Source organism: Condylostylus longicornis, unplaced genomic scaffold (genome assembly GCF_029603195.1).
Source record: "Condylostylus longicornis isolate FDR11 unplaced genomic scaffold, ASM2960319v2 ptg000096l, whole genome shotgun sequence".
NCBI classification, from domain to species: Eukaryota; Metazoa; Arthropoda; class Insecta; order Diptera; family Dolichopodidae; genus Condylostylus; species Condylostylus longicornis.
Genome location: NW_026578064.1, coordinates 406,967 through 695,324, shown reverse-complemented (window position 1 = coordinate 695,324; position 288,358 = coordinate 406,967). Strand labels below are relative to the sequence as shown.

Here is a 288,358-nt window from a genome sequence, read left to right as displayed (position 1 = left end):
TTCAATTCAATTCAATTCAATTCAATTCAATTCAATTCAATTCAATTCAATTCAATTCAATTCAATTCAATTCAATTCAATTCAATTCAATTCAATTCAATTCAATTCAATTCAATTCAATTCAATTCAATTCAATTCAATTCAATTCAATTCAATTCAATTCAATTCAATTCAATTCAATTCAATTCAATTCAATTCAATTCAATTCAATTCAATTCAATTCAATTCAATTCAATTCAATTCAATTCAATTCAATTCAATTCAATTCAATTCAATTCAATTCAATTCAATTCAATTCAATTCAATTCAATTCAATTCAATTCAATTCAATTCAATTCAATTCAATTCAATTCAATTCAATTCAATTCAATTCAATTCAATTCAATTCAATTCAATTCAATTCAATTCAATTCAATTCAATTCAATTCAATTCAATTCAATTCAATTCAATTCAATTCAATTCAATTCAATTCAATTCAATTCAATTCAATTCAATTCAATTCAATTCAATTCAATTCAATTCAATTCAATTCAATTCAATTCAATTCAATTCAATTCAATTCAATTCAATTCAATTCAATTCAATTCAATTCAATTCAATTCAATTCAATTCAATTCAATTCAATTCAATTCAATTCAATTCAATTCAATTCAATTCAATTCAATTCAATTCAATTCAATTCAATTCAATTCAATTCAATTCAATTCAATTCAATTCAATTCAATTCAATTCAATTCAATTCAATTCAATTCAATTCAATTCAATTCAATTCAATTCAATTCAATTCAATTCAATTCAATTCAATTCAATTCAATTCAATTCAATTCAATTCAATTCAATTCAATTCAATTCAATTCAATTCAATTCAATTCAATTCAATTCAATTCAATTCAATTCAATTCAATTCAATTCAATTCAATTCAATTCAATTCAATTCAATTCAATTCAATTCAATTCAATTCAATTCAATTCAATTCAATTCAATTCAATTCAATTCAATTCAATTCAATTCAATTCAATTCAATTCAATTCAATTCAATTCAATTCAATTCAATTCAATTCAATTCAATTCAATTCAATTCAATTCAATTCAATTCAATTCAATTCAATTCAATTCAATTCAATTCAATTCAATTCAATTCAATTCAATTCAATTCAATTCAATTCAATTCAATTCAATTCAATTCAATTCAATTCAATTCAATTCAATTCAATTCAATTCAATTCAATTCAATTCAATTCAATTCAATTCAATTCAATTCAATTCAATTCAATTCAATTCAATTCAATTCAATTCAATTCAATTCAATTCAATTCAATTCAATTCAATTCAATTCAATTCAATTCAATTCAATTCAATTCAATTCAATTCAATTCAATTCAATTCAATTCAATTCAATTCAATTCAATTCAATTCAATTCAATTCAATTCAATTCAATTCAATTCAATTCAATTCAATTCAATTCAATTCAATTCAATTCAATTCAATTCAATTCAATTCAATTCAATTCAATTCAATTCAATTCAATTCAATTCAATTCAATTCAATTCAATTCAATTCAATTCAATTCAATTCAATTCAATTCAATTCAATTCAATTCAATTCAATTCAATTCAATTCAATTCAATTCAATTCAATTCAATTCAATTCAATTCAATTCAATTCAATTCAATTCAATTCAATTCAATTCAATTCAATTCAATTCAATTCAATTCAATTCAATTCAATTCAATTCAATTCAATTCAATTCAATTCAATTCAATTCAATTCAATTCAATTCAATTCAATTCAATTCAATTCAATTCAATTCAATTCAATTCAATTCAATTCAATTCAATTCAATTCAATTCAATTCAATTCAATTCAATTCAATTCAATTCAATTCAATTCAATTCAATTCAATTCAATTCAATTCAATTCAATTCAATTCAATTCAATTCAATTCAATTCAATTCAATTCAATTCAATTCAATTCAATTCAATTCAATTCAATTCAATTCAATTCAATTCAATTCAATTCAATTCAATTCAATTCAATTCAATTCAATTCAATTCAATTCAATTCAATTCAATTCAATTCAATTCAATTCAATTCAATTCAATTCAATTCAATTCAATTCAATTCAATTCAATTCAATTCAATTCAATTCAATTCAATTCAATTCAATTCAATTCAATTCAATTCAATTCAATTCAATTCAATTCAATTCAATTCAATTCAATTCAATTCAATTCAATTCAATTCAATTCAATTCAATTCAATTCAATTCAATTCAATTCAATTCAATTCAATTCAATTCAATTCAATTCAATTCAATTCAATTCAATTCAATTCAATTCAATTCAATTCAATTCAATTCAATTCAATTCAATTCAATTCAATTCAATTCAATTCAATTCAATTCAATTCAATTCAATTCAATTCAATTCAATTCAATTCAATTCAATTCAATTCAATTCAATTCAATTCAATTCAATTCAATTCAATTCAATTCAATTCAATTCAATTCAATTCAATTCAATTCAATTCAATTCAATTCAATTCAATTCAATTCAATTCAATTCAATTCAATTCAATTCAATTCAATTCAATTCAATTCAATTCAATTCAATTCAATTCAATTCAATTCAATTCAATTCAATTCAATTCAATTCAATTCAATTCAATTCAATTCAATTCAATTCAATTCAATTCAATTCAATTCAATTCAATTCAATTCAATTCAATTCAATTCAATTCAATTCAATTCAATTCAATTCAATTCAATTCAATTCAATTCAATTCAATTCAATTCAATTCAATTCAATTCAATTCAATTCAATTCAATTCAATTCAATTCAATTCAATTCAATTCAATTCAATTCAATTCAATTCAATTCAATTCAATTCAATTCAATTCAATTCAATTCAATTCAATTCAATTCAATTCAATTCAATTCAATTCAATTCAATTCAATTCAATTCAATTCAATTCAATTCAATTCAATTCAATTCAATTCAATTCAATTCAATTCAATTCAATTCAATTCAATTCAATTCAATTCAATTCAATTCAATTCAATTCAATTCAATTCAATTCAATTCAATTCAATTCAATTCAATTCAATTCAATTCAATTCAATTCAATTCAATTCAATTCAATTCAATTCAATTCAATTCAATTCAATTCAATTCAATTCAATTCAATTCAATTCAATTCAATTCAATTCAATTCAATTCAATTCAATTCAATTCAATTCAATTCAATTCAATTCAATTCAATTCAATTCAATTCAATTCAATTCAATTCAATTCAATTCAATTCAATTCAATTCAATTCAATTCAATTCAATTCAATTCAATTCAATTCAATTCAATTCAATTCAATTCAATTCAATTCAATTCAATTCAATTCAATTCAATTCAATTCAATTCAATTCAATTCAATTCAATTCAATTCAATTCAATTCAATTCAATTCAATTCAATTCAATTCAATTCAATTCAATTCAATTCAATTCAATTCAATTCAATTCAATTCAATTCAATTCAATTCAATTCAATTCAATTCAATTCAATTCAATTCAATTCAATTCAATTCAATTCAATTCAATTCAATTCAATTCAATTCAATTCAATTCAATTCAATTCAATTCAATTCAATTCAATTCAATTCAATTCAATTCAATTCAATTCAATTCAATTCAATTCAATTCAATTCAATTCAATTCAATTCAATTCAATTCAATTCAATTCAATTCAATTCAATTCAATTCAATTCAATTCAATTCAATTCAATTCAATTCAATTCAATTCAATTCAATTCAATTCAATTCAATTCAATTCAATTCAATTCAATTCAATTCAATTCAATTCAATTCAATTCAATTCAATTCAATTCAATTCAATTCAATTCAATTCAATTCAATTCAATTCAATTCAATTCAATTCAATTCAATTCAATTCAATTCAATTCAATTCAATTCTTCAATTCAATTCAATTCAATTCAATTCAATTCAATTCAATTCAATTCAATTCAATTCAATTCAATTCAATTCAATTCAATTCAATTCAATTCAATTCAATTCAATTCAATTCAATTCAATTCAATTCAATTCAATTCAATTCAATTCAATTCAATTCAATTCAATTCAATTCAATTCAATTCAATTCAATTCAATTCAATTCAATTCAATTCAATTCAATTCAATTCAATTCAATTCAATTCAATTCAATTCAATTCAATTCAATTCAATTCAATTCAATTCAATTCAATTCAATTCAATTCAATTCAATTCAATTCAATTCAATTCAATTCAATTCAATTCAATTCAATTCAATTCAATTCAATTCAATTCAATTCAATTCAATTCAATTCAATTCAATTCAATTCAATTCAATTCAATTCAATTCAATTCAATTCAATTCAATTCAATTCAATTCAATTCAATTCAATTCAATTCAATTCAATTCAATTCAATTCAATTCAATTCAATTCAATTCAATTCAATTCAATTCAATTCAATTCAATTCAATTCAATTCAATTCAATTCAATTCAATTCAATTCAATTCAATTCAATTCAATTCAATTCAATTCAATTCAATTCAATTCAATTCAATTCAATTCAATTCAATTCAATTCAATTCAATTCAATTCAATTCAATTCAATTCAATTCAATTCAATTCAATTCAATTCAATTCAATTCAATTCAATTCAATTCAATTCAATTCAATTCAATTCAATTCAATTCAATTCAATTCAATTCAATTCAATTCAATTCAATTCAATTCAATTCAATTCAATTCAATTCAATTCAATTCAATTCAATTCAATTCAATTCAATTCAATTCAATTCAATTCAATTCAATTCAATTCAATTCAATTCAATTCAATTCAATTCAATTCAATTCAATTCAATTCAATTCAATTCAATTCAATTCAATTCAATTCAATTCAATTCAATTCAATTCAATTCAATTCAATTCAATTCAATTCAATTCAATTCAATTCAATTCAATTCAATTCAATTCAATTCAATTCAATTCAATTCAATTCAATTCAATTCAATTCAATTCAATTCAATTCAATTCAATTCAATTCAATTCAATTCAATTCAATTCAATTCAATTCAATTCAATTCAATTCAATTCAATTCAATTCAATTCAATTCAATTCAATTCAATTCAATTCAATTCAATTCAATTCAATTCAATTCAATTCAATTCAATTCAATTCAATTCAATTCAATTCAATTCAATTCAATTCAATTCAATTCAATTCAATTCAATTCAATTCAATTCAATTCAATTCAATTCAATTCAATTCAATTCAATTCAATTCAATTCAATTCAATTCAATTCAATTCAATTCAATTCAATTCAATTCAATTCAATTCAATTCAATTCAATTCAATTCAATTCAATTCAATTCAATTCAATTCAATTCAATTCAATTCAATTCAATTCAATTCAATTCAATTCAATTCAATTCAATTCAATTCAATTCAATTCAATTCAATTCAATTCAATTCAATTCAATTCAATTCAATTCAATTCAATTCAATTCAATTCAATTCAATTCAATTCAATTCAATTCAATTCAATTCAATTCAATTCAATTCAATTCAATTCAATTCAATTCAATTCAATTCAATTCAATTCAATTCAATTCAATTCAATTCAATTCAATTCAATTCAATTCAATTCAATTCAATTCAATTCAATTCAATTCAATTCAATTCAATTCAATTCAATTCAATTCAATTCAATTCAATTCAATTCAATTCAATTCAATTCAATTCAATTCAATTCAATTCAATTCAATTCAATTCAATTCAATTCAATTCAATTCAATTCAATTCAATTCAATTCAATTCAATTCAATTCAATTCAATTCAATTCAATTCAATTCAATTCAATTCAATTCAATTCAATTCAATTCAATTCAATTCAATTCAATTCAATTCAATTCAATTCAATTCAATTCAATTCAATTCAATTCAATTCAATTCAATTCAATTCAATTCAATTCAATTCAATTCAATTCAATTCAATTCAATTCAATTCAATTCAATTCAATTCAATTCAATTCAATTCAATTCAATTCAATTCAATTCAATTCAATTCAATTCAATTCAATTCAATTCAATTCAATTCAATTCAATTCAATTCAATTCAATTCAATTCAATTCAATTCAATTCAATTCAATTCAATTCAATTCAATTCAATTCAATTCAATTCAATTCAATTCAATTCAATTCAATTCAATTCAATTCAATTCAATTCAATTCAATTCAATTCAATTCAATTCAATTCAATTCAATTCAATTCAATTCAATTCAATTCAATTCAATTCAATTCAATTCAATTCAATTCAATTCAATTCAATTCAATTCAATTCAATTCAATTCAATTCAATTCAATTCAATTCAATTCAATTCAATTCAATTCAATTCAATTCAATTCAATTCAATTCAATTCAATTCAATTCAATTCAATTCAATTCAATTCAATTCAATTCAATTCAATTCAATTCAATTCAATTCAATTCAATTCAATTCAATTCAATTCAATTCAATTCAATTCAATTCAATTCAATTCAATTCAATTCAATTCAATTCAATTCAATTCAATTCAATTCAATTCAATTCAATTCAATTCAATTCAATTCAATTCAATTCAATTCAATTCAATTCAATTCAATTCAATTCAATTCAATTCAATTCAATTCAATTCAATTCAATTCAATTCAATTCAATTCAATTCAATTCAATTCAATTCAATTCAATTCAATTCAATTCAATTCAATTCAATTCAATTCAATTCAATTCAATTCAATTCAATTCAATTCAATTCAATTCAATTCAATTCAATTCAATTCAATTCAATTCAATTCAATTCAATTCAATTCAATTCAATTCAATTCAATTCAATTCAATTCAATTCAATTCAATTCAATTCAATTCAATTCAATTCAATTCAATTCAATTCAATTCAATTCAATTCAATTCAATTCAATTCAATTCAATTCAATTCAATTCAATTCAATTCAATTCAATTCAATTCAATTCAATTCAATTCAATTCAATTCAATTCAATTCAATTCAATTCAATTCAATTCAATTCAATTCAATTCAATTCAATTCAATTCAATTCAATTCAATTCAATTCAATTCAATTCAATTCAATTCAATTCAATTCAATTCAATTCAATTCAATTCAATTCAATTCAATTCAATTCAATTCAATTCAATTCAATTCAATTCAATTCAATTCAATTCAATTCAATTCAATTCAATTCAATTCAATTCAATTCAATTCAATTCAATTCAATTCAATTCAATTCAATTCAATTCAATTCAATTCAATTCAATTCAATTCAATTCAATTCAATTCAATTCAATTCAATTCAATTCAATTCAATTCAATTCAATTCAATTCAATTCAATTCAATTCAATTCAATTCAATTCAATTCAATTCAATTCAATTCAATTCAATTCAATTCAATTCAATTCAATTCAATTCAATTCAATTCAATTCAATTCAATTCAATTCAATTCAATTCAATTCAATTCAATTCAATTCAATTCAATTCAATTCAATTCAATTCAATTCAATTCAATTCAATTCAATTCAATTCAATTCAATTCAATTCAATTCAATTCAATTCAATTCAATTCAATTCAATTCAATTCAATTCAATTCAATTCAATTCAATTCAATTCAATTCAATTCAATTCAATTCAATTCAATTCAATTCAATTCAATTCAATTCAATTCAATTCAATTCAATTCAATTCAATTCAATTCAATTCAATTCAATTCAATTCAATTCAATTCAATTCAATTCAATTCAATTCAATTCAATTCAATTCAATTCAATTCAATTCAATTCAATTCAATTCAATTCAATTCAATTCAATTCAATTCAATTCAATTCAATTCAATTCAATTCAATTCAATTCAATTCAATTCAATTCAATTCAATTCAATTCAATTCAATTCAATTCAATTCAATTCAATTCAATTCAATTCAATTCAATTCAATTCAATTCAATTCAATTCAATTCAATTCAATTCAATTCAATTCAATTCAATTCAATTCAATTCAATTCAATTCAATTCAATTCAATTCAATTCAATTCAATTCAATTCAATTCAATTCAATTCAATTCAATTCAATTCAATTCAATTCAATTCAATTCAATTCAATTCAATTCAATTCAATTCAATTCAATTCAATTCAATTCAATTCAATTCAATTCAATTCAATTCAATTCAATTCAATTCAATTCAATTCAATTCAATTCAATTCAATTCAATTCAATTCAATTCAATTCAATTCAATTCAATTCAATTCAATTCAATTCAATTCAATTCAATTCAATTCAATTCAATTCAATTCAATTCAATTCAATTCAATTCAATTCAATTCAATTCAATTCAATTCAATTCAATTCAATTCAATTCAATTCAATTCAATTCAATTCAATTCAATTCAATTCAATTCAATTCAATTCAATTCAATTCAATTCAATTCAATTCAATTCAATTCAATTCAATTCAATTCAATTCAATTCAATTCAATTCAATTCAATTCAATTCAATTCAATTCAATTCAATTCAATTCAATTCAATTCAATTCAATTCAATTCAATTCAATTCAATTCAATTCAATTCAATTCAATTCAATTCAATTCAATTCAATTCAATTCAATTCAATTCAATTCAATTCAATTCAATTCAATTCAATTCAATTCAATTCAATTCAATTCAATTCAATTCAATTCAATTCAATTCAATTCAATTCAATTCAATTCAATTCAATTCAATTCAATTCAATTCAATTCAATTCAATTCAATTCAATTCAATTCAATTCAATTCAATTCAATTCAATTCAATTCAATTCAATTCAATTCAATTCAATTCAATTCAATTCAATTCAATTCAATTCAATTCAATTCAATTCAATTCAATTCAATTCAATTCAATTCAATTCAATTCAATTCAATTCAATTCAATTCAATTCAATTCAATTCAATTCAATTCAATTCAATTCAATTCAATTCAATTCAATTCAATTCAATTCAATTCAATTCAATTCAATTCAATTCAATTCAATTCAATTCAATTCAATTCAATTCAATTCAATTCAATTCAATTCAATTCAATTCAATTCAATTCAATTCAATTCAATTCAATTCAATTCAATTCAATTCAATTCAATTCAATTCAATTCAATTCAATTCAATTCAATTCAATTCAATTCAATTCAATTCAATTCAATTCAATTCAATTCAATTCAATTCAATTCAATTCAATTCAATTCAATTCAATTCAATTCAATTCAATTCAATTCAATTCAATTCAATTCAATTCAATTCAATTCAATTCAATTCAATTCAATTCAATTCAATTCAATTCAATTCAATTCAATTCAATTCAATTCAATTCAATTCAATTCAATTCAATTCAATTCAATTCAATTCAATTCAATTCAATTCAATTCAATTCAATTCAATTCAATTCAATTCAATTCAATTCAATTCAATTCTATTCAATTCAATTCAATTCAATTCAATTCAATTCAATTCAATTCAATTCAATTCAATTCAATTCAATTCAATTCAATTCAATTCAATTCAATTCAATTCAATTCAATTCAATTCAATTCAATTCAATTCAATTCAATTCAATTCAATTCAATTCAATTCAATTCAATTCAATTCAATTCAATTCAATTCAATTCAATTCAATTCAATTCAATTCAATTCAATTCAATTCAATTCAATTCAATTCAATTCAATTCAATTCAATTCAATTCAATTCAATTCAATTCAATTCAATTCAATTCAATTCAATTCAATTCAATTCAATTCAATTCAATTCAATTCAATTCAATTCAATTCAATTCAATTCAATTCAATTCAATTCAATTCAATTCAATTCAATTCAATTCAATTCAATTCAATTCAATTCAATTCAATTCAATTCAATTCAATTCAATTCAATTCAATTCAATTCAATTCAATTCAATTCAATTCAATTCAATTCAATTCAATTCAATTCAATTCAATTCAATTCAATTCAATTCAATTCAATTCAATTCAATTCAATTCAATTCAATTCAATTCAATTCAATTCAATTCAATTCAATTCAATTCAATTCAATTCAATTCAATTCAATTCAATTCAATTCAATTCAATTCAATTCAATTCAATTCAATTCAATTCAATTCAATTCAATTCAATTCAATTCAATTCAATTCAATTCAATTCAATTCAATTCAATTCAATTCAATTCAATTCAATTCAATTCAATTCAATTCAATTCAATTCAATTCAATTCAATTCAATTCAATTCAATTCAATTCAATTCAATTCAATTCAATTCAATTCAATTCAATTCAATTCAATTCAATTCAATTCAATTCAATTCAATTCAATTCAATTCAATTCAATTCAATTCAATTCAATTCAATTCAATTCAATTCAATTCAATTCAATTCAATTCAATTCAATTCAATTCAATTCAATTCAATTCAATTCAATTCAATTCAATTCAATTCAATTCAATTCAATTCAATTCAATTCAATTCAATTCAATTCAATTCAATTCAATTCAATTCAATTCAATTCAATTCAATTCAATTCAATTCAATTCAATTCAATTCAATTCAATTCAATTCAATTCAATTCAATTCAATTCAATTCAATTCAATTCAATTCAATTCAATTCAATTCAATTCAATTCAATTCAATTCAATTCAATTCAATTCAATTCAATTCAATTCAATTCAATTCAATTCAATTCAATTCAATTCAATTCAATTCAATTCAATTCAATTCAATTCAATTCAATTCAATTCAATTCAATTCAATTCAATTCAATTCAATTCAATTCAATTCAATTCAATTCAATTCAATTCAATTCAATTCAATTCAATTCAATTCAATTCAATTCAATTCAATTCAATTCAATTCAATTCAATTCAATTCAATTCAATTCAATTCAATTCAATTCAATTCAATTCAATTCAATTCAATTCAATTCAATTCAATTCAATTCAATTCAATTCAATTCAATTCAATTCAATTCAATTCAATTCAATTCAATTCAATTCAATTCAATTCAATTCAATTCAATTCAATTCAATTCAATTCAATTCAATTCAATTCAATTCAATTCAATTCAATTCAATTCAATTCAATTCAATTCAATTCAATTCAATTCAATTCAATTCAATTCAATTCAATTCAATTCAATTCAATTCAATTCAATTCAATTCAATTCAATTCAATTCAATTCAATTCAATTCAATTCAATTCAATTCAATTCAATTCAATTCAATTCAATTCAATTCAATTCAATTCAATTCAATTCAATTCAATTCAATTCAATTCAATTCAATTCAATTCAATTCAATTCAATTCAATTCAATTCAATTCAATTCAATTCAATTCAATTCAATTCAATTCAATTCAATTCAATTCAATTCAATTCAATTCAATTCAATTCAATTCAATTCAATTCAATTCAATTCAATTCAATTCAATTCAATTCAATTCAATTCAATTCAATTCAATTCAATTCAATTCAATTCAATTCAATTCAATTCAATTCAATTCAATTCAATTCAATTCAATTCAATTCAATTCAATTCAATTCAATTCAATTCAATTCAATTCAATTCAATTCAATTCAATTCAATTCAATTCAATTCAATTCAATTCAATTCAATTCAATTCAATTCAATTCAATTCAATTCAATTCAATTCAATTCAATTCAATTCAATTCAATTCAATTCAATTCAATTCAATTCAATTCAATTCAATTCAATTCAATTCAATTCAATTCAATTCAATTCAATTCAATTCAATTCAATTCAATTCAATTCAATTCAATTCAATTCAATTCAATTCAATTCAATTCAATTCAATTCAATTCAATTCAATTCAATTCAATTCAATTCAATTCAATTCAATTCAATTCAATTCAATTCAATTCAATTCAATTCAATTCAATTCAATTCAATTCAATTCAATTCAATTCAATTCAATTCAATTCAATTCAATTCAATTCAATTCAATTCAATTCAATTCAATTCAATTCAATTCAATTCAATTCAATTCAATTCAATTCAATTCAATTCAATTCAATTCAATTCAATTCAATTCAATTCAATTCAATTCAATTCAATTCAATTCAATTCAATTCAATTCAATTCAATTCAATTCAATTCAATTCAATTCAATTCAATTCAATTCAATTCAATTCAATTCAATTCAATTCAATTCAATTCAATTCAATTCAATTCAATTCAATTCAATTCAATTCAATTCAATTCAATTCAATTCAATTCAATTCAATTCAATTCAATTCAATTCAATTCAATTCAATTCAATTCAATTCAATTCAATTCAATTCAATTCAATTCAATTCAATTCAATTCAATTCAATTCAATTCAATTCAATTCAATTCAATTCAATTCAATTCAATTCAATTCAATTCAATTCAATTCAATTCAATTCAATTCAATTCAATTCAATTCAATTCAATTCAATTCAATTCAATTCAATTCAATTCAATTCAATTCAATTCAATTCAATTCAATTCAATTCAATTCAATTCAATTCAATTCAATTCAATTCAATTCAATTCAATTCAATTCAATTCAATTCAATTCAATTCAATTCAATTCAATTCAATTCAATTCAATTCAATTCAATTCAATTCAATTCAATTCAATTCAATTCAATTCAATTCAATTCAATTCAATTCAATTCAATTCAATTCAATTCAATTCAATTCAATTCAATTCAATTCAATTCAATTCAATTCAATTCAATTCAATTCAATTCAATTCAATTCAATTCAATTCAATTCAATTCAATTCAATTCAATTCAATTCAATTCAATTCAATTCAATTCAATTCAATTCAATTCAATTCAATTCAATTCAATTCAATTCAATTCAATTCAATTCAATTCAATTCAATTCAATTCAATTCAATTCAATTCAATTCAATTCAATTCAATTCAATTCAATTCAATTCAATTCAATTCAATTCAATTCAATTCAATTCAATTCAATTCAATTCAATTCAATTCAATTCAATTCAATTCAATTCAATTCAATTCAATTCAATTCAATTCAATTCAATTCAATTCAATTCAATTCAATTCAATTCAATTCAATTCAATTCAATTCAATTCAATTCAATTCAATTCAATTCAATTCAATTCAATTCAATTCAATTCAATTCAATTCAATTCAATTCAATTCAATTCAATTCAATTCAATTCAATTCAATTCAATTCAATTCAATTCAATTCAATTCAATTCAATTCAATTCAATTCAATTCAATTCAATTCAATTCAATTCAATTCAATTCAATTCAATTCAATTCAATTCAATTCAATTCAATTCAATTCAATTCAATTCAATTCAATTCAATTCAATTCAATTCAATTCAATTCAATTCAATTCAATTCAATTCAATTCAATTCAATTCAATTCAATTCAATTCAATTCAATTCAATTCAATTCAATTCAATCCAATTCAATACAATTCAATTCAATTCAATTCAATTCAATTCAATTCAATTCAATTCAATTCAATTCAATTCAATTCAATTCAATTCAATTCAATTCAATTCAATTTGAATTCAATTCAATTCAATTTAATGATTCCTTGATGATGATTCATTGATCAACTTCTAGCTAAAAATTGTATAGGTTTTCGAGTTACAGACTGTTGAAAAAAAAGTACCAGATCAAAGTCAGAATTCTGGTTTTTTTTTTTTTCAATTGTTTTTTTTAAACTGGAAATTTCTCGAAAATTTTTTTTAATATAATTTTTTTTCTATGCGCTACAATGAGATCTAGAGTTTAGCCCATATAACATTTTCTTCTATTTATTTCTCATATTTTTTATTCAACTAATGAGAATATAAAAAGAAAACGAAAATGAATAAGTTGTGCAGAAAATCGGTATACATTTCACACGATATGAATACGATATAGAATGTACAGAATTGAGTATACATATTTTTTTCGTTTTCTTTTTGTGTGTTATTTGTTCTGCAAGCGTTGAAGACCTTACTTGGGCTAATATCAATAAAATTTTGAATAATGTGTTAAACATTATTGAAAACCCGTTTACTTGCTTTTGTTTCCGCAGTTAAACGGGTTCGGTTAAGAGCTCTACTCGGATAAGTGCTTACAAAAATTGGATTTTTTGAGACGCACTTAGCGGGTATTACTGTATATCTAATATATGATAACCAAAATATATGCAGTGAATACATCGCATATATTTTAATTAGTGATGGAAAAATCGAATAATTCGAAATTTTTACGAAAAATTACAATATTTAACAAAGACGTCTGCAAACAACAGAATTTTTTCATTTTAGATATTCGAATTGGTAAAATTAAATTTATTCCATATATTTGACACAGTCGAAAACAGTTAAGAGAAAAAATCGTAGAAGTAAAACTTTTTCTCGGCCCAAAAATCAAAAAAATTTGGTATAAACCTAAACGCATAAGTGAATAATTAAAATAATGGATTTGTACTGTAGCACTTTTTCCTTCAAGAAGTGAAAATACTGCTTTTAAAAACAATCTATGTATACCTGCTACACTATTCAAATTACTTTCATTCATGTACGAAACTACTTGAACGATTTATGCAGCCTTTGAAATAAAGCAAAAATAAATTTAAAAAGGAATTAACATAATGCTCGATATTAAGGGTTAATTGTGTGAGTTAAAAAAAAATAATTATCAATATTCTTTGTCACTTTTTCAGGTGAAAGTTTACGTTAATTGTATAGTGGTATTTTGTTTTTTAGTTACATTTGAGCTGGTTTTTTTGAAAGAGGTATAAGTCCACTTTTTAAAAAGACTAAGTTAATGGTGATTTTGATGAGCTGTATTACACCTTATCTCCACAGTTGCAATCACAATTTCAATAGAGTTCTGCTTAAACATAAAACAAACAAAATATGTTATTATGGTCAATATTTTTAAATTGATTCAAATGCAAAACCTTAAATATCTCAATATATGAAAAAATGGACTTATACCACTTTCAAAAAAACCAGCTCATTTTTCAATGGGAGCAATCAATCTGTTTCTTCAATTACCTTGAAAACTAATAAATTTTTCTCATTGAATTTTTTAAAGTGCAATTGAAAGGTTACACAATAGATGCTTTTAACTCAGAGTACGTAAGGTAATGATTATTCTTTTTTTTATCCATCAATTTTTTGAATTCTTTATTGAAAACTAAATTGAATATTCTTAGGAGTGCTTCCAGCATTTTTGAGAATTTTTTTCATAGCAACTATAATACTATTTGCATTTTTATTTTCAACTGGTTCTACATATGCGTATTTCGGGAAAGCATCTGTTACAGTTAATAAATATTTATATCCCTTGTTAAATCTTGCATATGGAATCATTTCCACCAAAGCATAGCGTTGGTACTGCCTTGAGCAATATCTGCACTTTTATTTTTAGCGTGGAGTATTCAGCTTCTTGTTTGATTTAAATAATCAATCAGCTGAGTAAGATTCCAAAATTGTTACAAATGGTGATGGTATTATTTGTCCTTACTTAAATGTAAGGTCTTTGTGCCATACTTTGCTGAATGCCTGTGCTACGTCTAGAAATAAAGAAGAGCAAATTTCTTTATTTTCTAAGCTTTTTTCTATAATATTTGTTATTCTATGGACCTGGGCAATATTGCACCAACCAGTTATCACTTACTACTTTTCAACTTATCAAAAAATTTGCGAAATTTTCGTCGCACCAAAAGTGAAAATGATAAGTATCCAATAAGCTTATCAAAACTAAAAAGAACTCACTTACCAGATTATCGTTGCACCAAAAAAAAAAGTGTAAGTAATTTTTTGTTTAAAGATAAGCGATAAGTTCATTAAATTATCTAAAAATAATCATTTTTGGTTGCACCAAAAATTTTTACTTATCACTTTGCATTAAATTATTTGATAACTTATCGACTTTTTTGATTAGAGGAATATCGCTTTTCATATTTTGCTAAGTAAAAATTTTTTTTTGAATTTAAAGTATATTGCATTTTATCACACAAATGTAAATTAATGCGTAAAATAACATAAATATGCATTTATATATTATATTATGCTATGGGCCATGTGATTGCAATTAATCAGTATTCATAAAATCCGGCTATATGGACATTATGAATAATGATCAATGTGCACCACATTTTTTTTTTGGTGTTTAACACAAAATTAATAAGAAATTTTGTAATTTTTAATAGAACTCAATCCAATTAGAAATAAAGTTGTAATGATAAGTTCTTATAAAATTATAAAAATTAAGTCACGTTCGATAAGTCTACAATTTTTTTTTGGTGCAACACTTATCATTTTTACTTATCAAAAAATGGTAAGTTGCAAAGTTGATTAGTGAGTGAAATTTGTAAAACTTTGGTGCAACACTTACAAACTTATCTAAACAAAAAAAAACTTATTTTGTAAGTTTATAAGTGGTTGGTACAATAGGGCCCAGGTCTATTGTAAAATGGTTTCTTCCAAATCGACATTGATATTACCTTCAATCTCCTTAATAGCAGTTTTTCAAAAAGCTTAAACATCTTTGGTAGCAGTGAAATTGGCCTGTAAGACTTTGTTTCCCTCAAGGATTTCCCGGGTTTGGGCACCATAATTACTTCTGCGACTTTTCAAGCACAAGGAACATACTCAAAATCTATAGCTGCATTCATGATTTTCATCAAATGTTCCAATGCCTTCTCTGGTAGATCACTCAGTACCTCCGCAAAAATAAGATGAAAACTTGCGATTTTTTCAAGCTTCAGGAATCTTATCTCCTCCACAATTTCTAGTTGAATAAGTGGAGCTATACTGTTTACTTCATTTTCGATAAATTCTACTAAACTCGCATTCGATGTTATTCCGTTTGGCGTGATTTTTCTTTCGATGTGATCAGCAAATAATTCGGCTTTCTCTATATTGCTCATCGCTCAACTGCCATTTGCTTTTATCAGCAGTGAAGTGCGCTTAATCGGTTTCTTCTTGTTTTTTTCATCCGTTCCCAATTTAAGTTCTTGAACTTTTAAGTACCTGAAAAAGTCTGTTTAAAACAGTTTTATCATCAAGGTGACGCGAACGCCTGGTCTTTCTCTTTTCATCTTTTAAATCAGTTATTGCTTTAGAACAGCTATCTGCTGTCGGTTTGTATTTTGACAATTGTATTGTTCCATGCAGCTTTTTGTATGATTTCAATAAATTCTTCTAACTCAAGATCTAATTGTTCTCTTGATTGTATATTAATATTTACGTGAATATTATTACTTCGTATTTAAAGCTCTCTCATTACATTATAATTTCGTAATTAGAGCTCGCCCAACAGGTAGTGCTATTTGTCAAAGTCGGTTCAAATAATGTTCTAGTTGTTTTTTCAGTCAGTTTTATTATGACAGCAGAGTGATCTTAATTAAAATAATAATTATATTCAAGGCTTAGAAAGTTTTCTAATATTATTTTTGTTATGAAAAAAGTCAAAAACATAAGGAATCTTGCTAGTATCAGTAGGCCAATAGGAGTGCCAGTGGAATGATGGCAACAACTTAGTTCTTGAATAGCTTTTCTTAGCTCTCTTGCTCTAGTTGAGGTGATTCTAGAACTCCAATCTGTATGTATTATAGTCACCTCCTAGAAGTCTTTTTCTTAATGCTACAACATGATGGACAGCATACAACACCGACATTAAAGTCCTGTTTAGTAGATTTAATTTTTATCGAAATAAGCTGAATTTCAGCTGCTTCTATCTTGAATTCTTCATTATGTTCTATACTTTCTTTTATTATTATTGCACTAACTCCTCTCGGCTGATTGCTGGAATGTTCCGCTTTATAGCAATCATAACCTTTTATTTTACGGCACGTATATGTCAATGAGCACGTATAATATGTCAAATCTCACTTAATTTTCCATACTTCATAATGGAAAATTAAGTGAGCCCATAAAAATTAGCACAGGTTTAAGACAACGATGCCCCCTTTCTCTGCTTCTGTTCAATGTAGTCTTGGATGAAATAATGAAAGAAATTACAAAAACACCCAGAGGAATAAGATGGGGAATAATGAGTCGCCTTGAAAGCCTCGAATATGCCGACGACGTTGCCCTGCTGGCCCAAACACATAGTGACATGCAGAGAAAAATTAACCATCTAAGTGAGAAAGCCAGTAGTAGCTGGTCTACTCTGGCTTTCTCACTTAGTCACTCAGAATTAATAGCAGAAACAGTGAGCAGTTTAAGATTAACGAAACGCCAATCGAAGATGTCACAAAGTTCAACTACCTTGGTAGTATAATTACTACAGATGGGGGAGCTGATGGGGACATAAATAATAGAATTAGATTGGGTAGAACAGCGTTTGGTAGAATGTGGGCAATATGAAGGTCACCACATTTGGCCAGAGGCACCAAAATTAGAATATTCAACTCCTGCGTCAAGTCAGTTCTACTATATGGTAGCGAAACCTGGCACGCAAACCTCAAAAATATAAACAAAGTGCAGGTGTTCATCAACAGGTGTCTAAGAATAATATGCAGGATCTTCTGGCCAAGAAGAATTAGTAACAACGACTTGTGGACACTAACCGGCGGGGAACCAATAGGTCTTCAAATAAGAAGAAGAAAATAGCGATGGATAGGCCATACCTTGCGGAGACCACCTGAAGCAATCGCTCGACAGGCACTTGAGTGCAATCCACAGGGTAAGCGTAAAGTGGGAAGACAAACAACTTGGCGACGAAATGTAGAGAAAGAAGCTACGGCTTGTGGTAAAACCTGGGCACAGATAAAAATGCTAGCGAATAATAGAGTAAGATGGAGAGGTTATGTGGAAGCCCTATGCTCCCAAGGGGACTGAAACTAAGAGAGAAAAAAAAAATTATATGTCAAATGAGCCTCCGACAGCAAACACATTTTTATATTTCTCGTTTTGAGAAAAATCTCTAATTCTTGTTTCTTATTAAGAACATCATTAAATTCCAAGTTATTATACGTATCTCATTTACGTACATCTTTTCTTAACTTTGGTGTTCCCGTAATGTACCTATTTTCTATTTTTAATAATCTTTTAGAGATCTCGTCAATTCTAATCAAGATACTATGCATCATTTGCATGATGTCTGCGTCAGTTCTTTTTATTTGTGGTGTTTTGTCCTCTGGTTCCATATTATTCTTATATCCTGTTTTGCTTTGAAGCGCCTATGAATATGATACTCCCTTTAACACTTTGCTAGGTGTTGTTAATCTAATCTGGCTATTTTTGGAGCTCTTTGCTCATTGAGTTTAACTTGATTTTGTTTGGTTTGAATTCAATTCAATTCAATTTAATGATTCCTTGATGATGATTCATTGATCAACTTCTAGCTAAAAATTGTATAGGTTTTCGAGTTACAGGCTGTTGAAAAAAAAGTACCAGATCAAAGTCAGAATTCTGGTTTTTTTTTTTCAATTGTTTTTTTTAAACTGGAAATTTCTCGAAAATTTTTTTTAATATAATTTTTTTTCTATGCGCTACAATGAGATCTAGAGTTTAGCCCATATAACATTTTCTTCTATTTATTTCTCATATTTTTTATTCAACTAATGAGAATATAAAAAGAAAACGAAAATGAATAAGTTGTGCAGAAAATCGGTATACATTTCACACGATATGAATACGATATAGAATGTACAGAATTGAGTATACATATTTTTTTCGTTTTCTTTTTGTGTGTTATTTGTTCTGCAAGCGTTGAAGACCTTACTTGGGCTAATATCAATAAAATTTTGAATAATGTGTTAAACATTATTGAAAACCCGTTTACTTGCTTTTGTTTCCGCAGTTAAACGGGTTCGGTTAAGAGCTCTACTCGGATAAGTGCTTACAAAAATTGGATTTTTTGAGACGCACTTAGCGGGTATTACTGTATATCTAATATATGATAACCAAAATATATGCAGTGAATACATCGCATATATTTTAATTAGTGATGGAAAAATCGAATAATTCGAAATTTTTACGAAAAATTACAATATTTAACAAAGACGTCTGCAAACAACAGAATTTTTTCATTTTAGATATTCGAATTGGTAAAATTAAATTTATTCCATATATTTGACACAGTCGAAAACAGTTAAGAGAAAAAATCGTAGAAGTAAAACTTTTTCTCGGCCCAAAAATCAAAAAAATTTGGTATAAAGCTAAACGCATAAGTGAATAATTAAAATAATGGATTTGTACTGTAGCACTTTTTCCTTCAAGAAGTGAAAATACTGCTTTTAAAAACAATCTATGTATACCTGCTACACTATTCAAATTACTTTCATTCATGTACGAAACTACTTGAACGATTTATGCAGCCTTTGAAATAAAGCAAAAATAAATTTAAAAAGGAATTAACATAATGCTCGATATTAAGGGTTAATTGTGTGAGTTAAAAAAAAATAATTATCAATATTCTTTGTCACTTTTTCAGGTGAAAGTTTACGTTAATTGTATAGTGGTATTTTGTTTTTTAGTTACATTTGAGCTGGTTTTTTTGAAAGAGGTATAAGTCCACTTTTTAAAAAGACTAAGTTAATGGTGATTTTGATGAGCTGTATTACACCTTATCTCCACAGTTGCAATCACAATTTCAATAGAGTTCTGCTTAAACATAAAACAAACAAAATATGTTATTATGGTCAATATTTTTAAATTGATTCAAATGCAAAACCTTAAATATCTCAATATATGAAAAAATGGACTTATACCACTTTCAAAAAAACCAGCTCATTTTTCAATGGGAGCAATCAATCTGTTTCTTCAATTACCTTGAAAACTAATAAATTTTTCTCATTGAATTTTTTAAAGTGCAATTGAAAGGTTACACAATAGATGCTTTTAACTCAGAGTACGTAAGGTAATGATTATTCTTTTTTTTATCCATCAATTTTTTGAATTCTTTATTGAAAACTAAATTGAATATTCTTAGGAGTGCTTCCAGCATTTTTGAGAATTTTTTTCATAGCAACTATAATACTATTTGCATTTTTATTTTCAACTGGTTCTACATATGCGTATTTCGGGAAAGCATCTGTTACAGTTAATAAATATTTATATCCCTTGTTAAATCTTGCATATGGAATCATTTCCACCAAAGCATAGCGTTGGTACTGCCTTGAGCAACATCTGCACTTTTATTTTTAGCGTGGAGTATTCAGCTTCTTGTTTGATTTAAATAATCAATCAGCTGAGTAAGATTCCAAAATTGTTACAAATGGTGATGGTATTATTTGTCCTTACTTAAATATAAGGTCTTTGTGCCATACTTTGCTGAATGCCTGTGCTACGTCTAGAAATAAAGAAGAGCAAATTTCTTTATTTTCTAAGCTTTTTTCTATAATATTTGTTATTCTATGGACCTGGGCAATATTGCACCAACCAGTTATCACTTACTACTTTTCAACTTATCAAAAAATTTGCGAAATTTTCGTCGCACCAAAAGTGAAAATGATAAGTATCCAATAAGCTTATCAAAACTAAAAAGAACTCACTTACCAGATTATCGTTGCACCAAAAAAAAAAGTGTAAGTAATTTTTTGTTTAAAGATAAGCGATAAGTTCATCAAATTATCTAAAAATAATCATTTTTGGTTGCACCAAAAATTTTTACTTATCACTTTGCATTAAATTATTTGATAACTTATCGACTTTTTTGATTAGAGGAATATCGCTTTTCATATTTTGCTAAGTAAAAATTTTTTTTTGAATTTAAAGTATATTGCATTTTATCACACAAATGTAAATTAATGCGTAAAATAACATAAATATGCATTTATATATTATATTATGCTATGGGCCATGTGATTGCAATTAATCAGTATTCATAAAATCCGGCTATATGGACATTATGAATAATGATCAATGTGCACCACATTTTTTTTTTGGTGTTTAACACAAAATTAATAAGAAATTTTGTAATTTTTAATAGAACTCAATCCAATTAGAAATAAAGTTGTAATGATAAGTTCTTATAAAATTATAAAAATTAAGTCACGTTCGATAAGTCTACAATTTTTTTTTTGGTGCAACACTTATCATTTTTACTTATCAAAAAATGGTAAGTTGCAAAGTTGATTAGTGAGTGAAATTTGTAAAACTTTGGTGCAACACTTACAAACTTATCTAAACAAAAAAAAACTTATTTTGTAAGTTTATAAGTGGTTGGTACAATAGGGCCCAGGTCTATTGTAAAATGGTTTCTTCCAAATCGACATTGATATTACCTTCAATCTCCTTAATAGCAGTTTTTCAAAAAGCTTAAACATCTTTGGTAGCAGTGAAATTGGAATGTAAGACTTTGTTTCCCTCAAGGATTTCCCGGGTTTGGGCACCATAATTACTTCTGCGACTTTTCAAGCACAAGGAACATACTCAAAATCTATAGCTGCATTCATGATTTTCATCAAATGTTCCAATGCCTTCTCTGGTAGATCACTCAGTACCTCCGCAAAAATAAGATGAAAACTTGCGATTTTTTCAAGCTTCAGGAATCTTATCTCCTCCACAATTTCTAGTTGAATAAGTGGAGCTATACTGTTTACTTCATTTTCGATAAATTCTACTAAACTCGCATTCGATGTTATTCCGTTTGGCGTGATTTTTCTTTCGATGTGATCAGCAAATAATTCGGCTTTCTCTATATTGCTCATCGCTCAACTGCCATTTGCTTTTATCAGCAGTGAAGTGCGCTTAATCGGTTTCTTCTTGTTTTTTTCATCCGTTCCCAATTTAAGTTCTTGAACTTTTAAGTACCTGAAAAAGTCTGTTTAAAACAGTTTTATCATCAAGGTGACGCGAACGCCTGGTCTTTCTCTTTTCATCTTTTAAATCAGTTATTGCTTTAGAACAGCTATCTGCTGTCGGTTTGTATTTTGACAATTGTATTGTTCCATGCAGCTTTTTGTATGATTTCAATAAATTCTTCTAACTCAAGATCTAATTGTTCTCTTGATTGTATATTAATATTTACGTGAATATTATTACTTCGTATTTAAAGCTCTCTCATTACATTATAATTTCGTAATTAGAGCTCGCCCAACAGGTAGTGCTATTTGTCAAAGTCGGTTCAAATAATGTTCTAGTTGTTTTTTCAGTCAGTTTTATTATGACAGCAGAGTGATCTTAATTAAAATAATAATTATATTCAAGGCTTAGAAAGTTTTCTAATATTATTTTTGTTATGAAAAAAGTCAAAAACATAAGGAATCTTGCTAGTATCAGTAGGCCAATAGGAGTGCCAGTGGAATGATGGCAACAACTTAGTTCTTGAATAGCTTTTCTTAGCTCTCTTGCTCTAGTTGAGGTGATTCTAGAACTCCAATCTGTATGTATTATAGTCACCTCCTAGAAGTCTTTTTCTTAATGCTACAACATGATGGACAGCATACAACACCGACATTAAAGTCCTGTTTAGTAGATTTAATTTTTATCGAAATAAGCTGAATTTCAGCTGCTTCTATCTTGAATTCTTCATTATGTTCTATACTTTCTTTTATTATTATTGCACTAACTCCTCTCGGCTGATTGCTGGAATGTTCCGCTTTATAGCAATCATAACCTTTTATTTTACGGCACGTATATGTCAATGAGCACGTATAATATGTCAAATCTCACTTAATTTTCCATACTTCATAATGGAAAATTAAGTGAGCCCATAAAAATTAGCACAGGTTTAAGACAACGATGCCCCCTTTCTCTGCTTCTGTTCAATGTAGTCTTGGATGAAATAATGAAAGAAATTACAAAAACACCCAGAGGAATAAGATGGGGAATAATGAGTCGCCTTGAAAGCCTCGAATATGCCGACGACGTTGCCCTGCTGGCCCAAACACATAGTGACATGCAGAGAAAAATTAACCATCTAAGTGAGAAAGCCAGTAGTAGCTGGTCTACTCTGGCTTTCTCACTTAGTCACTCAGAATTAATAGCAGAAACAGTGAGCAGTTTAAGATTAACGAAACGCCAATCGAAGATGTCACAAAGTTCAACTACCTTGGTAGTATAATTACTACAGATGGGGGAGCTGATGGGGACATAAATAATAGAATTAGATTGGGTAGAACAGCGTTTGGTAGAATGTGGGCAATATGAAGGTCACCACATTTGGCCAGAGGCACCAAAATTAGAATATTCAACTCCTGCGTCAAGTCAGTTCTACTATATGGTAGCGAAACCTGGCACGCAAACCTCAAAAATATAAACAAAGTGCAGGTGTTCATCAACAGGTGTCTAAGAATAATATGCAGGATCTTCTGGCCAAGAAGAATTAGTAACAACGACTTGTGGACACTAACCGGCGGGGAACCAATAGGTCTTCAAATAAGAAGAAGAAAATAGCGATGGATAGGCCATACCTTGCGGAGACCACCTGAAGCAATCGCTCGACAGGCACTTGAGTGCAATCCACAGGGTAAGCGTAAAGTGGGAAGACAAACAACTTGGCGACGAAATGTAGAGAAAGAAGCTACGGCTTGTGGTAAAACCTGGGCACAGATAAAAATGCTAGCGAATAATAGAGTAAGATGGAGAGGTTATGTGGAAGCCCTATGCTCCCAAGGGGACTGAAACTAAGAGAGAAAAAAAAAATTATATGTCAAATGAGCCTCCGACAGCAAACACATTTTTATATTTCTCGTTTTGAGAAAAATCTCTAATTCTTGTTTCTTATTAAGAACATCATTAAATTCCAAGTTATTATACGTATCTCATTTACGTACATCTTTTCTTAACTTTGGTGTTCCCGTAATGTACCTATTTTCTATTTTTAATAATCTTTTAGAGATCTCGTCAATTCTAATCAAGATACTATGCATCATTTGCATAATGTCTGCGTCAGTTCTTTTTATTTGTGGGGTTTTGTCCTCTGGTTCCATATTATTCTTATATCCTGTTTTGCTTTGAAGCGCCTATGAATATGATACTCCCTTTAACACTTTTGCTAGGTGTTGTTAATCTAATCTGGCTATTTTTGGAGCTCTTTGCTCATTGAGTTTAACTTGATTTTGTTTGGTTTTATTCTTTTTTAATCTTCTTTTTTGCAATTCTTTTGCAACCAAACAACCTCGATAGCTTGCAGTGTGTGCCTCATTGCAGTTCGCACATTTGGGGTGAAAATTATCCTTCTTGTTACACTCAGCTGCCATATGATTACCAACACATTTTTTACATTTAGCCTCTCTTTGACAAACCTTTTGTGTGTATCCAAATCTGTGGCATCTCTTACGTTGCAAAATGAATTTGCTGCTTCTAAGAGCCTTAATTTTTACTCTCATGTTCGGTAAGTATTCTATTTTATACATTTTGGTTATCTCTTCCGAATGGCCAAAAGATAACATAAAGAGCGGAAGTTTTACGGAAATATATTTTCCATTTTCTTTTTTTCCTTTTAATTTTATTTACAGCATCTAGACATTTACAGCCTTTGTTAATGAGATCATTCATTATATCCTCGGGCATACACGATAAATGGACTTTTCTAGCCATAACTTTAACATGCTCTGTCAGTTTATTCTCACACGTGTGCCACTGCAGTTAAACTTTATCCATGGCTTTTTTTCGCAATCTGTATTCATTTTCATTCTCCACATTTATTTTTAATTGGCCTGGGATACAATCCTTGTGCTTTGTTCATTGCATTTGTTTTGTTTTATTTCGGAGTTTTCTTCTCCTAGCACATATAGTTTCCGTCGTTCGTCAGGGATCAGTTGCAGACCAGAGAGCCGCTTATTGTGAGCTCGTTGCCGCATATATTTCGCGGCCCAAACGAACGGGTTACTTGCTTTACACGAGTGATCTACTACAAATAGAAAATGTTACGGTAGCTACTTTTGCTGACGATACTGCAATCTTGGCAGTAGGATCGAACATTGACGATTCTACAAAAAAATTCATGAGGCAAGTAACGAAATGAGCCAGTGGACTAAGAATTGGAAAATGAAATTGAATGAAGCAAAGTCGGTTCACATAAACATCACTCCAGATGTTAAGCTAAGGTAATCAATAGTAATACTTGTATAATTCTTTGGAAAGGGATAGGAAAGTTTAGCCACTTGTGATAACACAGTTCTCTTAGTCCACTTTATATTTTTATCAATTAAATTCACGTGATATGTACATACGTCCATTTTTTAATTCCAAGATAAGCCCAAAATTGTAATCATATCATTCTGTTCAATTAAATTAGGCAATTGAATCTCAAGATATTCATCAATTAAAGGATCACATAGTGCCTTTCTGTAACTTATCCATCTGTAATTCCAATACATTATCTGCATCTGAGAGTGAATCATTCACGTAAAAATCTGTCATTGCAATTTTAGATGCAGACGGATAATTTTTCGCTTCATTCAGGGGCACTCTTAGTGCCAAAAGTCATTAATTTATAGTCTCGGATCGGTTGAGTCGTATCTTCTCGCCACACGATTCTTTGATAGTCAGTAAATGGCTACTTCATTCAAAGTTGGCGATACATTTTTTCTATGTCTGCTGAAAAAGCAACCTTATATTTCCACCAATGTAATAATATTGCAAACAATTCATCTTGTACTGTAAGCATCTTCAGCAAAGTATCATTCAATGATTTTCCACTTTTTGATGCACGTGATGCATCAAACACAACTCTCAATTTCGTAGTAGTGCTAGTTTCCTTTATAGCCCCATGATGGGGGAAATAACAAGATCTATATGAATTATCAGAACACAATTCTGTAGCGTCCACCTCTACCACGTAAACCAGAGATATATTGTGTAATTTTTTTCGTTCATACATTTTGTGTAATTTTCTTCCAATTTTGCATCTCTTTTAAAACGATTATCGAGCTTTAATAATCTTTGAATAGCAATATCTCTTGATTTTCCTAATGTATATTCATTCCCAGTTTGTATTAATGGCAACTTCACTTCATATTGACATTTAGAATGACGATTAGTTGATGTTGTGTAGATATCTTCGCAAATTTTTTCTTCATCTGTGCATACATTTTCACATTTCAATTCTTCAATCTCACAAAATGCCTTTATTTGTTTTTCCAATGTTGAAGTAATATGAAAATTGCTAACCATTGCATGTTGAACATCGGAAGTTTTGATTGCGCCACATAATATTCATCCAAATATGGTTTTCTGCGCAATTGGAGTGAATTCTCGTCCTTTAACTAGACCTTGCAAAATTATATCTTGGAAAACATCAGTTCTCAACATTAAATCTATTGTACCAGGTAGGTAAAAGCTCGGATCAGCCAACTCTAGCTTATTTATATGATCCCAATTACAATTTGATATAGCGAATGACGATAATATTTGTGTTAGTTTTTTCATTGTATTGGCATCAACTTCAATTTCTCGTTCATTAACTAGCGACTTAACATTGAATCGAGCTCTTCGATTGATTTGAATATGAACTTCATTGCTCAATCCTTGAATCGTATCACTAACTAGTTCTTTATCCAAGCTTTAATTTTGAACTATTATTTGCGTAAGAAAAGAGGCTTGCGATCCCTGATCAGCTAAAGCACGTACTGTATTTCTTTTTCCGCTTGGACCGATTATTTCAACCAAAACTGTGGCAAGCAAAATTTGATTACATATTTTAATGACAAAAAATGAACTTATATTGCCATAATTATCACCAACAAAATCCCTCCCTATTCATTAATTGGCCAGAACCTGGCACCGAAAAACTAGAACTGTTAACTTTCAAACTTTTGCTGGTGAATTGACTAACTTTACCGACCGAATTAGCTGAACTAGAATTCGTAGTTGGCACAAAAGAAGAGTTGCATTTCAGATGCAACAATGTATGGTGAGGCTTTTGACATTACAAACATCGACTTTTACTTAAACAATTAGGTACCCGATGACCCGAACAAAGATAATTAAAACGCACTTGCTTAGTTTTTACACTCGCTTATGTTGTTGACCCAAAAGAATTTTCAGTTGCGCATTTACCAAAACACGCTTGTTATCGTATCTTTTCTTTAATAAATTCCAAGCCGATTCATAATTGCGTTCAGTTACTTGATAGTGTCGTAGAAGATGCTCAGGTTCATCACTCAAATATAATTTCAAGTACTGTAATTTTTGAACTGCAGAAACGTCAGGATTTGAATGTATCATTGTCTTAAACAGAAAATTTCATCAAAATCGGTTCAGAACTTGAGATACATGTGTGCACACACAGATCAACAGATTGCTAAAACTAGTTATTATACTAGATTTACACTTGCCTACTATGGGAAAGTGCGCTCCCACCGAAAACTCATATAAAAAATCAAATTGTTCCTTTAAACGTAAAAATTTTACGTTTATAAAATATTTTTTATTAATCACAACTCCTGCCTTGACGAGAACTCAACAGTAATAAGAAAGAATTTTACACTTTTTATAAAAACTTGAACATGAATGGACGGACTATTGAAAGCTCTGAAAAATGACCGTGAAACCTTCAAATGACCGCTATTTCACCTCATTCCCACAATTGTACAGAAAGCGGTAATACCAAATTAATACCTTTAACGAAAAGTTCACTATGACATAAAATGTACTTTTTCGGCACTCGAAAGTTTCCCCAAAAAAAAGGAAATTGACAAGTGTCCATCATATTGTAAACAAAAAAAAAATTACAAAAAATCGTCAAAACACTAACAGGCTTTGGACAAAATACAAAAGGTAAGTTGCTCATTTTTTCTTTTAATATTAATCTAAATTTTAAAATCTTAATTGATAAAAAAATAAAAATATAAAGTTAACATTTATAGTGATAAGTGAAAAAAAAAGAATTAGTTTTACATATGCATGTAAAAGAAGCTTCTTCATGTAAAAGAAGCTGCGCACAAAACATTAGGAATTAATATGTATTTGTGTACAACAAAAGCAATATGTATATTAATAATATTCCCGAAGAAATATTCTATTTATTCCCAACTCAAATTACGCCGCTTTAAAGTTAAATTAAAATTTCCTGATTTTTAAATATTCATATGTACAATACAAACTCAAATTACGCCGCTTTAAAGTTAAATTAAAATTTCCTGATTTTTAAATATTCATATGTACAATTAAATATGTACATATACATATATATTAAATTAATGTCTTTATATCTAACAAGTCCCAATGCTCAGAGAGAAACTTGAAAGCACCACATATTTTATATGCGGTTTTTTTAATCGAAGTGGCTATTTTTTGAGAAGAAATGTTAAAATAAATTCACACTTATTATAAAGCAGTTAAAATTTTGAAAATATATTTGAAAAATCAAAAAAATATATTAATATTTTCATTTATAATTATTTTAAAATTCTTAAAACAGCGGAAAAACAACAAGCACAACCTTCGCCTTCAATGTTTTATATGTTACTGAAAGCGTTTCATTATTTTTAAGTGAGCAGCTGTTTCTTCTCATAGTGTAAGTTAACTCAAGATATGGGAAGTAATTGTGGTGTCAAGTTGAAAATATATTTAATGAAAGATAATTATTAAATATTGATATGAATACATATTAAAGAAAAAATTTTAGAAGGGAATTAGAAAATTATATCTAAAATACAATCAAATATTATTTTTCCAATACAAATTTTATATATACTTCTAAATTTTACCTCTTTTTTTAATTTTAGAAAAATTTTTAAAACTTAATATTTTACCTAAGTAAAAAATATACAAAAGGTTTTGTATATTTTTTATTTTTGAAATAAATACAAAAACTCCGTAAAATGTAAATTTTTGTCCGTTTGCGTTTACTATTAAGATTCAAAAACAGGCAAAGCCATTTTATAAACAGATTGCTCTTGTTTACCTGCTCATCCTTCATACATCCTTCCTCATTAACATTTGGAACCATACTGAAATATGAATTTGAATTTTTTTTCATTTTTTCTTTCCTCCTACCTTTCTTTCTTTTTCGTGCAATAGAATTTAAATGGGAAGCTTTTTAATAAATGTGTGTAATATCCTGACACTTTTTAAAATATTAAACTCTGTTTTGCGTAAAAAAAAAAAAAAATATTAAATAATATGACACGATCAATGGCATTTAAAGAAAAAAACAGGAACGAAGCCAAAAATTCGTAATATTTCGTAAAAAAAATTGAGTATTGGAACCAAAGTATATCTACTAACAAGTAGCTCGACTCTCCGTTTACATCACACTAATGCAATCACTCACCAATGTTTATATACAAAAAATTCCCTTAGTTAAAAGAGTTAAGCAGTATACCTTCTTATTTTCATTTTTATGCACATAAGAATTTTTGGGAGAGGGCAAGAGTACGCAATAGATGTCAATCTGTTTTTTATAAAGTATTTTAAAAGGCGACACTTTATTATTTGCTCGTATATAAAGTATAGGGAAAAATATTAAGAATTTTAAAAGCGACACAATAATTTCTGTAATTCATTCCAGTACAAGGTGGCAAAAAAGGTGTATTCATATTACAAAAGCGAAGCGGAAAAAAAGTGTTTAAAAAAATTATTATAATTTATATAATATAATTTTGAAATATAATAAAAATAAATTTTAAAAAGACGTATAATTTTAAAAAAAAAATTTAAATAGTTGTGAAAAAAAATATTTTTCAGTTTTTTATAAACCATCCAAGAATTTCATGGATAATTTAAAGAATTTAGAAAACACTTTTATTAAACCTTTTAATGATATTTGTACAGAAAAAAATTTAGAATGTAAAATATATGAACACTTAAAAATAATTTCATCTATGAATGTTTGAGAATTAGGATTTACCACATAATAAAAAGTTTTAATAAAACTATAAAACAATTTGATATAAAACAAAAAATTTTTAGTGTTAAGCATTTGTAATTAATAATTATCAATAAATAAAATAAATAAATTATCTTTAAATTTTTTACTTTTATTTCAATCTTAATAAATTTAGAACATATTTCCCAGGAATTGTTAATAATTATATTTCATAAAGTAATCACCTTTTTTTTCCTTATCAATTACTTTATTTCTATATCACTACCTGATAATGTGTATCTATTGTACCAGGTACATGCATGTGTACATTCATACCTGAAATTTCAAACTCTTTTGCTTTCATACATTCGAATTTTTTACCTAAATTTTATAAAATGAAAAATAAATTTTTGTTATTATCAAAATAAAAATAACAAAATTTTTACCTAACTTAATTTAATTTTATTTTAGTTCAATGTTTTTGATACACTCGTTTGTTTACAATATTTTGTTTCTTTCTTGCCTACACATAGAGTTTCTGACTTCTCGGTGATTTTTATTTCTCGAGATTCAAGAATTCTCAATTTCCTAAAAATTTTCATTCTCGAGATTCGAGAATTCTCGAGAAATTAATCAAGAGAATTCTCGAAAAATAATTAGGAGAATTTATTCAAAATAAGCTTAGAAAAAAAAGAAAGAGAACGAAAAATAAAAGATAAAAAAACAGAGGGTTTTATTCAAAATAAACAAAAAAATTAACAAAATTCAACAATATTATAAAAAAATCAAGGAAACATACAAAAACTTAATCAACACATAATTCATTAATGGCAATAAAAATAATTTCATAAGTATACAAACGCAAATAATAGTTTGTTGAATAATTATTTAACTTTATGTCTTTTCTTTTAAAAAATAAGCCTTTAAAAAGCAAAGACAATCCAAGGTTTTATCTGACATGCGTCCTCGAATCCTTGAGGCAAAATTATTAGAAATTGAAAAATTCCTTTCGTTCTGTGTAGAAGTTGGCTTTATTGTTTTTAAAACATTTTTTAGCCTGTGTAGATTTATTGTTATAGTTCCTGTTGATTCATATATGTTCACTTCTTTTAGTAATGATCGGTAGTCGTCGTTGTTATAAGAAATTTTTTTACGTTGAAGTGTTTTTGTAATACTAGCCTCTAACTGTTTGTTCAAAAGATCACATTCTTCAATCAAATTTTCATAACTGGTTATGGTGATAACCATTTTCATACTCATTCATTTTCTTGTTATTTTTTCATATAAAAACACTAAAAATTCAATTTAGAAAAAAAGTTCTTAAAATGAAAGGTTTTATTCAATTTTCAATTTTATAACTGACAGCCTACTGACAGTCAACCAATGAATACCTAATGACAAGTAGCGCTTCACAAAGCGGCAAAATCAAAAATTTTCAAAGTTTAGCTGCAACTTCATCTGCAAACTACATGGTAATAAAACTGTTTGAGAATTTTCTCGACAAATTCTCGAAAAAAATTCTCGAGAAATGAGAATTCCCGAAAATTCTTTAAAATAAATTTCGAGAAAAATCACAATTTTTTGGCTACACAACTCTTATTACTATCTATTTCTAAAAAAAAATGGAATATTTTAAGAATTTGGAAGCAAGATGCAAATGAAAACTAACGGAATGGAACGAGTCTAATTACTTATTAGTAGATATACTTTGATTGGGACTTGTTAGATATAAAGACATTAATTAAATATATAGCATACATATAAAAATGTGCATAAGTGTATTGACTTGCATTGTTTTTGCTTAATAATCGAAAAGTCTACGTAATAATACATGGTTATTAATTGCAGATCTAAAGGATAGTGGGTAAAGAAAACCAAGTGGATCAATGCCAGCGAGTGTAGAACGAACGCTGTTTAAATTTTAGAAAAGTAATTTTATCTTTTTGTAAACAAAAATATTTTTTTTGTATTATTTTTGGCTTTCTTTCATTTTAGGCATTTTGAATTTCAAACTAATTTTCTACATATACATATGATTGCGCAGCAACACCAAGGAGTTGTCAAAATTGAAACAAGACTTGGTTCTCCGTTATCTTCAACATTGACTTGCGTTGTTTTTGCTTAATAATCGAAAAGTCTACGTAAACATATAAATGGACAACTACAGAAGCAAAATTTACTCCATTTCAAAATTATGTGTGCTTTAGCAGATATGTCGTTCTGTACGGATCACAATAATACAATTTTTGTAAAAAAATTTATACATAGTTGGAACAAAAGAAAAATGCAAAACTGTTGTTAAAGAATTAAAGTATAAATTTCCTGTAAATGATCTAAAAAGAACCGAATTATTATGGAATTACTAAAAACACAAGAAAAAACTTAATTCATACACTTGGAAAGTTTGATATAATCTTAACAAATGGAAAACTGAAAGCAGAATTTTTAGCAACACATATAATAGGAAATATCAATCTAATTGATATTTCCAAAATATTGATCAAATATTTTGACACGCAAATTGTTTTAAAGTGTTTTTGCTCTTGATCAAATACCAAAAACTATTTCGAAACCAAGAATTTTAATCGTGAGCTCCGACACTTCTTAACACAAAGGAACTCATTGATTAGCAATTTTTGTACCGATTCGAGGCTGTGCTGAATATTTTGATTCTTTTGGAACTTTTTATTTGGGAATTTTGGGAAATATTTAAATTTTTACGAAATCAATCAAAATGTTTTGTTTATAATAATAATAGTTCACAAAGCGATTTTACATCAGTATTTGGGCAATATTGTTGTGTTTATTTGTGTATGCGATGTTCCTGTAAAATCTCTCATCCGATTTTCTTAATTTGTTCAATACAATATCCCAACTTAAGAACGATAAAAAAACTGCAAAAAATAGCACAATATTTGAAAATCCGAAAAAGACTATAAATACAAGTTCATAAAACAAATTCTTCAGTTTAAATAACAATGGAACAAGAATCAAACTTGGCAACTACTGGAAAACATGAAAATGATTTATTAGTGGCACCAAATTTGTTTTTATACGCATTATTTGGATAAAAAGCAAAAATATCAATAGGATTTAACGTAGTAAATTTTGCCGCATCAACAATTTTTTAACATCATAATAAGGTCATTTGTGCAATGAATTACTTGGAATGGTACAAATTTTATAAGATTTAATCACCAGTCAAAGAAAATTAACAGCAAAAGGATTTCCTCTAACATTTAAAAATCACGGGAAAATTAATTAGATGCAGCTGGGTGAATATACCCATTTTCCTTTAATGTTGATGTTTTACAAGCTGTGATGTCTATAATAATGGTGCCGAACTAAATGTTCGAGAATACGTGTACAAATGTACCGACAAATGTATTGAATATAACAAATTAAGATTGTATCAAGAACAATTTTATTACCTTCAATTTGCATATAGCTCAATGCAATTATTCTGGATTATTTTACAAAGTTCCAACGTTTTTACCAGAAAAAATATACAGGTCGACAATAAATAAATCAAATATTTTTTGAAATGTTTTGTTCTTTAAAAATTTACAAGAGCCTTTAAAAGTGGGTGGAGGTATTTATACATATGTATATAAAAACAATTGAACTAATGTCTTTACATCTAACAAGTCCCAATACTCAATTTTTTTTACGAAATATTACGAATTTTTGGCTTCGTTCCTGTTTTTTTTCTTTAAGTTCCACTGATCGTGTCATATTTCTTATTATTTTTTTTCTTTTTTTTACCTTTTTTACGTAAAAAGTTTAATATTTTAAAAAATCTCAGGATATTATACACATTTTTTAAAAAGCTTCCCATTAAAATTCTATTGCACGAAAAAGAAAGAAAGGTAGGAGGAAAGAAAAAATGAAATTCATATTTCAGTATGGTTTCAAATGTTAATGAGGAAGGATGTATGATTTTTCATGCACATTTTGTATTTCCAAATAAGGTTAGCTGAGTAGTGTCGGCTAACAAAAATGTTAATAAAAGTAATATAGGTCGACACATTTCAAAAATTTGAATTATCTCATTTCGGTTATTTACATTACTTATAAAATTGTTTCAAATAATTTCAGTTAGTTTTTAAGTTATTAAAAATAAATATTTATGTACTAAAACTATTCCAAAAATGTTATATTGAGTGCTTCAAAAATTTTGTTGTGCTCTTCTTTCATATTTTATTAGCCAGTGTATGAATCATAATAGTAAACGCAAACGGGCAAAAATTTACATCAGTACCTATTACCTGTCATTTTACAATCGTAGTTTTTGAGTCATTTGCTAAGATACTATTTATTTCAAAAATTAAAAAGATATTCGAATCCGGTCATAAAAATATATTATTGTCTTTTCCAAAACCTTTTAAATATTTTTTTACTTATTAAGTTTTAAAAATTTTTCGCAAATAAAAATAGAGGTAAAATTTAGATGTGTACATAAAATTTGTATTGGAAAAATAATATTTAATTGTATTTTAGATATTATTTTCTAATCCCCTCTTCAAACTTTTTTCTTTACTATCTATTTATATCAATTCTCAATAATTATCTTTCATTAATTATATTTTCAACTTGACACTACAGTTACTTCCCATATCTTGAGTTAACTTACCCTATGAGAAAAAAAAGCTGTTCAATTAAAAATAATGAAATGCTTTCAGTAACATATAAAACGTTGAAGGCGAAGGTTGTACTTGTTGTTTTTCCGCTGTTTTAAATGTATTTCAAAAATTTTAAAATAATTATGAATGACAATATTAATATATTTTTTTGATTTTTCAAATATATCTTCGAAATTTTACCTGCTTTATAATAAGTGTGAATTTATTTTAACATTTCTTCTCCAAAAATAGCCACTTCGATTTGAAAAAACCCATATAAAATAACATGGTGCTTTTAAGTTTCTTTCTTAGCATTGGGACTTGATAGATATAAAGACATTAATTGAATTTTTGACATAAATTTTGGTTAGTAAAGGAACATGAGCAAGGCGGTAGCCGATTTGCAATTCGTCGTAGAGAACAACGGACAATATTTTCTAAAATAACTGAGCTTTATAGCTGACGGGGGTTTTATTCCCGTAAATTACATTTTTCAACCACCTTATGCAAGCAACGAGTTGCACAGTGATCCTAGACACCAAAATATTTTTAATAAAAAAGAAATTAATAGGTTGCATATCTGAGTATTCCAAGCTGGCAGAAATTTTAAGAAATCCTTTAATAAAATTTATGTCAAAGAAATCAAAAAGAAAGAATATTTGGACAGTATATTTTGAATACAGCAAAAGTGCTCGACTTTGGTGACTCCATTCCTTCCCTACAGAAGTTACGTAGTTACAAGTCCAAGTGCCCTTACCACTATGATAATAAAAGTAAGGTAAGATGCGCTGTTCAAAATTTTATTAATATCTATGTATACCGAATTAATAAAGAAAAATTATGTATTTTAAAAATATTTTTAATTTTTATTTCTATTTATAATTTTTTATTTTGACATTATTATTTTAATTTTATTTTTACAGTATAGCTGTTAATTATTTATCAGCAGGGTGATGGTCAATTTGTTTTGATTGCGCCACATAAACTTAAGGCCCTTATTATTTAGTTCTTCCAACTCATCGTCTGTGGTCGCTTTTCTGCTAAAATGTCACAATCAAATACGGAAAGAACAAGGAAATACGTCACAAAATTTCTTGTTCGAGGATGTTGAGCTCGGGCTAATAGCACATTTCGAACCCTTCTACTTATTAGAAATTTGAATTCCATAATTTTGTAGAGGACCTCTCGCTCTAGACTGTTAATTGTTTTGTACACATCTTGTTTTCCTCAAGCAACTTGATTCAAGTTTTCAAAAAACGACTAAGAAAAAAAAAATCAAAATAATGAATAAATAATAATTATTATTTAACATAATTATTATTAATAATTATGTTAAAATGTGTTTACTTTCTACCTTGTATTGCAGAAATTACTTGGGAAGTTACTTTTTTACTTGAGAAATTACGATGGTATAAATGATATAAATGATTTAGTTACCGCTCTTTATATACTGTTTTAAATGCAATATCCCTCTTTACTTTTTTATATTAATGTATAATTACAAAGCTTTTATAAAAATTAGAATGTTACATCTAATAATATTCTGAATTACTAAATTTAACTATAATTACTGATTTTTTTTAAATCAATTAGTCGTGATTAATTCAAAAATTGCTGTTCTTGGATAGATTTTATTATAAAAGAAATATTAAAGTGTCTTGCAACATTAGTACAACACAATGTCTAATCTAATCAGATTAGAAAAATTACCTTTAGCTGGTTGAGTTAACTCAATCCAATTCAACTATAATCAATATTCATTCAAGAGCATGAATATTAAAAATATAAAATTCTATTGCCCATCATTGAAGACGTTACTGTAGACGAGATGAGAGAGCGCTCCAAGTGGTTTTGGAAGGAGCGAAATGCAGGAGGGAAAGTCCGTCTTATGAGTTTTTATTATTTAAAAAAAATTATACCCAAATAAAACAAAAACAAAATTTAAATAAAATAAATATATAATTATTTAACACCAATATAATGCAAACTAAGTGGAATAGAATAAATTTATAATCATGACGGGATATTAAAAATTTAAAAAATTCCATTATTAAATAATAAAGTAAGTTGCAATAAAAAATAAATTTATTCTGTAATTTAAAATAATTCATTGTCACGACTTTGATAAATAATTAATACAAACCGAAAAAGCTATTCATTATTTTAAAAACTCGGCGGCGCCTTACACGTTCCACTAGCTTCAACGCTTCTTGTCTTTGCCCCAGAGTTCATTCAACTTTCTCGTGATTCGTCAATCATCATCTTCGTTTTGACTTCGTAATTCATTCAATTTCTTCGTCACCCATATTTCACTACATTACTCATTCTTTCATATTATCAGCCAAAGCTTTAGAACTTATTATTATTAATGATGATGATGGCCTTCACATTCATTTACACTTTATTAAAAAAATTCTTTTATTTATTTTTTTATTATAGAAGAGCTTTTTCCCAGGACCAAGTGCCATCATTCCTACTATAGTAAACGCCAGAACCCTATTTAAATTGGTTATGATCGAGGTACTGGTTCGGTACCTTCCTTAGAAATTATAATTCGGATATGTCTTAGAAATTATAAAAGATATGGTATTGAAATTTCACCCAAGCGAATATATTATTAGGGCCAATGTGTTTGACAAAAGTCGTTGAAATGGTTTGGCTCCTACTGGTAGATGACATACAATTTGAAAAGTTTTTTGGTTTATCTTGAGAACTGAAATTTTGGAAAATAAAATACGGTAAAATAGCAGCTATTTTCATCAAAAGGTTTTGAGATCTAATGAACACTTGTGAAAGCTGCCATTATTATTGTAATATTTTCATTATGTATTGGAATAATTAGTTATTTGTTTGATGTTACATAGTCAATGGGTATTTTAATTGCAAGAATTATTATGCCATCTTTATATTTAGCTGAACCTAACTGTATTAAATTTAATTTTTCAAAATCTATATTGCAATTAATTATTTCTTCTTTTGACATACAGTTGGATCCAAAAGATTTAATCTAGCCGAAACAATATTGTCTTAAATCTGTGGAATTTTTTTCTTAATGACCCTAATTTTAGACAATTGTTCGTCAATGAGATTAAATGAAAAAGTTCTAACTTCTAGTTTCTACAAAAGATTCATTTGCCTTCTATTATTTCTAATTTCTTCTTGCATTAGTAATAATAATTTCTAAAAACTTTTATTTATTTTTATTTGTTGATTTACATTTTTTTTATATTAATATTTTCTATATTTTTTTATATTCATAGCTATTATTTTCCAAAGTTAATATATGGTTTTTAATATTTTGTCAGTCTTCATCGTCCATGGTTCCAAAAACCCACTCTCCTAAATTTATTAAGTCCTTTTTTTACCGACCGCATTATATATACAATAAGTTACGTTTTGTGATGGTAACAAATTTGGCATACTAAGTTTTCGGTAGGAACGCGCTCCTCTATGGTAGGAAAGTGTAAATCGGCTGAACCAACTTTGATGAAATTTTATATGTAAGTTTATTTCGACTATGGCATGGATTGATCAACTTTTAGGATATATCAGCCCTCTAGAATTGGACTTTTTAGTGGGTCTGCTTTACATTTTTGATAATTTTAAAGAAAATATTCAACAGATTTACTTGAAATTACATATATAAGATTCATTCGACAGTACCCGTAATCTCCTAACTTTTGGAAGAAATTAGGTGTCAGCAACTGGACGTTTACTTGGGGCCAAATATACATTTTCGCGCATGTAACAAGAAATAGTCAACCAATTTCATTGAAATTTAATATTTAAATTCGGGCTGTTAAAAGAATGAATCTGTAAATTTTTTGGAAGGATCAGAGCTCGGAAACTGATCTGGGGGCCGATTTTATATTCTTTGCTATATCTACGGAATTTCTTCAAATTTAATACTTGACCTCTGGTTGTTATCAGAAGCAACTTTTAGTATAGTTCGGACGGTACAAAATGAAACTTTACTAAGAACCAAATTCACATATTTCTAGGTATGCCAACAAAAAGCTTATTGTTAAAGTGTCCTAAAAATTGTAAAGAAGTGATTAAAACCCATTTACATAACCTTCTGGAATGTTTACTAATCTAGACAATACACATTTCGGTCCGTTATGTGTTGACCACATCAGATGTTTTGTTTATAGTAGTAGTAGAAGTAAGAGAGGGGAATCCATCCGTACACCCGCACGAAGCCCATGCAATAGGCCAACAGAAAAGACCCATCGGCAATCCTCAAAACCAATAACTAACAACCCCCATGAAATCCGAACCACCAAATCCCCTATATAAACCAGTCAACCTGGCTGGCGAAGCCCAAAAGCCGCGTGAGAGACATCCCAGATAGTCCTCAGGCTATCATAAAAATAAGATCCAAGCCATGTTTTCTCTTCCACATTGAAAACGGACAGGCACAGAGAACATGCTCCACATCTCAATATCTACGTGATACATCCGTCGTAGCGACTCCAAGTCTCCTGGCCATTTTCCCCAAAAGCCAATGCCCCGTCAGGACCCGCACCAGTGTGCTGAGATCAGCCCTACCATACCTCAACAGCATCCTCGTCCTCCTTTTGTCCCTGATAGGCCACATTGTTTTGGTTTGTCACGCGTGTGAGCCTCCGCCTACAAGACCGCACTCCTACTCCTGCACTCACCATCTATGACATCAAGATACACTCACAGCGGCAGACGCAACGGCCCATCCACAATGCCAGCACCCTCTCCCGCCCCAGCCCTTGTAAGAGAATCTGCCATCTCGTTGCCACGTATCCCGCTGTGACCGGAAACTCACTACACAGTCACTCTGCACATATTACAAAATTCCCCAAGTACCCTCCTGCATCGATCCACCAAAGCCGACCCAACCAACGCCGAATAGAGCGCGAGAGCCCCAATCGCCGCTCTAGTATCCACAAAAATTACCAGCTCGCATCCCGTCACCAGTTTAGCGACTGCCAATTCTGCCGCCCTGAGCACCACCAAAATCTCTGCCTGGAAAGCCCCACATCCATTAGACACGCTAATCGATAGCTCTATCGCCAACTCCTCGGAGAAGACCCCCGCCTTCGTACCATTCATGGTCCTAGAACCATCCGTATAGATGGTCAAATCTCTCAGGCAGTCGGTATATGGCACCACAAAGTAAGACCTAATGTCCATGAACCGCATTCCATATTCTCCGAGAATCCTACTGTGTCTGTATTCCCTGTTCTTCAGTATGCCTATCTCTTTAAGTTCCTCCTCTCCCTATCCCGAAGCACCGCTGGCCACCAGACCAATGCCTCATACGTCAGAATAGGCCTAACCACACACTCATACAACCAGTAAGCAAGCCGAGGACTCACTACCCATCGCCTACCAGCCGCCCCCTTGCACGCAAACAACACATTTGTGGCATATATCCTCTTCCAGTATAGACAAAATTTCAATACTAATTAAGCGATACTTTTTATTTTCTTTATTTTGTTTTTTCTAATGATATATCGCATTTCAATATAACTCAAAATATACTTTTTGTTTTTCTCGTTTTGTTTTTTTATTATTTAAATCACACACGTTGGCTTAGGCCGTCGTACTAAGAGTTATGTTACATAACTAATAAAAATAGAATCTAATATTACAAACATTTAATATAGTTTTTTTTGTTTCTTGTATAAAATTTATGCATTGAAATTATCGCTTAATAAACTATTCCGTGTGAAAATATTTCAAAAAAAAAATAAAAATCTAATAATTTCGTGTGAAAATATTTCTAAAAAAATAAAAATCTAAAAAATAATTCTTTTCAGCAAATTGGTTTCCTAATGTAAAATAAAAAAAGAAAAAATTAAAAACAAATTTTGTTTTTGAATATTTTTTGTAAAAGCAAGGAAAAATTATAACTTGGTTTAATTTTTTCTTTCTTAAAAATTGGGAGTCGAAAATTGATTGTCAAAGAATTAAATTTGAATAAAAAAGTTTTTTTATTAAGCGAGAGAAAAAAAAAGAATATTAAATAATTTTTTGAAAAGTGGATATATAATTAAATTAAGTTTTATTTTTTTGTAATAATTAAAAGAAAAAGAAATTAATAAATAAAAATAAAAAAAAAATAGAACAATTAATATTAAAATTGTTTTAATTAATCGAAGAAAAAGGAAATTAATTAATAAAAAGTAACAGGAACTTTTTTGTGATTTGTTAAAATAACAAATAATACAAAAGTGGCGCAGTCGGTAGGATACCGACACTGCTCCATATAATAGAACAAAAATAACAAATCGAAATACAGTTAAAAATAAAAAAGAAAAAAATAAAAAACAGTTCGCGAAAACAATATTTTATTAACTTTGAAAAAAAAAAATTAATAAAATAAATAAGTAGTGAATTACAAAAAAACAATCATTTTACTATACTGTATTCGAGTTATTATCATTATTATAAAAAGTGAACAGTGTTACTTTCAAGTATTTATCGGTAAAAAGAAATAAATAACCTGTTACTTATACTTAATGAGCGATTCTGATTTAGACGGAATTGCATTAACACTTCAACAATTAAAAATACAAAATAATAATCATAAAATGGTACTCTCAGGCTTTACCTTAAGTGATGTGGTAAGGGAAGCCAGAAGTGTCCCAGAATTCACCGGTACTGGACACTACGAGGTATCCAGTTTCATCAACGAAGTGGAGTCTTTAACAGCGATGTTAACCGACGCAGAACACAAAAAATATGTACTGAGGATATTGCTCGGAAAAATCCAAGGGCAAGCGGCGATATCCATTAGGAGACTCAACGAGGCAACGTGGGAACAAATAAAAGCACAGCTCATCAAATCATTTGGGGTACAAGAAACATACCTAAAATTGAAGGAAGAAGCAGAAAAAGTCCAATTCCGAACGGTAAGCCAAATTTATCACGATCTTAGTAATATATTAGACAAACTAAATTATAAGTACCAATTGGATACTCTAAAACCTATTGATTACAAACCGACGTGTAATGAAAGTAGTATATTGGAGAAATTCCTTTCAAAAATAAATAGGAATGACTCTATTTATTTAAGAACAAAAAATGTTAAAAGCTTGGAAGAAGCTTATAACGAATTATTACAAACCGGAATTACGGTTAGTCGTAATAATTCCAGTGTAAATGCTAGGTCAACTCGTTCCAATAGCAATTTTCAAAATAGTAATTACAGTCGCGGTAACAATTATAACAATAATAATAATTTTCATAATAAAAGTAACAGCTTTCAAAATAATAACCGCGATAGATATAACAATTATGATTGCCATGGTTATCGCAGCCAATTTTCTAATAATAATAATAACGACCGTGGTAATCGTAGCCAAAATAATAGAAATTTTTTTTCGAATAATAACCAAATTAATAGAAATTTTTTTTCGAATAATAGCCGAAATTCTCAAAATTTTTTTCCAAATGACACAAATACAAATAGAAATACTAATTTTGATAATAATAGAGCGCGAAATAATAATCGAAATTATGAACCAATGGAGGTCGATTATAATACAACCAACCACAATAATAACTCAAGCCACGTAATAATAATACAGAAAACTCGCGTAACATAGAAAATTTTCGAACTTCACGCCTCACCACCAATTACCCATAGCGGAACTTACCATAGAAAATATGAAAATTAGTTGTCTTATAGATACTGGTGCTGCTACGTCAATAATAAATCCAAATATTTTTCCAGTAGAAAGGCAATCGCAATTAAAAACGCCCATTTATTTAGCTACCTTAATGGGACATAGAATTATACGGCGTGAAATTATCACGAAAACTCCTTCCGAATTTAACGAAAATACAACGATGAGTTGGAAAGTTTTTAATTTAAAGAATAAAAATTTCGATGCCATAATGTGCTTACACCAATTGGTGCCAGGATCGATTTATTAGAAAATGCGATCGAAGTTAATGGTATTAAAACCAAATTTAAATATGCTTGCCCATATAATGAAGTTTTCCAATTAGAAGTTTCAAATATGAACCATTGTGATTTATTTGAAAATTTAAGAACTGAACATATGGACACTGAAGAATCTAAAATTTTAAAAGGGATATTATCAAAAAACAATGATTTATTTTATAAAGAGGGAGATACTCTTACACATATAAACGAAGTAAAACACCAAATTATAACAAAACATTCACGACCAATATATTCGAAAACATATCGTTTTCCTAAAATACATGAAATTGAAGTAGAGAGACAAGTAAAAGAAATGATCACTCAAGGTATAGTCCAACCTAGTAATTCCGCATATAACTCTCCGATCTGGGTAGTTCCAAAGAAGATGGATAACTCAGGTAAACCTAAGTGGAGAATCGTAGTCGATTATAGGAAATTGAACGAAATTACAACGGACGACAAATTTCCTATTCCGAATATGGACTCCCTTTTTGACAAGTTGGGTAGAGCTCAATACTTTACCACTTTGGACTTGGCGAAAGGGTTCCACCAAATTTTGGTAGATGAAAAGGATAGGTGTAAAATGGCATTTTCGACCCCCCAGGGCCACTACGAATTTCTTCGTATGCCCTTTGGGCTGAAAAATGCCCCCGCTACCTTCCAACGCGTCATGAACCATGTTTTAAGAGATTTAATAAATAAAATTTGCGTCGTTTACCTGGACGACATATTGATTTTTTCGACTTCTCTACAGAAACATTTGGAAGCAATAAACATTATATTTAAACGACTAAGACAGTACAATTTAAAAATACAGATTGACAAATGCAATTTCTTTTCAAGAAATACTGAGTATTTATACTGAGTAAGCCTAATGACAATAAGGTGAGGGTTATCAAAGAACTCAAACTACCTACGACTAGAAAACAGATAAAAAGTTTCCTTGGCATTACAGGGTACTACCGCAAATTCGTAAAAGATTACGCTGCGGTAGCTAAGCCCATGACTAATTATTTGAAGAAAGATAAAAAAATTGACATTCATAACCAAAATTACGTTTTGTCTTTTGAGAAATTAAAAGAACTTATAACGAATTATCCGACTTTAAGGTATCCAGATTTTAAAAAACAATTTATACTAACAACAGATGCCTCAAACTTTGCAATTGGTGCCGTCTTGTCACAAGATGGACACCCAATTTGCTTTGCAAGTCGAACTCTTAACGAGCATGAAACTCGTTATTCTGCGATAGAAAAAGAACTTCTCGCAATCGTTTGGGCAACCAAATACTTTCGCCCATACTTATATGGCACTAAATTTATTATTAGAACAGACCATCAACCACTTACGTGGTTACATTCACTCAAGGAACCCAATTCTAAATTACAACGTTGGAAAATCCACTTGATATTATAAACGGTAAAGTTTCAAACCTGCAGTAAATTAGAAATTTAATTCATAGGAAAAAAATAATTAATATAAATAAACTGAACATTAATAGAAGTGAATTCAAGCCAGAAGACTCTGGTAAAATTTTAGTTAAGAACCCTGAAACAGAAAGATACAAAACCGCCCCAAGGTATATTCAGATCGAAAGCCGACGGGAAGACAATAAGTTAATAGATAATAATAATCGTAATATTCATCCTTGTAGAATTAAAAGGAAATTTAAATTCATTTCAGGTCAAAATACAACTTATTCTAGTTGTCGCGTCACTTACGTGACATTTGTCGTTGTCGTTGTCACATCATTTGAAATGTGGTATTCTAGTTGTCGAGTGACGTGACTGCGAGAAATAAACGAAAATGAAACGTTTCAAGTAAAATTGATACATTTTAAAAAGAAATTTTGGCGAGTAAAGTTCAAACTAAAAAAAAAAAATCGGTGTATATATTTATTTTTTTAAATACGAGGGAAATAAAAAATGTCGTCATTTGCATTATGATTTATGGATTCATCAGACTCCGAAATTGAAAAAAAGCAACAATTAAGGATCAAAAGATTTGGGACAGCTCTAATCCATTGGATTTGCCAAATGGAGTGTAAGATAATAATTTTTTCAAATACATTAGTTACAAACATTTTATTTTATTCACAGATTTATAAGCTATTACAGACTTTTAAACCATATATTATATGGTTTAATTTATGTATTAAATTACAAAATTTATTATTTTTTATATTTTTATTAAATTGTTTTGTTTGAACTTACATTTTTGGTGTATCCATCTCGCTTGTCACTTGTTAAATACTTTTCGACAAAAAACGTCGTTTCACTACGTCATGTGTCGCTCTACAACGACAACTGGAATATACCTGAAACACATTTTCCCGCTATTCCACGACACGTGTCACTTTAATCGCCATTTAGAATATCAAATTCAAGTCGTGACGACAATTGTCGCTCTACTTCGACAACTAGAATAAGGCTCAATATATTAGTAAAAAACGCAGAAAACCTAATATTAAAAACCTCTGTTAATAATATTACTTACATTTTAAACAAAAATTATCTAATTACATTTAGTAACTGTTCTATTGAATTAAATAATATTGTATTTACAAATAAAGAAAATTATATATTTGAACATATCATGTTACCAAACTATTTAAATATAGATCATATAGAATTAAAAACAAACTTAAATGATGTCCACTAAAAACAAATTGAAAACATAAAAAAAATTGAAGAAATAAAAATGTCATTTGAAAATAATAACAAAATTTTATATATACTAATTGTAATTTTGCTGACTATGGCATTAACTATACCAATTTTATATTTTGTAAAACAAAGGAAATCAAAATGCATTAAATTAAAAATTCAAGAAAATGCTGTGGGATTAAATATTAACCAATTACCTACCACATCAAGAAAAAGTGATGTCCAGGAGGACATCAAGCTTAAGGAGGGGGGAGTTATATATCCTCTTCCAGTATAGACAAAATTTCAATACTAATTAAGCAATACTTTTTATTTTCTTTATTTTGTTTTTTCTAATGATATATCGCATTTCAATATAACTCAAAATATACTTTTTGTTTTTCTCGTTTTGTTTTTTTATTATTTAAATCACACATGTTGGCTTAAGCCGTCGTACTAAGAGTTATGTTACATAACTAATAAAAATAGAATCTAATATTACAAACATTTAATATAGTTTTTTTTGTTTCTTGTATAAAATTTATGCATTGAAATTATCGCTTAATAAACTATTCCGTGTGAAAATATTTCTAAAAAAAATAAAAATCTAAAAAATAATTCTTTTCAGCAAATTGGTTTCCTAATGTAAAATAAAAAAAGAAAAAATTAAAAACAAATTTTGTTTTTGAATATTTTTTGTAAAAGCAAGGAAAAATTATAACTTGGTTTAATTTTTTCTTTCTTAAAAATTGGGAGTCGAAAATTGATTGTCAAAGAATTAAATTTGAATAAAAAAGTTTTTTTATTAAGCGAGAGAAAAAAAAAGAATATTAAATAATTTTTTGAAAAGTGGATATATAATTAAATTAAGTTTTATTTTTTTGTAATAATTAAAAGAAAAAGAAATTAATAAATAAAAATAAAAAAAAAATAGAACAATTAATATTAAAATTGTTTTAATTAATCGAAGAAAAAAGAAATTAATTAATAAAAAGTAACAGGAACTTTTTTGTGATTTGTTAAAATAACAAATAATACGAAAGTCGCTCCTCTATGGTAGGAAAGTGTAAATCGGCTGAACCAACTTTGATGAAATTTTATATGTAAGTTTATTTCGACTATGGCATGGATTGATCAACTTTTGGGATATATCAGCCCTCTAGAATTGGACTTTTTAGTGGGTCTGTTTTACATTTTTGATAATTTTAAAGAAAATATTCAACAGATTTACTTGAAATTACAAATATAAGATTCATTCGACAGTACTAACTTTTGGAAGAAATTAGGTTTCAGCAACTGGACGTTTACTTGGGGCCAAATATACATTTTCGCGCATGTAACAAGAAATAGTCAACCAATTTTATTGAAATTTAATATTTAAATTCGGGCTGTTAAAAGAATGAATCTGTAAATTTTTTGGAAGGATCAGAGCTCGGAAACTGATCTGGGGGGCCGATTTATATTCTTTGCTATATCTACGGAATTTCTTCAAATTTAATACTTGACCTCTGTTTGTTATCAGAAGCAACTTTTCGTATAGTTCGGACGGTACAAAATGAAACTTTACTAAGAACCAAATTCAGATATTTCTAGGTATGCCAACAAAAAGCTTATTGTTAAAGTGTCCTAAAAATTGTAAAGAAGTGATTAAAACCCATTTACATAACCTTCTGGAATGTTTACTAATCTAGACAATACACATTTCGGTCCGTTATGTGTTGACCACATCAGATGTTTTGTTTATAGTAGTAGTAGAAGTAAGAGAGGGGAATCCATCCGTACACCCGCGCGAAGCCCATGCAATAGGCCAACAGAAAAGACCCATCGGCAATCCTCAAAACCAATACCTAACAACCCCCATGAAATCCGAACCACCAAATCCCCTATCCAAACCAGTCAACCTGGCTGGCGAAGCCCAAAAGCCGCGTGAGAGACATCCCAGATAGTCCTCAGGCCATCATAAAAATAAGATCCAAGCCATGTTTTCTCTTCCACATTGAAAACGGACAGGCACAGAGAACATATTCCACATCTCAATATCTACGTGACACATCCGTCGTAGCGACTCCAAGTCTCCTGGCCATTTTCCCCAAAAGCCAATGCCCCGTCAGGACCCGCACCAGTGTGCTGAGATCAGCCCTACCATACCTCAACAGCATCCTCGTCCTCCTTTTGTCCCTGATAGGCCACATTGTTTTGGTTACCCTACGCGTGTGAGCCTCCGCCTACAAGACCGCACTCCTACTCCTGCACTCACCATCTATGACATCAAGATACACTCACAGCGGCAGACGCACCGGCCCATCCACAATGCCAGAATCCTCTCCTGCCCCAGCCCTTGTAAGAGAATCTGCCATCTCGTTGCCCCGTATCCCGCTGTGACCGGAAACTCACTACGCAGTCACTCTGCACATATTACAAAATTCCCCAAGTACCTTCCTGCATCGATCCACTAAAGCCGACCCAACCAACGCCGAATAGAGCGCGAGGGCCCCAATCGCCGCTCTAGTATCTACAAAAATTACCAGCTCGCATCCCGTCACCAGTTTAGCGACTGCCAATTCCGCCGCCCTGAGCACCACCAAAATCTCTGCCTGGAAAGCCCCACATCCATTAGACACGCTAATCGATAGCTCTATCGCCAACTCCTCGGAGAAGACCCCCGCCTCCGTACCATCCATGGTCCTAGAACCATCCGTATAGATGGTCAAATCCCTCAGGCAGTCGGTATATGGCACCACAAAGTCAGACCTAATGTCCATAAACCGCATTCCATATTCTCCAAGAATCCAACTGTGTCTGTATTCCCTGTTCTTCAGTATGCCTATCGCTTGTAGCCACAAGCCACTCTTCGAAGCCACCCCTTTCACATGCTCACTCACCGGCTCCAAGTTGATAATAACCTCCAAACCCAAAGTAGATGCAGTACGCAATGCACCAGTCACCCCAACACACGCTATACACTGCACCCTCTTTAAGTTCCTCCTCTCCCTATCCCGAAGCACCGCTTGCCACCAGACCAATGCCTCATACGTCAGAATTGGCCTAACCACACACTCATACAACCAGTAAGCAAGCCGAGGACTCACTACCCAACGCCTACCAGCCGCCCCCTTGCAGGCAAACAACACATTTGTGGCTCTTTTTACATTATTCTTTATTTTTAGCTTACTATTCATAATCACGCCCATCCTGGGAGGGCAAACTCGAGCACCTTCCTTTTCCTCGTGAACAATACCAGCTTTGTTTTTACACGATTCACAGAAAGACTGCATCCTCTATGAGCCTAAATAACCTTCCATAATTAGGACCGATTGATATGGTGACAGGATCCCCCACCTGAGGGATGCCTCTCACCGACAACATCCTCACCTTACTTGAGCCCCATCCAGCAACTACCATCCTCGTACTAAGCATTTGCTCTACCCATCTGATTATATCTTCCTCTACTCCTACATCCTCAAGAGTCCCTACGATAGTCTCAAACTTCACATTATTTCAACACCCAAGAAAGCAGTCAAAGTATACTCCTTGTACTGCAGAGACACCTTCACCTGTGTAACCACTGCGTCCAGCGCTGTCTCCACAGATCCCCCTCTTCTGTAGGTATGCTAGTCGTTTAACAGACCCGACTCCCTTTCCTCATTTCTTATATATTTTTCACTAACCTCCCCATGATTCTCAGCACGATAGACGGCAAGCTGATTGTCGAAAATCTCTCGCACTGACGTCACCATTCCTACCAGGCTTCAGCACAAAAACCGTTCTCACCATTCTCCATTCTCTAAGGACATATTCCATATACAGGTAGCTACGAAAGATTACCACCAATCAATCGAAGATAACTCTCAATGCCCACCGTAACATAATAAGCCGCATCCCATCCGTTCCCGGAGACTTGTAGGTGCCAAAAGACTTAATAGCTCATTGTATCCCCGGTAAAAATTTCTTTACCTAAAACGCGTAGGGCTTTCATTCCTCTCCTCGGGACCCCTCTAGCTTTAGCTCTTCCTGTTCCCTCGGGAATTGATCCCGGAAGGTGAACCCCCATCAGCTCCTCCGGCGTTTCTATACCATCACCACTTTTACCAAAACCAGGTACCAGGGACTCCCCCGATAGTAGCTTCCTTAATCTTGCAACCTCATTGGTATTTTCCAAAAACACGTAATAGTTCCTCAAACACATCCGTTTGGCCTGCCTTATTATGCACTTAAATGCCTTCAGTTCCTTCTTATATTCATCCTACCTTCATATTCTCCTTACCTTCCTCGTGGATTCACCAATTTCGTTACACCACCATGGTCGTCTACTACACTTTACAGGACGGCTAATGGGGCAATTGACCTTGAAGACCCCCCGCATATCCACACTCAGACACTCAACCGCACTGTCAATCGACTTACCTCTTCTTATCAGTTCCATAGCAGATTCTAGGGCCGCCGAGTACCCATCCAATTTGTCTTCTTCATTAAAGTCCCAAAATTAGTAGCTAAAGTAAGGTCTAGCACCTCACTCCTATTCCTAATGACGAAAGTAGCGTCGAGCCCCTGTTACATACACAAAGTTTAGTACCAATAAGAAAATCTACTAAGAACTCCTTGCTGAGTCCTGGCTGATTAACATCCGAGCTTCCCCACACATCACACCCAACCAGCGCATCGTGTCTCCACATGTAACATAAAATCAGAAGAAGAGGCCAATCCTTCTTCTTCCTCTAACACCTCACCACAGTCGTAGCGCCGTCACAAAAGTTATCTAAAAGAAAAAGCTTTAGCTTATTTTAATAAAAATTTCTTTATGCAACTGCAAAACAGGTGGATGACGTAATCAAAGGAACGAGTTAAAGGCAGAAAAATTCATTAAAAAAATTTTTCTCCTCGAACTGGACTCGAACCAGTGACCTACCGCTTTCTAGGCGGACGCTCTACTAACTGAGCTACAGAGGCATGAAGAAATTGCCGACGAAATGTTCTCTACATTGCTTATACTGTAATTCACATGATTACTAAGTATTTGTTTTGTTTACATTGATTGCTACATACAATCTACTATTGAAACACACAATACCAAGAACATATATATTTATAGGATTGTGCCTATTGCACTAATTAAATTATGAATTTTACTAATACAACATCGTAGTTGCGGAATTAATTAGAATGTGCTTATTACACTACTTATTTATCTTAATGGAAAAAGCTTTAGCTCCTTCCTAGCTAAAATACAACATCTCTGTCTACTTACTCCGACTTTGTAGTACAGGACATAGTCCTTAAGTCTCAGACCCGTATTCTCCCCTTTTTCATCCAACCGCGGCTCTTGAACGAGCGCAATGTGGATGCCATTAGTGCTCTTGTACCCCACAAAATTACCTACCAGTAGCGGCCATACTGTGATGAAGGTTGACTTGGATTTTTTGTTTATAAGGTACTCGTAATATTGTATTCATTTTATTTTTTAAACATTCTATTTCACTTAGAATGAGTTTTCTATGATTGTAGTCACGTATAAGTAAAATTAATGTTTCGTCTAATTGGTGTGGGAGTTCACTTCGAGCACCCATATTGTACAGACGTATAAATTGAAAACTTTAAACACCTTACACAGTTTAAAATTCATTTTAACTCAACCTTTTAACTTAAAAAAAAATAAATAAATAAATATATGTACATATAAATGTATGTATGTTATATGTATTTATGTAAATACTTTAATTTTAAAAAGTTAAAAAGAAAAAGAAAATAAAAAACTTTTCTTAGTAAATTAATGTAAAAATAAAAAACTTTTCTTAGTAAATTAATGTAACACAAGTTCTGATTGCATTTATGAATTCCTCGTCAAATTTCCTCGTTAAAGAATTAAATAATAACCACGCGGTAATCTATACTAAAAACTTAGATGACTACAAAAAATTTGTGACTTGCTTTCCAAAGCAGAGACAAACTATTACACATATACACCTAAAGGAATAATGCATTAAGAAACAATATTATGTATACTAGCAATACTAACAACAATAGTAATGCAATTATAACTAACAATAATAACAATAATAATAATAATAATATAGATAATAATAATTCTGTTAACAAAATACTCGAAGAATTACGAAACATTCAGCAAAAATTCAATTAAATTGAGAAACAATTGGGGGATCATTCAGTAATGATTACTCAAATTATTGATATGTATGGAATATCACCTAACTATCAGTAATGATTGATGCAAGTATAGAACCTGATAGAGTGAATTTGATTTCAATTAACGTGAATTCATTAGTATCCTATAGTAAATATAGTAAAAAAGTAAATATAGTAAATCCTATAGTAAAGAAGAAGAAAATCCTGATATTGCGTGTTTGAACGAAACTTATATTGAAATAGAAAATTAAAACTTTATAAGGAGAGATCACAGAAATTAATTAAATGGCGGAGGTACAAGTATATGTATTAAAAAAGGTTTAGCCTATGAAATTGTCTCAAATTCAGTATTTGATAGTTACGAATGTGTGGAACCTTGTATCATAAAATTAAAAACAGGAAACAAAAAATTTTTGTATGTTATAGCTATTTATGCCCCTAGTGGTTCTGATAATAAATTTATTGACGAATTAGAGAATTTATTTATAACACTTAATTTAAATAATTTGAACAATTATTACATCATTGCTGGTGATTTAAATGCTAAGCATTCGTCTTGGCGTAATGAAAATATCAATAACAGGGGAACAAGACTGTACAGGTGGCTGATTTCAAATAATATTACTTATAAATGTACACTTTTTCATTCAGATACACCAACATTTCCAAGGTCGGGTACTTATATAGATTTAATTCTCACGGATGCTAGATTAAATTCATTAAATACAAATACAAATAACTTAGAAACAAAAGCATACAACAGCGATCATAATGCTATCGGTTTCGAATTTAATATAGAAATACAGGGTGGTCAAGATAATACTAATAACAAATATTGTTACCACAAAACCAATTGGGAAAAATTTCGTCAAAAATTAGACAATAATTTCGAGCTTAAGTACTCAAATAGTATAAATAAAATACTAGATAATACCAATATTAATATTCCGAATATAAATAGGCATCTCCTAGAAATTGTACAAGTAATAAAAAAAACTATGGTAGAAGTGATCCCTGTATCAAAAAAAATAAATTATTTAAAAAATCTTGAGTCTGCGAAATTGAAAAAATTATGTAAAATCAAAAATAAACTAATAAACGACATACACAGAATTTACAGCCAAAGACTTGACTTTACATCTTATGACATAATCTTATTAAAAAGTCTATTACGAAACATAAAATGTCTCATTAAAGAACAAATAAATATAGAAGTAGATAAGTACTGGACAAACAGAATACAGAAATTACAACCTAATAACCAAAATATGTTTCCTGAAATTAAAAAAATTTTTTATGCTAGACAAGACCAAAAAATTGTAAATCTCAATATAGATAATAATTCAATTTGCAGAGCCAGTGCAACATAGATATTAATACACTTGAAAAAAAGCAATGCAAATAAATATATAGTCAACACACCAGTAGATGTATATAGGATTTTAAGGACTCATTTAGAGAATACACACAAAAATGTAATTACAGATAGTAATAATTTTCATGCGAAAGTTAGGGAAAGGGTTACACAGTTTAAAGAAAACAAAATTAGAAAACAAAACAATGAAATTACCCTGTGTAAGTTTAGCGAAACAAATAAATCATCAAGCGAAAATAATAATACCTTTTTTATAACAATCTCAAACTTAAATTTAAAGTTTAAAAACCTTAGGAATCTTTGGCTGGTGTAGATGAAATACCTAATATAGTATTAAAAAACTTGAGTACGAACATCATATCGCAATATGTTATCTTATTCAATAATGCATTAAACTACTGCTATTTCCCATCTATATGGAAAAAAGGTAAAGTTGTGATGTTAAAGAAACCAGGAAAAGATCCTAAGGATGTAGATAGTTACAGACCTATAAGTCTGCTTCCTAACATAAGTAAAGTGTATGAAGCAATAATTAATGACAAAATAGTAGAATTTGTTGAAGAAAAGCAGCTTATGCCTGAAAACCAGTTTGGATTTAGGTACAAGCATAGTACGGTACATGCTATCACAAAATTGATCTCAGATATTTGTTGGTTCATAAATAAAAAATTTGGTATGGAAGCATAAATGATAGATTTTGAAAAGGCTTTTAACAACAGAGGGATTTGGACAGAGGGATTAGTCTATAAACTAATAACATATGAGTTTCCCGAGCATTTAATAAGTATAATTGTGGATATGATAACTAATCACGAATTTATAAGAGCCAATGATTCAAATCTATGTAGACAGATCTTTAGGATTGAAAATGGACTTCAACAGGGTATTATAAACTCTCCTATTTTATTTTCAATTTACATAATCGAATTACTAGAAAAGTTAGGACGAGTAAAAGGAAATAGCTATTCGCTAGCATTTGCAGATGACATAATAATTTATTCAGACGATAGTACAGTAGAAAAAAAGCAAAGTAAAGTTCAAAAAATGTTTAATCTAACAAGGGATTATAGCAAAGTATGGGCCTTAAAGATTAATTTTAATAAATGCGAAACAATATTGTTTCGCAACACCACAGACAAAGTTAATTCCAATATAAAAAAAAACTGGAAAAATTTCAAAATAAAAGTAAATGACAATAATTTCTTAGAAAATTAAAAAGTAGTTAAATATTTAGGAGTTTACATACACATAAAAAAATTATGGAAGAGCAAATAAGGCATTCATGGCGTCGAGACGTTTGTTTTATAATAAAAATGTTAGCAATAGGATAAAAGTGATATCATATCTTGCACTCATTAGACCAGTGATGACATATGCTAGACCAATTTGGTATAATGTGAGTGCAAGTCTGATGGAAAAACTTAGATTATTCGAGCGAAAATGTATTAGAGTTTGTATAGGTTTGAATTGAAAACCAGAAACAGAACATCAGCACTTCTATTCTAATAAATACATTTATAAGATAGCAACCATCAATAGAATAGATAATTTTTTAATTAAATTAATTAGAAGGCATTTCGACAGGGCACTGAAAACTCATGAAAACGGTCAAATATCAAATATATTCTACCAAAACGATGAGTAGAATATATTTGATTAAAAAAAGTTTAAAATCGGGCTTCATCGCACCCGAACATTTTATATACTTAGATAGTAAAGGTTATGTCCAGGATACCGCGCATGTCCCTTTATTATATCATTATAATAGACGGGCTATATGTAAAAGTATAAATTACGACCCATCCTATTTGAGTGATGGTAATTTGAAGTTCGATATGAGTATACCAATTAGGGATACTTTCATTAATAGAAATTACTGGTGGTTATAACAATAATATTAATTACTGAAATACTGGGTGCAAAGTACTTCAGGTATTTCTTCAATAGTATTAAGTTTAGTTATAACGTAGAATAAGTTAGCCTAGTTTAAATTTAAGTTTTATTTCATAATAACAGAATTGAGTTTAGGTTTTTGATACAATTTTTTCTAAAAATAATAGTAAAAAGTGTATATATTTAAACAATATAAAAAAATTTTTTTTTGTTAGCAATAAGTTAAAAACAAAACTAACAACAAAAAACCGCTGGTTTTTAAGTTTGTTAACCAAATTTAAATTAATAATTTTTTTGAAACTTTTTTGTTATGTAAAAAAACAAGAGAAAGAAAAAAATTGAATAAATAAAGTTTAAAAAAAAAAAAAATCTAATTGGTGTATACTTTTAATTATTTTTGTTAACTTTGCAGTCTTTCTTCGTTGTTCTGCTTGAACCTTGCAGTGTTCTCCTGGTGTATGTGTTAAATTTATCACAAGTAGACAGAGTAGACTGGGATTGCAACTAGTCCAGTATTAATCTTATTTTAAAATTTAATGCTTCCTTTATTATGTGATTTGCTGCTTCGATTACTGATGTTCGCCTCTTCCTTAATTTCATTAATTTGTCTTGGTCTTCCTTGACAGTTTCTATTGTACCCTCTATTATGTTGGACAAACTTGTCATCTAGCGCACCAAATAAAGTTATGATTTAATGTCATGTTTGACAAATGCCTTCGTTCAATAATAAATATGTTAGGTCTGCCAATAATTTAGACATAATTTTATATAGTATACCATATATTCTCATTCTGTTTTCTGTTCTCAACGTGGTCAGACGTAAAAGTCATTCGTAGTTTTACAACTCGAGTCATTATTTTAATTTTATTTAATTTAATAATTTTTTTTTTTTTACTTTGACCCAATTAACTTTATAACCTTGTGTCAATAACAATATTAAAAAATTTTTTTTAAAAATATTATAAAACAATAATTTTATTCACTTTACACTTTCTTTTCTTTCGCAATTAAAGAAGAGAAATAATAATAAATAACAAATATCAAATAAATAAAAACAAAATAATAAAACAAAATAATAAAACAAAATAAAAAAATATACAGTGCACACTGGTAATTTTCGTTTCATAAATTACGAAGAATGGATTCCAAATGTTCTGCAGCTAGTTGCCATGGTATTAAAGGCATGGAAGTAGTGTCATGCAAGGGATTTTGTAGAAATTCCTTCCATGGTACATGCCTAGGAGCTCCACGTGGTTGGTACAGTGCATTTTTGGCGAACCATTTCATCTGCACGGATTGCTGCTCGGTCAACAAATCGTTGGACGAGTATTTCTGCAAACTGGAACATCGGATCGATGCAGTAAATAATAATCTCCAGGGTTCAATAGCCAGGAATGTGGACTGCATAAAAAATAACGCAGTCAGCTTCAACGAGATGGAGAGTAATTTTGAAATGTTGAATAAATCGATGTCGACATTCATGAATGAAATAAAGGTGATTGTGAGAAGTCAAGTCAAAAAGCAGACACCGGATCTCAACTCATCAATCCTTGAGAACAAGATTGACGGGGTTGGGCTAATTCTTGCCGAAAATATGGACAAAATCTTATCGGCTCTGGATACACGTGTCAATCGTATTGACGATACTTCTTATAACTTACTAGCTTCTGCCCAGGATGACATCGCTTTGATCAAGAACAAAATCGACAGTCTCCCAAACCTCGGTGGCATGATAAGGGAACTTAGCTCTCAATTTGACGAGTTGATTAAATTCAATGATGAGAAATTTACCAAAACAATGGACAAGTCCCTACATGCCGAATTGCTTGAGGTATCGAAGGAAGCGACGAAAGTAAACATTGAATCTGACATCAACCCAAGCGAACCATTAAGCGTTGCTCATTCCAAAAATGATCTGGTTGGCCCTAAACCTCCTGCCACCGTTGCCCTGCCTATTTTTAACTGTTGGATCTCCAAATTATCTTTAGATACCACAGAAAATAGCCTGGAGGATTTCTTACGTACCAAATTCAAATGTACAGAGGTAGTTTGTAAGAAAATTACGCCGGCGTTTCTCAAGCAGAAGGCAAAATATCTCACCTTTAAAGCCAGTGTACCAAGGTCTAAACTAAGGAAAATTCTAAATCGTAAGCATTGGCAAGCAGGTACTCTTTTGGAAAAATTTTTTGATAAATCTAACATTAAAGTTAAGAATAAACTGCCTAACCACGACACTAATTCTACTAACAGTAACTTTATTAATAATAATAGAAATAGACTTGACAGTAGAAAAAAGAAAAACAATAGAGACACAAATTTTATCAATAACAATACTAACAAAATTAATACAAAACATAGTACTACTAATTTAAAAAACAACAATAACAGAAATAAAAATAGGAAAAACAATGACAAGATTAATAAAAATAAAGGCAGCAATAAAAGGAATAATAATAATAATAATAATAATAATAATAATAATAATAATAATAATAATAATAATAATAATAATAATAATAATAATAATAATAATAATAATATCAATAATAATAATAATAAAAATAATAACAATAATAATAATAATAATAATAACAATAATAATAATAATAACAATAATAATAATAATAATAATAATAATAATAATAATAATAATAATAATAATAATATTGATAATAATAATAACAATAATAATAATAATAATGATAATAATAATAATAATAATAATAATAATAATAATAATAGTAATAATATTGATAATAATAACAATACCAGTAATAAGAACAATATTAATAACAATTATAGTATTAATATTAATGACAATAATAATAATAATAGCAATAATAATACTAATAGTAATGACAGTAATAATAATGACGGCAATAATAATATTATTAGCAATAATACTGACAATCTTATGAATAATGGTGCCAATAACAATAATATTGGCAAGTATTCAAATTTCATCCAGGGCGAAACATTCAACGGGACCGTAAAAGCTCAAACTTGTAAGAGTGGCGAAACCAATGCGGCGACTATTCAGACTACTCTAATTCCCATCTTGCCTTCACAATCTTTTATAGATCCACTTGTTCCACCAGTTGTTCGTATGACAAAAAAGGCAGTTGAGACTGTACAAAAGATTTCATGAAACTTTAAATATGCAACCTGAAAGTGTCGAGAAGGACCTTCAGACTTATCGGAAACACATGAAGAGTAAATGGGTTGATTACTTACAAAGAATGAGGGAATCAAACGATAGGTTTTTTCTTCCGTCGGGATCCTCTAAATCACCATCAAAATGGTTTAAATAGTGACGGACCCACCCTTAAAGCCTCCCATAGTAGTCTTGTGACTATTCGTCCCATCAAATCATCTGTTTTCCCTAACATATTTTACCATAATTGCAGCGGTTTAAGAGGAAAGCTTAAAAATCTCTTTATTGACGCTAAATCTTGCAATTTCAATATTTTAACTCTTACGGAAACGTGGTTGAACGATTCTTTCAAAAATGAGGAAATACTTGACAGTAATTGGTCTGTATACAGAAAAGATCGTGATTATACAGCTACTGGTCAATCCAGGGGTGGGGGCGTTTTGATCGCCGTCAATAATCGGTTACCAAACCAATTGGTATCCACTTCAGTTTTTTCCACATTCGACCATCAATTTATCAAAATATACTCAGGTAGAATCTATACCTATGTGGGAGTGGTTTACTTCCCCCCTAATTCTGACGAATCCTCTTATAACGATTTCTTTACCATATGTAACGAAATATTTTCACAAATGCATGAGGATGATGAGATAGTTGTTCTAGGTGATTTTAATCGGTCGGCTTTATCGTTTATCAAAGATGAATGTGATAACCATCTTCTTCCAGTCAACTTCATGGAAGACATCGATTTTAATCTCGTTAGTACGTTCTATGGGAACGACTTGCAGCAGGTGGTACGTTACCCAAATGAAAGAGGTAATTGGTTGGACTTAGCTTTCTCAAATGCCTATGACAGCATACGGGTTCGACTTGCTACAGACGAAGAGAACCTTTTCAAAAATTCTATTCATCATAATGCAATTGTTCTCGAATTTCCTAATAACAAACTTAAGTTCTCTAAATCTTACAATAAAGAGATTGTATATGATTTTCTTAACGCCGACTACAACAGCATCAATTATGCTCTTAGCTTAATTAATTGGAACGATATGTTCCATCAGGACAATTTAGACAATATTATCTCCGATTTTTACTCTATTTTGTTCAGATTAATTGACGCCCATGTTCCAAGAATCCTTAAGAAGGATAGACTGGCGGAACCATGGTTAGACCGTAATTTAAGACAATTACGTAATCGGAGAAATAAATTATACAATAAAATTAAGCATTCTAGGGACAATAACTCACTTATTAATGAATATAATGAGTTGGCGAATGAATTCAAAAATAAATCCAATGAGGCATATGATATTTATATCCAAAATATAGGCAGCTCGATTTTGGGGAACCCGAAAAGATTTTTTGACTTTGTTAACTCCAAACGTAAATCGTCGGGATATCCGAGCTCCATGAGCAAGAACGGGTTAATATCATCTTCTAACTCTGAGATTTGCAATTTTTTTGCCGATAATTTTCAACAAACTTATAGATTAGATTCTCTTTCTAATTATGTCTATACCCCCACTAGTATAGATAACGGTCATCCCCTTTTTAAAGATGTTCATCTTTCAGTAGACAACGTACTTCAGGGTATTTGTGACTTAGAAACCAATAAAGGACCTGGACCGGACCTTATACCGCCTATACTTCTTCATAACTGTAGACACAATTTATCATATCCGCTTACTTTGATTTTTGACAAATCATTATCCTCTGGTTTTTTCCCGTCAATATGGAAAACTTCATACCTCATACCTATTCATAAAAAGGGGGATAAGACTGCGGTTGAAAACTATAGGGGAATTGCCATTCAATCTGTCATTCCTAAATTACTTGAGAGATTGGTTACGGGTATAATTGCACCCATTGTTAACCCATTACTAAATAATGAGCAACACGGCTTTAGGACTGGTCGCTCTGCGACCACCAATCTTTCAATTTTTACATCCGATATTCTTTCGTTTATGGAAAGAGGGTTTCAAGTGGATGCGATATATACAGACTTCAGCAAAGCTTTTGATCGCATTGATCACGTTGTCTTAGAGCATAAGCTAAGACAATTTGGTTTTAGGAACCCACTATTGGGATGGTTAAAATCTTACTTCACTGAAAGGACCCAATTTGTCAGGTTCCAGGGTGTTAAGTCGAAACCTATCCATGTCTACTCTGGAGTTCCCCAAGGAAGTCATTTAGGCCCTATTCTTTTCAATATCTTCATTTCTGACCTCTCTCAGTGTTTGGCGGGTGTTCCGCATCTGATTTATGCTGATGATCTGAAAATGTATCATATTGTAAGGGATATTTCTGACACTAATTATCTCCAATTAAAGTTAGAACATCTAAATTCTTGGTGCGAGACTAATAAATTAGAACTTAACGTTAAAAAATGTTATGTTATTAGTTTTTCACGTAAGCGTTCAAACCTCTTTCAAGAATATTCACTTCAAAACTCCATTTTAGAACGCGTTGACCATATTACTGATCTAGGTATTATTATGGACAGTAAACTCAATTTCAATTTTCATTATGATTCTATTGTTTCTAAAGCAAGCAAAATGCTAGGTCTCATTAAGAGGAGAGCCAGAGAATTCAACAATACTGAAGTAACTAAATCCCTCTATTGCTCCCTTATTCGTTCTGTTCTTGAATATGGCAGTATTATTTGGGATCCGGCATTTTCTGTACACAGAAATAAAATTGAGTCGGTTCAAAAACAATTTTTGTTATTTGCTTTGAGAGGCCAATATAACCCCAATGACTTCCAAAATATTCCTTCATATAAAATTAGACTTCAATCCCTGAATATGTTAAGTCTGGAGTCACGCCGGTCTTTGTTGTCTTCTTGTTTTACCTATGATGTCCTAACAGGAAAAACAGACGTGGACTTCATTAGAGACAAAATTATTATCAACAACGACGTCAGACCTACCAGACATACTAAATTCTTAAAAGAATATACGCATAGGACTGAATATGCTAAAAATGAACCAATAAATAGATGTTGTACTGTATTCAATCGTTTTAGTCATTTTTTTTCACCAGTAGTTACAAAATACACCTTCAAAAAAAAAATTCATAATTCACTACTGACCTAGTACAATATCATATGATAATTATACGTATGATCTAATTGTACAATTATTAAATCATATTAATATTAAATACCTACTCAGCATAAATGATAACATAATAAAATTCTTTCTTTTTATTTATTATTTTTTTTTAAATGTATCATATTACATTTGTGTCATAAATTCATTTAATGTTTTGTTAGTGTAATTCTATTTTGTTAATCTATAAGTATGTATAATGTATATTTTTGTCAATTATTGTAAACTATGTAAATTTTTGTAATTATGTAGCATCTTGCTTGGTGCAAATTAAATAAAATAAAATAAAAAAATAAAATAAAATATATAATACATAGATATACATTAAGTGACCTGTTCTCAATTCATTTACATAAATACCTACATTATTTATTTATATACATACTCATTCGCCTACTGCCAATAATGGGAGAAAATTGCTAACATGACAAACATTGTAGCTCTAAATGGTCGATTAAACTACATTCTTCTTCTTGGACTTAATAATTATCCCTACTGAAAATCTAAAAACTAATTTACAGAGAGAACGGATCAATATAAACATATTATTTAAAATCTGTCTAGCATTCTTGGTCCTCAAAATAACCTTCAAAATACAAAATTATGCATGCTCCATGTTATCTATTACAAATAATAAATACTTTAATACAAAAATGCAAATTATTTTCTATCTCTCAATAAATATAACTGTTCATTGGAGTATTTTTGAATAAATACAATATTATTGAATGGAATATTTGTAATACTCGTATAGGTACATACATGATTATTTTAATTGTTTTCTTTTTTCTATCAGTTTTTAGAAAAAAATCATATGTAACATTGCTGGAATATTTATTTTAGTACCTAATTTTAAATCTTAATAAAAATAAAATATATTAGCGATAATTATCATTTCTCTTTTTTATTAAATTTCAATGTTTGTTTTATAATCTAGAAATAATATATTTGTTTTATTATAAAGGAATAACCCCCCAAGCCACCGCAGCCATTTTTGACTTATTGTAGCCCCCCCACTCTCCCGTCTATAATATCCCCGTCCCTGGGCAGTGCCCCGTGAAGAAACACTTCCGCATAACGGCACCCTTTCGTGTCCCGCCAGTGACGGCCGCATTCCGCCGCGAGCAGGCAGGCAAGCCTGGCCCCCACGGCGGAAGAAGGCAGACCGCAGAAAGGCAGCCCCGGGTCCCCTCCGCGCCAGCTCATCGGCAACTTCGTTGCCCGCATGGCCACTATGGCCCGGCACCCAAATGAGCGTCACTCTGTTCTCCGATGCCAATTCCATAAGTGCAGCAAGGCAGCTCCAGACCAGCTTGGATGTAACCTGAGCTGAACGGAGCGCCAGCAGTGCAGCCCTGCTGTCTGAGAACACATAGATGGTGTGGTTTCTATACCCCCTTTCTAAATTGATTCTCAGACAGATCTCTATTGCATGTATTTCGGCCTGGAACACTGTGCAATACGGGTCAAGGGTTGCATATACACGCCTGTCCGGGCGGACACCATATACGCCCGAACCCACACCCGACTCCGTTATGGACCCGTCCGCATACCACACGCTCGAACCCGACCTAAGTACCGGACCATCCCGATCTAACGTCCATCGATCGGGAAGCAGAACCCTGTACCTGTGGTCGAAGTTGTACCGCGGCAGACAGGTATCCGACATGGTAATTCTTAGAATCGGATCGCTCTCAATGAAGTCTCTGTGAGTTCTGTGGGCCAACTTTAGTCCTGCCCCGTCCTCGCCAGAGAGAAGTCGGTAAGTCACTAGCCGAGCTTCCTTCAATATATGGAGGTGCAGTGGCGGCAATCCGATCATCACCTCCAATGCAGCGGTGGGAGCCCTCCGCATCGCCCCGGTCACTCCCAGGCAGGCCAGCCTCTGTAGTTTTTCCAGCTTGGCCCGCACACCCGCCTGCTGAGCCTTACGGTACCATACAATTGACGCATAGGTGACGATGGGCTTAGCAAGGGCCGTATATAGTGCTATTCTGGGACTAATTCCCCAGGTCCACCCGATGAAGCTCCTACACGTCCACAAGGCCGCCGTAGCTCTCCCGATAGCTCTATCTATATGGGTATTCCAAGAGAGACGATCATCCAGGGTTACCCCCAGATACCTTCCTCCCTAGAGTAACTAATACGTTCTCCAAACAGAATTGGACTGGTTAATCTATCCCTTCCGCGTCTGTTGAAGGCGACCAAAGTGCTCTTGCTTGGATTTATATTTAACTTAACGCCTTTGAACCACCTTTCCACAACACGTAAATTTTGCTGTAGAAGATCAGAAATAGTGCTCTCAAATTTTCCCCGCACGACGAAGGCCACATCGTGGGCGTATCCCCAAACACGCGCCCCGGAGCCCCTGAGAGCAGCGATTAGATCATCCACTACAATGGACCACAGGAGGTGCGAAAGATCCCCGCCCTGCGGACATCCTTTTGCATCGGAGATGAAGAGTATATCGTCAGCTATGGTGGACTTAATAATCCTATCCTGTAGCATCCGATTAACCCATCTGCTAGTCGTCGCATCAATCCCTCGTTTGTGCAACGACGCACAGATGACATGATATGGGGTGTTGTCAAAAGCTCCCTCTATATCAAGGAAGCAGCCAACTGCCACCTCCCGCACTTCCAGTGAGTTTTCAAGGACCCCCACCAGACTCTGCAGAGCGAGTACAGTAAACCTTCCCGACTGACAGGCGTATTGAGACTCATGCAAGGAATTGATTCCCAGTGCATCGTCCCGTATAAATCTATCAATCACTTTTTCCATTGCTTTCAATAGAAAAGAATTAAGGCTGATTGGACGGAAAGACCTTGAGTGGTTGCTTGGTCGCTTACCCGCCTTCGGAATATACGTCACTTTAGCTACCATCCATGCCTGAGGGATGTAACCCCACGCATAGCTGGCACGAAAAATTTCCAACAATGCTCTAGCGATATGTTGGAAACCCCTCTGCAAAAATGTAAGATATATCTCGTCATCACCTGGAGATTTGAAGGGCCTGAAAGAGAAAACAGCCCATCTAATCCGCTCATATTGCTCCGCCTCGGCTTAGCGCGGCAGCTCCCGTGATAGGCATTAGTAATAGCCACCGTCAGGGCCTCGCTGGCCAGTTCGATATCCATCCCCGTTCTGACAGAAGCAGGAATGGATTCAATCCCATCCATGAGGGGCGTTTCGAATTGACTCCAATCTGTGGATTGGGGCACCAGATATATTTCTTCTGCCAGGGCCCCGGAGACCATGATATCAAACCTAATCTGCCTATGATCGGACATGGATGTCTCATTTGAGACATGCCATCCACCAACCCTACTGCCGACAAATTCAGTGCAAAGGGTGATGTCAAGGACCTCTTCCCTGTCAATTAAATGTTGACAATATGACATTCTTTTTAATACATATATTTTAATATTGATACTTAAACTTAAAATTTAACTTGAAATTTTATTTTTTTTTTTCACAACCTTTGTCTTTTATGATTTCGATCAAAGCGACCTATTTAACTTTTATTTTTCTTCTATACAAAAAATTACCGTTAAGAATCCAGTTACCATATGTTTCAATAGAAAAATGCATTAGCCAATTTAAACATGTCACTTATCAATCGCACTGTTTTGTAGCGTTTTAAATTTGTGGCTACACTTGGTCGCTTAGGTAGTGCAAAAATTATGTTTTAGCTTCAACACGATTGAACGTCACTTGGAAGAAAAAAGTGGATAAGGAAATAAAGGGTTTATAGAGCCCCGACTCGCTTTCCGCAACGAAAGGATTGAAGGAAATGTAGCAATCATCATTTTTTTTTATTTTTAATATTATAGTCGTATTATTTAGAATAGTGTTTAAGTTGATAAGTTTTTAAGTATTAGAATGGTTTTTAAGTAGAAATTCGCTAGGTTCTAATTCGTTTTATTTTATAAGTAGGATCGGTTTGTTGAGTAGTGTTTTTTTTTTAATTCTTTGTTTGCGTTTCGTTAAATTTAAATTAATTTATTATTATTTCCTTTTATTGGAGTTGCCTTGCTCGCCCGGCAGTACCCATATTTTAGTTATCGCGCGTGTTAATGTTAAAACCGTCAGCACCAGGGTGCGTCTTAATAGTTCGTGCCGTGATCCATCTGCTCGGTGGTTCGTTTTCCTCTTTTAGTAATATAAGATCTCCCACCTTGACATTCTCTAGTTTTGTTTCCCATTTAGGTCGTTGTTGTAGTCGACAAAAGTACTCGTTGTTCCAACGACTCCAAAAATTTTGCACTAAGTTTTGCATTGGACTCCAAAGATCTAATCTACTGATATTAGTATCAAATACTGATGGTTCATGTGGTGACAATAACATGTCGCCAATCAAGAAGTGTGCTGGTGTTAGCGCATTCAAATTCTCTGGATCACTTGGTAGTTCACTTAAAGGGCGTTAATTCTAGCAGGCCTCAATCTGGTGAAGTACGCTGGTAAATTCTTTATAGGTTAATAACCTGTTTCCAAGTACCCTCTTAAAATGATACTTAGTGGAAATAAATGACGAGCATAACTCAATAATAATAATAACAACAAAAAACCATAACGATTAACACAAAAAAAGGAAAAACAACCAACCACCAGGCAATTAGATAATATAGATAATATAGATGAATAGAAACGAGAGAGAAAGACAAGAACAAGAAGAAACGAAAAAAATACTACAAAACTAAATTAACCAAAGTTTAGATTTAAGAGTACCCTTACTAATAGCAGGATCAAATACCAAAGAATTAGAATTAACAGAACGCAACATTCTAGTAACCGGCTCATTCCTACTATAATCAGTAGAGTGAGAGCGAACATTGTACAACTCTACAGACTTAAGATTTCTTACGTTATCCCTAATAGAAACCTGCCTCAACAAAGAAGAAGCCACAATAGCCTCTGACACGAGCTGATGGATAAGCACTATGTCAGCAACAACACTTCGTGCCCCCAAGGACTGCAAATCAATCAACATCAACCTAGCCTCATACGGCGGAAACCTAAAAGGATCAGACCAGCCCAAACTCCTCAAAGCAAAACGCAAGAATCTTCTGAACAGATTCAATTCGAGAAACATCCACAACACGAAAAGGTGCCCAAACCTGACAAGCATATTAGAGAATTGGCCTATTAAAGGACAGATACAAATGCTCGCAACATATGGATCAATAAACTCTCTAGCCCACCTCATTACGAAACCCAGCTTCGAGTTAGCCGTACCAAGGATCATATTCAAATGAGCACCAAAATCCAGCCTTCGATCAAGCATAACCCCAAGATCACAAAAGGTACTCACCCTCCACAATACCACCCCACCAAGGTAATAGTCATGGCGGACAATAGAAGACTCCCTCTTACGCGAGAAGCTCATGACACGACACTTACCTATGTTAAGTTCTAAGCCACTGACTCTACACCAGTCCCAAAGACTATCCAACCCGGCACAGTACACATCAGACAGAGCAGAACGGAAAGAAACCCGATAAAATCTGCAAGACAAATAGGAGTAGACCCACATCAAACTACAAAGAGAAAAACCCACGCCAACCAACTTTCTCAGTATAACCTGATGAGGAATAGTATCGAAGGTCTTACTAACATCTGTAAAAATAACTTTGACCTGACCACCCCATAACATTTATAGTATCCCTCTATAACATTAATAGTATCCGAGACAAACCCAACCAAATTTGTAACAACAGATCTGCCCCCCGATGCTGGACGGAGTGGATAAAAGGACTACAAAGAGTAGAAGTAATCAACCAAAATACTTTCAAAAAGCTTCGGAATAGCCGACATCTTAACAATAAGCCTATAATTACTAACCGAAGAACGTAAACCTTTCTTATGAACCGGAACAACGTACGACTCCTTCCAAGCCGAAGGAAAAACAGAAGACACCAATGATAGGTTAAATAAAGAAGTAAGAGGACCAACAAGGCTATCAGGGTATCTATACAACAGCACAACCGGGATCTCATTAGGACCAGGAGACCAGTCACCAGCCAACCTCTCCATGGCCCGCAGAACGCAATGAGGCCCCACATTAATACCATCAAGAGAATAAAATTATCAAGAGACACACCGACAATATTCATAAAGGCAGCAAAATCCAGCGATAGCCCACCCACACCATCAACTGGGGCAAAAACATTAGAAAAATGACAGGCAAATTTGAAATGACCGGAGGATGACCAGAAGAAAATTCAAACGAGGATGGATAACCATCAGACCAATTCTTAGAATTAATAAAATCAAAAAACTTTCGCGGAACGCCAAACATGCTACGCCGAAAGTCATTAAGACATGCACCATACAAATGACTACAAAGAGACCTAAAGTCATTATAGGCCGAGCAAAACCTCGCATAATCGGACGAAGACCTCGAAACCACAAAAGACCGCCAAGCACAATTCCTAACATTCCTAAGACGCCGCAATTCAGCTGCTTCTCACAATCCGCCGAAATGAGGAGAACCTGGAAGATTGAAGTTAAATTTTATTCCATTTTTGTGTTTCAATAGGATTTTATTTGCACCCATGAAATTAATAGCAAACACAATATAGTTCCTGACATAGTTCCTTCTTGCGCAAAATCTTTGGAACGCCGGGATAAATCCTTCAGCCGTCAAATCCGTCACCAGTTAAAAATGAATTGCTCTGACCAACAAATAGAGATATATATGCTTTGTGTTTTGATGGTTTCCTGGTTCTTGACGATTTTAATTCAAACCGCTCGCAGTAATCCACACCGTTGTGTGAAAATGGTCGACTCATTTTTACTCGTGAAGTTGGCAAATTGTCCATTAGCTGCTTCCGTGTGTCGAGTTTTTACCTAAAACATTTGATACATTTATCAACATAAAATCTTACTATATTTCGCACATTAATTATTCAATATTTTTCGCGCAATATTGTAATCATTAATTGAGAACCACAATGCAAAGTTTCTTGGTGAACTTTTGCAATTAATAAATTTGTAAAGTGATCTCGATCTGGTAATATGATGGCAAACTTTTTCTGATATGCCCAATCTGAATTAAACAATCTGCCTCCAACTCACAAAATGCCTTCAGGATCCAAAAATAGATTCAATTTTAAAATGGCACTCTTAGAATCCATTTCGAGTATTTTGGATAATTTTTCAATCTCGCAGTAGAAACGCCTTGCCTAAGCCCGCCGAATTAGGATGTTTTGCAGATAAAAATTTAGTGTTTTGAGTAGTCTTTTTCAAACTATTAATGAATCTGCAGCAATAAGCAGTAACACGAATCATGCGTATAAATGACGAGAAGTTTCTTCAAATTTATCATTTCTTAACTGCATGTGCGCCGCACATATTTTTCTCTTCTCGATCTCTGTGTTATAATTGACTTTTCGGGCTAATGTCTTTGAGATTGAGATAACCACTTGGGTCCTCGCCACCATAACTCATGTTTCTGTAATTCACTTGGATAAATGCCTGTAGACGCGCAGTCCGCAGGATTGAATTTTGTTGAAATGTGATTCCAAATTTTCTTGCCAAAAGTGATATGTATATGTGAGACTCTATTGGCTACAAATGTTCTCCAAGTTGATGGATGTTTTCGTAACGAGGCCAGAACAATCTCCAAGTCAATCCACGCAGAAAAGCACGCAGAATATACTTAACAACTTTTACTGCTAATGACGCGGCACAAAGTTCAAGCCTGGGTAAAGAGATTGGCTTTATAGGTGCAAATTTAGTTTTTGACATAATTAACGACACGTTTTTTTGACCATCGTTATCAATTATGCAAACATAAACAGCAGCAGGATACGCTTTTATGGATGCTTCCGAGGAGCCGTGGATCTCTATTGTTTGTATGTTTCACTTGAAATGAACCCATCTGTTAATTTTTATTTGTTCAACATCTTTTAATTTTTGCAGATAGACTAGCCATTCTTTGGTTTTCGTCAAGTTGTCAACCCAATTTTTCCCTGAGAGGCAGAAATTTTGCATTAATAGTTTTACCTTGATTACAATCCATTGTTCCTATATAATCTATGTTTCTTAAATATAGTTTCGTATCTTTTATGTCTTTTTCACATAGTATAATTTGATATTTAAGTCGATTAACTATTGTTTCTACAATTTGTATATGATCATTTAATTCCACCTCTTGAGAATTTACAGTCTGCCTTTCGACTTCGTTTTTACTAACTTCGTTGATGTTTATTTCAATATTTGAATAAATTAGATTAATTTCTTGAGTTTATGTGTTAATTCTACTAAAGAAGTCTTGTCCTTAATGTATTCTATTAAAAGTATATTCAACTAAAAAGAGTAACCATTGCTGTAAACAAGGGTTAATATCCTGACACATATGTATATCACATAGTTTTTAACCACTTTATTGGTTGATGATCTGTTTCTAAATCAAATTGTTTACTGTAATGTCAATAATATTTTGTTGTACACGCTATGGCCAAGAGTTCCTTTTCTATAGTGGAGTAATCTCTTTCATGAACGTTAAGAGTTCTGGTCGCAAAGAAAATTGTATGACCACCCTAAATCCGAACCGCCCCAAGCGCATAATTTCCAACATCTGTAACAAATTTAAAGTTTTTTTCAAAATTTTAATTAATTTCAAAATATTTAAGAATGGGGCACTATGTTACTAGTTCTTTTAATTTTTCAAAAGCGTAAATATAATCGGGATTATTAACATTTATTTTTGTTTTTTTCTTTAAATATTTGGTCATTACATGTAATTTTCTATAACACCCTGTTATGCCTAGAAAGGCTTTTATTTTTTTCTCAGTTAGGTCTAGAATTAATTGAATTTTCTTTGGATTAGGCTTAACTTCTGATGGTGTTAAAATGTGCCCTAGGTATTCTGTTTCCTTCATAAGAAAATTGCATTTGTCAATCTGTATTTTTAGGCCTGCTTTTCGTCGACAATCGAATATTTTTTTCATATTTGTTAGACGCTCTTCTAAACAAGTGCTAAAAATCAGAATGTCATCCATTACACAACACAAATTTTATTAATGTTGTTTTATTAATAATCTCTCAATATGGAATTCATTAATCTTTGAAATGTCGCCGGTGCGTTTTTCAATCCGAACGACTTTCTTTTATATTCAAAATGACTCAAAAGGGTCGGAAAAGCAGTTTTCTTTCTATCTTTATCGTTCATCATAATTTGGTGAAATCCCTTCGCAAGATCTAACGTTGTAAAGTATTGTGATCTATCAATATTTTGTATAGGAATATCAATATTTGGTATAGGAAATTTATCATTAATTGTTACCTCGTGGAATTTTCTATAGTGTAGGACTATGCGCCATTTTTTTTTTGCCCGAATTATCAATTTCCTTTGCAACTATCCAAAAAGGCGAGTTATACGGAGAATTAGTTTATCTTATTATGCCCTAAAGAAGCATACCTAGAATTTGTTACCTATATATTTTTGGCATTTTCTACCGTTGTATAAATTTGGTGTTTAATTTCGGGAGTAAAAGTCAACTTTTCATTTTCCACAAAACACAAATCCTTATAATTATATAAAAAAACTTTTTGTTGGTTTCTCTTCTTCATCATTTAAATTTGTTAAATTTAACTTGCTTAGAACTTCAATAGATTTTGAAGTGCAATTTCATCAAATTTTATAAAAAAATTTCCACGAGTTTGTTACTAACTATTAATTTTGGTCTAATCTCTTTGATTATTTACAAGCTTTTGATTTGGAACAATAGAGTACAAAGTACTCTGTATTTGCCTTGTCCTTGTCAGGACAAGGCCCACGTTCCATTTTTGTTTTTGAAATGAGCGAGATTTTTGATAGGTGGCTTCATTTTCTTTGTTGCCCTCCACAGTGAGTAATTGGTTTTCTCAAACGCCGTCAAATTTTGAACATAATTGGCAATCGAATCCTCCTTGTCTTTTCTAGTATAGTGTGTTAGTTCCTACGATTCACGATTATATCTGGTTTTATCAGTAGGATCACGCGTTTGCTGCCACCTCTTTCTCGCCCGCCTGCTTTGTCTTACTTTTGCTAGTATATGTGGATGGATAGTTAATACCTCCCCTTTAAGTAGCATTAATTTTCGAATTACTCCAAGTCTCATTTTAAACAATTTTAGTAAAGTTTTCGGCCTCCTCATCTATGGCTGGGTCGTTCTTATTCTTTTCCTTAGATCTATTTGTCGTTCAATCTCTAAATGAAATCTTGACCAATCTGTAGTCCCATTTGTCAGGTTAAGCTCTTTTCATTACAATATTTTCCTTAAGCTCAAGAATAACTACTGAATGATCGTAGTTAAGATCATAGTTATCATGTACTTCAATGAAATTTTTCGCAATCCATTTTGTTATGAAGAAATCTATTAAATCAGGACACTTATTAGCATCTGTTGGCCAATACTTTGACTTCGCAATAGAGCGAAAAAGCACCGCCTATTGCTGTCCTAAGTTCTATTCCTCTAGTTGAAGTATGCCTTGAACCCCAATCAGTGTGCTTGGCATTAAAGTCACCTCCAATATAAATCTATCGCCTAGGTCGGTCAGAACGTTTTGTTAGCCACTCTAAATTTTTGCTTAGTCGAAGTGATCTGATCCTCGGTTTGCATCTGGTGCAGATCGCAAATACACTATATTTTCTCTTATTATTATCGCCGTTCCGTCATCAGTTTTCGTTTGGAGAACGTCCTTGTATGTTACATTTTTTGAGACTATTCTCAAGGTGAATTGCCTCGGTGGCCGGTCAGAATTCTTCTTCAAGTTATTGTTGCTGTTGTTATTTCTACGTTTTTGCAGTTTCTTAGCTACAAGGCATTTCCTATAGTTTGCTGGATGGGTCTCCAAACAATGGGAACACTTTGCTGCAGTACTCTTTGGCTTACTACAATCTGCGGTTAAGGGCCTGCCTGCACATTTAAAACAATTCGGTTCTCTCTGGCAAAGTTTTTGTGTATGCCCATACCTTTGACACCTTTTACACTGCGGAATGATCCTATCCTTTCGAAGAGCCTCTATCCTAACTTCCATCCGGTTTATGTGATCGATTTCATAAATTTTTTTTTATCTCCTCGTCATTTGAGAACGTTAACATAAACAGCGGTAGAGGCACTATTATGTTTTTTATTTTCATTTTTAATTTTATTGGTTACATCTAAGATCTCTTAACCTCTATAGCTTAAGTCTTATTTTATATCTTCCGGTTTACAACTGGGGTGAAGATTTCTTACCATGACTTTTATTGGTCTGGCTTCTTGCTTTCATAGGTATGCCATTCAAGCCCAGATCCATTCATGGCCCTGGTAAGATTCCTGTAATCCATTTCGGAATTCGCAATGAATTTAAATTGATTATTATTTATCATGTTAACCTTATAATTGATGTACTTATTTTTTAATGTTGACTCCATTTGATTCTAGTCAACCCCACATTACTTATGACTACTGGAGGCGGCCTAGAGTTTTTCGTGATATCCCCTCGACTTTTAGAATCAGGAACATCCGCTTTCTCAGCGTTGATCGTCATCTGGATCACTTCCGGAGATGATTCTGATTTTCTTTTTTACTGGACCTCTTTTGCTTTAGGATCCAATTTGTTTCTCTGGCGAGTTCTTCCACATCTGTTAAGTAGGCGTCTAAGATTGACCTTACCTGCTTTGCTTGTGCTAGCGTCTTTTTCTTCATGACTACTGTTATTAGACCTATTGTTTGTAATTTGCACATGTTTCTCTTTCTTTAGCTTCTCATTCCCAGCCCTCAGTTGAAGAAACTCGTTTTTCAAAGCCACACAGAGCTGGCTTGAGCTTTACTCATGTTCATATCCTTATTGGTCTGTGGAGCTTGAGTGTTCGGTAGTCCACCTTCCATCACTTTATTGTTTTCTAAAATCCGATCTCAGGTGAAGGTGACGAACGCCGGGTTTTCGCACTCCTCCTGAACGAATCAACCAAATGCAATAAATGGTTTTCCCCAGAATCCGTAGAGCCGACCTCCGAAGAGTGTTGATTCTCCAACATAGTTAGATTACCCCCTTGATTACTAAACCTTTTGTTTTCTCCATTGCAAAAATAATTCACGTTTGCATTTTATACCTCCTGCCGGGTTTCAAAAACTGCGGTTGCTCAGTAATCAGACACAGACCAGGGAGCTCCCTATTCTAGCTGAGATGCTTCTGGATTTACTGCCCGCGCGTTTCCTTACCAACGCAACCCGATTTAGGCCCCGAGTACTCGCTTTCACCCGCTCTCGTCAGCCTTACTAAATAAGTTTCCCAGGAGACACCCGGCTAATAACTATGTTACTTACCAGATGAGAGGTAAAAGTCGGATTTGTTGGCAGAGCTGATGCTTTCAGAGGGCATTTCCTAGCATTAAGAGCTTCACATATTGGGAAAATGTGAAACCAACACCATGCCAGCCTTTGTCTCCCTTGTTGCCTACATGACGCCGAACTAAATTACCTATTTCAACAGTTTCAATTACTATCCCTACTACAATTTATCGCTATCTTCGGGATGGTAAATTATGGGCTTATTATTAATATCAAAATATATATCAAAATCATATAATTCATTTAAAGAATAATTTATAAGTCTAACGCTATCAAATAATTTTCTTAAAGTACTTACACGTAAACTTCTGTTGATAAGCTCTGCATAATCTGCTCTTGGTCTCAGCTCTGCTTTTACGTTGTTCCATGCTAACTCTGATCCCAGACGTTGTATACAGCGTTTTGCTGCATAAAACCCTTAATTTCCTTGAAGGATGTATGATTTTTCATGCATATTTTGTATTTCCCAATAAGGTAAGTTGAGTAGTGTCGGCTAACAAAAATATTAATAAAAGTAATATAGGTTGGCACATTTCAACAATTTGAATTATCTCATTTCGGTTATTTATACGTTACTTATAAAATTGTTTCAAATAATTTCAGTTAGTTTTTAAGTTATTAAAAATAAATATTTATGTACCTACTTCCAATCAATTTTTTTTTAAATAATTTTAAAACTATTTCAATGTTATATTGAGTGCTTCAAAAATTTTGTTGTGCTCTTCTTTCATATTTTATTAGCAGGTAAACAAGAGCAATCTATTTATAATATGGCCCTGCCTGTGTAGGAATCTTAATAGTAAACGCAAACGGACAAAAATTTAGGGGTATCCGTACCAAGTACTTGTCATTTTACAATCGGAGTTTTTGAGTCATTTGCTAAGATAATATTTATTTCGAAAATAAAAAAGATATTCGAATCCGGTCATAAAAATATATTATTGTCTTTTCCAAAACCCTTTATATATTTTTTGAATTAGGTAATATATTAGGCTTTAAAAATTTTACTCAAAAATAGAGGTAAAATTTAGAAGTATATATAAAATTTGTATTTAAAAAATAATATTTGATTGGATTTTAGATATTATTTTCTAATTTCCTCTTCAAATTTTTTTCTTTGCTATCTATTTATATCAATTCTCAATAATTATCTTTCATTAATTATATTTTCAACTTGACACCACAGTTACTTCCCATATCTTGAGTTAACTTACCCTATGAGAAAAAAAAGCAGTTCACTCAAAAATAATGAAATGCTTTCAGGAACATATAAAACGTTAAAGGCGAAGGTTGTGCTTGTTGCTTTTCCGCTGTTTCAAGAATTTTAAAATAATTATGAATGAAAATATTAATATATTTCCTTGATTTTTCAAATATATTTTCGAAATTTTACCTGTTTTATAATAAGTGTAAATTTATTTTAATATTTCTTTCCTAAGAAATTGTTTAATTTTGATGTAATGTCTGAGATAATTTCGGCCTGGTGTGTGGCACCGTTTACTCATCAAGTAAAGTTTGACGATTTTGTTAATTGGATAGAATTTTGATAAAAATTTAATATGTAAGCATATAATCAAATCAAGCAAAATCGTGTGAGAAGAATAAAGTCTTGTCCAATTCTTATAAAACTTTATGAAAAAAGTAAGAAATAAAGTGACCAAGGTAGGCTTTACTCGTCAAGAGTGCAATGATCAGCTTTTTATTGTGAAGTTGGTATTTTTAGTTTTTTTATAGTTTAAAGTTGTTGAAAAGGGCTCCAAAAAAATTAGTATAAAAATTAATATTTTTTTATAAAATTTTTAAGTACATTGATACATATCATAAATTTGGTTTTGAAAAAGGTTCTTGTTCTTTTCCTATGTGAATATGCTATATCCTATACTTTTCTATATGAATATGGATGAAAACTATGTTTTTAATTTTTTAATTCAATTCAATAATTTATTTTCTTATATTCCAAATAACTAAATAATACATAAATAATTTGTTAAAAACCTTAGCCCTAGCCCCTAGGTCACATAATTGCATTAACTTTCTGCCTAATTATAATGTTAAGTATGTATAAAAGTTTGTCTCCTAATAAAATTACAATTTAATTTCAATTACACAAAAATTTTTAAAATAAATGAAGTGCAGCAATAATTATAAAAATATATAAGAATCAATTAAACAGTTGTTCTCTCTAATGAACACACAAATCGTTTTATCTTGGCCTTAAAAACGCATGTTGTTTATGATTTTATATTATATGCAGTTACATAGGCAGTTACATACGACGGTGTGGCCTTCGTCGTGCGGGGAAAATTTGAGAGCACTATTTCTGATCTTCTACAGCAAAATTTACGTGTTGTGGAAAGGTGTTGCAAAGGCGTTGGGTTAAATATAAATCCAAGAAAGAGCACTTTGGTCGCTTTCAACAGACGCAGAAGGGATAGATTAACCAGTCCAATTCTGTTTGGAGAACGTATTAGTTACCCTAGGGAGGGAGGTATCTGGGGGTAACCCTGGATGATCGTCTCTCTTGGAATACCCATATAGATAGAGTTATGGGGAGAGCTACGGCGGCCTGTTGGACGTGTAGGAGTTTCAGCGGGGGGACCTGGGGAATTAGTCCCAGAATAGCACTGTGGTAATATACGGCCCTTGCTAGGCCCATCGTCACCTATGCGTCGATTGTATGGTACCGTAAGGCTCAGCAGGCGGGTGTGCGGGCCAAGCTGGAAAAACTACAGAGGCTGGCCTGCCTGGGAGTGACCGGGGCAATGCGGACTTCTCCCACCGCTGCATTGGAGGTGATGAACGGATTGCCGCCACTGCATCTCCGTGTATTGAAGGAAGCTCGGCTAGTGACTTACCGACGCCGTTTTGGACCCGTCCGCATACCACACGCTCAAACCTGACTCAAGTACCGGGCCAACCCGATCTAACGTCCATCGATCGGGAAACAGAACCCTGTACCTGTAGTCGAAGTTGTACCGCGGCAGACAGGTATCCTACATGGTTATTCTTAGAATCGGATCGCTTTCAATGAAGTCTCTGTGAGTCCTGTGGGCCAACTTTAGCCCTGGGTTCGCACTATTGCGAATTTCTTCACGGGGCACTGCCCGATGAAGTACCACCTGCATACCCTGGGGAAGTCGGGCTCCCCACTGTGCAGATTTTATGGGTGTAGCGATGAGACCGCCGTGCACATTCTCTGCAAATGTCCGGCACTGGCTGTTCGGCACCGCAATTGTCTTGGACATGCGTCCCTAAGTGTTCGGGAACTGTTGTCTAACTCCCTTAGGGATATCTCCGGCTTTGTGATTGGGACGGGGATATTATAAACGGGAGAGTGGGGGGGCTACAATAAGTCAAAAATGGCTGCGGTGGCTTGGGGGGTTATTCCTGTCCCACTCGGTTCCCTTAGAATCTACAAATCTACATAGGCAGTTTTTATTTTGTCTATCCGTTTTAAAAAGTAAAGGTAAAAAATTAACTTATTTCTAGTATTATAACTATGAATATCAATCATTCTATTAAGGATGAAATTGTGCCTTTATTTATATGTAAATCGACACATGCATTATTGTAAAAAATTTAGGGTTTTATTGAAACAAATACAAATGATAAACAAACTAAAATAATTGTTTCTAAAAGTGTATGCATAAAAAAAAATTTTAATTTTTAAACTTTTTTCTCTAAAAATTTCTGAATAAATAGAATAAAAATATATGTAAATGTTCAATTCTACGCGTGCCATAGCAAATTCGAAACGATCCAAGCCTTACCCGCGTGCCAATAGTATGTCATCTAGGTTATATACAATTCAATCTTATATCAATTCAAATACTTTTAAAACTTTTAAATTTAGCATTCTAGGTACGAGTATAACAACCTTATTTGTGCCATAGCAAATTCGAAACGAGCCAAGTCTTACCCGCGTGCCAATAATTTGTCATCTACGTTATATACAATTCAATCTTATACCAATTCAAATACTTTTAAAACTCTTAAATTTATCATTGTAGGTACGAGCATAACAACCTTATTTGAAAATATTTTGAATATAGAGAGTTTTTGAATATTATGGCTTTTTCATGCAGACTATCCAACGTATTTAAGGCAATACATATTAGGGTTTTTAGTTATAATGCACACAGTTTTTAAAATATAATGCACAATACATCTTGCAAAAGTGTAAAGGCTTACTTTCCTAACAATTTATTCGATATAATTATACCATTTGTTCTATTATTTTACAGAATTAGTCGTAGATAATTAAAGTTTTTTGAGATTTCTATTATGTTATTGCTATGGAAAATATTAAAATTGTTGAAGCATTGATTCTCAAACAGCATTATCTTGATTTTTTTGTATTTAACCACAGACGATGATTCCTGAGGCATTTCTCAAAACAACAACTGTGTTTAATAGAACTCATCAGGTCGTCTTGAGAACGTTCCGAATATTTCAGTGCAGCATTGTGAGCATACAACTGAAACGTTTCCCTCAGTCCCAAACGTACCATGTCGTCCATATAGATTTTGAAATGATATGGCCCCAATATCGAACCTTGTGGAACACCCCTTTTCATAGTTTTGGATTTGCTTGCACTCCAATTATTCTGAACTTTCTGCATCAAAGTAAAGCCCACTGAGTTTGTAAGCTAAAACCTCATGATCAGCACAATTGAACGCTTTTTGCATTCTTATTCTTTTTGCCTTTTTTTTCTTCAATAAACGCAAGCCACGTATATACAATTTCCATATTTCTAATTATAAAATTAGTGAAAATTAGCTTACTTACTTTTACGTTGATTCAAATTATTTTTCTTTTGGTTATTAATTATTTTTTTTTCTCATGATCGAAAAGGAAAATTTAATCTTTGTTGAATATATAAACCAAGGCTAAATGAAATGCAAAAAAATTACATACATATATTTTTGTTATATCACAGACAATACACTGTAGACATAACAAAAACAGCCTAATCGTGTATCTCACTTTCTTTTACTCTCTTTTTTTTCACTTTCAAATCAGAATTCTTCGTTTTTCTAATGGATATTTTTCCAATAAGATTACTCATTTTTTTAATTGGATTTTTGCATTTCTTCTTAAATCATCTGAGATTTAATTTTCAAAAACAACCTGAATCAATTTTGTACACATTTTAGAAAAAAACGAGATACGCAATGCCGAATAATTCTTCTCACTCGAAAATTACATACAAATATATGATAGTTACTCATTTTCTTGCCCAGTAAAATAGTGAAAAAGACGATCAGGTCCGTAATATCGATATTGAAATGTTCAGTTAATATATTATAATATTATAAAATAATATTATAATACTCTCAGTATTATAATATTAAAAATCTGTGACACAAACGTAGTATTCAAATTTTGTTATAAATTTTTTTTTAAAAATTACAAATATTATAAATGTATTCTCTACTGACTTTTTTTGGCACTCAATTTTGAAAACTTCAAGTATAAAAAATTGCTGATATAAGTATGTATTTGTATCCAGAGTGCTCTGACGTACAAAATTGTTATTATGAGTTCTATTATCATTTAAATTATGAAACTATAATCAGTGCTCCCGCTGGCAAATTTCAAAAGGTGCTAAAAAAATGTAGTTTTTCAAAAAAAAATGCATAGTTTTCCAAATTATATGAAATTAATCCGTGCTAATTACTATTCAATTTCCACAATTTTCAAAGAGTGATTGGTTATTAATATTAAAATATTATTTTTTTATTAAAATATCATAATATTTTATAAAAGTCATAATCATAATACAAATTTTGTACACAATTCATTTTAAACGAAGCAAATTTCCTACTGCGTTTTTGAAGTCAGAATTAATGATTTGAATCTTTAGAAAATATAACACTGGCGTGTGTTAACATTTTCTACAAAAAACTTTTATATAAATATTGCAAAAATCGATTTTGTAATGTTTGGTAGGTAAATCTAGCAGCATAAATTTTTTTTAAAATTAAAAAAAGAACAAATAAAAAAGAATTCCAAAAGAAAGGGGTAAAAATCTGAAAAATTGCAAATTGGGTTTATATAAATCTATCCAACCTCTTAAAGTAGAATTTTTATACCAAGTCGTCCTATTTTGTACAAATTAACACACAAATTAATATTAATTTGCTATATTCAACAATGTAGTTTTTTTTATTTGTAGTAAATTCTTTAAAAAATCATTACAATTTCTATTACATTTTAGATGTAAAAGTTAAGGTCAGAAAATACATATGTATATAATATTTATTCTGTAAATGTTGAACTATGTGCTAAAGGCGATTCATCATGAAAACGGAAAAATTTAAAAACATATGTACAGTCAATGCACTTTCTATTACACCCAACTCACACCAAAATATTTCTGGTACTTTCTTTTCTAAATGTTCTAGATTTAAATACAGGAAGAGGCAGTGCGTATTTAATAAAATATCTTTATTACTTTCTTCAAATAAATTCGGAAATCTGCTTAGAAAAGCCAGCAAATAACATTTTTTGAAGATAAAGCAATTTCGCCATTTAATATTAGCAGTTAGTATTAACAGTTAAGTAATATTTATTTAGTGTTTGAGAAAAATTTATCCATATTTCAGCAAAATTTTCAAATGTACCCAATTTTGGCATCTAGCAGATTTGAGTATCTTTGTATCCAATCTAAATCTAAAACAAAAATGTATCCACATGGATACAATTGTATCCAAGTGGGAACGCTGATCATAAATTCATATTGCAGGCTCGTTTTGACTTTTGTGGTGATAAGTTGTAGATATTTTTAGTTGCTTTTATTTCTTATTTTTTTTTTAATTGTCTTTTTTAGAATAATTAATATAAACAGAAATTTTTCTTTTTGTTTTTATCAATTATTATAGATTGTGATTTTTATCGTTTTATTTGTGAATTTTTAATGAGATTTAATTTTAACTTTTTCTTTTTATATTATCTGTGATTGTAATTGAATTTTAATTTTATTGTTTTTCGTCAACACTTTTTTTTGTGTTAATTTTTGTTTTGTTTTTTTCGTAAGTCTAAGTTAGTCTGGTACGTCGTCCTTTTTATAATATCAGTTTTGATTTTTCTTTTATTTTTTGCCTTCTAATGATACTCTTTTTTTTTTTGTTTAATACTTCATAATTTTTTAAATGTTTTCTTATAATTTTTTGGCGCCATTTTTATTTCATTTATTTTTATTATATTTTTACTTCTTGAGTGTTTTTGTAACAGTTGCTCTTTCTTGTTATCATCTCGGTCGTTCTTTCTTTTATTTTCACTCATTTTTATTATTTAAATTTTGGTGTAACGAAATATAGTCTAACCCAGGCATGGGGAACCTGCGGCCTTAAGGCCGCATGCGGCCTTTTAACTGTTTTTTAGTGGCCTTTGTCCTTAAAAAAATTTATTTCTTATATTTCTTAAAAATTAAAATTTTGCTGCCAAATTTTCGAAAACAAATCAAACATTTAGAAAAATAAACCGTGCACATTAACTTTCAAATTTGAAAACTAAAAATTGGAAAATTCAAAGCCATGAAATTTCTAACAACGTTTGAATTCAAAATTTACATACATATTTGTTTGAAAACAAACCCATATTAATATTTGAATCCTATGTCCGGGCTTCTTTCAGAATAATTGTATGCCATGCTAGTAAACTTTTTCAATAATTTTAAAAAAAATGCTTTCACACATTTGTTTGAGTTCAAAATTTATTTATTGTTTGAAAACAAACACATATTGATATTTGAATCCTATCAAAATCAAAAATTTAAAAGAAGCTCAAACTTAAAATTATTATAAAAAACAAAAAACAAAAAAAAAAATTATTCTCATTTTTTAAATTGTTTTATGTTATTTTTTATATTCTGACATAATTTTGTTTTCATCAACCTACACAAAGCAAAAATTTATAACCTTTGGACTTTTTTTAAACTTTGCGGCCTGATTGACTTTGCATTGACTAAAATTTGGCCTTATATAGAGAAAAGGTTCCCCATCCCTGGTCTAACCATTTCCTGGTTCATTTGTGGTGTTTGATTTTTGATCTGCTGGCTCTATTTTTTTTTGTTTTGTTGTATATCGTGACGGTTGAGTATGTGGATTAGGGTTGTGGACATGTTAAGGCCGATACCAATTTATCTTCTCCGGATATTTGTGGTAAACTTTTCACTCAAAATGTCTTAAAATTGGAGGTAGTGTTCCTAACCGTATTCGTGAAAGGTCAAGTAACTGTGTTTTGCTGTTATTATAGAAAGCTTTCGTTGGGGTCACAGTCCTTACAATTGCCGAAGTTGGGTTCTATTTCCAAGAAGGTTTCTAGGGATTTAGATGGTTTATATGCGGACTTTTCGGTGCTTTCGGTAGAGTTCGATGGGTTTAGCATGTTTTCTCCAGTTGCTACTCCTCCGGGTTCTCTAGTGCTTGATGGGGATTGTGGTTTGGCTGGTTTCACTTTGCTGAACGATGCATTAAGGCCTGTTATGCCTCTCCTTGTGTCTCGATCACCTGGTCTGGTACTTCGTCGCTTTCGCCTAGGAATGATTTCGCTCGGCCGTGGGGTCTCCTCTGGTAACCTCGGCTCTTGCGGCGACTCTTCCTTCCGGAAGGAACGGAAGTCGTCTGGTGGCGCTGTTGCAGATGTTCCGTCCTTGGTTTCTTATTTGGAGGTTCGGGTTGGCGTGACGTCTACTGGTGCCTCTTCGGGCGTTTCGAATTCGAAGGCTGCGGCGAGTTTGCATCCTCCATTGGTGTCATGACGTCACAGACATATATTTCCTGATGAATTTAATAGGCATCCAACTGCGCAAGTTTTCATCTGAACCTAAAATTGAAGCTAATTAAAGCACATAACATACATATATTTGATTAAATATAAAGGAAAAGTCAACTTACCTGTTGAATATATTGCAGGTGTGCAATCACTTCAGTGCTGGGTATTTTGGTCCAGCACAGTCAATCCTTCTTTCGTGGTTGATCACGAATTTATTTTATATTAATTTTATAATCTTTGGGGAACTTTTATTCCATAATTTTTCTAATTTTGTAAAAAAAAACCACATTTCACTTGTTTATTTTTATAGATCAAAGATTGACATTTTGCAGACAAAAAAAGATTCGTTCAATAGCTTTCGTTCAGTTGGATCGTTGTTGCCGCATGGCAAAATCGATCAAAATAAATTATCTCAACTATTTGTCAAGGGTGGTGGAGTGAATTAAAGAGAACGAGCGAATGAAATAAAAAATATATGAAAAGGGGAAATATTGTATATAATAATACAAAGTGGTTACAACAACAAATAACGGCCCAGTGTATATAAAATTACATTGTATTTTTATGTTCAGTGAACTGCGTCGTCTGTTCTATATACAAGAAAACGTTATCAACCAAAAAATTGGGACTGGTTAGGTGTATCGTTGTTGCACAATCGTTTGGATAAATTTTTTCTAGATCTATAAATAGGATGAAAAATTCCAGATCAAGAACGCAGTATTAGAAAAACCGTCGCATCGAGCTTATACATAAAGAGAGCTAAATTTTATATTGAAATTATATACTTAGTTTATATGAAGTCATAGTAAAGAAAAGTAAAATTTGTTAATGAATTCAATAAATCGTTAATATATGAATTGCAAAGAAAGAAAAAAGTTAAATTGTTTTTTTTTTTATAATTATTCTATATATAAAAAAAGGGAAAATAATAATTGCTGGACAGGGAAAATAATAATTCTATAGACTGATGACTAGTTTGGAAGAGCGTCTTTTTTTTATTAAACACGCTGTACTCGAGGTACGGGCACAAAATCTGTCGATGACGCTTCTTTATCTCATTATAAAGGGTCTCTATGTCGTTCAAAACTTCTTCATAATTTTTCTCTATATTAAAAAAGGGAAAATATTAATTGCTGTTGGAAAGAGGCAATAATAAAATTTTTATTGGTTTGTATTGGTGGTTCTTGTATATAAATGTTAGCGCAAATCGCCGCCTAACAGGTGTCAGTGCCTAAAATTAGGATTGTCTTTGCGCCTGGGTTGGCTCTGGATATGTCCTTTCATGTTGCCAATGTTGTGCGGTTGAGGTCGTGTTCGGTTACGAAAATGGTTGCAGGGCTTTATGCATCGTTTAGGTTTGCTGTTAATGAGGAACACTTTGGGCGGTTGTTGCTGCCACTGAATTAACCCGTACAGGTGCGCATTTTGGCGGGCAAAGTTCGGAGATGCGGTCTAACTCGAAAACTAGTTGTGGTTTGTCTGGCCGGTGGGAGGGCTACAGAATGTGTTTTTTATCAAAATTACTTTGCACTTAAACTAGAGGTGCGCTTTTGCTGTCCCAGTTTTTTTCGCATCATGTCGTTGCTTTTTCTGGGGCTTGCTTAATGGTGACTTTTTTAGTGAGGAACTTTTTTCGTTTGATTTTCAGATGTTTCGAGCGGATATGCTGGAAAGTATAGGTTCGGAAAGTGATGAGGTTTTCTTGACCGTGAGGTCAACGTTCCTGTCTGGGCTTGTGTCTCTTCCGCCTTGCGATATGTTTCAATCTGTGTGTATGTGAAGATTAGTATCGGTTGCTCGTCCTTGTATATCTTGTCCTATTTGTCACTTTACCCCTGGTTTGGATGCTGGTCGTAAGGTTGTGTCTTTTTTTGAATTCTTAAGTTAATTTTATGTTTGTGAGTGATATTAGTTTGCCGTGTCTTGAATAAGTTTCCTCGGATAATGATCAATTTTATTTGACTTCTAATGTCCCGTTGAGCTTTGAGTCAGAGTTTCTCGACGACATTGCTTTGTGTGATTTGTGGCAGATTAGTGGTGTTGCAGATTGTAGATTATAAATAAAGGGGTTGTAGATTATAAAGATTATATATAACGGGATCTCCCGGGTGGTAGGCAACTCCGTCGCCGTTATATAGAAGAAAATAGCATAAAAAGATGGTCCAATGCAGAAACCAAACCCCTCATAACTGAAAGACTGAAGTTAGAAAACGACTTCTGCTCGTGGCGAAGAAAGAGGAGTGTGATGTGAGGAGTAGTTTTAAACAACATTCTTGAAGTACATCCAGAGTTTTCTTATTCCAGAGAGCAAATAGCCAAAAAATTTGCTAATCTTCTAGCAACATTTAATAGTTTTTATAACATTAAAATAATTTTGCACTGTAGGTATGGATCTTCTTCTTCCTATTCTTTAGGCTGCCAGCAAATACATTTTTAATACATTAGATTTTTGTTGTAAAAAATTTCGATGTTTTTTTATTCTGTTAAGTTTTTTTTGGAAGCTGCTTAGTAAGATGTTGTTTAAGAGAAAATTACTTTCCTTTATCTTTTTTTGCCATCAGTATCCATTTTTTATTAATTTTTTTTAAACAAGAATAAATTAATAATATTAACTTACCAACACCAAGGTTTAAAACTAAAGTGAGAAAATAAAATTGACATGCCAAAAACAGATGGTTTCAGTGGGACGTTTTTATTTTTAGAACTTTTTTTTCAGTTTTTGAATTTTCTTTTGCAGAATAGCGCTGAAAACATAAGAACTACTTTTTAAGATCTGCAAACTTGAACTCAACCATCCTCACTTTCCAGGTCAAATCGTCTCCTTGGTATACCCCTCAGTTGCGGTTGAGAATTTGTGATTGGAGGTCTTCGGCGGATTATGCCAGATTTTGCTTTGCGTATAATAGTTTAAGGTCTCTGTGTGGTGTGTGTATGAGGTATATCTTAATGATGTTCGGTGTAGTATATTTGGTGTCTTCTGCTTTTCCTTCAACTTGGAAGGAGTCGTATGTTGTTCCCATTCAAGGAAAGGGTCCTTTTATTCACTCCTGCCAGCATGGTTTTCAGAAATATCTGAAAATTACTAATTTGGTTGGGTTTGCCTTCGATACCATTAATATTATTGAGGGTGGTGGTCAGGTCGGTGTTATTGTTACAGATGTAAGTAAGGCTTCTGATACTATTCCGCATCAGGAATTCTGAGAGTGGGTCTATTCCTGTTTGACGTGCAGATTATATACATAAGTTTTTTTTTGCGTTCTGCTAAGCCTATGTCTACTGTTCAGGGTCGGGTGTTCCACAGGAAAGCAATTTGGGTCGCACACTTTTTTTGGTAGCGATTAATGATGCTTTTGGTTCTGTTGTTGGTTCCACGCGTTTTAGTTTTGGAGGTTGTTCGTCTGGAGTTGCATGGGGATTTAGATAGTTCCTGGGATTGGTGTCGGGTAAATGGTTAGAAACTTAACGTTGGTAAGTGTCGAGTCGTGAAGCTGAGAGCCTTTTGTGATCATGGGGTTATGCTTGATCACGAGTTGGATTTTGGAATTCATTTACATTTACGTTTGAATTTAATCCTTTTTAGAGAAAATTCAAACTAGGTTTTGTAATGGTAGGGAGTTTATTGATCCCTAGGTAGTCTAGGGAGTTTACAACAAAGATTTCCTTAAATTGATTGAACGAAAACGTTAAACTTTTATACAAGTTCATTGAAACAAAGTCAAATCGACTTTATTTCAAAAAAAATTATTATAAATAAATTGTTATAAATAAAGTCCACATGTAGAAATGAAATAGAATTTCAATTTCGATATATGTACTTCCTTCTTCTATAATATTTCAGATGCAATTTTCAAATTTTTTAAAAATTTCCAATTTTTTTTTGGAAATAATTCGGTTCCACTTATGATTTCCTGTTTGATTTTGTTTCTTAGCATTTTTTTATTTCGACAAATTTGGAAAAAAAGTTAGTGCGAATGTATTTTTTTCAACATTTCAGTGTAAGAAAAAGGTATCTCAACATTAACAAAAAAATAACTAAATAAGCAATCAAAGTTGTTTTAAATTTCCATATTTCAATTTGTAATTTTAAAAAATTTTATTAAAAGGATTTCATTATTGTAAATTTCATAAATTCCAAATTTTGAAAGGAATCATGAAATTTTTAGCTCTCTATTTAGAAATTATTTTATGTAAAAAATAAATACTTGGGTTAAAAATGTATTGCTTACAGGTAAAGAAAAAACCTATTTTTAAATTATGTCAAAAACATTTTTTATCAAATAAAAATTCTAGTTTCGATATAAAATTTTTTTTTTTTAATTAAAAAATAATTTTTTTTAATTTTATTTATATGTGTACAAAGGAAGTAACATGTAAAGAGTTAAAAACTTTTCACGAACTTTTTACAAATTTTTTGTTTTTCTGCTTCAAGGTATAAAAATTATTCCAACAGCCTGTTCGTGTATCTTGCTTTTTTAATCACTTTTTATTCACTTTCAAATCAGAATTATAGGTATTTTCTAATGAATGTTTCACTTTTCCAATAAGATTACTAATTTTTTTATTGGATTTTTGCATGTTCTCTCAATTTATCGACTGAATGTTTCACTTTCAAAAACATTGAGAAATTTTTGTATACAATTATGATAAACGAAATACGCAATCGGAATAATTTTTCTCACTCGAAAATTACATTATACAAGTATATGATAGTTACACACTTTCTGGATAATATAGCAAGATAGACGATCAGACCCTAAGGGTCTAGCTCAAAACTAACATTTCCGGCTTGTCTTACTTGTCTTTTGATATGTGTTTATCAGTGTTGCTACTTTGGCCTCGAATGGGCCGACGTGGTCCATTTTTCCTCTTCAAATTTTTTTGATCCTATGGCCCATTTTTTCATATTTAGCCCCACTTTTTAAATTTTAAGAAAATTTTAATTCATTTTTTAAATTAAGATATATAAAATTATGCACCAACTTTTTATATTGGAGATAGTATTTAATCTTGAGTATTAAAAAATTTGGTCAAAGTCATCTTCTTTGAATTGTTTTTATTTAAAAGCTTGTACTAGTAAAACAGAAAACTTTAAGACAGCCCAGAACTTTTAATAAAACTTAAATGTGACTTTAAAATAATGTGACTTTAAATAATGTGACTTTTTTAATAAAACGAAAAATTCACGCACATTTGAAAATCGTGAGTTTTTTATTTCTTTAATTTAATTTTTAAAGTAAATTTTGAAAGTACATACATGATTTTATTTAGGAAATCATCATCGCTATTTTAAGTTGGTGTATATTTTATTTCATTAATATAATCAAATACCCTAAGACTTTAATTATTAAATTTCTTAATCTGTTAAGAAGTTGTTTATGATATGACTAAACCTTATACCTATGGCAAACCCTTTGGCTTTTTAAATAAATTGAATCCAAGATTTTACTATATTTTCAACGAATAAAAATAGAATTAGCTAATGAAAGTTACAAAACAAATTAAACTTGTCCTTCCGAAATTCGTTAGGGTAATAATAACTTAGCCAAATATTTTGCTTAAATAATAACTGATTAAAAAGGATTAAATTAATCTGTACTGAATGAGCTGTACTAGTTAGATGTTTATATAAGTACATGTAATTTTGAAATTTTAATAGTTTTTTAATTTATATTATTGCCATGTTTTTATATTTTTTGTTATAAGTACATATTAAGTTTTGTTTGTTTGGTTATTTTTGTTTTTATCCCATACACAATACGTATATCTATTAAAGTTTCCGTTATATTTTTTGTTTTTCAATTTAAAACTTATTATACAAATAAGTTTTAAAAATAACAAATAAATTTAAATTTGGACGATCAACATCGTTTTACTTTTAAAACTAATCATATTAAAAATTTTGGCCCTTTTTTGTTGAATCTGGCCTATTATTTTTTTTTGGAGTGGGTATGTAAGTGTCGAATAATTTTACACGTTAAATTAATTCACTGTTGTTTTAAAAATGTAAAAGCTCCGACATTTGAGAGAAAATATTTAAAAAAATTGTAAAAACCGCTACAGTATTGTTGTTCTAGGTCGAATTTGTCGTCATATGAAATAAAATGTCACAAAATATATATATATCCGTGACTTCAATAATGCGCTGACGACGTGAACTTTACCAAGTATCACATTCCAAAAAGTACAAGCTCTTGACATTGTTTACTTTTTCTGAATGCGTTCTATACGTAGTGGATACGTAAAATAAAAGTATCGGTGTCGAAAATATAAAGCACGGTTTTCTTATACATGTCATATAAATGTTGCCAAAAATAACTAATCAAATAACTTAATATTTATTTTCACCAATCAAGTGCTAGTTATTAAGTTTCTTTCCTAAAATGCAGCATAAAGTGCTATGTTTTTAACAATGTGGTAACGTTTTTTAAAAATTAAAATTTGCACAGAATTTTAAATTGAAATTTTCAAACAAACGTCAAAGTATGTATTAGGTTAGCCTGGGTTATGTCGAAGCGGTAACGCAAGGTATACATAGGCCAGTAAGGCTCGTTGTGATACCGCCGGAGCTTTTCAGAAACCGGCTTAGCCCTCCAGCATTTACATTTGCCAAAACCAAAAGGATGACTCGGGAAATCTCCGCTTCCTCCTAGCCAAAGCCGGACATGAGAAAAGGACGTGGGCTACCGCCTCCTCCTCTTCCTCCTCCTCCTCCTCGTCACCCAAGAGTTACCCAAGAGTAAAACCCTAAGAGTCGTCCCATGCCTCGCCAGCTCATCTGGCCTTCAGTTTCCTTGGATTCCGCTGTGCCCCGGAACCCAAACCAGGTTAATTTCCAACTGATTCGCAAACTCGTTTAGAAGAAACTTGCAGTCCCCAGACGTTTATAGAAGTAGATGTTTCTGAATCCAACGCCTTTATTGCTGAAAGGCTTTCGATGATGATACTGATTTCCCTGCAGGATTTCACATTGACCAACTCCGCCTGAAAGACGCTGTAATGGTCCGGCAGACGAAAGGAAATATCCATGCCCAGCAGTCCGGAGTAGACCCCCGCTCCAACTCTGTCATCCAGCTTGGATCCATCAGTGTAGAAATGAATGAATCCGCGCTATGTGTTGCCTTCCTCCCACCAGGTTTGCCTAGGTGGTACCGAAGTGCCAAATTTTTTCGTAAATGAAATGGCAGGAGAGACATAGTCGATCCGGCCAGTTATACATTCCCCAGATCGAAATATGGTCGAGTCACCCACGGGACCATTGAACCACTGTGTCACAGCTCTCAAGCCCACGGTCGATTTCACCGTCAGCCGCCTCGCCAGCATCTCGAAGAGCATCTCGAGAGCCTGTGTCGGAGTAGAGCATAGAGCTCCGACACGCACATCATCACGCCTTCCTATGGGCTTTTCTTATCAGTTTTAAATTGACGGAAGCATTAAGTGCAGGTCACCACACCAGATCTCCGTACAGAAGCACGAGCCTGACCACTGGTGTGTATAGCCAGTGAACCATGCGCGGCTGCAGACCCCATTTCTTTCCGATGGCGTCCATACATAAATAAAGCCTCCTTATTCTGTCTGCGATGTTGGACTTCCAGTTTAGCTTAGAACCCAAAATAAGACCCAGGTATTTAGCCTCCGGGGAAAAGCTAAGCCTCGCCCCACCAAGTGTTGGCGGAATCATATTCGGCACCTTGTACTTCTTGGCGTAAATGATCAGTTTCATTTCCTGAGGGTTCATTGTTAACCTGCAGGTTAAGGCATGTAGGTGCTTGCCAGAGACAGCTTCCACCAGATCATCAGCGTAAGCGATCACCTAGTAGCCCTCCTCCTCCAGGTGTCGCAAAATTTGATGTACAACGGGATTTCAGAAAAGAGGCCAGAGCACGCCCCCCCCCCCCCCGAGGGTTGCCTCTCACAAAGGAACGTTCGACACAATGACCCCCCAAAAGCGTCCTTATAGTCCTGGCCAACAGCATGCGCTGTATCAAGCTCGCCATGGATCCATGAATCGACATGCTCGTCAGTGCCACAAAGATCGCCTGCGAAGTGACGTTATTGCAGGCCCCCTCGATATCCAGAGACGTAGCTACTGTATCATCCCTGCTATTCAGAAATCCCTGTTTGTAGCGTACAATAGAATTTACGACCGCCTCCGTCGATTTGCCTCTGCAATACCCATGTTGCTCCGAAGACAACAGACCTGGGTTCAAGTCGTCCCATATGTATACATCTAACATCTTTTCAAAAGTTTTTAATAGAAATGATAGACTGTTCGATCTTTGGACAGCTGTGAGAGTTTTTCCCGGCTTTAGCATAAAAACCACCTTAGCAGCATTCCAGATATTTGGAATGTGGTTTAGGTCTATGCATCCTTTGTGTATGATTTTTAACCATGGAGGGATAAACTCCGTAGCCCTTTGTAATTCAGTTGGCACTTTGTCATCTGGACCTGCCGACTTGAAGGACTTGAAGCTGCGAATAGCCCAAATTATACCTTTTTCCAAGACAACGGCCTCCGCACACGAATCGACGGTCGGCCTGATTCTTTCTTTAACGACCTTCTGCCCCCGAGCTGCAGGGAAATGAGTCGCTTCAGCTGGTCCAAGGACTCCGTAACAGGGCTTGCCCAGTTGTTGCCAGGGGCTAGAAGGTGACTTGGCACGACTGGGTCGCTTGCCAAGATCCTCCTGAGCCTCGGGGCAGCTGCACTCTTTTCAATTTTTCCGCAGAATTCTCTCCAAGAGAGCCTTTGTGCCCTCCTGCACTGTTTTTTTTTTATTGTAGTGTAGAATTTATTGAAAATTTAAAAAAAAAAAAAACAGAACCTGAAAGGTTTTTTTAAATCATTTTTTTAAAGTTTTAATTTCAGTTTAACCCTTTAAAAATGTAAGCACTAATAAAGTAGAAAAAGATTGAACTTTAACTTTTTCTTTCTAATTAAAAATTTGAAAATTTGATCTTATGGGAAATTTATGATGTAAAACAGGTCCCTCTACAGATCCCATAAGAACACGTGTAAATTCGTCAGCTGTGAACTGTCACTGTCTTTTAGGGTCCAGGTGGTGTACTATGTAGTGCTACTTTCTCTAAACGATTCTCGCATTTTAAATTTTGACACTATGTAAATCGAAAATCGCAAATTTGCGTCTGCGAAAGTAGCAAAAGTGGTACTACAGAATGCTACTTTCGCATACTTTTCATTCATTTGCCATTTTGTTTACGAATCTTATTGCGAAAATCTAAGTTTTTGAAAAAATAAAACTAAACAATGTAAGTGTTATATTTATTTTGCTATATTAATTTAAAAAAAACTTGCATTTCAAATTCACTGCAATTAACTAAATTTTTGTAATTAGTAACTATAATTATATGTAGGTCAAAATAATATACAAAACTATTCCGGTTTAAGAAAATAGCAAAATAGCACTAATTTTGTGCTAACTAACGTTAAACTTAAATTTGTTTCGCTTCTTTTTTCTCGATTTTACTCCTTTCCAGTTTTATTTTTATGAGAGTGAACTTTCCATCTATAGGCTTACAAACTTCGGTTATAATAAGTAACAATGGTTTGCTGAGCAGGAACAGTACTTAAATCTTAATCTGCATAAAAATCTTTTGCTATCCATATTTGTTTAAAAAATTAACAGCAATCGCCTCCTTGTTCCTTAATATTATATAATATACATTTAAATGTATGATTTTTTTTGAATAATTCAAATGCTTATTTTGAAAAAACTGTCAGAAATGCCAAAAACAAAAATTTTACAAAACGCTACTACTCAAAATTTTTTACGATGCAATTTTGTTGCACAGTGCCAAACGATTCGAGTCGAATACAAATTTGGACCATTTTTATTCGATATTGCTCTGATACGACATTAAAAATTTTTTAATAGTTTTTTTTTGACTGGTTTTACTGATTTTTGAAAGGAAATCAATAATGAATTCTTTGTAGTTAAAAACACTAGTCAGTAGATTTTATTTTCTTATTACTAAAAAATTGAATTTTTTTTTTCGTTATTATATTCTGTTATTTGTTCTTTTTTATTTTAAACTTTGTTACTTTTTAAAAAGGAAGAACAGGTGAATTATGATATAAAACAGTTTGTCTAATTCACTTTTTGTTTCCATTTGTTTTTTATTATCAAGCGACCATTCGAGTTGCCATAAATTTTTGGAACCAAAATTTTACTACAAAAAGATTTATTGAAGTATGTAAAATTAGTGAATTAAAACAAATAAAGAAACTTCATTTTTTTTTACTTTTTTAAATTAGCTTATAATAGGTAATTAAAATAGGTTCTAATATTTTATTTATTAGACCTTTATACCCTATTTTTCATCATAAAACTAAATTAATATATAATTATTAATTAATATTGATCTAAATGGAATTTTTATTTTTATACATGTGCAAAATTTTTCTTTATACTTTGGATATACTTAACGATACATAGTAATAGTTTCAATCTTTATAATTAAAAACTTTTTTCAACAAGTTTCTAACTTCTTATTTAAACTCAGTCAGTTACCTTTTTAAAAAGGTTTTTGGAATATTAAAAGTACAATTATTTAACAAACACTAAAATATTGTGTACATGTTCACCAACAAGTTGTTTGCCAATCTAAAACTATTATTATAATTTAAGGTTTTGAAAACCATGTATTTCTACATTTCGAAGGTTTTGTTATTCTTACATAGTCTCAGTTTTTGAAAATTTTAGCTGTTTGACTGAAGCATGCTTGTAGCGTATTTTTATTAATATGAGCTTGCCTTTTGACATTACAAAAAATCATTATTGCTGCAGTTGTAATCAGTATTTCTGTCAGCCGTGCTTTTAAAGTTGTTCGTTGAGGGAAGTTTGCTAAACTTTTACGTTCATATTAAATTGCAGAAATATAAGGGAAAATTTAAAAAGAAATAGGTATTTTCCAAGTGACTTCACGGTATTGACAGTTTTTGACATTGGCAGATTACTTTTCCCATACTTTTCATTCAAATAGAACTTGTACGCCTATAAACAATTTGCTAGCAAGAGGAATGAAACGTATGTCAATCATTTATGCAAAAGTCGTCGTGCTAACAAAAGTATCTTTAGTTTTTAACTAATAAGATGTGCAGTGCTCTATTTTTCTCAATAACTCCTAAAGCGCGTCAAACTTGTTAAAAAAACTAAATATTTACAATCTTTCCATCAAAGATTTTTCAATGCTTCTTCAAAACGCTGTCAAAATACCAAAAATGCTCTTGAAATTTGACAAATTATTTGACATTAAAAATGGTAATATCCTTACACTGCCAGTTATTTTATAACATTTGCCAGCACCGTAAGCACTGTGAACACACTGTTTAGCAGCTGTCTGATTTGATTCTTTCAAACAAATTGTTGAATTCCCACTTAGTAAAATATAATATCACACAAGTAAAAAATTTGACATAATTTTATTTTTATTTTACATAATTTAACATTGGAAACCTTATAAAAATTTTTTTGTGAAAATTTTAAATTTAAAAAGAGTTTTAATATACTACGAATAAAATAACTAGGAAATCAGTATTAATTATTTTTAGAGGTGTTTAACATCTTACTGGAATATTAGATAAAATATAGTTAAAGTTTTGTTCCATTGGTAATTTTTTATTTTGTGTATATTTTCACATTCAAACATTGCAGGTAATAGTCAGGTGAGATAATGAGTAAGCGAATAAAATCGTAGTAAATTTTTTTCGTTTTATGTTAAGTTGGTTCTTTGCCTGAAAAGTATTTTAATATACATATGCTTGCATTGGTGATCTAAAAAGAAACAAAAACTATAAATTTAGTAAATATAAAAGAATAATTACATATGTGCTTTTTTATTTTTTAGTTCAACAAAGTATAAAGAAAATTTTGTGTTTGTAATATACAAAATAAGTAATGCTTTACTTACCAGGAAAACAAGTTTCTTGATATGAAGCTAAATGCCTGTAAAAGTTGAAGCTTCTACTTCCTATTTCATCCATATTTATTTTCCATGCAAAAATTTTTTTTAAGTTTAAGAAAATTTGTACGTAGTTCAATTGGTTATCCATATTCGCAATTCACAAGAATGCATTAATTCATAATAGTATTTTCTATATATTAATTATGCTCTATTTAGCTTATAATATGTGTATCATAATTCACTCTGTGGGATATACAGGTACTTATATATTATGTATGTATGTACAGTCCCATCATTAAAATTTATGTTCTTTTAATATTTATGCAGGTCAATATTTGAATACAATATATTTAACAAATTTTTTTTGAAATATCTTAGTTTTTATCAACACAATCATTATTTTAATTTTCTTTTAAATTAATTTAAAAATTACAAATATATATTTCTTGAATGCTGTTCATATTTTAATTTACATCATGGTATAAATATTAACAAGGCAAATATTGCTATTGGTTTTTAACTCCCCAAAATTATTTCAAATAAATGAACCATGTAGGTTCTCAATTAGAATAATTTCAATAATTTGGCTTATTTTGAATTCTTATTTCAAGTAGTCTTTTTCATCCCGTTTAAACAACGGTGTATCCCATTCAAACAACTTTTTAAAATTAAAGGAGCATTTTGCTCAAACTTAAATTTAAGCACACATTAATCTTCCCTTTTGAAGTAGACAATGTATTTATACATTTCGTTTCTTAAATAGGAATTTTTACATTTAGTTTTTCCAATTCAAGGATATATAGGCATATGTGTACAGAGTGTTCGACACTCAATGGAATTCCCGAAGCAGGGTGATAGAATGACTTCAGACGACAAACACCTAATGACATTTTTTTTTTTGACCCTTGTTCCCGAGTCATGAGGCTTCAACGTTCGAATATGGAAAAAACCCTCTAATTTTCACATTTTTATATATTACTTAGGAAATATGACAGTTAAATCCAACTGTGAATATGCAAAACCGTATAATTTTCACATTTTTATTTATTACTCAGGAAATATGACAGTTAAATCCAACTGCATATGTATATGTACTCATTTTAAAGCTAATAAAATTCTCCCTCTTACGGTATAGCAGTAGTTGCAAAGCTTTGTTTTAGTTTCAGAGATATTCGAGTCCAAAGTCAAAATTTTTCAAAATGATTACTAAATTTTCGTGAAACCGTCAATTACTCATAATTCCACCTTATTAACGTATCGCTCCTTTTTACAGGAAAATGAGCCCTATGTTCTGACCTTCATTTTGATATAACAAAATGGGAAAATTTCGGAAATAACATTTCTATCATGCAAAAAACTGAGGTCAAAACTTAAAACAAAGTATTTTATTAACTTAAACAAAGTATTTTTCAAACGAAAACAATTTTTGAATCTTTATTTTGCAGTATTATGCATTATTAATATGTATTTTTTGCATTTCCTTTATTTCTCTACAAAATATTTCCAAAAGTTTCAGGAATATGGTGTCTACGAGGGGAATTTAAGATCAAATTTATAAAAAAACAACAAAAACAAGCTTTTTCGCAACAAATTATGTAATTATAATCCAAGTAATGTTATCCCTTTGATCTTCAGGGTTATAATGATCTTAAGATATAGCAGTGAATGATTTGAGCCATAGGTACAGCATTTTTGAAATTTTACAAAACTCAAAAAATTTAAACAAAAAAAAACAAAAAATTTTGACTTTGACATGCATACAGCACGTCACAAAACTAATACATATGTAAATGTATTCACAATTTAAAAATTTTTTTGTTTAATGGAAATTTGTCGTGATCTCCTTTTATATTTTTAATGTCAAAAAGAAATTATATTTTGAAAAATCTTGAAAAAAAGTTTTTTGTATTACAGAAGAGAGGCACCATTTTGAACTATTGTACATTTTTTTAAATCATTGAAGAAAAAAATTTGGTGCAAAATAAGATGTGCAGTGCTCTATTTTTCTCAATAACTCCTAAATCAGAACATGTATAAAGGTGACCAAACATACCAAATTAAAGGTCAGTAGACGAGGTTGTGCAAAAATTGGAGAAAGCTCCCGTGTTACGTCACCTAGAAAATTAACCTTTTTTAAAATAAAAAGTTAAATGTTCAAATTTTTTGAATTTTAAAGTTATGTGATTCCGAAATCTGAACAGATAATTATGAGAACTAATGCTAATTATATACATATAGGTGTCAGAAAGTACGAGTACTTCTCGAAGAGCTAGAGATATGGGACAAAAGGCACTACATAGATAGGGTTTTGCCTCCAGGGTCCTAGAAAAATGCAACATTGGAAGTTTTTAGCCCCGAAATAGCTGTATTTTAAGATTTTCTGAAAAAATTTTTGTATAAAACATGCACGTTTTTCTTTTATATTTAATATATTTAGAAATACAAACCGAGAAATAAATGATACGTTTTACGTTATTCTTATTATTACAAACACAAACCGAGAAATAAATAATATATGATCTCACATATTTTTGGTTCGAAAAATCGAAATAATCTTAACATAAATAAATGTCAGCTTTTATCAAAGACATCAGATGTTTTGTGGCATCTGAATATTAATGCTTCATTTGTTATTGTTTTGAATAATATTATGTTTCGTCAGCAAGCTTTAAAAATATATACATACAAAATTTATGTACGTACATACATATGTACTTAAAATTTCATTTTTATTGTTCGAGCGAAAAACTCCAAAATGCTAAATTCTAATACATTCATATGTACATTCATATATTTGAATAACATTATTATTTTGTTTATGCCTAAACCTTTTCTTTATTTGAAAAGTTTATTTATGTATGTTTTCCCCGATGATTTAATAATTATGTGTTTAAAATTTTTTTCTATATGCCAAACCACAGTATTGAATATTATTCAATTCATATAGAAAACTTAGAAAAATTAGCTAAGAAGCTTTTAAAAAAATATACATACATGCTTATGTACTTAAAATTTTTGCGAATTTTTCCAAACTATTATAACAATATTTTTTTGGAAATTTTTTTTAAACTTTTATAATAATATTTATCTGTTATATATTGAAAAAAATAAAACAAAAAATTTAAACAAAATACAATCAAAAAAAAATTAAAATGATCCAAAAAAGAAAAATACGACAATATCGATCAATCATATAATAGCCTTCTGGTTATCAGACTACCACGCTACCCACCGGGTTACGCAGTACTCTAAATTTGCTTTTATAATTCTATACTTTATTTATATATATATATACATTATATATAATACTTCAAGAAGGGTTAGAGACATGGGACGAAATAAAGCATTATATAGGCTTTTGCCTCTAGGGTCCCAGAAAAAGCATTAATTCCACCCTTCACCCCTTCCCAAGATGTTTTGTGACCGCTTTTTACAAAATGGTACCACATCCTGTATGGGTAACTTTTATTTTGTTTTGGTGGTATAAGTATTCTATGTAAATTGTGTTTTGGAAATTTGAGTTATAGCAAGAGGTGAACACTTCCTCAAGAAAATCGTTAAAGTTAATACAATCTACATTGTTTTACAATAAGTATTTAAGTACGCATTTAGTTGTGCATTCTTTTCACTATCTGGTGAAAATGTATTAGTAAGCGAAACATAAGTGTACAATAAATTTCATGACAACATATTTTTTGGACAAAATTTAATGAGAAAATGTTATTCTATTGCGTTAAACTTTTTACAAATAGGGTTTTTTAAAAAAATATTTTGAACGGAAACTCGCTGATATTGATTTGTAAGGGTAAAGCCTTTTTAATTTCATTTTAAATAAGAACAAAAAAAACTAAAATTATCAATAAAAAAAAGTTTATCTAACAAACCACATTTTTCGGGGTTCGAACCTGAGACTTTTTGCATAGAAATCGTATGCTATACGCATTACCCTATAGTATTAGTATTAACTAATTGTACATTCACGCGTTTTATTCGCATGTGTTATAACATCCAAATACATATGTGCATGGATTTTAGTAGCGAAATATTTTATGCGTAAACAGTAATTGATCGCTTAAAGTGCTTACTGTCAAAGATTTTTTGCAATTTTATGCGACCTGACTAAAAGCGGGGCTCTAAAATAAATTACTCAAAAGATATTAGATCTCAAAGGAGCTAATTTTTTGTTTAATTATGTACTTTTTTGTAATTATTTTTAAGAGCTTTTCTTATTTTATGTTTTATCTTATAAAATATTAGGAAATAACATATACGTATAAGTATATGACGGGTGTGTTTTTGAAGAAAAATAGTAAACTTAAAATGTCTCACACACAGAATGGATCACAATCTTAAAACTACAGATATAATATAAAACTACAGTTCCAAATCATATTTAATAATGTACCTGTCTATAAGCTTATACAGGGTGTCACGTATCAAAATGCACTGCTATATACCATTTTATAGGTTCTCATGGGTAGGCAAAAGTTTTGTATGGAGACCGTGTTAACGGAGGCTTAAACTTCATCCATTTTTTCACATTCATTCTTATTTTCCAGTACACTGAAAAATATCGTGTACAATGTTATTATTTACTAAAGAGCATGTTTGTTTTGTTGAAGAGTTATTTGTTTAATTTTATTGTTAATTAAAATTGCACTTATAAACAACATTACCTGTTAAATAATAAATAACAAAAATAAAGTCGCCCCTTGAATTCCCCCCTCCCCCTTTTCAGCATTTCTTATAGTTCAAACGAAAAACTCTAAAATGTTCAATTCTATTACATACATACGAACACACATATATTGGAATAAAATTAATATTTTGTTTATGCCTAAACCTTTTCTTTATTTAAAAGATTTATTTCTATATGTTTACCCACATAATTCATTAGTTGATTCTATTATTATTTGCTGCTATTACAGAATTCAAACGATTTTTCATACTACCAACTAATTTGGAAGTCTCTTGAGGTGTTATATTTAAGACATGTAATACCTCAAGATTAGATAATATTCCATTTATATAAGAGAACTTCTTTTATCGATGTTGCTAGTGACAAATTTTGATGAAATGAAAATAAATTTTCTTTCGGGTTAGATTCTTAATGTCAGGTTACTGTGGAGGTGAATGTAACTGTTTTGGCACATTGAAAATTTTTCATTCTTTAACGATTTCGTTACTTGTTCTGACATGAATGATCGCCCATTTTTTCTGCACTTGGCTTAAAATTATTTCAAAAAATGTTAAAATATCCATTTTTGTCCATAATGTTATCAATAATAGGTAAAAATGTTTCAGTCGTGATAAACCAACCGAATAATACTCTGCGCGTTGGCAATCTGAAATTTTGAAATATCTGGAATTATCTTTCATTGTTGCATACCAAGTATTCTACTCTATATAAAAACTGACCCTAACTTTATTACTTTCCCAAGCAATTAAAATTTACTTTTGGAGTTGTATGGCATCTACTCGAACCTGTCAAGCCACCCCAACAAAACTTTAGCGATATATATAAAATGTAATTGGTAACACGACTGCCAAGTTTCATGAATCCAGCTTTATTATTTGACCGAACCTCTCATCTCACTCTACCAGAACTTCAGGGATATATGTGACCTATAAATAGACACACGACTGCCAAGCTTCATGAATCTAAATTTTATTTATTTTCCAAATATTTAAAATGGGCTTTTGGAGTTGTATGGCAGCCATTCTATTAAAATTTTTAAAACATATGTATGTAGAGTGTAATTGGACACATTTTTGCAAAATTTGATGTCGATGTCTTTATTAGTTTTTGAAATACTTAAAAAAACATTTTTGAATTGTATGGCAGCTACCCGAACCTTTGGTCCGAATTGGTCCAATTTTAATAGCAGCCGTCGTTGGCACAAAAGAAACAACTTGTGAAAGATTGGTGTCGATTGCATTATTCGTTTTTGAGTTATCGTGCGATCGGGCTGACGGAGGGACGGACTTGGCTAAATCAACGAAGAATTTTACGCTGAGCAAGAATATTATATACATGTCCATACTTAAGACGACTCCTTCAAGTGGTTACAAACTCCATATCAAAGTGAATATACACTTCTCGACGGTGCAGGGTATAAAAACCAGGTTACCAACTCCAGCTACTATCACATTACCGGCACTGCGTTTTATTGTTTGTAAAATATTTTCCTTTTTGAAAGCACTATTTGGTTTTCTCCACAATTTTGAATGATTATTACTACCAAAGATATTGTACTCTCTTTCATTACTAAAAACTACGTTATTTCAAAAGTAATCGTTATTTTGTTTTATTCATGTTTGATATTAAATGTTTTTGTCTAGATGAACGTATTTTAAAATCAGCATCATGTAAAATATGTATTTCGAACCTTTTTGAGGATTGCAGTTTTTCTCTGTTAAATCTTCGATTTTTTGCTTAGTACAAAGAGCTGAAATTTTTGGTTCTTTTTTTACTATTTTGACAATAATTCGCTGTCTTTCGAAGTAAATATTTTTGGTCGACCACTTCGTGGCTTAATGATTAGTGCTCCTTTTTCTTTGTAACTTTTTATCACATATTGGACAGTGGCGTGACTTATACCCACACTGGCTTCAATCTCTCGAAAAGATTTTTGCTCCAAATGTAACTTTACCATATTTCTTTGCCTCTGCCAGTATTTTTTAGTACTTACATTAGTAGTAATTTTATCAAAAGAAAAATACACTACTATAAAAATGTTTTTTTTTTTGAATATTGCTATAATAAGTTTTTTTAACAATTCTGAATTCTTTATGATATTGAAATACCATGATTGTAAGAAAAATTTTTTGATCAAAAATTATATTTACATTTACATTTCTTTCATTTATTTCAAACTCATGGGAGCTATAGAGCTCGTATAGAGTGGTTTAAGTGATTGTAAATAAGAATTTTTTAAAATATGTCAAAAGTAATAACAAACATAATTAATAAAACAACAAAAAAGTAAAATTAATATACAGTTCATTTTAGACCTTACTATTATAGGTAATTTAATTATACAATATTATAGATTTACTTATTATTCTAAAAATTTAAAATTTTTAATTTTTTTTTCTTTTTTCTTTTTTTTTTATAATCCATTACATTTTACTTTAATTTCTAATTCACTTTGCAAAGAAGTACAAAATATAAAGAAGTATGAACTTCATTTATAATATGAATACAATAGTATTTTGCGTTTAAATACATTTATCATAGTATTCTTTTATTTTTTTTTTTAAAACATTAATTTTTTTTATATTTCTTAATTCCACAGGTAATTCATTATATATCTTATAAGCTGTATTATAAACTGAAGCAAAGTTGTTAAACCGTATACTTGATATTATTTTTATATTATTTGCTATTCTGGTGTTATAATTGTGTGTATTTTTATTTAATATAATTTCTGTATTTGTGTTTATGCTTTCAGACAACATCATATGTACCTGTGATGCCAATTTACTTTTTATATGTTAACTCAATGGTAAAATCTTATTTTTGATATGAATTTTTCGCGTTGCCGTTCTGTATTTATATCCAAATAAATTTTTGATGGCTTTATTTTGTGTTCTCCGCAATTTATTCATGTATATATCAAATATATTACCCCAAATTTGAATATTATATGTTATGGTAGAGTGGAACATACTGTAATAAACTGACTTTTTTAACTTACGTGGAACTCTTGTTCCTATCAACTTAAATACGTTCCACGATAGCTTTTCATCGACTATTATACCTAAGTATTTATATTCTCTCACCATTTCTAGCTGACAGTTATTGTAGGTTATATTAAGAAAGTCCTCTGGTTTTCTTTTGAAAATTATATATTTTGTTTTTGCAGTATTTATATGCAGTTTGTGCCTATTCATCCAGGTTGTTATGAGTTCTATATCTTGCTGTATAATATCTTCCAATTTCAACATTGATGATTCATCATATACAATCACGAGGTCATCTGCGTACATATAGAGAGTACCTTTCAATTTGATCTTTAATAATCCATTATGTAGATCGCAAATAACGTTGGACCCAGAGAACTTCCCTGTATGATATCGAAGGTATTATTTTCTGTCTGACTCTTTATTTTGTCACATTCCGCATATTGAATTCTATCATCCAAATAGCTTTTGAACCATGCATATTCCCTATCAAGAACTCCGTATTCTAACAATATTTTTAGCAATATTTAACGGTCTACCGAGTCAAACGCTTTCTTTATATCGAAAAAAATAGCTACAACTTTATTCTTTTTATCTATACCAGATTGTATTTTCGATATTACATCAAATAGCGCCGCTTCAGTGCTTGATTGTTTTTTAAAACCGTATTGCTGTTTGCTCAATAAATTTGAATTAAACAAATAGTCGTTGAGTTGTTTATTAACTGTAGTTTCTATTATCTTACTTATAACTGGAGCTATAGCAATTGGTCTGAAATCTTCTGGAAACTTAAAATTCTGTTTATTGCGGGGATTTCGCCTTTTCGTACAAACATTATTAAATTTGACATACATAAACATTTTTGTTAACGTCCAAATAAAACGAATGTTTAAATTATTTTTAAAAATTCCGGCTGTAATTCTATACATATGTTTTGAATATTATGTCTCAGGAGGAAGAAAAAAAAAAATACCTACCTGCTTATGTATTTAAAATTTTTACGAAGCTTTTTAACTATTATAACAAAATTTTTTGCAAATGTTTTTGAAACTCTCATAACAATATTTATCTGTTACTTATTAAAAAAAATTAAAACAAAAATAAATAAAATAAAATTAAAAAGAAAATTTAAAAATAATCCAAGAAAAGATTTTCGCACGTTTTTAAGCACATTTAACACGTTTTTCTGGCAAAACTAGGAGAGATAGAGAAAAAAGTTGATAGAGAAATTTCGAGTTTTTTAAAAAAAATTTAAAAAAAAATACAAAAATCGTTATTTTATTCAATCCAGGTGCTGCATTTTTATTTAAGCTTATTATAATATCGTGTGTTTCCGTTTCTGTAAGGAACATTGGTTTGTTATTATGTAGCTTGTAGATATTATCATTTTCCACTGGGGTTTTCTGGATCCCTTCCACAATTTTTTCCCCTATCTCATTGAAAAACTTGTTCATGGTTTGTGCCGCCTCAAAGTCAGTGTGCATTCTCCACTTTCTTTAATTACAGATATTAGTTGCTCCGATACTTCATCATTCTTATTACTTATTGTAGCGTTCAAGATTTTCCACAGTTTTCTGGAGTCGTTTCCTGCTTTTTCAATCGCTAAAGTTATATGCTTATTTTTAGCTTCTTTTATTAACTTTTCTATATTCTTTTTAGCTTCAACATATTTCATTTTTTTTCATAGATGTTCGGGTCTTTTTTATGCTTATCATACAACGATTTTCTATGTTTCAATTTTTCAAGTATGAGCGGTGTTATCCAACTGTTATTTCTAGCTCTAAAACTGGTAGTTTTAATACACATTTCTTTTGCTTCTTGAACAATTTTTATTAAAACATCAATTTCCGTGATGTTTATTTCATTTACTTTCTCTTTTACAATATGACGTAGTCGATCATAGTCAGTTCTATGTATTACGTGTGTTTTCATAGGCAATTTTTTGTGCATCTCACATTGTAGAGCAGCAGGTATATGTACATATGTACAAAACTTGTATTTTCGCATGTGCTTTTGCTTAAAAAAAATAAGGAATTAAAATGCAATTTTTTCTGTTCCTTTCTCATTTCGATACAATTTCAAATACTGCTCAAAAAAATAAAAGTAAAATAAATTTAAATTTTATTTTTACGAACAATTGACCATACAATGAGGTAGGTGATGTGATGGCACCGCTGTAACGTTTTCACTAAACCGGGTAATTTTAAAACTTCAATTTACTTCATTCCTTCATTTTAAAGATCTCTTCAGGAAAAACAATGCTTCAAAAGTAGAACCGAAGCACTTCCTTTGAAGTAAGGAAAGGCTTTTTGCATGGGACTCTCATGTATTTTTTACTTTACAGATATTACCTGTGAAATACCTACGTCCATAACAATTAAGCTTTCATTTAAGTTTCCTGAAGCTTCGTGAAAGGTAAAAAAACAACGAGTCCCGTATTGGAAAATAAAAGTTTATAAATAAGCAAGAAATAAGTTAAATTTTTCTGTTAATAGTTAAAATGATATTTTTCCTGGTAATTTGTATGGACGTTGGAATTTTAAGATTTGAATTTTCATTTCGTTTAGTTCTTATTTTAATTTTTTTTCTGTATTTATTACTTACTCTGAAAATTTCTACCGGTCGAGAGAAATAATAATGCGGTGATAATACAGGCTTATCCGACTTGTTATCATTATAAAGGAAGCAACACTATCTAGCATAATATTTGCCTACTGCAATTTTATAAAATATTTAGAAATCTACATATAACAAACTCTTATTATGCATTTGAATTAAAAATAAGAAATTTTAATATTTTCTTTGAAGTGGCTAATTGAAATATTTCAATTCTTATAATTTTCAATATTTCTTTGAGTTTCACTGGAAGATCATTATAAAGCTTTAACCATTTAAATAAACAATTGTTTTGTTGTTGATTTGTTCTGAACAAAGTTAAATAAAATATAGGTTTATTACTGGTATTATGACGGTGAATATTAATCATTGTATTCAATATGAAGTTATGCTTACTTTTGTTATTGATTATTTTGAAAGCGGTTAAATATAACTCACGTCTGCAAATGTTATCAGGACTAGGTATCTCAGTCTGTGTCTGTGTTTAACCTTTTTAAGTCTGTGTTAAATCTATTAGAAAGGAAATGAATGGTCTAATTACTTTCTTGTTCATCAATTCTAACACAAAATAAATATATTGTGTAAGAATAAAAATATATGTTGAATCGTATGAATAATTCGATGAATATGATTAACCTATTCAAGTTAACTCTAAATCAGCAATCACAATTAATAAAGACTTATATGAAAACTTTACTGACCTGTATACTTTATTGCCAAGTAAAGAAATCTTCGCCTTTTGTATTATAGTCCATGTTTTGTGTCCATTCTTCAATTTTTATAATATCACCAGTAATTTGACCCCTCAAGGAATCTTCCGTTAAAGAAGCATATTTTATAATACCTTCGCCTGTATATAATTGTCTTGATCAGAAAAGGTTTACTGTACTTAGGTTATTATTTATTATGTTATTATTTTCTTATCTATTTTATGTATTTATAAGTTATCTATTTTAAGACTCAAAATAGAACTCTATGGAACATTCTTTTTTTATGATATTTTTCATGATAATTTTATTGGTATTTTACATAGGTTAAATATTTGGTTAATCATAAGTCGTTGTATTTAATTTTTTTTTAACCAAATTGTTCCTGGTGCAAAATTCTGGACATAAAAACGTTTAAACAGCTTTTAATAACAATTTATATTAATAAATATTTTTGAGAAGGTGATTCTCTTAACATATGTATGGTCAATTGGGCTATCATAAAGCTAAATCCTGTCACTTATTTTTTATACTCTGCACCTTCGTGAGGGTTATATTAACATTGGTATGGAGTTTGTAACCACTTGAAGGAGTCATATGCGGTATAGACTTATATATATTCTTGCTCAGCGTAAAATTCTGCGTTGATTTAGACGTGTTAGTCTGTCCGTCTGTCCGTCTGCCCGATTGCACGATAATTCAAAAACGAATAATGAAATCGACACCAAACCACAAGTTGTTTCTCTAGTGCCAAGGACGAACCATATTGTAATTGGACCTAATCGGACAACGGGTTCGAGTAGCTGCCACTCAACTGAAAGAGTTTATTTTAAATATTTCAAAAACTAATAAAGGTATAAATAAAAAAATTTGTATACGTGTGTCAAATTACAGTCTACACACACTCTAAAAATTTTAATGGGATGGCTGCTCCCAATGGATGATAAATAATAAAGTCAGATTCATGAAACTTGGCAATCTTGCGTTCAATTATAGGTCAGACATATCTGTGAAGTTTCTATAGAATGGTTTCACAGGTTCGAGTAATTGCTCTACAACAATGAAATGTGCAGGGTATAAATTAATCGGTTTATAACGACTGAAACGTTTTTACTTGTTAGTTATCAAAATTGCCATTTTTTTTTTGCTACAGAAATACATTTTGTATTTTAAACGTATAAATGTAAATCTAAAAGAAAATGATCAAAATCATAATAAAGACTAGTGTTCGACTAAAAGCTATCAAAAGCCAAATCAGCTAAAATTTGCTAAATTTATGAGTATAATTGTAATGATAACGTCAACCGCGTGTGATAAAAGCATAACTTCCCAAGTAACAATTTTTATCTCATGAGACTCTTGTAGAGCTATATTAAGAATTCTTTAAGAATATTACTTATAATTTCAGTCTTGTAGAACACTAAAAACCCTAATGAGATCTTTATAAGAGCAAAAGAGCGCAGTTACTAGAGTTAATTAATTCTCGTAATGAGAGTTAAGCTCTCATTAAAAGAATTTTTAAAGCATGTAACTCTCGTACGAATTTTGGTATACGAAAACTCTCACAAGCCATTTATAATAGTGTTACTAGAAATAGAAAGCAATACATTGTAGAACAAATATATGGGTCTTACTTCAAACTTTGTAAAATATATATCTATTCCGTTCTTAATAATTATTTTTTTAACAAAAACGAAACAAAATGTACATATGTTTACGTATATGATATGTAATCAATAAATATTTGTATTCAAAACTTAATGTCATAAAATTATAAATATGGAAAATTAAAATAATTTTTTTGCCATGATGATAAATAAAAAGTTGCTGGCAATAGAATTTTATTGATAAAAGTTGATATTGTACTTCGAAAAAAAGCAACGCCAACTAAAAATAATTAAAATTTAAAAAATTTTTATGCATATTTTTTAACCCAATGATATCTTATTTATTTTTTTTTACATAAATTTTAAAACTTAAGAATTGTTAAATAAAAAAATTAAATATACTAATGTGCATAAATTCCAACTAAAGCTTTATTATATTCAGTAAAAACTATAATTTTATATTTCATTAACTTTAATTTAATCATTTCTGTACAATAAATATTTTTCAGACTTCTTTCTAAAAAAAAGAATTCTCAGTCTCATTAGGGTTAAAATTTAGATAAGGAAAAATGACAATACTAAAATGGCCGTAGTTTTGCTATGGGAGTAGCAGAATTTTTAACACTATAAGTGCTAAGTATTATTCTATTATAAGAACCTTATGAGAGTTGCATAAAAACAAAAAAAGAAAAAAAAATTATGAGAGTATTGGAGTGTGGTATGAGAGTTTTATGAGAGTTTTGGTCAATTTTTTAGGGTATTACTCTTGAAAATTGTTACTTGGGTTGAACATGAGATTTTTTTATAAAATTCGATAGCGTGTATATTAACCATAATTTCAAATTGAAATTTTTCATTTTTAGGGAGATGTCGGTCTGTCGCTCTGTGTGTGCAATGTATCTCAAATCCACTGACCCTATTTTTATGAAATACAAGTTGATTTTGGCTATGACACGGATTGATCAACTTTTGGGATACATCAGAACTCGGTAATTGGAATTTCTTGCTGTCCAATTTTGCATCTTTGCATCTTATTTCCTTCAAATATATAACGTAAATTTATATAATTATTTAAATTCGCGAAAGCCTGAAAGAAAAACGGTATGAAAAATCTGGAAAAAACAGACTTTAGATAACGGTAAATTTTGACAACCATTTTATTTTCTTATGTTTCAAATATGGTATGCCGAGATTGGAGAAGCCCACCGCAATATTTGTTTTTCTTCTAGAAGCCTGTTTTTCTAGGTTGTAGAAGCCTGAAATTGTAGCAGCTTTTAGATACTAATAAATAGTTTATTTCGTTAGAAGAAAATTTTTTTCCACTTCCACCCCCTCAACTTATCGCCTCTTGAAATTTGTAATTTGAATTTTTGACGCTTTATATTTCCGAAATCGCAAGCTTTTTGAAATTTATATAAACGCAAATGTCTAACGGTAAATTCCGTGACATTAAAAAATATAATTATTTTTCTTAACTCACGCAATTAACCCTTCAAATCGAGCATTATGTTAAGGCCTCTTTAAATTAATTTTTGATTTATTTCAAAGACTACATAAATCATTCATATTAAATATATGCAATCCTAGAAATATTTTCGTATATGAATGAAAATATTATATAATATTATGTACCTACTTTTCAGGTGTCAAAAAGTAAGAGTACTTCTAGAAGGGCTAGAGACATGGGACAAAAGGCATTAGATAGGGTTTTGCCTCTAGGGTCCCAGAAAAATCTGACATTGGAACTTTTTAGCTTAAGATTTTCTGAAAAAAATTTTGTATAACAAAAGCACGTTTTTCTTTTATACTTTTTATAATTAGAAACACAAACCAAGAAATAAATCACACAGTTTTGAATATTATTCAATTCATATAGAATGCTTAAAAGCAATTAGTTAGGAAGCTTTAAAAAAGTATACATACATATTTATGTACTTAAAATTTTTGCGAATTTTTCCAAACTATTATAACAATATTTTTTTTGGAAATTTTCTTTAAACTTTTATAATAACATTTATCTGTTATATATTTAAAAAAAAATAAAACAAAAAATTTAAACAAAATAAAAAAAATTAAATTTTTAAATTAATTCAAAAAAAGAAAAATACGATAATATCCAGGAAAGCATCGATCCAATAACTTCTGGTTATGAGACTACCACGCTATCCACCAGGCTACGTAGTACTTACCCCCCCCCCCCCCCTTCCCCACCTTCCAAGATACTGTGTGACCGCTTTTTACAAATTGGTACTACATCCTGTAGGGGTAAATTTTTTATTAATTTTGGTGGAATAAATATTGTATGTAAATTTATATTTGGAAGTGGGAATTATAACAAAAAGTGAACACTTTCTTAAGAAAATTGTAAAGATTTTATAAAATCTACATTGTTTTATAATAAGTATGTACATACGCATTTAGTTATGTATTCTTTCCGTGATCTGTAGTAATAAGCAAAACATAAGTATACGTTAAATTTCTTGACAATATATCTCAAAGGAGCTAATTATTTGCTTAATTATGTACTTTTTTGTAATTAGTTTTAAGAGCTTTTCTTATTTTAAGTTTTATCTTATGAAATATTAGGAAAAAGACATATCTATAAGTATATTATGGGTGTGTTTTTGAAGAAAAAAAGTAAACTTAAAATATGTAACACACAGAATGGAACACAATACCTGCAAGGCACAATACCTACAGGCACAATACCTGCAAGGCTTGCAATGCAAGCACACACGACTAGTTTTTAATAGTGTGGTAGATATACTACACTGTGTTTAAAAGCAGTATTTTCACGAATTGTTGAAGGGAAAAGTTCTACAATACAAACCATTGGTTTGTGCAAAACTTTACTTTATTTCCTCATAACTTCTATTCGGAAAAAGATAGAAACTTCAACCAAACAGTTTTTGAAAGGGTCAATAAAGAACTTAAAATCAACATATTTTTTGTCTATCCCATTTGAAATTTGTAGACATGTAAAATTTTTTTTCTGAATTTTGCCCGGTTTCTTAAACTTTAATTTAAAATATTGAACGTCATAATATTTTTTATGCTACATAAGACCTAGGGAAAAATCCATTTGGAGTTATTTTGAAAGCCTTAAAAAAATGCGTAAGCTTAAAAAATTGTCGCTTTTTTTGATTTTTATTAATTTTAGTTAAATTTCCAATTGTCAATTACTAATATTTGTTAATCAAAATATTCATTCTAAATAATAGTTGCAATTTTGATAATTACTTACGTCATTTATCGCTTTACTTGCTATAAAAGTCATGTATAGCAAGGTTGTAGAGGATGATGGGCTTTGAAAAACAACAAAATAGCGGACTTTCCAGATAATTAACGTTTTTTGAAAAATTTTCAGTTTTTCAATTCAAAATTTTGTGTTTCAGTGGTAACCATGCTGTTACAATAGGTGTTTATGGTTATATCTTGGAAACTATTGAAATAACACTCAAATTTTGCATAAATTGATATGATAGTACGGGAACTATTATTTCCGTGCGCACGTATGTTGGAAGGGTATTACGAAATTGCCACTTCCTTTTTAATGCTACAGTATTATAACATCTGTAATATAGACAATCCGTAATTAATTTCCGTAAATTAATTTGGTCCTTAATATTATACATAAATTAAAGTGATTTTTCACCTATGTTTAAAGTAATTCTAACAAAGTAAATAACACTCATATGTTATTTATTACTTTAAGATAAAAAAAAGAATGAAAAATAATATGTAGAAATTTTTATTTTTCTTTAAATTTTAACAAAAACTAAATTTTACAATTTTTTTCTGCTTACCTTTATATAGCTTGCTTTTGGAACACATTTCGACTACAAAACAAATAGCCAAAAATTTAACAGAATTAAATTTGATTAAAAATCAGCAAGAATATTTTTTATAAATCCAATTTTTTTCGAAAATAAAAAACAAAAGCAAACTGAACATTTTTTGGAAAAAGTAAGTTTAATTTATACAAAATTTTTCATTATGTAATATTATATTCATAACATTTAAGTATATATGCAAATTTTTATTTATGTTTATCTTTCCCATTGTTCCTTTTGTTTTAAATCATCATTTTGAATATGTTTATATATTAAACATGTATGTTTGTTTACATAAAAAGTTTAATAATTAAAGAACTTTACAATTTCTTAAAAAGTAAAAAAGTCAATATAAATTTTAGTTACATACATTAAACTTACAATTTTTTGGAAAAATTAGTAAATGTTTTGTGTTAAAATATGTATGTATGTTCATAAAATTTTTTTCTTTTCATAAGGGTGTTTTCGTTTAGAAATATCGCTGCCCTATATGTGCTGTTTATTTGCGTTTTTCTAACATTTCTCGTTTTCAAATTTTTCATATTGCAAATGTATTTATCATCAATGTAAGTATCAAAATACAAGTTTTGCTTTAAAATTAAAACTTCCAATACGAAAATTCCACAAAAAAACAATTTTTTTTATCCTTTCAAAAAAGTATTGTACTTTTGTTTGCTTAGAATTTTGAGTGCTTACTAAAATTCATAAGAGAAATAATTATCATACATAACTGTTTCGAACGCAATACACAAACGCAAAAATTCGATATTTGCCAGTATTTTCATTTAAATTTTCTACCGTAGACTAAGACTGTTAAGATTCTGCGAATAATGAAAAAAATAAAATAATTTTAAAAAAAGTCCTTAAAGGTTTTGCCCACTTGTTTTCACTTCACTAAATTTTTAAATATCCTTCAAATTTTATCATTTTAAATTTTTTTTAATATTTGGTTTTGTCAATTTCTTTTTATTTCTTTTGAACATGATCTCTAATACTAATATTTTTTTATTTTATTTGAATAGTGAGGAAACAAAAAGACGACATGCAAGTCAATGTTGCTGGTATTCGAAGGAATATCAAAAATTTAGCGCACAATTATTCAGATGCTCAGGTAAGTTTATTTTTAACTTATTAAAATTATAACAAAGGTAATTTGTGATTGTAGCGTGATGATGATGAGCTTTATTTCGTTATCTGAAATTATACGTTAATTAAACCTTCATAGCCCCTAAAAAACACTAATTTGGCAACTGATCCGCTAGAAGTTATTTAAAAAAAGTTCTTTTATTTCTTATATAATCTGGTTGCTTACATGATATTGCTACATACAATCGTCAACGCGAAACACACAATCATAAGAGCATATAAATAGGTATTGTGCCTTTTACACTCACTTATGATATTACTGAACCTATGTGAAGAACAATTTGCCGGTAATTTCTTCATACCTTTGTAATTCTGTTGGTAGAGTGAACTACCGCCTAGAAAGCGGTAGGTTCGGGTCCATTTCGAAGAGAAAAATTGTTTTATTTTTCTGCGTTGGCTTGTGCCTTTGATTACGTCATCCATCTGTTCTGCAGTTTTATGAAGGAATCTCCATTAGTTACTCCTTTCAGAATTAAAAAGAAAGATGAAAAAGTAGACGTTGCATTGGTAATTTGTAATATTTCTTTTATTTCATTTAACATAACATGGTTCAAGCCAATTTATAGCAAATTTAGCAAAGGCAATTAATTTAAAGTTAGTCCAGGAGTTTCTTGAAATTCTTTTAACAAATAACTATTAATATCTTATAACGTACTTCTATTAGGTGCATAGGAAAAGAATGAAATAAAATATATCAATAAAATTTTGAATGTGCCATATTTCTGTAAAGTATGCAGAGTTTTTTTGAAAAATTAACGATCTTTTTTGAATTCCAATAGCGTTGATAATAGTGTTCTCGAAAAGTTTTCAGTTTTTTAATTCAAAATTTTGTGTTTTGGCAACGATTACTTGAAACACTATATAAAACTTTATAACACTTGAAAGAACTTCAGAATAAGAAAAAAAGTGAGAAAATGATGAGGGCGAGCATTGTCTCATTGTCTAAATTTAATCTTTATTAAGATGTAGTGTTTTAAAAATTTTAAAGTCATTAAGCATGTCAAAACTTAATTCTGATATATTTTTTCAAAAAATTCCTATTTTTATTTAGTGTAAACGTATTTTTTGTATGTATCGAAAAAACTGAATTTGTTGAGCTTTTTTTTTAAAAAACGTCAACGAATCATTTTCATAGAGCTTTAATATTTGATCCGAACCACCCTCTAGATAAAGAACATGTTTTTAATTTTCCAAGCATACGTCTGTCATTTGTTTGCTTGAATTTAATTTCTGAGAGTTTGTTTTAATCAAACTGCAAAGGACCAAATACGTTACTTGAAACAAAAAGCATTCAAAATTAGGGCCGTCAACCCAAGTACAATTCATGCAATGCAAGCATACACGACTAGTTTATTATAAGTGCATTGAATATACGAAGCATACGTTATATAGCATTATGTTTTTATATATATTATTATATTTAATTCATTTTAAGAAATAGTTTTTTCTAAAACTTAAGCAACCTTAACAATGCTATCTTTATTATGACATTATATAACGACAAAATTTATTATAACATTAAAATTTATGCTTACAAATGCCAAATGTTTAGTATGCGTACATAGGCTATCTACATGTGTTGTGTAACAACAATAATTCTGAATTCTTTATCTTTTATTTTCCCATTAAGTAAATGGGAAATTAAGTAAATACCAGAATTGCTAAAATTCTAATTTGTCAAAATTTAATATTAACGTACATATATTTGCAAGCATTATAGTTAGTTAATGTTAATATTTTTTTTCGTACATAACTTTCTCACAATATTCTAGTAGGAGTAAAATCACATATATTTTGTTTGTTAATTTTACTTTAAGTAAATTTGAAACCTACTCGTATATGATACGTAGATTAACAAGGGAAAATTATGAGTTTTGTAAATACATAAAATTGCTTACTAGTCTATTTCTGTGGTAAATAATTAATTTTAAGTAGCATAATTTTTGTATAAATAGGTCAGATTTTTAATAAATAAATTAATTAATCTCAAACCAAACAATAAGAATTCATTCTTTTAATTAAACTAAACATTTTGGGAGCTCAACCAAAAAATAAAAAAAATGTCACAAAATTTGAATCTGGATGAAACTGCTGTCAAACAGAAGGAGTTTGGAAATGGCATGGAGAAGTTACTGATTAATCTTAAGAAAGATTCAGCTTCAAGAAAGACTGCAGAATATCTAGCCATTAGGCTAGATAAACTCAATAAACTATGGAAACAGTTTAACATCAACGACTTAATAATAAAAGAGTTTTAGTATAATAAAAGGAGATTTACAAGAATCTACAAATTCCTCCTCCGAGTGCGGGGCATGGCCTACAACACACGCTCGAGACCCACCCTCCCGATGAACTCAAGCAACTTGTGAGGGCCGGAAGACTGCAACTCTGCCGCCGTTAGAGCATAGCCCACCAGCATCTCCCCCTTCTTATAAGCAAGAGCATCACAGTTCCCCAGGAGGTGCACCGAGGTCCGCCCATATTCCCCACAGAATCTCTAAGTATACGCATCTTCCAGGCTCAGCCAACTGATGTGTCCCCTAAGCCTGCACTGATCCTTAAAAATAGCGGCGAGGATTCTCACCTGATTCTTGCCCATCCCTATAATTTTGTTAAATCGCTTTTGGTCATAATCTCCCAGGAGCTCCTTGGCTTGCCGAAACACCGGAGGACGTCTCCAGCGCTCCGACCGCCTTCTTACTGATTCCTTCTTAGTTTCCCACGAATAGTATGTGGTCCAATTCCCCAGAAGGGCTCCGGCCCAAGAAGAGGTGTGTTTGTTCCCCTTCCTTGCAAATGCATCAGCGGCCTCTTTCCCTCCAGGCCCACATGCCCCGGTCTCCAACACAGTGTGACTCGGCTGCGTCTGCCAATCTCATTGAGGTTCTCAAGACAGCCCGATACTGCCGCGGAGGATAACGAGTTCAGCGCTCGCATCGCAGACCGGCTATCTGACATAATCATTATCCCCTGTCCCCGATACCCCCTTTCCAGGCTGAACCACACGCACATTTCAATGGCGTGCAACTCGGCCCGAAACACGTAAAAGTTCCCATAAGTTACGAGAATTCGGTTCTTGGCCCAAACACCCCCCCCCCCCTCGTCAACATACTGGTTTTTGACCCATGTGCGTACCATCTGATAACGTGTGTTCTCACTGGGCGACTTGAAAAGTCACGCTCCCAGTTCCTCCTGCTACTCATCAACAAGGCAAAATTTTTCTCGAAGCTGTCCCTAGGCATCGTTCCTAGCGATGCCTAGGACCATGTCGTCCCTAGGCATCGCTAGGAGCGCAATCTCCCCGACAAGACATTTTAATTCCATTCTTCCCCAACCTGAAAATGGCAGCCTTCGCTGCCATTTTTACAACGAGGTGCAAAGGGGTTAGTCCCAAAATCACCACCATTGCCGCCGTTGTGCGAGTTCTCACAGCCCCTGAGATGCGTGCGAGTCTCTGCAATTGTTCCAGGTTCTTTCTAGCCGTACTAAGAACCACCCTTCTTGCCAATGCCAATGCTCCATAAGTCAGGAGCGGCACGACCATCATGGTATACATCCATAACATGATAGACGGGGTGGTCCTGCAAACCATAATGGAAAATACATACAGCTTCCTCGTGACTTTGCTAAAGAAGCTTGGAATGAAATACCACTCCTAGGTATTTGTCCTCCAATTTTCTCTCTATAGCTGCTCCGTACAATTGATTTGTGCACAGATACTCCAGCTTTCTTTTCCTAGTGAAAGGCAGAGTGTCGTCTTGTTAGGGTTAAGCCTGAGACCCATAGCATCGCACCAGGTCCGGGCCGCCCGTAATCCCCTTTAGACTATATCACAAAGAGTCGCCTCAAACTTACCCTTAGCGATGACGCCAATATCATCGTTATAAGTCTGGACACCAATTCTTTGACGAAGCAGCTCATCAAGGATTCCATCCACCACCAAACTCCACATCAGTGGAAACAAAACCCCTCCCTGTGGGCATTTCCTGGTTACGCACATCCTTAGGGTGCTCTGCCCCACAGCACTCTCTGCAACTCTTGTGGCCAACATATTGGACATCCATAGAGAGGTGGTATCATCCACGTCCCTACTCCTCAGGCGGCCTCTTCACCAGCACCCGCGCTAGGACATAATTATCAACTATTATCTCCATCGTCTTGAATAAAAACGATGCGAGGCTGATCGGTCTAAATGACTTGGGTGCCATGTTCCTCCTTCCCATTTTGGGAATAAGGGCAACCCTAGACACCCACCAGGACTCGGGAAAGTATTCGAAAGCCAAGCAACTCTTAAATACTCTTATTAAGGAAGGCATAATTGGCTCCCGCCCCCGTTGCAAAAGTGCTGGTGAAATCTCATTCACTCCCGACACTTTGAAGGGCTGGAAAGTGTCACCAACCCACCTTATCCTTTCCTCCGGAGTTATGCGTGCAGCCCTCTGCCAATCCTCAGGACGTGGTGTCCTGCATTCCCACACCACGGATCCGACACGGATCCAGGAGGAGAAGAGCACTTAAAGAAGCAGTTACTGGCACCCGGTCTCTAGTCAGTGCCCTATGCAGCCTCGCTGCCGCTGCCGTCTCCGCTATGCTCCAACAAAATGATCTAAAGCTTCTGCGCTCAGCCCTGCGGATCTCCTTGCTGCAGACTGTTAAGTTCATCTTGTAGTCTTCGCAAGTACCTTCTTGCTTAGCCCTATTGAAAAGCCTGCGAACCCCGATCCTAAGGTTTTCCAATCGTGGGATCCACCAAGGTGCATTTGTGCAATCCCTTGGCACACCAATGGGACAATTCGATTCAAAAGCCTTGACCATTATTTCCCTGAGCTCCTCCATAACCCTTTCCAACAGCGCGGGATGCCTGGCTACAGTTCTAACCCACATTAATGTCTGACAGATGTGAGGTCCCTTGTCTTGTACTCTGAAAATAGAATAAAGTTAATATTTTTTCTAATTGACAGTCCTTTGATCTGCCCTCTGTGTACCCATGGTTCCTGTATCATGGCTATGCCCAGATGTTCCTTGGTGAACATCCTTGCCAAAATAGCCGATGCTGCTCTGGTGTGGTGGACATTCACCTGGGCGACCCTGGTGCCTTCGTCCGTCATTTGTTGAGTTGACTGGTAGGATTATCTTCCCCTGCCATCGGGATGTCATTTCCTGGGAACGGCTCCCTAAGACTCAGGAGGGTTAGCTCCGGGTCTTCCCCCATCTCCTCCGTCGTTAATGAGAGGGGTCACCTCTCCACCGGTGCTTCATATTCTTCGGAAAGACTCCCTCTACCGTCTGATTCCTTTTCCGGACCACTTGCGGCTCACTCAAATTTTCCACATAGCCCCGATATCAAAACTTCATGAGAAGGATTTTGTAGTTATCAACCCATCATCGAAACAGGAAACTGAGTTTAAAAACTACCTATCCTTTAACGTCAACAAATTTTATTGCCGGAAGTTGCATTCTATACACAACGAAAAATCCGAAGTTGCTCAATGTGAAATTCACTCAATCACGAGACAGATTTGCAATATACAACAACCTGAAAGTTGTGTGATTTCAAAGATGAATCGGCAACAACTAAGGATTCCTATGAAAACCATCATACTGAATTTACGTTATGGACAAAAGAAGAACGTTCAACTTAATTTGTAACAACAATACAATCAGTTTAAAGTTAGAGCAATCAGGAATTTTACAACTTATGTAAATATGATCATCATCGAAAATACAATGATGAATATTCGAAAATACAATGATCTCACATATATTTTAAGTTCGAAAAATCGAAATAAACTTCGAAAATGTCAAGTTTTATAAAAGACATCAGATGTTTTGTGGCAACTGAATATTAATGCTTCATTTGTTATTGTTTTGAATATTACGTTTCGTCAGCAAGCTTTAAAAAAATATACATACACAATTTATGTACATATGTATGTATCTACCTAAAATTTTATTTTTATTGTTCCAAGCGAAAAACTGTAAAATGCTAAATTTTAATAGATTCATATGTACATACATATATTTGAATAAAAATATTATTTTATTTATGCCTAAACCTTTTCTTTATTTGAAAAATTTATGATTTAATAATTATGTGTTTCTATATGCCAAACCACAGTTTTGAATATTATTCAATTCATAAAGAAAGCTTAAAAAAAATTAGTTACGACACTTTAAAAAAAAAATTACGTACATACATATTTATACTCTTAACTATTATAACAATATTTTTTTGGAAATTTTCTTTAAACTTTTATAATAACATTTATCTGTTATTTAATATATGTTTATTAAAAAATAAAACAAATTCTGCAGCCTCAACTTCATGACATGAATAACTTTTCAACAACGTGAATAACTTTTCGAATCAAAAATATGAATCAAAAATCGAGTTCAAGTTTGTAGATCTTATTATGCCAAACAAATGCAGTCGTTTTTGTATCTATACTGCAAAAATAGCGCATTTGTATTACTTTTGATTGTCGAACTGTAAAAGAACTTATGCAATATTTGCAGCATTTAATTTGTTCTGCCATTAATACCTTCTACTCGCCTATTTTCATTTCGAGATTTCTATGACAAAAATTGCCGCCTGAGCAACATATCAAAAATTCAAATTTCAACTAGAAATTTTAATTACAATTTGATTGAATACATTTTCGAGTTTTTCCGCATTTTTGTGAACTACTATGACAGATAATATACAAAATAAAAAGCAAGTGTTGGTTCTACATTTTTGTACCCATACGAACGTATGTTCGAAGAGTATACTAAATTTGCCTAACCCTTTGTAACGCTAAGAAATAGTGGTCTGAGATATATACTCAGGTGTTTGTTTTTGATCAGCGTCGAATTCTGATTTGATTTAACTTTTTTCGTCCGTCCGTCGCATTTATTTCACAATGATTTACTATAGTAAATGCCAGAACCCTATTTAATGTTGATATGATCGTGCTACTGGTTGGGGTACCTGCCATACATCTTCCAAATTTATTTGGCTATACCTCAGAAGCTATAAAAGCTGTAGTATTGAAATTTCGCAAAAACTTACATGCCTTTGTAGCTCAGTTGGTAGAGCGTCCGCCTAGAAAGCGGTAGGTCACTGGTTCGAGTCCAGTTCGAGGAGAAAAATTTTTTTAATGAATATTTCTGCCTTTAACTCGTTCCTTTGATTACGTAATCCATCTGTTCTGCAGTTGCATGAAGAAATTTCCATTAAGATAAATTAGTAGTGTAATAAGCACATTCTTATTAATTCCGCAACTATGATGTTGTATTAGTAAAATTCATAATTTAATTAGTGCAATAGGCACAATCCTATAAATATATAATGTTCTTGTTATTGTGTGTTTCAATAGTAGATTGTATGTAGCAATCAATGTAAACAAAACAAATACTTAGTAAACATGTGAATTACAGTATAAGCAATGTAGAGAACATTTCGTCGGCAATTTCTTCATGCCTCTGTAGCTCAGTTGGTAGAGCGTCCGCCTAGAAAGCGGTAGGTCACTGGTTCGAGTCCAGTTCGAGGAGAAAAATTTATTTAATGAATTTTTCTGGCTTTAACTCGTTCCTTTGATTACGTAATCCATCTGTTCTGCAGTTGCATGAAGAAATTTCCATTAAGATAACAAATTTATGTTTAAAAGAAAAAATTAAAACATTAAGAAAAATTAATGACGATTTGCAGCTTCAAACAATTAATTTACCGGACATAAATGTCCCATAAGATTTGAGAAACCAATTTAATAATTTAGTAGACACTTATCTTAATTTTTCATGTTTTTGGGATTATGATGATGAAGAAATAGAGGATCAAGCGCTGACAAAGTTACAAACGAAACATTTTGTCCTTCCGTATGGCGTAAAGAAGCACTTTTATGCGTTTATAAATTGAAAAACTATATTTGAAACAATAAGACAAATCTAAATTATGTCGAATTAATTAAAAATGAAATTTATAACGATTCAAAAAATAAAAAGAATATAATAGAATTGGAAATCTGTGACCATCTATAAAAACTGTAAAAGAAGTAGCATGTATGTTGAATACCCACTTTATATTATTACTTAATTAGCTATTTTTTGCATTATATGCATTATTTCCGTATGAAGTTTTGAAGTCTTTAAGTTAGACATACATAATTATGTTTATTTTTTATATATAAATAGCTTATTAAAGAGCAGACAAAAGCTTTTTTCATATGGTACAATTTATAGAAAAAAGTTTTTTAATATGTTACATTATATTTACCATTTTTTTTCAAATATTTTGCATATCTTTATTTTTGTCTTATCGGTCTTTCACTTATATGAATAACGTATAAGTCACAATTTTTTCACTCATACGAAAAACATCTAAAAGACCGCATAATTTATATTGTCTAGATTAGTAGAAGTATGAAAAAGTATTATGAAAACGCGTTTTAAACACTTCTTTATAGAAATTCTTTCTTCTTAATTTTAAGGATACTAATATGCTTTCAGTTAACATACCTAAAAAATGTGAACTTGGCTCTTAGTAGAGTTTCATTTTGTGCCGACCGAATTATACGAAAGTTCATCAGTAACTTCTGGTAACAACCAAAACTGAAATATTAAGTTTCAAGAAACGTCATCAATTCGTTCCGTAGGTAAAAAATGTAAAGTCGGCCCCACACCAGTTTCTAAGCCCTGATCTTTCCAAAAAATTTATAGATTCATTGTTTAAAATATTAAATTTCAATGAAATCGATTGATTATTGTTTGTTGTATAAGCAAAAATGTATATTTGACCGGAGTAAATATGCAGTAGCTGACGTCTGATTTTTTCCAAAAGTTAGAAGGTTTTGCGGAAGGACGAATGAAGCCCATATATGAAATTTCAAGTAAATCTGTTGAATATTTCCCTCAAATCATTATGTAAATAATAATCAAAAATGTAGCACAGGCCCGCTAAAAGATTCAGTTCCCGAGGCCTGATATATCCCAAAAATTGGTCAATCCGTGACATAGCCGAAATAAACTTACATATAAAATTTATTAAATTCGGTTCATCCGAACTTGAGATGCACGCATTTACACGCAGACAGACCGACAAACCGAAACCTCTCTAAAATTAGTTATTTTATGCTTCCCTACTATGGAGAAGTGGATTCCCATCGAAAACTCGACATCCACAATTTGTTGCCATCACATAACCTACCTTATTGTATACACAGTGCGGTCGGAAAAACGGATAAGTGAAATAAAATCATCCGTTTCCGACATACGCAAATTTGAATATACAAAAATTCTTGTTATTGGTTTGAGTACTTCTAGACACAGTTTCCTATGTACGTAAGTACCAGGATAAGTACCAGGATCATACGCAAATAATAAATTTTTATTGTGCGAGTTTTTTCAACTTAATCGTTTTAAATTGTGAATTTTTATTGCAAAATCTTTTTACAAATTATTGATTCTATTTGAAATTTTCCTTCACTTATACCTTCTAGTACACCATTATCAATTCGAATATATATATATAGTTGTCTAGTTCTTAAATTTATAATTTTCGTCTTCCACATCACGTGGATTTCATTTATCGTAAAATACACAGACAATATGATCAAATCATGCTGTATGTGAGATTAGATATTCAATGTCGTTGACCCCAGTTTTCCTATGAGTGGCAATTTGTGGAAACTGGTAATCAATTTGTTGTGCAATCAACAACAAAAGTGGGCCCAATATTTATCCTTGAGGAACGCCAAAACGAATAACAACAGACCTCTTCGTGTCTTTAAAATTTACATATTGCGATTAAAATTTACGATTGTCAAATACCTTCTCATAAAGTGAATCGAAACCATAGAAAACGCGTAATAAGACAGCTTTTCTAATAATAATTGATGATCAATAGTGGCAAACATCTTTTTCAAATCAATAAATACACCAACAAATATTAAAGTTGGATAGGATATTACATAACATCTAAATAACATTTATTAGGACATTCTAAGTACTATACACTTCCTAAATCCATATTCATTATGGCAGAAAAACCTATTACAAATTAAATGCTGCCCTACAAAAGCGGGATAAATGCAAGTGCTTACAATCATATTATACTATCAATTCTATTATGCTTTTCCACCCTTGTCAAAACTGTAAGAGCTCTTATCCCAATTGAGAGAGCTCTTATTTTTGTGGTTCACTATTATGTCATAGATCTTATTGCGAGAGAAACTAAAACTTGTGTATGTGCCATTAAGTGTAACGAAAAAATTCAAGTCATTCCGAACAATATTATAGTACAACATACCACTACCTTGCACAAAATAATCATTAGATTCATTCGCGATTTGGTATTGTGCACGAGGCTCCTAGTGTGGGACATGGCCTACAACACACGCTCGAGACTCACCCTCCTGATGAAGTCAAGCAACTTATGGGGACCGGAAGCCGGTAACTCCGCCGTCGTTAGAACAAAGTCCCCCAACACCTCTACCCTATTGAGTAAGAGCATCAGACTTCCCAGAAGGTGCACCGAGGTTTCCTCATCCTCCCCACAGAATTTGTAAGCATCCTCACTTTGCAGGCCAAGCCGACGAATGTGTCCTCTAAGTCTGCAGTGACCCGTCAAAACGCCGGTGAGGATTCTCACTTGATTCTTGCCCATCCCTATAATTTTTTTAAATCGCTTCTGGTCATAATCTCTCAGGAGCTCCTTGGCTTGCCGCAACCCCGGAATGCTTTTACAGCGCTCCGACCGCCTTCCGATTCCGCAGAAGGGCTCCGGCTCAAGAAGAGGTGTGTTTTCCCCCCTCCTTGCCAGCGCATCAGTGGCCTCATTTCGTTACAAGCCCACGTGGCGCGGCACCCAACACAGTGTTACTTGGTTGCGCCTGCTCAACTCATTCAGCTTCTCAAGACAGCCCCATACTGCCGCGGAGAACGCTGAAAACTAGTTGCTCCTCGAAGGAGCGAAGTAGGAATAAAAAAAAAAACCATTTAGTAGACTTACCACATGATCATATAAGGCGGGCGCTTGATCTGCCTTGTTTACACAGGAAAGTTATCTTATCGGTATTTCATAAATTTCGTTTCCAAACATTCCACTATGCGATCCACATGATAAGTCTTTCTTATTTGATTTTCGATGTGATGAGTTGGAATTGTACTCAGTTGATGGCAGAATTTATGGCCTTACTAACTTAAAGAAGGCTAGTAGTTACTAACTTATTTTGACTAATAATCCCAAATTGTTGGAACTCTCTTGTAAGACAATATTATCACGCTTTCTAACATTGCTTGTATTTCTCCACAACTAGCTTCAAAAGTAAACACATTTGAGAAGTAAATAAACAAAATGGCGCATGATAGTAATTATTGTAAGCTGTGCAACAAAAGCAGCAGTGGGACGGAAAATGCACGAAATGATTCTGCTGAACTTGCACTGGATTGGAAACTGAGGAAAAAGTTTTATTTTGGTAAAAATGCAGAACTTCGGCAGAGAAGGAAATCTTTTGTTTGAACTATAACAGCTAGTTTTTTAAATGAGGACTCATTTATATCCATCCAATTAATGTGGAATCAGTTGATGCAAAACTTGCAAAAGTTATTGCTAATCAGAAAGCTCAGCTTACTAACTTTCAAAAATTGCAAAATGAAGTAGCAGAAATCAAACAATTTATCAACAGCAGTATTACGGAAGAAAACATAAGTTTGCGCAATGAAAATAAAATTATGAAAAGCGAAATAGAAATCCAGAAAATGGAACACAATCTTATATAAGCTAGTATCGATGATACAAAGCTAATTACAGAAATATTGGATAATCAAAATTCAACTGTTTTTTTATAAATGAAAAACTTACTGTATACTTCAGTTTACTATACAAAAAATCAAGGAATTTGAAAAGAAATAAAGTTGGGTCAAACCAATGGTTTGTATTGTAGTCTTCTCCCTTCAACAAGTGAAAATTCTGCTTTTAAATACAGTCTATGTATATCCACCACACTATTAAAATTATGTTCATTACAAAACTATTTTTAGGATTGCATATGTTTAGGATGATGCATATAATATGCAGTCTTTGAAACAAAATAAAAATTATTATAAAGAAGGGTTAACATAATACTCGATTTTAAGGTTTAATTGTGTGAGTTAAGAAAAATAATTATATTTTTTAATGTCATGGAATTTACCGTTAGGTTTTAGCGTTTATAGAAATTTGAAAAAGCTTTTGGTTTCGAAAATATAAAGCGTCAAAAATTCAAATTTTACAAATTTCAAGAGAACTTGAGAGGGGTGGAGATGGAAAAAAATTTTCTTCTAACGAAATGAACTATTTGTTAATGTCTAAAAGCCCCTAAAATATGAAGCATCTACAATTTGAAAAAAAGGACTTTAGATAACGGTAAATTTGAACGGCCATTTTGTTTTTCTAAAGTTTAACTATAGTATACCGCCCTAGGGGAAGCAAGCCACAAAAAATAAAAATGAACAAACAAAGGTATTTAAGTTTAATTAAAAAGGTAAATTAAAATATTACTCGACAAGAATAAGATAGACTCGACAAAAAATATTAAAAATACTATTAAAGGAGCAATAAAATCTAGAGATAAAGACAATATAAACATAATATAAACTTTTGTAAAATTTCTATATCAACAACTTTCAGTAAAGTTCTAGAAATATATGTAAATAATGAATTTACTGCATACATATTTACAAAAGGAAAATTGAACAAATAACAGCCAATATGGATTTAGCAAGAAATCTAGTGCAAGCGCAGCGTCATATGATTTTGTCTCCTAATTTCAGGTTAGTATAGCGAATAAGAAGTGGTTGCAGTGTTTTTCGACATCAGGAAGGTATTTGACAATACAGACCGTACAATATTGCTTAAAGTATTGTGTGAGTTTGGTATAAAGCTAGCAGTTATTTGTTAAATGGTGTAATACAAGAAGCCGCGTAATACGGGGAATGAATTTTGGTGTAATACAGGAAAGTTCGTAAGGACCAATTCTTTTCTCTTGGTGCACCAGCAACCTCCTGAATCTTAAGTTGCATAGAAACTATTTGCAGATTACTTGGCGGTTGTTTATTTCGAAAATCATTTTAAAAACTTGGAGGAGGACATAAATGAAAACTTACGAAGAATGGATGGAGTTATCATAAGTTGACTTTAAAAACTGAAAAGATTAATTACATATTTTTCAAAAAGAAACCAACAAATAACACCAAGTATAAAAGTATTTCAGTGCAACAATAGATGATGAATTAAAGTGGAGAGATCAGATAAATATGTAGCTAAAGAAAGTTAAGAAAATTGGTGGAATATTCAAATTAGTAAATAAAAGAGCACCAATTTATAAAAAAAAGACTTATTTTTCACTTTTTTTAAAATATTTTTCCGTGCTCTATTCCAAATACGAAACAACGCTTATAAAAAAGATATCAACTTTCTACAAAAATTACAAAATAAGGCCTTAAAAAATCTCTATGAATAAAAGCCAAAAACTTCAGCTACAAATATTAACCACCAGCACAGTTTTCCGATATTGTAACTCATAAAAAGTAGGTAGACAACGCACGTGTACTTAATCACACTAACAATATCAATAGCAACACTAATATTGTGCATAAGCAACCAGCCGCTAGATCTTCTCTCCACTCTTCGCTTCGATGTGCGAACACATTTTTTCAAGATTCCCAGTGACCACCACAGTAAGTAGCCTTAAGTTGTTGTTAATTAGTAAATTCAAGTGCGATAACGTAATCATAGCTAATATCACTCCAAATAACTTAAAATATAAGCCCAAATAAAAGTCTTTCAAAGTTACTGTACCTTCTTAAATAGCTGATGACATAATTGGTCATAAGTTTTGGCATTTGGTTGCGGTGATTCAGTATTTTAGGGATTATAACTCAATTGGGAGTGATGTTGGCTACGAGAAAGCTAATGCTTCAATGCACTCATAACTTAAATCCATACTAATTCGCTTAATAATAAGAGGAACAACAATATGGACAACTCCGTTGTACAATATAGACAACTCCGCACGCACTAATTCTTCTCGCATAAGCAAGCATACTAAACAGGTTCTTTCTCGAGTATATTGAGGGATATCACGTCGGGGATACCACAAGGGAGTATATTGGGCCCGATATTATACTTGTTATATACGCGTGATATTCCTGAATCGGAAGGAGTGACAACGGCCACATTTGCTAATGATGCAGCAGTTATAGCAATGGGACGAAATTAAAATAAATCTTCACATAAATTGCAAAAGGCCAGTGATGAGATCTCAAAATGGACTAGAAAGTGGAATATAAAACTTAACGGGGTCAAATCAGTACACGTGAATTTCATTAATAGGAAAATTGGCAATTGATTTTCGGTTCGGATAAATGGCGTCTTAGTTCCGTTCGCAAACACGGCGAAGTACTTGGAAATGACATTGAACGCAAAGCTCAGATGGAAGGAGCATATAAAGAAAAAGAGAGCTCAACACAACGAAGAATACGGGAAGTTTAAATAGCTTTTGGGAAGGCGTTCTTCGTTATCAATATACAATAAAGTTTTGATATATAATCAAATATTTAAGCCTGTCTGGACTTACGGTATTCAGATATGGGGCTGCGCCGCGCAGACTCATATTCAATCTATTCAAATAATTCAAAATAAGGTATTACGAGACATTGTAAACGCCCCTGTAATTTCGTAGTGCCGATATACACAAGGATCTCACCATCGTAAGTGTCACAGACGAAATTAAAAAGCAAGCAGCCAATCATAAAATGCGTTTATCCAATCATGTCAATATCGAGGCGGCTCGATTGCCTGACAATCAAAGCTTTGTTAGGAGACTTAAACGTACGGGAGCTCTCGAGTTAGTTTAATGTGTTTTCTCTGGAACAATGAGTACTTAGTACGCTATTATGCCAGATCAAAAACTGGTAAGTGATCAAAAAAGGTGGACCAAAATGAAGGGTTAGTCGATTCCGACTAGTTTTATAATTTATTTTGAGGAGGGTGTGTTTTAGTGGATTAAAGTTTTGCGGCTGGCAGTGTCTTTCGGGACTTTTCACCGTTCCTTCCGGTAAAAAAAAAAAAAAAAAAAAAAGGTTTTTATTGAAAGTGAGGGTCTTCCCTCTGACTGTACTATTTTATAAAACTTATTCAAAAAATTTCATGACACTTTAAATATATCTCCCGCCAGTTTTGATAAAAATTTAGAAACGTTTTGGGGCCACATGAAAAGCAAATGGATTGATTAGTTGCAGAGAATGAGGGAAGCAAACAACAAGTTTTTTCTTCCGGCGACCTGAGCCTTATTGTCTAGATGGTTCAAATAGCTTTCGTAACAACAATAACTTGGTCCAATTAACTGGTTTTGGAAATAGTATGGCAAGGACTATGAAACAACTTTCTTTGTACTGTCAAAATTCTTGACTGTGATATTTATGCTCTAACGGAAAATTGATTGTCCACCTCCATCAGTAATCTTGAATTATTCAACTCTTCATTTTCTGTTTTTAGAAAGGACCGACATGGACTTCTCTTGCATGGACACACACCAAAGAAGATGGAGTATTAATCGCCGTTAAAAACTCGTTATCAGCTAGTGTTATTGACATTCAAGACTCCAATGATCTTTAAATCATTGCAGTTAAAATTTAGTTCAATTCCAAAACGCTTATCTTAGTTAATTGTTATATACCGCCTAACTCAAGTAATGAGTTATATGCAAAATTTTCTTTGGCAATTGATTATGTATGCAATTCTCTTAACCCGGAAGATGAGGTTTTTGTTTTCGAAGATTTTAATATCCCCAAAATTAGGAGGATGACGCGTGATGAGGAACCGTTTTTGATTTGAATTGACTGTTTTAGTGAGTTGGAATTGTGTTTTGTAGATTCCTTTCATCTAAATAATTTGCAACAAATATCCTCAATAACAAACCATCAATTGAAGCAACTGGATCTAGTTTTTACTTCCAATTGGTATAAGTGTTTACCTAAAACTATTCCAGATCCGTTGGTTAACGTTGATATCTATCATCCTCCGATATCTTTCTCTTATTGCATTGACGACCAACCATCTATTGAGGAGCCCCTTTTCTCTCGCTTTGATTTTAAAGGGCGATTTTTCGCATTGCTAACTGATTTCTTTTCTACTTACGATTTCTCTTCAGAATTTAACTTTACTGATATTGAGTCTATGATTTGTTATGAAGTCATTTTTGCTGCATTTGAATTATTTATTCTAGTATTGAAAACTAAAGATACTGGCTCTGGCCCTCCATGGTTTTCACAAGAGTTGAGAGTACTTCAGAACAAGAAGAATAAGTTGTGGCGCAAATATCTGTCCGCTAAAGGCGACACGGACTACGACAATTTCCGATTGTTATATGATCAATTTAAATTAGCAGCAAAAGAACGTATCGTCTAGTATACTCGTATCTATAAATCGGATAACTTAATACGTAATCCCAAAATTTTTTGGAAGTTCATAAACCATGAGAGGTAAAGTGATAGTTATCCAACCTTCTTGAAATTCGCCAAGAATACAAGTAATAATTCCGAAAATATTTCCGAATTTTTTCGTAACTTTTTCGCCGAATCTTGCTCTTTTTCATCTTTTCAATTTGATGTTGACGACTTTACGAACTTTTTTGCGGTTGAAAAATATCTTTCCAATTTGGGTTCTAGTCCTTCTCCTGGACCAGATGGAGTTCCTGTGATTATTTTAAGCAGGTGCTTCTCTTCTCTGGCGCCCATCTTAACCGTAATTTTTAACAAGTCTTTTTCTTCGGGTATTTTTCCTTCCGTGTGGAAGGAAGCTTTCATTAGGCCAATCCATAAGAAAAACAATAAAAATGACGTGTCAAACTACCGTTCTATAGCTAAACTGTCTGCAACTCCAAAGGTTTTTGTGTTGATGGTATATGACAACATTTATTTCCATTGTATATCATTCATTAATGGGCGTCAGTATGGCTTCTTGAAAAAGAAATACACGGTGACTAACCTAGTGGAAGCCACGACAGTTTTCTCAAATAATATGGAAAATTGGTATCAGACGGACGTAATTCACATAGACTTTAGCAAAGCCTTTGACATCCTACCACATGATGTTATTATTTTAAAATTGAAACTCTTAGGATTCGCTAACAACTTCTTAGCCTGGATAAAGTCATATCTCTCTGGTAGAACTTACAGAGTCCTCTTTCGTTCTGCAATTTCTTCGCCTCTTTCGTCTAATTCTGGTATCTAATCCCTAGGGTAGGTCCACTGCTGTTCATAATTCCAATTAATGATGTTGTTTTCATGTTAACGCACAGTGAGGTATTAATATATGCTGATGATATGAAAATTTAAAAAAAAATAAGCTCTGCAAATAATGCGATGTATCTTCAGGATGATCATAACTGCTTCTACGGGTGGTGTTCAAGTAATAACCTAAAAAGCAATGTAATTAAATGTGCACAAATGTGCTACTCTAGGCAAAAACGGCCACTTTTTACAAACTATACTTTGAATGGCCAAGCTCTTAGTTGAGTTGATTCAATAATGGACCTGGGTGTTTGCTTCGATAACAAGTTATCATTCAAAAACCACTATATCATATGCAGGTCAAGCTCGATGTTAGGTTTCATTAAACGCTGGTCAATGGAGTTAAATGATCCTTATGTCTTAAAATTGCTCTACATATGCCTGGTCTCGGACGAACGTATGTTCGAAGGGTATACTAAATTTGCCTTACCGTTTGTAACGCTAAAAAATAATGATCTGAGATAGAGACTCATGTGTATTTCGATTCGATTTAGCTTTATTTGGCCTTCTGTCTGTCCGTTCCAATGTTAATAGGGGTACAGATTCGAGTAGCTGCCATACAACTTCAAAATTTATTTGACTATATTTTAGAAAATATGAAAGCTGTGGTATTGGAATTTCGTACAAGTAAATATATTAGTAGAGCCAATGTGCTTGATAAAAGTCGCTGAAATTGCGTGATTCTTTTTTGTAGCTGCCACACAACTTCAAAAGTTATTTGGTTATATCTCAGAAGCTGTAAAAGCTGTGATACAGAAATTTCGCAAAAGCGAATATATTAGTACGACCAATGTATTTGATAAAAGTCGTTAAAATTACTTGACTCTTTCTGGTGGATGCCATGCAACTTCAATAGTAGTTTGGCCATATCTTAGAAAATATTGAAAACACAGTACTGAAATTTTACATAAATTAATATGGTAATACGGCAACTTAAAGTTATAATGTGTCCCATAGTCAGATATGGCAAATTTATTCGCACATAGGATAACAAATTCGTACAAATATCACAGTATTGACACGGTCAACTCTGTTTTTTATTGTTTTGCTTTCAATTTACTACGAAGTTTTATATTCTGCTGTGCAACAGATAAGACGTGTTAATTAAATCAATTATTTTTATTCGTAGTTAGTGTAATTTATTTTTATTTACTAATTTATTTTCGAATCTTATAATATAATATTTGCAACTCAGCAATTTTAGTTTAAGCGTTTACGAAAAAAATAAAACAATATAAGAAAATAAAATTTTTTTCTTATTGAACGTTTAATTTTTCATCATACCAAAAAATTACTGTGTCATCAAAAAATTTTTATAATTTTCATAAAATTTATAAATCGATATATACTGAAAGAAAAAGTCTACATATTTTGGAAATAATTTTACTTTTATTAATGTGACGAACTTTTGCTTTTTAAATGAGTTTCAAGGCGATATAATCATGTACAAATTATGATATAAAAACACCTAAAGTCACTTGTAAGGGTTCTTGTAAAAGGCAAATTCATGGTGTCTGTGTTGGTGCTGAAAGACATTTGTATCATAAGTTTCTTAAAATATGGTTCATCTGCGATGACTGTCAAGATTTACAAACATTACTTCGCTCATCATTTGACAATTTAACATCTGTGATTCCAAAGTAAGCAGCATAATAGAAAATAATACATCAAGTTTTGAGTATATGGCAAAATCTTTCGACACAACCAACAATTCTTTAAATGGTTGTGTTGAAACTATAAATGAGAAGATTAGCCGTTTGAGGTCTGATTTTCAAAAGGTACCTGTAAGCCAGAATTTTCAACTTAAAGATACGGTAGAAGAAATTATGGGTCACAACCTACGGCAGCTTTAAATAACTTCAAGTGCAGTGAAAAATACGGGTGAACATATTTCTTCTGAATTTAATTCGCTATCAGCCAAAGTTGATGCACTGTATTTGTACATCAATGAGTGTCCTAACACCCCTCCCTTAGAGGTGTTTCAAGAAATTTCAATAATGAAGCAACAACTGTTGGATCTCAAAAACTCTAATAATCGCTTGTCAATGAGCTCCACCAGGCTTGTAATATTTATAGGAAATACTTGCGTTGCGCCATATGTGTAATCAGTTAAGTAACGTCAAGGATGATAGCAAGGTTTCCTCACCAACTAAGGTTGACTTATTTGGCACCGAATGGTCTCATCATGATTGGGAGTCTAGCTTGAGTAGAATTAGGGTCGCGAACGAAAGGTGTTCGATGATAACCCCAAGCGCATTCGTAAAGCATCTTTACGGCGTCATAGATGGGGTCGGAGACATAAAGGGAGATCATTGATTTTTGTGAGTCAACATTTCTATTAACCACATTAATCTTACATTAAAAACTATGTCTAATACTAACCATACTAACACTAAAAGTAACATAAAAAATATGTGCAATAATAAAAACAATAACAATAATAATAACAATAATAATAACAATAATAATAATAATAATAATAATAATAATAACAATAATAATAATAATAGTAATAATATTAATGATAGTAATAATAAAAACAATAAAAATAGTATTAATAGTATTAATAATTGTAACAATAATAATAAGAAAAAAAATAACAATAGTAATAGTAATAACAACGCTATTACCAATAATTATAATGCTATTAGTATAAAAATTAGTAACAAAAATATCGATACTAGTAGTAGAAATAAAAAAACTAATAATTTATATAAAAATAACAATAGCAATAACGAAAATAATAGTAATATCAATAAGAATAACAATATTTATAGCTATAATAACAATAATCACAATATTATTAATGAACGTAGAAAACAACGTAATATATCCAAAAAATATAGCAATACTAGTAATAATAATAGTAATACTAATAATATTAATAATCATAATAATAATAATAATAATAATAATAATAATAATAATATTAATAATAATAATAATAATAATAATAATAATAATAATCATAATAATAATAATCATAATAATTATAATAATAATAATAATAATAATAATAATAATAATAATAATAATAATGATAACAATAATAATAATAATAATAATAATAATTATTATAATTCTAATAATAATAATAATAATAACAATAATAATAATTATTATAATTCTAATAATAATAATAATAATAATAATAAATAAAAAATAATAAATAATAAATAATAAATAATAAATAATAAATAATAAATAATAAATAATAAATAATAAATAATAAATAATAAATAATAAATAGTAAATAATAAATAATAAATAATAAATAATAAATAATAAATAATAAACAATAAATAATTAATAATAAATAATTAATAATAAATAATAAATATTTAACAATAATTATTGATAATAAATAATTAATAATAAATGATAATAAATAATAATAAATAATAATAAATAGTAATAATAAATAATTATTAATAAATAATTATTAATAAATAATTAATAATTAATAATTAATAATTAATCATAAATAATTAATAATAAATAATTAACAATAATTAATAATAAATAATTAATAATAAATAATTAATAATAAATAATTAATAATAAATAATTAATAATAAATAATTAATAATAAATAATTAATAATAAAAAATTAATAATAAATAATTAACAATAAATAATTAATAATAAATAATTAATAATAAATAATTAATAATAAATAATAAATATTTAACAATAATTATTGATAATAAATAATTAATAATAAATGATAATAAATAATAATAAATAATAATAAATAGTAATAATAAATAATTATTAATAAATAATTAATAATTAATAATTAATCATAAATAATTAATACAAATAATTAACAATAATTAATAATAAATAATTAATAATAAATAATTAATAATAAATAATTAATAATAAATAATTAATAATAAATAATTAATAATAAATAATTAATAATAAATAATTAATAATAAATAATTAATAATAAATAATTAATAGTAAATAATTAATAATAAATAATTAATAATAAATCATTAATAATAAACAATTAACAATAAATAATTAATAATAAATAATAAATATTTAACAATAATTATTGATAATAAATAATTAATAATAAATGATAATAAATAATAATAAATAATAATAAATAGTAATAATAAATAATTATTAATAAATAATTAATAATTAATAATTAATCATAAATAATTAATAATAAATAATTAACAATAATTAATAATAAATAATTAATAATAAATAATTAATAATAAATAATTAATAATAAATAATTTATAATAAATAATTTATAATAAATAATTAATAATAAAAAATTAATAATAAACAATAATAAATAATAATAAATTATAATAAATAATAATAAATAAAAAATAATAAATAATGGTAAATAATAACAATAAATAGTAATAATAAATAATTAATAATAAGTAATTAATAATAAATAATAATAAAAAATAATAAATAATAATAAATAATAACAAAAAATAATGAATAATAATAAATAATAGTAAATAATAATAAATAATAATAAATAATAATAAATAATAATAATAAATAATTAATAATGGTAAATAATAGTAAATAATAATAAATAATAAATAATAATAATAATAATAATAGTATATATAATAATAATAATAATAATAATAATAATAATAATAGAGTAAATAATAATAATAGTAATAATAATAATAATAGTATAAATAATAATAATAATAATAATAATAATAATAATAATAATAATAATAATAATAGTAGTAATAATAATAATCATAGTATAAATAATAATAATAATGGTATAAATAATAATAATAATAATAATAATATTATAAATAATAATTATAGTAATAATAGTAATAATAACTTTAATTATAATAATGGCAGTATTGGTAGTACTCCCCCCGTTCGTTCGATTAAAAGCACTGATAGATTGTATCCCAATTTTTCTCGGGGAGAAACTCTTAGACCTACGACAAACGTATGCAAATCTGTAAATAAATAATAAATAATAATAGAAAATAATACATCAAGTTTTGAGTATATGGCAAAACCTTTCGACACAACCAACAATTCTTTAAATGGTTGTGTTGAAACTATAAATGAGAAGATTGGCCGTTTGAGGTCCGATTTTCAAAAGGCACCTGTAAGCCAGAATTTTCAACTTAAAGATACGGCTATAAAGATGGACTTAATTTGCAAGAATATTTTTATAGTGAATTGTTATATTCCTCCTGATTCATCCGAGACCTATGCAAATTTGTGCCAGGCTATTGATTATATTAATTCTTTCATGAATTCAAAAGATGAATTACTTTTGTTTGAAGATTTTCATCTTCCAAATATTTCCTGGATGCTTCATGATGAAGAATGCTTTTTGATACCTGGTTATATTACAAATGATTCTGAGGCAATTTTCATATATTTTTTAAATATTAATGGTCTGTAATAAATTTCTAATAAAGTTAATTTTCAAAACAGGCAATTGGACTTGATTTTTACTACAGATTGGTGTACCTTAATAATAAATAATAATAATAATAGTAAATGACGGTGGTTTACCTTTAATTATTGCAGATAATTATCATTCTTCAATTTGTTTTTCTTTTATAATTATAATTATAATATTCTTTTATATTATATAATATATTTTATAATTATAAAAGCTAAAATATGTTCGATGTTTGTTTTAAATTTGACTTTTCTAAAACCATCTTTACAGCATTAAATGATTATCTTCGCACTATTAACTTTTCACCGACCGTATTGTATAAACAATAGGTAGGTTATGTCATGGCAACAAATTTTGCATATCGAGTTTTCGGTGGGAATGCACTTCTCCATAGTATGGAAGTGTAAATAAACTATTTTTAGCAACCTGTCGGTCCGTCGGTCCGTCGGTCTGTGTGTGCACGCGTGTATCTCAAGTTCGGCTAACTGGCGAGCATTTCAGTGAATTCGGGTAGCACAAAGCAAAATTCTACTAAGAGCCAAATTTACATTTTTCTAGGTATGTTAACTATAAACTTTCTAGTGTTCTAAAAATATTGGAAATATTTAACAGACATTTTTATAATATTCTGTAACACTTTCACTTAACTGGACAATAGACATTGCGGTCGGTTATGTGCTGACCACATCAGATTTTTTTCTCTTTTTGCTAATTTGGGGATCAATGAAATGGTGGCTAGTTTTTACAACGTTCTAAATCATATCTTTATCTTATTTTCTCCTATTAGACGTGATAGATTCGTTGAATCTTCCGCACCGTTCAAAAAATTGAAAAAGAAAAAAATCCGAGCCTGGAATTCATATATGAAATATAGAGATGAATATAGATATATATCCATCTTTATAAGGCCTTCAGTCGAAATACGACAATTACCTTGTTATTATAGGTCATCCAATTAAAAATAATCCAAAGTCTTTTTGGAATTTTGTTAATTCGAAAAGAAAGTTTTTTTTTCCAATAATTCATTTCATATTACACAATTCTTTCGTGATTTCTTCTTCACCTTCTTATTCTAATAATATTTTTAATATTAATTCTAACACTTTTAATCATCTTAATACCTTTCCAATTCTGCTGATTTCTTCAATAGATTTTTCCATTTCTCGATTAAAAAGATATTTGGATGCGCTTGAGCAGATTGTTCTTCGAGGCCTGATAATGTTCCTAAAATAGTACAAAAAAAGTGCTCTTTATATCTGTCTGGTCCGCTCTCAATTTTGTTTTCGTTCACTTTCTTGTGGTCGTTTTCCGGAATTTGGGAAGGAAGTATTTATTCGCTCTGTTCATAATTACTATGTTATCTTCCATTCCTAAATTATTTGAACTTATGGTTTTTGATTCCAACTATGATCAGAGTTCGGGCCTTTTGGTGTCGAATCAACATGGTTTTGTAAAAAAACGATCAACCATAAGTAATTTAGTAGATGTGACTTCTTTCTATTTGAATGCTACGGAAAAGAACTCATGTGAATGCTATAATCAATAAAGCCAACTCAATACTTGATTTTGCAAAAAGGTGTGGTAAAGAATTTAATGATCCTTATATTCTGAAATCTTTGTATCATTGGTCATTCTGAAATCTTTATATCATTGGTTCAGTCTAATCTTGAATATGCAAGTAAAGTTTGGGCGCCACATTATTCTTTGCATTTAGGAAGACTTGAGGCGGTTCAAAGGAACTTTATTTAATTTGCATTGCGTTGTCTAAATTGGCATGATCCATTAAATCTGCGCCGCATGGAAACCGATCTTAAACTTTTAAGCTTTAATACTTTTGAATCTAGAAGAATCGTTGCAGATATTTTGTTCATTATCCAGGTTAAAAATGGGCAAATTAATGTTACAAGAATTAAAATATTTGTTGATTCTAGCTGAAATACCAGTACTCGGTTTAAGTTAGAAAATATATTTATTACGGCTTTTCATCAAACAAATTATGGGAAATATAAACCAATAAATAGGAGGCTTATTAATGTTAATAAATATAAAAATATTATTGATTTGTCGCAAAAGAGAGAACAACTAAAAAAAGTTTTGCTCTCCAACTTATCATAAATTTGCTTTATTTGTCTGGTAGCTTTTACATTTTAAGTTTATCTTGTACAAAAACAAAAAAATTTTTTTTTTGATTATTTCTGTATTGAAATAGATTTTAGGATAAGTATAGTTGTATAGTTTAAGTAATTGCTTAATTATGTATTCATTTTTTGTTTTCTCTTTTTATGTAAATTTGTTTGAGTTAAGTAAATGAATAAACAAATAAATAAATCTTTCTAAAAAGTGGGGTAATGTCGTATGAATTTCAAAACTCTAAAATTTTTGATGTACAGTTTTGGGGAAGAGAATTACTCCGAAAATACTTTTCGCTTTTCAAAAATTTACATAAAAATGTTTTTAAATAGCATTAAATAATTCTATAGCAGCTGTATGAAACCAGTTAGCAAGTCAGATTGACTTGCTAATCAATTTTCGTAAAGAACAAATCATTTCTTTTAAAGAGCTGAGTAGAACAATATTACAAAACAATATTTTCAAAGCGTTCTACTTTTATGAAGTCGGTTTCCAATTTTTAATAAGTTAAACTGCATGTATTAATTGTTTTCTCTTTAAAATCTATTAAATATATTTGGTTGTATAATAAAATGTATGCCTGCATAATGATTTTTACCATCCACATTGTATGCAATAAGATAGGTATGTGATGGTCCCAAATGTTGGATGTCGATTTTTCAGTAGGAAGGCACTTCTCTATAATAGGGAAGCGTAAATAAACTAGTATTAGAGAGATGTCGAGCTGTCGATCTGTTGGTCGGCATGTATCTCAAATTCGGCTGAACCGATTTTCATGAAATTTTATATGTAAGTTTATTTTGGCTAGCGATTGATCAACTTATTGGAAACTGGACCTTTTTACGGGTCAAGTATCAAGAGAAATAATCAACAAATTCTCTTGAAATTCAATGTTTAAATTCGAGGTATTAAAACAATAAATCTATAAATGTTTTGGAAAGATCAAGACTCGGAAACCGGACTTAGGGGCGATTTTACTTTTTTTTACCATATCTATGACACGGATTGATGGAATTTCCTGAAATTTGATGCTTGAGTTCTGGTTGTTACCGAAACTAACTGATGAACTTTTGAGGGAATTTGGGTGGCACAAAGCATAACTCTACTAGGAGCTAAACTTACGCTTTTCTAGGTATATTAACTAAAAGCTTGCTAACTTCCTTAAAATTTAAAGGAAGTATTCATTTTATAATCTTTTGGAACACTTTCAAACTACACACACATATCAAACTATGTGTGTTGTGTTAATTTAATTTGTGTTCTATTGTTTGATTTAAAGGACAGCAAGGCAAAATTAATAAAAAATAAAATTTTCACATGATTTATATTTTGAGTAAGTTTGAAAATTTCATACTTTTTATAGGTTAAAGTGCGAGAGGCTACGTCTAATGATCCATGGGGTCCATCTGCGACTATTATGGCAGAAATAGCTGATCTAACGTATAATGTAGTAGCATTTTCGGAAATAATGCAGATGATTTGGAAAAGATTAAACGACCATGGTAAAAATTGGCGGCATGTTTATAAAGCTTTGATTTTATTAGAATACCTAATTAAAACGGGGACAGAAAAGGTAGCTCAGCAATGTAAAGAAAACATATTTGCAATACAAACATTAAGAGAGTTCGTTTATTTCGAAGAAAATAAGGATCAAGGAACCCACGTTCGCGAAAAAGCGCGACAATTAGTGACGCTGCTAAAAGATGACGAAAGATTGAAAAATGAACGGGCTAAAGCATTAAAAGCCAAAGAACGTTTTGCTCAACATGCAAGTGGATTTGGTAGCGATGGTTACGTAGAAGGACCAACGCATAGAGAAACGCCTACTAGTTGGGCCGAAACAGAAACGAAACCAACGTCGGACATCGAATTTGTTAGACCACAAACAGCAGGAGAAGAAGAATTACAATTGCAATTAGCAATGGCCATGTCGCGTGAAGAAGCTGAACAAGAAGAGGCGAAGCGACGTAGTGACGATGTGCGCTTACAATTGGCGTTGAGTCAAAGTGAACAAGATTTTAAGTAAGTAAAATTGACCGCCGAAGTGTTTTTTTTTTGATTATATAACAATACGGATTTTAGGAAGAACACCAAAAGAGCAGAACAAGAACAACCACAGCAAAGTCACTTAATGGATTTATTAGATATTTCACTAGGCGCTGCTAGTATTTCGAGCAATGCACTTGGTGTTCGAGCCAATGGTGGCTTAGATCCATGGGTTCCTCCAGGCCGTGCTGTTAGTCAGGTACAAGATTCGTTTTAATTTTCTTCTAAATATATACGAAGTAAACTGTTTGGATATTACAGCTTTCCGATCCATGGTCAGGAGCATCTTCACCGCAAGCCGAACCTTGGCCCTCTAATTCACTAAACGCAAGTAAACCTACGAATAGTTCAAACTTAGACAATTGGCTAACGTCTAATCCAACACAACGTACTCAATCCCCTTCGGTTACATCCAACTCATCTACTGAAGGATGGTTGCAAAGTAATGTAGTGTCTGGAAATGGAACTCTTAATGGTCATTCAAATTTAAACCCAGACCCATGGCTACACAAAACTTCTCCTAAAACTAATAATAAAACTATGCCTGATCCATGGCTTCTAAAAGCTAACTCAGTTGAAAAGCCTGAGGATCCTTGGCAACTTAAAATTGATCCATGGGCTCCACCAATAAGTGAGGTAAAACAAAATATAAATTTATGAAATGAAAGCTATGTGTTTATTGAAATTTTATTAATAGAAACGACATTCACCTCTTGGAGCAATGACTTCTCCAACATCAGATATGGATGATTTTGATGTGATATCCAATCGGAATAAGGCTGGACAGGAGAATAATTTTAACAGCGGCAACAATAATAATAGTATTTTTAAAAGTAGAGATATAATATTTTATAAAATACTCATACGAATGTATTATCACTTTTAGTATTATCACTTTTGGATGAAATGGATCCTTTAACAGGAAAAAAAATTTTAAAAACACCTCAATCATTCTTAGGAGAGAATTCATCTCTAGTAAATTTGGATAATTTAATAAAACCAGTATCTTCTAATAGTGCTGGCATAGGACATGCTTATAATCCATTTAACGATTCTTCAACTTCAATTATTTCCCAGCAAGGAATAACGATTCCAGCGAAAAATAATTTGTTCCAACAACAAATGCCTTCGGTAATTATGTATTAAATTCTAAATTTTCTTTGTTATTTTGTTAATCTTAAATATAAGATTATTATATTTAAACTTAATAATATAATATATATATATTACATATGAACTACTTTACAAAGACGTCTGTCAGTCTGTATCTGCACTCCTACATCTCAAACCGAGGAATGCAGACCAGTTTTCATGAAAATTGATATCTGAGTTTATTTTGGATGGGAGAGGGGAATCCACAAAAACGTTTTGAATGAATCTTAGTTATAAACGAATTAAATATCTAATATTTGTATTCACCTAAGGTGTCTTTTTCGTAGGAAAAAGTACCGCTGTATTATTAAGGACGATGCTAAAAAATAAACGCTTTTTTAAAAATACATATTCTTGCTTAGAATCAAGTTTTATGTCAATGTAGCCATATCCATACTAAGTTAACCGAAGGTTATTCTGCATATCGCTCAAACATCTACGTGTACCTTTTTAACATTATTATTAAAACGTTAATTTGAGAACGCAAACAAGTTGAGCCTTGAAATTCGACAAAGATGAATTTGTTATTGCACAAAATTAGTAACGATTGGTTGCTTTAACCAGGATTAAAAAGGTACATTTTTCTCCAATGTCTCTGAAGTTCCGAGAAAGGTCTTTTGAAAAATTGGGCTAATATGGTCATGACATTTGCAAGATAAAAATATAATATAGTTTTGCTTCCAAACTTCATAATATTTTTTAAATTGAGCTATTAAATATAACTTATCAAGATAGCTTAAAATGGGCGGGAATTTAATTTTAGCAAAGACCAAAATTAATTTTTTTACTTGTTTCCCTGTATCTCTTAAATAATCTGCTTGAGTTCTGATCGAGAACAGCTGGTTCCAGTCCAAAAACAAGACGATATAACACTAATTTTTTTTTTTTATTGGTGTGAAAAGAAAACTTCCTTTTATTCGGAATAAAATACTTTTATTTTTCGCTAATATATTTCGTGCGCTACATACGCACTTTATCACAGCTGATTTTCTTCTTGAAGAATGATTCTTCTTGAAAAATATTAGCGAAAAATAAAAGTATTTTATTCCGAATAAAAGGAAGTTTTCTTTTCACACCAATAAAAAAAAAAAAATATATTTCGGAAAAATTATCGGAAAAAAAATATATTTCGGAAAAATATATATTAAAAATATATTCGGAAATTATATATTTCGGATAATATGTATATATCTTTTATGTCGGACAATTTCTATGAAATACGCTACCAGTTTTAGTATGTCGCTTTATTGCATGATGGACGCAAGTTTTGCTTATGCCCAATTTATTAACAATAACTCATGTTAGGTTTATGAAGACCAATCACCTGAAATAATTTAAAATTAAATTGTTAATTTAAAATTAATAGATATACATATTAGTCACACAAAGCTGAAGAAAACCGTTACCTGCCAAATGATCTGAATTTTGCATGATCGACGGCTTTTTCCCCAAAATTAATACTTTCCCGATGAATGCTTGATTTAGAATGCAGGAGTAACAGTTTTAATAACTATGGCCTAATAAATTTTTGTTTTCCACAAAATGCATTTTGCAAGCAACGAACCACACAATAAAAGCGACACAATAAATTCTTTACCTGGTATATCAAAATAATGTTTTGCAAGTATTAAATCTTTAATGGCAATTGGACTTAATCTATTCCGATCATTAGATTATTTTTATTAATAAAATTAAATGTTTTCAACTTTTTTCAAGAAGCATCTGCATTTTTCAAGCATGTCCTGAGAGTAATAAATCGCGTGAAACAATTCTTTTTATTTTCTAAGACTAATTCTTAATCAGAAATTTGTTACCATGTTGTTTTTTTGGATTAGAGTAATCCAATTAAAAATTGTGCCGAACACAAGATAGAACAGAATACTGAAATAAACTAAGTTGGTTGTTATGTCTACGTGGTCTGTCGCAACCGCAAGTATATCATATCACAACCACCGGGTTATCATCGAACTTATTTCTTCAAGTGGCCACTCTGGCCTTTTAAGGAATCCATCTAAATTCCCAACATAAGTCTTTGATGTGGGTCTGCCTCCGTCCAGGATCGAACACTCCTAGAGATAGTGAAAATGGATCTCCTCCTTGCCCATCTCCTGGCAGCATTAAAGAGCAATCCTACCCCACATGCTCCTTCAGATATTTTCATAATTTTATGAAACATATGTGATCAGTGAACTGTTCAGAGCAAATTTTTAAAGAAATTAATTATAATATTTACATAATAAATACATAGTGTGTATTTCTGTTTTTAGTTATCAAATGGTTTTAAAATATTTTCCCTTGAGAATTTTAAAATATTTTAAAATAATTTACTAACAGGTATATTGCTACTATTACATAATTGAATTCATTTGATATATTTATATATATATTCATTTAATATATGTTGCTTTAATTAACTTATATTTAATATATGTTGCTGTAATTAACTATTCTGATTCTTTAACGTTTCGTTGTATATCCGATGGGTGAATTTTTTTACTTTCTCTAAGAGAAAATGAAGTTGAATATAACGAAAACATGTAGTTTTATATTGAACTGAATATTTTAAAATATAAAAGGAAACGTAACAAATAAAATGTAAATTGAAGGCAAATAAGGTTTACAACTCCTTATAAAAGTTTCTTTATTGTTTTTAATTACCTATTACGTAAATAAGGAAACATCAATATTGTAGATAATATTATTGTGTATTTTAATAAAACGAGCTTAAAACATTTTAAAAATTAAATTTTCTAGGTTCCGTCCATTAACCAGCTTAAACAGCAACAATCGTTTCCAGTATCTCTGAATCAAGATCCATGGACTCCTAATAACAGTTCCAGTTCTACTGCGCAGGTATATATTTGCTTGAAATTTTGAATTAAAGATTGTAGTTGTATAATTTTAAAGTTCTTTATTCTAAAAAAAAAGAGCATGAGAATTTTAAACGAAATAACAAAAAACAAGTAAAAACGTTTCAGTCGGTATAAACCGATTGAATTATACCCTGCACCTTTCGTTATTATTTAGCAATTACGCGAACCTGTGAAATCATTCTATAGAAACTTCACGGACATCTTATTATCTTGTCCAATTATAGGACATGTCTGACCTATAATTGGACATTTGACTGCCAAGTTTCATGAATCTGACTTTATAATTTTTCCAAATATTTAAAATTAGCTTTTGGAGGTGTATGGAAAGTACCCGAACCTGTCAAGCAATTGCACTCAAACTTCACAAATATATCTGATCTATAATCGGACACACAACTGCCAAGTTTAATGAAACTGACTTTATTATTTTTCCAAATATTAAGAATAAGCTTTTAAACTTGTATGGGAGCTACTCGAACCTGTTAAGCAATCCCACCAAAACTTTAGAAATATGTCTGGCCTATAATTGGACACACGACTGCCAAGTCTCATGAATGTGACTTTACTATTTTTCCAAATATTTAAAATAAGCTTTTAGACTTGTATGGGAGCTACTCGAACCTATCAAGCAATTCCACCAAAACTTCAGAAATATATCTGACCTATAACTCGACACACAACTGCCAAGTTTTATGAATCTGACTTTATTATTTTTTCAAATATTTAAAATCAGCTTCTGGAGTTGTATGGCAGGTACCCGAACCTGTCAAGCAATTCCTCCAAAATTTCAGAAATATATTTGACCTATAATTTGACACATGACTGCCAAGTTTCATGAATCTGACTTTATTATTTTGTTGAATATAAAAAATTTGCTTTTGGAGTTGTATGGCAGCCTCCCGAACCGGTGCAGCTATCCCATTATAGTTTTCAGAGCATGTGTAGAATATAATTGGACACATGTATACAAAATTTTATATTTATAGCTTTATTAATTTTTGAAATATTTAAAATAAACTCTTTAAGTTGTATGGCAGATCCCCGAACCGGTTGTCCGAATTAGTCCAATAACAATAGGGTTCGTCCTTGGCACAAAAGAAAAAACTTGGGAAAGTTTGGTGTCGATTGCATTATTCGTTTTTGAGTTATCGTGCGATCGGACGGACGGACGGACGGACATGTCTAAATCGACTCAGAATTTCCATACCAAAGTTAATATACCCTTCACGAAGTGCAGGGTATAAAAAAGGTTCTCTGAAAATTTATGGTATTGTGACAGATTATAAACCTTCTAACAAGTTATTTATTAGGGAAGCTTACTATAAATCGTTTAAATATTATAAAAATTATTTGTTATCAGTTATCACCATAAATTTTGCATAATGGGTAAAAATATTTTTCACAAGATATAGAGTACGAACTTTGAAAATTGAAAGAATTATATATAGGGTGAGTCAGAAAGGTATACAACAACATATATCATTGGTTAGAGGGTAAAACTTTTGTTCCGGAGTAGGTGCGAAATCTCAAGGTTTTCCAAGTTGAAGGGATTTTAACTTCCGTTCCGAAAAAGATAAGGGCTTCAAACAAACGGTTTCTGAAAGGTCTAGTAAAGGACTTAAAATAAGCATCTTACTTGATTATGTATTACGAACCTTTGGAAAAATAAAATTTTTCCCACTTTTAATTTTTCAATTTTTTCTAACCAGGTAATTTCGTTCGAAATTTTTTGAAGCTTTGAATTTTTTTTTTTACAGGATTTTGGCCATTTTCTCAAACCTTAATTTTAGTCACTAAGTATTGAAAAATATTTTATGGTACAGAAGATATAGTACGAAAACCATTTCTTAGTTAAGATTTTAATGCTTATTTGAGACCTTTACTAGACCTTTCAGAAATTGTTTGCTTGAAGCCCCTATCTTTTTCGGAACGGAAGTTATAATCAAAAAAGCTTAGATAACTACAAATTTCGTGAAAATTCTTTAAAATCCCTGGAACTTGGAAACCCTTGAGATTTCGCACCTACTCCGGAACAAAAGTTTTACCCATTTTCGACCCTCTAACCAATGATATATATTGTTGTATACCTTTCTTAATCACCCTGTATATATAAGGAAAGAAATAATGAGCTAACATGAGTTAATGCACAGTAGTAAAATAAAAATAAAATTAAAATTACAAGATCAATTTTTTTAAATATGAGTGCTATCTCCAACCACAAGCTTAAGATTACACAATTAAATGACATATTAAGTTTTTACAAAAAAACTTTATTTTCACAGGATGTCATCTCTTAATGAAATCTTTTATTGTTTGCTGGCCAGTGCGCCACAAAATCAGGGATTTGCTCAAACATCTCATATTTACTCTGAATTTCAAAATAGATCAAAAACACCTATATGACTGTTTCTTGATATGCGTTATCTAAAGATCATACACCGTATACCCATTATAACGTTGCCACTTTTCAGACTATCTCTCCTAAATCTGATAGATTATCTCTCCACCCTGAGACTTTTAGTTCTGAGAGAATAACTACTAAATGGAGTCCACTATCGTTTAACGCGGCTGCTATGCAATAAGTTTTAGCGGGCTATAACTTCTAATCAAACTTATTTTATTTATAAATGGGGGCTATTTCTTATGTTAGAAACACAGGAATGGAAATTAAACAACGGATGGCTTCTGCGCTTCTGCGATTACCGCTCTTAATCCCCTCTACAAAATGAAAATTCACCTTCTTTTCTTTCCTTGTTTATGGAGTCGAAACCTTCAAATCGTCACCTTATATTGCATCGTTTGTGCTATCAAATTGGGTGACTAGGTTCCTGATTGTCCTCAATTTTTCTTCACCCCGAATGGGGTTCGACTTCTAGAAAATTTTCCAGACAGCTTCGTCGGCGGCGTTGAACTACCGAATTGCATCAGACCGATGTCGACTTATTGAATTTCTTTCGTCAAAACGAGCTAAGTCGAATTCTGACTTGAAATTGACGCAGTTGATCAGAGATTGATCCAAAAGTATTTTCATGCCTTATATCCCTGTATTCCAGCACCTAATTTTCCTCAGACTTCGTTACAGCTCGGTTATCAATATGTTGTTTCAACGAAAGCAAATACGTCTAGATGCCAAGTAAGCGTACTCGTATTATGCCTGTATGTATAAATTGCCTGTATTCTGTATAAATATATACATATATGAAAAGAATACGGGTATAATCGGAAAGTAATCGATGCAGCATCGATGCGTAATCATTCAAAAATCATGTGCGAAAATGCATCAATACGGTAACACTTTCAAAGTTTAGCGTCCAAAAATGTCAAAAATAGGCATCGTATGCGTCATTTATTAAATCAGTTGTGCATCAATTTTTTTTGTGATTTTGTGTTGATGCAGAGTTTTAAAAATGGATGCTGAGAAGTAATTAATTTACTATTATAAATTAATAACTAACAAAGTTAATTTTTTTTTGATAATATTAACTTTTAGTAATGAATTAACAAAAAAAAAACGAAAATTGGACGGAAGCCCAAACAAAATTATTATTAACAACGCGATTAAAATATGAAACAGATTTCGTAGCTGGCAAAAAGAAAAAAGGAATTTAATGGAGAAGAATTTTCAAAGAAATTAAAAAGAATGACCCAGATTTTCCTTTCAACGTGTAAGCGTTACATAGAAAATTTATATTAATGTTTTCAGATGTCTCATATATTAAAATTCCCAAAACTATCTTTAAAATTTTTTGTTTTAATTGATTTTCCATGGTTGATAATATTTTAGCACTTTTAAAGAAAATTTTTTCAAAATAAATGTCAAAACACATATGATTTAGAAAATGTCCAAAAATGTCAAAAAATTAGTGCATCAGTAAGGTAAACGCATCACATCAGTATAGTATCAGCAACTTTTTTTTGCATTGATGCTGTATCGATGCGCGTTTTTGATTACTTTCCGATTATACCCTACATATTAAAATTATTGTTTTCATCAAATAATTCGCTCATCTCAAACTTGCTTAGTTTTTATGTTGGACCCATGGTGGTATCCACGTTTCTACCTTCCAAGGCCCACACAATCGCCTCATTTGAAGTGTTGTCGAAAGCCCCCCCTGTTCTTCTACTGTCCTTTCCAGCGTGCTAGTAAGGCGGCTCAGCGGGTTCCTCACCAAAACCTCAGTCCGGACATAATTGTTTAAAGAATAAAATGCCGAAATCCCATTCATTCTCGGCGCCTTAAAGGGTTGGAAAGTACCATAAGCCAATCTTATCATTTCGTCTGTAAATATTCCCACGACACAAGCCCGCCGAAGTGGAGGGTATGGGATGCATTCCCATATTCCTTCTGTCAGCTGTATTACTTCTTTTGACTCATGTCTCTCAATAAGCTTCTCAATAAGCCCCTTCCTTTCTTTGGACAATTTCCTTGCCTCCTCAGGTGACTTTCTCTGCTCTAGGAAACACAGGTACCACCTGGCACCTGCCTCGCTGAGTCCTTGCCACATCCGATCATCTGGTATAACACCATTGGATTGGCGAGGTGGCTTATTAAATATAAGTTTACGCTGTTACTTCATTTCCAGGTGAATTTCTTAGTTTTCGGGTCTCACTTTTGACCTTGTCGGCATGGTTGTTCCTGCCAGGCTCCACGTGGATGTGGTATCCGCCGACATCGCTCTCAAATTTATTGACCCTACCTACAGTGCTGGAGGGACTTACACCTAAGTTGCGACGAAAAAACTGTCAATTGGAAAATTATAGTAACTGATCACTATGAATCTTTTAGAAATTGTTTAAATCTCATGATGACTTACCAAGATCTGGTGGGCAGAGAAAAAGATTTTATTGCCCTCGAGAAACTCGATAAAGTACTAGAAAGAATAAAAAAAAATCTGATGTGGTCAGCACATAACCGATCTCAATGTGTATTGTCTAGTTAAGTGAAAGTGTTACAGAATATTATAAAAATGCCTGTTAAATACTTCCTTCCAATTTTTGGAGCATTATTAAGCTTATAGTTAACATACCTAGAAAAATGTAAATTTGGCTCTTAGTAGAGTTTCGCTTTGTGCTACCCGAATTCCCTGAAATGCTCGCCAGTTAGTTTCGGTAACAACCAGAACTCAAATTTCAAATCAAATTTCAAATAATTCCATCAATTCGTTCCGTAGAGATGGTGAAAAATGTAAAATCGGCCTGAAGATCAGTTTTCAAGCCCTGATCTTTCCAAAAATGTTCATTGTTTTAATACGAAGAATTTAAATATTAAATTTCAATGAAATTGGTTGATTATTTCTCTTTATATACGCAAAAATGTATATTTGGCCCGTAGTAAAAGTCCGTTTGCTGACGCTTGATTTCTTCCAAAAGTTAGAAGGTTTCGCGGACGGACGAACGAAGTTTATATATGAAATTTTAGGAAAATCTGCTGAATATTTTCTTCATAATGATCAAAAATGTAAAACAGGCCGGTTAAAAAGTACAGTTCCCGAGGCCTGATATGTCCCAAAAGTATATAAGATCGTATTGTGTATAAAGTAGGTAGGTTATGCGATGGCAACAAATTTTGCATATTGAGTTTTCGGTGGAAATGCACTTTTCCATAGTAGGGAAGGGTAAATAAACTATTTTTAGCAATCTGTCGGTCTGTAGATATTTATGTTGCTTGTTACCGAAACTAATTGGCGAGCACTTCAGGGAATTCAGGTGGCACAAAACTAAACTCTACTAAGAGCCAAATTTACATTTTTCTAAAAATTGGAAAGAAGTATTTAAGTATTTTATAATATTCTGTAACACTTTCACTTAACTAGAATCAGATTTTTATTTTTTTCATCACAACACCAAACTAATAAAACCATTTTATAGTATTTGAGCGCCTATCATTACATCACGCCAACACATCCCTATTTCAGTAACTGCAATAGTAATTCGAATGTCATCAAGATACTTTAAATAAGTAAGAAATACTAGTAAAATTTTTAAAGATTTTTTATTTCAAATATATTGCTAGACTAAAAAGTTGCCATTTTTGATGGAAATCAATGGCCAGAAATTTTAAATGAAATATTGTTCTGTATTCCATTTTCCAATACAAAAAAAAAAGAAAAACTTTGTTAATTTTACTGTTTTTACTATTGACCTAACATATATCTCACAAATTGATTAAGGTATTTTGATATTACTTGCATTTGATTGTTTCTTTATGACGTTTATCATGTTATTTCTTAATCAAGTAAGTTAAGAAAGTTTTATATTTCTTTGAAGAATGTCCTCTTAGATTTTGTAAAGTTAATTTATTTTTAAGTCATTAGAATATTACCTCATATTTTAAATAATATTATCAGTCATTCGTTCCTTTTCTTTTCTTATAATTTTTAGTACAGATAATTCTAAAACATCGTTTCATCACTTCCTATTACCAAAGAATCGTATAATTAAAAGACATCTAATCCAGTGTAAAATTTTTCACCAGAAAAGAAACAGTATATGTGTTTCACCTTTACTTTAGCGATATCTACTGAACTTAAATAAAACAAGTATAAAAATTAACCAATTGCTGTTATACTATTAATTCTTTAAGAAGGAATGGAAAGAAAGATGAAATAAAATATAAAAGAAAGAAATAAAAAAAAAAATAATGAAATTATCAAAAAAATTTTTTTCTTTCTAATAATCTGGTTTTTATATGACGCATTACCGACCGGATTGTGTATACAATAAGGTAGGTTATGTGATGGCACCAAATTTTGGATATCGAATTTTCGGTGAAAATGCACTTCTCCATGGTAGGAAAGTGTAAATTTTTAGTAACCTGCCAATCTGTCGGTCTGTGTGGTCAAGTTCAAGTTCGGCTGAGCCGGTTTTGATAAATTTTTATACGTAAGTTACCAGAAATTACTGACAAGCTTTTCGTACAATTTGGACGGCACAAAATAAACTCTACTAAGAGCCGAATTCACATTTTTCTAGGTATGTTAACTAAAAACTTATTAGTGTCCTTAAAATTGTAAAGAAGTGTTTAAAACGTAAACTGAAAAATTTGTTTTTTTGAAAACATGAAAAAATATGTTAATTCTTCAACCGCTTGGTTCATAATGTCATTTCAGTGCTATATAATGGTAATGCATATATAAAAGTAATTTTCCAAAGGACAATATTAGATTTCCCTATTTAAGTTTTTTTGAAGAATTTTAAGAAAACTTTGTTAAAGAATTTCAAGCTTTGATTTTTACACGAAAGATTAATTTAGAAAAATATAATAATATTCTTTTATAAAAATAAATAATTTAAAAAATTTAGTTAAAATATAGGCCATATTATAAAGTTTCGGTTTTGTTGTGAATTACTATGTATTCACAATAAAATTATGAAATAATAATTGTAAAAAAAAGTTTTTCGTTAATTAAAAATTTTTAATGTACAGCCTTAGTTATTAGCAGCCGTAAAAAGTATATGAAAAACTGAAAATACTATATTTTTATTTTTACAAATGTGATCCTATAGATGATGGAACAAAATTGTATGCACATATTCATCAAAGATCATAATTTTTAAGATTATTGTTTTATTGGTTATTTTCAAAGAAGAGTAGGAAAAAATAAACATATGTATATAGGTATATCATTTATATGTATACAATGGAGAAAAAATTGTTATAACGTTCGTGGAAGAAAAATGACAGTTAAAGTTAAATGATAACTTCCTAAAGTTAAAGCAAAAATGATAACTTCTTGACCAACTGCATAGGGTTGAACAATAAATCTATAAGATCATTATTTTTACCGATCGCATTGTGTATACAATAGGTAGGTCTTGGGATGGCAGCAACTTTTGCATATCAGTTTGTCGGTCCGTGTGTGAACGCATTTATCTAATGTTCGGCTGAACCGATTTTGATGAAATCTTATATGCAAGAGTTCTGGTTGCTCTTAAAAATAATTCCGTAAAAGTAGATAATTAAACAAATAAATAGTTCCTCTGAGATATAATATCTTTTCTGTATTTTATTTTAGAACCTCGCTTTGAGTTATATCGTATAAAATCGTAAATTAAATAATAACATTTGACAATAAGCACTTTAAGCGATCAATTACTGTTTACGCAAAAAATGATTCACTACTAAAATCCATGCACGTATGCATTTGGATTTTATTATACATGCGAATAAAATGCGTGAATGTATAATTAGTTAATACGAATGCTATGGCGTATACTATACTATATTAGTTAATACGAATACTAGGGTAATGCGCATAGCATAAGATTTCTATGCAAAGAGTCCCAGGTTCGGAACCTCAAAAATGCGATTTGCCAGATGAACTTTTATTTTATTGACAATTTTATTTTTTTAAAATTAAATTAAAAAAGCTTTACCCTTAAAAATCAATATCAGCGAGTTTACGTTCTAAAAATTTTTTTGAAAATACCCTATTTGTAAAAAGCTTAATAACATCTTCTTATAAAATTTTGTCCATATAATATATTGTCAAGAAACTTAACGTACACTTTTGTTTTGCTTACTAATACATTTTGCAGCAGATCGCGAAAAGAATACATAGCTAAATGCATACGTGCATACTTATTATAAAACATTTTATTAAATCTTTACAATTTTCTGAAGAAAGTGTTTACTTTTTGTTATAACTCCAAATATGAATTTACATACAATATTTATGCAAAAGTAAATTAAAATTACCCCTAGAGGGATGTAGTACCATTTTGTAAAAGCGGTCTCGAAGCATTTTGGGAGGCGGTGAAGGGGGAGGGTGGGTGGAATTTTCTATACTTTTTCTGGGACCCTAGATGCAAAATCCTATCTAATACCTTTTGTCCCATATCTCTAGCCATTCTAGAAGTACCCGTACTTTTTGGCACCTGAGAAGTAGCTATATGTAGAAGATAAGAAGTAGCTACATATGTAAAATAAGATGGTTTTTGAAGAGTTATACGAAATATGAATAAAATATAGAATTATAAAAGGAAATTCAAGGTTCTGCGTAGCCTGGTTGGTAGCGTGGTAGTCTCATAACCAGAGGTTATTGGTTTATCTTAAATTTCTTTTTTTACCGACCGTATGTGTAAACAATAGGTAGGTTATGTGATGGCAACAAATTTTGCATATCGAGTTTTCGGTGAACGTACTTCTCCATAGCAGGGAAGTGTAAATAAACTATTTTTAGCAACCTGTCGGTCTGTCGGTCTGTCCGTCTGTCGGTCTGTGTGTGCACGCGTGTATCTCAAGTTCGGCTGAACCGATTTTGATGAAATTTTATATGTAAGTTTGTTTCCACCATGGCACGGATCGATCAATTTTTGGTATATATCAGGCCTCGGGAACTGCATTTTGTAGCGGGCCTGCTTTACATTTTTGAACATTTTGAAGGAAATATTCAACCGATTTACTTGAAATTTTATATATAAGCTCAGCTCGACCGTCCGCAAAAATTCCTAACTTTTGGAAGAAATCAGGCATCAGCAACTGGGCGTTTACTACGGGCCAAATGTACATTTTTGTGTATATAAAGAGAAATAATCAACCGATTTCATTGAAATTTAATATATGAATTCCCCGTATTAAAACAATGAACATGTAAATTTTTTGGAAAGATCAGGCATCGGCAACTAGACGTTTACTACGGGCCAAAAAGAGAAATAAAGAGAAGAGTATATAGAGAGAAATAATCAACCGATTTCATTGAAATTTAATATATGAATTCCTCATATTAAAGCAATGAACATATAACTTTTTTGGGAAGATCAGGGCTCGAGAACTGATTTGCGGGCCGATTTTACATTTTTCACCATATCCACAGAACAAATTGATGGAATTTCTTGAAATTTGATATTTGAGTTCTGGTTGTTACCGAAACTAACTGGCGAGCATTTCAGGGAATTCGGGTAGCACAAAGCGAAACTCTACTAAGAGCCAAATTTACATATTTCTAAGTATGTTAACTATAAGCTTACTAATGTCCTAAAAATTGGAAAGAAGTATTTAACAGACATTTTTATAATATTCTGTAACACTTTCATTTAACTAGACAATACACAATGCGGTCGGTTATGTGCTGACCACATCAGATTTTTTTATTTTGTTTTATTATACCCGTACGAACGTATGTTCGAAGGGTATACTAAATTTGCCTTACCGTTTGTAACGCTAAAAAATAACGGTGTTAGATATACACGCAAGTGTATGTTTTTGATCAGCGTCAAATTCTGAGTTGATTTAGCTTTGTTTGTCCGTCCGTCCGTCCGTCCGTCCTTCCGAACGATAACTCAAAAACTAATTGAGCTAAGTTCACCAAATTTTCACAAATGATTTATTGTAGTAAGTGCCAGAACCCTATTTAAATTGGACATGATCGGAGTACCGGTTCGGGTAGCTGCCATACAGCTTCAAAATTTATTTGGCTATATCTCAGAAACTATAAAAGTTATGGTATTGAAATTTCACACAAACGAATATATTAGTAGAGCCAATATGCCACATAAAAGTCGTTGAAATTACTTGGCTCCTTCTGGTACCTGCCATAAAACTTCAAAAATTATTTGGCTATATTTCAGAAACTATTAAAACTATGGTATTGAAATTTCATACAAACGAATATATTAGTAGGGTCAATGTGTCACATAAAAGTCGTTGAAATTATTTGGCTTCTTCTGGTGCCTGCCATACAACTTCAAAAGTTCTTTGAGTATATTTCAGAAACTATTAAAGCTATGGTATTGAAATTTCACACAAACGAATATATTAGTAGGGCCAATGTGTCTCATAAAAGTCGTTGAAATTACTTGGCTCCTTCTGGTACCTGCCATACAACTTCAAAAGTTATTTGACTATATCTCAGAAACTATAAAAGCTGTGATGTTGAGATTTCACACAAGTGAATATATTAGTAGGGCCGATGTGCTTGATAAAATTCGCTAAAATTTCTTGGCTCTTTCCAGTAGCTGCCATACAACATCAATAGTAGTTTGGCACAACCAGTATTTTGAATAACACATAGTACTGAAATTTTGCATAAATTAATATGGTAATACGGCAACTTAAAGTCATAGTCTGCCCCATTGTTAGTTATGGCACATTAGTTATTCGCACATAGGATAACAAATTCGTATGGGTATCACAGAGTTGACAAGGTCAATGTTGAATAATATACGTATAATTTCCCATTAAATATCCATCTTAATACAGACATCTTAAATGTTACTGGTTTAACTTGCGAAAACAAAAATTCTCTAAAATCATATATTTTGATGCCCGAAGTTTTAAAAATAAAATTGACAACATAACTTTCATATTATATAATATTAAGCACCTAGTTCACATAATTGCAATTACCGAAACCTGGTTATTAGACTACGAATATGGCTTTATTAACATTAAAAGTTATGATAAGGTATTTTCTTGTAGAACCAATAGACGGGGTGGCAGTGGGTATATTTATCCATAGCAGCTTAAAGCAATAACAAAAAAAGTATTGCATTTGGTGATTTTAACTTTATTATTAAAAACACATCAGATGAAAATATTCAAAAATACATAACAATTGTTGAGTCCAATGGTTATACTGTATGTTTTGATGAAATTACTACTCTTAAATCGAACTTGGCAATTTCATTATTCCAGCACGATTTATTGGATCATTTAAGTATTTTTGTTGAATTAACTGAAGTTCACTTAGAAAAAAAGTAATTAGATTATTTTATAACCTAGAAAAAAATCAATTATAATATGCTCAATGAAAAAATAGTAAATAAACATATTTCTATGTCGGATGACGTGGGTAGTAACTAGCAGAATAATTTATATAAATCGTCAAAATGCATTAAACAGCGTTGCCGTCGTGAAAACTAAAATGTGTAGCCGAATCAAATTTTCTGCACCATGGGTGGACAATGAATGTTTCAAAATTATAAAAACTAAACCTATTGGTACAAAAAACATGTCGAAAACAAGAGTTCAATGTATATAAAAAATAAATATAATCATTAGCTTAAGACACCAGTCTAAAAAAAAAGGCAACATAATGATGAGATTCAATTTAAAAAAGCTGCAAGGGATTCGCAGAAAAATTCGCAGTGTGTTAAAAGTATAATTTGTTATACAAGCATGACGGAAAGTTAAATAAAATCAATAATTTCAATCAATTTTATGCAAATGTAGGTAAAAAAATGGCTAAAAACTTTGCAATTTAATGATCAAAAAAAACTCTGAATTTAATTTCCAATTAATAAATTCTAATGAATGTCTAAATGTGGTAAATAGCTTGCTGGCCATTATTTAATTTCACCATACTTCATTTAAGTCTGTAAAAATGTACTGGTCCGTCATAGAACCAAACTAATTAACGTCGCTACTACCAGTGCCACAATGTCATAAAGTTAATAACCAGCTTATTGACTATTTATATCATTATGGCCTAACGAAAACTCAACAATACGACTTCAAAAGAAATTCTAGCACACAAGCTGCCCTTTTTGATATTATGACTGAGATTCAAAATTCAATTGACAAAAAACTGAAAGTGGTTACTGTCTTTCTTGATATGCAAAAGGCATTTGATAGACATTTGTTGCTAAGAGTATTGTTTGAGTATGGAATTAGGGGTAAGGAATATAATTGGTTTAGAAGTTATCTTACAAATCGAGTACAGTATGCACTGTGGGAAAGCATCAATAGCAAGATTGAGCATAACGAATCGAGTTATCCAGGGATGTTCACTGGGACCTACGTTATTTTCTATTTATGTGAATTTATTTTATTTTATAAATTTATTTTCTATTTATGTGACCTACGTTATTTTCTATTTATGTGAATGGAGTACTGGAACTAAGAATAAATGGCTATAATTTAACTATTATACATAGCGGTAATACATGTGAAGAGTTAGAATTAAAAGCAAATAATGATTTTGTACTAATTCAAAATTGATTTAATATTCATAAGCTCTCCATTAATATAAATAAAACGAAGTACATGATTTTCAAAAGAAAAATAAGAGATTTACTGCGCCTGAATTGGAAAGTGTACGTTGTTTTAAATACCTAGGTGTAATATTAGATGAAAAAATGACTTGGGAAAAACAAATAAATGAAAAACTTATAAAATCCAGGAGGACAGCAGGAATTTTTAGACTTATTAATGACAAAGTTCCACTTAAACTAAAAAGGTCCCTGTACCTTAGTATCTTTCACGCCACAATCTTCTTCTTCTTCCCATTACATCACCATATTACATTACTTCTCTATTTGAATCCCGGTCACTGGTCACTTCAACTCCCAAATAATTGAAACTCATCACCTGTTCAATTATAGTGCCGTCTATCGCCAATTTACAACGGAGTGGATCTTTCGAAATGGTCATAGATTTTGTCTTTGACACTGATATTTTCATATTGTAGTGCTCTGCAGTAGTCTTGAATGTGTATAACAGCCTCTGTAAATCATCTTCATTTTCAGCTAGTAAGACGGCGTCGTCTGCGTAGCATACAATACTGATATCTTTGCTGCCCATCTTATATCCTCTTCCACTGTTGACCACACTATTTACTAATTTGTCCATGATTATATTGAACAGGCTCGGGCTCAGGCTATCTCCTTGTCTTATGCCAGTTGATATTGAGACTTCTTCAGACAGTTTTTTATTCACCTTGATTTTGGTTTTGTTATTGGTGTTAATGTCTTGGATTAGTCCGATGATGTTATTTTGTATAGAATGTTCTTGTAATATTCGTACTGCATCCTTGAGTCTGACTCTATCAAAGGCTTGTTTCAAATCCACGAAACACATAAACAAGGGTTTACCAAACTCGATTGATTTTTCAACAAGTTGACGTACAACAAAGATTGCGTCTATGGTTGACCTGTTCTTACGAAATCCATTTTGCTCTTCACTTATTTCTATTTTTGACAGTAATTCGTCATTAATTATTTTGGTGAGTAATTTCTGAACTGAACTTAGTAATGTAATAATTCTGTAATTTACAGGATCGTTTTTATCACCCTTTTTATATATAGGTACAGTGATACATGTTTTCCAATCCCTTGGTATTAACTGTTGATTCAAAATAGTATTGAAGAGCCTCGTGAGCTGTTGAACCAATATATTTCCTCCGTATTTTAAATATTCATTGGTGATGTCATCTAGACCGGGAGATTTTCGAATTTTCAAGGTCTTGATGAACATATCTACCATGTCTTCATTAACCTGGAATAATGGGTCGCCAGTATTTCGAGAGTTCAATAAAGGTTGTATTTCTGCGTCCCGGTCCCCGTATAAATGGTTGAAATGTGAGACCAAAGTTTCAGCAGATACAGATGAACTGGTTACATATTCATTTATCGGCTTTTTTCTGTTTCTTAAGAAATTCCATATTTTCTTTTGGCTGCCATATAAATCATACTCCATATCCTTTGTGAACTTAACCCAATATTCTGTTTTTATTTTTCTTATTTCAAGGTTTACTCGATTTCTTGTTTGAATATAATGCCTGTAATCAACTCGGGTTTTAGTGCTTCTATATTTTACATACGCTTCACGCTTTTCTTTTGCGAGAGTCTTAACTCTTTCACAAAACCATGACTTATAGTTCTTCTGGGCATTTATATTGATTCTCCTTGAACCGCCACAATAATATATGGAATTCAAATATGGAATAGCGCGTTTAATAAAAATATTATGTTAACTCAAGCTGCCCAAAATAAAGTAATAAAAAATCTATTTGGGTACCCCAGCAGAACGACAACGCGCTAAATTCATTTAACCTACTAAGAGATTTTGTCGTATATATGTGGCAATTTCAAAAGTTCATTTTTTAGTTAATGCCGTATATGTGCGTCATGCCGAAAAATAAAATTGCATTTGCTATAAATTTTAAAGTTAAGCAAAAAAGGCAAATTTCCCTTTTAATAAAATTTCGTAAATACGCGTCTTCGCTTGAAATTAATTCAGCACAGTAAATCGAGCTGTCTAAGAAAAACTAATCACTTAACAGATTAAATAGCAATATACATATAACCAATGAACTTAGTAATAAAAACAAAATTGCAAATCAGGTGCACTCTATGTGTTACACTAACATCAACGCAAATGTAGATATTGTTTTAAAAAACGAAACACACGCACAATACAAGAAAAGCGGGAAATATACGAATCATGCCATCAAGAACAAGATTTAACAACCAAGATGCAATATATAATAAGGCATTTTCAGTGCATAATGTACTTCCAGTGCAGCATAAACTGTTTAATATTAGGAAATTGAAATCAAAAACTAAAAAATATTTCATGCAGATTCTAAGTGATAATAATAATTTCAATTTTAATGTCAACGTTTCATAATTAATCATTATCAACAAAAGGAAAAGAAAAAGAAAAAAAAATTTCTTTTTTTTTTGTTTTCTTATGGTTTTTCGTTGATTTCTTTTTGGGAGCAATAAATTAGATAAATTTATTTAATTTTGTTACACATTTACTTTTACTTTTTCTTTTTTGTAATGAATATTTGAAATTATAAATAATTTCAAATATAAATAATAAAAAATAATTGGTTTATAAATAAATAAATAAATAAATATTTAAAGGGCATACAAATACAAGAGGCGGCGGCTTTCGTGCCTCTGCTTTAGGTTATATTATTGGCAATTAAAACTTCCCAGAACCTTGAATTCACATTTCTGATTCATTATTTTATTCATATTTTGTATAACTCCTCAAAAACAACACTATTTTACACTACATATATATATATAGCTAAATAGGGTTTCGAGAGTAGAGTCCCAGAAAAAGCTAGAATTCTACCCGCTTTTCTCCTTCACCCCGTCCCAAGCTGCTTTGTGACCACTTTTTACAAAATGGTACTACATCTTATAGGGGTAATTTTTATTTACTTGTGGTAGTATAAATATTGTATATAAATTAATTTTTGGAAGTATGATTTATAACAAGAAGTGAACACTTCCTTAAGAAAATTGTTAAAGTTAATAAATCTACATTGTTTCATAATAAGTATGCACGTACGTATTTAGTTTTGTATTCTTTTCGCGATCTGCTGCAAAATGCATTAGTAAGCATAAAACACAATTGTACATTAAATTTCTTAATAATATTATATTATTTAAGAAATTTAATAAGAAAATGTTACCTTATTGCATTAAACTTTTGGAAATTGATCAAGAAATTATTCCTGAAATTATTTGCTACCTTATGCGAAACACTCTGTATAACGCATGCGAATAAAACGCGTAAATGCATAATTTATAAATTATGCATTTACATTATCCTATATAAAAATAATAATACGCAGGATAATGTTTATAGCATACGATTTAATTTATATGCAAAAGGTTTCAAACTTTTTTTTGATTGATAATTTTATTTTTTGTTCATATTTAAAACGAAATTAAAATATCACATTATTGTTCTAGCAAAAAATTCTAAAATGCCAAATACTAATACATACATAACGCATTTACATGCACATTTTTGAATAAAATTTTTATTTTGTTTATCTACAGGATGTCTCTTAACAAAGTTCACTGCTATATGCCATTGTATAGGCCCTCATGAGTAGACAAAGCTTTTGTATGGAGACCATGTTCAGAGCTCAATAGTTCCGGAGCTACAGGGGATTAAAGTCAATTTCGACTGATTTTTTTTTCTTTTTGAAATTTTAAGTGTAATTCCACGAATGTGTAAGACAAGCGCATTAACAAATATGATTTGGAAACCCCAGAGCAAGGGCTTTCTTATGAATATCTACATTAGTTATAATCTGTTCACATTTCGGAATCACATGAGTTTAAAGTTCGAAAAAGTTGAAATTTTAACTTTTCAGTTTTAAAAAAGGCTATTTTTCTAGGTCACGTAACATGTGAGCTTTTTCCAATTTTAGCACAGGTGGCAACATTGACAACTCAGCTTCAATACGGTGTATGGATTATAACGGTACCTGATATGGTTAAGGAGTTATTGAGGAAAAACAGGGTGCTGTAAATGCTATTTTATATCAAATTTTTTTCTTCAATGACTTAGAAAAATGTGCAAATGGAGTCTCTGTACTGTTTTGCACATTTTTTACTTTACTCTAGGAAATATGCAACATATTAAAAATATGTATACGTGCTCGTACATATATATGTGTACTTAAAATTTTTGCGAATTCTTCTTACACTATTATAACATTATTTTCTTCGCTCTTTTTTTTTTTCTTTTATAACAATATTTATCTGTTATATATTAAAAAAAATTAAAAAAAAAATTTAAAAAATATACAAAAAATGAAAAATACGACAACATTCCAGCAAGCATCGATTTAATCACTTTCCTGTTGTTAGATTACTACGCTACCCACTAAGCTTTTTTAATTCTTTATTTTATTCACACTAGAAGGCCCTAGTGCGAATCGCACTAAATTCAAATATGTTCGAAAATATTGAAACTAAATTATGATATGAAAGACTAAGATTAAATTTAATCAAGTTGTCGTTGACTCGGAAAATATGAAAATTTATATCGATATACCGACACAGAAGTAATCATGGTAGTTGTTTTGAAGTAATCTCGAATTTTAAATTATAAAATACATTTAAGATTCTTGTAACTCTGTACGCTATATTGTTTTGCTTTAACACTCTTATAATGTTTATGAATTGTTATATTTTTTACGAAAATATTCTACTCACGTATAAACAATACTGACATGTTTTAATAGCATACTTTGGAAGAGTTGACACCCAAAAATAAAAGTAAAATATAGAGAATATAATACATGTAGGTAAAACTCGCAGTGTTATCCTGTGATATGCAAATATTCTATTGGTATAAAAAATAAGTTTGCATTATGTGGTTCTGTGCCACCTATAGACCAAATGAATGAATGCTATTAAATTAGACTAACAAAACGTATAGGTTTTTTTCTGTTTTCTATTGTTTTGTTTTATCTGCTTACATATTATATTTATCATAGTAATATTAAATGAAACATAGCCTTATTTGAAATATTAAAAAATTGTGTAATTGCTGCCTCGGCTGTAAACGAATTGAATGTTAATAATCAGAAAAACAATACATAGGACCTTTTACGCATGGGATTTTCCTTTTGTTTTTTTTTCTGAATAGTATTTTCAGGTAAAAGTTCTGCAAAAGTTTTTGGCTCCTTAAGTTCATGAACAAAAGCAACAAAAAAAAAAATTTGATGTGATCAGCACATTACGGATTGCAATGTGTATTGTCTTTTTTACCGAGTGTTACAGATGAGTATGAAAAATTATTTTAAACACTTCTTCAATTATAATTTAAACGAGAAAAAAGAGACTTGATCTTGTCAACTCTATGATACCTGTACGAATTTTTTATCCTATAGGCGAGTATATGTGCCATAGCTGACTGTGGGACAGACTACGACTTTACCAGTTGCAGTATTACCATATTAATTTGTGCAGAATTTCAGTACTATGTTTTCAATAATTTCTAACTTAATGCCAAATAATGTAATTCAGCTACCAGAAGAAGCCGAGCAATTTCAACGAATTTTATCAAAGACATTGGCCCTACAAATATATTTGCTTGTTTGAAAATTTTAAAATCACAGGTTTTATAGTTTCTGAGATATAGCCAAATAACTTTTGAAGTTCTATGGCAGCTAGAATAAGAAACCAAGCAATTTCAACGACTTTTATCAAACACATTGACCCTATTAATAATTATTTAAATTATTAAAGTTTTGTTAGTCTATTAAATTAGACTAACAAAACATATAGGTTTTTTTCTGTTTTCTATTGTTTTGTTTTATCTGCTTACATATTATATTTATCATAGTAATATTAAATGAAACATAGCCTTATTTGAAATATTAAAAAATTGTGTAATTGCTGCCTCGGCTGTAAACGAATTGAATGTTAATAATCAGAAAAACAATACATAGGACCTTTTACGCATGGGATTTTCCTTTTGTTTTTTTTTCTGAATAGTATTTTCAGGTAAAAGTTCTGCAAAAGTTTTTGGCTCCTTAAGTTCATGAACAAAAGCAACAAAAAAAAATCTGATGTGATCAGCACATTACGGATTGCAATGTGTATTGTCTTTTTTACCGAGTGTTACAGATGAGTATGAAAAATTATTTTAAACACTTCTTCAATTATAATTTAAACGAGAAAAAAGAGAGTTGATCTTGTCAACTCTATGATACCTGTACGAATTTTTTATCCTATAGGCGAGTATATGTGCCATAGCTGACTGTGGGACAGACTACGACTTTACCAGTTGCAGTATTACCATATTAATTTGTGCAGAATTTCAGTACTATGTTTTCAATAATTTCTAACTTAATGCCAAATAATGTAATTCAGCTACCAGAAGGAGCCGAGCAATTTCAACGAATTTTATCAAAGACACTGGCCCTACAAATATATTTGCTTTTTTGAAAATTTTAAAATCACAGGTTTTATAGTTTCTGAGATATAGCCAAATAACTTTTGAAGTTCTATGGCAGCTAGAATAAGAAACCAAGCAATTTCAACGACTTTTATCAAACACATTGACCCTATTAATATATTTGCTTGAGCGAAATTTCAATACCACAGCTTTTATAGTTTCTGAGGTATAGTCCAATAAATTTGGAAGTTGTATGGTAGCTACCCAAACCAGTACCACGATCATATCAACATTATATAGGGTTCTGACATTTACTATAATAAATCATTGTGAAATAAATGAGACGGACGGACAGAAAAAGTTAAATCGAACGGGTATAATAATACATAAAAAAATGTGAATTTGCCTCTTAGTAGAGTTTCACTTTGAGCATTCCGAATTTTCTGAAAAGTTCGTCAGTTACTTTCGGTAATAATCGGTTCCGTAAATACGGTAAAAAATGTGAAAACCGTTCGGTATTTTGACCTTTGACCTTTCCAAAAAATTTTTATGTTCATTATTTTAAATTCCAAAGAAATTTGTTGCTTATTTCTCTTTACATGCTTAAAAATTTAAAATCGGCTCGAAAAAGGTTAAATGTCCCGATTCATTATATATCCCGAAAGTTGATCAATCTGTGCCACAGCCAAAAATTACCTGACATATAAAATTTTATCAAAATTAGTCCAACCGAACTTAAAATACACGCGAGCACATACAGACCGGCAGACAATTTATTTACGCTTCACCTAAAAAAAAAATTCAATCCGTTCCCATCTTTAAGTATAACTTCATTTCATATGCACTATGATTTATTAACGAATTCTTATTCAAATGATGATTCATTTACGAATATTATATTATCTTGCTGATTTTATTTAGTTTAAATAAAATTTCTAATAACATTTTTATGACAATATTAAGAATAAATATGAAATGGCTTTTACTTGGTAGCAGGCTTTTACAATACCTCTACACACTTTTTACGATAAAATTTTACGAATATGATTTACAATTTTTTATCGTAAGAATACAAAAAGAATCGGATTATTGTTTATATTGAGATGTGTGTGAATTTTAACACTCTTTTTTGTAATTTTTAATTTGAACAATACAAACAAAAAACAAGTAAAAACGTTTCAGTCGGTATAAACCGATTGAATTATACCATGCACCTTTCGTTGTTGTATAGTAATTACTCAAACCTGTGAAACCATTCTATAGAAACTTCACGGACATACCTGACCTATAAATGAACGCATAACTGCCTAGTTTCATGAATCTGACTTTATTATTTTTCCAAATATTTCAAATAATTTTTTGAACTTGTATGGACTCGAACCTATCAAGCAATTCAAAAATAAACTTCAGAAATATATCTGACCTATAATTGGACACATGACCAAAATTTTCATGAATCTGACTCTATTATTTTGCCGAATATAAAAAATTTGCTTTTGGAGTTGTATGGCAGCCACCCGAACCGGTGCAGCTATCAAATTAAAATTTTTAGAGCATGAGTAGAATATAATTGGACACATGTATAAAAAATATACTTATACCTTTATTAGTTTTTGAAATATTTAAAATAAACTCCTTGAGTTGTATGCCAGCTACCCGAACCCGTTGTCTGAATTAGTCCAATTACAATAGTGATGTGTAAAAGTTTGGTGTCGATTGCATTATTCGTTTTTAAGTTATCGTGCGATCGAACGGACGGACGAACGGATGGACATGTCTAAATCAACAGAATTTTACGCTGAGCAGGAATATATATATGTCCATACCGCAGATGACTCCTTCAAGTAGTTACAAACTCCATACCAAAGCCAATACACCCTTCACGAAGTGCAGGGTATAAAAAATTGAAAAGTCTGAAAACTTTTTTGGTTTTTTTTCTGCTTTGTGGTTTTCGAATAGCAAATTTCTAGAAAAACATTTGACAAAGTTTATATGTATTATCACACTGTGGAGATTTCATTTAATTAATTTTTATTCTTTATTAGAAATTTAGAAGAAAACACAATATTTTTTGTGCACAAACGGTAACATTCTGCTTTTCACAAAAAAAATGTTAAAATACTATAATATTTGCTTGCATACAATTGATTAGTACAAGAAACCGTATCAATTAAAAAAGTTAAACAAAACAAAAACTTTTATTAAAAATTATAAATAAATTCCGATTGAAAAATATCACAATTAAAATTAAACTTAAAATAATATTTTTCATGTGAAACTTCATAAAAGTTTATACTTTTCTTAAAGTATAGGCTCTAGTTATGATGATCAAAACATACATCAAAATATTAAAGAAACTCAAAATTATTGTGACTTTTTTTTCTGATCATATGTTTATAACACCTTATTATTTTCCTTATACGTACGTTAAAATGCTGTTGAGAAAACGTACCTTAAATAAAAACAAGTAAAAACGTTTCAATCGGCATAAACCGACTGAATTATGCCCTGCACTTTTCATTGTTATATAGCTATTAATCGGAACTGTGAAACCATTCTATAGAAACTTCACGGATATGACCTATAATGACCTATTTTCATGAATCTGACTTTATTATTTTTCCAAATATTTAAAGTTACCTTTTGGACTTGTATGATAGCTATTCGAATCTGTTGTCCGATACGGTCCAATTACAACAGGGTTCGCCCTTGGCACTAAAGAAACAACTTGTGAAAGCTTGGTGTCGATTACATTATTCGTTTTTGTGTTATCGTGCGATTAATAAGATCACAACTTGGTTCCTAGCTGTTCGCATCAATATTTTTAAATAATTCTTTTGAGTTTAAAATGTTCCATAACATTTTAAAGATTTCATAAACATAAAAAGAGTTTCTCAATTTAGTTTTAATCAAATTAACAGAAGAAAATATTAGAATCGGAAAACTGTTTTTATAATTTACCTGAGTATAACTCATATTTCTCGAATCTTGGGATTCTGTACGGTGGTTCGACTATATATGTTAGTAACAACATCAATAGTACGCTCATAGAGAAAACAGAATTTACCTCGTCCACTTTTCTTACGCTTAATTTGACAAAATTGGGAATCAACATTATGTCGATATATCGCAATCACAAGACGCGAGTTGCGGATTTCATCACTAAACTTGATGAAATAACTGAGAAAACGCGAAATTCTATTATTCTGTGAGATTTCAACATAAATTTATTGAAGGTTAATTGCATGGAGGTGGATCACTACACAAATGCCTTGCTAAGCAATGGGTATGTAATCTATAATAAATTAATGCCGGAATATGCCACTAGAGTTATCTCAAATACTATTATTGATCACTTCATAACGGATGTTAGTCAAAACAAGTACAATTTTCACGTTTTGGATTACTGTCTTTCTGGTCATTAGTTATTTTTTGGGAGTGTAGACATCAAGCCGGATGTAGAAAATACAGAATTATATAACGTAGTTTTGATGTACGAAAATTTCGAAAACCATACCATATTGGAAAATATTGAATTCGAAAATGATTTTGATAGCCTTGTTACGAAATTCTCCCAATTAATTCAAAACAACACCAAAACTACAAATAATAAGTGGATGACAAGCGAAATTTTACAAAAAATTAAAATTCGTAATTCATTTTTTAAATTTAGAAGGAAATATATAGATGATCCTTATGTGCATAAATTATACAAGGATTCCAAAGATTCAGATAAACTTTCCAATAGTCAAAAACATAGCAGAGCACTTTGGAGTATTTATAAAAAAAAATCAAGTTCAATAAGGACGAACTTTGAAGGATCCTGTAATATTAAATAAAAATCTGATGTGGTCAGCAAATAACCGACAGCAATATGTATTGTCTAGTTAAGTGAAAGTGTTATAAAAATGTCTATTAAATACTTCTTTCCAATTTTTAGGACATTAGTAAGCTTATAGTTAACATACCTACAAAAATGTAAATTTGGCTTTTAGTAGAGTTTCGCTTTTTGCTGAACGAATTTCCTGGAATGCTCGCCATTTAGTTTCGTTAAAACCCAGAACTCAAATATCAAATTGCAAGAAATTCCAACAATTCGTTTCGCAGATATTGTGGATAATGTAAAATCGCCGCAGATCAGTTTTGGAGCCCTGATCTTTCCAAAAAATTTATATGTTCATTGTTTTAATACGAAGAACTAAAATATTAAATTTCAATGAAATCGGTTGATTATTTCTTTTTATATACGCTAAAATGGCCCGTAGTAAACGCCCAGTTGCTAACATTTGATTTCCTCCAAAAATTAGGAGGTTTCGCGGACGATCGAGCGAACCTTTAAGTAAATCGGTTGAATATTTTCTTCTAAATGGTCAAAAATGTAAAACAGGCCCATAAAAAGTGCAGTTCTCGAGGCCTGATTTATCCCAAAAGTTGATCAATCCGTGCCATGGTCGAAATTGGCTTACATATAAAGTTTCATGAAAATCGGTTCATCCGAACTTGAGATACACGCGTCCACACACACAGACCGACAGATCGACAGACCGAAAGACCGACAGACCGACAGAACGACAGGTCGGAAGACCGAGAGGCCGACAGACCTACAGGTTGCTAAAAATAGTTTATTTACATTTCCCTACTATAGAGAAATATTTCAGAAAAAAGTGATATAGCTGAAAGCATGAACGAGTTTTTAGCACATTTACAAAAAATTTGTGAAAAAAGTGCTTATTAGTTTTACTCTGTCCATCCGTCCGTGGATATGTTTACAAATCTTCTACACCCTTGAAGATAGAAAGCTGAAATTACGTACATAGATCTGTACTGGAAACTTATTCATGTAGAACAAAATTTTTACCTATCTCCCCCTCTCTAGAAGTTATGCTCCCTCCCCCAAAAAAGACCCTAAAAATGCCATTTTTTAACTAGTTATTGTAGTGAAACCGTAAGCATTTGTGAAATTTTGTAAACGCAGAAAGGCGGTGGCTCGCTTCCCCTAGCGCAGTGTACTATAGTTAAACGTTAAAAAAAATAAAATGGCCGTTGGATCTTAAATGGCCGTTAAAATTTACCGTTATCCAAAATTCGTTGTTTCCAAATTTTTGATCTCGTTTTTCTTCTAGACTCCAGGTTGGGGGAGCCTGAAATTTTACCACCTTTTAGACATTAACAAATAGTTCATTTCGTTAGAAGAAATTTTTTTTCCATCTCCACCCCCTCTCAAGTTATCGCCTCTTGAAATTTGTAAAATTTGAATTTTTGATACCTTTTTTTTAAGACTAAGCAATGTTGGCGAAGTCAAAAAAGTTATTAAATCTTTAATTCTGCTGCAGCTACAAGATATGACAAAATATCAACGAAATATATTAAGAGGTTTTCTGATCCGCAAAGTGGAATTCTGGCAAAATTTATAAACGTTTCATTTGAAAATTCATATTTTCCCCAATCATCAAAAAAAGCAATTGTGATACCAATTTTTAAACCTGGATGTAAAAATAAATGTTCAAATTAACGTCCTATTATTGTACTTCCAGCTCTATCAAAAATTTTCGAAACAATAGTAAAAAATCGGCTTGCGTGTTTTCTACAAAATAATAACGTTTTGCACAAGGAGCAGTATGGTTTTGAGATGGATTCTAATACTCCGTTTGCATGTTTAGGTTTGATCCACTTCATATCGAAGAGCTCCAGGTGACGGCAAATACGTTGCACGTGTCTTCTTAGATTTGCAGAAGGCTTGTGATAGTGTAGACTACGAAAATCTGTTGGAGAAATTCCGAATGCTGAATTATTCTACTAACCAGATACAATTTTTTGAATCATGTTTGCTCAATAGAAAACAAGCAGTCCGCGTTGGTAATATATATAGTTCGTTCAAGACCATGAGAAAGGGTGTCCCACATGGATCCACCTTAGGATCACATTTATCTAAAATATATAGCAACAACATAGCTTATCTAAATCTTAGAGAATCTCTGCAACTCTATGCGGACGATGTAGTGATTAAGTATCTATGCGGACGATGTAGTAAGTAAGCTGAAAGTGATGAAAAAAATTTATGATTATCAATTAAGGAAGATCTCGAATCAATAAAAGAATGGCTCAACAAACATCGTCTTTCCGCTAATGTAAGAAAAACAAAGATCATGATTTTAGAAAACGATTTTTCTATTTCATTCAATGGCACTGCTGTTAACGTGGTTAATTACCTTGGATTAGCCCTTGCAAAAAGGAGTTGTATATGATTGCTTTTAAAATAATTAATAATTTCATTAAGCATAATTTTATATTAGATCGAATGCTCAGCATTCGTAATTACAATACGCGTAATAAAACTACTTTTACTTAAGTTTATTCAAGACGAACAATCAGAAGAATAACTGTTTGTATAATTGTTTGAAAAACTACAATAATCTAACAACCGTACTGAAAAATATTGATAACATTTCCGAATTTGAAAAAGAAATAAAAAAGTACGTATTGATACAAAATAGGTTTGTTTCCTTTTGATATTTCTCATTATTAATAACTGTAAAACACATGAAACTAATTAATTAATGAAAGAAGAAATCATATTATCATATAAAAAAATCTGGTGTGGTCACCACATAATCGACCGCATTGTGTATTGTCTAGTTAAGTGAAAGTGTTACAGAATATTATAAAAATGTCTGTTAAATACTTCTTTCCAATTTTTAGGACATTAGTGAGCTTATAATTAAAATACCTAGAAAAATGTAAATTTGGCTCTTAGTAGAGTTTTGTTTTGTGCTACCCGAATTCCCTAAAATGTCCATCAGTTAGTTTCGGCAATAACCAGAACTCAAGTATGAAATTTCAAGAAATTCCATCAATTCGTTCCGTAGATATGGTGAAAAAAGTAAAATCGGCCCGCAAATAAGTTTTCGAGCCCTGATCTGTCCAAAAAATTTACATGTTCATTGTTTTAATATGAGGAATTCAAATATTAAATTTCAATGAAATCGGTTGATTATTTCTCTTTATATACACGAAAATGTATATTTGGCCCGTAGTAAACGTCCAGTTGCCGACGCCTGATTTCTTCCAAAACATAGGAATTTTCGCGGATGGTCGAGCAAAGCTTATATATGAAATTTCAAGTAAATCGGTTGAATATTTTCTTCAAAATGGTCAAAATGTAAAACAGGCTCGCTGAAAAGTGCAGTTCCTGGGGCCTGTAATATCTCAAAAGTTGATCAATCCGTGGCATGGTCGACCTAAACTGCATATAAAATTTCATTAAAGCTTGAGCCTCAAGCCGAGCTTGAGATAGACGTGTTCACACACAGACCGACAAACCGACAGGTTGCTAAAAATAGTTTGCTTACACCTCCCTACTATGGAGAAGTGCATTCCCACCGAAAACTCGATATGCAAAATTTGTTGCCATCACATAACCTACCTATTGTATACACAATACGGTCGGTAAATATTATAAAATTATTTTGAAACATTAAACAATAGACAGATGATTCAATTTTTATTAGTACATTATAAGTATTTTTAAGCTTACTTTGTACACTTATAGTAATTGCCTAATTATTGCAAAGAAATATTAAAGTTTAGTTTTAATTTTACTTAATGTTTAAGTTAAATTTAAGGAATATTTGTACGAAAAAAGTTGGGGATCATATAGATGATTGGGCTCAGGTCCAAATTAATTTTTTTTTACATGAATACGTATAATTTGTGTACATTTTGTTTTTTTTTTTAAGTTTGAATTACTAAATAAAGAAGAAAAAGAAAAAAAATAAGCTCCCGCACTACAATGAGCTGACATGAGGTAGCTTTGATTAAATTTTTCAAGTTTTTAACAATATATTCGATCGACTTCAATTAAAATGTAAATATTGCAAAATTATCGTTTATTGAAAAAATTTTATACCAACATATTTCATCGGCTGACGTCGAACGAATTTTCCTAAGTTTGGTTATTTGACATCACAACTTACTAATTGATTAACTTGATTTCAAAAAGATAAGTTGCGGCTTTAAAATTAGCCGCAAAAGGTATATGTACATAATTTCGTTAGTGAAGGTAATGTCAACGAACTTTTAAATATTGCAAAAAAAGTTTTATTTTATTTACAAATTATATTTTTCAATTGAAAATTTTTTCAAGAATAATTATCAAATTGTTTTTGGGTCTGACTGAGGAAACAAAATCGGAGCCCAAATGCAAAAGGCCGGGGACACAAATTTCCAAATCGGAACCAAATTTCTCCGATCGGAGCCAACAGTTTTTAACATAATGACAGCCCTGTATACATAATATAATATGTACGTTATTTCTTTTTATCGTAAATCTGGCTACAATTTGTGTATTATATTTATAGTACGTTCATATCAAACATAAGTAAGAAGACGTGACAAGCAGAACTGCAAGAACTTTATAGTTTTTTCCTAAAATTTAAATTCATGTTCATTTCAAATTATTGCTCAATGAATGATTACTGCTGGTATATGAATAAAATTTTTTATATTTTGCAATTACATAAACTTATTACATAAACTAATTTATATTCTCCTTTTTTCATTAGATTAAATTCGCCATTAAGCATGAGCTGATTCATTAGTACTCAACGTGTTAAAATATAACTCGGTATATATTATGTGCATAAATATACAATTTAATGAAGAAAGGTAGATTAAGAATTAGATTAGGCAATAAGTCGTTGACGCAAAATATAAAAAATAAGTTGAATAAGCTTGTTACGCAGCTTATAACAAAACAAATAGAAACGGTTAACTGTAGTTTTAGAGAAACAATTTATTTCACTTGAATTGACCTGTTATATTTTTTATGCAAAAGGTAATATAATAAAGGTGGTTCAAACCAATGGTTTGTATTGTAGCACTTTTCCCTTCAACAAAAGAAAATACTGTTTTTAAAAAACAATCTACGTATACCCACTACACTATTAAAATTATTTTCGTTCATATACGCAACTATTTATAGGATTGCATATATTTAGGATGAACGATTTATGCAGTCTTTGAAATAAAGATAAAATTAATTTAAACAGGGGTTAACATAATGCTCGATTTTAAGGGTTAATTGCGTGAGTTAAGAAAAATAATTATATTTTTTTAAAGTTATGGGATTTACCGCTAGCTTTTTGCGTTTATAGAAATTTAGAAAATTCAAATTTTACAAACTTCCAGAGGCGATAACCTGAAAGAGGGTGGAGATGGAAAAAAATTTTCTTCTAACGAAATTAATTATTAATTTGTGCCTAAAAGCTACTAAAATTTCAGGCGCCCACAACCTGCGGTTTAGAAGAAAAACAACATCAAAAATTTAAAAAAAGCGGATTTTATATAACGGTAAATTTTAGCGGCTATTTAGTTTTCTAAAGCTCAAGTATAGTACCCCGTAGAAGAAGAAGCAACGCACAGCTTTTTTGCGTTTGCAAAATTTGCAAAATACATTCGGTTAAATATAGTAAATAGTTGAAAATGGCATTTTTAGGGTTTTGGGGGGTATTATTTTTTGAGGGGGGGAGACAGGTAAAAATTATGTTCTACGAAAATTAGTTTCTAGTAAAGATCTATGTACATATAAAATTTCTGGTTTATATCTTCAAGAGTGAATCTAATAAGCACTTTTTTTCAAATTTTTTTTGGAAAAGTGCTAAAAATACGTGTGGACGTGTGCTGCAAAAAAATATGTTGACTGAATAACTATGGCGAACTGTTGTCCTTTGTAGGCTATAAATTTTTTTTTAAATGTAGCTTTTGGCTGCAATTTCGTATATTTCTAATGAAAGTGGACCAGAGGGTTAGATAAAGTTATAAGAAAGGATGAAAAATAACTAAAAATTATGTCAATCGTCTGTGTTTGTTTTCTCTTCTTTATTTTTTTTCTCATTTTCTTTGTGAAACGGAAGTAAAAAAACGTAATATTGTTGTCGCTTTTCAACTGATAAATTCTTTTACAATTTACTTACATGAACAATTTTTTTTTTGTTTCTCTCTAATGGAAAACTGGAATTTTCTTTCCAGATTTACAGACTTTATATTTTACCAGTTCATATTAATATATTAAGATAATGATTATGTCCATATGCTATAAGTAGTCAATCAATGAGTAATAATTTGAGATGAATATGAACTTAAATTTTACAAAATTCTTGCAATTCGTTCTGTATCTCATGTATAATATTATGTTTCGTATGAATATTCCAATGCTCTGTAAAAATACATTCTTTTTGACATAAAATACTCGTCATATGCACGTTCTATATTCTAGTAAGTGTAAAAACAAAACGGTAAACGACAACGACGGACGAATTTCGTTGTTAACCCAGAAGAGAAAAACAACCGTTCCATATCTTGCATATAAATCGCATGCACATGGGAACAGATGATTTCAAAAATTACCGCCAGCGTAAGACGCGATTTTAGGCTATTTTAACGCCAGTCTCAAAATCCGGACAGTTCCATTTATATATGCATATTCTATATATGAATATTTAAATGCAATTTTCCGCGGCGAAATGTAAATCTGTTTTCAACTTAAATCTTACTAACATGTTATATCGTACTTCGCAAGCATTATGTATGTTAAAGAAATGTGTAATAATGTATCACTGAACGAAAAACTTACGTGAAATCACGTAAGAATCGAGTAAAACACACTTAAGAACTTAGTTATAAATTAGCCAACTTAGATCTTCGCTAATATAGCCAAGAAAATTTAGATAAAAAAAAATTTAAAATTTAACCAAGTTATACATATGTAGAAAATTTAATTTTTTTATATCACCTAAGCGAATTACCTACATCTTAGGTAATATTTGCTGACGTCATAAAAATGCTGACGTATGCACCGAAGCTCTTAGGTAATTTTAACTTTTTCTACGGTAAAATCTAAACTTAGTCTATGTTAATTTTACCTAAAAAATTGATAAAAATCAACATTGAACTTTGGCAATATACCTAAGAAACATAGGCAATTTATTTACCATTTTCTTAGGTAAATCACCTAAATTTCTTTGGTAGAATATTACCTATTTTATTTAAAAAAACTTTTTTCTTCTGTAATTTGATTAAAAAACTTAGGTGAAAAGAAACAATTTTCTTAGACAACCAAACTAAGAATCCTTGGTTAAATATTACTTTTTTAGGTAATTTATTGAAGATTTAAGTTAAAAAATAATGAATTATTTCGCTAAAAATAAAAAATTAAAAATCACAAATATTTGTGATCAGTTATCGCAAAAGTATTCTAAAACTTTTTAGAAAAAAAGGTTTCCCATATATCCGATTAGTTAATAATATCAGTATTATTCACTTTCACACAGGGAAATTGCATTATCCTAAATAATGCAATTTCTCCCATCCTAAATATATGCAATCCTAGAAATATGCAATTCTATACGAATGCAAATAATTTTAATAGTGTGATAGGTATACATAGACTGTATTTAAAAGAAGAATTTTCACTTGTTGAAGGGAAAAGTACTACAATAAAAACCATTGGTTTGACCCAACATTATTTAGCACATATCAACTCATAAATTAACATTGAAATAAAACTACTTTTTAAATAAAAAATATATGTTAACACCATTCTAATTTAAAATGAACATATAATTCATATTCTTTCTTAAATCATCGGGTAATTATATTTGCTGACACTTAAATTAGAAATATTGAAATATTTTCGTTGAATTTCGTTGAATTGAAATTTTGATTTAATTATTTTAATAAATGATATATTAAATTTAAGACTGACTTTATAGCGATTGAAAATTTATAAGTTTATAAAAAAATAAAAACTTTAAGCAATTTAAGTTTAAAAAACCTCTTTATTACTATTTCTGTGTAATAATATTTATTTATCACTATTAAATCTTCTTATGTATACATACTTTGTTTCACTAAAAATGTACATATTCTATAATCTATAAAGTAACATGCATAATATATTTCAAAATAATATTACAAGAATGCTTATTTCTAGAGTAAGCTTACCTTAAAATTTTCGAATGATAGAAGTTGAAATATAATGTGGACGTGCATAATTTTTTATATTTAATTTTTACATATTTTAGTGTAAGTTTAATAATCAAAAGTAAATACATATTTTATTATTTAATTGACAAGTTGATTTTTTTTCTCTTAAATAAACAATAATAATAATTCAGTAATAAAAAAATCTTTTAGGAAGAAAAACAAACATTTTTCAAACCCTTTTATGAATTTTGCTTGCTATTTTTAATAAATTTTATTTCAAATATTCTAATATTTTAGTTGGTAAGGTATAAAATGAAAAATAATACAATTTTAAATACCTCTCAAAATTTGTATTTCAAACTACTTCAACGCTAAAAAAATGTAAATTTGAAAAACAGACGAAATTGTTTTATTTTTCATTTCATTTAGAAAGGTGGAAAGTATTAGAAAAACCTACTTACATTCTTAAATACAATCATTCAAATCATTCATAAAGCTGTCCACTACAGGAATTACTATTGATTGTGTTTGAATGTCAAAAAGAAATTTCTGTATCAAAGTCCAAAATGAAACGCTTTCATTTTGATATTTTAAATTCATCGTATTCATTATCTTACAGCAAAATTTTATTGCCTCAACATAAGGCTCGAAACCAAATTTGCTGTCGTCTAATCAAACATAGAACATGTTATATTCAAATTCCTTTCCAACTACAATTATTAAAGGAAGTGAGGAATTGAAACTGCATGTAATAACTTCATGTAACATATGTTAAGATTTCTGAAAGTATTTAATTAACTGTGTAAAATGTATATTAAGAACATGATGATTCAAGCATCTTACCTGTGCTGAAACCATGTCGCCTTTTTTTAAGAAAAATCTTGCATTTTATATCCTTAATCCTCTCAGAAAATATATTATCTGCAACCTCGCAATACCAGGTCGGGAGCTCTCGAGCATTTAATTAATGGCCAATCATTCAAAATTTCTTGTAAAATCATATTATTTTCGTCTAATTGTTTTTCCTATACAAAATTGTTTGGTTACATATTTTTAGCACTTGTTTCAAACTTTCTCCAGTTCCTCAAAGTCAGCACTTGCTTCAGTAGGCTTGCAGTATTTGAAATCTTCAGCAAGTTTTCGTTTTCGGTTAACGTTTTTTTTTCGAAAAAGCGTTGTCTATTTTGATAACGATCCCATAATTTTCCTTTTGACGGAATTTTTCCTTTTTTTATTATCTTGACTGAAGTAGGTTATCTACATTTTAAAAGTACAGTAAATGTATATAATATATGGAAAAGCAATATTATTACCTAATTACCATTCTTTCTGTTGGAAAAATATTAATAATTTGTTCGGCCAGATCCCCACACTGATTGACGCTTATTTTCTTCTCATATCAAATATATGCTCTATAATATGGTATACGATCCAAGTCCAGTCGTCAGATGTTAGTTTTTGTTTTTCTTCATACTTCTTTAACAAGGATCAGCTTTGCTCCGCCTTTTCGGATTCAACTTCTGTTAATTTAAAAAGTTTTTTTCGAAAGATATAAGTAAAGTTATAAAATTAGAATGGCAGCACACATTTCAGATCGTTTTAATCCTGAAATATGTACTATATTTAATTAATACATCAGGGCAAATTATGCCGATCATCTGGGAATTAAAAATTATACTACATTAAAAGCTAAATTGTAATGTTTAATACTTCATTTATAAACATCGTGAAGAAGTACGCAAAACGTTGGTCTGAAAGAATAATTGCTTTTAATTTTGTAATATAAAATATGTAATAAATAGTTTTAAAGTAAGGTGTTATAGTAAATACGTGGAATAAAACATTATGACAAAATTAAAAGTGATAGTTGAAAATGTTATCAAAAATATGGAAGAAACTTTTTACTTACTTCTGAATAATGAGTGCAGGTCGAAGACGGTGTTTTCTCGCCAATATTAGCAAGCCAATAATTGATTAGAGAATTAATATTTTTAGAAGCTTTTAATTTTGAAATAAGTCTAAATTAATTTAGAAGTCTTAAAAAATTATTTTTAAATATTGTAAGATTTTGTCACAAATACAAATATTGCTTCAGATTCATTTATGTGTCTTTTTATATCATTTTTTTAAACGTTTGTTTTACACTCTTGTCTTACTACTTACACATTCATTTTGCCAATCTTCAAGTTTATGTTCAAATATAATTTTAATGTGAAAGTTTTGCCCGCCAAAAATTTCATCTACATGCCATTCTTTCATATACTTTAGTGTTAGTACAAAGTGTTAATTAAGAAACAAATATTTGAAATAAATTCAGTATTAATTTACATTTAAAAACTTCATAAAAATCATCAAATAAGCCCCACTCTCTTAATAAATCTGCAAGTGGATCATTTGTAGTGCAAAAAATTTCCGCTTCCTCAGAAGTTTTATTTGCATTTTCAGAACCGGAATTAAGTATTGAATCTGTGTTTTCCAATGTGATGTAGGTAGGATTCAATATTTCACTGTCATAAACAATGACCGTGAATGTTTATGTCCATTTTCAATTTGAGCTGCAAAAAATATGTTTTTCGTTAAAATAAAAAATATCTTATTGGTCTTATAAACACAATAATCTATAAAGCTTGATGAATTTTTGTGGCACGTCAAATACAAGTCCTTTTCAAAAACAATAGCTTATTCGTTTATTTCGTAGAATATAGTTATGAAATTTTTCGTAACGGATAAGAAATGTCCTTTTTTATATGATATTCCATTATGTAAAACTTGACTGAAATATACAACATTACAATGTAAAATTCTTAATTTATTTGGAAGTAAATCTGGAGTTTTACACGTGCATTTATGTGTTTCAAGACAGATTAACTTATCTGAATCATATATTGTCAAAAATTGATAAGCGAATTTTATTTGAAATTTCGTTGCAATAGATAATAATACATTTTTTCTGCTCGTAATAACTTTCGCGTAGGATTTCGAATCCTTCTTATCTAAAAGACTATCTATATATTTTCCTTCATATCTAAAAGACCAAAAGAATTTTGGTGGGCCGGAATGCTGAATTATTCTGGAATAGTGAATTAAAATGTGATGTTTCGGCTTCAAATCGTCTCCAAATAATCTGACATATTCTGTGTTGTGAAATTTAATTAATTTTTGAAGTTCTTCAATATCTTTTTCATCAAAAAATGGCATTAGTGAGCTATCAATTAATAAAACAAAAGTGCATACAAAAATCCAAACTTCATCGTTTGCGGGAATTAAATGAACTACCATAAGAGGGAAATGATGTATCAAAGACTGAATTTCTCTGGCTGAAAGACTAAATCCTTTTTTTATATTTGGGAAAAGAAGGTCTTTAAAGGTGCTTGAAATATCTGTATCACCAAACGTAAGTTTATTTTTTATTCCATTAAAATCTTCTAAAGTAAAAAATTTTTTTTTAATATAATAGTCTAAAATAAGTGCAAGATTATAATGTGCTACACATTCAAAAATGTCATGCATTAAATCGATTGCAAAAGTCTGTGTGACATGAAAAGATGAAATAGTATTCAGCAAGGAATTCTTTAAAACTTCATTAAAAACAGCTGGATCATCTGTTAAGCTTTCTTGTAATTTTTCTCATTTCTTGAAGTTAATACGTTTTCTTCTGCTAACACTTTTTTAGTATCTTTATTGTCAACACAAAAGTAAACAATTTAGTAGCTGATAACGATTTACTCAATTCCAAAGCCTGATTAAGACCCAAGTTATCGCCCAGAACTAATCCCAAAATGAACTGAATTGTTACTGGTTTGTTGTCCAAGTTTAAATTTAAACCGTTCAATTCCAATGATATTAATTTTTCAATCAATGAGTTAATTGTTAAATCATTTCCAAATTTTTTTATATCCTTTGCTTTGATAAGTGCGGCTAAATATACATCATTTAGTTTCGAAAAACGTTGTGACGTCGGAAAAGAAAACTAAATAGCAGTTATTGCTTGGTTACCACTATGTGAAGCCAATGGATTATTTATTTCAAAATCGTTAATGTATAGAAAATATGGAGCAGTTGTCTTATCATTATTAAGTTTTTTTTTCTTGCCAAAGTTTACCTTGTGCAAAATTATAATTTTTGAGAGTTTTCATCAAATTTTTTTATAGCTATTTTTAAAACTTCTTTCCTTTCAAATATTTGTCTAAATTGAAAATCTAACGGCACTAAAACACCGGTACCAACTTTTTCTAACACACTTGTTCCGTTTCTGTTTAAATATGTTATTGTCCTGTCAATGTCAAAATTAATGGGTGGCATGTATGAACCAGATTTCTTTAGGTGTTGTAGAAACTTATATTCAGACATAATTTCCTCAAAAAGTTTTTTAAAAGTGGTTACAAAGTTGTGAATTCTATTGGAATCAGTTTTGCAAAAATATTGTAATATATTTTGTAATCCACTTAAAAGAGGATGAATGAGAAATTTATTAATGTTGTTTTGCAAATCAATAACGTCTATTCTAGTGAAATTATTGTTATTATGTAACAAAAGTGTGAATATTCAGTTAGCTTGTTTAAATATTCAAATTTAAAATTTTTCATATCAAAAATATTGCAAGTAGTCACGTGAATTTTATTTAATGCAGGATGTACTTCATTTAGTTGTGAATGAACTTCGTTTAGCTTAGGATGAACTTCATTTAGTTCAGAATATTCTTTTGTTGAAATACCATTTTTTTAGCACTTTTCCAAAAAATTTTTGAAAAAAAGTGCTTATTAGTTTCACTCTGTCCGTCCGTCCGTCCGTCTATGCGTGTGTCTGTTTACAAAACTTCTACACCCTTAAAGATAGAAAGCTGAAATTTTGTATGTACATAGATCTTTACTAGAAACTTATTTCCGTAGAACAAAATTTTTACCTATCTCTTCCCCTCTAGAAATTATACCCCCCCAAACCCTAAAAATGGCCTTTTTTAACTATTTGTTGCAATGAAACCATAAGCATTTTTGAAAGTTTGCAAACGCATAAAGGCAGAGGCTTGCTTCCCCTAGCGCGGTATACTATAGTTAAATTTTAGAAAAACACAACATTGTTACCGTTATCTAAAGTCTATTTTTTCAAATTTTTGATTTCGTTTTTCTTCCAGACCCCAGCCTGTAGAAGCTTGAAATTTCAGGGGCTTTTAGACATTAACAAATAGTTCATTTCGTTAGAAGAAATTTTTTTCCATCTCCAGCACCTCTCAAGTTATCGCCTCTTGAAATTTGTAAAATTAGAATTTTTGACAGCTATTTTTACGAAATCGCAAGCTTTTTCAAATTTCTATAAACGGTAAAAGCTAAATTCCGTGCCATTAAAAAATATAATTATTTTCTTAACTTACGCGAGCATTATGTTAACATCTTCTTAAATTTATTTTTGCTTCATTTCGAAATTATGAATCGTTCATCCTAAATATATGCAATCTCTAAAATAGTTTCGAATATGAATGAAAATAATTTTAATAGTGTGATAGGTATACATAGACTGTATTTAAAAGCAGAATTTTCACTTGTTGAAGGGAAAAGTACTACAATACAAACCATTGGTTTGACCCAACTTTATTCTGTAGTGGAAACACAAAATTTTTGAGAGGAATTTAGAATTCCCATTTTGGTTTCTACCTTTTCTATACTGTTATTGTTTTCTATGCGCTTTTGTTAAGTATCTTTTGTAAGAGTATACATTTTGAAAACGTTGAGTATTTTTATTTTTACGAGTGTAAGTGTGTAATAAAGCACATAATTTTTTTCTGTAAAAAATATTGTTATTTATGTTTTTATATGTATGCATATAATATCTGCTGAAAATACTGTCATTTTTGTTCTACCTTTGTTCCATATATAAAAAAAACTGGCGTATATGGATGAATTCAGAAAACAAAAACATTTTTAAGTTTTAACTTTAGAATTTTTTCGTTATCTCTCTTTTAATATTAAGACTAATGAAAATTTATAATAAAATTATAATAGTGATATTATATGGATGTATATTTATTCTATATGGATATATAATTATTGCCTTAAGATATTAATTAACATAAAAATTCTCTTAAGATAATGCAACATTTTTAGAAAAAAACGAGAGAAAATAGAATTGACCTTGTCAAATCTGTGATATCCGTACGAATTTGTTATCCTATGTACGAATAAATATGCCATAACTGACTATGGGCAGACCATGACTTTAAGTTGTTGTATTACCATATTAATTTATGCAAAATTTTAGTACTGTATTCTTCAAAATACTGTGTGTGCCAAACTACAATTGATGTTGTATGGCAGCTATCAGAGAGAGCCAAAAAATTTTTACAAATTTTATCAAGCACATCGGCCCTACTATTATATTCGCTTGTGTGAAATTTCAATACTATTGCTTTTATAGTTTCTGAGATATAGCCAAATAACTTTTGAAGTTGTATGGCAGGTACCCGAACCAGTACCCCGATCAAGTCCAATTTAGTATACCCTTCGAACATACGTTCGTACGGGTATAAAAACTAATACTGAATACTCAATGTAGGTATTAGATTTCTTTAATATGAATCATTGAGATAGATTTTTTTAACTATATATAGAAAAGCCAATAAATATGAATTTTTATTTGTACTTAATTTAATTTTATTTAATAAATTTTTTTAATTATGTGCTGACTGAAATTTTACTTACTATATACTTTTGTATGAGAGAAATAAATTTTCGCAATATAAAATCATATAAGTATATTAATTTTCGTTTTTAGCACTTTTCCAAAAAATTTTTTGAAAAAAGTGCTTATTAGTTTCACTCTGTCCGTCCGTCCGTCCGTCCTGTAGAAACTTGAAATTTTAGGAGCTTTTAGACATTGACAAATAGTTCATTTTGTTAGAAGAAAATTTTTTTCCATCTCCACCCCCTCTCAAGTTATCACCTCTTGAAATTCGTAAAATTTGAATTTTTGACACCTTATATTTCCGAAACCGCAAGCTTTTCCAAATTTTTATAAACGCAAAAAGCTAACGGTAAATTCCATGAAATTAAAAAATATAATTATTTCTCTTAACTCACACAATTAACCCTTAAAATCGAGCATTATGTTAACCCCTTTTTATATTAATTTTTGCTCTATTTCAAACACTGCATATATGCGTCATCCTAAATATATGCAACTCTAGAAATAGTTTTGTATATGAATGAAAATAATTTTAATAGTTTGATAGGTATACATAGACTGTATTTAAAAGCAGAATTTTCACTTGTTGAAGGGAAAAGTGCTACAATACAAACTATTGGTTTGACCCAACTTTATTATATTTGTTTCTTATGGTCGTAACATCTACAATTGAAACTTTTCGATATAGTATAAATAAGAATTTATAATTGTTCCTTAAATTTGTTAATTTAAAACAAGTAAAAAAGTTTCAGTCGGTATAAACCGATTGAATTATACCCTGCACCTTTCATTATTGTATAGCAATTACTCGAACCTGTGAAATCATTCTATAGAAACTTAACGGATATGTCTGACCTATAATTGGAACTTTATATTTTTTTCAAATATTTAAAATTAGCTTTTGGAAATGTATGGCACGTACCTGAAGCTGTCAAGCTTTTGGAAATGTATGCAAATTTATTACTGATTTATTACTGATTGAATGTAATTTATACATGAACAAAAACGAATTTATATACATATGCATATGTGTAAGAAATAGCGACATAAATTACCTAAGAACTAGGGTAAATTTTAAATGTCATTTGTAAGATTTAGAAGGAATTTAACTAAGAACTTAGGCCATTTCAGGCTTTTAATATTTCCGTATTTGTGTATGGGATGATTTTACAGTTACTTTTTCACGCTTCTATTTGATTAGATTGATTGTATATGCGTTGTCGTTTATTTGATATAGTAGCAGTCAATGTACTACAAGTATTTCAATTTTGTAGAGCTACACTGTATTTTACTTTGTTAATGTTATACTTTTATAAAATTTGTTCGCACAACATGTGCAGATATTGCGAAAATTTCAGGCCAATACCTAAGTAGAACTTAATTAAAATAAATTTTAAAATATACAATAAGGAAAACTAATAATGTTATAATTAATTTATAAATAAAAGCATTTTATTTCAATTCTTTTCTTTTTTATACCCTGCACTTCGTGAAGGGTATATTAACTTTGGTATGGAGTTTGTAACTACTTGATGGAGTCATCTGCGGTATGGACATATATATATATTCTTGCTCAGCGTAAAATTCTGAGTCGATTTAGACATGTCCGTCCGTCCGTCCGATCGCACGATAACTCAAAAACGAATAATGCAATCGACACCAAACTTTCACAAGTTTTTTCTTTTGTGCCAAGGACGAACACTATTGTTATTGGACTAAGTCGGACAACGGGTTCGGGTAGCTGCCATACAACTCCAAGAGTTTATTTTAAATATTTCAAAAACTAATAAAGGTATAAATATTAAATTTTGTATACATGTGTCCAATTATATTCTACACATGCTCTAAAAATTATAATGGGATAGCTGCACCGGTTCGGGTGCCTGCCATACAACTCCAGAAGCTAATTTTAAATATTTGGAAAAATAATAAAGTCAGATTCATGAAACTTGGCAGTCATGTGTCCAATTATGGCTCAAATATATTTCTGAAGTTTTAGTGGAATTGCTTGACAGGTTCGAGTAGCTCCCATACAAGTCTAAAAGCTTATTTTAAATATTTGGAAAAATAATAAAGTCAAATTCATGAGACTTGGCAGTCGTGTATCCAATTATAGGTCAGACATATTTCTAAAGTTTTGGTGCGATTGCTTGACAGGTTCGAGTAGCTCCCATGCAAGTCTAAAAGCTTATTCTTAATATTTGGAAAAATAATAAAGTCAGATTCATGAAACTTGGCAGTTGTGTGTCCGATTATAGATTAGATATATTTGTGAAGTTTTGATGGAATTACTTGACAGGTTCAGGTACTTGCCATAAAACTCCAAAAGCTTATTTTACATATTTGGAAAAATAATAAAGTCAGATTCATGAAACTTGGAAGTTGTGTGTCCGATTATAGATCAGATATATTTGTGAAGTTTTAGTGGAATTGCTTGACAGGTTCGGGTACTTGCCATACAACTCCAAAAGCTTATTTTACATATTTGGAAAAATAATAAAGTCAGATACATGAAACTTGGCAGTTGTGTGTCCGATTATAGATCAGATATATTTGTGAAGTTTTGATGGAATTGCTTGGCAGGTTCAGGTACTTACCATACAACTCCAAAAGCTAATTTTAAATATTTGGAAAAATTATAAGGTCAGATTCATGAAACTTGGCAGTCGGATGTCCAATTATAGGTCAGACATGTCTGTGAAGTTTCTATAGAATGATTTCAGAGCTTCGAGTAATTGCTACACAATAACGAAAGGTGCAGGGTATAATTCAATCTGTTTATACCGAATGAAACGTTTTTACTTGTTTATTATTAAGCCGTGTCCAAAATGAAGTTTACTTCTGATCTACAGTCGTGTCTGTCCATCGGTGTGGTTAGCATTCTATGGATCATAGAGTTGAACGCCGCCATTTTCATCTTTGTGTTGTTGTTTTCTTCCTTTATATCTTGAATCCAATTTTTTCAGACTTTCTTTTCACCAGTATGTCCAAAAAAGGTAACTCTCCATTTTCCTCAATTTCGAATGTAAATTCGAAATTGAATCAGTAAAGGTTAAGAAGAAGGTTAAGAAGGCTTTAAAGGAGTTCAAGTTTCTGGACTTCAACATCAACGATTAAAAAAATAATCAAATTCTAGGTTAAGTCAGGTAGATAATTATATTAAGTCAGCTATAATGTTCCTAATTTTAATAAATTTCAATTTTTATTGTTTGTTGTCTTAATTAGAAGAAAATCAGCTTTGATAAAGTGCGTATGTAGCGCACGAAATATATTAGCGAAAAATAAAAAGGTATTTTATTCCGAATAAAAGGAAGTTTTCTTTTCATACCAATAATAAAAAAAAAAAAAAGAATTATATTTCGGAAAAATTATCAACCATTGAAAAAAATTTTTTAAATTTTATTTCAACTTATACACCTATAAGTATGATGTAATAAATATTGGTTACTAGAATTAATAACAATAGTTTTTCAAAAAACAACAATTAAATTCATGTTTATTGATTATTTATATAAATATTCCTTATTTTTTAAAAGTATTATTAGAAATGCGCATTACTTGATGCATAATTTGCAGAAATGAATACTTATATGATAAATAGTAATTTTTTAAATATAAGTAGATATGTACTATATTAATATATTCGAACGCTTCTATATTTTAAACGCTCTATTGCAAAATGCAATAAAATATGAAAAAAGAATCAATTGAAACGAAACGTACAAAAACATTTCTTAAAATTTTTTTTAATAAGAACTTGCCTTATTTGTACGAAAAAAATTAAATTTGTAAAACTTTTTTCTCAATCAAAATATATATACTTTATGCATATACATAAATGCTTATTTTCAAGTAGAATATTTAACTTTAATTACAATTTTTTAAACCACGTGCTTCTAGAATTTGAAGTAATTTTAATAATTTTTTATTTAATTAGAAATGTAGATTATCATAATTTTAGTTAAATTTTACTTTTTCTTAAGTGTAAAATATTTTCGGCATATAAAACTTTGGAGTTTGAGGCTTAAGAATATTTTTAAAGCAAACCAGTAAAAGTAACGAAAAAATATAAAAATGTAATAATTAATCTGCAACATTTATTAATTAGTGATTAGGTCATGATTTAATTTCTGCAAAAAGAAAAAACTGTCTTCACGGACCTTATCAAAGTAGATTTTTTCCCCACAAATTAGTAATTAATTAATTAATTAATTAATTAATTGTACAGTAATTAGCTACAAAGTCAATAACAAAATTGACAATTTTTTGAAAAATTTAGAATTTGGATGTTTAAGCAGAAACCGAGTTTGCGACATAAAGTTTTTGAATAGAAAATACTATGTTTTTATTTATAACATACAGCGATTTTCTGTAGTAAAACACAATTTGTTAGATAACAAGTGTTTAATATTTCACGCAAAAATAAAAATTGAAAATTTTTTAAAATTTTAAATAGGTTTCGGTTTAAAATAAAAAATTTAAACCAAAAACTTTGAAAAAATTAAAACTGAAGAACTAGATACGTAAGTAGTTAGTTTGCAAAGTTTTGCATAAACTTTGTTGAGACCACTGTGTATATATATTTTAAAGAAAGTTCTATGTTCAATTTGTTAAAAATCTCATCTGTGTGCACTTTTTAAAAAAAATGTTTTTTACATACACAAAGACAAAATTCTATTTGAAATTTTCCAACTTATTTATTTTGTACTGTCTTTAGTTCCTCAGTTAAATTAGCCAGTAACTTACTAAAAATACAACTTAAGAAGCTTTGTTAAATTATCTAAGAACTTTGATGATAACTTAGGTCGCAAATAACATAGTTTACGCCTTTTTAGTAAATTATGTTTAAAGCGCATTTTCATAACCTTCTGGAATACTTCTGTTAATCTAGACAATATACATTGCGGTCGGTTAAGTGCTAACCACATCAGATTTTTTGATATGTGAACGCTCAAAAAACTATCAAACAATATCAAAGTATACTTTGTGATAAGTTGGTTTTTTATTTATAAAAACTTCACAACCACCACCAGTTTTATGAGCGAAAACAGCAAATTCAAGAGAACTCATTGTGTATAACCTATAATATGTAGCATCATCATTATACAACCAAGTTTCGGTGACACAGAATAAATGTATGGAGTCCGCTAGACTACTCAAAATAGATTCAAACTCATCTCATTTAGAGGTATTTCATTTAAGTTACTACAGTGTAAGTTACTTCTGTTACTTCTGTTGACAAGGAAGATGCCAGGCACATAGTTATTAAACGAATTCATCTAGACTGTTTTCATTTTCTATTTGAATTATTTTACTTTTTTCATTCTTGCGTAATGAATCTTTTACCTTATTTACCCAAGTAAAAACTAATAACTTGGGTAAAGAATGGAAAATACCTTTTTCAAGCGAAACTATCTCAAACAAGCAAAAGCTTTTTTAAATTTCTAGTTTTAGCACTTTTCCAAAAAAATTTTTAAAAAAAGTGCTTATTAGTTTCCATTTTGCTTATTAAATCTGTTTAAGTGCTAATTAAATTCGTTTTTCCAAATTTTTGATATTATCTTTTTCTAGACCCCAGGTTGTTACGTTTTTAGACACTAATAAGTACACTATAAAAAAAGCGTATAAAAATCGTATAAAATCGTGCAAAAATCGTATACTACAATAATACTAGGAATCTGAATTGTAGTAAAAATGCTCGACGATAGTAAAATATCAAGTAATTCACCGTCAAGTAATTCACAAATTGTATTTTTTTGTGGAGTAAATTTTTTACTAGGTTGTAGACGAAATTTACTTTACAAAATAGTACAAAAATTTCTTTTAGATGAGTAATAGTAATATGAAGTACTAATTTTAATTTTCAGTGTTATATTTTGCATTCAAATATAGCGATCTACTCCTCCTGCCAAAGGAGTTTTTTTCTTTATTGAAGTAGAAGTTATACTATTCGTTCGAGTAATATTTCATCATTTTTAGCACTTTTCCAAAATTTTTTTGAAAAAAAGTGCTTATTAGTTTTACTCTGTCTGACCATCCGTGGACACTTTTTTGTTTACAAAACTTCTACACCCTTGAAGATAGAAAGCTGAAATTTAATAAGTACATAGATCTTTACTAGAAACTTACTTCTGTAGAACAAAATTTTTAGCTATCTCCCCCCCTCTAGAAGTTATACCCCCCAAAACCCTAAAAATGGCCTTTTTTAAATATTTGTTGCAATGAAAGGCGGCTTGCTTCCCCTAGCGCGGTATACTATAGTTAAACTTTAGAAAAAAGTTCAAATTTACCGTTATCTTAAGTCCTTTTTTTTCACTTTTTGATGTCGTTTTTCTTCTAGACCCTAGCCTGTAGAAGCTTCAAATTTTAGGCGATTTTAGAAATTAACAAATAGTTCACTTCAAGTTATAGCCTCTTGAAATTTGTGAAATTTGAATTTTTGGCATCCTATATTTCCGAAACCGCAAGCTTTTTCAAATTTCTATAAACACAAAAAGCTAAATTCCGTGCCATTAAAAAATATAATTATTTTCTTTACTTACGCAATCAACCCTTTAAAGCGAGCATTATGTTAACATCTCCTTAAATTTATTTTTGCTTCATTTCGAAATTATGAATCGTTAATCCTAAATATATGCAATCTCTAAAATAATTTCGAATATGAATATAAGGTAATTAGCACTTTTCCAAAAATTTTTTGTTTACAAAACTTTTACACCCTTGAAGATAGAAAGCTAAAATTTAACACGTACATAGATTTTTACTAGAAACTTATTTCCGTAGAACAAAATTTTTACCTATCTCCCGCACTCTAGAAGTTATACCCCCCCAAAACCCTAAAAATGGCCTTTTTTAACTATTTGTTGCAATGAAACCATAAGCATTTTTGAAATTTTGCAAATGCAGAAAGGCAGTGGCTTGCTTCCTCTAGCGCGGTATACTATAGTTAAACTTTAGAAAAATAAAATGGCCGTTTAAATTTACCGTTATCTAAAGTCCTTTTTTTCTAAATTTTTGACGTCGTTTTTCTTCTAGACCCCAGCCTGTAGAAGCTTAAAATTTTAGGAGCTTTGAAAATTAACAAATAGTTCATTTCGTTAGAAATGAACTATTCATTCATTAAATGCATTCTCTTTAGACAAATAATTGAATAAATAAATAAACAAATTAAAACAGCTCGAAACCCACATTCACAAATTTTATCATCAAACAAAGCCTAGATTTGTTTATTATTAGTGGCTAATATATGCTCTATGTTTTCGTTTAAATGAAGTAATTTAGTTAATGTGATAGTGTAACTTGAGCATATAAAGAACTACCATGCAAAATTGATTCAATATTATAATTTCTAGAAACTATGGAAAGTATTCGAGCTACATTACAATGGCTGCATTTAAAGGCATAAACATTTTTTTTTGCAAAATCCATATTAACTGAGATGAATTTTCACAGCTAGCATAAAGAAAAGGTTTGCTGAAAATGTTGTTAATTGAGAGATATTTTCTTTCAATTCTCTTATTGTATTACTGTTACTACAAACATCGCAAAAAGATGGCACAGTTAATGATTTTATTAATTTTTTATTAATTCATTCCTCCTTAATTAGTCTATTTTTTCTTATTTTTTTCTTTGTATATTTTCTTTTTCTTCTTTTTCCGCTTACGTAAATTCTAAACAGTGAAATTTAAGTGATTTATTTTAGTAAAATAAAAAAAATATATATTGATCAAACGAAATTTATGAAGCAAAAATAACATTTGTTAACGGTCAATCTTACAGTCTGACTGTATCAGTTGTACTTCGGTAACGTTTGAGTTTTGAACTAGTTCTAGTTTAATGCCCTGAACGATGGCATATAATATTGCGCTCTTTTTTGAATCACCTTGTATATAAAAATTTGTCAAATTTTTCTTTTTTGACATTATGACTCATATCTTCCTAAAAAAAATTTGTCAAACGTGTACCTTTTTTTGTTTAAAATTTTAGTAATTATATTCGGGTAGTCCTATCGCACGCAAATGCTAACACGTCTATGTTTTATTGCAGTAGTCTCAGACGTGATCAGCGTTTCCACTTGGATACAATTGTATCTATTTGGATACATTTTTGCTTTATATTTATCGTGGATACAAAAATACTTAAATCTGCTAAAATGCCACAATTGGCTACATTTAAAAATTTTGCTCAAATATGAATACATTCTTTTCTCATATTAAAAAACTTTCTTCAGCAGTTACAGAACGTATAATTTCTGATCTTAACTTTTAAAATTAAAATGTAATAGAAGTTTTATGTTATTTCCTAAAGAATTTACTAAATAATAAAACTAAATAACAAAACTCAAATTGTTGAATAAAGAAAATTAATATTAATTATGAGTTAAGTTGTACAATATAACACGACTTAGTATTTTATCCAAACCGCATACATTTTGGACACATTTTTTCTTCGAAATTGAATACATTTTGTTTTTACCGGAACATTGGACGTAACAATTAATATTGGTACCAATTTTAACGTGATGACAAATCTCAAAATCATCGCGTGTGCTTTTTTTTTTGCACCGATACGACGTTATATAACAAAGACCTTGACCATCACGCCAAAGTTATATATGAATAAAAAGGAAAAATCGATGAAGCTAGTAGTTTTAAAAATTATTTAAACAATTTTATACTAAAAATTTTGATTTACTAATTTTTATACCCTGCACTTCGTAGGTATTTTTGCTTTGGTATGGAGTTCGTAAACACTTGAAGGAGCCGTCTCTGGTATGGACATGTATATATATTCTTGCTCAGGGTAAAATTCTGCATTGATTTAGACATGTCCCTCCGTCCATCCGATCGCACAATGACTCAAAAACGAATAATGCAATCGACACCAAACTTTCATAAGTGTCTTCTTTTGTACCAACGACGGCTGCTATTATAATTGGACAAATTCGGACAACGGTTCAAAAGTAATAGGAATATTAATATGAAATTTTGTAAAGGTGTACCCAATTACGTTTTACATATATTCTGAAAATTTGAATTGAGCGGCTGCACTGGTCCAGCTGCCATACAACTCCGAAAGTTATTTTTAAATATTTGGAAAAATAACAAATTTAGATTTATGGAACTCGGCAAACGTGTGTCCAAGTTCAGGTCAGATATAACCCTGAAGTTTTTGGTGAAATGGCTTGACAAGTTCGGGTGACTGCCATAGAACTCAAAGAAAAAATTTTAAATATTTAGAAAAATATTGAAGCTAGATTCATGAACTCGACAGTTGTGTGTCCAATTTCAGGTCAGATATATTTCTGAAGTTTTGGTTGAATGACTTGACAGGTTTGGGTAGCTGTCACACAACTCCAAAAGAAAATTTTATGTATTTGGGAAAATATTACATCTAAGTTCATAAAACTTCACAGTCGTGTGTTCATTTACAGGTCTGACGTAATACCTGTGATGTTTCTATTGAGTGATTTGACACGTTCGAGTAATTGCTATTTCGCAATCAAAGTTAATTCTTAATATTTTAAAAAGAATTTTTTAAATTCAGATTGTCAAAGTTATTAGATTGTCAAGCAGGGTATTATTCAGTCGGCTTTTAACGAGTGAAATATTTTTATTTGTTATATTGATCTTTTGGTTTATTTGGGATACTCAAGAAAAAATTTAAAACTGTTCTAGAAGTTCTAAAATACTTTAGAAATTTAAAAAATTTATGATATACATACTTTAATTACTAAGTATGTACATATATACGAGTATATACAAAAATTTCTTTTAATAAAGTTGAACAGCAAAGGGATTCAAAAAATTGCCAAATAATGCTTTAAAAATTAATTTGGTTTTATTTACATGAACATACGTTAATTGAGATAATTTCAAATAAAATAAATTTTTTATGATACCAGGTCACATGTCAACGCTACTGTTACTCTTTTAAACACGAGAGTTAAATTTTTTGAATATATGATCATAACTAAACTTTAATATTTCATAATATTGATACAACGGACTATATATTACAATGAAAATATGTGCTAAAATTGTTGGTCTAATGAGAAGTTACCATACAACCCATCTTGACTAACAAAGTTATCAAACCATTATATAAACAACAGTTAGCAAAATTTGATATTTAACATTGAAATTTTAATTGAATTTAACATTGAATTTAATATTGAATTTAATATTGAAGTGCAGATTAAATTTTTTGTTGTTTAGTTGAAATAACACATACCCTCAGGGAAATTATATGTATTTATAAAATTCATAATTTTCCTATGTTAAGTTACGTATCATATAGGTTTCAAATTTACTATTTAAGTATTAAATAAATTAATTAAACTAACAAACAAAATATATTTAATTTGACTCCTACGAAAATACAATGACATACATTTTTAGTTCGAACAATCGGAATAAGCTTTTACAAAAGAGAAAATCGGTATAGTTAATGCCATAGTCGGCAAAATGACAATTGGTATACATAAAATTTTGTTATTGTTTTCAAATGACATTTTTATTTCTTAAATTTTTTTTATGTTTTCAATTTGTTTTAAGTGGACATCATTTAAGTTTGTTTTTAGTTCTACATCTTCTATATTTAGATAGTTTGGTAACATGATATGTTCAAATATATAATTTTTTTTATTTGTAATGTAATTAGATAATTTTTGTTTTAAATATAAGTAATATTATTAACAGAGGTCTTTAATATTAGGTTCTCTGCGTTTTTTGCTAATATATTGTTGGAAGATATTTCGATAATTTTTAAATTTTTTTCAATTTTTTTAGTACATTTATTAATATTAGATTTAACTAAATTTTGAATACATTTGTCAGCAATTTTTAAATTTTTTACTTACAAATTATTTTCAACCATAAAACTTTTATTTTTGTGGGTAATGAAATTCGAATTTATTAGAGAAATTTCTTCAAATTTATCGTTAGGTATTTGTAAAATTTTAATTTTTTGTCCTAATTGGTCAGATAAATTTGGGATTGAGATAACGAAAATTAGTTTCTCATCCTTTTGAAATATTGAACTTTTAATCTCGTGATATTTAAATGAGTCTATTTCATAATGTTCTATCTCATCTCATGTTAGTATCGAATTAGTCATAATTCCGTGTTTCGCGAATGAAAGGTTACCTTGTATTTTGCTAATTTCTTGATTTCTGATATTAAGATTTGTAAGAATCGAATTTGTTTAATATATTGGCGGTTTTTATCTGTCACAGTATTAAAAAGCTTTTCAGTAAGAATTTTATCTTCTGACATTTGTTTTTGAAGGGTATTCAAGATATTTTCTAAGTCGTTGTTAATTTTGACTTGTTGGTTTATTGCTGCTATTGAATTATGGTTATTTAGATCCACCTGGTGAAGATGTTAATCGATTTCAGCTCGATCCTCGTTATTCATAGTGCCGAATAACCATTTTAATGTACAACTCCCAAAAATTAATCAAACTTGGTTTCTTTCTATGTATTATAAGTCTTTTTATGTTATGAGATGTTTTGTTTACTTGGGTTTGTAATTGTTTAATAATATATTATATTGATCTTCACGACCTTTGAAAAATGTGTTGATAGAATGTTCGATTTTTATCAGCGTCTCTTGCAAGTTATTTGTGTTTATTACGTGAAGTATTTTGGTGTAATTTTGTATTAAAGCAGTTTCGTGTAACTAAAGGATTTGAAACCCCTTCTAAGTGTCAAGTTTTTCTAACCGCAAAATTGCTTGTGTAGAGTTCATAAACAGGAGCAAAAATGTTAAAATAAAAATTTTATACTTGTGGGTTTGTATTTGAGGTTTGACCTTGTGGTGTTGTATTTTGACCTGAAATGAATTTAAATTTCCTTTTAATTCTAGAAGGATGAATATTACGATTATTATTATCTATTAACTAATTGTCTTCCCGTCGGCTTCCGACCTGAATAAACTTCAATTGTCGAGTGGATTGAGCTATTATATTTTTCCACCGCAAGAGAAACTTGATGAATTGTATTTAGTTTGCATTTTGTTTTTTCAAACATTCTAAGATGTTCGTTAACAGTTCCATGAACTCTCTGAATGTCAGAGTTGCCCGCGTGGGATCTAGGTGATGTGAAATGAACTTCGATATTTACTTCCCTACAAAAATCTCTCATATTAAGGCTATTAAATTCGTTATCTAGTACAAGTTTATTGGTTTTTCTTAATATTACAAATCTAGTTCTAAAAAGATCTATAATAGTTAAATAATTTCTTTGTTTGTAGTAATAAAAAACATCGCCGCAAACAATGTCATTAGGTTCGTCAGGAGTTTTACTTATTTGTAGTTTAGTTTTTTGTGAGTGACGATTATATTTTGCTTTATTGCATATATTGCAATTGTTTATAAATTTATGGATTATTTCTTTAATTTTTGGGAAGAACCATTCTTTTCTAATTTGATTAAAATTTTCAATTATACCCCGGTGGTTTGAGTCATTGTGAATTTTTTCTATTATTTATTATTTTTAATATTATTTATTATTTTTACAAATCACAAAAAAGTTCCTGGTTTTACATTTTTCGCCATATCTACGGAACGAATTGATGGAATTTCTTGAAATTTGGTATTTGAGTTCTGGTAATGACCAAAACTAACTGGTGGGCATTTCAGGGAATTCGGGTAGCACAAAACGAAACTGTACTAAGAGTCAAATTTACATTTTTCTAGGTATGTCAATTATAAGCTTACTACTTATTATAGGTTTATTTATTAATTTGTCTTTCTTTTGTATATCATTCCCGAAAAGTTTAAATTTGAAAAATTATAAATAAATTTTAAATGCAAATGTCTACTGGGCTTGAAAGGATTTCATCAATATCTCGTATTTTGTTACGTGCTCTCAGAAGTCTATACTCGTAGTACCTTATATCAATTTTTGTACACTAGTATTTCGTTTTAAAAGTCCAAAAAATGTAATAATATTTATGAAAAACAAGTATTAAACCACAACGATTTCCAAATTCAGGAATTTAAAGAAATTTTCCTTAAAATAGGGCACCCTTTTCTTGCTTTAACTACTTGAAGTAACTTTACCATAATCGGGTTGAATTTTTCGTCTTCATTCCCTTTCATTTCTCGCCCACGCAAAATTAAAGACTTTACTCTGCGTTCTCTTACTTGCTTGCTTTTCTATGATAACACTCTTCATTATAATTAATTTCTCTTTAAATTTGCCTAATTTGTGAACATTTAAAGTTAAACTGCACTTGCCGCAACCACATTTATTGAGATCTTTTATGTGTGTTTCTGGGTTTTTTGTGAAGTCATTGTAATTCATGTGATGTGTGGTATGTTACATGTTTCAGCAATATTGCAGTCAAAAATAAGTATACTGGGAAAAAATCATTATTCATCAAATCTAAAGTTTTCTGTCAGAATATTAAGCTTACATTTTTGGCATTACGAGTAAAACACTATTGAAATTTTTTTCGCATTATTTTTGTTTAACTTAAACATTACCTAGTGAAAGTTTAGCGAAGATGGTTTGAAATTTTGAAATTTATCATTTCGGTAACATTTTGAAATTTACTATTTTGAAATGTTACTACTAATACTACGTACACCAGGTCATCGATTTACGACGCATCTGATATACGCCGATTTGCAGTTACGACGTCTTTGTTTTAAAATTTTCTAATTCACATAACGACATTTTTTGCAGTTACGTCGCTTTTTCAAAAATGTGAAGAAAAAAATTTTATAACGCTCATAATTTGTAGTTGAGTCGTTTTTGAAAATGTGTTTTCTTATTTTTTGTTTTTTCAATAAAACAAAACAACCACAAACTTTAATTATCTATGCATTTGTGGTTGTATTGTTTCTAAACAAAAAAAGACAATCTTATACTGAGTACATATGTATTGCACAAAACTTCACATTCATTTTGTCTGAACAAAACAATTTGTGTTTTAGATTTTATGATTTCTATTTTAGAATTTAGAATTTCAATTTTAGAATTTAGTTACCTTTATTATTTTGTTTTTACATTTTTAGATTAAGAAAATATTTTGCAGATTGTTATTAAGTTTTGTTTTTGATTCTTTTGTGATAAAAATAAATTCATATGTGAATAAAATATGCCATATAAAAAACGTACATACATATGTATGTATGTTGTAAATATATTTATTTATTTTAGGTTAGAACCTAGGCAGATATATATGTACATATACAAAGGTATATATAATATACAAATGTATTAATTCATTTGTATTATTTTATTTAAGTACATTCCTATATAAATATACATAAATATGTTTAAAATTGTACAAAATTTTAACTGTACAAATTTTTTATGCATGTGTGTATGTATATACATATAAATTTTTTAACTTGTATGTATATGCAAGTATTTATGTTCATATGCATGAATATACAAACATATTTTAAAAAAAAACCTTGTCTAACAACGATTCGACTTGCGACGTAGTTTTCCAGAACACATCGCCGTTGTTAATCAAGGATCTAGTGTAGTACAAGCTCTTTTTTTACACGGTAGATACATACTTACGTTCCAACGAAAACTGTGTAAACAAAAAAACGTGTAAAAAAGACATGCTACTCATATTAAAATTGAGGACGTGTTCCACAATTTTGAAAACCCATCTAAGATCAAAAAAAGAGTTTTCGGTTGACCTAAAAACCGTGCTAAAAAGTATAATATTAAAAACCAACAACTATTATAATGAAAAAAAAAATATACATATTTAATGTACAATATTATTATTAAAAACAAAATACAGTTCAGGTATATTATGATTAAAAAGTATAAAATAAATAATAAACAAAATATAATTCAAACATATTAATATTAAATTTACGCAATAATATTTCCTTTTTGTTATAAGTAAATCCAAACAGAAATTATATTGGCACTAAAACTTATAAAAAACAAATATTGTTTTCTTGAAAAACAGACAAATATAAAGTGCGACTAAAACAATTCTGGGAATTTCCCCAGTTATATTTTTTTTTATAACTGGGTGTACAAAAATTTTTTTGAACATCGTGTTAGAATAAATAATTCGTGTAAAAAAACATATTTTTTGCTTTTTGTGAACCGTGTTATTTCAAAATCGTGTAAAAAAAAACAGTGTAAAAAGAAAATTGGGTGTATTAAATTTGCGTGTGATCAGCACATAACTGTCCTCAATATATATCTATTGTTTAGTTTAGTAAAAATGATATAGAAAACCTAGAAACATACCTAGAAAAACGTGATTCTAATGGCTCTTAGTAAAGTTTCAATTTGTGCCGTCTGAATTTTACGAAAAGTTCCTCAGTGACTTTTGGTAACAACCAGAACTCAAATACTAAATTTCAAGAAATTTCATCAATTCGTTCCGTGGATATGGTACAAAATGTAAAATCGGGTCCCAGATCAGTTTCCCATGCCTGATCTTTACAAAAAATTTAAAAATTCATTGTTTCAACACCTCGACATATTAACATATTTCAATGAAATCGGTTGATTATTTCTCTTTATATGCAAAATTTGTTGCCATCACATAAAGTCTCTTATTGTATGCAATTCGGTCAGTAGAAATCTATAAGGAGAGTGTATTAATAATTTTCTTTTCTGTTTCGGAAGAATGAGTAGTATTACATATCTATCACTAAAAAAAAATTGGGTCAAAGCAATGGCTTGTAATGTAGTACTTTTTCCTTCAACAAGTGAAAATAGTGCTTTTAAAAACTGTGTATAAATCTATGTATACCCACTACACTATTAAAGTTGCTTTCATTCATATATGAAACTATTTCAAGGATTGCACACATTTAGGGTGAGCGATTTATTCATAGTCTTCGAGACGTGATCTTTCCAAAAAATTTATAGATTCATTGCTTTAACACCTTGAATTTAAATATTACTTAAATTCGAGCTGTTAATCGATTAGATTTTAAATAATAACTATTACTTAAAATCTAATCGATTTTAAGGGTTAGTTCGTGAGTTAAGAAAAATAATATATTTTTTAATGGCATGGAATTTTTAATGGAAATGAACTATTTATTAAAGTCTAATCGCTGTTAAAATTTCAGATTTGTACAACTCGGGCTCTAGAAAAACGATATCAAAAATTTGGAAAGACGGATTTTAGATAATGGTAAAACGGCTATTTTGTTTTTTTAAAGTTCAAATATGTGCGATATAAAAATTTGATGTGCGTTTACAAAATTTGAAAAATGTTTATAGTTTCACTGCAACAAATAGTCAAAAAGTATCATTTTTAGGGTTTTGCGTTTCTACTTTTAAAGGGAGGGGGGATAGGTAAAAATTTTCTTTTACGGAAATAAGTTTCTAGTCTATGTATCTATGTATCTGTAAAATTTTAGCTTTTTATCTTCAAAGGTGTAGAAGTTTTGTAAAGAGATACACGGACACACGCACGGACAGCGTGTAACTAATAAGCACTTTCAAAAATTTTTTTGGGGAACACTTTTTTTTACGTATAAGAAAAATAGAATGTGTAGGCTTGATTTTTCAAAAAATGTAGTTTTTAACAAAAAAATTATAGCTGAAAATTTCAAAATTTCCTTTCAATTAACAAACAGTTTTATTCAAATACTTTATCAAAAATTTGAAGTATGATATTCATTAAGGTATGGTCCATCCATATTCAATTACACATATTCTGCCATTTGTTGTTATTTGTTTTAGAGGAAAACAACACACACAGAATACGCAGGAAAGTAGAAACAAAACAAGCGAGGGAAGATAAAAACAAAAATAATTTTTTTTTATAAAGGTTTATGTATGGAGTGTTTTTTAATATGCAATATGTAAATGACAAAAAATTGTGGTCAACCTACAGAATGTAGAGATGGTCTCTTTAAAGAGGTGCACCTTGCATCAAGTCCCATTTTTTTCTTTATATGTAAAAACAGGGCTTGGTACAAGGACGATGAAAATCTGGTCAAGTTAAGAAGGTGGTCTCGTTATAGAGGGGAAAACATATGGAGATTTTACTGCATATCATTCGGTATTTCACTCCCTGCCCGTTTATAAAAATGCATACATATATGAACATTTCTTTCATAGCTGGAAATATTCATTGTATACATTTTCGTACTACATTTTTAACAAATCATTTAACTTTCTTAAGAATTAATTTATTAAACAAACTAAATTTTTATTTATTCCTTACCTAAATTTTGATTTATATGAGATATAAAAAATGTTTTGGCACTGCTTTTATAATTCTAGGAAACAATGGACGCTTCGGTGTTTAAATCATGATGGTAAACATTTTTTTTTAACATTCTTCTAGTTATATAATACATTTAAGCTTTCTTTTAATTAAGTGCACGAATTAATATGATTTTAATAGTTTGTGAGTTTAACATTGTGAGTTTGCGCAGCTAGTAAGTATTTTATTGCATGCAATATTAATATACATGCTTAAAAAAATCGAAAATATATGCGAAAATAATGGTGCAGCAAACCTAGTATAACAATCATTGAAAATAGAACAAAAAAAAAACAATTATTAATTTATTAACAAATTTGATTAAAAACAATGATTCAATTATTTTTAATCAACTATATAAAAATATTTAAAACAGGACGTTCCGCATAACAAAGTTCAAACGGTTCCCACCCCCTCCTTTTTCAATTTTTAACAAGAAATTGAATAAAAATCCTTGAAATTATTTGCAGCCTTACGCGAAACTCCCTGTGTATTCGCATTAAGAGAATATGAGCGCACTGTGGAAGAAGTGGTTGCAGATAATGGCTTCCTGCTTAATGATGTCATATCCTATGACACGCTTATGAACTTTTGTTCTACCACAAATATTCTTTGAAGACAAAGTGGACCTTAAAAGATAAAATTCGAAAAAAAGATTATATTTTTTAAAAGTAATGAAGTTATCAAATCAAACAAATTTCAAAACAAATATATGAAATAAAAATTAGATAAAATTTTTCTACAATAATATCTTAAAACAGTAATTTTTGAAAATATAAACCTATTGAGATACCTATTCTTTATAGTTTGTTTTACCATATTAAAGGTAAGAAAAAATGTTATTCAAATAAGTAAAAAAGTAATATCCTAATAAATCTTGTACTTTTGAAATAGAACCGTTATTTTACAAATTTAATAATAACTTTAAAAAAAATCGTTGCATCCCTAGAAAATATCCTTAGAAACCTAAGAGACAAATTAAAAATTTTCAAAAATTTTGACCTACAATTTTCCTTCAGTCTGAAAGTAAGTCTTCCTCAAAATTCTAAAAATGACTTAGAAAATAGCGTCTTACTTATCTACTGTGAAGCTGTATAGGCAAATGTTACAATGACAAAATGACTGTCAAAGTCAATATTATTAAAGTGTGTTTTTCTGTTTAAACTTTTAACTAAGTATTTTTGTAATGCAGTAAGGAAATTTTGGATCTCCTTAGAAATTAATAAATAATTAATTTTTTAGGAGAAAAATTTTACTTTCCAAAATTAAGAAAATTTTAACTTTTGGCAGCTATTTTTTTCAAAACTGTTAACTTTTCCAAATTTCTATAAAAACCTATAAATAAAAAAATTATTTTATGTGTTTTATTTTTTAAGAAACGTCGTAACTCACACATTATAAGTTTAATTCGAGTAACTCAGTCGTTTAGAATTAACGCCATTTTCGCATTTATTACACATTTAGAAACTAAGTTCTTAATTTTTGTGGTAAAACAAGCTTGTCCAATATTTACTGAGTTTTTTTATGCATCAGCACCAATCTATTCTTCTTTTAATAAAAATCTATGTATTTTTGAAGTACACAAAATGCTAAGAACATAAAAAAATAATATTCTTTATCTTTCTGTTCTCTTTACATTCTAAGTTGAGCTTGGAAAATTTGGAAAATTTAGTCAAACTAAATAATTTATCCATCAGTAGTCAATCCAACTATAAATAATATAACAGAAACGTTTCTCTGTTGAGTTTCAAAAACAATTTTGAATTTCATATTCGTATATAATTTTGTGTATAGCTATTGTAAATAATAGCAAGCGAAAACGTTTTAGTCGGTATACATCACGACTAACAGAAATATAGGCCTGGATCATTAGAGAGAGTTACAGTTCACAGCTGACGAATTTACACGGATTCTTATGGGAATTATAGAGGGCCCTTTTTATCATAATAAATCTTCCGCAAGTTCAATTTCTTTCAAATTTTTAATTATAAAATGTTAAAATTTAAACTTTTTCTATTCTACTGGTGCTTACATTCTAGAATTTCTGTGTTATTAAAACATTAAAAAATTGATTTAAAAAAACCTTCTAGGCTCAGTTTCAATAAATGCTACACTACAAGAAAAAAAAACTCTGATGTTGTCAGCACATAACCGACCGCAATATGTATTGTCTAGATAAGTGAAAGTTACAGAATATTATAAAAATGCTTGTTAAAAACTTCTTTTCAATTTTCAGGGCATTAGTAGGCTTATCTAAGATAACATATCTAGAAAAATGTAAATTTGACTCTTAGTAGAACTTTGTTTTGTGCCATACGAATTCCCTGAAATGCTTCTCAGTTAGTTACGTTAACAACTAGAACTCAAATATCAAATTTCAAGAATTTTCATCAATTGGTTACATAAATATGATAAAAAAAAGTAAATTTGGCCACTAGTTCGGTTTTCGCGCCCTGATCGTTCCAAAAAACGCTCATTGAAATTTATATGTTCATTGTTTTAACACTCCAAATTTGAATTTCAACAAAATTGGACGGTTATTTCTCTTTATATGTGCAAAAATTTAAAATGGGCCCGGAAAAACTTCAGTTCCCAAGGCCTGATATATCCAAAAAGTTGATCAATCCGTGGCATAGCCAAAACAAACTCACATATAAAATTTCACGAAAATCGGTTTAGCCGAACTTGAGATACATGCGTGCACACACAGACAGGCAAATCGATAGACCGACAGTTTGCTGACACACCGACAAGTTGCTAAAAATAGCTTATTTACACTTCCCTACAATAGAAAAGTGCGTTCCCAGCGAAAATTCGGTATGCAAAATTTGTTTTCATCACATGATCTCCCTTATTATATGCACAATACACTGTAAAAAGTAGTGCATTTTTTTTCGAAGTTTAAGTTGATTTTTGTCCATTTTTTCAAACCTGATAAAATGTACATTTGACATTAACAAGTTTGCTAATTATGTATGAAATGTCTCCCACAATGCATATGTCTTATACAATACATATGTGCATATATCTATATATTTTTCATGTTTAAACTATATTAATGTTTAAACTATCCTAACAGGCGGTACGAAAAAATGCTGAGAAAACTTGAAAATATATTCAATAAAAATTATAGTTAAAATTTTGAAATGAAAATTTATATTTTGATATATTGCTGAGAAAACTTCAAATCTCTTCAAAAAATTGTTCAACGGTTGTAGGAGTATGAAAAAAAACTTCCTTTTATTCGGAATAAAATACTTTTTTATGTTTGCTAATACATATATTTCGTGGACTACATACGCACTTTATCAAATCTTCTAATTAGAAGAAAATCAGCTTTGATAAAGTGCGTATGTAACGTACGAAATATATTAGCAAAAATAAAAAGTATTTTATTCCGAATAAAAAGGAGTTTTCTTTTCATACACCTTCAAATTTCTTTTTATTATAAAAATTTTCGGGTTTTAGTTAACTTTCATATAGAAAGTTCGAAATGAAAATAGGCAACAATCATCATTTTTCCAAAAAAAAAAATGATTCTTTAGAAATGTCATTCCGCAGATAGTCGAACCCGTTTTCCGAATTGGTCCAAAAACTATAGCAGCCATCCTTGGCGGAAAAGAAATAACCTGTGATAAACAACAAGTTTGGTGTCGATTGCATTGTTCATTCTTCAGTTATTGTGCGATCTGACGGACGGTAAACATTTCTAAATGCACACACAATTTTAATCTGATCGTATATAACGAACATGTCCGTTTATTAAATAAGTTAAAGATAGTGTTCCAGATAGAAAGGTGTAATATTGTACTCATATAATTTAAAAGGTATCATTTCAGTAAAACAAAATTTTTTCGTTTTTATTTACACCATTTCTTATGTTTTTGATATCCTTATAATGTCGATTATTGTATTTTTGTAGTATTTAAACTTAAGTTTTAATTTTTTTCTAATTTAGCTTTAGCTAAGTTAATTCAATTCTTGCATTAAAATTTCTAAATTTTTCATCTTCAGTAAATGAAAATAAAAAAAATATGTATTTACAATGTGTATTATTTAGATAAATAAAAGTATTCCAGAAGACAATGAAAATGCGTTTTAAACAGTTCCTTACAAATTTAAAAACACTAATAAGCATTTAGTTAACATTCCTAGAAAAATGTAAATTTGGCTTTTAGGAGAGTATCATTTTGTGTCGTCGGAATTATACAAAAATTCGTTAGAAACTTCTGGTAACAACCAGAACTCTAGTATTAAATTTCAAGAAATTCCATCAACTCGTTCCGCAGATATTGTAAAAAATGTGAAATCGGCTCCAGACCAATTTCTGAGCCCTGATCTTTCCAGAAAAGTTCAGCCAAACTTGAGATACAAGCCTGCAAGCAAGAACCGACAGACCGACAGGTTACTAAAGGTAATTTATTTAGACTCCCATACCATGGAGAATCTCGTTCTCACCGATAACTCGAAATCCAAACTTTGATGCCATCACATACGTATGTATGTTATTATTAAATAATTTTTATTTCAATGAATAATACTATATCAGTTCAATTTTATATCACAGAATAATAACGTACACTTTAACAATCTGAATTTAAAAATTTGTTTTTGAAATATCTAGAATTAGCTTTCATTATTAAATGGCAATTACCCGAACCTGTTAAACTACTCATTAGAAACTTCCCGGATATTATATCCGACCTATAAGTGGACACAAGACTGCCAAATTTCAGGAATCTAGCTTTAATATTTTTCCAAATATTTGAAATTTTGTTTTGGAGTTGTATGGCAGCCACCCGAATATGTCAAGTCATATCACCAAAAGTTCAGGATTATATCTAATCTGAAATTGGCTACACGACTGCCGAGTTTCATGAATCTAGTTTTAATATGTTTTAAATACTTAAAATTTTGTTTTGGAGTTGTATGGCAGCTACCAGAACCTCTTAAATCATTCCACAAAAACTGCAGGGTTATATCTGATCTGAAATTGGACACACAACTGCCGCGTTTCATAAATTTCGGAGTTCATGAATGAATTAAATTATTATTTTTCCAAATATTTAAAATTAACTTTCCGAGTCGTACGGCAGCTACCCGAACCAAGATAAATTTTTTATACATAAAAAATTTCGAAATTTTTTGAATAAGTAGAATAAAAATATAAAAATGTTCAATTCCAAGCATTCCATAGAAAATTCGAAACGTGCCAAGTTTGGCACAGGTACCAATGACTTGCCATCTAGGGTATGTACAATGCGGTCGGTAAAAATATAAAAATTAATTTCAATGAATCCTCAAATTAATTTCAATGAAATTTTTCACTAATTTTTGACGTAATTTTGTTCTTATACAAAAATTCAGTTGCCTATTAAATTGGTCAAAATGTTTTTTGTAATTTGTGGAAAATATGGAGAAATTGAAAAACTTTTGAAATTTTAAAGATAGTTTTGCATGTAAAATTTAAAAATTTTAAAAATCTGACTTAGAAGTTTTCCACGAAAAATATGACCAAAAAACCGTAATTTTGAAGATAAACCTTAACTTTTGGCAGCGCTGTTCCCTTCTAACTTTCCTGAGTTTAACCAAAAATCACCACTACTTCTTAATTTTACAAATCGGTAGTTTTTAGCACTTTTCCAAATAATTTTTTAAAAAGGTGCTTATTATTTTTACTCCGTACGTCCGTATGTCCGTATGTCCGTCCGTCCGTCATTCCGTCCGTTCGTAGATATGTTTACAAAACTTCTACACCCTTGAAGATAGAAAGCTGAAATTTAATACGTACATAGATCTTTACTAGCAACTTATTTCCGTAGAACAAAATTTTTACCTATCTCCCCCCCCTCCCCCCTCTAGAACTTATACTCCCACAAAATCCTAAAAATGCCATTTTTTACCTATTTATTGCAGTGAAATCATAAGCATTTTTCAAATTTTGCAAACGCAGAAAGGCAGTGGCTTGTATTCGAACTTTCGAAAAAAGAAAATGGCCGTTAAAATTTGCCGTTATCTATATCCAAATTTTAGATATAGTTTTTAATATAGCTGCTTGTAAAAGTCTGAAACTTTAAAAGCTTTAACACCAATTAGTTCATTTCGTTAAAACAAACATTTTTTTCACCCAATCTCAAGTTATCGTCTATCGAAATTTGTAAAATTTGAATTTTTGGCACCTTATATTTCCGAAACAGCAAGCTCTTTCAATTTTTTATAAACACAGAAAGCTAACGGTAAATTCCAGGCCATTTAAATATATAATTATTTTTCTTAGCTAACGCTATTAACCCTTAAAATCGAGCATTATGTTAACACCTTTTTAAATTTGTTTTTGCCTCATTTCAAAAACTGCATAAATCTTTAATCTAAAATGCATACAATCCTTGAAATAGTTTCGTGCATGAATGAAAGTAATTTTAATAGTGTAGTAGATACATAGTTTTCTGTATAAAAGCAGTATTTGCACATGCTGTTGGTAAAAGTGCTACATTACAAATCATTGGTTTAAGGCAACTTTATTATATTCTCCTTCTAAAATGTACATATTACTTTAAATTTTATTTTAATTCATAAGCATAGCTGATATATGCCGACCGAATTGCTAACAATAAGGTAGATTATGTGATGGCCCCAAATTTTGGATGTCGAGTTTTCGGTGGGAACGCACTTCTTCATAGTCGGGAAGCATTAATAAACTACATTTTTAGGGAGATTTCGGTCTGTCGGGCTGTCGCTCTGTGTGTGCAATGTATCTCAAGTTCGGCTGAACCGATTTTGACGAAATTTCATATGTGAGTTCATTTTGGCTATGGCACGGATTGATCAATTTTTGGGATATGTCAGACCACCGGAACTGGTTCTTTTTGCGGGACAATTTCACATTTTTGCATATAGTATAAAGAGGAATATCCCACTAATTTCCGTGAAATTTAATATTTAAGTTCGCAATGTTACAACAATGAATCAACAAATATTTTGAAAAGATCAGGGCTCGGAAACCGGACTGGGGCCGATTTTACGTTAATCAGCATATCTACGGAACAGATTGATGGCTTTTAGTTAGCTAAAAGCTTATAAGTGTCGTCAAAACTGTAAAGGAGTGTGTAAAAGGCATTTTCATAATCTGGAACACTTTCACTAAACTAGGGATATTAAACATTGTGGTTGGTTATGTGCAGATTTTTTAACTTTCTTTTTCTTTTGAAAATTTAGAATTATTTATTATTAGATAATGATTAGTTTTACATTTTTTATTTGGCATTAAGATCTCATTAGTTTAAAATTATTTATTATTAGATAATGATTAGTTTTATATTTTTTATTTGGCATTAAGATCTCATTAATTACTAGTTGATATTGTTTTTCTTGTTTTTACGAATATCTTTTCTTACCTTAATTCTTGTTAAATCTTTAAATTTAAAAAAAAAAAAAACAAAAAGTATAAATACTAAAATTTATATAATTACAAGTATAAATACTAAAATGTATATAATAAATAAAAAATATATTTAAATTAATTGGTAGGTTTTTCATTTTAAAAAATAAACAAGCAAAAACGTTTTAGTCGACTGAATTATACTGCATCTTAACAAACTGATATTAAATCTTTCGAATTAGCTTTCGTTACATTGTTTCATGAATCTAACTTTATTATTTTTTCAAATACTTAAATCGGCTGGCAAGTTTCACGAATCTGATTTCATTATTTTTCCAAATATTTGAAATTAGCTTTTGGAATTGTATGGCAGCTATCCGAAGCAGCGCAGCCATTTCATTAAAATGTTCAGAATATATGTATGTAGAAGGCAATTGGACACATGGTTGCAAAATTTGATATTAATATCTCTACTAATTTTTGAAGTACTCAAAATAAACTCTTTGGGTGGTACGGCAACTACCCGAACCTATTGTCTAATTGCATTAACAGCCGAATTGGTCCAATTACAATAGCAGCCGTCCTTGGAAGCGAAGACGAACGGAAGGATATGTGTAAATCAACGCAGAATTTTACGTTGAGCAATTATATATAATATACATATCCATACCGGAGACGACTCCTAAGTTTATTACTAATTCATACCAAATTGAATACACCCTTCACGAAGGTACAGGGTATAACTATTTATGAGTTAAAAAATAGCGACACCAATAACTGATCAAATTTTTGATAAATTTCTATTATTGACATGAGGTTTCAATAGTTACAAAGTATAAAAGTACATTTATTGACGCAAACTAAAAATTTTACATTTTGCAAATTTTTTAAAAGAAATAGCTTATCAAATGGAAGAGCTGCAAAAAAACGAAGTTTTTTCATTTGAGTAAAATAAAATAATTATAATAATAGTTAAAATTTAAAGCATATCCAAAATTTTAGTACAAATATTTGTATGTGTGTACATATGAGTAAATAGACAAATATGTTTTCTTTTATCTTTAAGCTTTCCCAACATTCTTGCATTTTAAATTGGTTTTATAAATTTAGTTTTTTTTTACAAAGAAATTCCTCTTAAGTTTGTTTATTCAATTTATACTGCATATGTTAGTTCATTATTAATTATCTAAATTATAAACTTGAATTCTTATACAATAATTATTTTCCAGTGTTTCAATTAAATTGTATTATTTATCTAAATTTCGTTATATACTATTTTTATACTCGTACGAATGTGTGTTCGAAATGTAGACTAAATTTGCCTTTCCGTTTATAGCGCTAAGAAATGATGGTTTGAGATATAGATTCAAGTATATGTTTTTGATCAGCATCGGACTCTGAGTCGATTTAGTTTTATCTGTTCGCTTGTCCGTCCATCCCTCCCAACGATAACTCTAAAACTAATTGAGCTAAGTTCAACAAATTTTCAGAAAAGATTTATTATGGTAAATGCCAGAACCCTATTTAACCTGGATATGATTGGGGTACTGGTTCGGGTAGCTGCCCCACAACTTCAAAAGTTATTGGGCTATATCTCAGAAACTATAAAAGCTGTTATATTAATATTTCACGCAAGCGATATATTAGTGGGGCCAATGTGTTTGATAAAAGTTGTTGAAATTGCTTGGCTCCTTCTGTTAGATGACATACAATTTGGAAAGTTTTTTGGTTATATCTTAAAAACTGTTAAAACTACAGTACCGAAATTTTGAAAAATAAAATACGGTAAAATGGCAGCTATATTCATTAAAAGTTGTTAAGATCTCATGAGCACTTGGGATAGCTGCCATACAACTCTAAAAGTTAATTCGCATTATCTCAGAAATTATTGGAGCTATAATATAGAAATTTCGTGAAAACAAATGCATTATTAGGGTACGTGTGATAAAAATCATTGAAATTTCTTGACTCCTTGTGGCAGTTGCCACAATACATCTTCAATTGTTATTTGATCTTAGAAAAAATTAAACACAGTACCGAAATTTTGTATAATTTAATATGGTGATACGGCAACCTAAATTCATAGTTTGTCCTATAGTCAGCTATGGCATATTTACTCACACAAAGGATAGCAAATTTGTACGGATATCACAGAGTTTACACGGCAACTCTATTGTTTTTCGTTGTGTAACAATTAATATCAACAATTATTCACCAATTCCATTGCAAACAACTATATTTCGTATTTACGCAAATAAACTTATGTTTATGTAAACTCCATATAATAAATATGGAGTTTGTAATCACTTGAAGGAGTCGTCTCCGGTTTGGACATGTGGCGTATTATTCTTGCTCAGCGTAAAATTCTGCGTTGATTTAGACATATTTAGACATTTATTGTTTTCTGCCAAAGACGGGTGCTATTGTAATTGGACCAATTCGGATAAATGGTTCGGATGACTGCTATACAACTCAAAGATGTTTTTTTAAATATTTCAAAAACTACTAAATATATTATTATAAAACTTCGCAAAATGGTCTCTAAGTATATTTTACATGCGTTCCAAAAATTTTAATAGAATAGCTGAATTGGTTCTAATTCCAGGTCACATCTATCCGTGTTCGAATGACTTAACGGGTTCGGGTAGCTGCTATGGAAACACAAAAGCTAATGTAAATGCAGATAATGTCTTTGCAGTTTTGGTTGGATTACTAGACAGATTCGGGTATCTTCAGTAGAGCTTCAAAAGCTATTTTAAAATATTCGAAAAAATAACAAAGTCAGATTCATGAGACTTTCCAGTCAGGTGTCCAATTGCAGATCACATATATCTGTGAAGTTCTGTTGGAATGACTTGATGAATTCGGGTAGCTGCCATACAAGGAATTTTTAAATATTTGGAAAAATAATAAAGTTAAATTCATGAAACTTGGCAGTCGTGTGTCCAATTTCAGGTTACATGTATCCCTGAAGTTTTGTTGGAATAGCTTCATAGGTTTGGCTAGCTCCCAAACTTCAAAAACAAATTTTAAATATCTGAAAAATCATAAAGTTTTCATGAAAATTGGAAGTTGTGTGTCTAATTATAGGTCAGACATATCCGTGAAGCTGCCAGGTTCGAGTAATTTGTATATAAAAATGAAAGCTAATTCTAGATCGCTTAAAGGTGTTAATAATACTGTACCCGTTACGCTAGGTTGTATTTATTTTAAAAAGTTTATAATGAATTGCGACAAATTATAAATTGTATAAACGTATAATGCCGTAGTGAATTTACTATCTTTTGAATTTAAGGTCTGTCATAAATCTAAGAAATTGTTTTTTGAAAGAGATAATTGATTTCGATTTAGAAATTCAAAAGCTTGTTTTTTTTTTCCTTCTTCACTCCTAGAAGGAGCATATAGGGCTAGTGCATGATTTCTCATGCACTAGTTTCATAGCGTCATAGAGTTAACTAGGTAGGTGACTAGCCTGCCGCAGTTTTTTTACTTATATTAATTATTTGAGGTTATTAATATTTACTGTTTATTTTTCTTTAGCTTTTAGTATCGAATATTATGAATATTTGAAAATTACTTGTATAATATATATTAGTATTGCATATTAAGTTATATAATATTGAATATAATTTTTATAGTGACTTGACCGGGGTTTGAACCCGAGACCCTTCGGTTAAAGGGCCGGTGCCATAACCACTGCACCAATGGTCAGATACAAAAGCTTGTAAATTAAAATAAAAACAAGCCGAAAATATTTAACTCATTAATCAAGTAAAAATTTTGTATGTATGCATTACTAAAAATAAATTGTGGCTTTTATAAACAGATTTTGAGTTTCTTAAGTTACACTTCACGGTCAACTATGAGTGTCTTGTCTACTAAGTTTTGAATTAGCACAAAAATATTTACTGATTTACATTATGAAAATTTAAAAGGTTGGCCTGCATCTAGTTCAAAGGTCTGACAGATTTTTCTCCTAAACATTTTTGAAGAGATTGAGGAAAATATTTGATTACATGATTTATTTAACAAAAAATATATTTGTTTACAAAATACAAAAATCTCAATGAAAGTATTACAGTTCATGAAATTAAGAACTGCAGGAACATTTCACTAATGGAAATAAGAATAAAAAAATCTGATGTGATCAGCACATAACCGACAACGTGTATTGTCTAGTTAAGTGAAAGTGTTACAGAATATTATAAAAAAATCTGATGTGATCAGCACATAACCGACCGCAATATATATTGTCCAGTTAAGTGAAAGTATTACAGAATATTATAAAACTGTTTGTTAAATACTTCTTTCCAATTTTTAGGACATTATTAAGCTTATAGTTAACATACCTAGAAAAATGTAAATTTGGCTCTTAGTAGGGTTTCGCTTTGTGCTACCCGAATTCCCTGAAATGCTCGCCAGTTAGTTTGGGTAACAAACTAACCAAAACTCAAAAATCAAATTTCAAGAAATTCCATCAATTCGTTCCGTAGATATGGTGAAAAACGTAAAATCGGGCTGCAGATCAGTTTTCGAGCCATGAGTTTTCCAGAAACTTTATATGTTCATTGTTTCAATACGAAAAATTGAAATATTAAATTTCAATGAAATTGGTTGATTATTTCTCTTTATATACACAAAAATGTATATTTGGCCCGAAGTAAACGTCCAGTTGCTGACGCCTGATTTCCTTCAAGGAGGTTTCACGGACGGTGCAGCCAAGCTTACATATGAAACTCTAAGTAAATCGGTTGAATATTTTCTTCAAAATAGTCAAAAATGAAAAACAGGCCCGATAAAAAGTGCAGTTCCCGAGGCCTGATATATTCCAAAAGTGCCATGATCGAAATAAACTTACATATAAAATTTCATCAAAATCGGTTCAGCCGAACTTGAGATACACGCGTGTACACGCCATCACGCGTGACCGGCAGACCGCCATCACATAACCTATTATATACACAATACAGTCGGTAAAAAAATTATAATTTACAAAAAAAATTTTTTCAAATACTTATATAATTTATAAATAATTATATCAAGACTTTACAACAAAAAGGGTATTCCGAAATATTTTGAATAATTTGAATATATTTTGTGTTATGAAATTCAAAAAAGAAACTGGTTAAAAAAAGTTATAATAATATTGTAAATTTTTATACAATACTGCGAATTTTGCCACTAATGCCAATACTTTTGGAATTGGTTTCATTCGATCTAGTAAACTTTCATAATTATAGCTAGCTTTTTGTGTAGAATGAAAAAATTTAAAATCAGAAAACATTCATAATTGGGCACTTTTGTTTTTAAATTTGATAAATTAATTTAGCTTGCAATAATAATGTTTTTAATGCACATTGATTATGTTACAATATCCTACTTCACCATAAAGTGGATTGGCAAAATCTTTTATTTATATATTTGAAAATTGCTTTACTTTTTTTATTAAGTTTAATTCAGATTACACTAATATATTTATTTTTTTTTACATTTTAAGAACAACAACATGCCTTGGTTAAAGTCAGAGCCCGCAACTTCAAATCCGTTTTTATCATAAATATTTTTGATTATGCATGACTAAAATTTTCTATTTTTTTAGGTAAGTTATTTTTTTAGCAGTAAACTTATAATATTATAATACAAACCCCGATTATGAATGTCACTTTAAACTAGAACAAAGTATTACTAATTTACAAGGAAATTTTATGGAATTATAAGAATCTCCGACACATTTTCTATTGTTTAAAATTTTGCTTTCAACATTTTCTTAATTTTTCTTTTTCAATTAATTTAAACGTTTCGTCGCAATCTTGTTCAGAATTCTTGTACAGAGTCTAATTAGAAAACAGGCGAAGCTCTTTCTTTCAAAATTTGAACTGTATGTAGATACTTAATGTTTCTTTTTTATACCCTGCGAACTTCGTGAAGGGTATACTAATTTTGGTATGGAGTTTGTAACTACTTGAAAGAGTAATCTGCAGTATGGACATATACGCATATTCTTGCTCAGCATAAAGTTCTGCATTAATTTCGACATGTCCGTCCGTCCGATCAAACGATAACATTCACAAGATAAGATTCACAAGTTGTTTCTTTTGTGCCAAGGACGGACCGTATTGTAATTGGACAATTTCGGACAATGGGTTCTGGTATCTGCCATACAACTCAAACAGTTTATTTTAAATATTTCAAAAACTAATAAAGGTATAAAAATATGAAATTTTGTATGCGTGTGTGAAATTACATTTTACATACATATGCTATAAAAATTATAATGGGATGGCTGCAACGGTTCGGTACCAATTATAAGTCAGATATATCCCTGAAGTTTTGATGGAATGCCTTGACAGGTTCGGGTACCTGCCATACAAGTCCAGGAGCTAATTTTAAATATTTGGAAAAATAATGAAGTTAGATTCATGAAACTTGGCAATCGTGTGTCCAATCTCAGGTCACATATATCCTTGAAGTATGTTTACCCCCATGACTTAACAATTATGTGTTTAAAATTTATTTCTATATGCCAAACCACAGTTTTGAATATTATTCAATTTATATAGAAAGCTTAAAAAAATTAGTTAGGAAGCTTTAAAAAAATATACACACATATTTATGTACTTAAAATTTTTGCGATTTTTTCCAAACTATTATAAGAATATTTTTTTGGAAATTTTCTTTAAACTTTTATAATAATAATTTATCTGTTATATATCAAAACAAACATAAAACAAAAAATTTAAACAAATTAAAAAAATTTGGTTATGAGACTACCAGGCTACGCAGTGCCTTGAATTTCCCTTTATAATTCTATATTTTATTCATATTTCGTATAACTCTTTAAAAACCATCCTATTTTATATTATATATATATAGCTACTTCTCAGGTGCCAAAAAGTACAGGTACTTCTAGAAGAGCTAGAGACGTGGGACAAAAGGCATTAGATAAGGTTTGCCTCTAGGGTCCCAGAAAAAGCAAGAATATGGTCTGATGGAGGTCTGATAGATATATATGGCATTAACTAATACCATTTAACAAATAAATTTGCAAAAGTAAAATTTCTAATTATTAGCTAAAATTATGGAAAAAATTATTTTTAAGATTTTAATTAGAGTCTAAAAAGGACCAATCAAATTGTGCATTTTAATTGTGCATTTCTCTTATAATATACGAAAATAAAAATAAAAAAAATATTAAGTTAACAAAAAGGACCTATTTCTTCAATAGTTTTTTTCAAACTAAAAAAATAAGTTCAACAGAAAATTAATTGAGGAAAAACATACGAATTATATCGAAGTTGACAGAATTGAAGCAGATTGGAAAATTTTTTTTAATGCGGTGGCCTTATACTTATAGGGCAGAGGATTAAAGGTGTTATCGACTTTTTGTTTTTGGCTTTTTGACTTTTTGTCAAAATTGGATTTATTCTAGGCCAACTAAAGTTTTTAAAAACTGGGTTTAAAACGACTGAATCATATCCTGCACATTGACAATCTCAGTTTAAAAATTGTTTTTAAAATATCTAGAATTAACTTTCATTGTTGTATAACAATTATTCAAACTCGTCAAAAACAATCTATAAAAACTTCACGAATATATCTGACCTATAATTGGACACACAACTGATAAGTTTGACGAATTAAACTTTATTATTTTTTCGCATATTTAAAATTTGTATTTGGAATTCTATGGCAGCTACCCGAACCTGTGCAGCAGGTTCTACGTATTTTAATGAAAATTCCATTCGAATTTTCAGAAAATACGTAGAACGTGACTGCACACACCTTTAAAAAATTTGATAAAGCAGCTAAATAGATGCAACGTTCATCAGAACTTAGGATTTCATTAAAAACCGGGGGCTTTCGGTTAAGGAATTCGAGTGCCAGTCGTCAAATCCTTGCCCAGTTCAATATCTGTAGAGTATAAGGGGGTTCAACTCAGCAAAAAAAGAAACACAATCAAATAAGACGAGAAATGGCCCGCAACAAAGAAATAAGAATAAACGAAAAATGGAGCTAAAGCATCCAAAATTTAGAAAAAAGATTAAAAAGCGATTTAAAGTTAACATGCGAAATTATGTTAGGGTCAGATTTAGAAATTATATTAACCTGAACTTTATCACTGAACTTAAATCACTTTTGAACTTAAATAGCTTTTACAAATATTTCAACCATTTGTAGCAAATCGAATAGGTAGTATAGAAGAAACAACGCCAGAACAATGGCGTCATATGTTGTTAAAACAGGCCCATTATTTTTGCAGGGATCGGAAAAATTATGGCCTTAAATTTTTATACCAAATAAGACCAAAGCTGACAATATTTAAAAAAAATACCGCTTTAGCAGCAAGCCGTGACGACCACAATATCTTCAAAGATATAAGTCGTGGGAATTAATACACAATGTTAAAAAAAGTCAAGGCCTACATGTTGAGTTTTAATAAGATTTATAAATCATATGAAGATCAGGAAGAGTTAGCGAAGTTTATATTACATTTTTTTACCAGGTTGCAACAGGATGGTCATAAACTCTTAAAACTAGTCAAATTGACTAACCATTAGTTTTGCTCTATCGTGGTTTTGTGTCTATATTCGCAAGAAGTGCGCTTTAGCACTTTAGACTAATTCGAGAGATTTCTTTGAGCCTTATTCTAGTTGTCGAAGTAGAGCGACAACTGTCGTCACGACTTGAATTTGATATTCTAAATGGCGATTAAAGTGACACGTGTCGTGGAATAGCGGGAAAATGTGTTTCAGGTATATTCCAGTTGTCGTTGTAGAGCGACACATGTCGTAGTGAAACGACGTTTTTTGTCGAAAAGTATTTAACAAGTGACAAGCGAGATGGATACACCAAAAATATAAGTTTAAACAAAACAATTTAATAAAAATATAAAAAATAATAAATTTTGTAATTTAATACATAAATTAAACCATATAATATATGGTTTGAAAGTCTGTAATAGCTTATAAATCTGTGAATAAAATAAAATGTTTGTAACTAATGTATTTGAAAAAATTATTATCTTACACTCCATTTGGCAAATCCAATGGATTAGAACTGTCCCTAATCTTAAATCTTTTGATCCTTAATTGTTGCTTTTTTTCAATTTCATCACTCTCGGAGTCTGATGAATCCATAAACCATAATACAAATGACGACATTTTTTATCTCCCTCGTATTTAAAAAAAATAAATATATACACCGAATTTTTTTTTTTAGTTTGAACTTTACTCGCCAAAATTTCTTTTTAAAATGTATCAATTTCACTTGAAACGTTTCATTTTCGCTTATTTCTCGCAGTCACGCCACTCGACAACTAGAATACCATATTTCAAATGATGTGACAACGACAACGACAAATGTCACGTAAGTGACGCGACAACTAGAATAAGACTCTTTGTCTTCAGTCTTTTTGTCCAAACCCCCTTCCCTATAAGTTTCATGTCATAGACCCTTATTTCTTCACCTACTTACGAAGGACCTTGTTCCGGAAAGTTTGTTTTTTTTGTATGTGTGTTTGCTTGGCACAACCCCATAACTACAAGCCATACGTCCATATAGACTTCTTCATTTGGTTATGTATCAACGCCTTATTGTATGTTGACAATCCAGACTCACGACCTAGAAGTCAATAGTTTTCTGTATATTTGTTTTCTAATTCTATTCTTTTCTTCTTTACATATTCCTTCCGTCTGAGCTTGACATCTAAAGTCGTACCTAGATATTTCGCTGTGTTTTAGATTGATGCTTTAGCACAATTTATTTATTACCGACCGCATTGTGTATACAATAGGTCGGTTATGTGATGGCAACAAATTTTGCATATCGAGTTTTCGGTAGGAATGCACTTCTCCTTAGTAGGCAAGTGTAAATAAACTATTTTTAGCAACCTGTCGATCTGTCGGTCTGTTGGTCTGTGTGTGCACGCGTGTATCTCAAGTTCGGCTGAACCGATTTTGATGAAATTTTATATGTAAGTTTATTTCCACCGTGGCACGGATTGATCAACTTTTGGTATATATCAGGCCTCGGGAACTGCACATTTTAGCGGGCCTGTTTTACATTTTTGAACATTTTGAAGAAAGTATTTAACCGATTTACTTGAAATTTCATATATGAGCTTTGCTCGACCGTCCGTGAAAATTTCTAGCTTTTGGAACAAATCAACGGCAACTAGACGTTTACTACGGGCCAAACATACACTTTTGTGTATATAAAGAGAAATAATCAACCGATTTCATTGAAATATAATATATGAATTCCTCGTATTAAAACAATGAGCATATATTATATTTTTTGGAAAGATCAGGGCTCGAAAACTGATCTGCGGGCCAATTTTACATTTTTCACCATATCTACGGAACGAATTATTGGAATTTCTTAAAATTTGATATTTGAGTTCTGGTTGTTACCGAAACTAACTGGCGAGCATTTCAGGGAATTCAGGTAGCACAAAGCGAAACTCTGCTAAGAGCCAAATTTACATTTTTCTAGGTATGTTAACTATAAGCTTACTAATGTCCTAAAAATTGGAAAGAAGTATTTAACAAACATTTTTATAATATTCTGTAACATTTTCATTTAACTAGACAATACACAATGCGGTCGGTTGAGTGCTGACTACATCAGATTTTTTTTTTTATTTTTTTTATTTCAAAATATGCCATTCGAGATTGCTCTCATCTTAGACTTTATTTTTTTAAATTTTTGTGATTCCATATATTACATAATATTAATAACATTTTATAAATTCTAAAGTGCATATAAAATTCAAAAAGTAAAAATTTAGAAAGTATAGCAATAATAATTCATTAAAGCAATATACCAAGCATGAATTTGCTAACCAAATCTTAAAATTAATACAGATTCATAAATTAATTATTTCATTCTAATTAATAAAAAAGAGAAAGTAATAATAACACAAATAATTAGAAAATTATCATCAAGTGAAAGCTTAAAACATTTCAATAATAACAACAATAGTGTTTGGTATATTCAAAAATATAAAATTGTAGCAAACTTTAAAATAGACTACGAAATTGCAAATTTTTCTTATATATATTTATGTTGCGTACTTTTTGATGCACCTTAAGGTTAATTCCTTTTTTAATTTGTAAGTGGCTAAGGTCTTAAGACGGATTTCAACATTGTTGTAAAGTTTTACTGCCCTATACACTATTGTTTCCAGTCCAAACTTACACGTATATTTTCGCTCAAGGTGGACATGATCTTCACTTATAGCATTGATATTATGAGTATCGTTTCTTTTTATTATTTTTGCAGTTGTGTGTATTTGTGAGTTTTCTATGTCGTGTATGTGTAGAATTAATTTTATGTTAATTAGATCTCTAATTAGAAGTAAATTCTTTTCTTTATGGATTTTTTCAGTTCTTTCAAGCCAGTTGTAGTTGTATAAGTTTTTTATTGTTTTATTTTGGATATTTTACATCTCGTTGATGAAAGTTTGACATGCTGTACCCCATAATTTTATACCGTAACTTAGACGGCTGTGAAAGAAGGCGTAATATATCGACCTTTTTAAAGAGTCTGGTAAGATATTTGCAATCCTGTAAAATATTCCAGCAATCGAGGTTAGCTTCTGGCTTAGGCGTTGTATGTGTGAGTTCCATTTGAAGTTTTTGTCCAACCAAAATCCGAAGTATTTATATTCAGCCACAGTAATGTTGTTTGCCTCGGAATTACCATGAATTTAGTTTTAGTTCTATTAATATTCAGTTTGTGAGCTGTCATCCAATGGCTAATTTTCACTAACGATGAGTTTATTTTGTTTTGTAAGCAACTAGGGTTTTCCGCAACCCATCATCTGCAAACAAAAACATTTTTGCTTCTATGTTAAGCAGTTGTGGTGACTCAATATACATATTAAATAGTAATGGTCTGAGAATACTGCCCTGCGGAACGCCGTAACTAATTGGTTGCTTTTCATTCGAAATTCCTTGCACTTGTGTGTACTGTGTCCGGTTTTTCAAATATGTTTCCAACCATTTGAACTTTTTCCCTTTTACGCCGAAGGTTTGAAGCTTTTGCAATAGTGTTTTGTGATTGACAGTATCAAACGCTTTTGCCAAGTACATAAATACTAAGGATACCATTTTATTCTTACCATGTCCACAAAAGATTTTTTCTTAAATCCATATTGATACTTATGAAGCAAGTTTTCTTTATTTAGAAACTCTCCTAGTTGGTTATTGACAACTTTCTCAATGATTTTTCGCAAAAGCGGTACTGTACATATTGGTCTGTAGTTTTAAAAATCGTTCTTATTGTCTGTTTTAAATACTGGTACTATTTTTAGTTGGTCTGGGAATATTTCGCTATTTAGTGATTTATTTATTATTGGTTTATTTATTATTGGTTTGCTTAAATTTTCGTTGCAACTTTTAAGTATTTCGGTTGACATATTTTATGTATCCAAAACTTTCCAATTTTTAAAATGCTTAACAATATCGTAAATTTGTTCTTTGTTCACGTTTTGTAATTTGAAAGACTTTTTTGTGTGGGATTGTATATAAAATGGTTCATTTTCAAATTTCAAAGTCATATTTCCTCCAATAGTTGCAAAGTGCCAATTTAGTTCGTTTATTTTTTGTAGTTCTTCGTTTTTGTTTAAGCCGTTTAATAAACTATTTTGTTTTAAGTTTTTATTTGATTTACACAAAATTTCATTAATATAGTGCCACGTTTTTGAGAAATTGTTAGCGTTCTCAGAAAATGTTTTGGTATAACATATCCTCTTTTTTTCTCTACGCATATTGGTGACGATGTTTCTGTAATATTTGTATTGGTTTTCTAAGTTGGTGTTTGTTAAATCTATCCTCCATTTTGAATGCCAAAAATTTTTTGCATTCGCAGCTTGTAGTAGTTCATTATCAATCCAGGGGTTTTCTAGTACAACGATATAATGCTTTGTTAACTTTTTCATTGAATTTTGATATGAATTCTTCAAACAAAGTGACAACATTTGTTACATTGTCGAGAATAATTGGCTCTTTGTTTAGAAATCGATTTAAACTTTTTAAATTTGTATATATAGCATATGACCCATCACTGTTTTTTATTTCTTGAATATCTGTCAAAATATTATTTGATATTTCTATCATCATGACATTATGATCAAATAAGTCATAATTTACATGTGAGATTGTAATGTTTTGATTTATATTATTTGTGAAAAAATTATCAATGCATGATCTAGATAAATTTCTTGTAATAACTTTATAGTTTGTGATAAAAAAGAGTGCATTAACATAAAATTAATATATTGATCTATTCTATTATTGTTTTCAAATAAGTTTATATTAAAATCGCCTATTATGCATTTTTCAAAGTTTACAAAAAAATCCGTGTATCTTAGTGAGGTTGTAAAAGGTGATCTATATAGAACAATGGAGTTTAAAGATTGTTTACTTTTTGTAATATTCACGCTAAGGAATCTGTCATAATTGTTACTATGTGAGTGAATTTGTGAAAATGAAAGATGTTTGTTAATGAATATGCCACAACCACCCCTATTTTTATCTGGACGACGTAAGAGTATCGGCGAAAAGTCAGAAAGATTGAAATAATCAGTTTCCTCAACTTTAATCCAGGTCTCCGTAACACAGACTACATCAATGTAATTATTTAACATTTTCAATATAATTTCGATTTCGTCTATTTTGTTTTTTAAGCTTTGCGCGTTTAAATATAAAATTTTTAACGTATTATTGTCATTATTGTTATTATAGTCTATTTCATTGAATGTGTTAAAAAATTTGTTAAAGAATGTGTTGCTTGGGTTAACCTTACAAACAATTTTTATTGGCAGAATTCATCAAGTATTTTCGTGTTTTTTACTTGCAAAACCTTACCTTTTTCATTAACCCAAGCAAAGCAAATTTTTTTTTATGTTTTTAAATCTCGTGCCTTGTGTATGTAACTATAGTACTTAGTTAAACATTCGTTAACAAAAATTGGTTGTTTATATTGTCATTTAGAAACATACCGGAATGAGGATACATTTTGTTTTTCTTCTGAGATCTGTATTCCGAAAGAAGTGAGATTTTTCGATTTTCTTATAAATTATATTATTACTGGTGGAGGTCCAGCTGATTTACTTACACTATCATTTAGTTTTTTATTTATTTCTTTAATATGGTGTTCTTTCGGATCCATATTAAAATAGTTTATAATTTCTGTACCGATTTCATTTAAATTTTCATTTTCTATTTTTAGCACACCACATACCTGAATACAATTATTGAGTTTAGATTGAATATTTTTCTGCAAATTTGTTTCTAACCAATTAATTTTTGTCTTAGTTTACCAATTTCATTATTTAATTTCATATTATCAGAAATAAGATTATCAGTTATAATTTTATAGTTATGCATAGTTTTTTTATACAATTTACTTCGTTCGTTTTACTCTGACGTTTCATTTTTTGTTATTAAAGAATCTAATTTTTTATTTAAAACTTCTAATTTTTTGTTAATTTTTTTTTAAGTTTCTTCATTCATAATATACACAATAATTCATTACATGGATTTTCGTTTTGCTTTACAGAGATTATATTTTCTTACTATCTACATATACAACTGAAATATTGTAAATTATATGATTAATTTATTTTGATTTCTTTTATTTAAAATTACTAATATTTATAAGGAAAGTTAAATAAAAAACCTTTTATACAAAAAAAAATTTTTTTGTTGTTTTGTGTATTTTATGTTAATAATGCTTATTGACTACGGTTATATACTTAATTCAAGTTCTTTTTATCAAGATAGTTCTTGTATTAGTTATATGTATATATGTATATATGTAGCTACTTCTCAGGTGGTAAAAAGTACGGGTACTTCTAAAAGGGCTAGAGACATGGGACAAAAGGCATTAGGTAGAGTTTTGCCTCTAGGGTCCCAGAAAAATTTGACGTTGGAACTTTTTAGCCCCGAAATAGCTCTATTTTAAGATTTTCTGAAAAAATTTTTGTATAACAAAAGCACGTTTTTCTTTTATACTTTTTATAATTTGAAACACAAACCAAGAAATAAATGATACGTTTTACGTTTTACGTTATTAACATATTAGAAACACTAACCGGGAAATAAATAATATTTGAAAATATAATGATCTCACATATTTTTGGTTCGCATAATCGAATTAATCTTAACGTAAATAAATGTCAGCTTTTATCAGACATCAGATGTTTTGTGGCATCTGAATATCAATATTTCATTTGTTGTTGTTTTCAACATTACGTTTCGTCAGCAAGCTTTAAAAAAATATACATACAGAATATATGTACGTATGTAGTTAGAATTTTATTATTATTGTTCCAAACGAAAAACTGTAAAATGCTAAATTTTAATACATTCATATGTACATACATATATTTGAATAAAATTATTATTTTGTTTTTGCCTAAACCTTTTCTTTATTTGAAAAACTACATTCATATGTACATACATATATTTGAATACAATTATTATTTTATTTTAATCTAAACCTTTTCTTTATTTGAGAAACTTATTTCTATATGTTCACCCGCAGTTTTAAAAAAATAGGTATACATTCATAATTATGTACGTTTTTGCTTAAAATTTTATTTCAAATTTTTTGAACAAAAAATTTTAAAATGTTCAATTCTAATACATTAATGTTCATACATACATATATTTGAATAAAAATATTATTTTATTTATGCCTAAACCTTTTCTTTATTTGAAAAATTTATTTCTTATGTTTCCCCCATGATTTAATAATTATGTGTTTCTATATGCCAAACCACAAATTTGAATATTATTCAATTCATATAGAAAGCTTAAAAAAATTAGTTAGAAGCTTTAAAAAAATATATACATACATACATATTTATGTACTTAACTATTGTAACAAATTTTTTTTTGGAAATTTTCTTTTAATTTTTATAATAATATTTATCTGTTATATATTAAGAAAAAAAAATAAAACAAAAAATTTAAACAAAATAAAACAAAATTTTTAAAATAAACCAAAAAAAGAAAAATATGACACCATCCAGGCAAGCATTGATCCAATAACCTTCTGGCTATCAGACTACCAGGCTACCCACTAGGCTACGGAATACCTTGAATTTCCCTTTATAATTCTATATTTTATTCATATTTCGTATAACTCTTCAAAAACCATCCTATTTTACATTATATATATAGCTACTTCTCAGGTGGTAAAAAGTACGGGTACTTCTAGAAGGGCTAGAGACATGGGACAAAAGGTATTAGGTAGAGTTTTGCCTCAAGGGTCCCAGAAAAAGCAAGAATTCCACCCGCCCTCCCCCTTCACCCCCCTCCCAAGATGCTTTGTAACCGTTTTTTACAAAATGGTACTACGTCCTGTAGGGGTAATTTTTTACTTACTTTTGGTAGTATTAATATTGTATATGAATTCATTTTTGGAAGTGTGAGTTATAACAAAAAGTGAACACTTTCTTAAGAAAATTGTAAAGTTTTAATTATCAATAAAAAAAAGTTCATCTGGCAAATCACATTTTTCAGGGTTCGAACCTGGGACTTTTACCCTATATACGTTAGTATTAGTGGTAACTCATTTCACAAACACGCGTTTTATTCGCATGTATTAAAACTGCAAATACACACATGCATGCATTTTAATAGCGAATTATTTTATGCGTATATAGTAATTTATCTCTTAAAGTGCTTATTGTAAAAAGTATTTTAAGATTTTATGCGATATAACTCAAATCGAGGTTCTAAAATAAATTACTCAAAGGTATTAGATCTCAAAGGAACTAATTATTTGCTTAATTATGTTTTTTTTGGTAATTATTTTTCAGAACTTTTCTTATTTTAGGTTTTATCTTATTATTTATTAGAAAAAAGCATATCTATATGTATCTATATTAAGGGTGTGTTTTTGAAGAAATAAAGTAAACTTAAAATATCTCAGCCACAGAATGGAACACAATTTCAAAACTACAGGCATAATACTTGCAAGGCTTGCAATGCAAGCACACACGACTAGTATATTATGGGAATGTTGACATTTATCAAAAAATTTACTAATATAACGAGTAATCATCACGGAGATGGAATCAATTTTTGACCTGTCATGCAATTTCTTAGTCGAATAATAGAATGGTAAATCTAAAATTTGTTTCAAAATCCTGTTTTGTGCCACCTGTAATTTATTTATATGAGTTTTAGCGATATCATGGAATACCAGACAAGCATATAGCAAAATTGGCTGAAAAATAGCTTTGATAATTATTAATTTATTATCCAAAGATAAATTAGATATTCTATTTATAAACCGGTAAAGAATTCTTGTGGTTTTATTAATTTTATCTACGATCTTTGATACATGTGCATTAAACGTTAGCCTTTCATCGAAATGGATTAGTAAATATTTAATAGTTTCTACCCAAGGTATTTCAACATTATTTATTTTAAGGTTTATGTTAGGAATAAGTTCCTAGTTTTTCTCTTCCTAGTAAAGAGAATTGTGTTAGTTTTATCAACATTAATAGTAATTTTTCACTGTATGAAGTATCCATATAGTGTATCTAGGCCAGTTTATAAGTATTGTATAATATCGGCACTGTAAAATCCTGAAGTATAGCGAGAAGTATCGTCAGCAAATATACCGTGTCGAACGCGGCGTTAATATCCAGAACTAACATAGCCACGGATCTCCCACCCGTCAAATGACTCCTAACACTGTTTTTTAACCGTAGCAATGGATGAATGGTAGAATGATTGGACCGAAACCGAACCAGGACCCGAGAAAATAACCAATCTTAAGGCAACTATTGAATACATATGTGAGGTACCCAATAAATTTAGATGGTAGTCGTTTTATATAAATTGCAGAAATTTTATCTAATCCTGGTGCCTTTTTATTTTTTAGACTCCTAATTATATTATTTACTTCGTCAGTTTTAATTTAAGACCACTACCGTGGTTTCCCTTAAATTTTCTTGGTACTGAAATCTCAATGGATTGGTGAACAATATCCTGTAAATGTGATATCATCATATCTATCTTTGTACTGCAGATATCAGAATCAGACTGTATGTCAGTATTGAGATTCTCGTTTAAATATTTCTTAAACACCCCCCTTTTAGCATTATTGTGTTCTAAATAGGTGTGTTCAATGTAATTCGAATCAAAGTTAATTTCTGTGGAAATTGGTAAATGGTCAGAACAGAGCTGACCTAGGCTGGTACAGAGCTGAGTTAGGAATGTAAGTAGGTTCAACTGGAAATAATATTTCGAAATTTCCACCCATAGAGATCTCATAAAGTATGTTTCCAAAACAATTTAAATCTGCGCCAATGACATACCTATCGGATTGTCTAGAAGGTTTAAGTAAGTCAGCCTTAAAAGCAGGCCTTAAAGATATTTTATTGCTTGGCCCCAAGTTATCCATTTTGGCACTTTTTCCAGGAAAATATACTGAAAAAATCCTAATATAATTATTGTTATTATTAACTATTTCAATTCCTATGTTTTCTATGCAGAAAGTTTTTGTAATTGGTAATTGAACGTGTTTTATATTTTTAGAAACAGCTATAGCTACACCTCCACCCTTAATGTCTATACGATCATTTCTGTAAAAATAATAATCATAATTTTTGATGCTAATGGAGGAACTTAACCAAGTTTCACTGACTAATGCTATCTATTTTTCCTGCTTTAAAAAATTGAAAAATTCCACACTTTGTTTTGCAAATGATCTGGCATCCCATGAAATTATTTTTAACTTATTATTGTTATCTATTTTTATCCACTGCTGCATTATAGAAAACAAAATACAAGATAATAAAATCTGATGTGGTCAGCACATAACCGATTGTCTAGTTAAATGAAAGTGTTACAGAATATTATAAAAATGTCTGTTAAATACTTCTTTCCAATTTTTAGGACATTAGTAAGCTTATAGTTAACATACCTAGAAAAATGTAAATTTGGCTCTTAGTAAAGTTTCGCTTTGTGCTACCCGAATTCCCTGAAATGCTCGCCGGTTAGTTTCGGTAACAACCAGAACTCAAATATCAAATTTCAAGAAATTCCATCAATTCGTTCCGTAGATATGGTGAAAAATGTGAAATCGGCCCGCAGATCAGTTTTCGAGCCCTGATCTTTCCAAAAAATTTGTATGTTCATTGGTTTAATATGAGGAATTCATTTATTAAATTTCAATGAAATCGATTGATTATTTTTCTTTATATACATAAAAGTGTATGTTTGGCCCGTAGTAAACGTCTAGTTGCCGATGCCTGATCGTTCCAAAAAATTTATATGTTCAAAATATTTTCTTCAAAATGTTCAAAAATGTAAAACAGTGCAGTTCCCGAGTCCTGATATATATCAAAAGTTGATCAATCCGTGCCATGGTGGAAATAATCTTACATATAAAATTTCATCAAAATCGGTAAAAACAATGCAATAATAAATCACAATATGAAGCAAAATCGTAATATGTAATATTATTTGTGGAAATTAATAATATTGAATTTTGTTTCAAGAGAATTATAACAATATAAAACCGCTATAATGAATCAATGTATTATATACCAGGTATACTAAAAGTAAATTAAGTTTTATAGAAAAAACGAGAAAAAATAGAGTTGACCTTGTCAAATCTGTGTACCCGTACGAATTTGTTAACCTATGCGCGAAAAAATAAGCTATAACTGACTATGGAACAGACAATGACTTTAAGTTGCCGTAGTACCATATTAATTTATGCAAAATTTCAGTACTGTGTTTTTCAAAATACTGTGTGTACCAAACTACTATTGGAGTTGTAAGGTAGCTACCAGAAAGAGGCAAGAAATTTTAACGAATTTTATCAAGCAAATCGGCCCTACTAATATATTCGCTTGTGTGAAATATCAATATTACAGCTTTTATAGTTTCTGAGATACAGCCAAATAACTTTTGAAGTTGTACGACAGCTACCAGAAGGAGCCAAGCAATTTCAACGACTTTTAAAAAACACATTGGCCCTACTAATATATTCACTTATGTGAAATTTCAATACCATAGCTTTTATAGTTTCTGAAATATAGCCAAATAACTTTTGAAGTTGTATGGCAGATACCAAAAGAAGCCAAGTAATTTCAACGACTTTTATGAGACATATTGGCCCTACTAATATATTCGTTTCTGTGAAATTTCAATACCAGAGCTTTTATAGTTTCTAAGATATAGCCAAATAAATTTTGAAGTTGTACGGCAGCTACCCGAACCGGTACCCCGATCATGTCCAATTTAAATAGGGTTCTGGCACTTACTACAATTAATCATTTGTGAAAATTTTATGAACTTAGCTCAATTAGTTTTTGAGTTATCGTTGGGACGTACGGGCGGACGGATGGACAGACAAAGCTAAATCAACTCAGAATTCCAATCTGATCAAAAACATACACTTGAGTCTATATCTAAGACCGTTATTTCTTAGCGTTACAAACGGTAAGTCAAATTTATTTTTTTATTTTTTTTTCCCTTCGAACATGCGTTCGTTCGGGTATAATTAGAATGTAAATATTCAATAAATTTGTAATTCTGCATAGCTTATACATATTATGGATGATATAAATACTTTGCTACTAAGCCAGTAGTAACAAAAAATTGTTCCGTTTTATTAATACATTTGCTCAACTTTGATAAGAGTTCGTTTGTAAGATTATTTATTTCTTGTGCAGAGAATAGATTATTGTTAGTATTAGTGTTAGAGGTAATACTAGAAATATTGTTAGTATTTGATAAATTGTTATTGTTAATAAAATTAACATTGCTCCATGTGGAAGTATGTTGCCTTTGCCGTGCATTTTGTTGTTGTTGACTATTTTTAATTATGTTGGGAAAATTAGCATTGTAGTTTGTAGTTATGTTGACATTTTTACTTTGATATCTTGAGGTAGATGCATTTTGATTTTTCTTATTTTTACTTAGTATATTAATATAAGCGGATCGGCTCGGGCATGTATTATCCGTTGAATAATGTGCACCTTTGCAGTTGGCACATTGTGGAGAGCTCTTATTAGGACATTCATTAGATTTGTGGCTTTGTGAACAAAAGGCACAAAAGGTTTTAACATTACAATGCTTCTCACCATGGCCAAACATTTGGCAATTGTAACATTGAGTTGGTTTTTTAGTATTTTTAATTTTGTATTCCCATCGAATTTTGGTGTAATTTATATATTTAAATTTATTTCTTAGCTCATTCATTTTAACAGTTTATTCTTAGATATTTTCAATATTTTATTATTTATATCGTTAAAGTTATTTGCAACGGCTTCCTCATCCAAAGTTTGCAATGGTGAAAAAAAGCTTGTGGAATTTGTGGTAGAGGAATTTTTATTTGTAATATTATTGGGTTTTTTATTTTTCGACATTATTATTTTGTCTGGTGTGTCTCCCACATCATACAAATCGTTTACCGTACATTTACGATTTATTTTGTTGTTATACTTTTTTTTTTGTATTACTAAAAGTGCACTCAAAGCGAGCTGAGAGATTACTGATTTTTTTTTTTTTTTTTTTTTGTTTAAAACTTCAAAATAAATATTGCTCTTTTTGAAGAACTACTGAATTGTTTTTACTATCATTAATATTTAATTGAATATCGTTATTAGTTGTTAAATTTAGCATATTATTACTTTTATTTAAAAGCATAGTACTTCGTCGGCGATCGCGGGGTGGTAAACAGTTCACACAAAACCAAATTTGTTTTTCTTTTTTTATTTCCGTGAACTTTTGATTTGATAATCCGCAGCAGCTCTTATGAAATGGTTTGTTGCATTCTTCATCGCAAATTATATTGGTATTACTACTGAGCCTTGTATTCCATGTATTTGTCATTTATTTATATTGTTACTTGCTTCCTGTAATTTTTTTGTCGATTCTAAGAGTCGGTAAATGTAGCCAATGTTACACCTTCTAACTATGGCAAATCGCTTATATGAAACACGTATAATATGGGACCCAGAGTACTACCTTGAGGTACACAGACCTAATTTTCCCAAGCGCAGCGTACTCGCCGTCCTGTGTGAGTCAAAAAAGCTCGTCAGATAAATATGATTCAAGTAATTCCACGAATTGCAAAGGTATCAATTTCTTAAGTGTAAATAATAAGCAGTCGTGCGAAACTTTATCGAACGGCTGGACCATGTCCAGAAATACTGCCGAACATATTTGCCTTTCCTCTAAAGGCTTTTCCACAATATTCGTTACTTTGTGTACTTGGTTAATGGTTGCATGCTTTCCGATGACAATGGTTTGGTTTTAGAAAGCATGTAATTTCTTTTACTCTATTTTAGGCATCTTGCCAAAAGTTTCATTATTTTCACTAAATAATCTTGTTTTTCCACTGGCGGCTTGAACATTGAGGCAAGCCCTCGCCGACAGCCGTGGTCTTTGTGGTAGATATCCGTACTACATTTTTATTCTTATTATTGGACATTTCATATTTGTTTTTAAGTTATATGGCTATTAACCACGCTACGGTTTCTCTAGGATCAGACGCAGATTAGGAAGCCGTCCATTCTAATTCAGATGCGGCTGGATTTTTACCGGATTTTAGTGGAAGCATGTCTGCTGTGTGTATTTCTACTCTTCAATCTGCCGTGTAAGTTTATTTAACATGAGAAGAACTGAGTCAACCAAACTTACCATACCAGAACTTGCAGAGACACAGACAACTTACCGGACTAGCTCAATTCATTTTTCAAGTTGAAAATAGAACACACCAATATACTTTACAATGCCAAACATACAATACTTTTGTATACAATCATGAAGTTACTCAGCTGATAATGGATGAGAGATAGAGTTTATTTAAATTTTAGATCATTAGGACTATTTCAGACAGAAAATACCGGCCTTTCAAAGGAAAATCAATGACGCTTTCCGATAATTATCCTTGCATACCATGCAACAAATACAAGCCAAAGTTGTTGGAGTAAATGAAAGGAGATATATCGAAAAATCGCTTTGTATCTGTACGATAATTTCCCAATTCTGGAGAAGATTTCTGTGGCCCATTATAAATTACGAAGAAAACGTCCATAAAAATACTTTATCAAAGTTTTTATAGGTTTTTCGTTAAAATTAGTACATTTTTAATTTGCCACAATCGATGGATTTATAGGTACACTAAAAAGATTTATGGGTCACAGCGGTTATAGCAGAAACATTTGCTGTGACAATGCTATGAATTTCGTAGGGGCCAATAATAAGTGAGTTGTAGTTGGTGCTACAATAAAAAAATACTCAAACAAAAGGATAAATAAAGCTTGCACTCACAAGGGTATGGAATTTCGTTTATTCTGTTTAGATTATCGAGCTTTGGTGGTGCTTGTGGGGTAGCTGTCAAATCAGCGAAACAATTGATGCAGCAAACTTTGAAATCTGCATCATTAACGTATGAAGAAATGGAAACTGTGGTAGTGATCGAAGCCCAAGCTGTTCTGAATTCAAGACTGTTTACAACCTAATGATCCAAGCACTCTATTTAACAGGAGAACCGTTAATACAAGATTTTTTAAAGCAATATAAAGAAGAACGAATTATTCTTCACATTGCTTTATACTGTAATCCACATGATAACCAAGTATAGTTTACAATTCGTCGGCAATTTCTTTATACCTCGGTAGCGCACTGATAGAGCGTCAGTTAAGAAAGGTAGGTCACTAGTTCCAGTCCAGTTCGAGGAGAAAAAAAAAGTTTTTAATATTTCTGCCTTTAACTCGTTCCTTTGATTACGTCTTCCATGTGTTTTGCATTTGTATGAAGAAATTTTCATTGAGTGAATAAAGGTAGCTCGAAAAATGGGTAGGTGAATTGTTGTTCGATCTATTCGTAATATAACACCACTTCGCATTGATAACGCTAAGGAATCAAGTTCGGAAAAAGAAATGATCACAAAACCAATTGAATTTAAAAGGAATCACCAGGACCGTCCCAAATGATACAAATAATGAAAGCCAAAACCGCAATCCGACAAAATGAAGAAGGGTGCTCAAAAAATTCGTTCTCAAGTTGAATGATGGTTTACTCTCTACTTACTCTTAAGTTACAATACAAGAATAGGCGAAACGATGCACTTGGAACACACCAGGCCATTCTCATCAGAATCGGGCGCATACTTTGAGAATTTGGGAGACACATATTTAATCCTTAGATAATGAAAACTTACAGTATGAAGTCTTAGTAAAAGGCGTTAAGGTTTTTGACCATACTTCTGTGGAAGTTCAAGCCAAATTCTCATGTTCAACTATTGTAAATCAATTTCAACAACTTAAGATGTACTAATGGATGAAAATTAGATGCCACGCTGTAAGAATGTTACTTATTGAAAGAGAAGCACCTTTCAATTTCGTGGGAAATATAGTTAACTCACTTTTCAGAATTTCCGATGAAGGTTATATAGAAAACTTCAGGTTCATATTTAGTAAAATATTTTCACTTATCGCTCTCAGAAACAGCGAATCAATTGAATAAAGTACAAACCCTTGTGTGAAATCTGGAAAACAGAACTAAACTAATCCAAAAAATTTATTGCACAATTAATGATAAGATTTTTGAATTTAAGCTTCCGTTGTTGTCATTACACAGCTTTGACATCGTATTGTGTCTTTTCTTGCACGAATTTATTCGTGTAAAGGCAATCAAAGCATTACTGTTGTATATGTAAAAAATTTGTCGTTGATAAATTTTTTACATATACAACATAAATTTTTTACATATACAACATTAAATTTAGAGAAGAATGGAGTACTTGGGTATTAAAATATACTTATATAACTACACAATTATAAGCCACAATTTGGTTGCAGTTATTTTATAAGGTACATTTGTTTAGGATCTTATTTTATGAGATAAATATTAATAAGATCAAGACGGTGCAAAAACTGGGCTGATGCAAATTGACTTCGGCCGTATGAGGACAAATTAGGGCTGATTAACTTTAAACCTCTCAAACTAAGACGTGTGGTGGTCAATATTATTTTTAAAGGTGAAATTTTTAAAGGTAATATATTAGCATTTAATAACATTAACCTGGTTTCCAATTTTAGGCTTCAAGCCTGAACTAATAAACAGAACGACACTGTTATGTAATGAAAAGAAAAATAATATTAATTTTAATATAACAAGAAACACTCAAAAGTTTTTGCTACATAAATAAGTGGAAATCTATAATTGTATATTCGAATAGTTTTTATATTTTATTGTTTTATTTTTATATTAAATATTATTGACGCAGGTTGATTATGACACTTGATTATGTTCATTTCATAATTTACTGCCATGCTTTTTTATTTTTTTTTCAATAATCAAAATTTTACTAAATTTCTAAGCTACATTTCATAAGCTTTAATGTTAATTTTTTGATTGCAGTAAATTGAGTAAATATATTTTAAGGTATTATGTATTTTGATTTTAATTTTTAAGTATTTTTTACCGACCGCGTTTTGTATTTAATAAGGTAGGTCATGTGATGGCAACAAACTTTGCATATCGAGTTTTTGGTGAAAACGCACTTTTTCATAGTAGAGAACTGTAAACAAACTATTTTTAGCAACTTGTCAAGTTCCAATAAACCGATGAAATTTTATATGTAAGTTTATTTCGGCTATGGCACGGATTCATCAACTTTTAGGATATATCAGGTCTTGGAAACTGAACTTTTTAGCGGGCCTGTTCTACATTTTAGAAAGTATTGTTGAGATCTTTCTTACACCCCTGACTTTATTTTAAATTATTGAAAAACACTTTCACACACTTTCTTAAATATTAACATACTCTTTTAAACTTGGTTTACTATGTATACTTAAATTACCTACATAATGATTCACTTACACATTAATAATTTAGTTTAATTTCGAAAAATGAATTAACTGTAAAGTTCATTTTTCTCTCATTATAGTTTGTATAAATGATTTGAAATTATATTCTTAGATCCTATTCTATAAATGGTCACAGTGCAGTTAAGTTGATAAAACAAGTGTTGTTTAAAATAAAATAATTATAAGTGTTTTAACTTAAACTATAATTAATAAGTTAAATGTAATAATAATAATTATAATTGAAGTAATAATTATAAAATAAATTAATAATAAAGAACATTATAATATAAAATAAAATCATTGCGATTTTTAATATAATAAGAATATAAAATGGTCTTCTATCACTTCATCAACCAAAAAGCATCGTCTATATTAAGATAAGTTCTATTAATTTCCTTATTTCTTATATTTCTTATTTTTAAAAAAAGAATAATTAAAATACATTTTTAAAAAAAAAGTTTTTGTTTTTCAAAAATTAAGAAGAAAAATTAAAATTTCAAATAATTACATAGTAAGTAAACTTAATAATTCACTAGTTAACCAACCGAAATCATTACATTTTTTCTTTTTAATTAAACTTAAATTAATTCAAACATTTTTTTTACTATTTTAGATACTAAACTATTATTAATAAATATTTATGACAGAATAAAAATATTTTTATCACAGCATACATACATAAATACATAACATAAAATATATCGTGTGTAATATATTAAATTTTAATATAATTTTAATATCAATATGTTATTATTACATATAATATATTTCATTTAAAATTTTGCAATATTTAGCATATATTAAAAGTATATAATTTTCTTTACCATTTGTATGTATGTTTGTTTATTTAGAAAAAAATTTTATTTTTCTCAAAAATACACCTATGTCAAAAAGACGTTTACCTAGGCATCATAAAGACATAAAATCATAATTTTTCAATTATAATTTTCGGTTTGATAATTAATTTTTTTAATTAGCGTTACAAAAATTTTTTTATTTAATTAATTAAATTTTAAAATAACATATACATTATAATTTTAACTTCTAAAAATTTAAAAATTTTTAATATTAATTTTCTAACAATATCTAAGAAAATAAAAAATACATTATTAAATATAAATTACATCTTTAAAAATTTTTTTACATATTCCCATATAAGTACATACTTACATACGGGCATGCATATATAGGAATTGTATTTAATGAATTTTATCATTTTTTTTTTAATATCGATATATTGAAACTTAATTTTTCAAATTTAACACGCATATATGTACATTGGGGTATGCACATATACATTGTAAAATTTAAGTGCATTGTAAACTTTCATATTGGTATTATTATTTTTTTTTTACCTGAAGTGATCATACATTTATTTTTTTATTTTTTGGTGAATACAGTAAAACCATTTTTTATTTAACGTTAATTTAATTAAAGAATTTTAAATTAAAATAATATTAAATTAAACAAGTGACCATATATTTATTTTTTTATTTTTCGGTGAATACAGTAAACCCATTTTTTTATTGAACGCTAATTTAATTAATAAATTTTAAATGAAAACAATATTAAATTAAACCAAGTTTTTCTTTCCATTTTACAATTTTTTTTAAATTTATGATTCGAGGATTAATTTATTTATATGAAATTATTTTGAGGAGATTCTTGAATTCGCAATAGCTATTTCTGCATCGATACTATTAAATTTTTTTGATTTCAATTTAACTATTTTACCATTTTATACACTTACCGACCTATTAAGTGTATACTGAGCCCTCTTAATACAATTCGTTTATTTTTAGAGTATTAAAAATATTTATTTAATATCAAAGTTCCGAATTTTTTTTTTTTTTCATTTAAACATTTCATTTTAATTTGATACAAATTTTTCTTTGTTTTAAATCTTCTATTTCATAAAATCAATTTAAATATGTCGAACGACGAGAAAATGCCTCTCAAACAGACCCATTCTACAAATCCTTTGATGCCACCGACTTCCGACCTTTTTCGGACGAATCCTAGTGCTTTGGAGGAAGAAACAAATGCCGACTCAAACCCTTTCATAGGCCATCCGAAGTCTTTAGGTCCATGCGGATGCTAGCGGGTACCTCATTTAATGAAAATATTATAAGAAATTTGTGGCTTCGTCGTTTACCGCGCAACATTTACATCACCTTACTGGCCGTGTGTGATAAGCCTATGAATGAGCTCACTTCTTTAGCAGATAAAATATATGAGGCTTCTAAATCCGCGTTTTTAAATGCAGTTTCGAGAACGAATAACGCGAATATATGCGTATGAATACGAAAATACGTAAAGTACTAACGCAGGTAGGAAAAAAAAACGAATTTTATATTTGTTGATGTTACTAAGGCTTTGACATGGTAAATCATGAAATTCTTTTAAATAAATTATTTGCTAGGTTTTCGTGGTTTTGTGTTTGATTGGTTTAAGTCTTACTTGGAATGTAGAACACAAAGAGTCAAAATTGGTAGCCAACTAAGTAGTATTCAGTATATTAGGTTGGGAGTTCCACAAGGATCAGTTATGGGACCTATACTATTTCTTATATATATAAATTCACTGTTTGATTTGGAATTTGAGGGTAATTTAATAGCTTTTGCTGATGACCTTGCTATTTCTTATTCTGTCAATAGTCCACTTAATTTAACGTGTGCGATCAACAAAGATCTTAGTTTATTAAGATATTGGTTCTTTCGACATAGGCTTATTGTAAGTGATAAAACTAAATTGATGTTTTTTAATCTTACACAGAAGGAACTTGTTGATATCAATCTGGTTTTTCATTCATCTAGTTGCAAAAATGTTTTTATGAATAGCTGTACTGATCATAATGATGGAAATACACATTCTGCCTATTGTAACTCCGAGTGTTTCTCAGTAGAAGTAGTCGATCAATTCAAATACTTAGGTGTATTTATTGATAGTATGTTGAATTGGTCTGCGCACACAAACACTCTAAAATCTTATTTGCGCCCTTCTTTGCGTAATTTTTATCGTTTGAGTAAAATGTGTTCGCAAAAAATTCTACTGATGTTTTATTATGGCATTTTTGATTCTAAGTTACAATATGGCATAAGTTGTTGGGGTTGTACTTATAAAAATAAAATATATCCACTACTGATTCTGCAAAAATATGTTATTAGAAAAATTTGCAAGAGGCATCGTTTATTTCACAATATGGATTTAGTCAGAAATCTAAAAATTCTTCCACTAGACAACTTTACTATTACAGGGTTTTAAAGGTTTTTTACTTAAGAGGCGGTTATTTAAACAGTAGAGCTTCAAATCGTTATGGTTTACGTATTAATCAGAGTTTTCTAGTTAATTTTCCAGTTTTTAGAACTACAAATTACCGAAACTATTTTGACATAACTTCTGTTCGCTTGTTCAATAAACTTCCTGAACATATACGTGCTATTAGGAATTTAAACAATTTTGTTAAATATACAAAAAAATGGCTTTTAAATTTTGAGCATGGTGAGGTAGATAATTTGTTAAATAGTATAAGTATAATATGGATATGTATAATATAAGTAAAATATAAGATTTAAAAAATTCTTTAAGTTAATTATTTTTTAGTTCAGTAAAGGTAAACTGAAACAAATAATTGTGGAAAATAAAAAAAAATTTTTCTAGTAATTAAAGCATTAAGTAATTGTAGATTTAAGTAACAACACTGTTAATTAAATTATTGTGGCATTTACACTATTTTATTGTTAAATAATAATGCCATATTTCTTATTCTCTTAGTTTAAGCCAATTTTTTAAAAATATAGAGAATAAAGTATAAATAAATAAAATAAAAAATAAAAAAAAATTTACAAATAAAATTTTATTGTATCGTTATGATTACAATTTCTATAATATAATAATTCTACATAATAATTTCCAGAGTATTTATAAATCTTTTATGCTGATTTTACATTTTGTTTAAAAACAATTTTAACAAACATTTATTTTAATGAAATTTGATATTAATAAAAATTACTTAAATCTGTGGGAAAGTTTAAAGCATGTGGCTAATAACATGTGGTTAGAACATGCGCGTTTTACATTTATTTGCTTAGTAGTGAAAATGTGTGTGAATTATTTGTACAATTGAATATGAATATAAAGTTTTAAGGTAATTAGGTATTTTATATATTCTATATTCTATATGGTGCAGTGTAACGTAACTCCTCCCCCCTTGGTGTGAAGTTACGGCCAGATGAATTGACGTTTCTGAGATTCAATGGCTGGAACTTGAGCGGCATTTTTGATTGAAGATGTGTTGCTGAGATATATTCTTCGATAGCGGTATACATATGTTCCCATAAATATGAACAGTAGAGTAACGGTTATTATGCATAGTGTGAGTGATGGGTAAAAGGTTGAATAAAAATTGTTCTGGTTTTCGTAATGTTCCAATTGATATGTCGGTTCTGTTTTCGTGAATTGATAATTATCTAGTTTTTTGAAGGTTGTGACGCTATTTGTGAAAGTAATGTTTAAATGGTTGAATATTGCAGAATGAATTATAATTTCATCCCAGTGACTGTGTTTTATTGTTGTGTATGTTATGCTGTGTATGCTGATTTCGCAGTTATGCTGATTTGTGTTGATTGTTGTTTCCGGATTGCAATTATGTAGTTTGGCTCTGGTTGTAAAATTTCCATTTCTATGTCACGGTTATGTAATTCGCACTTGGTAGGTTTATTAGTCAGAAGATTTCCGATGCATTTTGAGTTTGTGACCTTTTCTTTGTAATTAGTATTTTTGCAAAAATAATAATTTTCTATGTATGAGCATTTAGCATTAAGATATATAATACTATCATCATTAAAAGCAATGTATTGTATTGTGATTATTGTTTTGTGTTTGTGTATTGGTAACGGAATTAAATGAAATAAGGAATAGGATTCTTTGGATATTATAGTTATTTGTATGTTAAATATTATATTGGAGCCATTGTAATAAGCTTGAAGTTCTAATAACTCGTATAAACTTTCGTCTGAGTTTAAAGATACATTTTGTTTTAAGAAAATATTCCGAATTTCTAAAATTTCCGAAGGGTTCAAAATTTGTTTTGAAATTAAATTTAATTTAGCAAGGATAACGGCTTCTGCCATATCTTTTAAGTGTGAATAAAGCAATTCTATATTGAAATTAATTTGGTTTAGACATTGTATGTAGTGGAATTTCGCTTCGTCAGATCTGATACTGTTTTTTAGTTTATCTTGAAATTTATTAAGATATTCCATGATTACGTTTTGTTCGTTATTAATATGGTTGGTTATATTTTCTAATCTTACTATCACTTTTCTTTGTTTATAGAGTTTTGAAACTGTTGGTTTTTGTTAATGTAATTTTCGTGTTTAGTTAATTCTTCGATTTCTTTGTTTAGTTTTACCGCATCGTTTGCGTCCATATTACCGGTGATGCTTTTAACTAGTGTACCTAATCCATTTATGAGGCCTCTTTTCGTTCTAAAACCTGGCATTAAAAATTGGAATTTATTCTTTAACTCTTGGAATTTTACTATTGTAATATTGAGAGATGGGACGGGTAAGTTTGCCGCATTAAAAGTGTTTATTGATTCTTCTAACATGTTTATATTTCGTTCATATTTACTTAATGTGGTACTCTATTATGTTGAGGTAGTTAATATATTTTTGGATAATCTTGGCTGATCCTAGTTGCATGGGCAAGATACCATTATTCTTGGTTAGATTGAGAATTTCCAGCCTTTGGGCTACCGTTGCTGGCAGTATTCTGAAATTTTAGTTTTTTTCTTAGTTTAGATTTGTGTAGTTTTTGGTTAGTATTAGTTATTACGGTTACTTTGTTATTTTCCTTAATTTTACGTTTACTAAATCTAGGGGTTGTCTTATTACGTCTATTTTCTTTCCTAAACACAGTTTCATTTTCCATGATTTCTGTGGGTTCTTTTCTATTTGAGTTTAATTTCTCTATATTTTTATTTGAAATATGGTCCATAAAAGCTTTAATGGACGGGTAAAATTCTTGTTGGAATTGATTTAATTTCCTAAGGTAGTCATGTTCGTTATTAAATTGAACATTATTGTTAAATTTTGAAGTTCGACCGTAGAAGACTTCGTATGGGGTCAGTTTTGTAGAACTATGTATAGCATTATTATATGTTATTAATGTTTCCGTCAAGATATCCTCATGGTCATGTGGGATTTTGGCGAATTTAAATTTGTGAAGTAATATACGATAGATTTCGGTTAAGCTCGAATGAAGTCCTTCAACAGGAGAGTTACTGCTGGACTGTTGGAAGGATGTGTAGTGAATTTCTATATTTTATTGCTATATTATAGTCATATTCGTTATTGAATTGAACATTATTGTTAAATTTTGAATGAATTTTTGAAGCTTCAATTTCAAGGGTTGCCTATCGTATTTCAATGTTTTACATATGTCACAATTATTGATAGTTTGAGTGATTTTGGTTTTCATGAACGGGAAGAAATATGTTCGTTTCAGATGATTAAAGGTTTCATTTATACCACGGTGGTTATTATTTGTATGGTATTCCGTAATTAATTGGTCCTGTTCGTCATTTACTGTTATGTCAGTTAGAATTTCTGTACATCTAATTAATTTAAAACTATTACTGTAAGAAAAGTATTGGCTGTATACTGCTTGAATCAATTTGAAAGTTTCGTCATCGGTATAGATTGCAGACAATTTGTTGGGAGGTAAGTATTCTTTGAAAATTTTAATTATATCGTTTTCCGAAAATGTAGGCAGGCGGAACGTTCTTCTATGTTTGTTTTTAAATATAACATCAACTGATGAGAAAGGTTTTTTATCTGACTTTTCCAGAATGACTTGTAAGTTAAATTCATTGAGTGGACGTTCCGATATTGGTATGCCATCATTAAGATTTGCGATTGCAGAGTGTATTGTAGAGGATGTGTCGGAATTTGAAGAACAAGCTACAGTTGCGTTTGTCGTTTCAGTTGCGAAGTGTTCCACTTTAGAAGGTTCTTGGTTTTCAATTTTTGTTCGACTTAAAGCGTCAGCGTTTGAATTCTGGGTACCCTTTTTGTAAATTATTTGGTAGTCAAATTCCTCAAATTCCTCTCCAACGGACAAGCTTTGAGTTTGGGTCTTTCAAGCTCATCAACCAAGTTAGTGGTTTATGATCTGTGACGATCTTGAATTGTCGTCCGAAAAGATATGGCCTGAAATATTTTGTTGCCCAGACTATGGCTAACAATTCCTTTTCAATTGTGGAATAATTTATTTCTGAGTCTGTTAGGGTTCTGCTGGCGTAACAGATTGGTAAATCGCTTCCAATCTGTCGTTGGGACAAAACAGCGCCGATAGCGAAATTGCTAGCGTCTGTCGTTAAGACAAAAGGTTTTGAAAAATCAGGATATTGGAGTATGGGGTCGTTCATAAGAAGGTTTTTACAAGTTTCGAAAGCTTTGTCATAGTCCTTATTAAAATCAATTTTCTTTCCTTTTTTTAAACATTGAGATAATGGTTTTGTTAGTTTCGCAAAATCTCTTATAAATTTCCGATAATATCCTAGTAAGCCTAGGAAACCTTTTATTTCCCTTTGAGTTTTGGGTATCGGAAAATCTTTGATGGCCTTTACTTTCTCTGGGTTAGGTTTTACTCCATTGGTTGAGACGATATGTCCCAGAAAAGCTATTTCTTTGTGAAGGAACTCGGACTTGTCGAGTTGAACCTTTAAGTTATATTCTTGGATTTTTTCAAACACCTTTTTCAAACTTTCTCCGTGTTCTTGTAGGATGTTGAGTAGACGAAGGTCTTGAAGCACGTTGTCCATGACACGTTGAAAAGTAGAGGGGGCATTCTTTAAGCCAAATGGCATTCTGACATGTTCGTAGTGACCGCCCTCAACGGTGAATGCTGTCTTTTGTACATCCATTTCTATTTGATGAAACCCGCTTGCGAGATCAAGCGTAGTGAAATACATGGTTTTACCTAGTTTGTCAAGAATTTCAGAAATATTTGGAAGTGGATAACGATCACTAATAGTTTTCTCATTCAATTTACGGTAGTCAATTACCAGATGCCATTTTTGTTTGCCGCTTGCATCTTTCTTCTTTGGGACAATCCAGACTGGAGAACCCCATGGAGAATAGCTTGGTCGGATAATTCCGTGAATGAGCATATCATTTATTTGTTTCCTCACCTCTTCCTTATAATAATATCTATAATTCCTTATAATAATAGATATATATGGGTATCTGTATGATTTTGTATAAATCGGAATCTCATCTGTTGTTAGGATTCTATGCTTGACTTGGTTTGTAAAAGTGAGATGATCATTTTCTTTATAAAATATGCCTTCGTATTGCTTACAGATATTGGTCAAGAGATTTTTCTCTTCTTTGTTAGGATGAGAAGTTCACAGGGAATTGATTATGTTAATATGAGAAGGATTATTATAAGGACATTCGATATTAAAATTGTTGACTTCAATAAATTTGCGTGAGGAGAATTGGGTAACTTTGAGTGGTTGTTTAAGGAAAAGAGTTTGATCCCTATTCGAGCAGTTAATAACTTCGACATGGCTATACCAATCTTTAGAGTTGTATATACCTTCTGGAATAGATTCGTAGATTCGTAGATTCTAAGGGAACCGAGTGGGACAGGAGCATCCCCCCAAGCCACCGGAGCCATTTTTGACTTATTGTAGCCACCCCACTCTCCCGTCTATAATATCCCCGTCCCAATCACAAAGCCGGAGATATCCCTAAGGGAGTTGGACAATAGTTCCCGAACACTTAGGGACCCATGTCCAAGACAATTGCGGCGCCGAACAGCCAGTGCCGGACAGTCGCAGAGAATGTGCACGGCGGTCTCATCGCCACCCCCACAAAATCTGCACAGGGGGGAGCCCGACTTCCCCAGCCTGTGCAGGCGGTATTTCACCGGGCAGTGCCCCGTGAAGAAATTCGCAATAGTGCGAACCCGGCTCCTGCTCATCCCCAGCAACTCCGCAGCGAATCCGCCGGAGCACGCCGGAACAAACTGCACAAAGGCAGCCCCAGATCCCCTCCGCGCCAACTCATCGGCAACTTCGTTGCCCGCATGGCCACTATGGCCCGGCACCCAAATGAGCATCACTCTGTTTTCCGATGCCAATTCCATAAGTGCAGCAAGGCAGCTCCAGACCAGCTTGGATGTAACCTGAGCTGAACGGAGCGCCAGCAGTGCAGCCCTCCTGTCTGAGAACACATAGATGGTGCGGTTTCTATACCCCCTTTCCAAATTGATTCTCAGACAGATTTCTATTGCATGTATTTCGGCCTGGAACACTGTGCAATACGGGTCAAGGGTTGCATATATACGCGTGTCCGGGCGGACACCGTATACGCCCGAGCCCACACCCGACTCCGTTTTGGACCCGTTCGCATACCACACGCTCGAACCCGACCTAAGTACCGGACCACCCCGATCCCACGTCCATCGATCAGGAAACAGAACCCTGTACTTGTGGTCGAAGTTGTACCGCGGCAGACAGGTATCTGACATGGTTATCCTTAGAATCGGATCGCCCTCAATGAAGTCCCTGTGAGTTCTGTGGACCAACTTTAGCCCTGCCCCGTCCTCGCCAGAGAGAAGTCGGTAAGTCACCAGCCGAGCTTCCTTCAATATATGGAGGTGCAGTGGCGGCAATCCAATCATCACCTCCAATGCAGCGGTGAGAGCCGTCCGCATCGCCCCGGTCACTCCCAGGCAGGCCAGCCTCTGTAGATTTTCCAGCTTGGCCCGCACACCCGCCTGCTGAGCCTTACGGCACCATACAATCGACGCATAGGTGACGATGCGCCTAGCAAGGGCCGTATATAGCCACAGTGCTATTCTGGGACTAATTCCCCAGGTCCCCCGATGAAGCTCCTACACGTCCACAAGGCCGCCGTAGCTCTCCCGATAACTCTATCGATATGGGTATTCCAAGAGAGACGATCATCCAGGGTTACCCCCAGATACTTCACCTCCCTCGAGTAACTAATACGTTCACCAAACAGAATTGGGCTCGTTAATCTGTCCCTGCTTCTGCGTCTAGTGAAGGCGACCAAAGTGCTCTTGCTTGGATTTATATTTAACTCAACGCCTTTGCACCACTTTCCACAACACATAAATTTTGCTGTAGAAGATCAGAAATAGTGCTCTCAAATTTTCCCCGCACGACGAAGGCCACATCGTCAGCGTATCCCCAGACACGCGCCCCGGAGCCCCTGATAGCAGCTATTAGATCATCCACTACAATGGACCACAGGAGGGGCGAAAGAACCCCGCCCTGCGGACATCCTTTTGCAGCGGAGATGAAGAGTATATCGTCAGCTATGGTGGACTTAATAATCCTATCCTGTAGCATCCGATTGACCCATCTGCTAGTCGTCGCATCAATCCCTCGTTTGTGCAACGACTCACAGATGACATGATATGGGGTGTTGTCAAAAGCTCCCTCTATATCAAGGAAGCAGCCAACTGCTACCTCCCGCACTTCCAGTGAGTTTGCAAGGACCCCCACCAGACTCTGCAGAGCGAGTACAGTAGACCTTCCCGACTGATAGGCGTATTGAGATTCATGCAAGGGATTGCTTCCCAGTGCACCGTCCCGTATAAATCTATCAATCACTTTTTCCATTGCTTTCAATAGAAAAGAAGTAAGGCTGATTGGACGGAAAGACCTTGGGTGGTTGCTTGGTCGCTTACCCACCTTCGGAATATACGTCACTTTAGCCACCCTCCATGCCTGAGGGATGTAACCCCACGCATAGCTGGCGCGAAAAATTCCCAACAGTGCTTTAGCGATATGTTGGAAACCCCTCTGCAAAAATGCAGGATATATCCCGTCATCACCTGGAGATTTGAAGGGCCTGAAAGAGAAAACAGCCCATCTAATCCTGCCCATCGTGAAGACTAGACGGGATCGTTGCCAGTCATCCCTCCTGGGCCAGGGTGCCCCCGGTTCGATGACTGCATTTGAGTGATTCCGAAGAATCTCCGAGTCAGGAAAGTGCGTTGACGCCATAAGCTCCAACGTCTGCCTTCCGTTCTCAGTCATGGAGCCATCAGGACGTTCCATTAGGCCCAACCTGCTAGCATACTTTTTGGAAAGCACCCTGTGAAGACGCGCACTGCTGGGGAGTTCATCAATGCCCTTGCAGAATGCCCTCCACGAGATTCTTTTCGCTTTCCTAATTTCTTTATTGTATTTTGTGAGTGAGTCCTTATACTCTTCCCACGAACCTGACGCTTTGGCCTTATTGAATAGCTTCCTGGTCTTTAGTCTAAGCCTTGAAAGCTCCTCATTCCACCACGGGCACTTCCTATTGCTCCGCCTCGGCTTAGCACGGCAGCTCCCGTGATAGGCATTAGTAATAGCCGCCGTCAGGGCCTCGCTGGCCAGTTCGATATCCATCACCGTTCTGACAGAAGCAGGAACGGATCTAATCCCATCCATGAGGAGCGTTTCGAATAGACTCCAATCTGTGGATTGGGGCACCCGATAAATTTCTTCTGCCAGGCCTCCGGAGACCATGATATCAAACATGGATGTCTCATTTGAGACAATATTGACAGACATTTGAGACTCCTTCCACAAAAGTCCACTAGATCCTTCAGTTGCTCGTCGGGGTGGGCACAGTCCCCCGGGAGGTAGGATGAGCACACAATGAACTCTGTCCAGCCCCCGCAGGACTTCACCTTCACCAACGCAGCTACCTGATCCTTAGAACAGTAATCTGGAATGGGAAAATACGTTAGCTTTTTACTAAACAAGATGCAAGCCCTAGGCCTGTATTATCATACAATAGCTCACCTGTTAGGCCCTTAACCTGATCCTTCACTATGTAAGGCTTTTGGATAAGGGCGATATCGAGGTGATCCTTCATAAATCTATGAGCCAGAACATCTCACCGATGCGCCTCACAGCCATATTATTTCCTCCGGCTCTTGTCTATGGGCTTTGGCCCTTTAGACAAAGGCTTTACATGAGCCTTACCTCTTACCGTCGCCTTTTTACACATCTTGGTGGGCGCCTGCCCTGCCACAGCCTCTTTTGCCGCCCCAGGTGCCACGCTAGCCCCTCCAACAGCAAATACCGAAGCATTTCCGGGCTTCCAAATGGGCTTGAGCCCTTTTGGTTCCCCCGGGACGCTTGTATTTGGCGTGCTGGTCGATGGTCCTTCCGTTTCCCTTGCCGCCATTTTCGGAACGACTTCAGACTTTCCAATGAGTTTTGACTCTTTTGGTTGGCCTGAAGTGCTCGTCGTTGTCGCGGTGGGCACTGGTTTTTTATTTTGTCCTGCCCTGCCGCCAGCACCTTGAGAGGATTTTCTTCCTTTAACCCGAACGGTAACACGGAAGAAATTCAGGAAAAGTCGGAACTCCGCTTTCCGTAGATCTTCCAATCCGGAATCATCCACGGAAAAGGTGATGGAGCAGCCCCCGTCCTTTTCCTTATCCATCCTCAGCACCCTCCAGGAACTTATCTTGAGGCTGGGATTTTGCTTCCCTATCCTACTTAGAAATTTGTCCCTGGAGAGACTAACGGTTGTCTCGTCCTTTGGTACGTAGGTGACACAGACATGCTGTTTGGGCATGCTGTCGCCATCCAGTACCACGACATCGCAACCGTCCCAAGGCTTTATCTTCCTGCAGACACTGGTTATCCACTCCCTGGTGTTTTGATTGTTGCATGTTACGGATATCCATCCGTCCCTTTGCAACGCTGCAGTGAATTGTAGATGAGAGTCCACAACCCTATCCATTTCATCCATGATGGCTACTTTGAATTTCCCCATCTGGACTTCGGATAGCCTTTCCTCTGGATGCAGTCTATGAGTGATGGCCACCTTGACCTGTGCTACTGCATCCCGATAAGAAGTCATTTTCGGGTTTTGTTGAGGAATGTTCCCAGGGACCTTTTCCTCAACATTGCCCTTCATCGACCTCTTCTTTGAGGGCCCTGCATCAGGGGTGTTGCTTTCCAACCTTTCCCTCTTTTAGGGATGGTCGGCCACAACAACCGATCCGCAGGCCTTCAGCTTTTCCAGCCTTTCCTTCTCGTATCTGCAAGCTTCCTCTGGGGACATGCCATCCCTGATATAAGCCGCGATACGCCGCTTGGATGCACCAGAGAAATATTGTTTTTTTCCCCTGATGTCCAACCTTTTCAGGTCCTCCTCAGTTTTTTGGATAATAGGTCCAAGAGGATCCTGATTATCCGTCTCCATCGGAGGCGCCGCCTTTTCCTCCACTGGCGTGAGAAGGAGTTCCTCCTCTGCGTCAGTTAAGAGAAGCTCTGGTTCCGAAGACCCTTGAGCACTAAGTGGTTGTATGTTGTCCTTAGTGTCGTTGTTGTTGTTGTCACTGTTGTTATTTGTCTTGTTGTTGTTGTTGTTATTTTCCATTTCTGGTCCCACGAGTAGCGCGGTAAAGTAAAGTCACCCATGGCAGAGCCCGGCATACCATGGGAAGGCCTATTTAAACTGGAAGGCGCCTGGTATCCAGAGTCCGCATACTAACGACTAAGCTCCCCCTTAGCCACGCAGTCATCGGCATATGGTGTTCCACCTTGACTTGGGAGGCCTGTCGTCAGCTGACGTATAGATATAGGGCTGAAACTCACAAAGCAAGAGGCTCACCGCGAGACATGACCACGACACGAACGTAACTTTGATCGTTTCAATCACCCCTTTATCCTCCGCCATTACCGGGGCCCACCACTAGGAGGTGACAGTGCGGTTTTGGGCCCCTACCTTCTGGGATATATAGTCCTGGTTTGAATTCAGTTCTATTTATAAGGATGTAACCGTTTTCTATGTCAACAGGGAGTTTCACTATTAATTTGGTATTAGCTTCTACAAAAAACTTTTCTGACATGTAGTTAGGTTTAAAATGTAATTTTAAGGAAGAATGTTTGGTGTTTAAAGTTTTGGTTGAAAGATCTACTGTTGCTCCCAAAGATGTTAGAGCATCTAAGCCAAGTAGACCATCGAAGTATCCGTGAAATTTGAAAATAAGGAAAGTTGTTAATCCCGGTTGATTACATTCTAAAAAATTAGGTAAGGTGATTTGTTGATTAATTCTATGTGAGTTAAGAATCGTATTTGTAGTAACTGGTTCTATGTTCTCAATTTCTTCAGGGTAGATAAATTCGGGGTTTTTGAAAGAAGATGATGATCCAGTGTCAATCAAAAATTTAAGTGGACGACCGAAAGGAGAGTTTATATTAACATAAGGAAGGACAGATCCGTGTTTGTTTACGTCTAAGTATCCAATGGGTTCATCGAGGCTTTCATAGGAAAATTCGAATCGTCAATTTCTGGTTCGGTTTCATCTGAGTTGATTCCTTGGTACTGATCCTCTGTCTGATACATTTGGTAGTTTTGATGATCGTAGTATCGATCTAAGTTCTGGTATCCATCTTCTGTAGGTCTCGATGTGGATGAGATGTTAAATAGTTCTCCGCTTGTAAATTTTGGTGGTTCTGAGGGTCGAAAGAAATTATTTTGAGGTTGTCCATTTAGTTGGTTTTGCCGTAGGTGTGTATACCCGAAGCTAGTATCCATTGGTTCTGGTTTACTAAAACTTGGGTTGTTTTGCCTTATTGGTTGATTGTGCGCTATGTTATTAAAATGTGGTCGGAAATTTTAAAAATTTCTGCCGAATGTATTAGGTGATCTGTTAAAATTTTTATTAAATTGTGGAGGACGTGGCAAATTATTTGAAGTTGTTTGAGTTTGCGGATTATACCTATTGGATATGGAAGGTTTGGGATTTATTCTTGAATTATTGGGGTGGTTATTGTACCTGGGAACAGAATGGTCAAATCTCGAATATGATATATTTTGTTCCTTTATGCAATAGGAGAATGCTATTGCTAGTGTTTCAGGCTTCATAGCTCTTATAGTAGAGCCCAGTGGTTCTCTTAGACCAGAGAGGAACACATTTAAGCACATTTCGGTGTGGAGATCTTTCGTCGCCTTGATAACGTTTATATCTTGTTCATGAATTTGAACGTGAGTCGTAATGGTAGCTAGGATTTCAATAATTTCGCTATAAAAACTTTCTACGCTTTTATTTCCCTGCTTTAAATTATGTAAATCACGCATGAGGGACGTTTCGTTTCTTTTTTCTGAATAATGTAGTATAAGATTATTTTTTATATCATTCCATTTTAATGGAGTACCGTACATATTCAGTACCTCGTTTGCTCTTCCTACAATTTTGTTTCTTATAGCAGTATTTGATAGTATGGAGTGTTTTGGGTGCATACTATAAGGGCAATAATTTCTTCTACGTTGTTTATAAATTTAAATAGAAGTTTGGGATTTCCTTCAAATTTAGGGAGGTCTTCAATGGCATCAGGTACACGTAATGAATTAAATATGTCGGTGGTTGAAATTGTTTGGCCCGAGTTCGTTGCCATATCTAATTCCCTATTGTTTATGTTTAATTCGGGTATTAATTTACTATCAAATAGACTACCCAAACTCCAACCTTCTAAATTTTCAAAATATTCACTTTTGTTATTAGAAATTTTACTATTGGAACTTCTGCTTTTACAATTTAGAGGGTAGGATGTTGTGAATTTTCTTTTCTTACTTGGCAAAGATTTTTTTTTGCAATATAGTTGGAATTGTACTAAATATAGTTGTAATTGTAATTTTAATTTTCTTGCAATTTTATATTCAATAATATTTTAATATTAATAAAAATTTATATATTTGGTTTTAAAACTTTAGTGTAATTTGTAATTGTAAAAGTAATTTGTAAACGTTTGTTTTAAAGTTTTAAGTGTTTTTGTAACTATTTAATGATAATAACTTAATAGCTTACATGCATACCCACGTTAAATACGTCAGGTTGATTTGATCGGTTCTTACAGATTGAAATCCAAAGCCTTGTTCACTAGTCCACAGGGATGTTGTATGACTTAACAACCAATTTCCTCTTGACGCTAAGTTTCTACCAATGATCCTTTGGCAACACACAACACACAACACACACACAATCACCGAATTTTTCTTGAAATTATCATTAAAATCTAACCTTCACAAGCAATTTTTAACACCACTTATAGTTAATTATGATTTTAGTTTTTAATTAAAATTTAATGTTTTAAGTTAAAAAAATTTTTTGATTAGATTTTGATTAGTGTAATATTTCAAAAAAAAATATTCGTATTGTAACTGCGAACCGTTAAATTTTCTTTACGATAACCCGTCGTAAATTTTACTTAAGTGAACTACCGACTTAAACCGATCTTACCGACTGCGCCAAATACGTAACGTACTAACGCAGGTAGGAAAAAAAACTAATTTTACATTTACAAATAAAATTTTATTGTGTCGTTATGATTACAATTTCTATAATATAATAATTCTACATAAAAATTTCAAGAGTATTTATAAATCTTTTATGCTGATTTTACATTTTGTTTAAAAACAATTTTAACAAACATTTATTTTAATGAAATTTGATATTAACAAAAATTACTTAAATCTGTGGGAAAGTTTAAAGCATGTGGCTAATAACATGTGGTTAGAACATGCGCGTTTTACATTTATTTGCTTAGTAGTGAAAATGTGTGTGAATTATTTGTACAATTGAATATGAATATAAAGTTTTAAGGTAATTAGGTATTTTATATATTCTACATTCTATATGGTGTAGTGTAACGTAACTCTAGCTCTCCAGTTTCGGGTAAAATCACCAACACTTCATCTAATCTTGAAGATCGTTTGTCGAGGATTGAAGAAATGTTAGCAAAACTCAATACGGGATCAACTGTTCGAAGTCGTTCTAGAAGTCGGAATTCCAGTCGAAATAGGTCCGCCTCTAGGCAACCCATGTGTTGGTACCACCAAAAATTCGGGCGTGACGCGCTGAAATGTGTGGGCCGGTGTAGATTCTACGCCTTCTTTCATAAGGCGAACAGGAACACTACTTCCACCAGTACAAAAACCAATCCCCCAAACTAAGGCGACCCGTTATTGTCGCGGTTAATAACGGAAATTACTCTTCACGCCGCTTATTCGTAAGAGAAGTTAACAACGACATTATCCAATGTTTCTCCGATTTGTTATACTAAATCGGGGAAACATTGGATGCAAAAATCGGCCTTCGGACTTCTTGCTTTCTGCTGCAAACGGCACTTCTAAACAAACTTACGGTACTAAACTACAATTTTCACACGCAATTTTCACACGCTTTTATCATCGCGTCAGTAGGTAGACCTATAATAGGGGCAGATTTTTTGGAACGTTTCGGGGTATTGGTCGATCTTAAGAACAAGAGATTAGTAGATCCAAGCACAAATATGTCGGTTGAGGTTTCGCAGGCTAAGGTTGACGTTGTTACACCTTTGCATTACGTCGTGGAAAGTGCATACGGAGAAATTCTTAAAAATTATCCAACCCTTACTCAGGATTCAGATTATTCCGCACCTGTTAAACATTCGGTCGTTCATCACATCGTAACCAAGGGACAACTTCCTTTTTCCTCTCCACGTAGACTTGATTCAGTGCGTCATAAAACGGCTAAAACAGAATTCGAATATATGGTCAGCATCGGGATATGTAGACCTTCTTCGTCATCCGTTCCGTCGCCACTCCATATGGTTAGGAAGAGAAATAACGTCGATTGGCGGCCTTGCGGCAATTATCGGCGTCTGAACGCTGTCACGGTGCCAGACCGTTACCCTATTCCTCACATTCAAAACTTTTCCATGAATTTATTTGGCAAACGTATTTTTTCAAAAATCGATCTTGTTAGGGCATATCACTTGATCCCTGTTTCCCAAGACACAATGCACAAAACGGCAATAACTACTCCTTTCGGCATGTTCGAATTTAGTCGTATGCCTTTCGGGCTTCTAAATGCCGCCCAAACCTTCCAACGATTCATGGACGAGGTCACTCGCGGTCTCGGTTTCCTATTTGTATATATCGACGACATTTTGGTCGCCAGTTCTACTCCATCCGGCCATAAGCAACACCTGCAAATCCTTTTTAAACGTCTGTCCGAATATGATATTAAGATTAACAGTCTAAGTGCGTTTTCGGTGTTTCAGAATTGGATTTCTTGAGTCACAAGATTTCTAGTGCTGGTATATTTCTGGCTATAGTTAACTTTCCGGTACCTAATTCAGTCCGCCAAATACAACGCTTTATAGGTATGGTTAACTATTACCATCGATTCGTACCCGATCTTGATAAATTACTTTCTTCTATTTACACTCATCTCTCCGAGTTACTTAGGAGGCCAAAAACTTTAGTTGGCCTGAAAGTCTCAATGACGCGTTTCCGACAGTTAAGGACGCTCTTGCCAAGATCACTCTTTTGGCACACCCACTTTCGGATGGAACATTTAGTATCCCTACGGATGCTTCTGATATTGCCGTCGGCGCTGTTTTGCAGCAGCAGCGTGATGACAACTGCGAACCACTCTCATTCTTTTCGAGAAAACTCACTCCCGCCGAGAAAAAATACTCAGCTTTTGATCGCGAGCCACTTGCTATTTATTTAGCTATAAAACATTTTCGGTACTTCGTAGAAGGATGTGAATTTTCAATACTTATTGACCACAAACCTTTAGTAACGGTTTTTTTTAACAAAACCGAGCGAAGCCCGCGGCAACCCAGACAATTAGAATATATTTCGCAATTCACGACTGATATATGTCACATTCGTGGTAGTGATAACGTTGTCGCTGATGGTTTTTCGCGAATGGATAGTTTGGATTCTTCTTCCGGCAAATTCATTGTCGATCTTGGAAAGGTTCCGAAGCTCAGGAGACCGACTAGGAGTTAAAAATCCTTCAAACCAATCCTGGTTTGAATGTGTATTGCGAGGTCTCTACCTCGCGATATCGCCCTTAAATTCCAAGCCCTTTGCGTCGCAATTTTTTCGAACACTTATATAGTTTTTCTCACCCGGGAATTCGCGCTTCGCGTAAGCTTGCAACGGATATGTATTTTTGGCCGAGAATAAATGTTGACGTCGCGAAATGGACTAGAGCTTGTTTAGCTTGCCAAAGATCAAAAATTCAACGACAGACAAAATCACAATTCGGGAAATTTGACCTACCTTCGGGCCGATTCGAGCATATCCATATAGATCTGGTAGGCCCTTTATCGATTTCCGCTGGCAATTCATACATTTAACAATTGTGGATCGTTTTTCGCGATGGCCTGAGGCTTACGCTATCAGGGACATAACCGCGTCGACAGTCGCGCGCACTTTCGCCGAGAATTACATTCCGCGATTCGGAACCCCATCTAGGATAACCACGGACCAGGATTCACAATTTGAATCTAAGTTATTGGCAGAACTAACGAGTTTATTCGGTATTCAAAAGATCCACACGACCCCTTACCATCCTCAGTTGAACGGAATGGTAGAACGATTTCAGCGACAACTTAAATCCGCATTACATGCCCGTGGTAACACGATCCATTGGAGTTCCGAGCTCCCAATCGTGCTTTTGGGATTTCGGGCCGCTATCAAAGAAGATTTAGGATGCTCCCCGGCAGAAATGGTATATGGACAAAATCTCCGTTAACCTGGTGAGATTTTTGTCGACGAAAAACCAGATGTTAACGACTGCGACACTGTCATAACGCGGCTTCGCGAAACTATGCGTAATCTAATTCCAGCAGCACCGAGAGAGACGAAAGAAAAAGTTTTCATTCCAAAAGATTTACATAATTGCCAACATGTTTTCGTTCGGGTTGATAAAGTAAAAACGGGATTAACTCCTCCTTGTGACGGACCATTCAAAGTCATTAGAAGATTTAGAAAACATTTTGTGATAGATATAAACGGACGAAATTCTTCTATTTCAATTGACCGTTTGAAGCCTGCATTTAGCATTCTGGCGTCAGAATCAAATAGTCACAAGGGTCCACGTCACGTTGAGTTTAAATAATTCTTGGAGATAGATAAATTTTTCTTACCTTTATGAATTTTTTTTACTTGTAATTTTCATATTTCATACTACAATTTTTAATTCGAATCATATTAAATTTTTTTATCTCATTTTAAATACGTTAAATCTCGGGGAAGGGTGATGTTGAGATCTTTCTCACAAAAGGTTCTACACCCCTGACTTGATTTTAAATTACTGAAAAAAACTTTCACACACTTTCTTAAATATTAACATACTCTTTTAAACTTGGTTTAATTATGTGTACTTAAATTACTTACATAATGATTCACTTACACTTTAATAATTTAGTTTAATTTCGAAAAATGAATTAACTGTAAAATTCAGGGTCAGCAATTGGACGTTTACTACGAGCCAAATATACATTTTTGCGTATATAAAGAAAAATAATCAACCGGTTTCATTGAAATTCAATATTTAAATTCAAGGGGTTAAAGCAATGAAACGAATTGGTGAAATTTCTTGAAATTTAATATTTGAGCTCTGCTTGTTACCAGAAGTTACTGATCTTTCGTATAATTTGGACGGCACAAAATGAAACTCTACTAAGAGCCAAATTTACATTTTTCTAGGTATGTTAACTATAACCTTACTAATTTCTTAAAAATTGGAATAAGTATTTAACAAACATTTTTATAATATTCTGTAACACTTTCGCTTAACTAAATAATACACGTTGCGGTCGGTTGTGTGCTGATCACATCAGATTTTTTTTTTCTTTCTTTTGTTTGTATTTTATTTTATCTTCCTTTCCATTTACTCTTAAAGAATAAATAGTATAACAGCAATTGGTTAATTGTTATACTTGTTTCATTTAAGCTGATTAATAAGCACATATACTGCTTCTTTTCTGGCGAAAAATTTTACACTGAATTAGATGCTTTTTAAATATATGAATCTTTGGTAATGAAATCTGTATCATTTTATCTGTACTAAAAATTATAACAAAAGAAAAAAAACGAATAACTGATAATATTATTTAAGATAATATTCTAATGACCTAAAAATTGATGAACTTTGCAAAAACTAAGGGGACATTGTTCACAGAGTTATAAAACTTCCTTAAGTTAATTGATTAAGAACTAACATGATAAACGTCATATGGAAACAATCAAATGCAAGTAGTCATGGGCAATATCGTTCATTTGAGTGATTCGTTCTGAACGAACTACTTTTTTCACTGACCGATTATAAAATCTCGTTCAATCTTTCATTTCGTTCACTTCCCTTCTGTATATATAATTTCATGCTCTTTGGTTATAATTATATAGGGTTATTCGTATTTATGGTAAATTTTAAAGAAAGAAATTTGTAATGGGTTTGTAAACTAGTAACGAGTTTTGAACCACAAAATGTCTCTACTTATATATACCAAAAAGTTTGAAACATAGAGAAAAATTTAACACTTACTTAAAAAACTGTTATAAAAAATTATAAGTATTTTCTTAAATTTGAAGAAAAAAAATTTTAAATCACTTGAGTTTATATTAAACTTTTGTTTAATTTACTTTAACATTTTATTTTAATCCCTAATGCCTTAAAATGTTAACTTATAATAATAAATTTTTTTTAGTTTATTATTTTATTTAAAATATTTAGGTACAAATACAAATAAAAACGAACTGATCAAATATAAATAAAATGCAATACAAATACAAATAAAATTGACTGATTCACGTCACACGTGCCTATAGCCTAAAATAAATGCAATACAAATAAAAGTGACGAAATTAAAAATCTACTTAAATAAGAAAATGGAAAGATTTTCATGAAATGTTGATTCAAATTGAAAGCTACCTATATAAAATAGAAAAGAGGAAGCATTTAACTGGGCTACCATATGTCTTATATTTATGCATAAAATATTTAAAGGGTAATAATTATGATCGTTTTTTTACCTTAATATTTTAAATAAAAGAAAAAACTAAAAAAAATTAATATGTTAACTTATATCTCTAAGGCATTAGGCATCAAAATAAAATTTTAAAGTAAATTAAACAAAAGTTTAAAAAATTTACAATAGGATTTCAGTGGTGAAAGATCAAGTTTAATAGATCAAAATCCTCAATCAATATTAAAAATTATAATTTAGTAGTTTAAGTTTTTTTTATTGTGCGGTCTGAAGCAATGTTCGGACACCCTAACATGGCCGGTGATGAAAAATGAGTTTGACATGCTTGTTCTACACCTTTCAAGATAGAAAGCTAGAATTTTATGAATGCATAAGTCTATACTACAAATTTATTTTTGCAAAAGAATCGTAACTGGTTTAGTGAAAGTGTGATAGAATATTATGAAAATGGATTTTGAAAACTTAATTTTAATTTTAAGGCAGTTAACAAGCTTTTAACTAACATACCTAGAAAAGTGTAAATTTGGCATAGTAAAATTTCGTTTTGCGCTACCCGAACCCCTGGAAAAGTTCACTAGCCAGAAAGCTGATTCAGTAACAGCCAGAAGGCAAATATCAAGTTTCATGAAATTCCATCGTAAAAAATGTAAAATCTATCCTCAATTTGGTTTCCGAACCCTGATCATTCCAAATACATTTTAGATTCATTATTTTAATACCCCAAATTTTAACATTCAATTTCAAGGGAATTCGTTGTTTATTTTTTTATATATTTGCAAAATGTAAAATAGACTTGCAAAAAGGTTCAGTTAGACCTCTGCAACTGAACATATCGCAAAAGTTGATCAATCCATGCCATAAACAAAATAAACTCACGTTAGAATTTCTTCAAATTCGGTTCAAATTTCTTCAAATTTTTCCTCTTCTTTTTTTGAGCGGTTGAATCATTGTATGAAAATGAGAAAGAAGCAGAAAAAAATAATTTTAAATTTTTTTTAAGCAAAAGCACATGCTCAAATACAAATTTTGTACACATTGATGTACACATACACCTATATAAGAAAAGCAAAACAAATAGAAACGGTCAAGTGTAGTTTTAGAACATCAATTAATTTCACTTGAATTGCATGTTATGTTTTTTTTTCGTTTCATTTTCTCGTTTTGTAGATTATGATGCGTGCGTCTACCAAAGTTATCTATAGCAAAGTTGTAGAAGTAGATGTAAAGCATCGACAAAAAAAGCGGACTTTTTTAAAAAATTTTAATTTTTTTGATGGAAAGTTTTTTTTTTGGGCAAGTATTACGGTAAAACCCGCACTTATTATCGCCATACTGTAGTGTAGGTTTATCAATTGAAACCCATGCGATTTATTTATGACATGATATAGGAGCTTGATTTCTATATGTGTGTGTTCTTGTGGAGCTTCATACTAAGCATACTATGCAAAAATATTATGCAGGTTCTAAAGCAAAATGATAAGGCACGCCGACCTGCAACATTTTTATATTTCGTGAAGATCGAAATCATTTACAATGACTGTTGCTGGGGCGGTATATGGATATAAGTTTTTAAATTTTGCGAGTTGAAGACAAACCGATTTAATTTTAAATTCTCTCTTTACATTAAATTAATTGTTTATGTGGGACGATATATACATTCATGTCTTAATTTTGTTTCAATATTTTGGAACATATTTCAACTTTGTGCGATTCGCGCTAAGGGCTTCTAGTGTATTCTAAGTATTGCAAAATTTTGTGGTCAGTATATTTTCGTTTTTTACATTAAAAATTTCTTGTTTAACGTATACATATACATGTACATATAAATTCATATATTTGAATTACATATATACATCTACAATTACATATATATATCTACAATTCTTCATTTATTGTTTTATTTTAGTCGTAATAATATATAAAAATGTCTTTTTATTTCATTTCATGTAGTTCAACGTACCTTCGATATGGAATTGTGAAACTAGTTTAAAATGAAATGGACAACGCAAAATTAGGACTAACTGTTTAATGTTGAATATATTTTTGGATTAATAATTTCAAAAAATAACCCAATTTTTTTTTAAACCTTTTTTAATATTAAGAAATCGTATATCGTTAAAATATCGTTAAAAAGTTTACAAAAAAACATTTAATAACTTGCAAACAATCAACTTACATATATACATGTATTTAAACTTTTCTTGCAATTTTTATTTTAAGACTGTATCTAAGATGGTTTTTATTTTTATGTTAAGTTTATCATATAAAATGGTGCATCAAGAAGCTGAAAAAGTTTTGGAAAACAATCATTAAGATGAGATTGGGAAAAGAAAAAGCAAACAATTCAAAACAACTTTAACTGAAAAAAAAACTAAAAACAATTTGATTATTATTATTTATGTATGTATTGTAAATTTCCACAAACATTCTTGTTGTATAATATTATTTGATATAATGTTATTTGAATGTTCTTAATTTTGAGTGTCAAAATTTTTGTGAAAAAATAATTTCAATATTGATTTTTGATTGTACAAATTTTATACATAGGTATACATAGCTTCAGTTGCATACTTTGCAGTTAAATTAAAATCAAAACAGGACTAGCTTTTTGTTGATTTGGTTTTGATAATATTGTAAGGAATGTTTTTAGTTAATAAATTTTTTGATAAATATGTATTGTCAGACATACATTAATTATTTTGTAAAAAAAAGCGGCTTTCCTAATAATTTCGATTCGATCAATTTCCCAAAAAAAAAAACAAAGGAAATACCAAAGGAAATTTGAGCAGTTTCATGTTAAAAGAAAAAGAGTTCAAGAAAAAAATTAAAAAAAAGGAACCCATTGTTCTGAAAGAAAGTTTTCCCAGCTGCTCTAAAAGTTGTGTACCGAATTTACTGCATCAAAACCACAACTATTTTTAAAAATTCCGCAAACGCCAAAAATATCATAACAAAATGGCCTTCGAAAATAACCTATAGTTTAAACAAATTCAAGTTTCAACCGCTAGTTTCAAACTTTTGATAATGGTGTTTTGCTTTTGTTGAACCTGAATTAAACTATTTCCATATTTCTTCACTTGTAAGTTATCGCTTTTCAAATTTAGCAATATTCCACTTTTCACCTCCTTGTTTTCCCGGAAATGTAGGCTTATGAAAATAAGGATAAAAAAATATCTTTCCTCCAAAAAATATACTTATTTTAACTCACCTAGTTAAGTTTTTAATGTTTATTGTAATTTTCAATTTAAAAAAAAAGCAAAAATTTGGTGTTCTTTGGTAGACATTTTAATGAATTCTTTTAAATTATACCATTATAGCGGTCGTTTTTTAAGAAAAATGTTTTAACTTGTCAAAGGCAAATATGCTACTTCAAAAATCATTGGTTTGTTCTATATATATATGTTCATATATATATATGTTCTATATATTATATGTTCTCTATATATATATATGTTTGTTTCTATATATATGTATATGTTTTATTGCTATTACCTCACAACGTCATAGCTAATCGCAACGTCAAAAAAATTAAGTATTCCACTATTTTTTGAAAATTATAAAGATCAAATAAACTAAAAACAAAAAAATCTTCATCTTAAATAAAAGGTTTTTCGTTATAATATGTATGAATTATTAAATTGTATTAAGTAAATTAAATTGTATAATTTTGCAAAATATGTAATGCTGTACGTACATTTGTGCATATGTATATAAATACATACGAATATATTCGTGTTACTATATAAACAATAAATTATATTTTTCTAATAACATTTAAAATTCAGTATTTATGATGTAACGTCATATAAATCTATCAGGCAACCAAGTTGAAATTATTTTTCGAAGTATTGCAAAGTGAAGTAATTTATAGAAATAACGCTTAATGTTTTTTTTGTCCGATTGAAATACATATGCATTTTTGTTTAATTATTACGTACTCGCATTTTATTAAGTACGTTTTTAAAAGTTATCTAGCTAAATTATTATAAACATTTTTTTTACTTTTTGGACAAAGTTGAGGGGATTTACTTTTCTTTTTCGAATTTCTTTATTATTCATATTACAGGAGTACATTTTTTAAATCATGTCTGTAGGACTTCTGGCTCCCAAGTACATCATAATTAGATTAATATGAAAAATGCAGTCATTGGAATCAGTGTATGAGCGGAGTAGTCACAATCAGTCACTGTGATTGAAAATGAAGGTTTGATTTTATATCTACTTGGACTATACTGAATATGTCAAAAAAAAAATTTACCTAGAAATCTCTAGTAATGAGTACAAAGTAGCTTGTATTGATCAGTGAAGTAACGAGTATTTATAAATAGGGCCAAGTAACTGGGTTGTACACACCAATTACAAAGTAGGAGCCTAAAACATCTCGCGGAGATCTATCTTTTCAATAAATTGGTTTATCTTGTGAGGGCCAATTGCTGCAGTCCGTCAGCCTGCCACAACAAAGCTTCCCAAAAACCTCAAGGTGCATTGTGATCTCCACCTCATTCTCAGAGTATCTACAGGTATCAATGCCCTCCAGAAACAAATTTCGTCTGAGATGACAATGTCAATGAGACTTCCCACCTGGTTCCTGGAACTTTCCATGACCCTCTTAAAATTTTTCTGGTCATAGCCGTCCAGAAGCTCCTTGACCATGTGGAATAATTTAGGTCCCAATAGCACCGCCATTTCTGTTTTTGATATTAATGCATGCAACCCTTTGCAGTTTTTCTTAGTCCCGAGAGCTATAAGTCACTTGTGGCCCAAAAATACATATGCATTTTTGTTTTATTATTAAGTACTCGCATTTTATTAAGTACGTTTTCAAAAATTATAAAAATTTTTTTATTTTTTCTAACTTAAAAATAATTATAATAGTTCCTTTCAATTGTTTTTCTTTTCATTTTAAATCAAAAAATTTTCACAGTAATTTCAACATATTCTATTTGAAAGACAACAAAAATCGGACATTTTCAAATCTGCATTTTTCTAGTGAATTTACTATTCGACTTGTTTTAAATTTGAAGGTTGAATATTACATTGTGTATAATCGCAGAGTTAAAAAGATTAGAATTTCGTTCACACAAATAATTTCTAAGACCCCTTGCTATGTTCATACAAAATTTGGATAGATATATATCGCATTACATCATGTGTTTTATTATGAAAGCTTTTATATCAAATTGATATGTTCAGAAAGGTTTGCTCTCAAAACCCATAAAACTTTATCATGCGTAAGTGGTTTATTGGTTTTTTAGTAGGATTTTAAATTTTTAGACCAATTTAAATATTCGAAGGTTTTATTTTTTTCTTTTTATTTCAAAATGAATTTTAAATTCTATATCTAAAACAAAGGTTTAAATTATATTTGTAAAAGACCTCACTTGCAATTTTATTGAGCTCTGAAAATGTTACGACACTAAAAATATAATTTTAAATAAAAATCAAAAATGGTTTGGTTTTAAATTTTCTATCAAATTTTATTTCTCTTTATGAATTTTTTAATATATATTTCTTGTTTCTTTTTAACGAAAATTTTATGCAACCAACTTTAAATATTTAAGTTTTTATAAAATTAAAAATTTTCAGATTCAATTAAAGATATTTGATTTTATCAGATTTAATTTGATGGCGACTTCGAATATTTTATGATTTAAATTTTTAATTCAATACAACTGATTTACAAATTCAAAAAATGTATTAAAGGTTTCAAAATCTGAACTTCTTCAAAAATGATTACGAAGTAAAAAGTATTTTAATTTACGATTTATTGATTTTAAATTTACGTAATAAATTAAAAACAAAAAACAAAGAAGGTGGAGCAGACAATGGGCTAGAGACAGCAGTAGATGTGGCATCAGCGAACACCATTAAAGGGGTGGATCACGTTCTGAGGTACCAATTTGAGAAGATCTCTGTTCACGGGTCGGTGTCAGCGCAGAGCAACCTCCGACTAAATGAAATACACCATGATGGACGTAGGAGCGGGCGCTGAAAAGGTTTATCCGATGGATATGGCGCCTAAGTTTCAGAAAACTGTCTCCAGATGAGAAAATTTTGGTTAGAGGGAAAGATCGTTCTATAACCAAGAAAAATTTTAAATAAGAAATTTTTAAACAAAAAGGGGAAAAAAAGTAACCGGGATACCCCAAGTGAATCTTCACTTCGACAAAGCAGCTTCGGCTGTCTTGGCACTGAGGTTCACCAAACAATAACTTGAGTTCGCACTAATGGAGGAAAATTGGGGGCATAGAGGACAGATTAAGGGTTGCCCATTAGAGATATAGAGGTAATATGAGATTGTAGGTAAAATCTAGCCAGAACTTGCATTCTATTAAGAAAGGATATTGATTTTGTTTTTCTTTTAGAATTCATAATTTGGGACCTGGATAATTTCATATCGAAGTCTGCATCGACACTGAAGTTACTAGTGTGAAAGTGATAGATTCATCAGCATATTTTGCAGGTAACGAGGCAGCTGCAACAAGCAGAAAAGTAAGTCCTCTCGTGGAATGCGAAAACAATGCGAACGTTAGAGGTGAGTTCTTATTAGAATTTTTAGTACAAGGAAATTCAGAGTATGCAATTCTCCACGTTCCCCACGTCCTAATTTTTATTGTTTATGTAATTGAAATACTTTTTACCCTACGAGTATTTTATTAGAATATTTAAAAGTAACCTGGGATATACCCTTTAGTCATAGCGGTTGGTCAGAATCATCTTTATTCATTTGCCCTAATTAATGTCACATAGTTCTTATTGAAAACGATGGAGTAAACGTAGTGGGCAATCAGATCAGAACGACATTCTTGATTGGAAACGGAGATTGTCTTATATCGGCTAACGATTACGCGTCACGCTGCTTCTCCGTCTAAATCTGAGCAACACTATGGCGGTGGCCTTCACAAGAAGTAGGTAGTCGAAATATTTATACCCAATCCAGGGCGTTGATATCTGTAGATTCGCTGAGGAAGAGGTGGAGACCACAATGCACCTTGAGGTTTCTGGGAAGCTCTGTTTTGGCAGGCTGACGGGCTGCAGCAATTGGCCCTCACAAGATAAGCGAATTTATTGAAAAGATAGAACTCCGGGAGATGATTTAGGCTCCTACTTTGCATTCAGTAGGTGCAATCTAGTTACTTTTTCGAATTTATGAATACTCGTTACTTCACAGATCAATACAAATTCTTTGTTCTCATTGCTAGGTACTCCTCAAATTTTTCTTTTGACATATTCAGAATATTCTGAGTAGATTTGAAAACAAGCCGTAATTTTTCAATCACAGTGATTGACTGCGACTACTCCGTTCATACAGTGATTTAATACGAAAAGTGCAGTGATGACTGCACTTTTCGTATTAATTTAATTATGATGGGAGCCAGAAGTCGAACAGACATATTAAAAAAATGTATTCCTGTAATAATAATAAAGAACGTTAAAAAAAAGTAAAACCTCTCAATTTTGTCCAAAAAGTAGGGTTCCAAAAAAATGGTAGAACTTTTTTGGATATTTAATTTTCTGTTGTTCTTTTAGCCGCTATTACAAGTTTTTTTGAATCAAGTCATAAGATCTATGGTTCCCAAGATATCAGAACTTTAATAAGAGCTTATTGAAGTTATTAAGATATCTAAATCCTTTGATACGTTTTTTTGAATTATAATTCTAATGTTCTAACAATTCAAAATGTCTAACAATTCTAATGTTCTAACAATTCAAAATTAAATCAAATCTTATAACAGCAAAAACTGTTAAGAAGTAATAAACCAAAACACCATTGGTGTCATATTACAATAAAAATTATTTTCTATAGTGTTAAAGTAGAAACAAATACCCTAATTGAAATATGTCATGATAAAAAGTTTAAAGTTTGAGGGAACAATGGAAATTGTCAATGGACTAAAATAAACAAGGCAGAATTATAAATAAAGTTGGGTCAAACCAATGGTTTGTATTGTAGCACTTTTCCCTTCAACAAGTGAAAATTCTGCTGTTCAATACAGTCTATGTATAGCTGTCACACTATTAAAATTATTTTCATTCATATACAAAACTATTTCTAGGATTGCATATATTTAAGATGATCGATTTATGCAGTCTTTGAAATAAAGCAAAAATTAATATAAAGAAGGGTTAACATAATGCTCGATTTTAAGGGTTAATTGTGTGAGATAAGAAAAATAATTATATTTTTTAATTTCATGAAATTTGCCGTTAGCTTTTTGCGTTTATAGAAATTTGAAAAAGCTTGCGGTTTCGGAAATATAAGGTGTCAAAAATTCAAATTTTACAAAATTCAAGAGGCGATAACTTGAGAGGTGCTGGAGATGGTAACAAATTTTCTTCTAACGAAATGAACTAGTTGTTAATATCTAAAAGCTCCTAAAATTTCAAGCTTCTACGTGCTGGGGTCTAGAAGAAAAACGGCATCAAAAATTTGGAAAAAAAAGGACTTTTAATAACGGTAAATTTGAACGGCCATTTTGTTTTTCTAAAGTTTAATTATAGTATACCACGCTAGAGGAAACAAGCCACTGCCTTTTTGCGTTTGCAAAATTTCAAAAATGCTTATGGTTTCATTGCAACAAATAGTTAAAAAAGGCCATTTTTAGGGTTTTGGGGTGGGGGTATAACTTCTAAAGGGAGGGAGGTAGGTAAAAATTTGTTCTACAGAAATAAGTTTCTAGTGAAGATTTATGTACGTATGAAATTTTAGCTTTCTATCTTCAAGGGTGTAGAAGTTTTGTAAACAAAAAAGTGTCCACGGACGGAAGGACGGACGGACGGACAGAGTGAAACTAATAAGCACTTTTTTCAAAAAAATTTTTGGAAAAGTGGTAAAAAATGAGTTTAGTATTAAAATTACATTATTATGTGAGTGTTTACATTATTATGTGTAAATTGGAGTACAAGCTGGTAGTGATGTGAGTTTATTATTATTTGATAGCATTGTAAAGATAACATTGGAAAGTTATTAAAAATAAAAAAACAAATAGCAGTTGAATTTATATAAACCAAATGTATACACAAGTTTTCTTTTATAAAATAATTGAAGTTTTGTGTTCTCTTGCTTTTCTTCTCATTGCAGGTACAGCAATATCAACATAAAAATTTATTACGATGGTATATTAACGGTAAACTCACTGACGCAAGAAACTGGTTCATGGTTATATACAATATCAAGTATCAGCCCGATTCTCCCAGGAGCGAAGTAAGATACAAAAAGAAATGATGGTCTATTATGATGATGGTATCGATAATGCATAATGTAAATTTCAAATAAATGTAAATCTTGTAGGCGACATCGATAATTTTTTAATATGATCATGAGAACTGTGCCCAGTTAAAATATAAGGGGGTTAAAATATAAAAATAAAAAAAATTGATTATGCCCAAAAAAACTCGGAAATAACTCAATTAAAAAAACATTTGCAGATTTGTAGATATCAGATGGTAACCTCTAATGCTTTTCTACTATATAAATGTTTCACAGGGGAAACTCTAGGCATTTTTACCATCATGTAAAGTTAAGGCTTCGGCAATAAAATTTAATATTTTATGATAAAAATTTAATATTTTATAATTTTTTATAATAATTGTAAATTATACAATTTTTAATATTAAAAATTTACAAATTTTTAAAAATAATTCAGAAATAATTGTTTCAATTAAATTGAATTTTTTCAATTATTTAATATTTTCAATTAAATTTAAGATTTTATAAACTTTGTAGTTCAACAGTTAAAATAAGTTTAAGATTTCAAATAAATTTATACAAAAAATGCTTTTGATCGTCATAAGTTTACTTTTAAAAATGATTCTTTATAATACAATATAACTTTTAGAAAAATGTTTCTTTTTCAATATTAGTAGTCCTTTTATTACTAAAGAGACTACTAATACTTAAAATATCTTTATAAATTTTATCTTTCATTTATTAAATGTTCGAAGCTTAAAAGGGATCCGAACACGTCAAATAAGTTCACTGCTTCAAAATTATTTTGATATAAAGTAAATAAATAAAGTTTAATAACTATATTGGAAGGCTACAAAATTATTTATGAGCATTAAGTTTTTTTTCTGAATTTAATATAAAATGTGGAATATATTAGTACTAATTTGATGAAGACAGACATGAAAGCACAGGAGGTAGATGGATTTTAGATTGGATTTTCCAAGATTCAGTTGTGTATCTCTAAAACCCTATTGCACTAACCATTTACCTTTCCTTTTGCTTTTACTTTTTAGCTTTTCAAAACAGTACTTTTGAATAAGTGTAATTCATTCGTATTTGCCAGAGGTTCCTTTAGAACTTCAAGTAAATACATGTGTATGTAAGTAGCTTAAATTGCAAAACAAAAAAAAGAAAAACTTTTGTGATATACTTTTTAACACTATGTCATAACTCATTAGACTGGAGATTTTCTATAACTTAAGTTTTATTATAAAGCACGTTCGATAATTAATCCAAATTGCAAAATCTGAAAAATTCTATAAGAAAAAGGATATTTAAAAGTAGCAGTTGTGCTTAAAGTTCTAAAAAAATTTTAAGCGTTTTTATAACTACTGCAAAAACATTATGAAATAGGAGAGTATAACAGAAAAATATCGGATATTGAAGAATTACTTGACTACGTTCTTTGTAATTTTTGTGTCTTTTTAAAACTAATTTTTTTCCTTCTTCACTCCTAGGAGGAGTATAGGGCTAGTGCATGATTTCTTATGCACTAGTTTCATAGTGTCATAGAGAGTTAGCTAGGTAGGTGACTAGCCTACCGTAGTTTTTAAAACTAATAATTTTACTTAAACTATCAAATAAAAATATGTATAATCCAAATTTTTTTTTCCTAAATAAAAATGTTGACTTTTTCGATATTTGCTGTTAACTAATTCTAAAAGCAAATTTTTAATAATAAGTTTTCATATACAATTTTTCTTTTCTAAATCCATTTTTCTTTTTTTTCCTTTCTACACGCGTTTCATATCTACTTTTTATCTACCATATTAATGATATTGCATAACTGATTTGCAGACATTGCAAACCTGGAAACGTGGAACGCTCCTGAAGATTTCTAAGTATGAATGTGTAAAAAATTTTTGATATTTAATTTAGAACTTTCAGTGCACGTATTAATCATCATTTCTTATTGGTTTCCAAAATGGGATATGATGCGATATATGTTGCTGTATCAAGTTGGCACCACTTAGCCACCCCTACTTAATTCCTGCTCTCATCTTCAGAAGGAAACTAGCAAACTCTTCAGTAGACAGCGGGAAACAACTGAAGTAATATTCGTAGAAAAGTCACATGGAAATGTAATACCAACAAGAAAGACCTTCAGTATCCTGCAACCAGAGGATGGATTATTCTGGAGGTAAAAGCCAAAATTTAAATCTAAAAATTGCAACCTTGGAAAATTGCACAAAGCGATCCTGGAATTGCATCGTTTAAATTTTCTTGGAGTCAGTGAAACCTGATAGTCAAATTGCGGAGAATACTCTTCAGGCAACAATTACACAAGTGAGCGTAGAGGCGTTGGAATTATCATTCCAAAATATATGCGGCAATACGTGAATGAGTTTGTCCCATATTCTGACAGAACACTATTTCTCAAACTTAATGCCAAATTGGTAAACCTAAATATCATTCAAGTTTAATATCAGGTTTAAATATCAGGCTCCCACAGTTGAAAAGGACGATGATAAAGTCAAAAAATTTTATAATGAAATCAAAAACATCTTCAAGCTAACAAAGCCAAATAATATAAGCATATTAATGTGCGATATCAACGCAAAAATGGGTGGGTGGAAAACAGCAAAATCCATTGGACCGTTTGGACTGGGCGCACGAAATAAAATAGGAGACAGACTGCTTCAATTCTGTAGGAATTGAATCTTAAGCTGACAAACACTTGGTATGAACTTCTCCTTAGAAGACTGTATACTTGGACAGCACCATCTAATAGTCCAATGAATTATAGTTAAAGACCAAATATACTATATTGTAATTAACCACCGATTTGCTAATTCAATCTTTAAGGTATCAATATATCCAGGAGCGAATATCCTACCTGACCATATCTTTCTCCTGGCAAAAATGAGATTGAAGCAAACGTCTATAATTAAACGCAAAAGAACTCCTAAGTACCAAAACTGGACAAACTCAAAGACATAAACACGAAAGCCAGAATTTCATAAACATAAACACAAAAGCCGCGATGCAAAAACAGTTTTAAATTAAAATTCCACTTATTCCATGGGAAGACGAAAGGGTCCACCGAGCAAAAATGGATGACACACAATATCCTGTCTTTGATGGGAAAAAATAGAGAATCTAAGAAGAGAAATCGTTTGGAGTACAACCGACTAAATAAAAAAATTAAAACAATGTAGAAGAGGAAAAGAAAACTGGATGACAAAATAATGTAATGAATTAGAAAGCCTTCAACATTTGCATGACGATTTTAATCTTCATAAAAAAAAACAAATGAATTATCGGGTCTTGCTAAAAAGCCTAACTCATATTGCTTAATAGATCATCAACACCAGATAATAATGGATTTAGAAGTTTAAAAGTTTTTCTATTTCATCCGTTTGAGAGAAATTATTTTGCTAGTGATGACCTTATCTTCCTATAACAAAAGTGAAATTTGTAGTGCGGTTAAAATGACTAAATGCGACAAAGCCCCTGATCTAGATGAAGTGCCAAGCAAAGTTCTTAATCTTATTCATGATTGAAATCTTTGTATTTTAAAGCAATTTTCAATAAAATCTACACAACTGGAATATTTTCGGAAGAATGACTAAAACCCGTCTTTATAACACTGCCAAAAAACCCAACGCGAAACGTTGTAGAGATTATACATTAATAAGTTTGATGAGTCATGCATTAAAAATATTTTTAAAAGCACTTCACATAAGAATTTATGAAAGGTGCGAGGAGCACTTGAAAAAAACTCAATTTGTAGTCAGAGATGCTGTTAAGTGCTGGTGCAAAATCGTAAACACGTGCAGAAAGATTTATTTCTATGTTTTATTAACAACGAAAAAGCTTTTGACAGGGCGAATCATAACAAACTTCTAGAAGTACTAAAAAGGATCGATATTGACCCAAACATCATTTATTACATCAGAAGTTTGTACTCGAATTAATCGGTTCATATTAGAAATAAAGATGGAACCACCAAACATATTTTTTTTTTATTTATAATCTTCCAATAATATACTAATTTTTGTCTTAAAATAATTAGTAATTTTTTTTATAGAGTTTAGGCTATTTAAAGTCTTCACAACTAAGATATTTTGAATGTTTTATATATTTAATACTTATTTAAATGGGAAGTTTACATTTTCAAGGAAAAATGAGAAAAAACCTTGTTTGACTTCGAAATTATAACTATACTTAAAACTAAAATAAAATTGTTACCAGTTATTAAAAAGTTTAAAATTGGTATTTTATAGTAATTGTTGATACATATTTTTAATGATTTCGTTTTCAGAAAATTGTAATTTAAAATTAAATTTCTCCTTTAAAATTAATATTTTTTCATCTATAGTTTTCAAATTGGCCTTCCTGTGTAGTTTGGTGGTAGAGTAGTAAAAGGGAAGATTAAATATCATCTTCAAGAGTTTGTTCTGTGCTACCAGTAGCTTCGAAATGTGGGTCTTTGCGCAGTCGCCCCAAACTGGAGAACCGTACAGCAAAATATTAAATTTCATTATAATTAATTTATTTTCCACAGATAAAGTCGAGTTCCTATTGATAAATGGGTACAGAATTCTAATTACTTTGTTACATTTGTCTATAGTGTTCCAGATCTGTAGTTTAAATGTAATCCTTGAATCCAAAGTGATTTAAGCACAACCGTATCATCAGCAAATATTGATAAAAGAGATTTTTGAAAATGTGGAATATCCGACGTAAATATGTCATATAAAATTGGACCTAATAATGAGCCCTACGGGGCTCCTGCACTAATTTCAAACAAGTTAATTTCTATTTTATCAATATGTATTTTATATGTTCTATTCAATAAAAAGTTTTTAATAATTTTAATTAAGTATGTGGGAAAACCCAAAATATGAAGTTTATGAACAAGACCCTTATGCCACACGCAGTCAAATGCCGCACTAACATCAAGTGTGACCATACCATTCCATTTCTGCTATGGCTAAAGTTTTCCTTTTTAAAATTTTTAATTCTTAAAAGCGGGTGTAGGGTATTGTGACCCAACCTGAAACCGAATTGTTCATTTGGTAAGACTCTGCTCTGTTCAATAAAAGCTACCAACCTGGTCTTAATTACCCTCTTGAAAATTTTTGAAAGGCCATTCAAGAGACTAATTGGTCTGTAGCTGCCAGGCAAATCAGGCGGCTTATGATGTCTCAGGATAACTATAATTTTTGCCTCCCTCAAGTTCGAAGCGTAATAACCAAGTTTCAAGCAGCAGTTCAACATGCAACATATGTATGTAACTAATAACTCTCCTTGGTAAATGTTTAATGCATCTATTTGATATCAAGCCAATAGTTCAAGTAGATTCTACTTGAACTATTTATTTGGGATTTACCCAACGATGAATTGGAGCTCTTTTTCTTCGAGAAATACTCGATGGAGAAATACCTCAATTAATATAGGAATATCTTGGTTTTTGTTTTTAATTACCTTGCATATCTTCTAAAAAGGTCTTGAACACTTCTTAAAAGATTTTAATAGTCCATTCCATTTTAAATTCCTAAACTTAATTTTTTCACCCCGTATAATAAAATTTAAGTGATCCATTTGAGATTTTAAAATAGTATATCTGCATTTTTGCCATTTTCTTTTTATTGCATTTCTTTTTTGATTTAAATTTAATATATTTTGTTGAAGAGAAGTACCGAAAACCCTCACACTCTTAGTTGGTATAGCAAGTCTAATCGTAGCACCGTTTTTGTCATTTAAGTGAACTAACATATTATCCATATCATCTGAATAGATAACCGAACTCAAATCTGCCTCCTTGTGCAAATTTTTGATAAGGTAGTCCTGAAACACGCTCCAATTAGCGTTCCTATAATCTAAATAATATTTGAAAATATAATGATCTCACATATTTTTGGTTCGGAAAATCGAAATAGTTTTAACGTAAATAAATGTCAGCTTTTTTCAAAGACATCAGATGTTTTGTGGCATCTGAATAATAATGCTTCATTTGTTGTTGTTTTCAATATTATGTTTCGTCACCAAGCTTTAAAAAAATATACATACAGAATATAATATATGTACGTATGTAGTTAGAATTTTATTTTTACTGTTCCAAGAGAAAAACTGTAAAATGCTAAATTTTAATACATTCATATGTACATACTACATATATTTGAATAAAATTATTATTTTGTTTTTGCCTAAACCTTTTCTTTATTTGAAAAATTACATTCATATGTACATACATGTATTTGAATACAATTATTATTTTTTTTTTGCCTAAACCTTTTATTTATTTGAAAAACTTATTTATGTATATTACCCCCATAATTTAATAATTATTATGTGTTTCTATATGCCAAACCACAGTTTTGAATATTATTCAATTCATATAGGAAGCTTAAAAAAATTAGATGGGAAGCTTTAAAAAAAAATATACATACATATTTATGTACTTAACTACATATTATAAAAATATTTTTTTGGAAATTTTCTTTAAACTTTTATAATAATATTTACTTTATAATAAAAATCTGACATTGGAACTTTTTAGCCCCGAAATAGCTCTATTTTAAGATTTTCTGAAAAAAATTTTGTATAACAAAAGCACCTTTTTCTTTTATACTTTATACATATTACTAGAAAAGCAAACCAACAAATGAAGTAATACTTTTTAGCACTTTTCCAAAAAATTTTTTGAAAAAAGTGCTTATTAGTTTCACTCTGTCCGTCCGTCCGTCCGTCCGTCCGTCCATCCGTCCGTCCGTCCGTCCGTCCGTCCGTCCGTCCGTCCGTCTGTCCGTGTGTCTGTTTACAAAACCTCTACACCCTTGAAGATAGAAAGCTGAAATTTTATATATACATAGATCTTTACTAGAAACTTATTTTATTCTTCTTCTTCTTCATACGTTATTTCTTCGAAATGTGTTCTACTAGATTTATTCTTGCGATGTTGAAACCCAGCTTTCGCGCCATCTTTTGGGTGGTCTCCCAATCGGTCTCCTTGTTTGTGGGCGCTCTATGGATGCGATTTTTGTGATGCTGTTAGATGGCATTCTTTCGACATGATCTCGCCAATAACGTCTTCTTGATCTGGTCCATCTTACTACGTCTTGAATGTTGCACTCCTCTCGTATAGCCTCGCTCCTTATTCTATCTCTGAGTGAATAGCCAGTTATTTCGCGCAACACTCTCATCTCTGTTTTTCTAACCATTTGCTTTGTTCTGGAAGTTTCGGCTCGTGTTTCTGCTGCATAAGTAAGTATTGGTCTCACGCTGGTCTTGTATATTCTTACTTTATTTTCTAGGAGCATGAATTTGTTTTTCCAGATCACGTCTCGAAGACAACCCGCGACAACACTTGCCTTATTAGCTTGATACTGTACTTCACGTGCAATATTTTTACAACTAGAAATTTCGGCGCCAAGATATTGAAAGCTCATAACTTGTTCAATTGTTTTGTTGTACGTCATTAATTTGCAACGGATTGGGTCCTTTGATATTACTAATCCTTTAGTTTTTTGCGCAGATATTAGCATGTTTAGTTGCTCAGCAGTTTGTTGGAATTTAAATAATAAACGCTGGATATCATTTTCGCTCTCCGCTATCAAGACAGCATTATCTGCGTAACATATAATGCTAATGGCATGGTTTTCCAATCGGTACCCAATGTGCATTGATTTTATGGCTCTTATAATTTTGTCCATGACTAAATTGAACAATGTTGGGCTTAAACTATCTCCCTGTCGAATACCATTAGAGATAGGTATAGCACCAGTAAGTTTCCCATTCACTTTTATTCTTGTAGTATTGTTTGTGTTAAGATTTTGTATCAAGTTAATAATACTCTGGTCAACATTTTGTTCACTCAATATTTGAAGAACATCCTGGAGTTGCACGCGATCAAACGCTTGTGTGAGATCAACAAAACATAAGAAGGCTGGCTTGTTATATTCAATAGACTTTTCGACTATCTGCCGCAATGTAAATATTGCATCAATTGTGGACCTGTTCTTTCTGAAACCATTTTGCTCATCAGAAATATCAATACTTTCTTTTAGTTGTTGCCCAATGATATTTGTGAGAACCTTTTGGACGGCACTCAACAATGTTATACCTCTATAATTTTTGGGGTCATCTTTGCTGCCTTTTTTAAAGACTGGTATAGTTATACTAGTCCTCCAATCCGCGGGTATCTCATTGTAACTCAAAACCTTGTTGAACAATTTTGTGATTTCGGTTATCAATTTATCGCCACCATATTTGAGAGCCTCGTTGTGTATATCGTCAATGCCAGGTGATTTTCTATTTTTTATTGATTCAATTATTTCCTTGACTGCTTCCTCCCGAATGGAAAAAACAGCCTCCTGGTCTACTGGTGGGATATCGTTGATTTGACCTACACTTGAATAAAGATTTTCGAAGTAAGAGGTCCATGTTTCAGCACTAATTGACGCCTTCTGTGTATATTCATTAACCGGCTTTTTTCTATTTCTCAAAAAGTTCCATATCTTCTTTTGGCTACCATATAAGTCGTACTCCATATCTTTGGTGAATTTGTTCCAGAAGTCAGTCTTGATTTGGCGAATTTTTACATTAACTGCGTTTCTGACTGAACTGTATATTCTATATTCCTCAGGAGTTTTCTTGCTTCTGTACTTTAGATATGATTTTCTTTTTTCAGCGGCAAGTATTTTGACTTCTTCGGTAAACCAGGGCTTATTGTTTCTTCTGCTGTTTATGTTTATTTTTCTAATTCCAACAGATTCGTTAATTGCCTCGTTGATATATTTCTTTAGTTTACACCAAGCCGTTTCGATTACATCGTCGTCTTCTATGGGATTGTTTAGAATTTTTCGATCTAATCTGTCCTTATATAGAATTTTCGTACTTGGATCTGATATCGATTCTGTATTTATTTTTTGAATATACTCAGCTGGTTTAGAGTTAAATAATCTAATTTCCATACGGATTTTGCAAAGTATCAGATTATGCTCCGTTCCTACATTTCCAGATGACAGAGCTCTTACATCCAGGATTTGTGTTGGATGTATAGATCTGCTAGTAATAATGTAGTCTATCATTGATTGGTAGCCCCTGGTGTTTCGCCATGTGTACTTGTGTTGTTCCTTGTGTGGGAAGAAGGTGTTGTTGATTCGGAGTTCATTGTTTGCACAAAAACCTATTAGGGCTTCTCCATTTTCATTAATAACATCTTCATTGAACCTCTGCTTTATTCCATTTAGTACACTATTACCAATTCTGGCATTGAAGTCACCTATTATTATTACTTTGCTGCTATTAGGAAGTTGGTTGAGTTCTAGTTGAAGATTATCGTAAAATAGTTCTGTTTCTTCGAAGGGTTTGCTTATGTCTGGTGCGTATATGCTAAAAATATGGACTTGGGTATTGCGGAATTTGAGGGATACTAGAAGCAACCTGTCGTTTATGTATTTTATGTTATCTATGCACTGTTCAAATCTATTGTGTAATAATAAACCAACTCCTGATTGTGCTCTTTGATCTTTATCTCTACCACTGTAAATTAAAGTATATTCATCTAATTTAGTTGATCCTTTTCCCTTCTTTTTGGTTTCTGACAACGCACAAAAGTCTATTTTATGATGTTTCATTTCTATAATTAACTCCTGATCTTTATTGTTGAATGATGTTATATTCCAGCAGCTAAAACGCAAGATGTTTTGTTTTTTCCATAATCGCTTTGTTCTTAATCGTTTGTCCTTAATTCGTTCCGGGTCATTACCATTTGTTTCCAATCTTTTATCCGAGGCTAAATTTCTAGTACTATGAGCAATTTTTTTTATCGTCTGGGAGGCAGCGAGCTAAGCTAACCACCGACTATCCTCCTTCCAGCAGGCGCGGGTCATTTGATTTTGGAGTTTCCGTCTCCTAGCCTTTGGGGTTCCAACCCCCCAATGTACAAGGCAGCACACCTCCCGCTCTCGTCTGTCCCCGACCATACTACTACACTGGGGTTGGTTACCCAATCGTTCCACCACGTGTAGGTGAGAGTCGGAATTGAATAGGAGAGGCTAGATGCTGCTAGCAGGTTACAGCAACATAAAACGCATCACTATCCCATTATGGAACCCAACTTATTTTCGTAGAACAAAATTTTTACCTATCTCCCCCCTCTAGAAGTTATACCCCCCCAAAACCCTAAAAATGGCCTTTTTTAAATATTTGTTGCAATGAAACCATAAGCATTTTTGAAATTTTGCAAACGCAGAAAGGCAGCAGCTTGCTTCCCCTAGCGTGGTACACTATAGTTAAACTTTAGAAAAACAAAATGGCCGTTGAAATTTACCGTTATCCAAAGACCTTTTTTTCCAAATTTTTGATGTCGTTTTTCTTCTAGATCCTATATTCTAGAACTTTGAAATTTTAGGGGCTTTTAGACATTAACAAATAATTCATTTCGTTAGAAGAAATTTTTTCCATCTAAACCCCCTCTCAAGTTATCACCTCTTGAAATTCGTAAAATTTGAATTTTTGACACCCTATATTTCCGAAACCGCAAGCTTTTCCAAATTTTTATAAACGCAAAAAGCTAACGGTAAATTCCATGAAACTAAAAAATATAATTATTTTTCTTAACTCACACAATTAACCCTTAAAATCGAGCATTATGTTAACCCCTCTTTATATTAATTTTTGCTTTATTTCAAAGACTGCATGTATGTATCATCCTAACTATATGCAATCCTAGAAATAGTTTTGTATATGAATGAAAATAATTTTTATAGTGTGATAGGTATACATAGACTGTATTTAAAAGCAGAATTTTCACTTGTTGAAGGGAAAAGTGCTACAATACAAACCATTGGTTTCACCCGACTTTATTATTATTAGAAACACGAACCGAGAACGAGAAATAAATAATATTCGAAAATATAATGATCTCACATATATTTTAAGTTCGAAAATTCGAAATAAACTTAAATAAATGTCAGATTTTATAAAAGACATAAGATGTTTTGTGGCAACTGTACGTATGTATCTACCTAAAATTTTATTTTTATTGTTTGAGAGAAAAACTGTAAAATGCTAAATTCTAATCTATTCATATATACATACATACATATGTATATTTGAATAAAATTATTTTTTTGTTTTTGACTAGACCTTTTCTTTATTTGGAAAATTCAATCCTATATGTTCACTCACAGTTTTAAAAAAACAGGTATCCATTCATAATTATGTATGTTTGTATTAATAATTTTATTTCTAATTGTCCCAACAGCAAAATTTCAAAATTTTCGATTCTAATACATTCATATGTACATACGTTCATTTGTTGGAAAGAAAAATTTTAAAATCTTCAATTCTAAAACATTCATATATACATACAAACATATTATATTCATATATACATACATACATATATGTGAATAAAATTATTATTTTTTTTTTGACTAGACCTTTTCTTTATTTGGAAAATTCAATCCTATATGTTCATTCACAGTTTTAAAAAAACAGGTATACATTCATAATTATGTATGTTTGTATTAATAATTTTATTTCTAATTGTCCTAACAGCAAAATTTCAAAATTTTCGATTCTATTACATTCATATGTACATACGTTCATTTGTTGGAAAGAAAATTTTAAAATCTTCAATTCTAAAACATTCATATATACATACATACATATATGTGAATAAAATTATTATTTTGTTTTTGACTAAACCTTTTCTTTATTTGACAAATTAATTTTTGTATGTTTACCCCCATGATTTAATAATTATGCGTTTAAAATCTATTTCTATATAGCAAACCACAGTTTTGAATATTATTCAATTCATATAGAAAGCTTAAAAAATTACTCAGGAAGCTTTAAAGAAAATATACATACATATTTATGTACTTAAAATTTTTGTGAATTTTTCCAATCTATTATATCAATATTTTTTTGCAAATTTTCTTTAAACTTTTATAATAATATATATCTGTTATATGTATATTAAAAAAACATAAAACAAAGAATTTAAACAAAATATAACCAAAAAAAAATTTTTTAAATAATCCAAAAAAAGAAAAATACGACAACATCCAGGCAAGCATAGATCCAATAACCTTCTGACTATCAGACTACCGCGTTACCCACTATGCTACGCAGTACCTTGAATTTGCCTTTATAATTCTATATTTTATTCATATTTCGTATAGCTCTCCAAAAACCATCCTATTTTACATTATATATATATAGCTACTTCACAGTTGTCAAAAAGTAAGGGTACTTCTAAAAGGGCTGGAGACATGGGACAAAAGGCATTAGATAGAGTTTTGCCTCTAGGGTCCCAGAGAAATCTGATATTTTAACTTTTTAGCCCCGAAATAGCTCTATTTTAAGATTTTCTTAAAATATTTTCGTATAACAAAAGCACGTTTTCTTTTATACTTAATATTACTAGAAACGCAAATCAACAAGTGAAATAATATTTTTAATTTTAGAAACACAAACCGAGAACGAGAAATAAATAATATTCGAAAATATAATGATCTCACATATATTTTAAGTTCGAAAAATTGAAATAAACTTAAATAAATGTCAGATTTTATGAAAGACATCAGATGTTTTGTGGCAACTGAATATTAATGCTTCATTTGTTATTTTGTTGAATATTATGTTTCGTCAGCAAGCTTTAAAAAATTATACATACACAATTTATGTACGTATGTATCTACCTAAAATTTTATTTTTATTGTTCATATTTATATACTTAAAATTTTTGCGAATTTTTCCAAACTATTATAAGAATATTTTTTTGGAAATTTTCTTTAAACTTTTATAATAACATTTATATGTTATATATTAAAAAAAAATAAAACACAAAATTTAAACAAAATAAAAAAAAAATTTTTAAAATAATCTAAAAAAAGAAAAATACGACAACATCCAGGCAAGCATTGATCCAAAAACTTTTTTTCTATCAGACTACCACGCTACCGACTAGGCTACGCAGTACCTTGAATTTGGCTTTATAATTCTATATTTTATTCATATTTCGTATAACTCATCAAAAACCATCATATTTTACATTATATATATATAGCTACTTCTAAGGTGGTAAAATGTACGGGTACTTCTAGAAGGGCTAGAGACATGGGACAAAAAGCATTAGATAGAGTTTTGCCTCTAGCGTCCAAGAAAAATCTGATATTGGAAATTTTTAGCCCCGAAATAGCACTATTTTAAGATTTTCTGGAAAATTTTTTGTATAACAAAAGCACGTTTTTCTTTTATACTTTTTATAATTAGAAACACAAACCAAGAAATAAATGATACGTTTTACGTTATTCTTATTATTAGAAACACAAACCGAGAAATAAATAATATTTGAAAATATAAGGATCTCACATAAATTTGGTTCGGATAACCGAATTAATCTTAACGTAAATAAATGTCAGCTTTTATCAGACATCAGATATTTTGTGACATCTGAATATTAATATTTCATTTGTTATTGTTTTGAACATTACGTTTCATCAGCAAGCTTTAAAAAAATATACATACAGAATGTACGTATGTAGTTAGAATTTTATTTTTATTGTTCCAAACGATAAACTGTAAAATGCTAAATTTTAATACATTCATATGTACATATATATTTGAATACAACTATTATTTTATTTTAACCTAAACCTGTTCTTTATTTGAGAAATTTATTTCTATATGTTCACCCGGAGTTTTAAAAAAATAGGTATACATTCATAATAACGTATGTTTGTATTAATAATTTTATTTCTAATTATGCATACATATTCATATATACATACATACTATATTTGATTAAAATTATTATTTTGTTTTTGAATAAACCTTTTCTTTATTTGGAAAATTCAATCCTATATGTTCACTCCAGTTTTAAAAAAAACAGGTACCCATTCATAATTATGTATGTTTGTATTAATAATTTTATTTCTAATTGTCCCAACAGCAAAATTTCAAAATTTTCCATTCTAATACATTCATATGTACATACGTTCATATGTTGGAACGAAAAATATTAAAATCTTCAATTCTAAAACATTCATATATACATACATACATATATTCATATATACATACATATTTGAATAAAATTATTATTTTGTTTTTGACTAAATCTTTTCTTTATTTGAGAAATTAATTTTTGTATGTTTACCCCCATGATTTAATAATTAAGCGTTTAAAATCTATTTCTATATAGCAAACCACAGTTTTGAATATTATTCAATTCATATAGAAAGCTTAAAAAATTACTCAGGAAGCTTTAAAGAAAATATACATACATATTTATGTACTTAAAATTTTTGTGAATTTTTCCAATCTATTATATCAATTTTTTTTGCAAATTTTCTTTAAACTTTTATAATAATATATATCTGTTATATGTATATTAAAAAAACATAAAACAAAGAATTTAAACAAAATATAACCAAAAAAAAATTTTTTTTATAATCCAAAAAAAGAAAAATACGACAACATCCAGGCAAGCATAGATCCAATAACCTTCTGACTATCAGACTACCGCGTTACCCACTATGCTACGCAGTACCTTGAATTTGCCTTTATAATTCTATATTTTATTCATATTTCGTATAGCTCTCCAAAAACCATCCTATTTTACATTATATATATATAGCTACTTCACAGTTGTCAAAAAGTAAGGGTATTTCTAAAAGAGCTGGAGACATGGGACAAAAGGCATTAGATAGAGTTTTGCCTCTAGGGTCCCAGAGAAATCTGATATTTTAACTTTTTAGCCCCGAAATAGCTCTATTTTAAGATTTTCTTAAAAAATTTTCGTATAACAAAAGCACGTTTTCTTTTATACTTAATATTACTAGAAACGCAAATCAACAAGTGAAATAATATTTTTAATTTTAGAAACACAAACCGAGAACGAGAAATAAATAATATTCGAAAATATAATGATCTCACATATATTTTAAGTTCGAAAAATTGAAATTAACTTAAATAAATGTCAGATTTTATGAAAGACATCAGATGTTTTGTGGCAACTGAATATTAATGCTTCATTTGTTATTTTGTTGAATATTATGTTTCGTCAGCAAGCTTTAAAAAAATATACATACACAATTTATGTACGTATGTATCTACCTAAAATTTTATTTTTATTGTTCATATTTATATACTTAAAATTTTTGCGAATTTTTCCAAACTATTATAAGAATATTTTTTTGGAAATTTTCTTTAAACTTTTATAATAACATTTATATGTTATATATTAAAAAAAAATAATCCAAAAAAAGAAAAATACGACAACATCCAGGCAAGCATTGATCCAAAAACTTTTTTTCTATCAGACTACCACGCTACCGACTAGGCTACGCAGTACCTTGAATTTGGCTTTATAATTCTATATTTTATTCATATTTCGTATAACTCATCAAAAACCATCATATTTTACATTATATATATATAGCTACTTCTAAGGTGGTAAAAAGTACGGGTACTTCTAGAAGGGCTAGGGACATGGGACAAAAAGCATTAGATAGAGTTTTGCCTCTAGCGTCCAAGAAAAATCTGATATTGGAACTTTTTAGCCCCGAAATAGCACTATTTTAAGATTTTCTGGAAAATTTTTTGTATAACAAAAGCACGTTTTTCTTTTATACTTTTTATAATTGAAACACAAACCAAGAAATAAATGATACGTTTTACGTTATTCTTATTATTAGAAACACAAACCGAGAAATAAATAATATTTGAAAATATAAGGATCTCACATATTTTTGGTTCGGATAACCGAATTAATCTTAACGTAAATAAATGTCAGCTTTTATCAGACATCAGATATTTTGTGACATCTGAATATTAATATTTCATTTGTTATTGTTTTGAACATTACGTTTCATCAGCAAGCTTTAAAAAAATATACATACAGAATGTACGTATGTAGTTAGAATTTTATTTTTATTGTTCCAAACGATAAACTGTAAAATGCTAAATTTTAATATATTCATATGTACATATATATATTTGAATACAACTATTATTTTATTTTAACCTAAACCTGTTCTTTATTTGAGAAATTTATTTCTATATGTTCACCCGGAGTTTTAAAAAAATAGGTATACATTCATAATAACGTATGTTTGTATTAATAATTTTATTTCTAATTATGCATACATATTCATATATACATACATACTATATTTGATTAAAATTATTATTTTGTTTTTGAATAAACCTTTTCTTTATTTGGAAAATTCAATCCTATATGTTCATTCACAGTTTTAAAAAAACAGGTACCCATTCATAATTATGTATGTTTGTATTAATAATTTTATTTCTAATTGTCCCAACAGCAAAATTTCAAAATTTTCCATTCTAATACATTCATATGTACATACGTTCATATGTTGGAAAGAAAAATATTAAAATCTTCAATTTTAAGCCATTCATATATACATACATACATATATTCATATATACATACATACATATTTGAATAAAATTATTATTTTGACTAAATCTTTTCTTTATTTGAGAAATTAATTTTTGTATGTTTACCCCCATGATATAATAATTATGCGTTTAAAATTTATTTCTATATATTCTACAGTTTTGAATATTATTAAATTCATATAGAAAGCTTAAAAAATTACTCAGGAAGCTTCAAAAAAAATTACACATACATACATATTTATGTACTTAAAATTTTTGCGAATTTTTCCAAACTATTATAAGAATATTTTTTTGGAAATTTTCTTTAAACTTTTATAATAACATTTATATGTTATATATTAAAAAAAAATAAAACACAAAATTTAAACAAAATAAAAAAAAAATTTTTTAAAATAATCTAAAAAAAGAAAAATACGACAACATCCAGGCAAGCATTGATCCAATAACCTTCTGGCTATCAGACTACCACGCTACCCACTAGGCTACTCAGTAATTTGAATTTCCCTTAATAATTCTACATTTTATTCATATTTCGTATAACTCATCAAAAACTATCATATTTTACATTATATATATATAGGTACTTCTAAGGTACCAAAAAGTAAGGGTACTTCTAGAAAGGCTATAGACTTCGGAAAAAAGGCATTAGATAGGGTTTTGCCTCTAGGGTCCCAGAAAAATCCGACATTGGAACTTTTTAGCCCCGAAATAGCTCTATTTTAAGATTTTCTGAAAAATTTTTGTATAACAAAAGCACCTTTTTCTTTTGTACTTTATATTACTAGAAACGCAAACCAACAAATGAAATAATACTTTTTATTATTAGAAACACAAACCGAGAAATAAATAATATTTGAAAATATAATGATCTCACATATTTTTGGTTCGGATAATCGAATTAATCTTAACGTAAATAAATGTCAGCTTTTATCAGACATCAGATGTTTTGTAACATCTGAATATTAATATTTCATTTATTATTGTTTTAAACATTACGTTTCGTCAGCAGTAGATACGATATGGCGATTCTGGCACAGTTTGCACTTAAAATGTACTTAATTTGCACTTAAAATGTACTTAAACTAAAGAGATAAGAAATTGAGTGTATATTTTAAAAATGACGTCATATCATAAAAAGGGTGGATAGAAGGTGGGTGGACGTAAAATCATAAAAAGGGTGGATTTCTGTGGATCTTTTTGTGGATCCGTTTTGTTGTGATAAGGAATTTAAAAATTAAAAATTTTTTGGAATTTAGAAAGGGTTTATGATGTAAACATGTATATTTAGAAAGCTGATGTTTTTGAGCGTTAGGAGTCGGGATAGGAGCGGCGGTGGAGTTGTAGCAGGCTCTTAGAGTCAGAGGAGTTGAGGAGTTGAGGTTCAGCAAGTTCTAAGAGTTAGAAAAGTTGGTCGGGGGAATAGGAACGGGGTGGGGCTGTAGCAGGTTCTAACAGTCAGAGGAGTTGAGGTTCAGCAGGGTCTAAGAGTTAGAAAAGTTGGTCGGGGGGTAGGAGAGGGGTGGGGTTGAAGGAAGTTCTAAGAGTCGGAAGAGTTGAGGTTCAGCAGGTTCTAAGAGTTGGCGGAGTTGAGGTTGTGTCAGAGTTTTAGCGGTGGTATTGAAATTTTTCTGCATATTTTAAAAAAAATATCCTATGGTTGTCTGATGAAACAAATTTTTTTTTTTTCATTATCATAAAAATGTATGAAAATCGTTCTTTTTCGATACTATACTATATGTCTAATTTTTTTTTTTTTCATCATCATAGAAATAAGAAAATTTTGTTGTGGTTTTTGTTTTGAAATTTTATCGTGAACTTGAAAAATGACGTCAGGAGATCCCCTATTATAATCACATTTTGTTTATATTCAGAAAAATGTTAGCATATTTAAAGTTTATCAATGGAGCAGAGGTTATGATAAATTTCTTTCTTTAATAAAGAGACAGCTATGTATATAATAGGTTAAGGTTCGATTCGATTTATAGCCACACAACATTGATGAATTTTTTTTTTTTTTTTTTAAAAAAGAGATAAGAATAAGGTTATTTAAAATGAAATATTTTGCTTTATACTTGATAAAAATGTAACATAATCTAAAGTTTCTCAATAGTCTAGGGGATAAGACAAATTCTATGATAAGTATAAGATTATCTAAGAATGTTTTAACTTTTTTCCTTCAATACAAGTTTACCTTTCAAACGAAGAAGACAAATTATCTTTATAATGTTTTGGATTGAAAAAATTTCACATGGTCAACAGTATTGTATTTGTGATAAAAGGTGGAAATCCATGAAGATTACAAATTTCAAAACATTTTGGGATAATTTAGAAATATTTTTAACACCTGAACATGGAGAGAGGGTTTGTGTATTAAGATTAAGGAACGGTGAATCAGTTTCAGATTCACAAAGAAAAATTATGGAGAGACTGAACTGGCAACATGTAAAAATTGAGCTTTCTGGTGGGGATATAATTGTGTCGGGAGAAATACATTATGCCTTAAATGAATCCAATGTTCGTAATAAACCAAAATCTTTTGCAAATAATTGTCCATTTGCAGATGAAAACGATTGGGAAATGATTGAACGCAATATTTCAAATATATTTCCCGATGATTTAAACCAGAAAAATTTATCAACAGGATCTAGGAGAGTGAATGATTTTGAAGAGGAAGAATAAATCAAAATAAAAAATCTATATTTAGACAAAGACTCGAAGAAGGTATATTATATATTTCCTCTATTGAGAATATGTATAATGAAAAGAATAATAAAGCGAAAATTGGGGAGTTTTTATCAAAACTAAGAAAAGCTCTTGAAAAATTCAATGAGCAAAACATGGATTATATGGAAAGTTTTCAAAAAGGAGTAGAATTATATATATCAAAATTTTTGTATATGTGTAAAATAATAAACCAAATTAAGTACCTACATGCAAAAGAAATCAATAAATAAGATCAAACAAGTTAAATCAATATTATTTGACTATCAATTGTCGAGGTGTTAACATCATTAAAATAATAAAACAAGATGCATGCAGGCATTTATTTAATTTCATATTTATTTTTGGTTATCACTAGTGCAGCACCTACGTCGAATATAAGATTAGATGAGTCAGCTTATGGAAGTACCAATTTTAATATAGTTCTACCTAATAATGAAACTATAAAAGTAAATCTATCGGTACAATTCCTCAAGCATGTAGCTGAATCTGGAGCAACAATAGCAACAACAACAACAACAAATAATATATCTTTTGATCCAGATAATTATTTGAAAGCTTGACTTGCTGCACAAGTCTTCTTTCAAATTGGAAGACATTTCAAATTGGAATATGGTGAAGATGAAGATATCAAAATACGATGCTCATACGATTCAAGCTTCCAAGAAAAGAAATTGAAAATTGATTGTCAAGAGTATATCGTAACTTCTGCTAAAAGACTTACAAGCAGTGGCGAACTGGAAACATATACCGCTTTTAATATTGACTATCCATCTTCAGCAGATACTATATTAGATTTACGTAAAATAAAGCAAACTTATCATATGGAAATATCTTAAATAAAAAAAATTATCATTATGTTATCTGAAAAATATGTTACTAATAAAGAAAAAGACAAAAAAAATAAATAAATTACATCTGTTTTATTTATCCAAGAATTATGAGTTGATGGGAAACCCAACCATTTTACAAATACTTTATCACCTTTATTTTTTTCTATTTTTTTCAACTAAGTAAATATCATTATGTTTTGATTTTAATAACTCATGTTCATAGAAACCACCTTCAATGGGTTTTTCTTCATAATCTTCTAATAAATATGTGACGGGGTTTGTTATCTGAACTTTCCTTATCTTAAATATTTCTGTAGTCCAATTTGGTGTGTAACCTTTCTCGAAAACATGTTTGTACTTGCTTATGCGAACTGAGTCACCAATTTTAAATTTTGATGGTTGTGAAATTTTAATATGATTATATGCGTTTGACAACAGCTCCTTCGCATTATTTTGATATACATCAACAGGTTTTCTTTGAATGGTTCGATGTTTTGTATTATTGTATTGATTGACTAGTTTCCTAATTATATCTATCCATTTGTAATTTCCATTGAAGCTGAACTCTTTCCACATTTTTTCTTTTAAAGTTCGATTAAAGCGTTCAACGATTGAGGCTTTCAATGGACTAAATGATGAGTAATGATTTATTTGATATTTCATCATTAAATTTTTAAAAATCTTGTTGAAGAACTCCTTTCCATCATCTGTTTGAAGATTTTTTGGTTGACGATTAGAATGTTTAAAAATTGATTGCATTGCTTGCATGACACTATTTACAGTTTTATTTTTTATTGGGATAGCCCATGCATATTTTGAGAAGGTATCAATTACATTTAATAGAAATTTGTATTCAACATTTTCTTTAGCATAAGCCCCCATTTCAATTAAATCAGCTTGCCACAGATCATCAAAACCTTTAATTATTACTCTTCGTCTTGGAAAATTTTTTCTTGCAGGCTTGTGCAATTCGTTAACAACCTCTCTCTTGCTCATTTTTAATAAAAGTAAGATATATTTACGTATATGAAATTTATTTATTAGAAAATCTATCGTTAAAAATCTTCTCGCGATGTTTACTTTCTAAAATATTAGAAATAACACTACCAATATTTTTGGATTTTTCATTAAATCTATAACGATCTACTACCATAAATTCCCAATATTTCTCTCTAGCTAATCTATATACTGTATTCCATTTGTATAGTATATACACTTTTGGCTTCAAATTAAAAGAAATCCTTTTGTTTTTCTTTTTTAATTTATTTTTGTCTTCTTCTATAGCAGAATCTGACATGATTGCATATAATAATAATTCAAATAAAACAAGGTATATATATTTTTGATTTTATGAACTTAATTTTATTACTTTATTAACTTAGTTTATAATACATAGTTTCTTATATAATTCTATATCCCAAGAGCTTAAAAATTCCAGATTTGGTGTTCCATCGTTATTTAATCCATGACATACCATAGCGTAATCTCCGGTACTAAGATATATTAGCATATCTTCATCCATATTAACGAATTTTCTTGGAAGACGTATTTTAAATATTTTCCCTTCATGAGATAAAATTAAAAAAATTCTAACCCCATCAAAAGTCATAATGCGATATGCTCTCAGAATGATGAATATTTTTTCTCTATGCTCAAGTATTTGTCATGAATGAAGTTGAATTTTATTATTTATTTCATTTAATTTTTCCATAATAGAAGTATCATCTTCAATGCTCATGATTAAGATGTTTTCATGTGTAGTGTTTTTAAGGAACTAAATTAATATAATAATTTTACATAGATAAATATCGGCTGCTAATTATTTCCTTTGTATTCTTTCGTATAGTTTTATTAATTTCGCACACTTTATCATAATATTATCAGCTGAAATGCATGGACAAGTTTTAGGTACTGAATCCACAACATCTGAAGAATATGGACAAATATTCCAATGAAAACCATAATCTTCTGTTTCTATTTGCATTGAATTTTTGAATTGCAACAAAAATTTGTAGTGTTCTTTTAGCTCATTAGAATGTTCTTCTAATAAAATGTCATCATATTTTTTAATAAAATTATTCAATGCGTATCCGAATTGTGGTATATCCATGTTTTATGAATGATGTCTTAATATGAACTAATGTATTATTTCACTTTATTTTCTGATTTATTAGATATCTCTTTAACATGATTCATTTATCTATTTCTTTCTAATAATTTTATTCGGAGCTCAAGGTTATTTAAATGTTCTTCGGTTTCAGTATTTACGAAATTCATAGTATTATCTATTTTCTCTTCCATACTTTTCCAAAGAAATTTATTTTGTGTTTCAATTCTATCTTCAATAAAAGTTTTGATCTTATCATCTAATTTAGTTAATTTATCGCTTAAAATTTTCAGTATATTATGTTTTAAACTTTGAATTGAATTATCTAAATATTGTACTACAGATTTTAACTCCTGATCAACAAATTCCTTTGTAGTAGTATCGTTAGGATTAATCGGCTCCCTAAGATTTATTAATTGTTTATTTTGAATATCATAATCTCCATTTGAATTTATTTTAAAGAGAGATAAAGTAGGACTTTGTCTTGGAATTTTATATGTTGCACCTTGAATATGTCCGAACTTATCGATAGTCATTTTGTGAATGATAATGATTTTTTTTATTTTCTTAATTTATTCGATTATATTAGCTTCTCTTAGTTCTTCAATTATGGAATTGATTTCATTATGGTGATTATTATTACTAGCTAATTGGGATGCAACTAAAAGCCTTAATCTATCTACCAGCTCATTTGGATCATCCCAGTGAACATACTGAACTGGATTTTTAGAGTAAATCATGTTAGTTGTGTGTTTAGTTAAACCTTTTCCTATTTTTTTAGCTCTTGTATTATATTCATGTTGAAATAGTTTACTTATAATATTTTTATATTTAAAACCCTTATTCCCTTTAATTTGATCTAAGGAATCATAATTTTTTCGGTGTGCATTCGTTTCTCTAAAATTTTTCGATATAGCTGTAAATCATTTTCGTTATAGTTTTCTGGATGTAATTTATATATTAATTCGTGCAAACCTACAGTTCCCTCAAAAATCTCCTCACCAATTATTATATCGTTTGTTCTTTCATCAATTCTAAATATAGATTTTCCTAGTTTCCAGTTGTTCGAGTTATGATCAAGATAAGGTCCATAACTCTTATCAAGCTTTGGGCTACTGTTGTTATGACTCTTTATAGGCGTTAATTGTGTAATTAATGTTGAATCACTAAACTTATTATTTTTGTTTAAAGTTTTAAATGTACTGGTATTGGGTGATGATGTAATAAAACTTTCAGGAGAACTCTTCTCTTGTTTTGCTATGTTTGTGTAATCGTTATCAGTTTCTTCTTTGATTTCTGGCTTAATATAATCAACCGGATGTTGCAATTTCACAACATTCGTTAATTCTTTGATTGGAGCAACAATTGGTTTAAACGTCTCTTCTAGAGATTGCTCTTGAGTAATTCTTCCAGTTTTTAATGCGTTGTATTTTCTTTTTAAATCTTTTCTAACTTTAATTAAATCTACTAAAACTTTTTTATTCATGACATAGCGAATTGAACTATAACTAATCTCAATTAAACTGATCTGATCTGATGTGAACTGATCTGATCTGATGTGAACTGATCTGATCTGATGCTGATCGGTTACTGTTCGGTTACTAGTCGGCTATTGATCTGTTATTGAACTGAGCAGTTAATGTTGTTTACTAATATATATTTATAATCTTATAAATTGATCAAAATTCTTTCTATAGCGACCATTATTTAAGGGCTTATCTTTATTAATAAGTAAAAACCCATATGTATCTTTCCAACAACTTTAACATAAATTTTTAAACTTATCAAAAGACATATCTGTATTAACATTATCATTATAAATATGTCTTAAATTTAGATCATCTTGTTTGAATGCGATGATAAAATTTGGTATTATCTCTTATTAAATGTTTAGGAATTCTGGTATAGGACTGACATAAATAAAAGCTATCAACATCTTGATGGCGACCCATGCAAAAGTAATTTTTTATATTATCCTGCTTATCGCACGCAACATCATCGAATATGAATATTGAATTTTTTAATGAAGCTGATAGATCAATTACATCTGAATTATTTGAAAATTCATTATAACTCATCCCTTTAATAGGTTTTATTATTTTCTTTAAGTATTCATACTTTGGCTGATGCAATGATTTTGAATATATGTATAGATTATGAAATTTGACACCTTTTGGATCTAGTAGCATGCTTAACATAATATTAGTTTTACCACAATTAGATGGTCCTACAATTAATCCTCGTATACTAACTGGAAACATTTCTCCATGCTTCCACTTTTTCTTATTTTTTGATTGCTTATCATAGTTCCTTACTTTGACTGCATCGTGGGCTTTTTCAAACTTCATTTTTAATTACTGCTGAAAGTTTATATAACACTATATTATATATTCTAATGCATTCACACCTGAACCGCATTCAAAGAAGGTATAAATATGTCTATTAACAATCAGAAACAGATCAGTTATAAAAAACTGTTAAAAAGGGTAGAGGAATCTTGAATAAATAAATTATCATTTGAAGCCCATCTACCGGGCTATAATTATTGTGGACCGGGTACAAAACTTCAAAAGCGATTAAGTCGTGGTGATGAAGGTATTAATCAATTAAATCAGGCCTGTAAGGAGCACGATATTGCATATTCAAAAAGTAATACTATAGAAGATAGACATTTTGCTGATAAAAGATTAGCTGAAAAAGCTTGGTCAAGAGTTAAAGCAAAAGATTCAAGTTTTGGAGAACGAGCTAGTGCATTATTAGTTGGCAACGCAATGAAAGCTAAAGTAAAACTTGGTATGGGTTGTTCAAGAAAAATAAGAAAAAAGAAGCCATTAAGTAAAGTGATCCGGGAAGCTAAAATAGCTATTAAAGGTTATAAACCTGAAAGACAAAAGGATGCAGTAAAAATTGCTCTAAGAGCTGCAAGAAATCTAAGCAGGGATCGAAAATCTATAAAACTTCCACGAGTTATTCGAGTTCCTAAAACTGGTGGCATTTTACCATTAATACCAATATTTGCAAGTCTTTCAGCTGTTGGAGCTCTTGCAGGTGGCGCTGCTGGAATTGCTAAAGCTGTTAATGATGCTAAAAGTGGTAGAAAACTACTAGATGAAAATGTGCGTCATAATAAGACTATGGAAGCTATTGCTTTAAGTGGAAGAAGATTGCACTTAAAACCATATAAGCAAGGACTTGGATTATATTTAACACCAAAAAACCGATAAGCTTGCTACCTAAAAGAGCTCTAACTGATGTAGATATAAATCATTTTGGAAGAAAGTATTTGCATTATTTTCGTGGAGTTTTTATGAGAGATTATCTTCCTAAAACTAAACCATGGAAGCGTGAGTGTGGCATCATAAATTTGGATGATTCAATCGGTGATGGAACTCATTGGGTAGCATATTATAAGAATTTAAATGATATTAAATATTTCGATAGTTTCGGGAGTTTACAACCACCTAAAGAAGTAATAAAATACTTAGGTGATAAAATTTCATATAACTACAACATAT

The 288,358-nt window shown here is 30.5% G+C and overlaps 3 protein-coding genes and 1 long non-coding RNA gene across 17 annotated transcripts; 3 read left to right on the top strand and 1 right to left on the bottom strand.

The window, feature by feature from the left end:
* The first annotated feature begins 58,651 nt into the window (after positions 1-58,651).
* Positions 58,652-66,103, top strand: LOC129613912 (uncharacterized). Its single transcript, XM_055528248.1, has 3 exons — positions 58,652-58,713; positions 58,820-60,694; positions 65,968-66,103. The coding sequence occupies exons 1-3, from the start codon at positions 58,652-58,654 to the stop codon at positions 66,101-66,103; spliced, it is 2,073 nt and encodes a 690-aa protein (XP_055384223.1).
* A 269-nt stretch (positions 66,104-66,372) lies between these two features.
* Positions 66,373-67,329, bottom strand: LOC129613911 (uncharacterized). Its single transcript, XM_055528246.1, has one exon. The coding sequence runs from the start codon at positions 67,327-67,329 to the stop codon at positions 66,373-66,375; it is 957 nt and encodes a 318-aa protein (XP_055384221.1).
* Positions 67,330-94,170: 26,841 nt separating this feature from the next.
* On the top strand, positions 94,171-257,285 carry LOC129613904 (epsin-2). Of its 14 annotated transcripts, XR_008697348.1 has the most exons (12): positions 94,172-94,460; positions 111,132-111,281; positions 112,171-112,259; positions 138,535-139,193; positions 139,254-139,416; positions 139,479-139,853; positions 139,915-140,050; positions 140,104-140,348; positions 143,124-143,222; positions 198,520-198,554; positions 211,378-211,479; positions 255,515-257,285. XR_008697348.1 is itself a non-coding variant. In XM_055528227.1 (11 exons), coding segments are annotated over exons 3-11 (1,854 nt in total). In that variant the 5' UTR covers positions 94,171-94,460; positions 102,154-102,207; positions 111,132-111,280; the 3' UTR covers positions 149,198-149,212. The 14 variants fall into 14 exon arrangements, 13 of the variants coding, with proteins under 13 accessions (XP_055384202.1, XP_055384203.1, XP_055384201.1 ...); XM_055528227.1 differs by lacking the exons at positions 198,520-198,554; positions 211,378-211,479; positions 255,515-257,285 and adding exons at positions 102,154-102,207; positions 149,111-149,212 and having other exon boundaries at positions 94,171-94,460; XM_055528235.1 differs by lacking the exon at positions 198,520-198,554 and having other exon boundaries at positions 94,173-94,460; positions 255,515-257,284.
* Positions 257,286-259,197: 1,912 nt separating this feature from the next.
* Positions 259,198-263,293, top strand: LOC129613905 (uncharacterized). The gene is made up of 3 exons (XR_008697349.1): positions 259,198-259,850; positions 259,930-260,099; positions 262,647-263,293. It is a non-coding gene; the product is annotated as an uncharacterized LOC129613905 (long non-coding RNA).
* Positions 263,294-288,358: the final 25,065 nt, after the last annotated feature.

Excerpts from the sequence above, each read along its gene's own strand:
- LOC129613911 (XM_055528246.1), bottom strand. The coding sequence starts at position 67,329 with ATGTTATGGGGTGGTCAGGTCAAAGTTATTTTTACAGATGTTAGTAAG.
- LOC129613912 (XM_055528248.1), top strand. The coding sequence starts at position 58,652 with ATGAGGGAATCAAACGATAGGTTTTTTCTTCCGTCGGGATCCTCTAAA. Across the intron at positions 58,714-58,819 it reads TCTAAATCACCATCAAAATG|CGGTTTAAGAGGAAAGCTTA; the intron begins GTTTAAATAGTG and ends CCATAATTGCAG. Across the intron at positions 60,695-65,967 it reads GAAAGGACCCAATTTGTCAG|ATCTAATCTACTGATATTAG; the intron begins GTTCCAGGGTGT and ends TGGACTCCAAAG.
- LOC129613904 (XM_055528228.1), top strand. Across the intron at positions 139,417-139,478 it reads CAGGCCGTGCTGTTAGTCAG|CTTTCCGATCCATGGTCAGG; the intron begins GTACAAGATTCG and ends TGGATATTACAG. Across the intron at positions 140,051-140,103 it reads TAATAATAGTATTTTTAAAA|TATTATCACTTTTGGATGAA; the intron begins GTAGAGATATAA and ends TATCACTTTTAG.